The sequence below is a fragment of the Cupressus sempervirens genome, unplaced genomic scaffold (genome assembly GCF_028749045.1).
Source record: "Cupressus sempervirens isolate cs-2001-9-10 unplaced genomic scaffold, ASM2874904v1 CseChr00s100002_03, whole genome shotgun sequence".
Classification (NCBI taxonomy): Eukaryota; Viridiplantae; Streptophyta; class Pinopsida; order Cupressales; family Cupressaceae; genus Cupressus; species Cupressus sempervirens.
This window is the reverse complement of record NW_028322207.1, coordinates 6532534-6820891: the sequence shown is the minus strand read 5'-3', so window position 1 is coordinate 6820891 and position 288358 is coordinate 6532534. Positions and strand designations below refer to the sequence as shown.

At 36.0% G+C, this 288358-nt stretch overlaps 1 protein-coding gene across 3 annotated transcripts; it reads left to right on the top strand.

Moving 5' to 3' along the window:
• Positions 1–69004: 69004 nt before the first annotated feature.
• LOC149527842 (uncharacterized) lies at positions 69005–266850 on the top strand. Of its 3 annotated transcripts, XM_089812073.1 has the most exons (9): positions 69005–69330; positions 92134–92337; positions 106730–106822; positions 144941–145084; positions 155986–156093; positions 187639–187747; positions 265630–265715; positions 266188–266271; positions 266416–266850. In XM_089812073.1, the coding sequence occupies exons 1-9, from the start codon at positions 69106–69108 to the stop codon at positions 266482–266484; spliced, it is 1122 nt and encodes a 373-aa protein (XP_089668199.1). In that variant the 5' UTR covers positions 69005–69105; the 3' UTR covers positions 266485–266850. The 3 variants fall into 3 exon arrangements, with proteins under 3 accessions (XP_089668199.1, XP_089668200.1, XP_089668201.1); XM_089812074.1 differs by lacking the exon at positions 106730–106822; XM_089812075.1 differs by lacking the exon at positions 144941–145084.
• The last annotated feature ends 21508 nt before the right edge of the window (positions 266851–288358 follow it).

Genomic DNA, 288358 nt, shown 5'->3' with positions numbered 1-288358 from the left:
CTAGCTCTCATGTATCAACATTCACCCTGAAAGCCAAAGACCATTGTTGTGTTGTGACCATGCATTGTACAAATATCACCTTACCTAGAGCCCCTACTAGACCTATAGCCCTTGCTAGACCTACAACCCCTGGTAGACCTAATGCTCTTCTTCTGATTACAACCTTATTGACCAGCTTGGCAAAACCCCCACACAAATATCCATTTTGAATTTGTTGTGTGCATCCCCCAGCATTAGAAGATCCTTGATCAAGCCTTGAAAGAGTCACTAGTTCCAGATAACATTGATGTTGCCCAGTTCCAGACCATGGTGGGAAACTTATCCGTATTAAAACATTATCACCTTTTCACCTCAGGATGTCCCTAGAGATAGACCTAATCACAATGGTCCCCTTCATCTTGAGGTCTTTATCCATAACACCAAGGTTAGATATGTTTTGATAGATGGTGGAGCTGGAATGAACATTTATACCTTAAAAGTTGTCAATGGTCTTGGTTATTCTAAAGAAGATGTGGATCCCTCCCGCAAAATCACAATAAATACCTAAAACGATGGTGAATGCTTTTCCAAAGGTGTTATCATGTTACCTATAAGATTCGGTCTAGCTATTGAGAACACATTGTTCCAAGTCCTAGATATCAAAATGAACTACAACATGGCACTAGGACATCCTTTGATTCATGTTATGAAAGTAGTGCCTTCTACATATCATCAGCATTTGAAGTTCACCTACAACAATGTAGAGGTTACCATTCCTAGTGGTCTGGATCCTTTCCAATTTTGTGTTAACCTAAGAGATGCTACAACATACCAAGTCCCAACAAACAATGAAGCACAACCCATTGATTCCTCTAAATATGTGGATCCTAATATACTCCTCAATAAGACCATGGAAAATTTGAAGATTGAAGACAAAGGTTGTGGAGAATACTCTTTGTCCCAAATGTTCCACATTAGGGAGTGACCATTTTATACCAAATTTTGTGGTAAATCACAACTATTGCAAGTACAATAGCCTAAGATCAGTACACAAAATACCACTTCCATCAATTTCATTAGTGGAGGTGCCCTACATGAGGAACATGTCTATAAGAATACATCTGCCTGTATTGAGAATGCAAAATTAGAACAAGAAACCATTTTGATATCTCCTAACAAGTATAGACCTGGGTTTACTATGATGCAAAAACAAGGCTATGATGGATGTAATGGTCTTGGATCTCAAAAAAAAGGAATAATTGAACCTATCACTGTAAAAGGAAGACCTCCTATTTTGGGGATTGGATTCAAACCATTGTGAATAGGTCCTCCTAGTACTAAGGCACCCTCGTGTGAGACTATGAATATTTCGAGTGATGAAAAGGCATTTGAGGATACCCAACCTAAAATTGATAACCTTGATAGCCCTTATGCACTTGAATGTATCTTTGTTGACCCTAATAGCCCAATTGTGAAGGATAAACACATCATTATAACTCTACCTATTGCTCAACCTAGCTTAGCAGCTTGGACCAAAACATTATGGGATCCAATTCCTCCAACTTTTAAACATGACACTAATGATACCATCGAATCTAATACCCATATATATACCTTTGACCAAAGCCCATTTAACACTGATGATGACAGCCCCTCAAATTATTTTGAACTGTTAGATTGGGACCAGCGAAGACCATCGATCTTTGATCAATTTGACAATGGTAGCACTCTTGTAATAGACTTTGAAATCTATGAAGGCATTATGATTGATGATCATAAAGAAGAAATTTCTCCTGAAGTGAACACATTGGCATATTTTGGGGAGTCAACTCCATCTTCCAGCTACAAAACTAGAAATAAAGAAAAAATGGACAAAATGACAAGAATACATCTCTTGGTGAAAATCGAAAGGCACTGTTAGAACATGAAAAAGAAAAAGTCAAGAAGCTACCAAGCATAAAAAATGAACAAGTTGATGGCTTGAATATAAGTGTTATGTTTTCAATATGCTATGAAGTCTTTTTGAGCTCTCTTGATCATCCTTCATGTGGGAATTTTTGGGTCTCAATCCTCTTAGTTCTTCCTTGTATCCAACTATTTATCCCCAAATCCAACTACCTAACTTATCCAACACCCAAAATAAAACCTTTATCTAGAAAGCCTTTGAGCATGTCATCATCAATGATAACCTATACAAAGTATCCTTTAACCCAGTTATCCTCAAATGCCTTGATTTGTGAGTGGAAGACACTGCCTTTCATAATAGTACACAATGGTATATCTTGAGACTATTATAGTGGTTTGAGTTTAGCTACAAACTTGGAACGATTCCTATGTAGTTATAGCCACTTGTAGGTCCAACAATTATCAACTAGCAACACTGAAAACAAATTTATTTTTAGTATCTATCAACAACATTCATGATTTCTATCCAAAAGTCCTAAAAATATATATTGAAAAATAGTAAAAATTCATGACAAATGAAAAAAGTCATGAAAAAATGGATGCCTTGATGAGAACCTAGAAAATAGGCATCTTGGTACAAAAAAATTGAGTCAAGAGAAAATTTTTGTCCAAAAGTAAAAACTTGCCAAACAGGCACTTTGGGCATGTACCATGGTGAAAACCTAGCAAACATGCACCATGTGTAATCATTTGTTGCTCCTCCATCTATCATGATTCTATCTGGTACTTCTCCCTTGGAATTCCCTGATCACATCTTCTATACCTCAAGACATCCCTAGTCCTTGATCATGGGCCACAAATTGGTTAATATCTATTGTTATCTTATCCAAGCATCATTAGTTTGTGCATACTCTATCTTTGGCCTTTGTTCATAGTTTGTGTCCTGTTTGGGGGCATATTATTTACATAGTCTGTAAGTTTGAAATTGAACCAGGGGCATGTCCCTTAGCACACATTACCCATTGGACTTATTGCATATTAGATTGGAGCTAACACTTGTGACTTCTTTATGATCCTGAAAAAATCCTTTAAATTCAAATATGATCTTGAAAAATATCCTTAAAATTGAAATATGACCCTAAAAAAGACCTAAAAATCACATAAGGTCTAGAACAAATCCATAAAAATCATAAAATGTTATGAACAAATCCCTAAATATTATAAAATATCCTAAATAAATCCATAAGAATCATATAACATCCCAAAAAAATCCATAAAAATTGCATAGCATCCTGAACAAATCCATAAAAATCATATAAAGTCTTGAAAAAATGATAAAAATCACTAAAGATCATAAAAAGTCCAGAAGAAATGAGCAACACAAAAATATCAAATATCCTCAAAAACCCTAAAAATCACAAAACCCACTAAAAAATTACAATAAACATTGTAAATAATCATTGTGGATAATCACCCCCTTTGCTTAAACATTTGCATTTTTTTGCAGACTAAAACTGAAAGAACTGCACATAAATGACAATCATACCTTAACCTATTATCTGAGCAACGTGAACCAACAATCAATCTAACTTATCACCATGATCCTATCAACCGAACCAACAATCAAACCTCTTATATGGTCAATCTATCCAACACTCTCTGAAGACCTAAAACACTAAAAAATAAAGTAAGAATGGACAAGAATAGTTGTTGGCTCACATTGTTTAGTGAGTGATTTATTTTTTCTTTGTTTTTCTTTGATCATGTTCCTATGCCACTCGATGATATAAAATGATCTATGAGAGTGGTTGGGATGGTTCAATATGGTCATCTTTTGTTTTCTATCTATTGAATATCCCTTTGATAGCTTGGGGCATGTATATATGCCTTAGGAGGGATAAGGTCATTCTTTGTCTGCCATGATGTGTTACATTGCGTTTTCCATATCAAAATAAAGCTCCTTCAACATATAATGCACTTTATGAAAGAAAAAGTTCTCATCTCATCTCCTCAATCTTCTAACATCCATCTCATTCACCACCACCATGGTCTCATACCTTCTTACATACGTCAAAAGTCCAAAAAACCCAAAGCAATACATATATACATAAATATGGCATTCACATCATTTTACATTTCATTTTCATTCATTTATCGCATTTTACATTTTATTTGCATTCATTCCAGGGGAAAAATATGTGGCAAAAATAAAGATATAATTTCCTAAGCATTTGATATAATAAATCAATGCATGATGTCATCATATAAAGTCCACATAGAAAAACATAAATGCATCAATACAAAGCATATAAACATTTGTGTAATCCATCTCATATAGTCATCATAACATAGGTACATCTCATTAATGTCTCTCAAAGTATCAAAGTAAATGATCATGGTTTACATCAATACTAATTTCCTATAGGTGTGAACCATGAAAGAGCATAACAAAACCAAAAGAAGCCCCTTTTCACAAGAACATATCTATGTCAGTATGTGTTTTCCCTATCATCGCAGCCTCTATCCAGCATCAAGGATGACCCTCACTTGTTTTTTGTGGCCTCATCAGCCCCATCACCCCTCCACTACTATGTGTCCTCTGTGTCCACTATGAATGAGATCTCATTTCCCGATAGCTCTCTATCCTCTAATTTGGTGGCACTGTCATCTCGTAATGTCCCCTCCAATACTATGTCTCTACATTCGCCACAACCACCATCCCAGCCAACTCTCAAAAAGATGCATCCCTAATTTTGCTAATAAAGTGTCAAGACTCTTGGACTGCTCTATCTCTACCCTCATCATCATCATCTCCCTCATATCATCCTCCCCATCCTCCTCATCATCCCCTCATCATCCTCCTCCTCATTGCCCCCTCCCCTCATCCCCTCCTCTCTCCTTATCATCATTCTCATCCCCTACCTCCTCATTTGTCTCTTCCTCACCATCACCCTCCTCACCATCCTCCTCTCCACCCTACTTTGTCTATGGTCTCACTAGTGCTAATGGAACTATCAGATATGTCAACAACCTTAGTCAATGTTGATAAAACCATCTATCATATGTTGATATTGTGCTCACATCTATCACATCCACCACTACTCTCCATAACCTAGACTATAGCTCCTCTAACTACACATAGGCCACCTATGTCCTAATAGGCTACCCCCCACTCTTTGAGCTCTTCTCTACATAGATTAAATAAAGAAATACCTATAGGCATCTTGACTCTTGCCAAATTGTTGATGTACTCACTCTGTCAAGTACATATCTATCACTAGGTGTCCAATCATTGTATGATCAATCAGATAGCACTCTTTTCTTCAATACAGAAGGCAATCTGATCATCATCCACCTTGGGTAATCTCTATATGGTCTCTAGATAAATCATTTCATTATGTCCAACTAATGCTAATACCCCTCTATAGTTGCATGTGTAGGGAATGTCCTCAACCAACTTCCTCTCCATAAGTGGCCTGAATATGACAGTGTGCATGTAAGCCCAAATCTATAGCAATGTACCTCTAATATTCAAAGATAATCCATCTCTATATGCAACCTGGTGCAGACAATAGTACAACATCTTGAGCATGCAAGGCCCCTATGCAAACATAGTTCTGTCCATCACCATCCTCTCCAAAATTCTTCCCCATCCAACAGGGAATCCATGCCCTTTCATGTCTAGTATCAATAACACACCCATAACCTAGCATATCACAGTAATCAAATGCTCATGTCATGCCATCAATACCTCCCATCCTATCTCATAATCTCTAATACCTATCTTTGCATCTCTATAACCAAACATTCAATGTAGTGTAGCCTACCCTATTGTGGGATCATATACTGCCAACTCCCCATGGATCAGAATCCAGAGGATGCATCATACATCAAGGTCACAATGGCCTCTCTAGTAGTTAGATGAAATGAATTGGTCTCTTAATTCCACCTCTTCATCAAAGATGTAAGTAACCCCCTGTTACCTCTCACATTGGGCATGAATGTAATATGGTAAAACCCAAGCCATGCCAAGATCTCTCTCTCACTGATAGTCATCCTATGACATAGAGCCAAGTTCTAAGGTATATGTCCCCTTGTCTGCAATAGGGGAAGGTCCTCCTACATGATCATATGTTATCTATCAACCTTTTGTGACTTTCTACCAATTCTAACCTAAGTTTGACCCAATTTTGACCAAGTTTGACCTTGGTTTGACTATTTTTTAATATTTTTTACTATGCTTGACTAGGTTGACCTATGTTTGGAACTCTTTCTAGGGTTTTGAACATATCTACCAAATTTTGGGTCATTTCGAGTTCAGTTGCCTTATTTTTGACCCTTTGCATACCTATTTGTCAACTTCCTATCACATTTGACCTAGGATTGACCATTTTGACCTTTTTTGATGAGTTGACTTGTGTTCTAACCTCATCCTAGGTTTTTAGACATGCATGCAAAGTTCTAGGTCATTCTATGCCCATTTTCATTACTTTCAAACCCTAGAGCATCTGGAGCATAGTTGGAGCCCCCAACTGTACTTAGTAGGCACTTGGTCATGCCAAGTGCACTCAATATGCACTTGGCTGTGTTTTGAGCATAGTCGAGGTACCTGGATACTCTAAACTACCCCCAAGACCCCGATTGGGCCCCTTTTGACCCCTACCTAGCCAAGAAATGCATGAAAAACATAAAATACACATAGGGGCCTCAATGAACTCATCGATGGTCTTGCGTCGGCCCGTTGTCAGTAGGTACACACTCATTCTCCATGATGTTGCTCCTTGGGTAGTCCACCCATCTTCCTTGCTCTAGAGCTCTTTTATTCCAAATGATAGGGTTAAAATGACCTCCAAACCCCTCTCCAAGCCCTTTTATATCCTTGTTGCTTCCTAGATGGACATGCAAGAGGCATTTTCTATGTTGCTTGTGATGTTTTTTGCACTTTGGACCCCATAACTTTTGTGTTTGAGCTCCAGTTTATGATTTGTCAGTCGCTATGGATTTGTCTTCTCATTTTTGACAAATTGACCTATCATATGCATTTTTTGGTCAATTTCTTGAGGGTTCACCCATATATATCACTTCTACTAGGGCATGTTTTTATGCCTTTTTCATTAGTATTCTTTGACACAACACTGTAAATCACATTGTATCAAATAGGGGCAAAATGTAGACACTCAAAAATGGTTCACATCTACTATTTCATCACATTTTCATACTAATCTATCCCATTTTCTTATTTTACTAATTTTGATCTTTTGGCCAACTTGATTATCGTTCAAGCTTATTTTGACAATATCCTCCATCATCCATACCCTCTTTCATATCAATTTTAGATCATTTAGAATTGGTTTATGTTTTATCCAAACATTACATAATTAACTCCAAAACATTTCACCATCATCAAGATCTCATCTGATCAACCCAAAACCATTTGAATATCATCAGAATCCTTTCTAATCAACCTAAAACTATCCCAAATCAACCCTAATCAATTGGAAACATGTAAAATATCTCAAATCAATCATCAGCTATTCAATCCTAGGCATTATCATATCCCTTAGTGCCTTGGAAATCTATCAAATATATCAAACCTCTCAAATCCTACCTCAGCACTATCATGTCCCTCAATGCTAGGTCAAATCTATCATTTTTATCATCTGATCATTGACATTTTCCAATTCCTTAGTGTCAGATTATGGCATTATTCAATCAATTCAATAACATTGGCAATGTTTGTCAATGTTATTATGATCAATCTTATCAATCAACTTTGATCATGTGGCATTTACAATGTTCGTTAAATGTCACATGTTCTTAATCCATTTCATGTGTCCTTGGTATTTTATCAATCCTAATCACTCAATTAATATAATCATGGCTTTGATCTACCCACCATAATCCTAGTTGATCTATGTAACCATCACATTTCATCAAAAGGATAATCGTGTATTTATTTCATCAAATTGGCCAAATATTTACTAACTCGACCTATAGGATTAGATAACCTATAATCTAATACTATGTTATTTCAATCATTTTCATCTTGCGTTTACTAATTATTCTTACTAACCAACATTCTCAATTAATTAATATTTATTAATTAATTGATTGGTCTTTGTAAACTATGAGAATTCTCAATTTCCTAAGCCCTATTTTCCACCTTTTATTTCCAATTTTACTAATTTCCATTTGTGTGAAATTATGAAATTTTAATTAAAATATTCCACCTATTCTTGACACATGGACATCATATGTCATAGATATTCTCCCTACGCCAAGCTAATATATGTCATATTTGATCAATATTATTCCTTACACGTGACTATAATAAGCCACCTTCATCATAGATTCTTCTCTACAAGTGGCTTTGAGGTATCATATGCATGTCATAGACTCTCCTCCACTTTTAGCCATGTTGACTTTTATGTGTCATATAATCCTACATTTGGAATATTGTATCATGCTTTTCATATATATTCTAAGGAATATCATGCCAAGTTGCACATTCAAAGTAGCAAGTGTTCATCTCCTCATTCATGTCTCACCTCTTGCCTTTTAGCTATAAATTGATCCATCTTGCACTCATTTTCAGTCTTCAACCCCTATCCTTAACATCACATCCAAACCACATTTCTAGTATTCTCAATAGCATCATCATATCATTGTCATTTTCTTTCAATTGTGTGCACTGTAGGCAATTAGAGCTACATCAAAATGGAGAAGAAAGAAGGACATGGAAACTACAACTGACGAGGGGGTTTCACCTGTTTTACTTCCTTTCTCTTTGATTGGTTTTCATGGTAGATTTAAAAGTTTTTGGATGATCATCTAAATACCTTAGTAACAAAGGATTGGACATCCTTTCATAGTGACTCCATGATTAGACAGAGTCATGTGTTTTCCTAAGAATAACATACTAACTTCATTTTATTTTATCAACCCAATAGCATAAGCTTGAGAGGGTGGTTGCAAAGTATATCCTTTAATTCCTCTTTAAGTCATTACAACTTTAAAAAAGGGAATATTGAAGGAGATTTAAGCTAGGAACTAAAATGGCCTAGCATTACACCTTCCTCCATCATCATAAAACATTTTTCACTATTTAAGGAAAGGTTATAGTATTAACATCTTTTGAGTACCGTTTCTAAATTTGTTTTTTCTTCCTCAAAAATAGTCTCATAAACAGTAAAATCATCCATGTAGATATCCATATGGTCAGTAGAGATATCTAAAAAGATACTAATGATAGCTCATTAAAATGTGGTTGGGGCATTGCACAAGCCAAAAGGAAAAACTGAGTAGGTAAACATTACCCATGGGCAGGTAAAAGTTGTTTTTTCTTAATCCTCTAGAGCTATTTTTATCTAATTATAACCACTACAACCATCAAAAAAAGAAAAATATTTCTTTTCAACTAGGTTGTCAAGGACTTGGTCTATAAATGGCAAGGGAAAATGGTCTTTCTTAGTGGCTGAATTGAGCTCCCTATAATCGACACAGAATCACCATTTTCCTCCTTTCTTGGGTACTATAACTAGGGGTTAGACCCACTGGCTATCTAAGATGTGGAAAATAAAACTAGCACTTAGTAGTTTCTACAATTCATTCTTAACTATGTCTTTTAAAATAGGGTTAACTCTCCTCTGAGGCTATTGAAAAGCTTTGAAGTCAAGGCTGATATAAATCTTGTGAGTGCATAGCATAGGATCTAATCCTTTCATGTCCATGTAATCCCAAGAAAATTCTCTTTGATACTCTTGTAGTAACTACAACATAATCTTCTATTTGGAGGGTGATAAGACATTATTTACATTCAATTATTTCACTAAACCAACTTCCATCTTAATAACCTTATCTACCATGAATAATTGGGAAATAGGAGAAGCATCCATCTCATTAGGTAATAATGAGTGGAGAAATTGTGAAGTTTCTGAATGATGTGGTGAAGTCAAGGATGGTGATATAGTCTTTAAGATACATTTAGCTTGAGGAAACATTTTAGTTTCTATTCCATATTCATTCAGAATAATAGATGAAATTATTTCATCTTCTTCCTGAGTAGCTATAAATGATTCTCTACCTATCATAATCAACTAATAGATGGAATTGACTTCTGAATCATCATCACCCAAATATGGCTAGATTACTTAGTCATCTAGTAATAATGGTTGAGAAAGGTAGCATAACGTCAGGTTCTTGGTATGAATACCATTGGATATCGTCATCTTCCTAGATCAACAAGTTATATAGGCATCTTTAGTGGCCAACCATGGTATTCCTAAAATTAAAGGATATCCTCTCATATTAGCCTTTGGGGAGAGAACAAAAAAATCAACTGGATACTCCCAAGAATTTAGGGTGAGTATAACATCTTCTATTATCCCATCTGGCTTAATTTTAGAGCTATCAACAAGTTGAAGTATGGTGGTTGTCCCTTTGAGGCCAATGATATGTAGTTGAGACAACACCTCCTTTGTCATGACATTTATGTATGCTTCTAGGTCAACTAAAGCATTTTGAATTTGGATCCCATGGATAGTGGTTGTAACTACAAGACTCCCAGGGTTAGAGTATTTAGGTATAGTCAATTCCTCCAGCATTAAATTGAACAATTGTCCTAGGACATGAATGGTTTTTGGATCTTTCTTCTTCCTTCCTAGTTGTTTAATGCATGCTTCCTTGATAGCTGTGGTATAATTAGGGACTTCCTTGATAGCATCCAATAATGGTATTTTTACTGTCATCTACTTCAATTGATTAAACAAATCAATGATTGCATGGTTTTTTGTGGGTTGGCTTTATTCCATTAACCTATGTGGGTATGGAGGTTCTTTGGCTATAGGAGAGGTCTACTAATGTGACTCATATGTCTTCTTAGTTGACGGATTTTCAACTTCATTTATTATAGGATAGTGGGGTGAAGGAAGAGTGGTTCTTGACCTTAAGTGAATATCATTCAAGGAGATCGCATAGATTTTTTGTCGAGCCTGATGTTTTGTATTGTTTGAATTAGGATTAGGCTAAACTAGTAGCTGGGTCTACTTGGGAGGAGTATTAGTGGCTATAGGAGGAGGCATTAAAGCTTGTTGCTGAGGTGGTAGCAATAGGGTTTGTTGACTAGGTTGGTTATTCCAATTTTGAGGTTGTTGCCAACCCTGCTAAGGTTGTTGTCAATCCTACTGAGGCTACTGCCAACCTTGTTGGGGTTGTTACCAACTATTATTTCCACTAAAACCAATATTCTAAAAAAAAAATCATTAATTGTTATTATTATAACTTTGAAGACGATCTTGTAGCATACCTTGTCTTTGAGCCCATGGCCTTTATTGAGTAACATAAAACACCTCCTCATTTTCATCAATGGCTTAGAACTCAGTAGGCATTGGTTGTGTCTCCACACTTGCAACAAACTTACATCTATATTCCATTTTCTTTTCCCTACAATGTGGACAATATTCAATCAACATGGCATCAATTTCATCTTTCTTCCTTCTGGCTTGCATGGTGTCTAGTTGAGTGGCTACATCATTAATGATGTCTTGCTTGAAATATGACAACAAATTGGATAAATCCATCCTATATACTCCTGAACTACCATTAGACTTATGTGCTAGATCAATAAGTCCCCTACTTTTCTTTACAGTGGCTCTCGAATAATTAAGGCACATATTTTGTATATCAGTCCAAATCTTTTGAGTGATATCTCCTCCTGCCATAAGATCTAGAGCTTCAATGCTTCCATCATTCATGCCTCTTACAAAAAAATGTTTCTTTGATTCCTCATTCAATTGATGTTGTATATTACACTATAGGTTGAACATGAACTGTGAAACATAATCTTCCAAGGTTTCATCATTCTTTTGGAACATTTTGAAAATGTCATCCCCTTTCAAATCTCAACCCCTACAATATTCTTTATACTTTATGAGAAACAAATTTCTCATTACAAGCCAATTTTCTACAACATTGGAACCCAACTCCATGAACCATCTCAAAGCAGCTTCGTTTAGGGTAGAAGGAAACAACTTCAGTTTGTGGGCATCAGTTGTATAGTCATAACTTCTACAAAGTATGTCAAACTCAAAGAGAAAGGTTGTGGGGTCTTCAGTGATTAGGCCATAAAATTTGGGAAGTATAGCAACATGTATGTTCTTCAAATTTTGGTTACCCTACTGAGGAGGGATAGGAAAAGAAAATTTAGGTTGAGACTAAGGCTAAGCCATTCCTAGAGGAGGTACTGGCAGTGGTTGTTGATAGATAATAAGGACAAGTAGATTATCTTGGTATTCAGGTTCAACAAAAAGATCATTCAAATGCAACGATTCTTTAGAGGATGAGAGTATTCATTCTTGAGCAGCAATTAATGGATTTTCAAAAGGTTCTTCTTCATTCTCTCTATGAGGTTCTTCAAGTGCAGGATTAAAAATATCTTCCTGAATATTATGGGGAAGAAATCTCCCAAGGAGGTCTCTTCTTCTATGCATGCAAAATAATGCAAAATCTAAACTAACATAATGACTTCAAGGTTAAATTAGATTGACACCTTCCCAGGAAATGATGTCAAAAATTGTCGGTCAACTTAATACCTTATTAACAAAGGATTGGGCATCCTTTCATAGTGACTCCATGAGTAGACAGAATCATGTGTTTTCCTAAGAATAACATACTGACTTTATTTTATTTTGTCAACTCGGGAGTGTAAACTTGACAAGGTGGCTACAAAGTATATGCTTTAATTCCTCTTTAAGTCATTACAACTAAAACAAAAGGGAAGCTGAAGGAAACTTAAGTTGGGAATTGAAAACGTCTTATCTTAGAGCTTAAAGTAATGCTATAAATATTAAATCTATCTATGCACCTATGCTACAGGAATAGTTCATTGATTCTATTATCAATGGCTACAAGAATAGTAGAATTCTACCTTGCGAAGGAACAAACAAGGAAATGAAATCTATTCTAACAGAGCAGTTCACTAACCAAGTGGGCCCCCTTGGATGAGTGAATAGAAAAGATAATCAAGACAGAAGATGGAAACTTTAACTTTGTATTATATTCATTTATGGTAAGAGATTACATCTGATTAAAAACAAGATCACATGCTATTGTTATGAAAATCAATCTATTCTATTTTTATCCTTCTAAAAAAAAATTCTTTCAAAGATATAACAAGCATTATTTAAAGGAAAACTACAACAACTTCCTACTTCTATGATCACTCCATCAATGAGGATCACTTATAGATTCATAATGTTTGCAACAAAAAATATCATTAACTGTGATTAACTCCTCAAAGAATATAGCAAGTTGAGGGAGCTATATTTGTGCACTACCATAATAGAAATCACACAATAATCTACTTGTTCAGTGTTTCAGTAATCTGGTCAGCTTTGACTTAGTGTTGAAGTGTTGACTTTGAATATGTATGGCAAGTACCTACAAAATATTGAATGCATACAACTTCCACATACATATATTCATTTCACCATCAATGTTAGAAAAAGGTATAATGTTCAAACTATCACTCTTTGCAAAGCCTATAGCTAGAAGAAGGAATTTACCCAAACATAGCATGGATGAGGAAACATTTATCAACATGTAACATTCCTTCGTTATACCATAGAAGTCCATAGATTCAAGCAAACATAGCATTTCTAAACTATCTATACTTCAATCTTCATGTCTTAACATATAGATAACATATTCATAAAAACATAAGTTCCTTTGCTTAAAACCATAGAATCATAAATGTTTCTACAAGATAATTTTCTAAAAACAAGATAAAAAAGGATCTCAAAATAATGGCCTTTTAGAGGCTCATCATTCCCCCCAAATGATCTATCGTTGGTCCCCAACAATCATGAAGTTCTTGATCCAAGCCCGAACTCTCCAGTCACTAGGTGTCCTTTCCCTTGGCTCATTCTTCACATAGTCAAAGTAACTATAATTTTTCTTTAGCCTTTTCCAACTTCATACTTCAGCTGTCATATCATGATCTTTTGCATTGCCATTTGCTGCTTGTAGTGGTTGTAGGAGAATAGGAGGTTGATACCTTAGTGGAAGCCAATGTTTGCACTGATTTCTCCCCAACTCAATATACCATGAAATCTTAATTGAAGCAAGAGTCAAGTCTCTTATATTTAGAACATGTGGCATCCTAATCCATCATTTCCTTGAGGCAACAATTGTTGTCTCAACATCTTGAGATGAGTGTTGCTCTTCGTCTATAAAGGCTCGTTCTATGACTAAACACACTTTACTAGAGCCTGTAGGATTGCCTAGAATAGAAATCCAATCCAAATATGTTCATCTAGAATGTTGAACTTCTGGTCTCATGAGCAGTGGTGTTGTCATTTCACTTTCCCTATAAGGTGTAGGTTGATGTTCTCTACTTATCTCATTTTGTATCCATGACATTACTGCTCTCAACTACACATCCCCTACATACAAGAGGGATTTCCACTCTATGTCATTAGGTACTACCAGATTATGTAGATACAACTCACATACTAAATTTTTCAAATCCATGGGCACAAATTGGAATGCATCATAAAACTCATGTGGGGTAGAAATGGAGGGATTAAGACCTTTCACAATTCTAGTTAATTTAAAAGTTGCAAGTTGCTCTTTAAGAAACAAGGCATACACTAGCAATGGTGACCTGCATTCCATTAATTCAGGATTCAATTCTATGATCTGTTCAATTATTCTTTTCAAGACTTCATTCTGGTTTGAACTTTGTTTCAATTGGTAACTTTACTCATTAATAACATGTTTTAATTTTTCTTTTTCTAGCTTCCATTGAACTCTCTCCCATAACAACTATTGAAACAAATTAGTACCTATGAACAAAGATGTAGACAAATTGGGTGGTGGCAATGGTTCTTGATTAAAGAGGACTATCCATTCAAGTGCCAAATGGAGAGTTCTTTTGACACTCTATGGTGTGGAGCATTCTCCTTTTCTTATGACAATTGTTGTCACCACATTCTCTTCCCTACTAGATTCAATAGCTAATGTAGCTAGTGTGTCTAACCCATCTTGATCCATTTTTTCTATTACTTCCTTAACAATTTTGGGTCTAAATTCTAGATAGTCCTTCAAAAGGAACTCTGCAAAATATCTTGCATATCTTGCACTTACCTCGTAGGTGGTTTTGCCAAGCATGGAGGATTCTTTTGTTTCCTCTTGCTCATAGGTATTTCCACTATAGGTGCTTTAGGAGGTTTTTCTAAATCTTCCTCCTCTTGCAAGTGCGGGGTTTCATTAATGTTACTCCCCTCACTTGGTTATTGTTCTAACCTTTTTGCCTCAGGTTCCATAGTTTTATCTTTACCTTCCTTAATGGTAGCTCTATTCTTAGCAGATGATGGAGTCTTGGGGGCACTAGAAACTTCTATATTTTTGCTTCTCTTTTTGCTAACAATGGAGGGTTCAGCTTTGTAAATCCTCTTCTTAGTCAGTCTAGAACTAAAGGGAGAGGCTTTAGGAACATTTTCAACTCTGGGAATAACTTTATAGAAACTAGTAGATGTTCTTTCCCTACGTTCAACACCTTGGCCTCTAGGGCTAACCAACCTAGGCTCTACCTCTTTCAACTGCAAAAACTCTTCCCATGTCCTAATTGCTTGCTTATTTAACCCCCTTTCTATGATTAATTTTATTAAGCGATGGTGAGAGAAAGACTGATCCTTTCTTAATTGTACTAAAGAAGCTTGCTTCTTAACAATGTGAAACATGAAATTTGGAAGCTTTACCTATCTACAATCATGCCGTAGTTGAGCCAAAATCTTGAAATGTAGGGCATGCAGGTATGTGTAACGTCCTTCACACGTGAAGTACTGGATGATAAACACTACTGGCTAAATAAACTCCATTAGCAAGTATAATGTAGAAGTACCTTGTTTCTTGTCAATGTCCAATAGAGGGTCCTGGTGTACATTGAAATGTGCCCTAGTTGTCTGTAGGTCAAACTCTTTTTCTCAATTTTTGCCTTCCTAGGTTAACCCAATGACCTCAGCTACTACCTCCTCTATGAACTCAATTCTCAAGCCCTTAACTACTACCATGCCATCCATTAAGGTTCTCATGAATTGAAGAGTGACCTCTTCATCAAATCCTTTTAAACTGAGACAATAATCCAACCATCCTCTTCTTCTAAACATTTTGCAATTGACTGCATCACCCAAAAGAACCTATTGATCAATTGGCTTGTTCCTCTAGAGACCTCCACCCATTGTTGGTTATAGAAAAAATTTGGCAAAATTGTGATGCTTCATATCTTAGTGAATCAAAGTTTTCAATATTATGGCACCGATTAATTCAAAAAACAAAACAAAAACAAAACAAAAAACAAAAAAAAGGCATGTACTTGGAGAGTTTAATGCACAATATCTCATAATATCCTTCTTGCATCAAGTTTCATAATTTCTACTCATGTACAGGTTCGTCGCTTGAACACATTGCAAATTATCATTGAAAGTTAAGTAACTACTTTTAATGTCCTTAATTTCATAATGATGCAATCACAGAAGGACAAGTCATCAATATGTGACATTAAGCATTCAATTACTTCCAATTATATCAATTATATTTTAAAGTTACATGCGATTTGAAATTGATTTGAAAAAAATATTTAAATATTTCCCTCCCCTCAACTATGAAAAGGAATGGGTCCCACCATGCCAAGATATGCAAGAGCAAATGATTATAAACAATACTAAATCCTAAGAAAGCATGAATAAAAGAAAGTAAAATGCATGCAAAGTTATGCGGTATGTACCTAGCAACTGCTACAAGAAAGATGTTCTAGAAAAGATCATTAGAATTGACAGAGTGATGGGATGGAATGGTAAGATGGAAGAGAGAACAGGTGAAGTGGAGTGGATGGTGAAGAAAGTATTTTCAAGAAGAATTTTTTTATTATGAATGCCTTGAACAAAGTCAAGAAGTATAAGGGGTTAGGTTAAGAGACCCGGACTCTTCAGCTATAAGAACAAAAATATCCCCATTGTCTTGGAATTGTTGCAAGAACTCCTCATGGCTAACTAGTTTATTATAAAGCTTGAGGTGATACCCATTGAAAAGTAACTTGAAGTGGACAAGATTAATGGTAGATAGTTGAACTGCACCATTGGGAAATACAACAACAATCTCATATGGTCCTAACTAATGTGTTTGAAACTTTCCTGGATTATATTAGTATTTGGAGTCATAAAGGAGTTCCCAATCTCCTAAAACAACCATTTTCTATTTTATAAACCTATCATACCACTATTTTCTCTCATGTTGAAAGAGTTCAGTGTTGCTTAATGCAGATTTCCTCCATTCGTCAAGATTGTTTAAACTCAAGATTCAGTCTTGTTGGGAAATAGTGAGTTCCATACTGAGCTCCAATGTAGTTCTCAATGTTTTATATTCAAATTCTATAGGCATTTCTCTTGACTTACCATAGATGAACTCAAAAGGAATAAAACCAGTTGTGGATTTATAGGTGGTTCAATAAGCCTAGAGAGCTTCAGGAAGGCATGTGGCACAATCCTTCCTATGGAGCACTACTGTCTTGGTGAGGATGGATTTCAACTCCCTAGTAATAAATTCTACCTGACCATTAGCCTATGGATGATAAGGTGATGATTTACCATACCTAATAGTATACTTCTTCATAAGAGCAATTATCAAATTTGATGTAAACTAAGCCCCTTGATCAGATGTCAACTCCCTAGGGACTCCAAACTATGTAAAGATGCATTCATACAAGAACTTGGCCACGTTGATATCCCTTCAATGTTTCATGGGTTTAGCCTCTACCCATTTGGCTACATAGTCAGTGCAAACTAGAATGTAGGATTTTCTTGTGAAGAAGGTTCAATAGGTCCTACAAAGTCAATCCCCCATTTGTTAAAGAGTGTAACAACTACTTGAGGCTATAGAGGCATTTCATCTAATTTAGTGGGTCATCCCATATGTTGACACTTGTCACATTTCTTTGTATATCTAGTTGCATCCTTGTGCAAACTTGGCCAATAATACCTAGTTGTCAAGATTTTGAAATTTGTTATTTTGGCTATCATTGTTGACATTGTAGTTAAGTTTGTTATTAGTGACACAAACTTATTCAAATAGTAAGTATCTACCAAACTTATTGCATAGTGTTCACCAAGTATTTCAGACTCTACCGAGCTCTACAATTACTATCAAGTTCAAGGAACAGTATTCAGTTTGTGCCGAGCAGTTTGTACTAGGTTGATGATTATCAGTATAAACTTAGCTTCATAACTGAGTCTCTCACTGCAAACCAAGTTATGCAGTAGTTACCGAGTTGTGTAGTAGTTACCAAGTTATGCAGTGGTTATCAAGTTTGTAGTTTCAATGATGTGAATCCAGTGTTGACCAAGCCACTCAATGTTAACCAAGTGATTTATTTTATACTGAGCTTCTAGTAATAGCATTGACTGAGGTATGTAGTGTGAATCAAGTGATTTAGTCTATATGCCAAGTTTTGCAATATTCACTGAGTCACCAATGTAGACCTAGTTCAGCCTACTTAGAAGTGTTCAGTATGGATCGAGCTTCTATGTCTACCAAATGCATAATGATGCCAAGCATTGATAGTGGATGCCAAGTATTAGAACCTCACTGAGCTAGTCTTCAGAACCCAAGTTCTCACAGTTGGGTTGACTTTAAGTATTTTGTGTAAATTTTTATTGTGGCCAACTTTGTTGATTTTTAATTTGGATTGGTATATATGTAATGTATTGTATCACATCCAAAATAAGTATAAAATTAATGTAAAAAGAAGTGAAGAGCATAAGTATGAAGTACAAAGGCTACAACAGTATAAGGAGTAGCAAAGATTTATCTAACATAGCAAGGTGATCATTACACTCAAAGGTATCTCATTTAGCAAACCAAGTTGCAGATCAAAGATCAACCACTGCTTCATCCTAGTAGGTGGATTAGTTAATTTTTTTCATGTATGAAATTAGACCAGAATACACGTGAAGGATTAATTGGTAAAATAAGATTAAGTTTTATTAGTTATTGATTCACCCCTCCCCTCTCAGTAACTTAGCCTATCATATATATTTCCAACAATCATGACATACCTTTAAGACATCATATGTTTCATCCTCTCTTAGACACCAACGTATTACTTGATCGGGTCCAACATAGAACATAAACCTAGCAATCCATGAATAGTTAAAGCTCTTCTCTGCTAGTAGTTTTCTTGATTTGGCAAAGAAGTGAAGTGGCATTTTACCTATGGTGAGGTAGTTAGCAATATCTACATACCATAGATTTTGTGTTGACGATAAAAAAAGGTGCTCATTTGGAAAACTACCATCAATGACTGTAGGATCATCAGGGACATGTGACCGAGAGAGAAAGTTGGCTACCACATTGACCTTGCTAGGTTTATCAACTATGGTGATAACAAATTCTTGCATGAGTAACAACTAGGGAGCCAATCTTCCTGATATTGCAGGCTTGTTCACCAAATATTTTATAGTAGAATGATCAATGTGGACAAATATTTCATATCCAGTAATGTAGTGCCTAAATTTATTGAGGGCATAGATGATTGAAAGTAATTCCTTTTCAGTGACTGTGTAGTTAAACTTTTCACCTTGCAAATTTTCACTGATGAAATAAATGGCATATTCGACTAAATCTACGTTTTGTCTTGGCACAGCGCCAATAGCATAGTCTGAGACATCTGTATGAATGTGAAAAGGTAGTCCCCAATTGGGTCCTCTCAAAACATGTGTTGTGGTAAGAACTCCCTTAAGTTGCAGGAAAGATGTTGCACAATCAGAGTCCCAAGCAAATTTATAATCCTTTTTTAGCAGGTTGCAAAGAGGTGATGCAAGTTGATTGAAGTTTTTAATGAATCTTCTATAATATCCAACATGTACCAAAAAAACTCATACATATTTCTATTTCTCTAGCAAAGGTAAGGTACTAATGACTTCAATCTTTGTTAGATCTACTTGGATGCCCTTAGATGAAATGAAATGGTCTGGCACTACACCTTCCTCCATCATCATAAAACATTTTTCACTATTTAAGGAAAGGTTATAATCTTGACATCTTTTGAGTACTATTTTTAAATTTTCTTTTGCTTCCTCAAAAGTTGTCTCATAAATAGTAAAATCATCCATGTATATCTCAATACAGTCAGTAGAGATATCTAGAAAGATACTAATGATAGCTCGTTGAAATGTGGTTGTGGCATTGCACAAGCCAAAAGGAAAAATTGAGTAGGCAAACATTCCCCATGGGTAGGTAAAAGTTATTTTTTCTTGATCCTCTGGAGCTATTTATATCTAATTATAACCACTAAAACCATCCAATAAAGAAAAATATTTCTTTCTAGCTAGGTTGTCAAGGACTTGGTCTATAAATGGCAAGGGAAAATAGTCTTTCTTAGTGGCTAAATTCAACTCCCTATAATCAATACAAACTCACCATTTTCCTCCCTTCTTGGGTACTATAACCAGGGGTGAGACCCATTGGCTATCAAAGATGGGATAAATAAAACCAGCACTTAGTAGTTTCTGCAATTCATTCTTAACTATATCTTTTAAAATAGGGTTAACTCTCCTCTGAGGTTTTCAAACAAATTTGAAGTAAGGGCTGATGTAAATCTTGTGAGTGCAAAGCATAGGATCTACTCATTTCATGTCCATGTAATCCCAAGTGAATGCACTTTGATTTTCCTACATTAATTGCAATATAATCTTTTGTTGGGAGGGTGATAAGGCATTGTTTACATTCAATTCTTTGCCTGGACTTTATTTGCCATGAATAATTGGGCAACAGGAGAAGAATCCATCTCATGAGGTAATAATGAGTGGAGAAACTGTGAAGCTTTTGAATGATGCGGTGAAGTAAAGGATGGTGATATAGTCTCTAAAATACATTTAGCTTGATGAGACACTTGAGGCTCTATACCATATTCATTTAGAATAATAGATGAAATTATTTCATCTTCTTCTTGAGCAGTTATAAATGATTCTCTACTATGTCTTCTAAACTATGCTCAAAATATATACTTTGGTCATTTTTTAGAATAGGTAAAGAGTCCTCAAGATCACTATCAATCCTTAAGGGATTATTTATTTTTTACAAGGGTTACACTAAAGGGTATAATGAAAACTCCTTTATGTGCTCCCCATTTGAATTTTTCATGTTTCTAGACCTATAATTAATGAAGGCATTAATGAGAACTAATAAAGGTCTTTTGAGAGTTAAGGATAACCCCATAGTTTTTTTTTTTTTTTGCAAAATCATAAAATATTATTTATACTCCCAATATTCAATAGAAATAATGACATACCTTTTGATTTTACAAGGGAGAGATCAACTATCTGCAAGAGTATTGGAGTAGGTCAAAGTCCTTACATGACCAACCTCTCCTTAGTTTCATTAGTTATTATATTTATAGCTTCTCTAAGATCCACAAGTGTGTTTAGAATAATTAAATCATTAATGTGAGCCTTAATCATCAAAATTATGTTATCTACATAGTTAGGAATGGATATCTTTCCCAACATCAAGTTTTTAAGTTATCTAGTGACTTGGAGTATATTGGGATCTAAGTTCTTCTTCTATTTCCACTCACAAATATCCTTGATAGCTTTAATATACACTAGTACATCCTAAATTTTTCACAATAAATGAATTTTGATATTAACATTTCATAATTTTTCCACATGTTAAAATCTAATGCAGATTGAGGATTTACAAGCTTTTATGGCTATTTTGGAAGTCTATCTAGAAATGAAGTATCTGTAACTACTGGCTCAATGGGTCATTCTAATGGGTCTTCTAGTATCATAATGGTAGGAACTTTAAGACCTTTGTAAGATATAAGTTCAACCCCCTCAATTTCTAGAGCATTTATATGGTAATTGCAATATCCCACCACTTATTTTTATAAATAGGTTGATTTTCCTTGTTATTAGGATTAGGTTCCAACATAGTTGGCACATGTGTTACTTTAGGTGGTTCACAAGAATTGTATGTATAACTAGATGGTAATAATTTTTGTGTGAGTTGATATGGACTCATTGTAGGAGTTGGTGGGTATTTTTGTGGTGGATACTAATGTTGTGGATATTATTGTGGGAAAGGTGGAGATAGTTGATACATAGAATAATATGATAAATAGGGTGGGGATAGTAGTAGTTTCCATATTTGTCATTCTCTAGGTATATGTATGTTTTGTTGAGACTGTTGAGTATACTTAAGAATTAGTTATTATTGTTGAACATGGAAAATAATTGAGACTGGGTGAATCACTTGTTCCCACTTGAATAAAAAGTCATGATATATCTGTTAATACTTGATAGCTAACAACCACCTCTTAATATCTACCCATTATAGCACAATAAATCATCAATGCAAAGATAATCATGAAAGCACATAGACACATTTTTAATAAACACTAGGATTATGTAGAAAGATTAAACTAGGAAAAGCCACATATAAAATAATTATCATTAAATAAAAAACCCTACTTAAGGTGACATCATTTAATGTAATTTTGTACAACAAGGCTAACTTCCTAAAATTCTTAGTAGAATATGAAAGGGTTATTTTTGTAGGCCATGATGCTAGGATGAAAATGGCCCAAAAACACAATAAGGCTCACTACCAATAGAATAAAGCTAATGATCAATACAATTATAGTCATTACATAATGGATGAAGTATGAACTACCACAAAATTAAGTTGTTAAGCCTCTGTAATTATAGTTTACAATTGTCCACACCTCTTAGAGCTAGCTAACTCAATAGGTTGGCACTACCATGAGATATATCTAACATATATGAGCAACAAGATCACATAAATTGAATATATAATTTTGTAAACATCTCACTTGAAAGATCACACCAATCTAGATGTATGCCACAAATAGGTAAGCTAAAATGGATTTCAGATCTAGGTCACAACACCTCAAAAAATACAATGATCCCCAAGAAAAAAAAACATGCCATAATAATCATCAATACTAATGATTATGATTGAACACACTATAAATAGTTGTTGGGACCAAAATTGAGACATAGGCATCACAAAGGATCAAACAAAGAACACAATCCACTAGAATGATGTAAACAATCACCAAGGGCACATATAGTGGTAAAATAATTAATTCTCAACCAATGGTAAGACATCACTTGACATAAAAGCAATCAATAAAAGAATATATTCAATATGTAACCAATCGATACACCCAACAAGAACCAATCTACTAGTGAATTACTACCATTATGCCAAAGGTCAAGTAAAGATGTTGACATCAATGAAAACCATCAACTTCACATTCTACTAGTTGCTATCATCCATAGTAAATCCAGTTTGATTTGGGAAGCATTGTATTGAGGTTTGAGCTTGTGGGCATGTGGTAGTAGATTTTTGAATGTGACCCCCTTGGTTTTCATAGTTTCCTTGAGGATAGGAAGTAAATAGGTTCATTAGTACATCCCACGTCAACCATGTCTACTAGATTCTTCTAGTGAAGAGATCTTAGTTTTTCTATAAAAACATTCTCCACTCATATTTTCTTTTAAAATAAGACAAAAAATAGGTAGGGTCTTTCCAACTTCCTTATGCTTTCTTCTAGTTTATAAAGTTTCAATTTGATTACCAACATGATTTAATAAATTAGTTTTCAAATCTTCCAACAAAGTACCTAGTTCCCATAATTTTATGATGTTCATTGCACTTTCTAAAGAGAGAAAATTACTCAAGTGACCTATTATTGAATTTTGGGACCTTCAATAGTTTCTACAAATGTAACATATGTCATTAAAGCTTACCTTAGAGATATCACTTTTAAAAATTAAACAAAATGCATCCATAGTTTTATCTCTAATGCCCCTAAGAAAAAATGTTTTATAATATTAAGAGATAAATTAAGTCATCAAGATCCTTGCAAGATGAATGTAAAGTGTTCCAAGAAATCCTTAACTGATTGATCTTCCTTTTGGATCATATGGACAATATCATCCCATACTTCCCCTGTCTTATGATATACCTGATATCTCATCAATAATGCTACCTTTGTTTGTTCACATTTTCTAATGTTCCATAGACTCATCAACCATCATAGTCTTTCATCTTTTAAGATAGATGGAAATATATCTAGATTTTGTGTGTCACTTTGATAGTGACGACTATGAAAAAAAATATCAAATTCAAGCAAGGATGTGTTAGAAACCTCAACAACTGAACTTCTAAAAATGGATATAACATAGTGTGGTATATGTTTAGGGTGTCGTCATCTATGTTAGAGTAATAAGATATTGCCTTCTTAATTAAATAATTTTGATTTAATTATTAAGTCACTTATTATCTCTAGTTTACTTAAGCTAAACTTTAGGCATATAATAACTAATTTATATATTAATTATTATCATGCAACCTAGGTTAGTTTTCTGTTAGGTTTTTTATCTCCTTTTATAAGGATTGATTTCTTTGTAATTAATTAATTCACTTTCGATAATAACAATCTCCTTTTTTGCTCATCAAGAATGTCTCATATATGGATTCGCAATTCCAGCCTCCATAGTTTTTTGCTTCTCTCTTTTTGTGACGTGTTTGCATGCAAGTGATTCTTGGGAGCTGTGGGGTTGATCTTTCATCAACTTCAACATGGTATCAGAGTTCCAGATCTTCATGCTCTTTTTTTTTTTTTCATAAGAGATTTGGCATTAGTTTTCAGATCTATGGCTTTAAGAGGATTTTTGTATTGAATATGGTGGGTCACTAATTTTTGGTGCACTTTGACCCCAAACAGACATCACCGTTGAGCTCAAAGCACCCAAAAACCCTTATTTTCATTAAAAAAAATTGCCAAATTTGGAAAACATTGGAATCTGAAACCAAAAACAAAATATTGCTCCCAAATTGGGCACATTTCTTGAGGTGGGGATTTTCTAAGTTTTTAGAACGTTTCCAAAGGGGGTGATTCTCATATTTTTGTGCATGTTTCCTGAGACAATGATTTTCAAAATTTTTTGATACATAAATCAAGATTTTTGTTTTAAAAAGTTGATATCTTTTAGCACGTTTCTTGAGGTAGTATTTTTTGAATTTTGGTACATGAATCAAGATTTTTCTAGAAGTGTAATTTTGGCACATTTCCCAATATGGTGATTTTGTATTTTTGTGTGAAATTGAGATTTTTGGGCACATCAATAATGATAGTTTTGGTACAGACTTGACATGCTTCCCAAGGAAATTTTGGTGATGATAAGAATTCTTTTTGAGGCACAAATCTTGAGACAGTGATTTTTTTTGCTTTTCCATCACTTATTTTGGACCTACATGTGGTTTTTTGGCCATAACTTGCTCATCCAGACTCTGTTTTTCAATCCAAAAGAAGCGTCAAAAAGTTGATTTTGAGCCCCTCATGATGGTGCAGTTTATTTGGACTTTTGATGCTATTTAGTTTCTATTTTATGCATTCAAAATCATAGATTCTAGTTTGCACTCTAGGAGATATATCTTGAGACATTTTATTTTCCAGATTCTGCTCTAGGCACATCCCATTCAATTTTTTACTTTTTTGCATTCTGATGGATATCTTGGTTATTTCAGGTCTGGAGATCAATTTTGTTATTTTAGATTTTTTTCATGGGTTGAACTATCTATCATATCACCCTTATGTCTCTTTTGATCTTTGTTGACATCCTTTTGTAGTATTTTTGCAAACGCACTAATATAAAGTGTCACTCTATTGCATTTTGGGATCTTGCACATCTTTGTTTTTTTGTACTTGCACTATATTATAAAGTGTCTTGGGGTGTTTCATGTTGGCCATATTCACCATCTTCCTTTGTCAAGTGAGTGCTCCTTCCATGATGTTAGCCTCATGATGTGTAAATGACACATGCCATTATAGATGTTTGTACTTCTTTTGCACTCTCGATGTTCTCAGTTCTTCTTTCTATAGGAGATATTGCATTGAGTTTCAATGTTTATGTCTTACTTCTTGGCATTATAGGGGTTTATATTGGTTCTATTTCTTTCTTTGTTCGATGGAGTGAGCTATGTATTTAAGATTTGATCGTATGTACTAGGCGATTGTGGGGTTGGATACCTATGCATTTTAGTGAGATGAATCATTTACCATATAGACATTCTTTCATTCCTTTTTTTTGAGTCCATGAAGATACCTTTCATCTTTGATTGATTAGCTATTTAGACTTAGTCTTCTCTACATGATCATGTTTTAGACAGTGGAGGTTCTTTAGATCAATAGTTTGGCAGTGTTTGCAGCTTCATGCTTCAGTGGTGTTCTTCATGATCATCCTTTTGTTCCTATCTTCTAGAACATTCTTTCTGTATCTTTTTGGAGTAGGGTTTTTCCCATGTGGTTTTCTCTATTTCTCCTCTTTCCAAAGATTTGGTTGTGATTGGGTACCTCATCAGACTTTTGTTGCCAAGACCCAAATTTCCTTTTAGCAGTAGTTTCTAGGTTTTTAGCTACTCCCTAAATTTACCTTAAGGGGGGGTGGGGGGGTGGGGGGGCTTACAGTAATAAGATATTTCCTTATTAATTAAATCATTTTTATTTATTTATTAAGTCACTTATTATCTCTAGTTTACTTAAGCCAAACTTTAGGCATATAATAATTTTATTAATTATTATCACAACCTAAGTTAGTTTCCTGTTAGGGTTTTGATCTCCTTTATAATGATTGATCTCTTTCTAATTAATTCACTTTTGATAATAACAATCTCCTTTTTTGCTCATCAAGAATGTCTCATTTATGGATCTGGCAATTCTAGCCTCCATAGCTTTTTGCTTCTCTCTTTATGTGATAGGCGTTTGCATGCAGGTGATTCTTGGAAGCTGTTGGGTTGATCTTTCATCAAGTTCAACAATCTATAGGGTGAACTTTAGGAAATTCAAAAATTATGGAAATTATGATGTTTTACCAATGCTCTATCCTTCCTAGGCCTATTATGTCCTAAATTCCATCCCGTAGGGTTACCTTAATTATTATCCCCCGTGTTTTCTATTTCTTGAATGATTTATAATGCTCATGGAGTATAGGAGATTGAGAATTTTTTCTAGGGAGCTTACTAGACCAAGACTCAAAAGAATCAACAAATTATTTGGCTAGTTCTTAAGAATTGGTGATAGTAAATGTATTGGATGAAACTTTAATAAATTTCTTGATGCAACCATTTCCCATCTCAAATTGAGTTGGCTTAGATTCTAATCTATCATCCAATGAAAATTTCTCTTTTTCTTCTTTTGAACTACTACCTCATTCTTTCTTTATAAATAACCCTTTATTGCCCCTCGCTCTATTAACACACCTAAAAATACTATTACAACACAAACTAGAGTTACCTACCTAAGAAGCTTGATGATCGCTCAAACTTTCTTAAAGGTATACTAGTCCTAGCTTGACTCACTATGGTTTTGTGCCTTAAATATATTTCCTTGGAAATGAAACCAAAAATATATATTAAAATTGTGGCTTGAGGTTAAAATAGAATTAAAATGCTCATGACCGGTATAGTAGTTACTTCAATTTTTACCTAAATGTGTTAATCTGGGCTTATAAATTGATGGAAGGTATATTGATATCTTCTCAAGGGATGAAGGTAATAAGTTAAGTGGGGATAAATACCTCTAAGAATTAGAACACCTTTAATCTAATATTCAAGTTAAAGAAAACTTTGCAAATGAATGAGATGATATCACACTTTATATTATTCACACTAATCATGATTCTTATTTCTTAATTAATTTTCATTTCTTAAATTGACTCACACTCTTTTAATTTATAAGACTGAATAAAATGTTTTCTTCCTATCACAACTATGATGAGATAAAATAAAGAATGCTCTTAGAATAATACACTTATTAGACAATGGATTTAAAATTGTAAAAATTAAGGCTTTAGTTCCCAACTCATTGATAAATTCATAAGTGAATAAGAACATTAATCACCACCTTTTAACAATCATATCAATAAATAAAAAATAAAATCAACACAAGTTAACAAAGGAACAAAGTTGAATCAAATAATATACTAAATTACCATACTGGAAACTATAAATAGATGATCAAATTGACATGAGGAGTGAACCTTGTCTCCCTGGTCAATTGATTAAGGGGAGATAAACATTATCTAACTCAACTTGATCATAGATACATTTTAATTGACTTTAAAAAAAAATTGATAATATATTGGCATATGCATATATAGTATCTTTATCCCTATACATATTTATAATATAGCTTAATCATTGATAGTTCTCATTGTTTGTTTATGGACTACAACTAACAAATCATCCAGTTTGATAAGAATCATATTAGAATATTTAGAACTACCACTTTTCACTCTTTTGAAGTGAGCTTGATCAAGAGGCAACAAAATACATTGTTAGGTGTGACCTTGTTAAATGATTTAATCACCCTGTTAGGAGTGGCCTAGTTAGAGGACTTTGGATCATTCCATTAGAATGTCACTTTGGTTAAAGGATTAACAAAATGACTATTAGGTCAACCTTGATTAAAGGATTTTCACTGTCACAATGGTTAGAAAGTGATAACAGGTTTGATTAGTAAAGATACAACTCACTTTGTAAATTTAGATCTTCATTCACTCATTTGTTGGTTCATTGATTGGACTTCATTAACATCCCCATCTCTGATTTTCTTGGCAACCCTTTAAAGCAATCACGCTTTGCCAATCTTTTCACATTTCCTTTGCTATTTTGTTCTTCATAGGTTCTCCACAAAATCACTAATCAACAATGAACCAACCTTAGAAAACATCTCTTATGCCTCCTTAAATAGGTAGCTTTGATATTTTGCCACTTAAACATCACTGTAGATTGTAGGGTTTGGTTAGATCCATTGAATCAATCCATCATTTAGTCCTTCTACTTCTTTCTTGATACTTCTAGAAACTTATCTTCAAATCCTCACCTTTGATTCCATAACAAATTCAATTCGTGCATTAAATATGTCAGCTTATCAATCCTTATCATCTATGTGTTTTGACTAATTCAACAATTCAACTATGTTAGCCTTAAACTCAATTCTTTCACAAACTATTATTTTGCTGACACTCAATCATTACTTCTATTATTTTGCTCGGTCAACACTATGTAGCTCAATCTATGTTGTTGTGTCTCAATCAACTTTCACTAACTTGCTCGTTTGCTACTACATTTTCCTTCTTCAACTTGCTTGACCATAAGTATCACTCGATTGCTATTATTTATTTGGCTAACTCTTAAGTTCCTTAATCTCCTGCTTCAATAGCCTAGTAAAATTGTTACTCGATTAAGCTTACTATTTTACTCAATTGGTTGTCTTCTTGTCAACTTAACTGCCTTCTTCACTTCATATAATGATTAAACAATAAATCATCTTGTAAAAGACTAACTAATCAAGTGCCTACTGTAACTCTAACACACTTACTCTTCTTTACTTAACAACTTCACTAGTTCATCTAATCATCTCTCTGTTCACATCCTCTTCATCAATCAACTGATATGATACTTTGCACTATTAGTAAATATCTCTCCAATAGGTTTGACGTTAATGACAATATAATAATTATTCCAATTGTAGTTTCCAATAAAACAACCTTTGTCCACATGTTCTTATTTGCCTATGGATCCTATGTTGTGATAATCAAGCAAATTAATGAACATATAACCAAGGTTATTGTTATAGTTATATTTTTAACTCTTCTTGCATATTTATAAAATTTCTACTTCTTCCTTACCAAACAGTGATAAGAATGGAATGATAGGAAGAAATACACGAATATAAATTAAAAAAGGACAAACTAAGGATAAAATAGGAAATACATTATAGCATCATCAAAAACATAATTAACAAGGTCTTAAACCCTATACCTCTATCTAAATCTTTGATATAGTTGATAAGAATATAAAATATATTCACATAATTGTGCTTTTATTTGTGATTATCAACTTTCTCTCTCTCCTCTCTTTGCCTAAATCATTGTAGAGTCCCTCATAATCTCCGCTATCATCAATCTCCTTCTTAGATCTCCCACTAAGCCTTGAAGTGCTTCTATCTCTACTTGCAGTGCAACCATGTCATCAATATCCTCTTCCTCCCCACACTATGCTCCTCTAATTGCCACATCCTCATTTTCCTTCACCTCATCATCCTTCTTGTCATTTTTGTTAACACTGCCATTCTTTCTTTCACTCTCTAATATGGAGGAAGATGAACCACTAGTATCCTCCTCTCCCTTTGTTAGGACAACCCCCTTTCTCTATCGACAAACCCTCCTTAACAATCAATATCCCTTTTCCTCCTTTCCTTCCTCCACATCTACTATAACAATAGGTAAGGTAGGTGGATATCCTCCCCTTCATTTTAATTCTCCTCCATCTCCTCCTCATCCTTTCCCTCTCCCACCTCTCCCACCTCCTGCCCCTTAGTCTCTCCCTATCACTTTTGGCTTGTGCTCCTTATCATGGTATCCATAATAGAAAATCAATAATAAAAATTGTAAGATTGATCAAAGGAGTAGGCCTATGGATATCCCACCATGCATAATATTGAGGATTTGTGCTAGCATCAAATATGATGGAATACTAGGACCATCTCGCTAGCCTCAATCCTTGAAATGCTAGATGTGAAACAGGAGTAATAATTATTGAATGCAAAACAAAAATATCTCACAATCTCCATACAAATCTAGCATAGGAATCATTAACATCTCAAACATCTCCAAAATATTGGAAAACTTGTTCTAGGTTATGCAAATCAATCATGTGTGTTAGCTGTTAGAGAAAAAAGGGTAATTTAACTTCATTAATTAAATTACTTTTTCTCCCTTAAGATTTCGCTTTATGCACTTTTGCATTCACATTAATAATAATTAATTAGTAATTATTAAAATAGCTTTTATCTTTTAGGTTACCCTTTGTACCTTTTAGGTTACCATTTTTGGGTTTTGATCTCCTTCTATAAGGATAGATCATTTGTAAGTATCTTGTATCTTTTCTTTTTCTGAGAATACATTTGTATATTTTTCATAGCAAACCCTTGCCTACTCTTGTCTTTTTCTTCTCTATGACAGGTTTTTTACATGTAGGTATTTGAGGGCTTCACAAAATTATTTTACGTATTGCTCAAATCCTTCATGGTATCAAAGCCAAATCTATTGTAGCTTGTTCAGTATTTAAAGAAAAAGGAGAACGAGAGTTTGACAGATCAGACCTATAGTTTTTTCAGGTATTTCTTATGAAAATAGGGGGGTCTCTATTTTTTGGAGCACTTCACAATTGGAATTAAAAGGAGTCAAAACCTTTATTTTCATATAAAGTTTGTCAATTTTGGACAATGTTGATCTGAGAGGCAAAACAAATTTAGCACAACAGGGTTGTATGACCTCTACAAGCAATTCGAGTAGCAAAAAAAAATTTAAAAATCAATTTTGGGCTATTGTGATTAGAAAAAACTATTGTCAGTCACCAAAACCACTAACGATTGTAGTAAATGTTAGCAATGACCACCAAGGGTCTGCTCGATGACTACTAGTCTCCTCCACCACCTCTCGCGAGCAGCTCCGCCTAGCCATTGCTCCACAATGCTACCTCATCGCCTCTATCTACCACCACTGTCGCTAGCTTAGCCTGATCTCCACCACCGCTACTTTGGTGGTATGGAATTATTATTATTATTATTTTTTTTTTTTAAAAACTTTTTTATGTGCATTTGGGGGGCACTGTTAGTTTTTTCAAGATATCTTGAGCATTTGGGTGTCTTTTTTCGATCCAAAAAAAATGCATCAAAAATTTGGTTCCAAGACGAAGATGATGGAGTAGGAATTTTTGGGTTTTAATGCAGTTTGGTTGCCTATTTGGAAGTCAAAGTTGGGTATTCTATTTTTCACTTCAAAGGGCATATCTTGAACATCCCAACTTTATTTTTCAAAAATGTTATATTTCTGGAAAGCTCATTCAGTTATCTTTCTAGAAATGTTGGTTTGTATTCTAGATCATGCTCCAAGATCTTTCTATTATGGTTTTTTATTTATTGTACTATGGTGGATATCTTGGGTGTTTCAGGTTTGGGGATCATTTTCATGGCATGGAATTTCTTCTTTTGGGATGTACTATCTTTTTTAACAGCTCTTTGTCCTTTCTAATTATCATTGTTGATATCATTTGTAAGAACATTTATGCACTCGCACTAAGATAAAGTGTCACTCCTTGCATTTTTGGATCTTGCTCATCATTGTGACTTATTGTACTCTCACTACATTATAAAGTGTCAAGGGGGATATTTATTTTCCTTTTAGTGGCATCTTCCTTTGTCAAGTGAGTGTCCCTACCATGACATTAGCCCCATGATGTTTTGATGACACGTGCCTATACCTCTTCCTCTCACTCTTGATGTTCTTGGTTCTTTTTGTTTTGCAAGAGTTATTGTCTCACTTTCTTCACTCTCGATGTTCTTGGTTCTTTTTGTTTTGCAAGAGTTATTGTCTCACTTTCTCAGTTGCCTATCACCTCACCCTTGTCAATGTTAGGGGTGGGTTCTTCTATTATTTCTCATGGTTCCTTGGTTTAATTGATCAACTCTTCAAGCTTTGGTGTTTCATGCCATCTGTATCTTTGAGTTCAATTATTTGCCTTTGTGTGCCTTCTGATTCGATGTAGATTATAGTCTTCTCTACATGGTTAAGTTATATTTAGTGGAGGTTTTACTAATTAGAAATTTCTTTTTGACAGATTTTGTGACTTCTTCATGCTTCAATGATGTTTCTTCATGATCGCTCTTTGTTCCTATTTTCTGAAACAATCCTCTAGTTGGAGGCTTTTGCAATCCTTCACTAGGTTTTCAGCTATCTCTTTTTGGAGTAGAGTTTTTCCCACTAATTTTTCTCTACTTCTCCATTTCATAGAGATTTGGTTATGATTGGGTACCCTATCAGGCCTTGTTGATGGGACCCAAGTTTGATTTCAGTAGTGCATTGTAGTTTCCTTCCTCTTTCTGCATTGTTTGTAACTGCATTGTTGCTCATCTTAAGGGGGGTATTAGAGAAAAAAGGTTAATTTAATTTCATTAATTAAATTATTTTTTCTCCCTTCTTAAGGTTTCACTTTATGCAATTTTTCATTCACATTTTAAAATTAATTAGTAATTATTAAAATAGTTTTTGACTTTTAGGTTACCCTTTGTACCTTTTGGGTTATCCTTTTTTGGGTTTTGATCTCCTTCTATAAGGATAGATTATTTGTATGTATCTTGTATCTTTTATTTTTCTAAGAATACATTTGCATATTTTTCAAAGCAAACCCTTGCCTCCTCTTGTCTTTTTCTTCTTTGTGACAAGTTTTTTACATGAACGTATTTGAGGGCTTTGTGGATTTGTTTTGTGTATTGCTCAAATCCTTCATTAGCTATGTCATCTAGCTAATTAGAAATCATGTCTTTTTGCATAATGATAGTTAAACATCCTCACCTACCTGCGTTAGACACAACATGTATAGCCTCCATATAAAATAAGGAAACATACCCATTTGCTACCTCCAATATACTATGCCCTTCATATGACTCAGAATAATGATACCCTTGTACATGTACACATAAGGCCATCCCTTTAGAATATCTTTGATAACAATGGGTCTTCCCAATAGAATATCTTTGATAACATAGGGTTGTCCCTGACAGAATAACTTTGATTCTATTAATAATTTAATAAAGATCTGATATTTATTTTAATACAAATTAATCTAGAACAATAAAACATTATATTTTAAATTAAAAATAATTTAATTTTTAAGTGAAATGACAGTAATAGTGAGCAATTTGAAGAGAAAATATTATCACAAAAATCTAGGGAATCAAAACCCTAAGTTTCGATGGCAACATCTTTCATGTAACTCTAGTTATACTGCAAATCTGACAAATCCCTCACTCCTGAAGAAAAGAAGGCCTGAACAAATATCCCTTAAGAATCAATTTGAAGCATTAATTGAGAAACATGAAGAATGAAATAATGAAATAACAGATCAAAACCAACAATAAATCAAGAATTTTCCTCAGATCTCAAAGCCACGAATGCATGAAATAGCACAAAATCACAAGCATAATAAGGAAGAAGGATGGGAGAAAGTCTGCACTCGAAAGGAGATCTAACAACAAATCAATAAAAAATGCAAAAACAATAGGGATCTCCAAGGAAAAATGACATACAACCAGGATGAAAGAGATAAAGAAAGACAAAAAAATCAAGAATTTTTCTTTGGAAAAACAAAGTATGCAAGAGATACACAAACAAAAGGAACTTCAGCAACCAAATATGTCAAGGATTTTTCAAACAATACAAATCTTAGTAGTACCTCTAAGGAACTGAAAGCTCCTCAGATCTGTCCTAAACCCTATCAAATATCGGTTGCCAATAGCATTCCTATTAACCCTAAACCTAGGAATTGTCCTTTTTTTCTCCTCGAACCTGATTCATACAGACAAATTGACTTCACCTCCCATTTTCCAATCTATCCAATTTCTTGTTCATAAACCAAAAACAAAACAACCACAACCAAACATTAGCCAGAAAATAGAATCAAAGGTAGCCACTACCATCATTGTTAGCAATAAGACTAGCAAAGATAGATGGTTTGATTGCAAAGAAAGGGGTCTATATGCAGTATGGATTGGGCCAAAATTGGAACATTAAAAAATGGTTGATTGGTTCAAATCCATGAACGCTAAATAGGTAAGCATAACTTTTCTCTTAGACTCTTTAGTTTTCCTGCATTCTATAAATTTAAGTATTAGGAAATCTCTGCTTGAAAATTCTCTTAATTTTTTTAATGGATACAGTCTAAACCTTTTTAAATGGAAACCCAACTTTAATGAAATCCCAATTAGTTCCCTAAATCTCCCAATATAGATAACATTAAACAATATCCTAGTTGAATTATGTGACATCAGAATTTGTATTCAAATTGGAGAATTTTTAGGGGGGATTAAGGGTTATGAACCTCACCATGTCAAATCTACATTAGTAAAACTCTTAATTAACTTAAAGGCAGATTTCTATCACCAAGAGTTTATCAAAATTATCACAAATAGATCACTATATAAAATCAACTTCTCTATATATCAAGGGAAAATTAGACATGTGAAATTTCTTAAAGACATGAGAAGGGTGACTACAAACAATTCAGATTTTGAAGAAATAATATCCATAATTGGTGGAAAAAGGATAGTCTAATAATAACAAAAGAGGAGAGATCAAACAAAACTAAGACAAATAGTCTTCTTACATCCACAAATAGGGAGAGTTGCAAAATGTAGGATTAGATAGGTACAGTCACTAAAAAATGCAATTTTTGACAAATTTGTGCACCAAAACTAGAAAATAATAGCACCACTGAAAAGCTTTAGGAAATTTTAGCCAAAATAAAAAAAATCGCACTTGATTTGGAGTCTAAATGATTGAGATATGGCCTCCCAAAGTCGGACTATGAAATCAAAATTGAATCTGGAAAGGGGTTTGGGTGGCAAAATACTATGTTAAATTTGACGTCCAAACGATCATCATGGTAGTGCAATTTGGCCTGCTGATGACAGTCAAATGGCCATCGAATTTAGGGTCATCAAATTCTTACATAAAAAAATGCATTCTAATGATGTGGTATGTGACATCACTACTGATGTTAGTTGTACGAAAATCCATGTGACCTACTGATTGGGGTTGTACAATAGTTGATGACATGTCACTATATGGTTTGCTTTGCTGGCACCTGACATGTTAGGTGAGTTGGCAGTACACATGGATGCTAAATTAGTAGGTTACTAGGACTAATGTAGAGGATGTGTGGTTGGTTAATGGTGCAGATCTGTCACGCTGACTTGGTCAGGCTTATGTCTGTGGCAGCCACATGGGACAAGGCAGAGGTGAAGTGTGTCTGGCCAAAAAACACAGAGTGGCCAGAAGATGACCGACAGAATGAAGTATATAGTGAGAGGGTCACCAGCGTTGAAGTTGCAATGATCGGCATCAAAAAAAGGGTTTGGCAATACAGACATTCACCAGAAAGTGCAAATCTGGCAAGAATTTTATCTGCGGGAGGTCAGCCATGGTGGCTGGAGATGTCATTGGGAAAGTGTTTAATGGCTGACGAAGCTGTGCAATGATCGCCAGATGGAGTTCATGTTAGGGAATGACTACTTTGTCGGTGGCGCAATTGGAGGAATATTTGATGCTAGTGGAGTTAAAAAAAACATGGCACCAAACAAAGTTTTCCAGCAGGTGGGGTGGGAGTTTAATCCCACATGCACCCCACCGCTATGCAAACATATATCTAAATACAAGGGTCTACATATGTAAAACAATGATAGTTGTTGATGTTGGCTCATTTGTCGTTGGTTTGTTAAAACAACTAGGAATGGTGTAGAGACCGCCAATTATGTGGTGATTGGTCGGTGCCGATGGAATATGCTGATATTATTGAGAATATTTTGCATGAGGGCTGGGATTTCACCATCCAGTTCCTACAAAAAAAAAAATCTTTGCAGGCCTGATAGGACGATTTTTTTTTCAAAAATACATATCCAAAAATTGTAGAAAATCTCTGATAGAAATGGCAAAGAAAATAAATACCAATTTGAAAATAAATTCCACAGATCTAAAAATTGATCATACCAAATACTACAAATCGAGCCTTCGGGTGCTGGTTTGCAAAACAATTTTGCCTCAATTTTGACTATAGCCTAGGGTAAGCAAATTTATAGTCAAAATGCACCGAATCGACACTCTAGACGCAATGGCAAGGTTCGCTTGGGCTCTAGATGCTCCCAATGACTACAGTACTTTGAATTTGAGTCAAGGTCCTCTGAAAGGTAAAGCAAGAAAATGGTCTCCAATGGCTATGTGAAGATAAATTCCCTCAACTTTGATACCATGTAAGAATTTACCTTAGGTCAAAATCACCAAAGATCAAGAAACTCAAACACAAGCACAATATGGACCACTAATGTATGATCAAAATAACAATATGAAATTGAATTGATGTACATACACACTAGAAGTGCCTAAATATAAAAGCCTCTAGAATGCCTCTAGAATGTTTAGAAGTTAGCAATATGATAAGCCTCACAACTAAGCACATGTCTACCAAGAGTGGATTATCCTCCATTAAGCACAGGAGTTAGTGCAATGATAAGAGGATAAGCCTACAAAGGTGTGTCATGTAAAATTATGTTGTAGATGCCATGTGCTTAATTAAGAGTCTGAATAACTGTGTTTTCAACATGACAACTCAATTAATTATGCAAACTCCAATGTTGTAGACACCATGTGCTAGATTAGTGTTGCTTACTTTTGTGTTGTCAACATGACAACTCATATGAGTACGCAAACTCTTAGGTGTCTAACCTAATAAATAATAAAATAATGCATTAACCTAATTAAACTTAAGTGTAATTAGTAAATACTTAATTACACCAACAAGATAGAAGAAGGTGACATAACAAAACTAGAGATAATGCAAAGCGTACTCAGAAGTATTGAAATGAAATCTAGAAGATTAGAGGGAGAAGATATTAATCAAATCACATAGCAAATATATATAGGACTTAATTTACTCAACTCACTAAGTAAAAAAATTGCAAGCTTAAAAGAAGAAACAATGCAATCTAGAAAATGAAATGATGGAATTAGAGGAGAATATTTGGAGTATTAAGCAACTTAATGAAAAAATTACACTCAAAATTAATGATACCATTGATTGGATAGAGATTTTATAGAAAAAGAAGAATAGGAGAATACAACCAAAGGAAAGTCTAAATCAAAAAGAAAAAAACATAAGAAGAAAGACCTCAAGAAGAAAAGAGAAAAGGAAAATCAAATGTTGGAAAAGGTACAACAACCAGAGAATGATAGCCCGATATCTCAGAGAAAGCCTTTAGAGACCTTTGTTCATGAAAAGGATAGTCCTAAAGCTGTTGAGGATATAGAAAATGAATGGCTTTTCACAACAAGGGATTCTCAAAGCACAAGAAAGAGTAACCCTAATCTGAATTAAAAAAGGTCCAAAACAGAATTAACCTCAATGGAAAACAGAAACAAAAATTTGGAACCAAATTGTTTAATAATTGAAGTAGAAAATGAAGATCATAATATAGAAGGTGCAATTCCACTAGCAACATCAACACAATGGTGCAATATCAGTATTAAAAAAAAGCCAAAAAAATGGAGCTACAAATTATGGGAAACCCTAACCAATGGAAAAGATCCATTTAAAGCAATAGCTAGTGAGGAAATTAAGAAGGCTGAGGAGACTAGGAACAATAAAGAAATTTATATTCCAAAAAAAGGAGAAGCACTCTTACGTATTCCAAATACTCAAGAACCAAAAAATTCATGCTCAAGAAAAATAAAATGAGAAAGGAATCTGGAAAAATTGGGAGGAATATGGAATTTTGTTGGATTTATAATAGTATAATAAAAGGAAAAGCCCAACTAAGGGAGAACACAGATGGAGGAAAACATAGAACAAGATGAGAACTAGATTGATCTAGCTGAACAAATAATCAAAGAATTAGAATGAGAAAAAAGAAAATGTGGAAGAATAAAGCAATATAGTAAGCATCAACAATGTTTAGGTGAATCTAGAAAATCTTGGAAATTCAATGAATCAGGAAGGCATCAAGACACTGAATTGTGGTAAAAAAAAGTCAAAACAAGGGAGGAAATCACTCAAAGAGGTAAGAGAGGTAGATGGTTAGGCAAAAGAACAAAGGAAGCTTATTCAAATTCTAAATATTGGGAAGGTAAAGAGCCTTCCCTTGTCAATATGAGGATTGCAGCATGAAATGCTAGAGGCCTTAATGCCCCTAGCAAAAAATGCTTATTAAAGTGAAACATATCTATATTTGAATCTAAAATTATATTAATACAAGAAATAAAACTTAATAAAGAAGAAGGAATCAAATTAGGGAGGAAATTGGGAAGTTGGAAAACAGTCATACAAGAATCAAGAGGAGCATTAGGAGGGATAGGTATGATATGGAACTCGAGGAGAATAGTCTTAGATATGATAATCTTGAACCATAACTGGATCGAATGTAAAATTAAGAGTATCAGGACCAATCTCCAAATCATCCTAATCAATATATATGGGCCAACATAGACCATAGACAATAATTATTTATGGGAAAAAATAAGCATAGTCATGAGAGACTATCAGAATGATTACAAACTCATATGTGGGGATTTTAATTTTATTTTAAACTTGGATGAAAAATATGGGGGAATGCAACAAATCTCATAGGCAACTATTGACTTTAAAAGATGGGTAGAGCTAAATCGATAACTAGACATTCCAACCAGCAATGGAACTTATACTTGGAATAATAGAAGGAAAGACTTCAACATACATTGTAGAAAAATTGGACATTTTTTTCTTCAAAGAAGAATTAAGAGATATAAACATGGTACTTCAGTCAACTATCTTGCCCATAGTAGGTTCATATCATTATCTGGTAAGAACTGAATTAAGTGAACCTATAAGACCTTCAAGAAACCCCTTTAAATGTGAAAAATGTGGTTTCTAGACACTAGCTTGATGGAAAACATTAAACTATGGTGGACAGAAGGAAACTTCCAAGGATAAAAAAAATGTATTGCTTCATTTCTAAGATGAAAATGATAAAAGAAAATATCCTAAAATGGAACAACACACATTTCAATAACATATTCAAAGAAATATTTGATAATGAAGAAAACCTAAAAACACTAGATAATGATGTTATAAAGAAAGGAATGGACACTGAAAAATACCTAAAAGAAAAAGAATTACTTGCAAAATAGGAGAAAATATTGGCAAAAGAAGATATATTCTGGAGACAAAAAGCTAGAGTGACATGGTTAGCAAAAGGGGATCACAACACTTCTTTTTTTTACAACATCACTATATTTAACAAACCTATAAACAAAATCACGAAAATTAAGGATAGAGAAGGAAACATAACTGAAAACCCAACAAATATTGCAGAAGTATTTATGGATTATTTGTAAAACCTACTAAACAACTTTGACTACTCTAATATGAAAGCACAAGAAAAGATGCTAGAAACCATCCCAAAGTTGGTCACAAATGAAGATAATAAAATACTCTCTATCCTTAGAATAGGACAAATTTGCACTTTTCAGCATAAATTTTGATAAATCGCCAGGGCCAGATGGCTTTCATGCCTTCTTTTATAAAAAATGTTGGGACATAATTGGGATAGACCTTTGGGAAGCAATAAAAGCATCCAAAAATGACAGATCGTTATTTATAGAGATCAATAATATCTTTTTAACTCTTATCCCCAAAAAAGCTTCTACAAAGTACCTAGGGATTTTAGACCTATAGCACTATGCAATACTATATATAAAATTTCCTCTAAAGCTTTAGCACAACACCTCAAAATGATACTTCCCAAACTCATATCAGAGGAACAAATAGGTTTTGTACCAGAAAGATCTATTCTAGATGGTATAATCATTATCCAAGAAATAATATATTCAACGACTAGAAATAAAGAGGCAAGCATTTTTGTGAAGTTGGACATATAGAAAGCATATGATACGGTGGATTGGAGATTCTTATGTAAAACATTAGAAGCCTTTGGGTTTTCACATCAATGGATCAGCATCATCTTCAAATGTATATCACCACCTAATATCTCTTTCCTCATAAATGGAACCCTGAAAGGTTTCTTCAATATTTCAAGAGGTATTAGACAAGAAAATCCCTTATCACCTTTCCTATTCATCATTATGGTAGAAGCTTTCGGGAGATAAATAAAAAAGAGTGTGATGTCCCCATATTAGTATATAATTTAAATAATAAATAAATATTTTTTATAAATTAATATTAATAATGATATTAAAATAATAATTATAAAGTAATATTACATTCTAATTATATAATAATATCATATCATGTTATAATAATAATCTAATATAATATAGCAATGTACTATATTAATAAAGTATCATAATCTAATAAAGTTGATATATTATTAAATTAATATATATTATAATATAAATATTTTGTGATATTAATATAAAGTTAATATAAGTAAATAATTATATAATATTATAAATATTAATATTAATATTAATAATAAATAAATATTAACAAGTAACATTAAATAATAAATAAATATTATATATATTTATATTATCAACAAGACATCAAATTGATATAATATTATATCAATTAACATAGTAACAAAATGTAAATTATATAAATAACGAATATATTATTAATGTGATATATTATATTATTATAATAATATAATACAATTATTAAATTATAAGAATATATATAATTATATTGTATTATATTTGGCTCAATAAAACATAATAATAATATACATTGTAAGTGTATTACTCAAGTTATTATTATATCATAAACATATATTATCAATAATATTCCATATAATATTATAAACCGGTTACATGAATTGGTTTGTGAAGGAATGTGTCCCTTTAGTTTTAGAGATATTATAATAAGGTCACACCCACTTGATTGGATTTCAAGAAAATCATCGAACGTGATTCATCTCTGATGAGAAGAATAATTAATCTCCAACTCCAAGAAGAAACAATAGACTCCAGCGAACATGTAGAAGTTGACAGATAGGAAAAGACTATCATAAATGATATAGATAGACGTCTCCTTGCAAATTGACCAAACTGAAGTCCAACGTGGATTATAAAATGAGCTACTCGCATTTAAATAAGGATTCTAGACGAAAGGGGAGATAGAAGATTTGGCAGATTGTCAAGGCAATCAAAGGTGCAAGTATTTATTTGCATGATCAGAAGAAGAAAAAATACGGCAAAAAGGATACAATAAAAGAAAAAAATGAATGACCCTCAAACGGTCATTACAAGTGGTATCAGAGCATTGAACCTGCCATCCTGTTGAGTATGACCAGAGGTCTAATCAAAACAAAGTTACTAGAATACAAATAGATTGGAAAGAAGAAGATAAGGAAGAGAACAATCAAGCTTTCCAAGAAATATGAATTCTCTTCAGAGTGGACAGTGCCCAGTAATAAAGGGATAGATCGAATAATTTGAGAGAAAGAAACATCCACGAACATTAAGAGAGATTTGGTTATATATAGAGCAACTGTAAAGGAGGTAAAACAACCTCCAAACAATCTCTCCTCCAAAGCCTGCCGTACAATTTTGATTGAACTCTCCAATATAGTGGCCTCCCAAAATGATGCTGAGTCAAGAATTGCTGATATAATGATATAAAACTGTAGCAACATCCTAGAAGCAATACACAATCCTCAGAATGTTGAAACCTTCATCCAATCATAGCTGTAATAGACTTGATTGGAATAAACAATGTTGAAGCTAGAAACCATCACATCATGAAAGAAAATTCTCTAACAACAATAATACATTGAGAATTCCTTCACTATTTGCTACCCGTGATACATTTAGTTTGTCTTCTGCATCAATCTTCTGGCAGCCTAGTTAGCAAGATCATACAGGATTTTCCAAACATAGATTTTGTAACTTGGAAAGGAACTTCCAGACTTTTTGTGAGCTCTGAGTTTGGTCAGGTGCCCACATCAACAATAAACTCAATGTTTGATGCCAAAACCTTCTAGTGCAACAATTTAGCTAGAACTGAAAAATCAGGGAAAACTCTACTAAAGCAAACTGAGCAATATCAAATAGGGTGATTGGCTTCAAAATGCTTCTTCTTGTTGTCCTCTGTCCTTAAATGTGATCACAGATAACTTAAAACTTCTTCTAACCTAACGCCTTCTTTAGAAGGATTGACAATCATCAATTTTGTTCAGAATAATTTCTAATGAGAATTTGACCCATTGTGAAGAGTGCGGCCAGCTAGGTTATAAGATGCCGCCATGTTTCCAACCCAAAGTTTTTGTCCTTTCCAACAACGTGTTTGGTATCATAAATGCATAGTTTCAGGTTTGCATTGATGTTGTTTGTATGAGTAGATTCACTATCTCATAAGGAAAGAATCTATGGTTCTATTTGAAAGATGCTAGTACTATCATTTTGCATAGGAGTGAAGGGAAATGAAATCATTATTATTGAGTTCTGCCAAAATATATCCACTATGCCAATATCAATATTTATGGAAACAGATATTCTCCTACATAGATCGATTTTAACAGTGGTGCTAATTTTATCTTAGTGAAACAAATAACGACAGACATCTATTAATATGGGTCCCAAAGTTTAATTGGCATACTGGAACGATATGGATCCCCGAACTTTAAATTGATGAGACAGTCATTGAAGTCCAAATGCTTGAACTTCTCCTATCCCTATGTGATTAAATGACTTTATTATCTCATATCAACCTTCTGTTGTTGGAGAAAATGGGCCACCCAGATGCTTTCCATGTAATTGCTTACTCCTCACTTTATATGTTCAGAATTCGATGTCAATGGTTCTCTTGATGCTGAATATCCCTTCTCAAACTTGATATCACGTGATCTTTGGCTCCACAATGTAGGTGGTCAAGAAAATGAATTGCCCTGGAAACCCACATTCCATGTCAAGTTTCACAAAGGATAAGTGCACAATAGAAACAATACATTTATTTCTTGTGTCATTTAGAGTAGAATGTAAGAGACATTGCCATGTTTGAAACAATCCAACTCCCCATTGTTTAACAGTGTACGCTATGCTGAAAATCTTGTTTCAGACTTGCCAGATGGTTCATCATTTATCAAGTCATAGAAACCACTCCAATTTTGAGTTCAACAATCATTGACTACATTGTGAAAATGCAAATCTAATCATACCTATCAAATCTTTGACAATGGGATTCATAGTAATTAGGTTTCAATAGCCTAAATTCATAACATTTAGGGTTTTAATAGCCCCAATACATAACACCTTGCCCTAAACTACATTGATGTATTTCATAATCAAGTATTGTGCTATCACCAGGCATTCTATTTATTACACATGAAGATCCAATTGAGTTTTCAGAAAGACTATCATTGTAATTACAAATTCGCTTCCCAAATTGCTATCAGCAAACGAGAGTGTTTGGGAAAAGACTAATTGAAGTACGATGTTTGGGTTGATGATTTCATTGGGAGACAAATTGCATAAACTCCCTTTTATTTGTGGTGAATCATTTAAGAAGATGACAGCAAGATTGTCATTACAATCTGAACAGCAAGTTTTACATAGTATTAATGGCGAGTCTATGATCGAGGATTGTATTGCTTGAACTGATGAGTATTGTGACGTTACAAATCATGTGCAATGGCCATTTTGTACTTAGTTTTCCAGTGGTGGGAAGAAGAGAAGAATCAATGGCACAAATACAATGATTATCTTACAAAAATGTTTGAAGCAACATGGAACAAATACATGGCCAGTTGTACAAGTGACTGGGTGAATTGTCTAGCTAATGTTTTCTTTAAATTGAATGGTCGAAAGTATTTAGTTCTATTTGAAGTAGATGCAATTCAATGTAATTAGAAATGAACAAGATCAGTCCAACGAGTGTTACTTGCATCCTGAGTATGATTCTACCTCCAATTCTGATGACGACGATGAGTATTCTATTTGCCTTTGCAGCTTGCATGAAGGAAAAGTCATGGAGCTGGTGAAATGTCATCATTTCTTTCACATAAAGTGTATTGAGCAATGGTTCAAAACATATCCCTCTTGCCCACAAGGTTTGGCAGTTTATGATGTTTTCTCAGGAAATCAGCCACCAGGGGACATGAGTGTTCATTATATTTCTTTAATAGCAAAGAGGTAAGTAGAAGAAGTTAATCTTTCTTTTAATTTCATACTTTCTTATTACAAGAGGATTTTTTTTGAAATTATGAAAATATTTTTATCATTTCTTAAATGTGCTTTCCAAAATGGGAAGGCCTATCTAGGAAGGTTTCCAAATTCACGAAATAGTAAAGAAAGAAATTGAGTTTGCCCAAATCGGAAAAGAGGTAAAATTAACTTCTTATCTCATTTTTGGCATGTTATTATTTATAAATACATTAGATTATTAATAATTAATATTAATGTATATCTTTGAGGTAAAGTTGTTTACATGATGAATGAAATAAATGGTAATTATTACTATTTGTTTACTCTAAATTTAGAAGATCTATAATGACTTCTTTAAAAGTGATAGCAATATGTGTTTATGAATGTTAATTATTTTGAAGATATAAATCTTGCAATATATTTGATTTGAATAAATATTTTATCTTCAAAATCATTTACAATTGAAGATACATAATCAAATGTTTATACTATTTGGAGGAGGTATTGAAATAGTTCCATTATATATGATATCCACCATGGAATATAGGAAGAAAAGGAATTAAAATGGTAAAGTCTTGCAAATAAAGAGTCATCTTGATACGTGGAGAGTACCTTTTTGGAAGGTAACTTATAAAGGATAACTTTATTTTCTCACCAAATGTAGAGTGGATACATGTATAATATATGTATATATATATCTATGTTAAGATTCATTCCTAAGGAATCATGATGACATTAGGAAAATATTCCAATTATAGTACCTAGGGGTCTATTTCTCATCCACATTATGATCTCTTAATATAGGGAGTTGGTGGAGGGAGAGGCGGAGTAAATTCAAGCACCTGACGGATATCCTCCAGGGAACTGCTTGTAGCTTGTTTCACGCGCCCTCTACACCATCAATCTACCATCTCAAGATGATCGCAATAAGAGAGAAAGATTCCTAATCATTAGATTAACATTCATTTTCTCATCCACATTATGATCTCTTAAGATAGGGAGTTGGTGGAGGGAGAGGCAGAGTAAATTCAAGCACCTGATGGATATCCTCTAGAGAACCAATTGTAGCTTGTTTCACGTGCCCTTTGCACCGTCAATCTACCATCTCAAGATGATCATAATAAGGAGAGAGAAATATTCCTATGCCAAATAATTATGTTCATTAGATTAATCTTCTCATCCACATTATGATATCCTAAGGTAGGGAGTGGGTGGAGGGAGAGGCGAAGTAAATTTGAGCACATGACGGATATCCTCCAGGGAACCGCTTGTAGCTTGTTTCACGTGCCCTCTGCACCATAAATCTACCATCTTATGATGATCATAATAAGGAGGGAAGGAATCACCACGAGACTCATCTTTCTTTGGAGCTATTATATGTTAATAATTATTTGTGTGTGCAGGATCCGTGATCAAAAGGCGTATTGGGGAAGTATATTTTAAATCCTTCCCTTTACTCTACTTCATTGTGAAAAGTTATACAGAATATATGATGTGTCTGCCTCGTGTATGCTTCGTGTCTTCATCTGTCTTCATCGTGTCTACTTTGTGCCTTCATGCATCATTTGTCTACATCATGTATGCTTTGTGTTTTCATGCATTCATGTGTCTACTTCATGTTTGCTTTGTGTATTTATGCATCAATATTTATATTCAATATATGCTTATATTTTCTTACATCATAAGGATATTAACATTACAAGTAGATAGTCTTATAAGTTGTCCTTGCTTGAGGACAAGCAAATTCGAGAGGGGAGGACTGTGATGTCCCCATATTAGTATATAATTTAAATAATAAATAAATATTTTTTATAAATTAATATTAATAATGATATTAAAATAATAATTATAAAGTAATATTACATTCTAATTATATAATAATATCATATCATGTTATAATAATAATCTAATATAATATAGCAACGTACTATATTAATAAAGTATCATAATCTAATAAAGTTGATATATTATTAAATTAATATTTATTATAATATAAATATTTTGTGATATTAATATAAAGTTAATATAAGTAAATAATTATATAGTATTATTAATATTAATATTAATATTAATAATAAATAAATATTAATAATAAATAAATATTATATATATTTATATTATCAACAAGACATCAAATTGATATAATATTATATCAATTAACATAGTAGAAAAATGTAAATTATATAAATAATGAATATATTATTAATGTGATATATTATATTATTATAATAATATAATACAATTATTAAATTATAAGAACATATATAATTATATTATATTATATTTGGCTCAATAAAACATAATAATAATATACATTGTAAGTGTATTACTGAAATTATTATTATATCATAAACATATATTATTAATAGTATTCCATATAATATTATAAACCAGTTACATGAATTGGTTTGTGAAGGAATGTGTCCCTTTAGTTTTAGAGATATTATAATAAGGTCACACCCACTTGATTGGATTTCAAGAAAATCATTGAATGTGATTCATCTCTGATGAGAAGAATAATTAATCTCCAACTCCAAGAAGAAACAATAGACTCCAGCAAACATGTAGAAGTTGATAGATAGGAAAAGACTATCATAAATGACATAGATAGACGTCTCCTTGCAAATCGACCAAATTGAAGTCCAATGTGGATTATAAAATGAGCTACTCACATTTAAACAAGGATTCTAGATGAAAGGGGAGATAGAAGATTTGGCAGATTGTCAAGGCAATCAAAGGTGCAAGTATTTATTTGCATGATCAGAAAAAAAGAAAAAAAAAAAAAAAAAAATGGCAAAAAGGATACAGAATGACCCCCAAAGGGTCATTGCAAAGAGCTCAGACATAAGCTAAAATTATAGGCATAACTGTTGCAGAAAATATCCCCAATATCATACACCAACAATTTGTTGATGACACAATACTACCAAGAGAAAGCTTGTTGGTAGAAGCCCAAAACTTTAAAAACATTATACATCAATATATGGAAGCATCAGGATAAAAAGTAAATGCACACAAGTCTAATATTTTCTTCTTAAACACAAAAAATGATCTAGAAAACCATATTTGTAACCTTATGGGATATAAAAAAAGGATCATTTCCATGCAAATACCTTGGTATAGAATTAGAAAAAGGATAAAGAAGTAATAAAGGATGTAATAATATCTTAGAAAGAATTGACAAGAAAATAGGAAGTTGGAAAGGAAAATGGTTAACAAAGACATGCAAAGCTACAAAAATCAAAGCCATTCTATCAACAATCCTAACATATCATATGTCTTGCCTCCTACTATCCAAAAAAGTGAATAAAAATCTAAAAGGAAAACTTAGAAATTTCTTCTGGAATGATACAGATGAACAAAAGAAATTGGCCTTAATAAAATGGGACAATATATGCAAACCCAAAGAGTTAGGATGCTTAGGTATAAAAAATCTCAATTAGAAAAATGAAGCATTAGGAGAAAAACAAGTATGGTGAATATATCACAAATGTGAATAAAAGTGGGCAAAAATATTGTACAAAAAATACCTAAATGAAGCAGATCCCACATCCCTCTTAAGAATGCAAATTTTACCAAAAGGATAAGAAAGTTGGAACTTTATAGTAAAATATCAATCACTTATTAGTAAATATGTAACTTGGGATATAGTTAAAGGAGAAGAAGCACTATTCTAGGATGATTCATGGGATGGATTCCCCCCCTAGATAGCTTAAGCATCCCTGCCAATGTAAAAAATACTTTAGTAAATATATGGGGTACTAAAGTTAGCAATTATAAACAAATCCAGAAGGGAAAGGGGAAAGATATATGGGAATGGAAATCTTTGGAAAATATAGATGTGGAACCCTACGAAAAAAAAACTCTTGAGGAAATTCTTATTCAACAAAAGGTCAATCACAAAGAAAGAAGAGATAAACTCATATGGGGAGCTTCCAAAGATGGAAGATATAGTGTTAAAAGAGGATACAACTTAATAATACACTCACAAATATGGGAAGCTATTAATATGCCTCTTAAATTATGTTGGGACTCAATATGTCTACCAAAGGTAGGAATGTTCCTCTAGGCAACAATACAAAAGAGGATTCTAACAACAGATAGACCAAGGAAGATAGGAATTGAGGGACCCTCAAGGTGCTATTTATGTAAACAAGAAAACAAAACTTCAAAACATCGATTATTCTAGTGTTCATATGCAAAGGAAACTTGGGAATGGCTCCAACAAAAGCTTAGTTGGACCTCTCCCCTACCAAAGAATCTTGAGAGTCTTTTGCTAGGATGGCCTAAAGGTTTCTCTTTTAATATTTATGAAAAAAATTTGAACATTATCCCATCTATTCTTATGTGGGATATATGGAAGGAAAGGAACAAACAGATTTTCTGTGACTCAGAACTCAACTTATCATCTTCTCTTAACAAAATTGAAGCCTGTATAACAGAAGTTATGAACAATCACCTAAGAAGGATAGTGAAAGAGGAAGGATCTTTCACAGAATGTGATAGAGAAATGAAGCAAATTTGGAACAAACTTATTAATCCTTCACTAGTATACAAGAAGAACAATCAGAAAGCTAGGATAGAATGCAAATGGGAATGTCCACTAAAAGGCTGCTTAAAATTGAATTTTGATGGAGCATGTAGGGGAAATCTCAAAAAAGCAGGAATAGGTTATATCATTACTTTAGATTCTAGAAAATGGGTAATTAAAGGAGCCAAGCCTATGAGTATCATCATGAACAATATAGAAAAATTAGAAGCCCTCCAAGAGGGGCTTCAACTAAGCTTAAATTTAGGAATTAAGAAGTTGATTACAGAGGGTGACTCCCAAATTGTGATTATGCCTTAAGGAAAAGGAAACCCTTGAATTGGGTGTTAAATTCAAAACTTGAAGAAGTATTAAAATTATTAGACTTAGTAGAAGAAACCAAAATTCAAAATATATTCTAAGAAGGCAACAAAAATGTAGATCTCCTTGCAAATAAGGGAGTGGATGGAGAGGATTTATTAATTCATCAAAACTATTAATCAAACAACTTTATATTTAATTTTTATACTAAGTATACTTATTTCTTATTCTATATCCTCCCAAACCTATCAACCTTTAGGCTTTTATCTTTTAATTATTATCAATAATGAATAATATCAATCATGACTTCGACAATTTGCATTCAAACATGTAGCTTATGCTTCATTTTTCTAGTAGTTTCTAGATCCTTCATTTTTACCATCCTCTATAAAAGAGGCATCCTTTTCAATCACTCTCTATCTATCACTTGTGTCCCCTATTAGTTGTGTCAATATCTGTATCAAATGGAGATGACTATAGTAGTCTTTCATGCCTTAGAAACTCGAACCATGACATGTAGGGAAAATGTAAAACCAGAAAGGTGGAATAGACTTATGAATCCTATGGATGATTTGTCAAGGGTAGTTATCAATAGAGTCTTAGGCGAGTAGTTTTTCAATTACGACTTCACTTGGCACACTAATAGCTTGGTCTTAGGGTTTTTCATTACTTGTCTAGATAGGGCAAATGTTGGTCACTCAGAGATTATTAGCCTCTGTCGTAACATCTTTAACCCTACATGGATGGAGGGTTTGGAGAATGCAATTCATAGTATTAATCATCAGTTGAGGGTTCCCCTTCCAAAGGTTTACATGAACTAGGCTCCTGGTAGTTTAGGGCTAGAAAATGTTCATAAGCATCATAACCTATCAATTAGGGACAACATTCTATTTTACCAAGAATGGCCAAAGATGGAGGCCAATATCAACTTTCTTCTGCACTGGAAAGGGATCATGGAGGAACAAAACACAGTATGGCTTCAAATTAATTGGGTTTCTACTCTACATAAGTTGTACTAGGGGTGGATTTGGACAATCTTAATGATGTAGAGTTGATTCTCCCAAATCTATACAAGTCTAGCAAAGTAAAAACAACTTATGATTTTCATCATGGGTGTCTGGTGACAAATAAATAGGAAGCTTTGGAAATCATAATGGTATGTATGAAGAAGGAGGAGGACTAGGTTAAAGATAACAATTTTTATAGTATTTTGGTTTTTTGGAACCTTGAGCATTTTCATATGTTTTTGTTGGCACCCTATTTCTTCTCTTTATTGTTTTATCTTCTCTTATGACTCTACTTATGTTCTGTCAAATCCCCTTATGTATTATCTGGGATCCTTTAGTCTAAAGCTATGTTGTAGGTTTTTGGGTATTGTAGGCGACTCTGTTTCTTTTGGCCCCCCTTATCGGATTGGGAGTTTTCTAATGTGTTGTTTTTGCCTTCCTTTATAGATAGTCTTTGTTGTTGTCTCAAGGATGAATCTATTTTTGTAGCTTGAATTCATCCTTTATAGATTTTTTGGGATAGTCTACAAACTCTTAGTAGTCTTGTAAATTAGTCTATATTGGAAGGATTATATGAATATCTTGAAGGATCTTATGTAATTCTCTAATTATCAATATAATATACTCTTTAGGTGCAATTAGTTTTGTCTCTCCTTGTATTTTTTTTAATTCTAAACAATAGTTGGTTGGAAAAGGTAATGGAGTAGCTTGTTATGAATAAAACTAACCCTTAATGTTGAACATCTTTTTCCTAAATTAATCCTGCAACTTTTTTGGTCCTTATGATTTTGGTTCTTTTGGAAGCAGAATCAAGCAATATGTATCTTAATTTATGTTCAATTGGACCTGCCATACTTAAATCCTAAAAAAGAAGCAAATTCAAAAGTAAAATGTTAACAATTTTTGACATCTTAATTTTGTCATGTATTTTAACATCTAAAGAAATAGAGGTGATCCTCATCTCAGCTCGTGCTCATTTTGATTAGAAGACTAATCCCTTCATAATTAATGAAATTTATTGAAACTTATATGACTTAAGAAGGACTCCTATTATCAGATAGAGTATTAAATTGTAACCATATTAGTTTGAGTGACATTTGAATTGGGCATGAGTGTTTCTCATGAAAGTGGTTTAGTAGGTTTATACTTCCTTATAAATATATAGTGTTGAGCTATCATTTTGCATGATGCTTAATGACAAGAATCCTTTCAAACTCCTCTCTTGAAAAGTTGATCTAGGATCAACTCCAAGTTTTCGAGCGATCTTGCGACCTACTGGAATTCAGTTAGTTGAAGATAAATGTATTTGTTCACAGGGAGGCCTTTGCTGGTTTGAACCAATTTTAGATAAGATGATCAATCTGCTCATTGTTTCAAAATTAAAAACAAAAAAAGATATATTTTTGGTATTTTTTGTTTTTAAATGAATGCAATCTAACAATGCAACTATATGAATTCCTAATTTAATCAATAATTAGCAAAGCAAATAACGAAGATCAGGTAGCGAGAGATGAACGCAAATAACATGAGAGCGAAATTTCTAATGAACATAAACCATGGTAAGAACACATCTCCAAGTTAAATCATTAAAAAGATTAGGTAGGAAACTAATGAAAGTAGGAGCAGTGCTTCCTCAAATCCACTGAGGCAATCGTCGATGGGAATTTAGTAAAACTGAAAGATGTTTTATTTCTTATCAAATCACAAGGCCACAGAAAGTGCACTCATGTGAGATGAGAAGCTATGTAGGAACAATAGGGTGATCTCTTCTCCAACTCTATACATCAACAAAATTCATCAACACACGACAAACATTGAAACTAATATATTGCACAACCAAATCAACACAACAAAACTATTGCCTCCATTATTATCATGAACAAGAATTCACAAAAATAACACACTCTGACAAGAATAACTACACTCAAAATGAGAGCACCAAAAGCATATATTATTGCATCAAAATCACAACCTAGAATACATGTTACATTCCTCAATTTATAAGAAATCATCTCCTTAATTTGTGTTGAGAGTGAGAGATCTTTTCATGCAAACATATGCTTAAAACTAAGAAAACAAATTTAATTATGTACAAACTGACTCTTTAAATGGTGCTAAAAAGGACTCCACCCTTTTTAATATCAATTAATGGGTGCATGATTCATTACATGTCTTAAAACAAAGAAAAAAAGTAGACAAGGAGAAGGAAGTTGTAAAAGGATTTGGGAATCATTGGAAGCTTGGCCTTCTCTGAATGTTTCTAGGAGTTAAACTGTCGTCAGAATGCATTTTTCCAGTGCATGAAAAGCTCTAAATTTAGAACTGATAATTAACTATTGGCGTACCTCTGACATCTTCAAAAAATTTGGTGCACCTTTGGAGTGGTGCACCTTTGGAGCAGTGCACCTTAGTGGCAGGTTCAAAACTCCAAAATTTTCCCAAGTGTCAAAATTAAATTTCTAGCTTCTGGGTTTTCTTCCCCTTTATACCAGACTAATGTTTGGATGTTTTCTCTTGAATTTCTCTATAATATTCATCACTTGGGAAGCTTTTAGTAAATCTAATGCCTCATATTTATGCCTAACTATTTATTGATAGTTACTAATATCCATTCAAGTTTTTGCAAAATTGTCAAGTATACTATCAAGTTTCAACAATACCTCTTTAGTCCTGAATGCTTGCTTAGTATCTTCATTAGATGAAGCATCCTTGAAAATGCTTCAGAATTGTTCAACCACTACTTGCACTAAATTGAGCTTCATCTTTGACTCATCTTCAAAAATCTCAAGGGAAATAACATCATAATACCTGTTTGCATCCAAAATTTACTCTTGAGACTAGCCTTTTAACTCTTGAATATCTTCATGAAGTTCTTCCATCACCTTTTTATTGTTTGGAGTGCTTGAAGGCCTTTTCCCTAGGTATGTACCTCATCCATAAGCCCAAAATCCTAGTCTACTATAGATACCAGTTTCTCCACATTAGAATGAACATTATGCAATAGGTTCAAAATTAGCCAATATTATCTGCACACCTTTTTGCTCAATATTGTCATGCCATTGTTGACCTACTCCTAAAAATGAATCAACTTGAACACTCCCCTTATCTCTCCTTTTTGGTGTCATAGCGAGAGTAACTTCTGGGTGGTCTTGATCCAATTGACCTACAATTCCATGCATATAGCCTCTCAGTAGCTCATTCTCCTTGTGCAGCTTTACCAATTCATTCTCATTTTCATCAAAATGCCTGAACACCTCCCTAATGCCCATAGTGATCATTAGTTTAGCTATATGTACTATACGATTTCCTAATAGGACTCTTGTAACATGATAGTCTTTAGGAGCCAAATCTTTGATCTCTGCATGTGGAGGAGGAATGGCTATGTGAGTAAGTAGGTCAATTGTTGTGCATCGCTCGTAGGTGGATCAAGCCTCTTGTGGCTTCTACTAGTGCATCCATACTCTCCTCTTCATTCAGGTTCAATTGTCACTTTTGTTAGACCATAACTTCCCTCTTCAACCAAGCTGGTGCAGTACACAACAGAGACAAGTATTTGGTTGAAGAGGAGGTTTGCTCAACAGGCCCTTTTCCCTTAACCCTCCTTTCCAGAGTCTTCTCCTTCAAAGATAGATATACATTTGGTGTCCCTATATTTGTTGTATCTAAAGTGCTCACCTATGTATCCTAAGAATTTTGTTGAGGTTCTTCATGTATATGTCCTTCCTCATATACTTAATCGGCTGGTCTTTGTTCTTGCTCTTCTTCATACATTGCTCTCTTTTTTTTGTGACAAGAGGGAGAGGAGTGGCTGACCCTCTATCCAAAAATGACAAATCCTGACATGATGGTGGTGAGGTACCTAGAGATCCTTGTGGTAGAGGTGGCATTTGATTCTAATCCTCTCCCAAAGGTTGATTCATGGGTGTATCTTGTATTTTATCACCAACTATTTCAGTTCCCACTATCATAAAGTCAAAATTAGATATGTTAAAAATGTTTGTTCCCTACCCCTCTTGCTGATCTATCCACTATTGTTGCTCATTCTCTGAAGTTGTAACCTCAATAGATTGCCTAGGAATAGATGATAGCGTAATGGTGGAGCTTCTCCTTCTCTCTTCCTGGGAAACCCTTGCCAAGCGTGTCCTTTGATTCAATGATAGATTGTCTTCTTCAGCTTCTTCATCCTCTTCATCCACCTTAGGGATGGTTTTCAGGACTAGAGGAATAGGTATAACCTTTCTTTGTATCTTTTGCCTTCTAGTCCTTCTGACCGTAAGTCTAACCTTAGCTTTCTTGGCAGTTGAGGGAGAGATTTCTTCTTCTAGTATAAGTGGTGACACCTCCTATGCTTCTTGTTATGGTTCTTGTTCCTATTCCTATTCCTATTCTAATGGAGGCACTTGTGGAATATCATGAGCTCAAGTTGCTTCTTCATTTTGAGGCTCTTGATTCTCAGGTGCTTGAGTTGCTTCTTGGGTTTGACATTGTTCAACTTCGAGCTCAACTTGCTTAAGATAATCTATTTTCCTTCTTCTTTTTCCTTTGTCCACCCTGAAGTAACCAACTTCCCTATCATGCTTATATATCATTTCCTGCCTGACTAGATATTACATAGGGAAAGTTGGTACTGTTACTTTTGCACCTCACCCTTAACTGGGTGTGTTGTAGCCTGAAAGATCACAGTCTAAAGAACTGGGTCCAGCTTAAAGGACTTCTTGATCCAGTCCCTTGTCAGTTGGATTATATGCCTTGCCCTATGATTGGTATTTGCATTCTCTTCCCTGTTAACCTCTGCATTCATGATTGGCTTATCAAATATCTTGTCACGATTGTACAAGGGATCCGAGACCTCTTAAGTATCTTGTTGGACAACCTTTAGTGGGATCTTTATCTTCAAGGCACTTCCTACTAGATATAGAGTCATCCTACAATAATCCCTAATTCAGATGTTCTAGTTGTCTATCGCATTCATTTAATAATCTTCTACTGCATCTTCGTGCAAAAATTGTATTCCTACCAAATGTTAGACTCTGCCAATATTGTTAAAATATGGACAAGGGGAGTTGTAGTCCTCCAAGTGATATTGATCTCATTCTACATCAAAGGTCATGATATCTTGTTTCTGCTTAACTTCAAATGGACCTATAGTGATGGGCCATACCCAAGTCTTCTTATGTTATTTCCTCACTCTGTCATATGTAGATGTGAGTTGTCTCACAATCTCTAGTAAAATGAGCCTATCTGATAGATATCTTGGGAGTTTCTTCAGATTCATTGTTGTACCTGATACCCTTAGGCAGGTGAATGTCTTGAACTGGATGTAGTAGGCGCCTATCTCTGCAATCCTTGTTGTTGTAAGGAAACTTGCAACAAGAAATAATATAATTGTTTCCACATAACCCATAATAGATCTGAAATAAATATGTAACTAAAATCCATATGCAAGAGAATAGACAACATACCCACAAAATTGTGACATAAGATATACCCTGGGAAACCCTCATTGAGGGAAAAAAACCCAGCCTCCAAAAGCATCAATCACCATGTATTATTCAGCAAAAAAATACCATTGCAATACAACCATGGAAGCCTTCAAAGCCATAACCATAACCGAGCAACTATGTGAATAAGCATGAATCCACACATCCCATGCCATGCTTCCAACCTTCACAAATGCTCCCTTGGTTAACTTATTAAGCCTTGTCCTGCTTGACTCTTGCCTCTTTTCTTCTCCTTTTCACACAACAACTACCCTTGTGGCTGCTTATATAGTAGCAAGTCCCACACAACCACCAGGTGGTATTACATAAACCATGTGCTACCTAACCCATTGACCCCACATTTAATATTGGAAATTTAATTATTTTTCCCAATATTAAATAATTACATAAAATATTATCACAATATTACAATACAACTCATCAAGTATATCCCATGGGAATCTTTACATTTTGCACGTCCATCTAGGTGCAACATTACATAATAAAATATAAAAATATTATGCAATGTGTGCGACACCCATTATCTCAACAATCTCCCACTTGTTGTATACATTGCATAGGGTCAATCTGTAGCCACATTAATGAACAAGGGAACAATCCCTCCCAACACATCGACCATCATGGATCAAAGTAAGCCATGTGCTCCATCCTAGTACCCGCAACAAAATCAAAGTATCCAGCATCTCAAACATGAATGATCTCACCTCCTATTATGCCACTACCATTAGACATACATAGTAGCCATCCAAAGAGAAAGCCATCCAACCTGTTACATTAGAAGATCATAAAATCTTATACCAACTGAAATGCCAAGCACAAAAAAACCTAATCCAAAGGTAATAACATGTATCTGTAGTTGTCAAAATATCCATAGCTGAAATAGCACCCACAACAAGTGCCAAACCCATCCAACTATCCATACCTCCAAAGGTACATACCAAGTGAATCTCACATCATCAACATATCCAATATGCAACCTACAATCACAAGCCTCAAGAGCAATACTTGTCACATATATACCAAGAAGCTCCCACTGCAAAGATAATGTCAAATTTATAACCAATCCACTCACAACATCTCAAAGAAGTGAATCCATGTAGTCTCAAGGACATCCACAACATATTAAACCTATAACCTACAAGAACAACTCTCATAACAAGTCTCCAATAGTCTCCCAAGTTCTCCACAACCAACAAAGGAAAGAGATAAAGGAATAACCATGCCATCTCTCACATGACATACACGAGCACAATCAATGATCACAATCTCTAACCAATCTCAAATCCAATGTAAGTGAAACCAAACATCTAGGAAGATAACCAAGACCAGAGAAACCATGCAAATCATAACCTGTATCATGTCCTTCTACACACACCTCTAGATGTAAATTGTCCAAGTATGATCTCCTCCATAAACCCCAACAAGAAGCTTTAACAACACCCAAACCATACCATATCATTAATCATGGATGTAAGCTTCTCACAAGAAGATCAAATTCATAAACCATTCCTAAACCAAGGAATATGCCCAATATAAAACCATCTCCCAAACTCAACCAACATAACAACATATGCAAATGGAGATAACCAATGTTAAACCATCTCTCAAATGAACCCTCCAGAACTAACTCATGTACCATAGCTCAAGATCCATATCCATGAAAGACAAGCATAAATATAATGCACTTGAGAAAAAATAATGGGCTATACCTCTCAAGTAGTAAACTATCGAGTGGACCAAGAGTGGGGAATGAGAATGCTCATCAAGATACCCAAGTCTCCAACCAAGACTCATCTAAGAACAATCTCCTCTCAATTCCATATCAGCTGATTGCCCCTCAGACTTCTTGCTGAAACCATCAAATATCCCAACAAATACTTCTTTAATCCAAGAGAAATTAGCATCACCATCATCTCTAAGTATCCATGAGCACCTGTAACTAATAAATTCATGCCAAATCCAAATACAACATAGCAATATCATGAAGTATCCAGCTTATGATCAATGTACTTAATACCAAGAAACTAAACCAAGATCATTGTCAAAGTTCCAACCATGGCCTCAGGAACATAAACATGACAACATGATCTAACCATCTCAAAAAGAGACAACATGCTCCATATGAACATACTATAACATGTCACAACTCTAAACGCATATCAAGAGTATATCATGACATAATAATGAAACCATCCTCACACCAAGGATAACATGCCAAATAAAAGCATAAACCACACCTTTACCAAAAACCATGTGAGTCCTCAAGATGTAACCATCTCCATACACTATGAAGAAAACCATCTTCACATACCATGAAGAACCATCTCCACACAACATGAAGATAACCAAGAACCCCATGAGTTATCAAGATCTAACCATCTTCACACACCATGAAGATAACAAGTGCACTATGCAAATGTCAAAGACACTTCTGTAGCAACAGGATCTAAAACAAACCTCCAACATCTACAAACACTCAATAAGTATATCAATGCCAACAACTCCCACTCAACTGTGGTACCAAGTCACCTATGGAATCATAAAATCCATCTCCTACATGAAGATCCTCCAGGTCTACACTCACACAACCAAAGTGTCAATACTAAGTGAAACCAAGAAGATACAAACTAAACCTGGAACTAATCCTACACTGTCAGCCCATCACTATCACAAGCTCCCACTAAACCATGTATCAAAGCTATCCATGACATCATGATGAAAAAGCCATCCTCTAACCATGAGAATCAACCAAGACATCAAATCATCGAAGAACTCAATGTGTACATCATGAGCACCTCAAAAGAAACCAAATAACCATGATCCTCAACCAAGAACATATACCACCATAACCAAATTAGTAATCCAAGCCAATGAATATCAATGATGTACCTGTATATCCAATCATGTCATGCCAAAATACATGGCACTATGATCACATCTATGAATTGAGCAACTGACTCTCAATGTGACCAACTTGTTAGCATGAAATAGTCAACCATAATCCTCCACCATGATTGTACCTAGTAACAACATCTCATCCCTTCTACATGAAGAGAAATTAGCAAATCATATGAATTAGGACATAGACAACCCAAATCCAAGCCACCAATTTGAATATGCATCAATAACGAAAGATCAATGGGCAAAGACAACCCATATTCAAGCCATAAATGCAACATGTAAGTATAGACTGCTTATAACACTACACAACTTGTAGACCCAACAAGTCATCCTACATATCCAAACCAAACATTGATAACCATATCATCATGAGATCAATTTGAAATATGAACCGAGTATACAATGACATCAAATCTTAAAATCTCCAAAATATACAATGTCATAAACTCACAATGCTACCATAGTCAAAATATACCATAAAATGTTCATATCAATATATCACTAAATAAATCATGTCAGACCTGCACCAAATCTGAACCAATGTGTAAAGCTCTCCAAGAGCTTTTTGTTGACTACTCAAAGTCCAAAATCCGACTTTGTATGCCAAAGTTATGCCCTAATCTGTGCTCCAGATAAATAACATCTTACTTTTAGGCTTTAAAATCTAACAAAATTTCAAAACCATAGAATCAAACTTACACCAAGTTGTAGTGCTTTGAATTAGCTTTCCAACGCCTGTTAGAAGTCTGAAATCCGATATTCTAAGAGAAAGTTATGGCCGTTTTACTAAGATAGTCTTTTTACCATTTTCACTGCGATTTTTTTCTTTTTTTGTGACAAAATTCTGTCAGGATTTAATTTGACGGTCATCACAGGCTGAAACTTAAAAACTCTTTCATTTCCTCTGAACATGGCCAAACTAGGGCATATTATATATCAAAATTTATGGAAATATCAACCCGGATCCAATGGTGAGGTTTGTTTTTACCTAGGAGGTCATTTTTGCAAGCTCCGCCTAAAACCCCTCATTTAATGAAACATCCAAAAAACCCTTTTCTCCAACAATTTCACATGCCCAAAGTCTACCAAGATCCCATCATAATAGCAAACCCAAAACTCTCAAATCTGCAATAAAACCTCATATATCTCACCCTTGCTTTTATCCTCTCATGCATTCCCATGGATTCAATCTAGGGTTACAATAATAAAACCATAGCTTTGATACCACTTGCAAGGAAACTTACAACAAGAAACAATATAACTGTTTCCACATAACCCATAATAGATCTGAAATAAATATGTAATTAAAATCCACATGCAAGAGAATAGACAACATACCCACAAAATTGTGACACAAGATATACCTTGGGAAAGAAAAAACGTAGCCTCCAAAAGCATCCGTCACCATGCATTATTCAACAAAAAAATACCATTGCAATACAACCATGGAAGTCTTCAAAGCCATAGCCACAACAGAGCAAACTATGTGAACAAGCATGAACCCACGCATCCCATGTTATGCTTTCAACCTTCACAAATGCTCCCTTGGCTAACCTGTCAAGCCTTGTCCCACCCGACTATTGCCTTTTTTCTTCTCCTTTTCATACAACTACCCTTGTGGCTGCTTATATAGTAGCAAGTCCCACAAAACCACCAAGTGGTATTACATAAACCATGTGCTACCTAACCCATTGACCCCACATTTAATATTGGAAATTTAATTCTTTTTCCTAATATTAAATAATTACATAAAATATTATCACAATGTTACAATACAACTCATCAAGTATATCCCATGGGAATCTTTACATGTTGCACATCCATCTAGGTGCAACATTACATAATAAAATATAAAAAATAATATGCAATGTGTGCAACACCCATTATCTCAACAGTTGCTACCTCTACTGACATCCTCTTGGCATAATCACCCTCAAGGAACCAAATGATTGCAAAAATGAAGGCATCATTCACTATTTTGTATTCTTTTCTCTAATATGAGAGCTTCTTTTTAACTAGTTGGGGGTATACCACATAAGGCCAGGCATTAGCATCTTGCATGCTTCCCCTCTTGAACAATCCTAGATAGTCAATAGTCCTTGCCGCTAATAAATACACCAAGTACGATGTCATATAAAAATTAGGGTCAACCTTTACTCCTACTAGCTGTTCATCTTAGTTTTCACTTAGTATTGTAGTTTAATCAATTGGTAGTTTAGTTGTTCTAATGGTCTCGATGAAATGCAACATCCAAATGTTCAAGTACCCAGCTTCCGGTAGACCCATAACCATGCTTAGAAGCACAATGGAGTATCCAATGGCATCCTTCGCGTATCCTCTAGTCATATCTACCTTGCCTACTCTTCGTCCCATCAACGTTCTATCAATCAAGAATGATGATTGTATGATTTTTGTAGCCTTCTGCTCATTATCCCTATACCATCTTTCTTCTTAATGATAAGTAATCTTAACATATTGATCTGCTCTTGGGAGATGGAAGACTTTCTCAATGTTCCTTGGTCTTAAGTCCAAGACTATCTCCCTTGTTACGCTCTTCACAACTCTTTCTTCTGACACATAGTTCTCTTCCAAGGTCATGACAAGCTCCAAAGATTGCAATGATGTGGTATGTGAGGCCGCATTAACCAAGCTTGATCCGATAAGTGCTAAGACCATTAGGGACCTCTCCTTAGGCTTGTTACAAAGTACTAGGAATGCATTCCAGTCTATATGTCCTAATTCTATATCTCTAATTTTTGAATGTCTATCTTGGAAACGTGATTTCTTCGATGCACCTTGAAACTTGAAGACAACTAGTTTTGGAGCAATCTTCTTTGTGAGTGAGGACGAGGAGGAAGCCATTTTATTTGTACAAACATAAACACATTAGTCTAGAGGGTGAAAATTAAACCCTAACAAAAACCTTAATTGCTAAAAAACTAGACCCAAAACCCAAAACCTTAGCAAAACCACTCAAAAACCCTCTTTTTAGCTCTAAAATGCATTTTAGTGCACCTTGCACACCTTTATAGGTGTGCTAGGTACTCTGAATAACCTTCAAAGGTTATTAAGTGCGCATGGGCACACCTACACAGGTGCACACCCTTATGGAGTGCACACATGCGCATGTGCTTTTGCTTAAGGGGGCTTAGTTGGCTTTGCTAGGTAAAGGGTGCACATATGCACACCTTGATGGGGTGCACATGTGCACACCTTTACTTTGTGTTTTAGGGTTAAGATTTGAAAATGGTGCACATGTGCACACCATTACATTAAGTTATTTTGTTTGTGTGATAAAGGTACACATGTGCACACCTTTTCCTTAGGTTTATTTTTGGTTTCAAATGTGAATAAACAGGTGCATGTGTGCACCTTTATGTTTGTTAACTTGTCTCTTGGTGTGTACATGTAGGTGGAGTATAGCACACCTCTAAGGGTGTGGAGCTATGCTCATAAATGCTAGAGTGTATTGAATGAGGAAGGAAAGGGGGTCTTGGGCTTTTATAGGCCTGGGATGAAGCACACCCTTTAGGGGTGCCCACATGTGCATGTGTGCAGATGCACATCTCCAAAGGGGAAAAGTGCGCGCTTACGCACCTTGAGAGGTGCGCATGTGCGCTAGGTGCACTAGTGCATACCTTTTGTACTAAAATCACCTTTAAAACTCAATCTCTTGATTCTAGCACCTGCATTTTTTTTCAGGAAGAGGACTAGGCAGGATCCAAACTCTAGGTAGAGCCCCAAAAATGACTCAAACCCCAGACTAGGGGTTTGGGAAAGTAATTTTTTTTTAACTAGGGAGTCCCCATTTCTAGGAGAAATGGGGCGTGCTTTGTGAAACCACAACATATAGTAAACAAGGGAACCTCATATCCTTTAGATAATCAAAATCGACAAGCATCACCAATCAAGAGAACAAGGTTATCAAATCTGTTGATATTATTTTCTAATGGAACTAACATTTATTTGAGTTTCAATACATATTAGTAGCACCCTCTCCCTTTTCTTTGGAAAGCAAAAGACACCCTTAACTGATTTTGTTGTACCCATCTACTTTCAGAAGTATCTTATGAATACTCTTGTATAAAAAACAACTAGTAACATATTTGAGACTAGGGTGTGCCCCTTTTAATCATGTAATACTAAAGGACTATGGTCCAAGGCAAGACTGGAGGTTTTCTTCTCCATTCTTTCCTACCAGTGTCTGTTTGAGTGGAGATACATGCATTTATTTTATTTAATTAATATAATTTATAATGCTTTGATCGTTTACCAATCAAAAAAATAAAAAATAAAAATAAATCTAGATAACAAATATTTATATTTATATTCAATATATACTTTAAAATATAAGTATTATTTAAATCATAGTAAATTAAAAATATTTATTTTAAAGTTTAAATTATTTTAAACTTTATTTTTATTATAGATAAATATTTATAGAAATTACATCAAGAATATTATAATTGTGTTTTATATTTTTATGGTTATAATTACAAAAATAAAATTATGAGTGGAAAATATAATTAAATAGAATATTTTTGATTGATTTTATTATTATTATATTATATAAAATAGTAAAAATTTAAATGAAAATTGATTAAAAATAAAGATTATGTTTTTAATTAATTATAGATTATAATTTATTAGGATTAATCTAAGTTCAGTAGAATTATTTTTTATTCATTGTTACAATTATACTATCAAAATTAAATGATAACAATTAAAATATACCTAATGATTATAATTATAATTATAATGATAATATATGTATATATATATATTGTCTGTAAAAGATGTATATTATTATATGGAAAGATAAATTACATGAAGATCATAGCCTCACCTAAGGCCACTAGGCACACACTTTAGCCTCATCAAACCCACAAATCCATAACACCCTTATAGTATCTACCTAAACACAGTACAAGCAATTGCAAGCATACTATCAAAAGACTTCCAACACTACCAAAAAATATCCTACTCATAGGTACGTGAAGCCATATCATGCTTTTCTAAAAATTTGTTTCCCTTTGTATGCAAACAAAGAGTCATGCTGAAAGACACCATCTTTGCCTTCCTTCTCTTCTTGCTTTTAACAATGTACCAACTCTCTTCCATTTGAGTTGTGTCTGTATGCCAATCAATAGAAAAGTCATGAGTTTGCTCCTCCACAAAATCCTCTTGGGCTTGCTCTTCTACACATTCATTTTGTTGTTGGGAGAGATGTCTTTCTGCTTCAAAGTCATCCAATTCACATGTCCCAACTAGAGTTTTTTTTTCTCTTTTCCAGCTAGAGTAGCAGCCCCATCATTCTCCTTTGCCTCCCCAACACCATTTCGCTCATCCCTAATCTTACTACAATTTTTTTCAATCATCTCCTTTGGGGACATTTGCTTTTTCTCCCTAGAGACAACTTGTGTGAAGTTCATTTGTTGCTCTTCTCTCTTTTCCATTGTATAGTGGTGGGCTTCAACATCCTTCCACCATGTTGCTGGTTTCCAAACTCTTCCCTTATTGCATTTGGTTGCAACATGTCCAGTCTGAAAACAAATTCTACATCTGAAGGGGATCCCTTCATAATCCACTGGTTAGATCCAATTGTCTTTTGACATCTTAATCACAATCTCGGCTAGGAGTGTTGCCACACTATCCATTTCCACAAGAATTCAAGCATAGGTAGAGTGAAGCCGATTTGATGATCCTTCGTCAATCATTGGAAATTTTCCTAAAGCATCCCCTACTACTTCAAGACAAGAATCAAACCAAAGATGTAAGGGTAAATTAGGTAGCCTCACCCATACAAGAAATTTCTCAAAAACTTCCTTAGCTGGATTGAAATTTGGATACCATTATTTCAACATTAAAGGAAATTTGTTTTCCCAACACCATTGATAATCACACAAGATCCTATTTTTATCTTGTGCAAGTTCCAAAAAAAAATAATAATAAACCTTTAGATGCAGGGTAGATCTACACATAACCTTCCATAATCGACTTTCAATATTTTGAGATCCATTTGTGAAGATCCATCAAGCTTGGTCAATACTCTTTGAATCCCCCAATCAAACCAAGCAAAAAAAAATGCCCATATTGTGAATGACCTCTTCCTCCAACTCAACCTCTAACACAACATAGCAAGTTATTTGTGATGCAGTGATTGATTTCAATGTATGCCCTTCCTGCCACACAGTAGTTGAACACACACCCCAGTCACAATTTTGGACACCCTCCGCCTTCATCTTTGGCTTACTAAATGAGCCCTAGTTGCCGCACGAGATGGACCATCATCCTCAAAACCATGAAAGTTTGGGCATTTCATCCTCCATTAGAGATGTTTAGGGTCTAGACTAGTTGCAGGGGGGTCACAGGGCTTGCTACCATTGTCACACCATCGTGGACCAAACGTGCCTCCATGACAAGCATACCCATTTGTAGAGAAAGAAGAAAACCTAGCTTCCGTCTATCCTCTGTAGCCACACACCATTTTTTAGAAGTAAAGGCCTATTAACCCAACCTTAGCACCAAAAATGCAAGAGGTATATCTTAATATTTAAATTAATTATATAAGTTTTATTTATAATTAACTACATAACTATTCTCTCTTGATGTTTAAGAATTTGAAAATAATTTAGATTTTATAATTATTTAATACAATGCTTATCTTAATACAAAATTTATAATAATATATAAAAATAAAATTAAAAATAAGTGCCACTTGTAAGTTGTAATAATTTAATTAGACACAATAGTAAATATTAGAACAATAAATAAGATAAGTTGTAATAATAATATTTAATATAATTTAATTAGTATTTGATTAATATTTAATATTATTATATAAAACATTAACTTGAAAACTTCAATTTAAATTTAGAATGATTAAAAAGTTACATTTTTAAAAAATATTACTTTAAAAATAATTTTTTAAGTAGAATTTTTAAAAATAATTTAAAATGATTTTTAATTTTTGGTAGACTATTTTAACTTACTTATAATATTACTTTTAAATGAATACTAAAGTTGTGACAAGTAGTAATTGTTCCATATCATTTTTTCTATTGTCAACTATCTTGTCAAGTGTTTATTTTTTAAATGTATCAAAGATACCTAGTAGGATTTATAAAAAAAATAGGTTTTGTATTAGATAACATAATGAATGTTTTTTACATTAGCAAATAGAAATTAAGAAGATGTTAGATTAAAGTGACTGATCATGTAAAATGCAATAAAATAATGATTTATTTACAAATCATAAACTTTTAATCCTTTTTTTCCCCCAAATTTTATATTTAAAAGTTTGAAATTTCTATTCTTTCAACTTTATGTATAGTTTATGTTAAAGTGACACATTACATTAGTAAAATGTAAAAAATCACAAATAATAATAATACTTAAGAGTTCAATACAAATTGAAATTTGTAATTAAAAATTTCATCTATTGAACTCTTAAATATTATTTAATTTACTTTTATCTTTAATATTTAAATATTGATATTGATAACACTTAATAAAACTTCATCCAAGTGAGCTTTATAAAGAAGAGGTTATATTAAAATTTAGGCAATGTTAGCTAAAATGATAACATTTTCTAGAAAAATAAATTCTTACTAAAGCAAATTTATATATTATCAAAGAAATATTAACAAATTGTATTTAATAATTTAAAAACTAAGTCGATGCAAATCAACTAAATGTGAAAGTAGTAAGAGCGATGAGCGGGAAAGGGAGCGGGTCTGGAGCTTTCAAACTGAGGGTTTCCTGTAGATGCGGAAGTGTTGCAGGGGTGTTTGAGATTGGTGAGGGGGAAGATAACGATGATGATGAGGATGATGCTGTGCTTGGCTGTGAAGGAGTTTGTATTTGTGAGCTCTTGGTGGACTTTTCCCTATTGGATCCGGCTGTCTTGTTGTCCCAGTGCTCTCTGTTTGTTGGTCCGAAGGCAAGGGTTTTTTAGACACAACTTCTTGCTCCTGTGTGGTGCAGTTTAGTTGGGAGTTTCCATTGGGTTGGAACTCATGTTGGCTGTGGCCTTCAGTGTTTGAGAAGGATGTGCAGAGATTGGGGTCTGGTCTTTGGTACCATTCCTACTGGTGATGTCCAGTGTTGACAGGTTCCTCTAGGGTGTTGCTCTTTGTGGGGGGTAGCTTTCTTTTGAGGGCCATCGTCTGATTTTTGTGAAGGTTGGCTCTGCCCTTCTACGTCTGTGGGGAGAGAGGTTTTCCCCCAAATTCATAGCTGGTTGTGATGGTAACATGGGCAAGGGTGGGGGTATTGGATTTCAATGCTTGTTCCAAGGCTCTCATTCTCCTTGGTTCATCTTACCTTGGAATGACATTATTTGGATCAAGTCTTTTGGATCCTGTATCTTCCCAAGCTCTGGTGGGGAGTTTAGCTATTAGCATGGTACTCCTCACCTTTATGCTGGTAAACACTGGGTTGGGATGGTTTCTTACCCCCTCCCTATGCTGGATGTCATGATGGGTTGCTACCTTCGGGGCAATCTTGCATTGTGGAGGCTCATGCGGCTTGTTTCTCTTGGGCACAACTAGTTTCAAGCATTAGGTTCTTGTGCCTTTATGTTGGTTGATCAAGCTTGGGTTCTCCCACTAGTGGGTGGTTGGTTCTTTGTTGGGAAGGCTCTACATTGCCCTCTCATTATGAGTAATATGCTGTTACAAAGGTGGTGGGCTTGAATTTTTGTCTTCACTCCTTCTTGCATGGCTTCTATGGAGCTGAAGCTATCTCCTATTGAGGTGGAGATCTGGTGTGAGTTGCTGGTTGTGGAGGAGACTCCTATTGAGGGGGACATTCTCAAGGTTGTTGCTTGTGATAGGTTGGGGGGTTGGTGGTTCCATCTTCCTAACCTTGATGTTTGGTTCCTTGTTGGGAGGGCTCTCCATTGTCCTCTCATTATGAGTAAAATGGTTTTATAGAGGTGGTGGACTTGGATTTTAGTCTTTGCTCCTTCTTGCATGGCTTCTATGGAGGTGAAGCTATCTCCTATTAAGGTGGACATCTGGTGTGAGTTGTTGGAGACTCCTATTGAGGGGGACATTTTCAAGGCTGCTGGTTGTGATAAGTTGGGGGGTTGGTGGCTCCATCTTCCTAACCTTGATGTTTTGATCTTCCCTCCCCTTGTTTCACTATTGAGGTGGGAAAGGAGACTAATGTGAGTTGGAAGATCTTTGAAAGTGCTGGCCTGAGAAAGGGGCCAAGATGGTTATGGATCTCTAGTTCTAACAGAGAAGAAATGATAGGCAAGTTGCTACCTTGTTTAGTTGTTCAATTTTTATGGTGATGAAAGGACCTCCTTCTTCCTGGTTCTTGTCTTCTTGTGATTGGATGTACGCTGAAAGTTTTAAAGGGCTCATCCAAGTCCTTGGTTCTTGTTTTTGGTTATGTTTCGCAGCTTGTATGGGGGCTTGTCCCAAGGTGTGTCATTCTCAGACCTTTGTCTTTGAAAGAAGTAAGTCTATGTTGTAGATCCTGGATTTGGCATTAGGTGCTGTTAATTCTCTTTAGTAGTATCTAGTGTGAGTTGTTTGTACCACGGGCCAACACCCTCTTGTTGCTTTTCTTAATAAAAAATAAATTGTATCTAATTGGTAGAAATTGAAAAGATTAATCACTAGTTTAACTCAAATGATTATAATAGTATTTTAGCCTACAAAAAATACAATAAAATAATCATATACTATGTCTATAAAAATATTTTAAAAAGTTGAATAACCTAGATATATAAAACATTTATACAAAATTTGACTAAACCAAACATATACTATGCCTATAAAAATATATTAGAAAGTAAAATAACATAGATATATAAAACATTTATACAAAATTTGAATAAACCAAAATATGAAAATTGACAACGTGTGCAAATTGAAGCTTTAAGACTATTCATGTGTATTAATATGTACGAATATTTGCGCGGCAAGAGCATGATGTTACCTTTCCCAATAATGAAAACACATGAGACAATGCACTACCGTGGGAATATATCCCAAGAACAAAAGGTGCAATCTTATCTTCAAATGAATTCATGTTTTCGCCCTCACTGTACGAAAGAAATTGTGGAGGTTTGAATGAAGTGATTTCAGGCCTGAGGAGCAGAAGCATCAGGGACCATGCAGAGGCCTACTTGTATTAAATCCCATTCATTTCATAGAAATATTAGTACAAATTATCCGGTATGTTGTTCTCTGCAAACAAGAATTTCTATCTACTGCAAAGGATTTGGAAGGAATGAAAATAAGAACAAGGCTTCCAAGAAGTCAGCGAAGCCGCAAAAGGCCGTTACTCTTACCAAGGGCTCTCCTCAAATCAAGAAAATCTTAGAAGAAGTAGAAAAGGTTTTTCCTCTCACATTTGTCTTGCTCAGGTTCACATATTCTCTAACAGCATTACATTATGATAATTGAAAGAGAGGCGCCATTACTTCTTAATTTGTTGGATACTAAAACGTGACTTGCAATCCGCTGTTGCTTGCTAAATACAAAACATCTGTTTTCTCAATGTTTCGGGAAAAAATGCGTACTTTTTCTTCTTCAATTTCCTGTGTTTTATCTAACATATATATATCAGGCTCAAAACTTACATCGTGGACCTTTCAATAGCGTGTTAAAAATTACAACATGCATATTTCAACAGCGTGTTATCAAGTGTATTTTGATTTATATTGTATTTCTTCTTTGATGTTTGATAACAGTGATCGAGATAGTTTATTTTAACATCAGTTTTCCATTACTGATTCCAAAGGGATTCGAATCTTAAACGAAAAACTATGGCATATTTATATCGGTAAATGGTTCGTAAATCAACTGGTGAAGGCTTCTCTTCCTACATTAGCCTTGTCACAAGCCCAGAAGGTTGCTGAATAGGAAGTCAACTTTTTCAATATTTTACACATTCGTACTGATGGAATAATTCATAAAGCTAGAGTGAAATCCAGTGATTGAGTGCAATCCTCCTTGTGATTGCCTGACCCCGGGCTAGTTTCTATGACCTTCTACAGAATCTCTTCGAAACATGTTTTAGCATGATTTAGGAGACCCTATTGAGAAATTGTACTTTACATGTATTTTGTTGCATTCTTGCGATGCTAAATTACGGTACTGCAGGCTTCATACTCAGAGGATTCATGTGGCAATTGTGGGATATATATAGTTGGTTGATTTTTTAACTAGAGGGCCCCAATTGTTCTTGCCGAAGTAGGAAACGAAATACCGCCTGGATGGGCTAACACCTGAATTAGGTGAAATTTCTCAAGCATACACCATAAATATCGACATGGTTCATTCACTTACAGCTGTCGTTATGGGGCTTGCGGGTAGTTGGTCGTTGCATCACGATATGATTCAGTCTACGACGTCTCATATTGGTACTGGATTGGGAAAGTCTCCGCTGACTCTAAAATTACCAACTTGTTTTACTACCAATGGATGTTCTCCCTTTCTGTAGTTGCATAGGGGGGGGGGAGGACAAAATATTCACTGCCTTCGTTTGGCTGACTAGGCCCGTATTTTCGGGACACGGGACTCCTCTCCTACGGTGTGCAATTGGCCGGAAAGGAGGAAGGGTGCCCAGTAGCTTTACCTATATAGCCGGGGAAGCATGAGGCAACTTCTCAACAGCACTTATGAAGGAGGAATCCCCAGAGACCCCACCGCCAAGATGGCCTCCCTTCCTGAGATTTTTCACCAAAGATATTGCACAAAAGTTAAGAATATGAACAAGCAATTGTACCTGATGCTGTTGGGGACTATTTTTTATGGTTTGCAATATGCCAATATGACTTTCTTGCTGTTACAGATTTGAAAATGTTCAACAAAATGATCTTTTGCCAATAAAAAAAAGGGAAGTAACTAAATGTACATGACTATCACACCTGATTAAGGAATACTTTCAATATGATTGCATCTAAATATCTTGAAACATATCATTGCAGCTATGTGCAGGTCTGCTGTAGCAGAATGATGATGGCAGCCACCACCACCCTCTTAAATCTTCATTGCATCCTCATTTAAAGCCTCCAATCTGGAGCAAAAGATAGAAGACACCAACTACATCACCCAATGCTGATGAAAAATTCAGAGAACAGTGACTACCGGTCTGTAATTAATGGAACTGTTTAACATCATGGCTTGAAGAGCACTGTCAAAGGGCAGTCAGCAAGAAATAAATTCTGTCATCTGCCACAAACAGCACCGCAAACCTCCCAATCTAGTTCTGTAACCTCACACCACGGTCATCAAAACCTGTATGACCAATAAGGGTGTATGGCTCTTTGAAAATTCAAAATCTGATCAGAGAGACCCGTGAGCTCTTTAAAACCGGTGGCCTAGCTGCTCCATATTCAACAAAACAATGCCCATAAGTTTTTAATTTCAATCCCGATGCTTATGAGCATTTGAAAAGTATGACTAGGGCACAAAAAGCACGCAGCCTGCTTGGAAAACACCAAAGAAAACCTGCATATGCACCAAAAGTTTCTAAAAACCATCAGCAACTCAAAACCTCAAATGGATAATCAAAAACACTACAAATATTCTCTCCTTTGAAAACCATGTTCTATGCAAGCAATGGTGATTCATAAGCTAATCACACACCAAAATCAACTAGGATGAATCTTTCATCACTTTTAAGTATTGTGTTTGATGATGCTTTCGTACTCAATCAATCTTGGAAGAACTTCTTGTGTGTGGATGGAAGAAAGGTAGGCTGAGAAACTTGCCTATGTGATAGAACCAAAGTGACTGGATAGAACTTGACTTCCTCCAGCCAATCAAAACGAAGGATGGCTGAATGCGAACTGGCTTAATCAGTGAGGAGAGCTAGTAGTTAGACAAAAAGCATGATTCACCTTGCATGGTCGGACGGTAGTTGATGCAGGAGCATCTTGCATTGGAAAATTATTGGAAAAAAAAAAAAATATTGAAAAAGAAAAAAAAGGCCAAAAAAATTCTGGAGGAGAGAGAAAGTGACGAAAATTAGAGGAGAAATAAAAAAAAATAAAAAGGAGAAAAGAAAGGAAAAGAGGATTTTTATTTTCGAGGTGCATAGGTGGCATAAATAGAAATATTAAAAAAAATAGTTGTCATTACATTAATCGAGGTGTGTAGGTGGCATCTTAGAAGCTTGTGGAAAGTTTCTTAAATCTTGCATTTAATATTTGTTGTGATCCATAAAGGAAATTTAATTTTCTAATTGGGCCACATGGTGGTGCTTAGTTGTAATTCTAGAAGGTTATGGAAGTTTTAGAAGGTTGTGGATATTGTGTAAGTGGAATTCTAGAAGGTTGTGGATAAGTCATGCATAGGGTGGTAAGTGCCTATTTAAGCAAGGCATATGAGCATTTCTAATCAAGCTCAAGGAGTAGCTTGAGGAGTAGAAGCTCAAGGAGAAGCTCGAGGAGTGGAAGCTCAAGGAGAAGCTTGATATCATCTTGTGGGTGTTGTAAGGATCTTCAAGTATAATAAAATTTCTTGTGAAGCATTTTTTTTTTCTCTTGGTCTCCATATTGTTGCTTTCTTGATTGTGAGTGAGTAAGGGTGGTGTGGCCCTCTATCAGTAGTTCATTGTACAACACGTTGACATATGTGCAAACTTTGAATGAGAAGATTAAGAGACAAAATCCCTTTATATGGAGTTGGCGGGAATCAAGGCAATTTAAAATATAAAGTTATATATTTTTTCCTCAAAAGGTCCTTTGACATTTTAAAACAACTCAAGCCCCCCCCACGTTTTTTCCATTTCCTTGGATGGCGAGCTTGGGGGCAGCTTAACTTTATAAAGTGAAATATTGGCATGTCACTTTATAAGTTTAGTGCAAAATGTTATTATAATTTAAACTGCTTTGCAAAAGGCTCTGTCAAGACATCAACAATTGAAACTAATTACACAAAGGAGGAATTGATGCTGGGTGCCGGAACGAAAACATACTAAAAATAGAAGTACTTTCCAAGAACTGTAGAGAACATCAATTAAGTTTATCAAATTTCTATACTCATATTTACGATTGTTGCTTTTTGGATTGAACTGTGGAAGACTTTTTGCTTTGACGTTTTGGGTTACACTTTGTGAAGCATCACTAGGATGAGATAGAACAGTTAAAGGTGAAAAATTGCTACAAAAAGCATATTTGCAAATTTGAAAGCTAATTGATTTACAAGCCACACTGTAACTAGGAGACATGTCTCCACCCCTCTGAGATTTGTCTCAGAGATGGAGATGCGTCTCCAAGAATTTATGTGTACCCAAAGGTCTCAAAAAGGAGCAGAGACTTCATTTCAACGTCTCCTGCCATACCCCAATCTCCAACCAATTTTTATGGCATCTCCCACAAGACTCCAAGTGAAAAGGGCAAGCCATAAACGAACAATTCTTTTAACATCATTTTTCACAGCTGGAAGTCCAGACATTGCCATTAAGAGCCCTAGTTGACTGGTTTTAATGTTCAAACTCTTTCCATTGTTCTTGTTTTCAAAGCTCAATTTATATTTCTTGGAAATTATTAAATTATATTAAAAAAAATTGCTGTCTCCAAGTACCTCCCTCTCCTATTTTAGAAACTTAGAAGTAACAGTACCACTGCCAGTCTACAAAGTCTCAAGTCTTAGTGTCTCTAGGTGACCTAAATAAATCACCACCATATTTGAAGAGAACCCTAAACCAAGCTCTTTAAGAATTGCATAACTCTCCAACTCATCTGGATGCTTTGGAAAATTCTGAAAACTGGGCAATGTTATAGAACAGCATGGCGTTCAAATGGGACATTACATAATTGAAATCATTCAAGATATCATATTCAAACATACATGCTCATTTAGTCTCCTTCCATATAAGTGAATTTAAGCTTAAAAGCATATTATCAGGACTTCACTATACACAACGCTGTCATTTTCAAAATATTGTACAAAATTAAATTCAACCAACAAAAATCAAGAGTATACAATATGACATTTGCATCCTAACACGGATGAACATGATTAAAAAATATGATACAATCACATAATTATAGCTCAATTCAAGATCACAAATATCTCAAAATATACGAGCTGCTGTTTCTCAAGAAACAAAATGTTAAGACAAAGTGAGATCCTTCCATGATCTCCAAGATGCACTATGTCGATTCAATAGACAAAGCAACAAATCTTAATTAGCTACCACCCAATCGCCATGGTATCCTAAGATCCACCTCAGTAGATAGATAGACAGTCACCTTTTTTTTCAAACACAAACAAAACAGACAAGATTGATCTCACACGCAACATAGAAGCATGCTTTCTTATAACATAATTGGAGACATTCAATGCTATTGAACAAGGAAGAAGAGGGTATCAGAGACATAAAGTGATTTTCCCCACAAATCTCCAAGACCAAGACATGAAGTTTATACGACCAAGTCGCACCCATGGTATGTGCCCAATCAATTTATGCTTCTCTCTTTCTGTAGTACTTGTCCAATACTCACATTTGCATAAAGTACTTATTTAAGGCTTATGCCCATGCCAAGAACTTGTTTATGACTTGCATGTTTTCGTAGACTTTATCACGAAAATTGCTTATTCAGGATTTACATTCATTATTTATTAGTTATTTTTTTTTGTCCAATATAATTCAAAAACTTATCTATACTCGCATTAATTTCACTTGAGACTCGAGAGTTTAGGTGAAAATTCACTTTGAAGCCTCCTATGAGTATCCTCAATGCCTAAATAATCCAAATTTCACTTCTACTATGGGTCTTAGGATGGGATAAATATGGGATTTAACATTCGCACACCCATTTTTTGGCTACACATTTTCCATCTCATTTATGAAGCTATAAAATAGAACATTTAAGACAAGGCATTAATTTAAAAAATATCTAATTTTCTTGAAAACATACAAACACTAAGGTTTCTCCATTAAAAGACCTCAAGCTTTTCTCTCAAAATTGCAACTCAAATAAAAAAATTCCAAGGTACTTGTTGATGTGAGCTATGCAACCACTACAACACACATAATAATCCTCTTGAACAAGGAAACTTAAAATACTAAATAATGTAATAAATTAGTGACTAAATGAAGCAACCCAAAGGTTGATGATGTGAACTAGTGAGTGTGTGTTGGATATAACATAGTGAATCTGATGTGATCTTGCCGATAATCACAAGAGGACTTATGCTATTCTTCTTGGATTTCATTAATTGTTTTCCCTCAAAGTAGCTGGAACTTTAATTATTTGGACTTTACTCCAAAGACTAATAAAAAAGGAAAGAGTTTAGAGGCTTTAAGTGAATATCTAAGGACAACGATATCAACGGATTATGCTTAGATGAGTGACTTTCATAACTAAGCTTTGCTTTGTGTAATATCCCTTTCCAAATATTTACTAAAAAACCTTGATATAAATGTGCAGATTTAAAACCAAATAGAAAACCAATATTTGATATAAATTTCAGAACTTTAATTGATTTGTAACCAGCAGATTTGCATAGAAGAAAACTCAGAAAAATTTGTTTAATTCCTCCAATATTTTGAAGTACATATATAAACCAGCAGTTAACACAAATAGCCGCAAAATAATGTTACTGTAGCATACAACAGCAATACAATAACACACAAGAATCCAAAAAATCTAATCTTATAAACAACAATAACAGTCAGATTGGCAAATGTAGATAAAACTTGTAAGAAGGCTAGGTTTGCGTCTAACCTCCAAATGCTTCTTCAAGGGTTTGCGTTCTCAAAGAGATAACCAATCACTGTTTCTAGCTCCCAGATTAATATTTGTTTTTAAATATTATAATCTTCATGCCTCCCCATGTGGAGCCTGTTGTACCTTTATCACTTTTCCCGATGTGATGCACGCCTTTTTAGGCAATGTGGGATAAAGCACCTTTTTTGTCCTTTAGTCACTTAAGTGAACATAGTACATTTTTAAAATAAAGTGACAAGTTAAATGAACTTTAAAAGTCACTTAGTTAGTAAACCATATAATCATCAGGCATCAAAATAATTGACCAAATGAACTCAGATAATCATGTGCAATAGCTCGTTGGAAAGCTCTCGGCGAGACGCTTCGGAACCAACACTGAGATACCAAGAATTCTGAGCTCTATATACTTACTAAAAATAGTAATCATACAGAAAACCTGCCAAAACTGCTCTGATGGGTCTGAAACTAGAAATGTCTAGGCCAAATCTTGAATTGAACCCCGTAAAGAACCTTTTCGCCCCTGAAACCTAGGCGAAGTGAGCCAACAACACAGAATTATAATGTCCTAGAAAAAAGGGACATTACAAAGCCTCCCTTCTGAAAGATTGCTTGCCCTCAAGCAATCTGCTCATACCTACAAAAACCAAATGCCAAGATCCCATACTCGCCTCGAGAATGAGGTTCTACTCCTCAGCCAATGTACCTCGACATGCATCTTCCCAAACTCGGAATGGTGAAACACTACAATAGGAATCAATGTGCCAAATAATTGAATGCCAGGATCCCAAGTCTCACCATAAAGGGACACCAACTGCCATGTGCTGGTGCCCTGTGTGCCAATACCCTCAGTCAGAAAGAATGCCTCACTCCATAAGTGACCTTGTGAGTCTCTACTGTCAAGTGAGGATGGGGGCTCAACAATATACCAATATCCACCCCAAGATGATAGCAACCAAACTCTCCACTTAGTTCCCTAATAAAAGGCAATACATAAGGATGCTCCACCTGGATCCCAAATGAGAACTTGTACGTTGTCTGAGATACCATTGACCAGCTCCTGCAATATTTGTACCACTATACCATTGTACCACTCCTGTAATATTTGTATTGATGACAAAGACTCCACCACCATCACCCTGGTGAAAACGGAGTAATCCTAATCTCTGGAACTTTGATGTGTTAGAAGGCTGAAACACATAGATCATAATCCTATGATTGTGTAACAACACAACATAATCCACCAGATGTAAGATACTGTTAACACCTAGATCACTAATCACCCAATCAACATGATCTTGGGTAAAGGAAAGAGTGGTTGGTGAATCACCAACATCATGAATTCTAACATTGTCTTCAATATAATGCTGAGTAAAAAGTGTAGACACCTCATGTGGAATGTAGGGTAATGTATGTTCTCCCCACTCATCTGCAAATAATTCATTGACCTCTGAAGGCCAAATAGAATCAGCAAATATACTACTAACATACACAAGCAAATCGCTGATAGCTGTAATATATCAACAAGTAAAATCACCAATCAACAAGTAGGCCGTGGCCATCTCATAAGAGCTGGGTGATAAAACTCTGGATAAGCTGAAAAATCTCTCAGAGCATGCTAAGGATAAATCTGAGCTTACTACTCCACCATAAGTACCCTCGCTTATGTCAAAGTCTTCATACAAGGAAGGTTCACCATTAATTGAAATCTCTGAATTTTCCTCACTTGTTGTATCACTAACCATGTGCTCATGTGAAGATGTACAACTGTTGTCATAAAAATCAGAATTTCCAAACTCATCAACTTGCTGATCCATAGAATTTTTCTCATCATAGAAAGTCTTAGATGGGGAACACGCGATTGAATGACATTGTTTGCCTTCACATCTACCCACTTTATGAATTCCTTCAATGATTTGCGTGATTTTTTGTGCCCTAACAAACAATCAAAATTGGAAAAGAGTGGTGCTGGAAAGTTACAACCTTCAGTTTAATGGTCCCTATGAAATAACCAAGAAAATTGGGGAAGTAGCATATGCTTTAAATCCTTCCAAGAAAATCAAAATACACAATGTCTTCCATGTTTCTTGTCTCAAAAAGGCATTGGGAAATTATGATAAGATCTCTCATATCCTTCCTCCCTTTAATGGTGGCAGAAAGCTGATCCTCCATCCAAAGAAAATCATCAACACAAAAGAAGGAAAATAAGTAATCGAGATATTAAGGAATACCTTGTGAAATGGTAAGAACTACCAAAGGAAAACACCATATGGGAGAATGAGCACATTCTTCATCATTCCAATCTAAGTTTGCTTGAGGGCAAGAAACTTTGGTTTGGGGGGTGGGAGGGGGCGGGGAGTTGAGGGTGAGGGTGACTGTCATAACCTTAGCCTCTCCTTACGCCACACTCTTTCCAGACCTAGCATTCACACATTATAGTAATTAATACATGATTGGATCGTATATGTCATTATTGTGCCATATTGGGTAGTAGATCAATAATCAACTACAATTATTAATTTTTTTGTTGTTGTCATGCCCCCATTTTAAGATATAATCAATAATAAATAGATAAAACAATATTATTAAATAAATATTAAAAATAATGATAATAAATATTATTATTATAATATAAGTAATAACATCTATAATTTATTTAAAACAACTAAATAAGAATAAGACTACAATGAATGAATAAGTAAATAGAATTAACTATAAGAGAGAATATTGTAGAAACTATGTGACCTTTCTAAATAGGATTTAATAATAAATGACAATAGACATAAATTAAATAAGTAAATAAATAATATAATATAGAATAATATAAATTAACTAAATCTAATAAAAAGTCAAGAGATATGTGATAAAGAGATGTGACTTCTTTAAATTAAGATATAAAAGGGAAGAGAGTTCATTTGAAATAGGAAGGAAGAGGAGGAGAAGATAGGAGCAAAAGAAAGGTTAAAGGATTAGGAAAAGAATGAGAAGAAAATAAGGAAGGTAATTTTTCAAAAGGTTGAAATGATGAAGGGATGTGACTCTTCGAAAGGGTTGTAATAATGAATGATTGTGTTTTCAAAAAGGCTGTAATTATAAAGTGTTGTGACTCTTCGAAAGAGTTGCAATTATGACGTTATATGACTTTTTGAAAGGATTGTGATTATAAAGTGTAGTGGCTTTTCAGAAAGAAAATAGATGACAAATAAAATATGGGAGAATTGGAAAACAACTATACCAAAGAGAGTTGGGCTGCAAAACCATCAGAGTAGAGAAAGTAAAACAACTAAACTAATATATATTTTGAATGAATGCTAAGATTAAAAATAATATATATTTTGTTAAGGATTATACAGTGTAGAACTAAAGGCAACTAAAGGTATGTTCATTTGATATTTTTATGTTAGAGGTAAATATGAATCATTTGGTAGATAAAATTATCAATCAAGGATTTATAATCATGCTTGAGATGAGAACTTTATAGTTCTCATAGAGACCAACTAAGGACTTGACAGAGAGCATTCATTAGAATGTTGAGTTTCTCTTAAAAGAACTCAAAGAGTAGAGGCATTCTTGATTGAATGTCGGACTCCGAATTGGAACCTAGATAGATATGTGGAGAATCTCTTAGAGACAATATATGTGTGTGTGTGTGTGTGTGTAGAGGTTAATTGTATGCATATGTTAAGAGACAAGAGACTTGGTTAGAGGTGGGATCTCTGCCAAGTACATGTTAATGGGTTCACTCATTAATAGAGATCCCAAAGGCCTTAAAAGGCTCTCTTAACATGATGGATGCTTAACTGAGGGTTATTCTCATTGGAGGGTTAGATAAATCTGAGTAGAGTCTCCTTATAAGGATTAGGTGGGTTTATTATGGGAATCAAAACTTAGACGATTTAATAATTATTTATCTTGTTCATTGCTAATAATTGTTTCATAATCATATATGTTTATGCTATCTTTTCCATATACTAACAATTGTTATAGGTTTTAAGCATCAAATACTCAAGCCAAGAGAGGGGACATTGTAGTTGTAGATGATCACAATTAATCATAAATGATTATTGTAAACAATAAGTTATGATGGGTAACACCTTTCCATCCACACCCTTTTATTTTTACAACACGTATTTATACAAGCTGATTGGCTTACCAAGAGAAGAATTGATATTATATACATATATATTTTCCTTTGTGGGAATGCTTGGTTCAAGAGCATGGTAGGTTGCGATAGCAACCGTTGGTGCAAATGTTTCATTTATACATCATAGACAACATTTATATTAAAGGGGCATAATAGATCATTGATATATTAGAGACAACCCATATACCAGAGAAGTAGTGCATAATCAATTCCAGAATATTAGAGACGACATCTATCTTTGCGTTAGAGCATTATATCAGCCTGTAACTGCAGGGTGAGTCATATACGAAGATCAAAGACAACCATACAGGTCTTGTGCATATTTTATATTGTTACATCAGATACAACATCATACTGGAAATTGCATTCTTGAAGCATATAAAGATTCAACATTTGTATTGGAATTACCAATAACACATATCTTGTGATCATCATTGTATTTGCATTTACATTAGATTGTTAATTTCTTGTTTGATCAATTAAGTATAGAAGGAATTGCATAAATCACGTAGTGTCTCGAATATAGTGAAAAGGAGGCATTACAATGATCAACAAGAACTTGGACAAAAAGTTGCCATTCAAATCACGCCAGGTTGTTTCTTTCCTTCCTTCTAATTGTGGAAATTTTGAAATCTATTATGTTGATTATGGAGGTTGAGGAAATAAAACATGCATTTGGATTGATCACACACCATATGAATTACCTTTTCTGTTAATTTTACATGATAAATTTTGCGAGTTTGATTGTGAGGTGACAAGTTTTTTTGTTAGAGTACAAGTATGTATTTGTCAAACTGACAACAATTACCCAAGCCTTGTTGCTTTTGAACATCTTGAGAAATCACGTTAGATTAAGTGTATATATTGGTCTTGTGGGTGTCATCGCTTTAGGATTCTTGTACATAGTTAGGGCAGGTCGGTCTTGAACCACTTGGTTCAAGAGGGGTAGAGTAGGTTCCTTTTTCTATTAATCATGTAAATTAATAACAAAGGGGTTGTGTCGGGTTTTGCCTAGTTTTCTTTAGAGAGTTAGTTTGTAGGTCTTCCTTATGTCATTCGATCCAAGTGCTCATTTGCTTTAGTTGATTATTTGTCTGGTTTGGTAGTTTAGTTGGAGGGATCCAAATTTGTGAGAAAGGCGAGGCATCATATGTGCACACTAGAGTATTTTTCCTAGTGAATTTGTTTGGTTTATTCCTAGATATCTCTCTGTGACATTTGCATGAATTGGAGATTGGATTCCTAGAAACCTTATCGTGCAAAAAGGATTTGTTGAAAATTTGGATTGGATCATAGTTGTGTTTTGAGTACCTAAGGCTTTCAACTACAACATTTTATTTATACTTAATTGCTTTGAGTTCTTGAGTTCTCGAAGTGAAGTTGGGATTAGTGAAAATCATAACCCTACTCTAGCACCATTGTGTTTTTTCAAACCCTCTACAAGCTTCACAACTTGTAAGCCAAACAAAAGATTCATAAGTAAAGAAAGGACAATATGAAATCAAAAGGAAAATAAAATAAAGGAAAATGCAAAAGAGAAAAGAGTGGAAAATGAAGCAATTTGGTTCTAGGTTTGTGAATACCTCTACTGGTGCTATTAAATAAAAATACTAAAGATAGAGCAATGTTTGTGGTTGATCACAACGATAATCTCCTTAAGGCCATGAACGCTTGGCTGATAGCAAGGCTCAATCCAAGGTGCTTTTGGAGTAAGGATATCAAAATAACCAAGTCTAATGGATCTAAGAGGCTTTCTAGGATCTTGTCGAGCGGGAAATGAATCACTAGCACACACGCAGGTAATCAAAGATGAAGGCTCTCAACCCAATTTGTGGTCTCTTCCATTTGGCGTGCATTTCCTAGTTGTTTGATAGGTGAAAATGGAGTTAGTCAATGATTATTGGTTCTGAATGAGTTTTATCCTTGAAGTATCCAGGAACATCTCTTTTCAGTAGGTGCTAGATGTTGTGAAGTTTTCACATCATTACCCCATTGCAAACGGGGACCCCTCTTTTCGTTCTATGAGTATGCTTTAGACGGTTTTAGGATCCTTAGCTAGCAGTCTAGCAGCAAGTTTACTCCCAACCTTAGCAAGAATTTGATGGAGTTAGGGAAGGAAGTTTGAAGTTCGGTGATGAATGTGAAATCCTCTGAGCATAGGAAAGACCAATTACACATTTGTTGTAAAGGAAAGCTCAACAATGAAAATAAATAAACTTGAGAAGATGTGATGATTCCTCAAGAGAGGGCGGAAATCGCCCTCTCATGAGGATAAGTTCCTGCCATAAGGAATATCTTTGCCCCTCACCATGAGAAGCAAGCAAGAAAATCTTCTTTACCTTAAAGATTCCGTTCAGTCAACTGTTGAAGTCCTCGAGCTTCCCTCTGTTTCCACTTTAGGCATGAGCGAGTCAAATGAAGGATTGGGGTTTCAAGTTTAGCAAAGGAGAATTTGAATGCAAAAAGGGTAGTATGCAATGAAAGTTTAAAAAGATCTATCCTTTGTGGAGGGCTGATTCTGCCCTCCCCAAAGGATTTTATCCTCAACAACCCTTAATCTCTGCTTAAAGTAAGATCTTAAAAGCCCTTCCATTCCCGCCTTGAACATGGAGTTAGGTGTTTGATGAGGCATCTAAGTTTAATGGGGAGTGATGGGATTAGAGACCAATGAAATATAAAGAATGAAGAGGAGACACGTAGGTTTGGTAGCAAAAATAAATAAATAATAGTCCCCTGATTTGGTTGAAATTTCTCTAATCAGACAAATCCCATCAAGCATTATTCTTGTAACTCTTAAATTTCCACACCTACAAAGTAAATTTTGACGCAAACTCAAATAACAAGGTGTTGAAAGTGAAAAAATTGATGAAGAATTGGCTAGAAGGGTAGCAATGAAACAAGTTCTAGGTTGAGATGTTAAGGTTGAGGGAGGCCAACATTGGTAGATTTCCTCTGATTTCACGAGCTCCCATAGATTTCTTTAAAATTCGAAATTCTGCCACTCTCCTTTTTCGAACAATAAGATACTGATTGGAAAGGCATGTTTGATACTCAATGATTGATTAAGGAGGGAGATGATAATAAAAGGAACAAAGATGAATGATTGAGTGGATTTGTAGCTCATGAAGAATACCACAAAGGGAGTATTTGAAAGTGAAGAATCCCCCAATCAAGTTAGATTCTGCCCTGACAAGGGGATAAATCCTTAGTATATATAAAAGTTTGACTTGGTGTTGGGAAAAGACAGGGATGACCCCAACGTTCCATACACATGATGAGGAGTAAGTTGAATTGGAGGTGACCAAGCAGTTGAAGCGGGGTGAGGTGATTGGGATTTCAGAAAATACCCTAACTCAATTGGATTCCGCTCCAAGTTGAGGACAAATCCTCAACACATGAGGATCTTCCCTAGGATAAGATGTGAGCAATGCTAGTTTTTCCAAGATGAGTGGCTAGCTACCAAAATTTCTACTCATCTACTCTTCTACTCATCCTCAACCAAGCAAGTTATTCCATATTGACATGTCAAGTTCGTCAAATCCAATTCATCCACAAGTGGACATGTGAAAGACAAATTTTCTCGTTGGTTCATGCTCAAAAGGGTATTCATTCCAAGGCAATGTAATCATCTCTTTGGATGAAATTAAATGATTGTAAGCACTGTTTGTAACTAACCCTAATTAAGGTTTCTCTAAATTATCTTACTCGATTTCAAATCAATCTAGGCCCTTTATTGGAATTGAGAGGTTTATAAAAGGCTTGACCTGTTAGAATGTAAAGTCCACCAATATAACTGAGAGGGAGGAGGGTGGGTGAATTAGTTATCCAACTATTACAACAATTATCAACCTTATTAATCCTTAACCATAATATAATCAACAACCACAACAAGATACACATAAACATACACAATAACACCAGATATGTTAACTAGGGAAACCCTTGATTAGAGGGGAAAATCTCGGCAGGGATGGTACCCACAAAATGATGTACTAATATAAATATTCCTTGTTAGAGGATGGACTTTGTTAGGAGTCAATAAAAACATTCAGTACATATCAATCCCTGTTAGGAGACTTTGAATCCCTATTAGGAGATTCCAACCCTGTTAGGAGTTCTAGAAGACATATGGACGCACTGTCCAAACAGCTTCAGGGGCAAGACCAATGAACCAAATTATCTTTGGATTATTCCTTGCAGAACTGTACTTGTACTTCCTCTTCCTCTGTCATGTCAACCAGACTGCTTCTTCTTTTGATCTTGATACTAGATCACAAACTTTGCATCCAATAATCCCTTGGATCGCTTACTTGCATTTACCAAATACTTTGCTCTTGTTCGCACTTCTCAATCGCAATTCACACTTTACCAAAAGGAAAATAACCTTCCTTTATACCATATCCTCAAAACAATTTCTTGAGTCGGCCTTGAGGCTTTCCCAATTAATTATAATAGGACCACATTAAGATAATTAATTATTTTGCAATTAGACAACACCGTCGGCTCACAATCTTTACAACTTATCACGCGTGCGACTCTAGACATTGCGCACTCGCTGACGTCATCATTAGACTATCCTCTGTCACTGTCTAATTTCGCATATCACGATTTTATCTCTGTTAGGAGATACAATCCATTCATCAAAAACTGTTTCTTAGATACTCTGTCTGTGTACTACTCTCTGTAAATCAAGCACATCTTCATGTCTTCGACATACTTCATGCACACTTAACCTTGTCATCAGGATGCAGTGTAGAACACGTCTTTAACCTTGCTTCACTTGATAATGTGTACATTGCCTATACGACCTCGATCTCTGTTTGCTACTCTGCCAGTCTTTACGGAAACCATACTATGTTGTCCTCAATGACAAACACAATCATGAATGCAACATGTCAATCATACTACCAATGTCCACATGCTTAGGATACTCCCCCAAATGAATACCATCAGCATTCATGCTAACATGACCTCCTTATTTGTAAATCATTAGATTAGTATTAGGGGAAAGCAAGTAGGAGATCGGAGATTGTTGCCATGACTATGTTCAAATTCACTATTAGACTTCCATTGAAGATATGGTGGACATGTATGTGTTGTTTCAACATGTTGCATGGTTTCTACTTCTCCAAGTTTTAATTAAAGTTAATTGATTGAAATGGAGAAATTTGAAGATGCATGATGAATTTTATGTTCATACCATTTGTTGTTTTTTGATTGCAAATTGTAGTGCATGGTTTTTAAGTTTGATTATAGATGTGATTGCACCAATATTGGGTATTTGGATGAATGATTACTATATGAGAATCGTTTGTTACCTTTGGAGATTGCATCATCTTTGTGTAGTTGATTCATTTGGTGAGGCAAAGCAAGGTTGAGGAATTCACTCATCTAAGCATCATCCATTGATATCATTGTCCTTAAGGTGTTAGTTTAGATTCTCTAAACCCTTATCCTTTCTATTGTTTATTCAGAGTACTGTTACCAATTTAACATACCTCCTAAATTGCTATGTTATATGCTGACTAAGTGTGTTTTAGTTGCTGAGAATACATATTACAGAATGAAAGGAATGCAGAAAGTAAAGTACAGGAATTAGTAAACAAGAAAATTGATCACTTTTATTCAGAATACAAGTACGCAAACAATACACTTTTATTGAAATACTCAAAACTGTTTTGATAAGGTACAAAAAGTGTTCAAGTTTTACATAGTACTTAAATACAATGCATTCAGATATCACTAGCATCCTCAGCTCCTAACATAATATCTGAATAAACACATTGTATAAACATAAAAGTACTGAAAAAAGATAAGAGGAAAGGCATCCATTGCCTGAACGGAAGATTTGTTGTGCTGAATGTTGAAGGGTTGAACCTGCATCTTCGTCTGGGAATAAACCTGCAAAAATAAAAGAAGAGATGGGTCAGTTCATATGAATTGAGCAATGGAGATCTTTCTAGTCATCTATACTATACTGTTTCTACGATATGGTTATTCAGATAACTATATTAAAAGACAAGAAGGCAAGAGAGAAATCTGAAAAATAAAACATGTTTATACTAATGAGTTTGTTCCATGTGCAGATACAGGTATGAAGTTTGAGATTGTTGAAGGATCTTGCATAAATTACACACTTGAAGCCTTTTGATTGAATCATGTAGGGGCCAAGACTGAAAGACTAAGGAGGCTATCGAAGGGACACGCATAAATTACAAGCGTGAAACTTTGTGGTCAAATCATGTAGAGGCGAAGACTAAAGACATGGAGAGACTGTTGAGGGGGCATATATAAATTACAAGTATGGGACCTTCTAGTTGAACCATAGCTGAAGATAGAAGACACGAGGAGATTGTTAAAGGGACGTACATGTGTTACAAAATTCACCAAGGAAAAGCTACAACATGAAAGGTTTGATTCTCAAGGTTTGTTCAAAGAAGGGTTATCAAGCAGCTACAGAAACAACAGTAAAATAAAAGATTCAGCAAGACCCTCTTAAAACAATTCTTTTATAACTGTTAGCAAGCTGGTTCCTAATACATGCACAAAAGATAATGAATGCTAGGGCTGGAGCACATCAGTAAATGGTTACAATTGGAAAGATTTCAACAGTAAAAGGTGATGAATCTTTTGCAAAGAATGTTGCCAAATAAAGCACAAATTCCTGCATTAATATGGTACTGTTTTATGTTTAAGCAATACATCAAATAAGAAAACGAAATGCATTGCTAATAATGCTTAAAGTACACAATGGAAGTGCAAGCTACGGGTGGATCAGAATGAACAAGTTATAAGTATGGAACAAAGCAGAGGCAATATAAAGACATGTATGGATCTGAATATAGAGACTGCTGGTGGAAATGTTTTATGCAACTCTTGAATAACATTATAGGGGAGGAACTGTATGCATAGTGAAATTAGCAAACTAAGCCTAGGTTTAGTGATTTATGGAGCCATTATAACGTTTATAAAATACAACAAATGCAAGTAAAGTACCTACAATTTTCAGATTTTAAGTCTACTAGCAGATCTTGAAGTTTTTTAAAGAATGGGTAAATATTATGAAAAGGATTCATATCAGCAGAAAGCAAAAGTATGCAACAACATCATTGAAATGGTTTGGGTTTCTCAAGAATAACACCAGATCTCTCAAGAATAACACCAGATCTTTGCCTTTCCAAGATTCAAGAAAGTTATTTTAAATCCTACGAGAACAAGAGCAAATAGAAAGGTTCAGCTGGAGTTGAGTTTCTAGAAATTTCACTTCCTGTTACTTGTCTTAGCTTGGTAACAAAAGCATGAAAGTCCTGTATATTAAGACTGGAAATTTGCAAGAAAATAAAATCTAGATTGATGAAAGGGAAAAGGATTCAGTTCAGGTTATTTGGCAATTTAAACCTCTTACATATATCTTCATAGCTTTAAGGAGAGGGATCACGAAGCATGATTTGGGCAGATTTGCAAGTACCCACAACAAGAAAATCATTTTATTTTTCTTGTGTAACCAGCAATTGTCCATACACAGCTCAGGAAAAGGATAAGCCACAATGCAAAAAAACCTTATACAATATCATGTATACAAAATACTCAGGAAGAAATTGAAACTCACAGCTAGCATATGGAGGAAACTATATCAGCAATTTCATGGCCATAAGAGGAGTTCCAACCAAGAAATCCTAGTCAAAGCTCGAGCTCAAGAAGGAGGAAGTCCATACAAGATATGGTGTGCAACTTCCATGCCCAATTCGGATCCAAAGAAAACATCATAGCAACGTCATAAAACTCAACAACAATGGTGTCTAGAGCCATGAAATAGCAGGAGAAACATGCCAAGAAGCTGCCGTCCAACCAAAAATGGCACCTATCCAACAAAAATCTGCTTCCAAAGTCTGAACATCAAAGGCGTCCAAAGCAAATAATGGCGCCTCACAACAACCCGTGAGCTCACAATAAGAAATGACTGCAAACGACCACGGCTAAGAGGAGAATCCGTCCAACAGTAGCCCAAACATTAAGATGGAACAGGCAAAAAAATCGTAGGAACATTCTCCATGTGGCTAGGGTTTCACAAACCCTCATTCTTCCTATGCGTGAACACCAAAATAAAACTAAAACAAAACAAAGTTGCCTTTTGCCTTCCTTTTTGCTTTCCATATTGCCCTTTGCCATATTTTATAAATTTTTCGGGTCCATGCATGGAAGTAGGCATTTTATTTTTTCAAACAACTCCATTATTTATTTATTTAAAGTTCCATATGCATTAAACCTCATAATGCCAATTATATATTATACATTAATGCATTTAAAACTTAAATTTATAAATATATTTTATAAATATTATATATATTAAGTGAGTTAAATATTATTCATCATTTAATAAATACAATACTTGTAAAATACATTTAATATTCCCTTTATTATATTTATTGATACTGATGTGTTTTAAAATTAATAAATATAACATTAAACACGTCAATATTAATAAATTTAATAAAAAGAAGTTATGATTGTAAAATTAATATATCAAATGGTTACAATTATAAAACCATTGATTTTATTAATTAAATAAACGGAATTAAGAGGAGTTTCAAATATTTTAATGCCAAAATGCAAGGAAAGCACGTTCAGTTGATTCTTTCATGCAAAGATGAGCTTTATTTTTAGCAAAGATGGACTGTTGGAGATAACTGAAAGTTACGTGCAGTATGAAGACTTGAGTATGGAGCTATATTTGGAGGCTAAGGACAAATTGATTTTCTCACGCATTGATGGGGCACTTTAATGCTATTTTTAGTGATTTATGGAGCAGTTAAGGGCAATTATGCATGCAGTTCATGATGAGAGCCTATTTTATGCATATTTTGCATAATTATGAGGAGTTTTACATGCTATTTTTTTGGGTTATTTGAGGGATCCGAGTTTGCTTTTTTGTGCATGATTTTGAGGAGCTAGAGGCAATTTTCCAGTTATTTATTGGTTGGGCAGGTGGTTGAGAGTAGTTTTCAGAGGCTTCTTCATAGTTTTTATCATTTTTGACGGATTTTTTCTAAGCATGATCTTGGAATACGAATTAGGGTTATGAGTTCTATATATTGTACATTCACCTCATTAGGAGAGATCTTCTTTCGGATTCAGATTTTTGCACATTGCAGATTTTGAGTTGATTGTAAGAGCAAATTTGTAGTAGAGATTTTTTCAGCATTGGTTATAGAGATTCAGCGGTTCCTTCTCATTGATTCTCGTGCAATATTGTGAATTTTTTACTTTAATGTTGTGTTCGCCTTCATTTAAGTTACATTCCTTATTGCAGAGTTGAATCTTGATACTTGTGATTATAGGTCTTTGTTTGTGATCATTGTTCTTTTTGCAGAAAATTGGTAAAACCTAGGTTTTCCTCTCAAAGTAGAAGATCCCGGTCCTTGCATAGAAACACTTTTGTGGTTGCATGTTTGTCTGAGTATTGTGAATCAATTGTGTCTTTCATAATTTGTGTTGATTTGATTAAAGTTACATTCAAAAACCATCGGTGTATCACCTCATTTAGGTTAGTATTCATTATTTGTCATTCATTTCTGAACCCTTATCTTGCGTATAATTTAGGATTAGGTGATCACTATTTAGGAACCGGCCTAGCTTCCGGAGATTTATCTCTCGTTTTAGGACAACCCACCGCCCAAGAGAGTTTCCATGTTTCAAGAGGATGGCTAGATTTTGCATCTTGCTATAGGCGCAATCCTGGTTGACAACAAGTACAAGTTAATCTAGTTCAAGTTCCAACTACTTTGAGGGAAAACAATTAATAAAGTCCAAGAAAAGTAGTGCAATGCGCTTTGTGATTATCAGCAAGATCAAATCTCATTTAGGGAGTTAAATCCAACATAAAAATGTCAGTTTGGATTGCAAACCTTGGGGTTGCTTCATTTGATGATACATTATTAAATTGCTTTGCATTTGAAGTTTCTTTGTTCAAGAGAGGATAAGATACTTGGTATTTTATTCTGCACATTGGAGTGGTCACAAATATCACATCAACACCGACGGGGACATTATCTTGACCATGACAAATGTGAACTGGCCTGACATGGAGGATGATAATGTAGATGGTTCACTACAATGGTGAGAGCCTTGCTTGTGGTTGGTATGATGCCAGATTTATGGTTGGGAGGGAAATCTATTGGAATTCCATTTGTTTATTATAGCTTTATACTTCAGAGAGACTCTGAGGCATCCTAATGGATTTGCACAGCAATGTTGAAGCGAAACATGGATTTGCTTTTGTTAGAAATATATGAATATGCCCATTACCATTGGCAGAGTTTATCAATTACCAGTTTTTTATGAATATAATTTTAGTGACAGGTTTTCTATGGGTCCTGGTATTTCATTTTTGTAGCTCTGATGGGGCATTTTACAGCCATCTGGATATATGGTGTTATTAAGTTTGGGAGGAGCTGCAGGTCAATGTAGAAATAAGGAATTTTGTTTTGAAAGATACACTGCCCAGAACCATTGGCAGAGTCTATCAATGATTAGTTCCTTATAATCACAACCTTAGTCATGGGTGTGCTAAGGATCCTTATATATCATCTCTGTAGCCTTGATGGGGAAATTTTACAGTCCATCTGTATTATGGTGTTATCAAGTTTGAGATTGTAAGTCCTCCACATCTAGGGATGAATTTAACTTGTTCTAGAACAATATGTTTTTAGTATGAAATAATTTTAGTTTTTTAAATACAAAAATATTTCTATCATAAAAGTGAATGAAATACATCTAGGAAGAAAGAACTCAACATATAGAGTGGCTGTAATGTCCCCTCTTGACAATATTTGAGACACTATGTGATTTGTGCAATTCCTTCTTGAAATGTTTATTCAATTCATCAAACAAGCAATAACCAATGTAATGTAAATGCAAACACAATGATGAACACTGGATATAGTGTTACTGGTAATTTCAAATGCAAACGCTGAATCTTGTATGCTTCAAGAATGCATTTTACAATATGATGCCGTGTCTTATGTAACAGTATAAAATATGCACAAGATCTGTATGGCTGTCTCTGATCTTCGTATATGACTCACACTGTGGTTACAGTCTGATATAATGCTCTAAGGAAGAGATAGATGCCATCTCTGATATATAAATGAAATACCTGCACCAAGGTTTGCTATCGCAACCTGCTATACTTTTGAATTGAGTGCTTCCACTAGGGAAAGTATATATCTGTATAATATCAATTCTTCACTGCCTTCTTACCATGTTACCATGCTCATTTTTATAATCATGATCGGTCTAGGGAAGAGGCGTGATGGAGAGGTCTCCTCTCAATATAATAAATGAAGTGTTGCTTCTTATAATAATGGTTACTAATTGCACCTTCCCATAAATTTGAATGGGTATTCTAACTCCTCCCTCTCCAAGGAATAGATGGCTGGCTGATTATTGCTAATAATTATTAGTTGTAGTTTCTAATGTTGTCGCCCATATATGCTTGTAACATCTACTAGTATTTACATGTTAACAGGTAGGAGATAAGTCACGTCCCCATTTGTTTGTCTGCATGTGAACTTATAATAGTTGACATGTCAATCACCGCCATGCCATCCTTGTCAACATGCGATTTCATCATTTGAACCTCCATTTATGACTATAATCGATGCACAGAAAATATCGCTGCTATTATACTCATCCCAAATCATTGTTCCTAAATGATACTTGCCTTGGAGAATTAATCAGTATATTCATGTCTTTCAATGGCTTGTTATTGCTCTTTTATTGATACCAGTAATAAACTGATAATATAATAAATGCTTAGTCTTCCAGGAATTATCTATCTCAGTCTTTAATTCAAGAGAGTCGATGCTTATATAACCCCCTTCAATAATTCCACGAGGTAGTCACTGGGTGTTGCTTGATGTCATGTTTGTAATTACTTGGTCTCTCGGTTAAGTTCAAATCTTAAATCATATCATATTTAATTGTATATCTTCGTATTCATCAGGGACCCCCTTAAAATGGATCATCGTCAACATTAATAAATTTCAATCTTCAATTAAAGTTAATTTCAATTGTATTCTTATTATTTTGAATTCAGGGACATGACAATGGCATTTTTGAAGTATATGTAGACTTTGTCTTTACATTATTATCTAAAGTCAAGAAACCTTATATTTGAACCTATATATAGTGGGGCCTTGCTTATCAAAATCTCACAGATTTGTGTGGATTTGCTTGTAGATTCCATGGACAATTGCTTGATTTTTCATGATAGCATGATCATTAATTTGATTATTTATGTTTTATTTGCAGGGAAAACTTAACATTGACCCAGAAGTTGCTGCAAAGGGAAAAGTAGATTTTGTACGGGTGGAATCATGGGGAAATGGAAGTGATCCAGAAAGTCAACTAGAAAACTTGAAAATGAAAAGTTTCAGCCCATCGTATACATCATTAGATCAAGAAGCTCCATTTTATGAACAAATTGTCCGTAGATTGCAACTTTTTGAGGCTAAGGTTTTTTATTATTTAACTTTTAACCCATATATATTTACCATCCTTCTTATTGGCATGTCTCATTTCATTTTTCCTTTCTGCGGTCTTTGTTGCCTATTGGTTTTCACTAGTGAAGCCTTTGAAGTTCGGAGCATTTCAAGTTATCAAAGAAAAATTCAGATTGTTCTATTAATATGGATAAATATTAGACTAGCTAGATAAATAGGGCTGATGCTTTAAATACAATTTCTGTGAATTTTTGAAGAGACTGACAATTAGACATGTGGTTTACACAATAGCATTGTAAAAATATTTTTTGGAAAAATTGTCAAACCAAAAGTATAAGATTTAATTAAAAAAAATGGGATTAAAATGGGAAAAATTGTTAAAATTATGTAAAAAATGTATAAAGAAGGGGTTAAACTTCTTGTTTTTAGAATTAAAAGGAATTTTAATAGCCTAGAGATATTCAAACATCTAGGTTGTATGGACTTGTGATCTACAATACAATTTTGACTAAATATCTAAGTAGAACCCGTAAATCTTAAATGAGGAACTTGCGCAAAAGCAAAGCCATATCAGATTTTCAGAAACTTTTGGATGAAGTTGTGCAATTCTGAAAACTAATGAAGTCTGTAAAAGTCTTAAAAGAAAATTGTGCAAACCACATGCTTCGCTAAATATTGTGCATCATAATCTTGAGTTATGTGATTACATGTAGGTGATTAATATGCCATAATAATACGTTTGATAATTAAAGGGTAGAATAATAAAGTGGTTGTTTTCAAGTGGTGTGTGTTATAGTGACTGTTGAGAAACTTAACCAACTGTTGGGTCTATTTGTATTCATGCTCGAACAAAGTAAGGGGTGGTGCATTGGAGATTATTATGCTATGAAAAGTTATATCATTCTGTTATATCTCACATTATATGTTCTGTATTCTCTTGATTATTTCTATGATGCCATCTGTGATTCATGTATGGTATTATTGTTGAAACACATCTTGAATTAGACATCTAACTTTTTGGCACTGTTGTCTAAGTCTGAAGCTGGAAGTCCGAGGAAGTAGGATAGGCGGGATGACGACATAATGGGTTGTCCATTCGACCAACAAGACTTAGTAACTGACAGTGATGTTGAGGACAATATGAAAGTGACTTGAGAGGACCAATTGACACAATATTCAGTTCAGGCATGGGGCTTGTCAATTGATGAATACGTGTAGTGGGAGGCTCGAGAGAGAGTACTCTCCCCTGCTACTATAGGTGTCGAACTTATGGTGAACAATCCTGTGTATGATCTTTTGGGAAGCCTTTCAAGACTTTTGGTGCGCACATTGGTGGAAGTTCAAGAACAACATGAGGTAAGGGAAAGAGAACAACACTGTCAACACATACTTCAATAGTTCAAGGAAAGAAGCCGGAGGGAGGAAGAATCACATGATACCAGTAGATGCTGCACTTCTACAACCAAAATTAACGCCCTTTTTGCCAAATAAATTCACGGGGCATAGGAGGAAAGAAATACAATTTGAGGAAACAACAAGCTGAGAGACGATAATGGCTGCAACAACTTGTAGGAACATCTCTTAGTCCTTCCAACCGAAATGAAACTCGTGCAAACTTTGACAATAGGGCACCAAACACACAACAGGAGTGGGAAGATAGCATGGGTGTGTACCACAAGGGTTCCATAGAGATAGCGGGGAGAGTGACTCTTGACAGACAAAACCATCTTACACTCATAGTACCCTAGTGACATGAAAAAGATCTCTAAGGGGATGTGGTAGATCTCTTTGAAAGTTCTCTATGGAATATTGAAAGTCTTGCTATTTCAAAAGAGCCAAGAGTAGGGGGAACACAACCAAAAACTCCTGGAAGAAGGGAGTATCAATACTCCCAAGGGTAACACAAAGCATGCATGATGTTCAATAACCTGCAAAGCAAACACAAGGTATATATATGAAGAGTGTGCATAAAATACAATTAGAGTAAGCATATAATTCAAAACACGTTCGATTGACCATCATTCACTAATAAATTCATGTCTCTAGTTTCACTCTAGTTATTCTCTTATTCTAGATCAACCAAACCTATGAACCACACATGAAGCATATACTTGAAAATATGACGTATACACATGAATTAATGAAAACATGAAGCATACACAAAGTATACACACAATACATGCATTGTTAGATTCCTTCTCATTGATTAGATTGATTCCTTGTTTCATCTTGTACACTGCAGAATGGAAGGATCTAGGCTTTGATACCATTTGTAATGTCCACTAGTAAGGTTGGACATAATTATTACATATTTAATTCAAACATAACATCATATGTCCTAAGAACAAAAAAAATTCATAAACAGGAAGTAGCAATAATTCCTGTATATCCAGTCATATTACTATTTGGTAAGGATGGAAGGTGTGAGTATTATCCAAGTTGCCTAGATACAAACTTTGCAATGGATTTCCTCAAAGTTTACTTGTTCAGGTCTGAGTCTATATACATCAAGGCTTAGGGAACGCTGACCCCTACCCAATCTTGGGACAAAGATCTATTGCTTCGATTTATACAAGCCCCTCCTTAGTAACATCACACTTTACTTTTTTAAGTTAAATAATAATAAGATTTGGAATTAATTTCTATTATAACTACTAATATATATATATACATATATACATATATACATATATATACATACATATATAACACACACACACACACACATATCTTGACTATATATGTATACATGTACATTAATTATGCTTATACCCCCATTTTCAGATATCTATACATACCTGATAAGGAATAATATATTTATAATCACAATCTGTGCTTTACCTTATAAGGGACTGTATATACTCTGTACATATATATGATCTGTAGTGCTTGTAGAAATTATAACTGCTATTTTGCCATTCATGAATCCCTTCTTAACTTCTTTTTTTCCTTCTTATATTCCTTTTCCTATTCCCTTTCTCATCAGATTTGTTAAATTATACAATCCCTAATATATAGCCTTAATGTATAGGTTTAGATTATCAATAATAACATACATAAATTCTGATTATATATATATTTATAGATTCACTATACACACACACTTTACTATATATCACCTCGAAATAAATTATATATATATATATATATTCTAATTTATTATAAATATATTTACTGTACAACATAATTCTGATCGTATTATTATTACTACCTATATATGCCCATTTCCATGAGATATATATATATATTGGACCACATATTGGTCCCTTATACTTGATAGTTTCCAAATATAATGTAAAAGAGTATCGAATCAATGATAATCCACCGTATACCCATTGCTGTACACAATGTTTTCCAGTAAAAATGCAAGGACTGGTTCTTTTCTCAATACCTTTCTCACATATATTCTCTTCTTTTTATGAGTTCCCCCTTATAATCCATATTGAATATATATTTTTATATGCTCCACCCACTGACCCCATAGTAATGAAATGAATTAACCCTGTATATTCTGTGAAAGGGTGGGATGTCTCCAAGGAACATGCCCAGTGCCTTCTCTTAGCAAACGGTCTGTTATATATGTTAGTCACTCTTAAGACATAGTTTGCAACTTTATAATAGTGCCTTAATCATATATTACTCACCCTTGTATATGGTTTTAATGAATTGGTTTGCCAATTCTTATTGGTGGCAAGATATTGGACAATCAATGATACTCATGCCTTTATCCCATGCTCATAACCTTTTTATTAAATCACGGATTTTTTTAATATTTATTAATGGTCCTGGCCATTGTCCATTAAGGATCATTATCGTTGTCTTGTTCATTTTTGTTTAATTCCCATGCTATCACATATGGTTGGATTCTCGTTAGGATAATAGATCACTTGTATCTTCTCATATAAGTTAGAACATTCATCTTGTAATTTAATTTATTTGTTTATTTATTTTAATTTAATTTGGCTATTTAATTTTATATTCGTATTTATTAGAAAATCTTATTTAGAGAGGGGAATGACACAAACATAAGTCGATATGAGGAGTCAGGGAAGTAAGGAATGTTTTTTAGTAATGTCCAAATTGATATCATCACAAGTAAGCATCCTTAATAATTAAAAGGAAAGTGTTTATCAAGATCAAATTAAGTCATTTCTAGGTTGATTAGTAGTTAAATCCAAGTGGTGCAATAAGGGGTTCCTTGATATGGAGAGACATTGTAATGTTCCTTTCTCATTAGCACTTAGACTTAAAAGAGTTTGGCCTACAATTAGACCCTCATAGGCCAAGGTGTTCAGGGGAAGGTCATTTGGGCAGTTTCTTACTATTGTTACAATCTTCCTGCAACCACAGACTTATGGCACATATGAGCTTCCTCTAGCCACGGACTTCCTGTAGCCCATGATATTACTTGCACTTTATATTAATTATATTTTAATATTACTTAAAGTGAATTTAAATATTATTTTGAGAAAAGTTGAATCTTGTAGAAAGTGAAATTAAAAATTATTTTTTATTTCTTCTAGAAGGAGGCCCACCTCTTAGAGGAAAATAATAAATAGGGAGGGAAGCCTCATTGTTGGATACCAAATGTGTTGCCATCTACTTTGCCTGATAACTTGTGGAGCCAAGGGTTTCTACAGTTTTCTATATTGATCATTGGGGACAAACACTCCCATTGATTCGCATAAGTGAGGTGGTGAAAGAACCTCTGAAGGGTTGCAACTATAGGAGAAGACACATTGGTCTTTTCATTGTGCCGAATTTGTGGCCCAGGGCTAGACTTGTAGAGTAAGCTTGAAGAAATAAGTTAGATATTAAGTTTTAGATATATTCCCGCAGGGTTGGGATATTTGGATGATGATTTTGGAAGAGTTTGGAAGATTTTCTTATAGTTGCGGGCAAAAAGTGTTGCTTCTATAATGTTGTCGCTACAATATTGATGCTTCAGTGCTGCTGCTACAGTACTGCCCCACAGTAACATGTAGATTTTTTGGGACAGTTTCTAGGTTCCCATTCATTTATCTTTTGCATTGTTTTGTGGACATTTGTAGGTAGCAATCGGTTGTGAAAGCATTATAATCTGATTTATGTCAGAATTTCATATCAGAAGTTGTCATTTAAAGGGATTAGAATATCATTGAAGTGCATAGTGTTAATGTTTCATATATCAGATTTAATAGTGTATGAGAAATTTATTTCAGATTATTTATTTCAAAGGTATATAGAATGCTTTTCCCTTAAACTTCCAACAAAGATATTTCTGCACTTGTAATAATGCTTTTATGACAGTTGATTAATCACAATCTAATGTTTTGATTTCCCAACCATTTTTCAATATTACTATGGTTTAAGACACAATTTATTTCATTTATTTGATGCTTGAACGACTGCGGGAATTCCAATAGGACTAGATAATGTATATATTTTTCACTGCTCATTGCAGACGCAACACCTTTCATTAATATATGACGTGGAGTCACGTCCCATGGGGACCGTGACTTCCACGTTACACATATATTAAAACAGTGTTAGTGGTAACAATAATTATCAACCACACAGTCGAACAGATTTGAAACTAATTTAGTTGGTGATATTATTATTACTGCACACTCGATGATGTTAAATATTAAATGTTTTAATATTTATTTTATATTATATATATATATGATTTAATTTATTGTGCAATAATAATAATAATAACAACATATGAGAGATTATAGTTATATATATTATATATATCCATATATTTTCAATAACACTTTATCCATCTGAACTATAACATTAACATTCCCTCTTAGTTTAGAAGGATAAACACATAGATATTACACCATTGGTAGTATTAGAAATGACACATTAAGGATATCTTTGATAAGAAGATTCCACCATTTTGATATCACATTTGATATCATGAGTATTGGCCTATAGAATATTAACATATGATATTCACCAAGTACTCAAATATATCTATACAAGCAACTCATAGACCTTCAAGTGAATGACATCTAACATTTAGTTGTTGATTTACAAGATATAATCTATCATGATCTGTTTCAACATTTACATAAAATGTATACCATGATTTAAGTTATTTTGAGATCGTCACGTTTTAGTAACTTATGCAAATACAAGTGATGATCATTCGCAAGTCGTCACTTCCTTGTGATGTACACAAAGGGGCAGGTCCATTGAAATCATGTAGTCACACACATCACATCAAAAGTTTTTGCATGAAGTCAAACTCTAAATCTGATATTAACTTTTCTGATCTCTTAGTACAAGGTTGTCTCTGATGAAGTATCATCCTTCCGACCTTGTGGTAGCAAGTCATGTCATGCTCCTTGGCTCCACAAGTATCCATCTATCTAGGAATGTCATATTCTAGATATTCACATAAGGCCTTCCAGCCTTCATACATGGAACTTGATCTCATCAATCATAGTCCTTTAACTGCTATAGTTTTTCAATCAGTAGAGAAACCATCTCAGCATAGTCTACTCCTTCTAAACCAATATAACCAAGATTCTCAGAAGTCAACTGAAACATATCCTCTATCTGCTCCCTCTCTTTGTCCAATGTTGCCTCTTCAAAACATAATGAGAAGATGTTGGATGGTGGACCTCACTAACTCTGTGGTTGTATGTGTAGGAAGGTACCTTATCAGACCCACAAGAGTACTCCTGCAACTGTTCTCAAAGATGTGTAATCTGCAGAATATGTAAAGATTTTTCATGTGTATATATCTAGTTTGGTTGACCAATACATATGGCTTCTGACTGAATTTTACTCTCTTCATTTGCAACCAGCAAGTGGAGTCTCAATTGCAACCATTTCAAGTCATCACCAGAGCCTTCATTGATCTTTTGTTCAATGTCTTCCAAACCTAATTTTTGTCCACCATTATGATCGACTTCATAGATGCTTTCTTTGACCAGTCGTATGGCTTTACCTTGATCTGAATGGCTGTATATATTATTTTATTTAAAAGAAAACTTTTTTGACGTCCCATTATTTTCTGCAATACCCTGTCTTGATTATTCTCCTTGATTTTACTATCAAGCAAGGTTGTGCGCTAACTCACAATTCTCCAAGCAAAATATAGACTCAGCTGAAAAGTATTTAATGTGATAACACATTCTCTGATTATAGATTGCAGAAGTATCGAATGCACCTGCATATAGATTAGACCTAGATATTGAGTGGCAGCTCTTTCTTATCTTCTAATCGCCAACTGCTCAATCCAAAATCCTTTCTTTCTTTCCAGTGTACCAGATTCATAAGCTGCTCTGATACCATGTTGATGTTTCATTTATTAGATTTAACAGTTTATGAGAAATCAATCTCAGATTATTTATTTTAAAGGTATATAGAATACTTTTCACTTAAACTTCCAACAAAGATATCTCTGCACTTGTAATAATGCTTTTATGGCAGAGTAGATTAATCACAATCTAATGCTCTGATTTCCTAATCGTTCTGCAATATTACTATGGTTTAAGACACAACTTCTTTCATGTATTTGATGCTTGAATGACTGCAGGAATTTCAAGAAGACTAGATAATGTATATTTTTTTCAATGTTCATTGCAGACACAGCGCCTTTCATGACTGTGACTTCCATGTCACACGTATATTAAAACAGTGTTAACGGTAGCAATAGTTATTGACCACATAGTCGAATAGATTTGATAATTTAGTCGGTGATATTATTCATACTGCACACTCAATGATATTAAATATTAAATTTCAATACTTATCTTTATATATATATAATTAAATTTATTGTGCAATAGTAATAATAACATATGAGAGATTATAGTTATATATTATATATATCCATACATTTTCCATATCACTTTATCCATCTGAATTATAACATTAATGCATAGTAGGCATTTTCCCTAATGTCTTATTGTTGTAGATGCATATTTTCTCATCATTAATCCATGCTTGTATATTTCAAAAAATAAAAAAAATATTTGCATCTTCATTGTTTGATAATTGGAATTTTTTGCAAGTGTATCTGTTAAAGTTTGGCTTTTAGAAAGAAACAAAATTTAGATAGGCAATACATTCCTTTTGTGCAAAGCGTTTGAGGAAATTCTCAGGTCAAGAAATCAGAAAATTAAATTCAGAATTGCAAGGGATATTATAGACATACCCCTACACTCTTAAGAATTGGTATAAAATGAGGATCAACTCCACTTCATAGGGGAGGATAGACCAATATATATACATATTTATTTAATATAGATCAAATGGAAGGAAGAAGTTATCTAAGAGCAACATTATGAGTATATGACAAATGGATAGGAATCAATAAGGATTAGACAATTTAAATATTACATATTAATAATCTATGAATATTCAATCCATAAATAAAAAAAATATGAAGGTGAATACATATTATTTATATGGAGTATTGATATAACAAATACCTATGTAATAATAATAAATCATATATATATATTTAAATTGTTATTAACAATACAATCATAATCATAATATATGTAATATATTATAATATTATATTGATATATTTCATAATACAATTGTTATTGGTATATGCATAGGCTATTCGTCTCTTGCTATAGCCCAAGAGGTGATAGTTGGGGTTGTGTAGAGAGAGGTTGAGTAAAACCAGAAAATGCATTGGTGTCAAGCACCCTATGACAAGTAAATCCATGCTCTGCTTAGGGTTGAGTTTAGGAGAGAAGTTAGGAATCTAGCTTAAATATGTTAATTACTAAATGCATTATAAAGTATATATTGTTTTCTTAAATCGAATTAATTTGTTCACATGGCAATGAATGTCAAACGATGAAAATTGACAACCTCCTAGTTGGGGTTGATGGGGCCCAATTTTCTACAAAATTTAGGATCTCCATTTGAGAAATAGTGGAGGAAAGACAAAACATTATTCAGATTGTTGATGTGAAGAGTAGGATGGTCCTACAACAATTGAAGGACCATGGTGGATCTGCTAGATTGGTGAGATATGCACCTCAAGACAAACTCCATCTGCTTTCTGAAAGTGATGGTCAAGAAGAGGGATGCCACAACAGCTAATAAAAATAACCTGATTTCGTGAAGTTCCGTATACCTCAGTAATAGTAAAAGAATGAAAGCAATGAAGAAGCAAACTGAAGTATTTACTGATCTATAATCCAAACATGAATCTTAACATATTTCAAAGATCGGTCTTGGTGTGAGTTAGAGGGATTTCCAGTGCCTTTTCTACACTATGGAGTAAGTAATAAGATCAGACAACATAATTGACATAGAAAACATTTTGGATCTTGTCCTTGTTTGGAGTTTGCATTTAAATGTCTCCAACATCTACGGCTCTATAACTGGAAGCATTAAGGACAACCATCGTATTTCAGCAAACTGAGGAGGCTCAAAGGATTTCTTGAGAAAGGGAATGGTTCAGACAATGTCATCTCTTTCCTTTAGAATCTTGGAAGTTTGCTCTTGATTTAGAAGAAACAACAAGAGTTTCAAGTTGTATGATGTCAATTATTCACTCGAGTTTATGTAGAAATAGACATCTAATTACGCTTCACGTCTTTGGCAGGTGTAGAGATGCACGCGGAGTAGAAAGGATATACTAGAATCATGTCTTGGTCACCAAGGAGTCCCCTATCATTTATTTAGTAGCTGAGTTGGTTGCTATTGGATTTGGGCAAAGTAGGAAGATATTAAAGATCGCATGCTATCAATCATTGAGGATGTGTATGTGATGTTTTTTATATAGGTCGCATTCAAACCAAGAGTCTCCGACTTGTTGATGCTATCGGGAAATATTCAAGCAACAACTACAAACCACGTCAGATACCATGAATCACTGTGGAGACATCGCAAACAAAATTGGAAGATGTATCAAGGCGGGATAAAAAACTTGCTATCCGGGATCAACCGAATTTGTGTTGATCATTCCGTAGGAATTCGTTAGAAGATTGTTGAAACTTAGACACTTATATTCCAGTATGTTTGGAGTTTATCATGCCTAGACTTCACTTGCCGGGTCATCATCATATGCAATCAAATGAGAACAGGAAATCGATATCATTTATCCTGCGACAACATGAATATATTCAATACAGAGTATAGGTCCCAGAAAAGTTTAATTTATCTATCCAATGTTAATGTAATTGGGACCCAAAAATAACAAATAACTATCGAAAGAAGCAATATTATTATGTGCCTAAGATTTTCTTGGAGTATAATTCAACTAGGCAATTAGTTTTTAATTAGTTGTGATTTATGAAGAGACACGATGGTTGGGTGGCAACCATATAACTTTTCATTCAAATTATAAATATGGGAAGTGAAAACGAACAAAAAACACAATTCATATTTTCCCACAAACTTTTTTATATACTCACACGATTGCACTTTTATATATTATTCTTGCATTGGTAAAGAAATGGATTTTTGAACTAAGCTCGTAGATATTGGATCTTTGAAATAAATTTTTATATGCAATCCTGGACTCATTTTACATTGGATAGATCATTTATAAGGAGTGTCTTTGGTGCAATTTTTATTTCCGGCATAATCTGTAAGCGTATCTATTTTATTTAGTTGCATTAGAGTTTATATTATTATTAAGTTGTGTCCTTTATAAATATTTTTGTTAATTTCTATAAATATTTTAATATTCGGACAAGTGGATTGGATCATTATTGCATTTTAAATTTGATAAACATAGATATTGTGAAATATTTAATTGTTTCTGTATTTATGTCTAGTTTGTCTCAATATAACAGGAGTTAAAGCGCATTCTAGACTAGTTTAAAATTGTGTTCATATAATTGATTCATCACATCTAGATTATTAATTTGTTTATATGTTAAGGGCATTGAACTTTATAAAGTTGTATGTTTCAACTTATAATATTGACTCTATTTGCCCATTTAATTAAGCACTGGTCTTTATATTATTCATGATTCATAATCCATATGTTGGCAATTGTTTCATTTCTTTCCTTTGAAGAATTAATATATTCATTCGATGTATTAGTCTATACTTATTCTAATTTTAAAAAACATTCATATATGCATTTATTATTCTCAGTTCATAATTTGTGAGTTTAAAGCTTTCTATAATTCTTGCCATTTTGGAAGCATTCATTATATTCGTATTCTAACCAATCTACTGTAAAGATCTTGGATTTAAGTTGTTGTCCAGGATTAGGTGCACCCGCCTTGGCCTTGCAGAGCCAAAAACTTCGGGGATTTGGATCACATCGATCAGTCCTGTTAAGTTGGCCATAACCGGTTGGATATCCCAGCATTGAGTTGGCAAGACTCGTAGGATTCCAATCTGTGGTTTTGGGAACCAACATGGGTCATTGCACTATCTACTATGAGATCATAGGGAGATTCTACTCCTTGTTTAGGGAGACTCATTCTGTCTCTACCTTCTTCAAGTTCATTGACTTGCATTGCTTGACTCTATCTTCAGGAGGCCTTGAGGCTTTGGGACTATTCAATCCAACATCAATTCCAACCAAGTTAGCATTCTACTCAGCTTATTACCTCTTTCTACTTGATGCTCTCTCAAGCTAGTGGTACCAAGTAGCCCACTTGTGCCCCCTTTTGGCCATACTAGATTTGTGAGAGCTCTTAGGGATTTTACTCAGCAATGGTCATCTTCCTCTTCCAGGGGTCTTCAAGGTTGGTGTGGGGTCTCTTCTTGTTGTATGGCTTATGCTTTGGTTTTGTAATGTCCCCTTTTCTGGGACATTAGAATTGTTAAAGGCGTATTATATATAATATCAAAATTCACTTGGAGAGCATGGACTCAAAATATAAAGGTCAATTTAATATTATAAAGTGGGCAAAAGGACAAGGAGAGATAAGAAGAAAAGCTAGGAGGGAAGTCGAAGAGTCTCAGATGTGAGGATAAAGGAGAAGAGACTCTTTCATTTGGGGATACTTGATTTATTATGCTAGATTTCAGTCCTCTCTTGTGAGAGTATTTGGAAAGCTTTAGCTTTCGGCTAGTATGAGGACGTAGCCCCTCGTGCTGACAGATAGTAGATGCAAACCCATTGCAGGGAGACATCATTTCAGGTGTTTCATATGCGCTTATAAGTTCTTATTCTAATATTCCAATCTGATTTCAATTTTAATTTAAGATTGGATTTGTTACTGTTGGTTATTGTATTGCTGTTTTATAATGCAATAACATATTTTAAGGAGTTATAAGAGTTTGCTGGTTTTATATTACTGGTTTATAACGCATTGTTATATGCTCGAATCTAGAATGTTATTTTGGAAATAAGGGATTATTATCTTGTGGAAAATCTTCTGGTTTTATTGTTGCATCGTATTACATTTGCCTATATTTGAGTTTCGAATATTATATTCAAGAAGAAGTTGGTTAAATATTTGTTGGGATTTCTTAGTAGATGCAAACCTATTGTAGGGAGACATCATTTCAGGTGTTTCATATGCCCTTATAAGTTCTTATTCTAATATTTCAATCTGATTTCAATTTTTATTTAAGATTGGATTTGTTAGTGCTGGTTATTGTATTGCTGTTTTATAATGCAATAACATATTTTAAGGAGTTATAAGAGTTTGCTGGTTTTATATTACTGGTTTCTAACGCATTGTTATATGCTCGAATCTAGAATGTTATTTTGGAAATAAGGGATTATTATCTTGTGGAAAATCTTCTGGTTTTATTGTTGCATCGTATTACATTTGCCTATATTTGAGTTTCGAATATTATATTCAAGAAGAAGCTGGTTAAATATTTGTTGGGATTTCATAGTAGATGCAAACCCATTGCAGGGAGACATCATTTCAGGTGTTTCATATGCGCTTATAAGTTCTTATTCTAATATTCCAATCTGATTTCAATTTTAATTTAAGATTGGATTTGTTAGTGCTGGTTATTGTATTGCTATTTTATAATGCAATAACATATTTTAAGGAGTTATAAGAGTTTGCTGGTTTTATATTACTGGTTTATAACGCATTGTTATATACTCGAATCTAGAATGTTATTTTGGAAATAAGGGATTATTATCTTGTGGAAAATCTTCTGGTTTTATTGTTGCATTGTATTACATTTGCCTATATTTGAGTTTCGAATATTATATTCAAGAAGAAGCTGGTTAAATATTTGTTGGGATTTCTACTGGTTTTCGATTGTGTTCGTAATACATCTGCAATGTTCAATCTGAAATGTACTATTAAAAGGGAAATCGAGGTTGCTATGGGCTGATAGTTTCTTGTTTCTTGCTTTTGGTTGTAGTTGTTTCTCTTCTCGGGTGTCGTTTGGTGTCCCTTCTGTGGGCTGGCCTCTCTTTCTGTTTTGGCACTCCCTTGGACCCTCTTTGTGGTCTTTTATTAGACTAAAATAAATTAATCTTATCTTTATCTATAGAGGTGTATATTAAAATTGCAAAAGTCATAATCCAAATCAAGTCAGTATCCTCAATTTTAGGATGTTGGCTTCCATATATACATTTTTAAGAAAATAATCAAGGATATCTCCTTTAAATGTCATCTCCATAGGTTTCTAGTTCCTCTTCATCTATTTTGAATTGGGTACATCTCTATACCAACATAGTAATAAGTCTGGAAAAGAAGTTAGAGAATTTGGTGTATGCTTATTTCAATTCGTGTTTCATCACAAGACAATGATGGATATAAGAAAGGGTCAACCATTCATTGAGCTGTATGGCCAAAGCTGCCTAACTTGGATTATAATGAGCAAGGGACTTCTACACAAGAGTCAAAGAGTGGAGCTAGTGGAAGTGGCATGCTGCTTCGTCTTAGTTTGATGTTTCCAAGGAAGATGCTGATGTTTTTGGAGAACAGCAATAAGATGATTTGATCTAGTCCTTGTATATATAGATTTAGTATGTCTTCTGAACATATAAATAGTAACCTTACACAAATGCGATTTTGAAATCTCAAACTATCCGTGTTTAATCCTTCACATCATTCTGTTGGGAAAGAGATTATATGTGTTTTTGTCATAAATTATTTTTTTTGATATGTTTATAAGAACTCATCTTCATCATTTTATTTGAGGTTGTTTAGAGAAACAGAAATTCGCCATGTGTACCTCTTTTCAAGAGACGTATTTCTAGACTCATTGCTATTTAGATGTGCCAGTAAGAATTGCGTTGATATTATGGTATAAAAATACATTGGTTGCATACTATGAAAACCACTTAGAGGTACTAGTACTTGTGCTAGTACTTTTCCATTTTGGCTGGAATTTTTTTTTTCTTTGCTAAGAGGTTGCTTTCTAGTTGTTCTAATGATGTGATTATCTATGCTGGAGAAATTTGTTTTATTTCAGAGCCTCATCTTTCTATGAGAGTTGCTGAATCTGGCAGTTATATATGTGTTCTCTCTAATAATTTCTAGTTGTTGTAGGGAGATATCAAGATTGTTCAGGCAAAACCATTACCTCCATTTGAGAGGTGGCTTTTTCGTGAGCGTAGCTATCTCCAATTCTTGGTAGATCAGGTACATAGAGTTTCAAATGTTAAATTATGCTTAATTTTAGCTTTCTTATTTGAAGCATTTTGTGTTTTGCTTGATATTCTACTTTCAATAACTCACTATTTTTCATATAGGCAGCAACTCCTATTTTTATGTGTATTGTCTCCTTTTGGGGTTTTGTCAATTTTCTGCTGTCTGATGCAAAACCATAATCTGAAATGACAAATCAAAATCAAACTAATCAGTATAACCTTTTTATCAAAAATCATCTATAACTGGAAAATAGCTTCAACCTTAAATAGAAAAATAATTCATTTATAGATCATAATAACTCGATGAAAGGTCTGCTTAGTTTCTTATTTGATGTGGACAGCCAACTAATCTTTCTTTGACGTGTAATTACTCCCAGATCTGAGTAGTCAAAGCTCTCATGGATCAAATATCAATGCTTGTATAATTGAAAATAAGTGACAAAAAATTACAAATGCCAACAAACATGTAATATCCCAACCAGATATTTATTCCCCATTTTCTTCACGAATAACTTCCTATGCAATAAAATCCAGCAAATAACCAGCTAATACTCATTCAAAATATGTCAGAATTCATTATTGCATCATAAGTTTAGCAATACAATAACATAATTTATTACAATCTTAAATACAATAGTAACAGTCAGATTGGATAATAAATATGTTATTCCAATCTTAAATACAACAATAATGGTCAGATTGGATAATAAAGATAAAATGAAAGCACAGGACACTTGGTGTGACATATTTCAATGGACAATGGGTTTCCGTCAACTATCTTCCAGCTCAAGGGTTTCCGTTCTCAGGTTGGTTGAAAGCTGAATGCTTCCCAAACATTTCTCCAAGAGAAAAAATGATAAAATCAAAACCATAAACCAAGCATAAGGAACATGAGCCTCTAAAAGTCCTTTCGTAGCCATTGTCGTGTCTCTTCATTTTCCGCTGCATGACTCTTCATATATCTTTTGTGTCTTATTCCACTTTTAATTAATGTCTCCTGTTAATAACAAAGCGGCATAATAAAGTAGACTATTAAATCTTTTGTCATTAAAATAAATATCCTATTGAACTCAGGAAGCCATGTGTAATAGCTTGCCAGATTTCAACAAGACACTCCAAGTTCAATATTGCAAAACAAAAAATACAGACCATTGCTGACGTACTATATTTAGTAAGTATCTGGAAACCCTTCTATCTCAACTCCGATCTATCTGAAATTGAAGATGCCTACTCACACGGATCCCTGCAAAGTCTAGGCTCGCCCATAGGAGCATGGTGAAAAGGGCTAATAGTGCATCAGAGAGTAATGACTAGAAAAAGGGGACATTGTAGTCCTCCCTTCCCAAAGATTGCTTGTCGTCAAACAATTTGTATCTTCTTGCTATGATCAAAATGTCTGGATCTCATATCAAACTCAAGGAAGCTGTTCCACCAAGTCATTGTGCTACTCTAATGCAAATAACATGTCTAGAATTTTGAATCTGCTCTTCAATTCCCCACAACAACAACGCATCAATATACTAATACTAAGATCCTAGATCACTCCACTATATAATCAGCCAAATCAACCTGCCATGTGTTGCTATTATTACGATATTAGATCGTTTCTATTTACTCTCTCTTCCATCTTTTTCTAATGGTCACTCTTTGTAATGTTTCCATAAACTCCTCTTTCTCTCTTTAGAATGTTTCTATTTCTCTCTTTGTTTGTTATAGAAACAGTCTTGTGAATACTTATTCATATATAGGAAGTTTGACAATCCAACTGAGAACCTCCCACCAACTGAAATCACCAATACCACTAAGGTCAAATAAATGTGGGATCTCAACTTTATACCAACCAGTTGCCAGAAATATTACTAACCATGTGACTGATCCTCCTGGGTCGCATAAGAAAAAAGGCCATCCACCTTCCCAGTTGTTTGTAATATCCTGTCACTCCATACTCATAATAGGTGGAATGTCCAAAATATCCAAATGCCACTGTAGACACCTAAAAATGGTCATCACCCCTATCTCCCATTTTTTGTCGTCTTTTGTACCATTGGTCAATTTTAGCTATTTTTGATCAATTTTGAGGGATTATAATTATTTATCATTTATCATTTTCCTCATTTCTTAATTTTAATTAATTGTCATTTTACCTCTAATTTAATTAAATAATGTACACAATTATTTAATGATGTTTTAAACATCATTATGTGCTAATGCCCCTTTTGCATAAATAAACATCATTTATTAATGGTTTATTTGTCTTTTAGTTTGCCTTTAATTTCAAATGTCTTTGTTGTCTTATTCAATTTTTCATTTAAATATTTTATTATGTAAATGGCCTTTTGGTTTTTGGAGGGAATTATACAAATTTGTTTCATAATCAGGCTTTTATCATCAACTCTTGACTCTTCATTCCCTTTTGGCTGTTTGTTTCAGTTTTTTGTGTCTGTTCATTTTCAAGTCTATTTTCTATTTAATGGCCTTCTTTGTCCATTTTTGGCTCACCACATTTCGAGTACTCTCGTGATGTTATCTTGAACTTGCTTTTCAAATCCGTATTATTGGACTTGTCTATAAGAGCAACATCAAATTAGTGAGGAGAAAGAAGAACAATGGAGCACAAATAAAGGGAAGTTTGCATTTTTATGTTTTCATAATTTTATGCAAAAATCTGATTTTAAAGCTTCATCGAGTGATTGGGATAATTTGAATATGATTTAATTGCCTTCTTGTGGTTGTAGGTTTCATATTCTAAGAGCTAATTTTCTCTATCTACAACCACAACACAACCCCGCCAATATGTATCCCAAAATGGTAACTGTACTGAAGAAGCAAGCTAGCAACAATGATGGACATGGCTTCCTCCTGTATGAAGGGAAGTGTACAAACCTATCAACCATCCCACACCTATGCAATAATCGGGAAAGAAAGTCCTCCATAGGTGGGCTAAATGGAGAATAAAATGCATCCCATACAACATGGCTGTAATGTAATGCACTAATCAACTCATCTGGGAATCCTGAAGCAACACTTGGATTCCGTAACTGTCTCTCTATACTATGAGTCATACAATGCACATCCTTGTATGAAAAATTCACACCATCGTGTATATCAAGCTCAACCATCCCATACTGAGTAGACTCTACCCAAGTGCTATCATCATGCTCAAGATTTGTGATGATAGAGTAACCGTACGTACTCAATAAATGTGGTTGAGTCCTAGCTGTATGAGGAGAAGAACCAATCAATGGATACTTATCTATACTGTCCTTTCTCCTTAGACGCTCCTTGGCCATAATGTTGGCCACATCTTCTCTCCAAGGCTGATTTGTAATGACATATGTCCCTCTGTCAAATGTAACAAGACAGTCACCTCCTGGCTGCAATCAGTATTAATATGGGACTCTTGATCAATTTCAAGAGGTGTTACATCATCCAACTCCAATAGTGGATTTTCAAATATCCAATCAGCATTCATCTCAAAAAGTAAGTTACTACGCTTCATCTAATCAACATTATGTTGGCTCAAAGTATTACCATCATAAAGATGAATACCTCATGTCTACTCTCAGTTTAGCCACATAATTAGCTGACCCAAAATATGTGCTATGAATCTTGAAGCCATCAATCAACGGACATGATGCCACAATGGAAGGAGACTCTTTCGAATTCCCAGCTAGATGATCCATAATTGTGTCTTTTTGAGCCTTGTGGTCCTTAAAAATATTGTCAGCTTCATCTAGGCTAAGCTTCCCATATGACTGAGTTTTGTCTTTCTTTTCATCCCCCTCTATATGCTGAAACAAATCTTCCTTTCTTTCTTCCTCAAACTTGCCCCTTCTTAAGAATGGTTTTGATTTTTGCTCAGATTGTTTGATAACATTGTACACCAGACTACAAGCATAAGAAGTGACATGTGTTTGTTTCAAATCAGCCAGTATGGGAGATAAGAGATGTTGAATCATCATCAGTTTCATCAATGATCAAAGACATAATGGATTGCATAAAAGATAAAACACTTTGTTGGTGTCTCTTTTAATAGCAATCAAAAACTAATGGAACATATAAAACATTTAGTCTTTACAACCAAGATCTAACATAATCACACCATCTCTAAGTTTTGCAATTGTTTCCAAAATCTTGTCTATCCTACGAAAGGATAGATTATGGATATTACTCAATCCTTGAAAACTTTCTACGATCAATTGGAATACCTCCTTCATGACTTCCATGTTGTAAGGATCATGTGGCGTTGTTATCCTCATAACATGAACTACACAATTTGTTATTGCGAGTCTTACCTCTCTACGAGGATGTCTTAACACTTCCGACTTAAAGAAAGGAATCATAACAAGAAGGATGTTCACTTGCTTAGTTTTAGAACCTAGCTGGTCTATCATGGATAAATATTTCTCAATTGCATCTAAATCAAAAAGTAATCTATGCTTTGATTGAGACAAACCTGCAAGTTTACTTTCTATGTTGTAGAGCTTTTCTTCAAGGACCGCTTCCTTGTCTTGGACTACTTTTTGGTAGCTGTCTAAACATGTTTATGAATAATTTGTTCCTTGTCCTTTGTGAAATGAATTTATAACAATTTTAATGCCCAAGCTTCCTCTACACACTCAACGCCAATAGTCTTAATGAATATACTTTTCACTCATATGCTCTTTGCTTTATACTTAGGCACATATTTGAATTATATATTTTATTAACTCCCTTTGGCTCCAAAAATGACCTTTTTATCCACATCATGATATTCTAACACACAAGGTCATTGTTTCCTATGCCCAAGATTTAAAACTTTTCAACCTGGTTCCAATGAGCTATGACACTAAGGCGATCGATATACAATACAAGAAAAACTAACAACCTTAGTTTATTTAATTAAATAGTTATCATAATTCACCCTTCTTGCGAAAATGACTACAGAAGCATCAAAATTGGAATCTAACAGTAGGTGAGTGATCCTGATGAAGAAAGGCGATGGATGAACTTGATGGGGTGACTTACTAAATATAGTCGTTGGATGAATTTTCTAGATTCTGGGGCCCTACTTGATGAATTAATGTCCTCTTAGTAACTAACATAGGCCATCCTTGATTCGGCATAATAGGTATCATGCTACTTGCACTAACCTCCATATGCAAAGAAGACTGCCTTTCCTTCCAGCAACATTAAAAGAAAAAAGACTGTCAATTTATGATATATTCTGTTCACTAAGAACTATGCTTCTTCAAACGGGGATGTGGTTGAAAGTGGCATAGTTCACACAAAATAGTACTGGACTTGGAGGCGCACATGCCATTTATAGTTGTGGTATAACTGCTCCTCATGAAACTTTTAATGTGAATTATTGTAAACACCTCTCTGAGGACCATCCATCTATTGTCCTAGTCATAGATAAAGAATCATTCTTGTGGTTTGGACCTGTGCCTGAGCTTCTCATAAGACCCGGCTTGGATCTTCCCAATGCTCAACACAAGTAGGTGGTTAGGCCAAGATAGTTGCTATCAATTTCTGACTGAGCAATGCAATCCCTACCTACTTGGACTTTAGACTCATATCCAAGTTAATTACAATATTCCCTTCTTTTGAATTGTCATAGAAGTCTTCATTATTTAAAAATTCAAATTTCTATTAGTTTCCTTGTAATGATTTTCTAGAATAATTGGGAACAAAAAACAACCTTGCAGAGCACATGACATGTCTAGGCTTAGATGGAAACTATGCAGCTATAGTCTTGAGTGGTTAACTTACATGACACTAGATTTTTTTTTTTTGATGAAATGTCAGGCTCCCTTCGTTCACTTTTCTCAGAGAAGAAGTGAAATATAAAGAACCACACTCAACACATACTACAAATCATGATAAGGAGTTCCCTGCCACGTAGTAGCTTATCCACTAGAAAATAGAAAACTTTGGTATATAATGATGAGAATACACAGCCATATTCTTTTCATCTATTACAATCTTCGTTCAATCACTTGTGTACTGATAATCTGAGGAAAAATGCCCAACGAAGGGAATTGTTGGTCCAGTGTTCAACAATGACACTTGATATTTAGAGAATCACAATAAAGATCAGAGTTCCATCGGCATCCAACAGGGTGAAGATATCACCATTAATAAGTTGCTCTTGGTAGCTTAAATAATTGTTGAATTAGAAGTCATTCTTATGGAATGATAGTTCAGATATCTGCACATTTATTTTTCATACTATTCACAATATACGAAAAATCGAGGATTAAAGAGTATAATTTGAATCAAAAACCGTAGGCACTGGTTCTAACTACTCAACCAACTTCCACCATTTCAATACACAAAAAACCATTAAGTAATACACTTTGTATATTTAATTGCTTATAGTCAGAGAGGTTTGACATGAACTGTTGATGCGGAGAATCAATCGCATCGTCTCAGACTTAAAAACAAAGTTGTCTTACTCTGTGGCCATGAAGATTAAATTGCTTTTCACTAGTAATGTCAAAACTAAAAAAATCATCGGGACCTGCCTAGATGTTAGGCCGATCAAAAGCAAATTCAGATTCATGTTTTCGGAACCATTTGACCCTTGCTGACTTAGCAAAAATGTGGCATCAGATTTTATTGAGTCATGAACAAACAAACCATCGATAGGCATCAATTTTATTGAAAAAAAATATTCTTTGATATATGTATTAGTGTTACCCCGGTGCGGGGAGACGTCTGGGCAAGTTTCGTGTGTGGTAAAAAAAGGGCCTCAATTTGGGAAAGACAGGGGTGCGGTGGTGGGGGAGTGGAGGGGGGAGGGGGGGTTTTGCACAGTGTATATATATATATATATATATATATATATATATATATATATATATATACAATATGACTGAAAATGCTAATTATGAAATGATACTTCAATATACTATATAATATTAACATACCAAATATAGTTGAATACAATGAATAGAGAAAATTGAAATGCAATTCACAAACCATAAGTTCAAACTTGAAACTTCATAACCATTACCAATGACCATTTAACAAATTAACTTAGTTCAAGATGCACGATTCAAAATTCATTGTTCAAATATGATTCTATGAATATCATATATCATTAAGATGCTCATGATGACAATGAATAGCATGAAATAGTGAAATAATAATAATTTATCATAGCCATATCAAAGTGAGTACAATCAACAAAATGACAAAATGTCAATAATGAGAATGGAATCATCTCAAGTGCTCTCTAATCATCCCCTATACCGAAGTCCTCATCACTGGAACTACTAGACTCCTTGTGGGTAAGATCCTGATTCTCTAAAGGAACACCAACTAGCGCTACATTGGCTTCTGCTACATCGTCATCCTCATCAATCTGAGCTGGATCCTTTGGCTCCACATCCCATCGTGTTGCGAGGCTCTCCTTGTACTCGTGTGTCTTGCGATCTTTGAGCTGCAAGTAACCATGTACATCAACCAACTTCTCCGCTCTCTTACAGGTAAGTATGTTCCTCTTAATAGAGTGAATGAAGCCATAGGTGGACCAGTTCCTCTCTATAGCTGAGGAGCTAGACACCTGAGATAACAAAGTTGAAAGTTACATATTACAAGTTACAAACAAATGTTCATACATTTTGTAACAAATGATAAATGGTAAATCAATGATTATTGAATCAGTGAATCATAAATTAAAATTAGTAAAGTAAAACTCTTAAAGTTAAGATTATAAAGGGCTGGAATTAGTAATTAGTATTACAAACTTGAGAAAGCAGTCGGATGGCTAGTGAGGTGATCTTTGACTTCTATGACCCATGACATTTCCACCACAAAATGGGATTCTTTTGTGCCATGGTTTTGAGATCCACCTTTGCAATATCTGAGTATCCTACAAGCTACAAGTTTTAAAGTTTACAACATAATATTAAAATAACTTAAATAAAGTTAGAAGTGAAGTAACAATTAATTATTAAAAGAACTTATAATTATAAAGAGTTTAGAGCATTGAATCGATTTAAGGATTACTTGAAAGACTAGCAAATTTGGACCACTCGGTGCGAATCTCACTAGCAGTCTCAATATCATACATCTTGGCTATGCATCGAAAGAACCCATTCTTTACCTCATCATCCCGAAGTGGTGCGACTCTACCAAGCCTAGGTATGGACCACTTTGGGTTCAATGCATAGGCAGCCATGTGCAAAGGAGTGTTCAACTTCTCCCACCTGTAGTGAATGATAGGCTCAATGTGCTTCGTATAGAATGCTAGAGTGGGGCCTCTCTCACACACAATAGCCTTCATCTGCCCAAGCATGGAATCAATGCACTCATAAACCTCTCCAAAGCTAGGTGAATCTGCATCTCCATATCTAATCACCTGAAACACTGGAGTAATGATGGAGACTGTATTTTGCGTCACTCCAAAACTGATCACTCTTCACTATCTCCTATACCCTACTCTGTTCTGGACTCGGGCCATCAATTCCATTCTTGTGTCATAACCAGGAGTTGCAATGGCTCTTGCAACTTAATCATTCTCTCCAAGAGAATATAATATGATGCGTACCTAGTCTCAACTGGTTTCAGGAATTGCTTCTTTGTGAAGCTTCTGAAAAGTGCATGTGATGTATGGTGATTGCAGATAAACATCTGCACCTCTCTCCCATCATTAACCACCTTTCTAATCCACTCTATTTTCCCCATGTCTTTGAGTGCATTGTTTATGGCATGCACACAACATGGAGTCCACCAAATATGCCTATAGGCTGCCTCAACAAGCCTCCTCGCAGCTTTGCACACATGTGCTGCATCTATCACAACTTGGACCACATTTTGTGGCCCAACTTCCTCAATGGCTTACCTAAGCACATGAAATTGAAAATCAGCATCTTTATGATGCCTTGAACAATTAATTGCCTTCAAAAAGTATTGGCCCTCGGTGCATGTAACCATAATGTTGATGAGTGGACGATGACTAATATCCGTCCACCCATCCATGATAATGCTGCAACCTGAATCCATCCAACATGCTTTCATCTGCTCCATTAAGATCCCAACCTTGTCATAGGCTCTATCCAACACTGTGGTCCTCAACTTCTGGTCACCTGGTGGCAGATATGATGGCTCTCCCTCCTTCACTGCCATGGACATCATCTTCACAAAATAGGGAGATTGAGCCACATGTGTAGAGATGCCATTGGCAAAGAAGAAATCACCAACAACATCATCTAACTGGTCCCTTGCGTGCATGTTAAATAAATGACCAATGGGGTTACTACCACTACGACTTGTAGTTGCTTTCCGTTTTCCCCTACCGCTATCCCCTATTGAACTGTGTGTAGGTGAGGAAAATGATTGTGTAGGTGACATAGTCCCTGCTCTCTGATGCAAGATACGAGTAGATGTATCTTGTTGCCCCTGTAACTGTTGTATATTCTGTACCTGTTGCTTAGCAGACAAAGATCTAGGCATTGGAACATCACTATCATCAGGAATACCCCATAGTTTGTTCACTTCAATTTTGTATTTCACATTCTCAGGATTTGACAAGAATATGCATGGGTTCACGCCATAGCCACTCCAAAAAAGGAGGTGTGAATTAACTCTTGTAATGCTGCCAAACCATTCTGCGCCACATATATTACACTTCCATTTACGTGTGCCACCACTTGAAGGTGTAGGGCGTGTAATTTTCGTAGCAAACTGTTTTAGAGGGGACTTTGAATCATAAGGACCCCTAGCATACTTGGTCAAAATCTCTGAAAGGCAATCAATAGAAGGAACCCCTGGTGCAACATAAGGAGGCTCTTCCTCAGATTGACCACCTACATCAGACCCATGATCACTTCCTTCGGGCTCTGGCTCATAATCAGATGCACTTGCCTCATTAATTTCTATGTCTTCTGCGCTTTAGCCGGATCTAGATGCCATTTATAAAACTGCATTTCACAAAATGAAAATAAAATTATAAAAATGATCATGATACATTTCAGCCCAAGTAAAAATAAGTTATACAAACTAGTTTCAGCCTACTTAAAACTTAAAACTTTGCTATTTAATTTTAGCATTTACTATTTAAAAATATTAAAGAAGGAAGCTAAATACTAAATACGTTATACGTTTCAGCATATGCCATATTGCCATATTTTTATTTAAAAACAATGAGAAAATTAATATAGATAATAAAAATCATAGAACTATCAACTATCAACTATCAACAAGATTCAAGAATGAAATATTCAAAAATTTAAGTTGAAACTTGAAAGTAAAACTAAATACTTAAATTAAAAATTAAAAATTGATTTCTAAAACCAAAAAAAGTTGCAAAATAAAAAAACCCTACCTTGAACTTGAGGAGACACTTGCCAAATCAAATCTTCTTCCTCCTCTTGCTCTTTGTGATCTTGCAATCCCTTGCAAAATCACCCACTAAGCTCTCACAAACTCCTCCAAACTCTTTTTTTCACTTAGCTCTTTGCAGCTCCAAAACAATGAAATGAAATGGTGAAATGAAAATGAGGTCTATTGGTCTTATTAAACCTTCAAATAGACCACATGGGATCCACACCAATTAGGGTTAGCATGCCTAAAAAACAAAAAAAATGCAAAAAAACTTTTTTATTTTTGACTTTTTTGGCCATCTACCTCGAAGCACCCTACGAGCACCCGAGAAGCACCCCGCGAGCATCCAAGCACTCGCTACACACTTGAGCACGACATCCCACCCAGGTGCTCGACTGGTGCGGTGGGGGTGCGACGGTGAAAATTCTCCCTGTGGGGTTACTCGAGTGCGTGATGCATCCGCACTGAGTGCGCCGGGGTTTTGACCAGGTGTGCGCACCTGAGTTACACTGATATGTATTTTCTATGGAATAACATAGTTTTATTTGCATTGATAAGACTCGATAAAATCATCCTCTGTGATAAATTACCAACTCAACGATTCTATCTAAATCCTCTTATTAGGTGATCGTTTTGCAACTGTTGTTTGTTGTCATCCCATTAGAATTTGTGTTGTTTTCATCCTACAAACAAGTTTCATCTTTGATCTACGAATGCAATTTTATTTTTCTAATCCATGATGAATGTCTGCATGAAGACAACAAAGACAAAAAATGGACTTTTGTGTACAGGCGGCAAAAATACATTATCATTGTCAATCAAATTGTAGAAGGAGACAAAGATACTAATGTTGTCGGCGTCAAGACATATATAACTAGTTTTGTAAGTGTTGTGCAGACCATATAACTATATCAAGTGAGGCCACAAGATCTTCACGGGGATTGTTTTACTCCCAAATTTTAATATCAACATGATTAGAGCAAAAATAATAGTCAATAATCATGGATCAAATGGATCTCAACTTTGATATAAATTTGAGATCGTATGCAAGAAATCAGTACAATAGACCTTCTCCACCTGTTGATTACGAATTTAACTCAGTAGTTTGTAACTTGAGCTCCTCACTAGTCTATAACATTGGCGATCTGCAAGAACCATGGCTTTAATACCATGTTAATGTTGATTAGAGCAATGAAGAATTTACTGAATATATGAAATCGAATGCTTTGATTGCACTGATAGATTTTGATACTTTGTCTCCTTTATTCGATCCATATAAGTATTTATACTAAGAGCCACGTAATGAATGGACTTGATTGTTTACTATGTGTCTGTGATGTCCCCTTCTAGTTGACATCTCTCAGTAATTGAGATTAGCCTATTATTGGACCCTCGTAGGCTAATGAGGATGGTTAGAGGGTCTTTTGTAGATTGATTATTCTTTGACTTTTCAAACGGCATCGCAATCAGACAAGTATTTCAAAAGATATTTAAGGTTTAAGTGGCTTAAGCTATTAATTTAAATATTTTTTGTGTTATTATAAAGTTCTAAAGTAACTTTATAATAATAAAGTCACTTTAATTTTATAAAGTGCGTTAAGTGAAAATTAAAAGTGCAATAATATCTTTAATCCCACATTGGCCTGAAAAGTGTTTGAGCTCTCACAAGAAAGGAATAAAAAGGGACTTAAGAACTCATTCTTGGGGCATCCAGAGAATTAATATTGGTTTGATATGAATTTGGGAGAAGAAACCAAGGGTTTCTAATTTCAGTTAGCCGTTTGAGGTGGTGAAATATCCACTGAATTTGGCATTCAGGAGAGCTTCATTCTGGAGTTCTATTTGTGCTCAGAGTAGGAAATAATTGAAGGGTTGAAGAATATTGAAGGACTATTGAGTGCAGACCTGAGGATTCATCTTTGGCAGCCCTTAGTAATCATTTTTTCCCTTGCTGCTATAGTACGTATGAACAATACCGCAATGAATAGTGCCACAATGAACAATAATTCTATACGGCCATGAACAGTAATTCCATACGGCCGTGAACAGTGATTTCATACAGCATGAACAGTGAACAGTGCTGCGTGAACAGTGAATCCGAGTGCAACTCTTTGCCTTCGTCATTGGATATCATTATCAGGGTTTTTTTTGCTACAATTAGTATTTAGTATTGTTGTCTTAGGCATATAATTTTGCTGTTAAAAGTAATAACTCCGAATCATATTTGGCATTGTTGTAGTTATTGGGAATTTAATTCGAAGTTGCAGCAGTAGTTTATTTGTTTTGAAATTTCAGATTATTGTTCATTTTCTTTTGTTCAAAACCCTTGCAAAAACACAAAAAAATTTCAAACATTCAAAACAAAAGAAAGAAAGAAACACAGTTCAGCAGTTGAGCCTATGAAGGGTTCTTACATTGGTATCTGAGCTAAATCTTGCGATCCTGAGGGTTTAGCAATCACATGCAGCCACTTGGGGTTGGCTCTCACTGATTTTACACTCGTAGGCGAGCTTTGTTTGACAGGGAACAAGATTTTGATGGGTAGCTAGACACCATGGGTGACAGGCAAGAGCGTAGCCTACCAAGAGACAATAGGAATGAGGATCAAGAAACAAGGGAATTTTTTAGAGCAATGGTTACAGGACAAGAGCAGATGGCTCAGGCTTTGTAAGCACTCACTACCATGGTTGAGCGAATGAACCCATAGGACAGACGGAATCAGGAGCAAGGGGATAACAGGAGTGCAGTGGGATCACCTAGAGTTCATAGAACTCTTTCCAGGACAGCAGATAGGCCCACACGTCCTACCTTTGTTAGAGAGGAACCAGTACAGGAACCAATGGAGGAAGTTGAGGATGAAACATTTGCCGATATCTTTATGGCTGCAAATGATGAATGAGAATTATTAGTTCCTCAAGTTCGGGAGAGAATGACCTTTGAACACTTTGTAAATCAGAGGAGAGAACATTATAGGTCACTCAGATAGGATAGGAGGCCTAGGGGTCAAAATAGTGAGCTAAAGAGGGTTTCAGGCAAGCTTACTATGCCTACATTTGATGGAAGTGGTAAGATGACAGCTCAAGCTTGGATTCATAAGCTTGACACATTCTTAGCATTGAGGCCAATGACAGAGATTGAAGCTATCAAATACGTCACTTTGCATTTGGAGGGAGTAGCACATGATTGGTGGTACCGTGGGATGGTAACACTTCAGCATAATCAGGTGACATAGTACCAGGACTTCGTAGATAGGTTGGTTGAAAGATTTGACAAGAACAATCTAGAGGTTTACTTCCGAGACTTAGCACAACTGAAACAAATAGGCAACTTGGAGTCTTTCATTGGTGAATTTCAGCGGTTGGAAGTCATGGTGCCAAACATTTTAGAGCGTAAATTGATAGTTCTTTTTATTGAGGGCCTATCCGAACCATTGAGAGGTTGGATAAAGGCATTTGATCCTATTTCTTTACAGGAAGCTATGAAAACGGCAAGAAGAATGGAACATGCAGTCCCAACAAATAAATTTCAGTCCAAAGGAGCATCTTCTAGTAAGGATAACAAACCATTTTATAAAAAACCAGAAATGACTGATTTTAAAAATGATTCTAAAGATAAAACTCCAACACCTTTTGACAGGAAAACATTAAATGATTTGAGGAAGAAAAAACTCTGCTTCTATTGTAAAGGACCTTACGACATGAACCATGACTGTCTTCTTAGAGCAAAGGGCAAAGCTAACAGAGTTATGTGGGCATACTATGAGGAATCAGAATTCGATAATTCAGATCAACAGTCTGATATAGAGGAAGTAGTTGGTGAAAAAGAGGAAGACAAGGCTGAAAACTTGTCTAAAATGAAGTCCCAGGATGGGGAAGGAGATGGGCAACTTAGGGAAACTCGTTTCACTAGTATTAAGCAGGAAGGGTCATTCCGGATGAGAGGAGTACTTGCTGGACAACGAGTTATAACCTTGGTTGATATAGTTGCCACTTATAATTTCATTGATGCTAGGATGGTCGAGAAGCGTGTCATACAAACAGAGGAGTTTGGGGGAATAAGAGTGAGGGTAGCTGATGGCTATGTCCTCAAATGTGGTCGTAAGATCACTGGACTCCCATTGAAAGTTAATAATTATGACTTTAAGGCAGATTTCTATGTTGTGCCTATGGGAGATACAGATATAGTCCTTGGGATGAGTTGGTTGCACGATATTGGTGAATTCACTCTTAACCTCAAGGAGATGGAGATGAGGTTTAAAGTGAATGGGAAGACACATATTCTTAAGGCAATCAGGGACAATGTTCTCAACATGGTCTCTTTCCGGAGGATGGCTAGATTGATTCGACCTGATCAGATAGAGTGGGCAGCAGAGCGCATGTTGATGCCATCACAGGAGGGATAGCAGAAGATTGAATATCCTCCTGATATTCAGAAGCTTATAGTTAAACACTCTAAGGTGTTCAGTGACATTCCACCGGGTAGACCACCGGACAGGGGTATTGAGCACATCATTGAGTTAGAGGAGGGGGCTAAGCCCATCATGATTACACCTTATAGGCATCCGAAAAGGTTGAAGGATGAAATTGAGAAAACTATAAAGGAGTTACTTGCTATGGGCCACATTATACCAAGTAAGTCTCCTTTTGCTTCTTCAGTGGTGTTAGTGAAGAAGAAGGATGAGACATTGAGGATGTGCATTGACTATAGGGTGCTTAATAGGAAGACAATTAAAAACAGGTACCCCATTCCCAGGATCGATGAGTTGATAGATGAGCTTCATGGAGCTTGTTTCTTCTCAAAGATAGATTTGAGATCAAGTTATCACCAGATCAGAGTTAGAGAGCAAGACATCAGAAGACAGCCTTTAGATGTCATTGTGGCCATTTTGAGTTTGTAGTTATGCCATTTGGGCTAACTAACGCACCTGCTACTTTTCAGGCGACAATGAATAGGGTCTTCCATCCTCAATTGAGGAGATTTGTACTTGTCTTCTTTGATGATATATTGGTGTATAGTAGATCTTGGGAGGAGCACTTGGTTCACCTTGACACAGTGTTGGATATATTGGGCAAAGAGTCCTTGTATGCAAAGGAGTCAAAGTGTGATTTGGGCATGAGGAAATTGTTGTACTTGGGTCACAACATCAGTGCAGAGGGCATATGCATGGATCCTGAAAAGATTCGTGCCATTGTGGAATGGCCTTCACCGGTGAACCTTACACTGTTGAGGGGCTTTCTGGGATTATGTGGTTTCTACATGAGGTTTGTGGATGAATGTTCTAGGCATGCAACGCTGTTGACAAATTTGATGGAGCTTTCTTGTGGACTCCTGAGGCACAGGAGTGTTTTAAGAAATTTAAGGAGTTGATGACTTCTTGTCCAGTGTTAGCATTACTAGATTTCAGCAAACCTTTTGAGCTACACTGTGATGCTTTTGGAGAGGGCATTAGAGCAGTGCTTATGCAAGAGAAACACCCTATTGCTTATGAGAGTAGGAAATTGAGAGCGCTAGAGCAAAGCTCTAGCATATATGATAAGGAGATGTTAGCCATTATGCATGCTTTGGCTAAATTCAGGCAATATTTGGTTGGTAGCAAATTTTGTATCAAAACTGACCATAATAGCCTAAAACACTTATTGGGGCAGCAAGATCTCAATGATAGGCAGCAGAAGTGGGTGAGCAAGTTACAATCCTATGACTTTGATATGACATATTTTAAGGGGACACAAAATGTAGTTGCTGATGCCTTATCACGTAGGCCCCATTTGAGCTTATTGACAGACGTATCAGAGGATTGGAGACACTTGATCCTTGCAGAATATGCCAAGGATACTTGGGCAGCTGGATTCATAGATGAGACTATTCAGGACAGCAGATACATCCTTGTGAATGAGCTCATCATTTACAAAGGTCGAATATTTTTGGTTCCAGGACCAACAGTAAGGAGGATGGTGCTGAAATCTTTTCATGATTCACCTATGGCAGGACATCCTGGCTTCTACAAGACATACCAACAGATTAGAGAGCACTTCACATGGAAAGGGCTCAAAGCAGAGGTACTTCAGTATGTTAGGGAGTGTCCCACCTGCCAACAAAATAAGCAGGAGCATTCCTATCCAGCTGGTTTACTTCAGCCACTTCCGATTCCTGATAGGAAGTGGGAGTGTTTGTCCATGGACTTCATCACAGGATTGCCTAGAGCCCAAGACAGGGACTGCATATATGTGGTTGTGGATTGCCTTACGAAGTTTGCACACTTCTTTCCAATTACTGCTACATACACAGCTACACAGGTGGTAGAGTTGTTCTTCAAGGAGATATTCAGATTACATGGCTTACCTCAGAGCATTGTGAGTGACAGAGACAACAGGTTTATGAGTCACTTTTGGTAGGAGTTATTCAAGTTGTGTGCGACAGAGCTCACTCCGAGTACTACCTACCACCCTCAAACAGATGGTTAGACGGAGATAGTGAACAAATGGGTGGATATCTCAGAAATTATATAGTAGGGCAATAGAAGGCATGGGTAAAGTGGATTTATCTCTGTGAGTATTGCTACAATACCACTTGTCACATGTCTATTCAGATGTCACCCTTTATGGCCCTGTATGGGTATGAGGCACCCAATTTTATGGATCTGCCTTTGAGTGACAGTAGAGTACCCAATGTAGGTGATTTGTTACAGGAGAGTGAAGACATTGTTAAGACTCTCAAGGATAATATAACTAAGGCACAAAATCAGTAGAAGTAGTATGCAAATAAGAAGAGGACTGAGCGGACTTTTGAGGTTGGAGATATGGTGTATCTTATGTTGCAGCCTTACCGTCAATCCACTCTCAAGAAGAGTGGTGCTGAAAAACTTAAACCACGATATTATGGTCCATTTAGGATTATCAAGAAAGTGAGAGAGGTGGCTTATGAGTTAGATTTGCCGGTGGAAAGCAAGGTGCACAACGTTTTTCATGTGTCACGCCTCAAGAAGGTGCTAGGACATCATATTGTGCCTTCTACAGTACTATCACCCCTAGATGATGAGGGAAAACTTGTTTTGATACCAGAGGCTATCATTGATGTTAGAGAAAGGAACTTGAGGAGACGTACCATCCGGAAATATTTGGTGAAGTGGAAGGATTTGCTGGTAGAGGATGCTACTTGGGAAAGCGAGGAGATATTATAGCATCCAGAGTTGAGATTGCTTGAGGACAAGCAATTTCAGGAGGTGCGGACTGTGATGTCCCCTTCTAGTTGACATCTCTCAGCAATTGAGATTCGCTTATTATTGGACCCTCGTAGGCTAATGAGGATGGTTAGAGGGTCTTCTGTAGATTGATTCTTCTCTGACTTTTCAGACGGCATTGCAATCAGACAAGTATTTCAAAAGATATTAAAGGTTTAAGTGGCTTAAGCTATTAATTTAAATATTTTTTGTGTTATTATAAAGTTCTAAAGTAACTTTATAATAATAAAGTCACTTTAATTTTATAAAGTGCATTAAGTGAAAATTAAAAGTGGAATAATATCTTTAATCCCACATTGGCCTGAAAAGTGTTTGAGCTCTCACAAGAAAGGAATAAAAAGGGACTTACGAACTCATTCTTGGGGCATCCAGAGAATTAATATTGGTTTGATATGAATTTGGGAGAAGAAACCAAGGGTTTCTAATTTCAATTAGCTGTTTGATGTGGTGAAATATCCACTGAATTTGGCATTCAGGGGAGCTTCATTCTAGAGTTCTGTTTGTGCTCAGAGTAGGGAATAATTGAAGGGTTGAAGAATATTGAAGGACTATCGAGTGCAGACCTGAGGATTCATCTTTGGCAGCCATTAGTAATCATTTTTTCCCTTGCTGCTACAGTACGTGTGAACAGTACCGCGATGAATAGTGCCATGGTGAACAGTAATTCCGTACAGCCATGAACAGTAGTTCCGCACGGCCATGAGCAGTGATTCCGTACGGCATGAACAGTTAACAGTGAACAGTGCTGCGTGAATAGTGAATCCGAGTGCAACTCTTTGCCTTTGTCATTGGATATCATTATCAGGGTTTTTTTCCTACAATTAGTATTTAGTATTGTTGTCTCAGGCATATAATTTTGCTGTTAAAAGTAATAACTCTGAATCATATTTGGCATTGTTGTAGTTATTGGGAATTTAATTTGAAGTTGCAGCAGTAGTTTATTTGTTTTGAAATTTCAGATTATTGTTCATTTTCTTTTGTTCAAAACCCTTGCAAAAACACAAAAAAAATATTCAAACATTCAAAACAAAAAAAAGAAAGAAACACAGTTCAGCAGTTGAGCCTGTGAAGGGTTCTTACATTGTCTCTTGATGAAGAGGCATGAAGTCACATAATTAACACTCCTAAAGACCCATTTCTACACTCCCAAAGACCCGTTTCTAATTAGGCATGATTACTTAATAAACAAGTCTTATTGTGAACTCTGATTTAAATAGGATGATGGATTGTAAACTTGATCCAATACATGATCGATATTTTGCAAGGAAGTATTGCACGATCTCCAAGAGAGGTATAATCTGAATGTACGGATTTGCATAATTAGTTTGATATGATAGTTGATATGATAGTTTCAGATAATTAGAAGGATAATTGCTTGTGATATTAATGGCAAGATAGATACATGCATGCATAGTGGCCATAATCAGCATCTGACCAATGCAATTATATCTCAACATTGCTGTCCTCTAATGGAATGGACAATCCACATTCCCTATGTAGAATGTCTAACATCATAACTGGAAATAGGACTAGTGGCTACCCCATTGAGCACAAGACCATCTTCACCATGATCGCTAGTTGCTGAAAACTCATTGTGAAGATTCCTGGTTGTCTCTGTGAAAATCTCTAGTTTCTCTTCATGCATTCTCCAGGAAGAGGACTTATTGAAAAAGAATATCATAGACCTAGCCGCCCTATCACCTGTTGCTGGATCTGATAGTCTTGCATTTAGCCTTTCCTATGTTTGCCTCAATTTCTCCTTTTTATTTGCCAGGGCACTTGTTTGTTTTTTGACACACTGCTCGATTGGCTTCCATATTTACTAGATTTCCTATATTTGTCCATTATTAAAATAACCTGTACGAGTGTTGATCGCTCACAAATCAAGCACGGGAACTCTAAATTTTCAACCCCACAAGATGGCAGGAAACCACTTTGATACCACTGTAATGAGCCCTGCTAGCTCACTCCTGACTATGCTGTAGAAGTAATATTGTTTCCCTTGCCTTTTGAAAGTTTGTATTTATTTTTTGGATTATATGCTTCTCAAATTTTGAGAAGAAATAAAGAACAATGCATAGAAATAAATGACAATCCACATTCTTATTTATAGTTTTGCAAATAGACAATGAATTACAGCTGTATGAAATGCACAGTTATCAAACATCTGAAAAGCAAGAAACCTGGCAAAGTTAAGAAGCATGAGCGTCCTTGATTGTGGCAGATGGAATTTGATAGTTGATGTAGAATTAATAAACACAGTTTCAAGGTTACTGTTCAATAGCCTCTAAATGTCAATCCCCACCCTTAATGACTGATTAGTTGTGAGTAGAAGCCTCACTACCTTTACTTTGATGCCACCTTTATATAGAATGCAATGAAACCATAAAATTGGCTTGTGATAGCAGATTATCACCCAACTCTATGTAGCCACTCCTAGACACCAGGTGCCAATTTTCAAAGTTGAGCTTGTGTAGTTGGATGCGTGATACATTTGGGACTTACCTGTGTTACCCATAGATGCATCCCTAGCCCATAAACCTCAGTCCCCGTACCAGAAATGTTTTGGGGACTTGGAGATGGCTAAAGATTGTCCTGACTTTGTCCCCCTTTTCTAAAAGTTCTTAGGAAAAGTCCTGAGAACTTGGGAACTTCGGGAAATTTTTTGGGGGACATTTGTATGTCTTGAGAATGGCTGAGGATGCCTTGCAAGTCTCTGGGATGGATGGGCATCCCTGATTTTATATACAACATCAGCACTTAAAAAATATTTTCTTTTTTAATTTTAAAGTGGCCCCTTCTTCCAAGTTCACCCTAACATAATACTGTTTGATAGTTAATTCCTACTAATTGGGACCCTCTGATTAGTATTTGACAACATTATGTTAAGAATCATGGAATTAATATTGCTGTAATAGTCATGCTACACGCTCAGAATTATATAGCAAACTGTTTACAAGTTGCTGGGAAAGTCTGAAAAGTGCATTATAGACCTAAAACATGCATCCTTATGTCATTTTTTGGCAATACATCAGTGCTTGGTTGGTCTTGGGTTGATTTGGGTTCTTTGTGAAAGATATGGTGAATATTAGAAGTTGCATCAAGATACCTTCTTACTATAACAAACCTACATCATGATTAAAACTATATAGAGGACCTTTTTGTATTAATATTAGTCCACTTACAATGAATTGGAAGTGTAGTTTTAGAATTGAATGATAGTAGTGTGTTTCAATGTAATGTCCCCTTTTTCTGGGACATTATAATTCAGTGTTTCCAACTCACTCCGCCTAGGTTTCGAGGGCGAGAAGGTTCTTTTTGGGGTTCAGTTCGAGATTTGGCCTAGACATTTCTAGTTTCAGACCCATCGAAGCGGTTTTGGCATGTTGTCCGGATACTTACTATTTTTAGTAAGTGAACAGAGCTCAGTATTCTGGATATCTCAGTGTTGGTTTGGAAGCGTCTCACCGAGAGCTTTCCAACGAGCTATTGCACGTGCTTATCTGAGTTCGTTAGATGCGTGCATCACATTGGCAAAAGTGATAAAGGCAACAGACTCTACATGGGCACATATATGAAGATTATATTATTGAAAACAAATATTAATCTGGGAGCTGGAAACAGTTGCTGGTTAATTCTTTGAGGACGCAAACCCTTGAAGAAACCTTGAAGGTTGGACGCAAACCTAGCCTTCTTTCAGGTTCTATCTATATTGCCAATCTGACTGTTATTTCTGTTTGTAAGATTGGATATTTTGAATTGTTGCACGTTATTGTATTGCTGTTGTATAATACAGTAACGCATTTTGGGTTATTTGCATTAATTTGTTGGTTTATGTATAAGTTTTTGGATATTGGAGGAAATAAACACATTTTTCTAGGTTTTCTCGTTTGTAAAGTTGCTGGCTATATATACCAGTTTAAGTTCTGAAATTTGTATCAAATACTGGATTACTATTCGGATTTAAAATTTGTAAGTCTTAATCGAGGGTTTTAGTTAATATCCGAAAAGGGATATTAGAGTGGTATCAGAGCTGGTTTTTCCTGCCAGCCTATGAACTTTTACCGGCAAATAAGGAGGTTTGGAAATCATAAATGGAAGGGTATCAGGTTTGTGTATGGTGCACGTAGAGGAAGACAGGAAAGTAACAGACCCAAGTTGTAATAACCCATTATCAGAATATTGAAAAGCCTGCAAACTGTTTGACGAAATATCTCTACATTTAATACAAGGAAGGGAAGATCACAGTAGATCATAATTATCAATTAAACCCGAATACGTGGAAGAGAGCATTACGGTTCAGAAATATTAATTGCAAGTTGAATACATGTGAGTTCCCTTTGTGAACAACATTCTTGGTTTGAAGGTTCGATTCCAGTACTCACACAGCAAAGATAGGATTTTTTATTAAAAAGGTCGCCAAGCTTGCTGTACAGGCAGACAGGACAGGAGAACGACATTTCGGCACTGAGTTTTTTCAGAGTTCCTGTTGAATGTTTTTGTTTGGAGAACAAACCTGAACATCACAGTATAATTCTTCCAATGCAGAAATTGGTATAAATTTTCCCTTGCTGTTGTACAACGGGTGATATCTAGGTTGTTGTCAGTGAAGATTAGAAGTTGCTTAGCATCCAGACCATTAGCATTGAGTTGTCAGCCTCAGAACATCAATTAATTGATTCCTAGCTACAGTTGCCATCTCCAGGTTCAAGCAGAAGATTCATTGCCAAGGGCATTAGAGTGTTCGCCGCACCAGTCTGGATGGTTGTGTGACCACGTCCAAGCTAATATAGGCTGCTGCGAACAGAAAGATAGAGTCTTGGGAACTGTCGTCAGCAAACCCTCACGTTGGATGACCTTCAGAATACAGGTCAGGTGTAGTGTTTGGAAGGTGGGAAACCGTTTGAATGAAAGCGTTTTAACCCAACGCAAGTTACAGAAACCTCCCCATGCATGCGTATCTGTTAATATCAGTAGTTCATCTTTGTCATTGTAGGTGCATCAAGTATCGTGTGAGTGGCATATATATACTACTAACAGTCGCAGATTTATAAATACCCGACTGAATATGTGGTTTCACTGATTACGGGGAGATTGCTTGGGATTTCAATCGTTATTGCACTGTATAGTCTGAGACGTGAGTTCCTTTTCCATTTACTATAGAACGACACCTTGCTGGAGTGGATAAGCTCAGGAATGAAGAAACTTATTTCCGCATGAATGACAGTCAGAGATAATCGCGTTTTTGTTGGGCAGTGTTATCACGTGATTTATAGCAGGGCATTCTGTTGAGGATACAAGGAAGTTCTTCAATCGACGTGAGAAACTGGTGTGACGGCAGGAGGAGTTGAGAAAGGGCTGTTACTGAGCTTATATACCAAGTCTGAGTCGAATATAGAGGATGTCGGGTCTGGTGCAAACAGTGTGAATCCAGTTTGAACCACTTTTAGCATTCAATGCACATTTCTAGGATACCGGGTCTATATTAAAATCTCCATTCTAGTTCGGATTGAATGGTAGCTCTGAAAATCATTGTTATCACTGGAGTCATAAAGCAAAATTTTAACCTCTGTATTTAGACTTGAGACAATATTTCCTTCTGACACCGACTGGCTCATTAATGGTATTTACATTTTGAGGATAAACTCTAGACAGTCTCATGGCAATAATGAGTGACAGAATCTAACCCCCACATTGTACCATGTTGATAAAAGCAGTACAGTGGTCAGCATTCAATTTTAAGGTTATTCCAAAGGATTGTGATCTATTTGCCAAAATCATTATATTAAACATATGAGCATTTATCAGAATTTCAAGAGCAGTACATTACAGTGATTTCCAATGAACTGCAGAGGAAAAAATTGTTCAGAATATTACAATGAAGACCTATGATGGTTTTGCACACATCTCCAATTTTTGAACCAGGATACACGCTCTCATGATTCACAAGAGAACTATGATGGCCCGGCCATTATAACAAATCCAGTTTGTCATTTCATTTAGCAGGTTATTGAGCACACATACAGAGTTTGAGAGTATAGAGGAAATTGGGCCTGGTGTATGCAATGAGAACTATTCCAATTACTGTCAACGTTCAATGAACATTTCCAGTATATCGGATATTCCAGTCCAGTGTTTGTGCATTATCATTGACAGTATTTTCCATATTACCATGCTGGTAGGAGCAAATAATGATTATTGGATAACTGTTTGATGTAATGTCCTTGTTTCATTATGCTATAGTTTGTCTGGATTTTTCAAAATACAGTGAATAGTATAGCAAAATCTTGGGTTACTACAGGAGTCTGTGAACTGTTTGATGTATTTACCACCTCAAATACAAAAGAGCATTTGTCAAATTTTAAGGGCAGAACATTACAGTGTTTATCAGTACTGCTGTAGGAAATTGCTCAGAATATTACGGGGGACGTTTTCCAGTCCTTTTTGCTACGCAGTCTGAATGCCATCCATCCTGTAGCAGCCAACTGGTGTTTGTTAGAAAAACTGGGGTGTCATTAATAGAGTTTCAAATTACTGCATTCCGGCAGTAGGAGAGTTATAGCATGGTTGAACATATATAACCACTGATAACAATATACATATACAGTTCGGGTGGAGGTACTGATGTCAATGCATCATACTTGAGGTCCTGGAGCAGTCTTATAAGGGTATTATTTGAGTTTGTACTCCAGCTATTTAACCAAAGATTTGAATGCCAAGACAGTCCAGTTCAGTGGTCAGATTTTAGTAAACTACATGGCAAAGGAAGTGGGACGAGATTTTCAACTCGATATTAAAACCAAAGTAAGGGGACTGTACGCTTCAAAAAGATTTTCCTTTCATTGACTATGTCGACTTTCAGCTAGAGCTGCAAGACAAGCCAGATATGATAAGAAACAAATATTTTGAATTGGCTCGAGGTCTCCTTGCAGAGGATAGTTACAGGAATTTTCCTGAGGAAGGCATTAACCAACTTGATATTAGTACTGAAAAAGAAGAGCAATCTTTGCATGATAATACACAAAACAATAATAATGGCAACAGTATGCTAGCAGGTAATTGGGAGACAGAAGTATCTCTGGGAGCTATTTACACTAGTCCTTCTGATGAGTAGGGTAATAGCCCATGCAGTAGAGTTGACCAAACCGCCAATGTTGGCAACTCCAACATCTTAGTTGGTGACATGGAAATTAACTTGGATGAATTTTATGGTGATACCAGGTTGGAAATTATATCAAATTTTGAGGAGCAAATGGACAACGATGTTGGCAGAACAAATGATCTAGCACACGTTGAATTAGAGGATATATTTGAAAGTGTTGTTTCCCAAGGTGCTAAAAAATCAGAAAATTCTAAGGAGAGCAGCCCACTTGTGTTTGAAGGAGATGGGCAAAAACCATTTTCGCTTCTTGACTTGTTGGATATGCTTTTGGTCAAAGAGGACAAGGTTATCCAAGTATTGACAAGGATGGATGATTCTTCCACATTGGTTGAAGATCTCATGCGAAAGATTGTGATAGAAGAGAGACATGGTAGTGTATGTGGTGTCATAAGTCCTCACTTACTATTTTTGAAACTCTGAAAATGATAAAATATGAGTACTTGCAGCTATTAATGGATAGAGATCTAGCAATAAAATTTGGAAGGGACAAGGAGAGTGAGGTAGATGAGCTATGTCTTCAATTAAGCTTAACACATTATTCCATCCACAAAGCTGAAAATCAAACAAGTGGGGCAGCCACTTATGAAGAAGATGACAATGGTTCAAGGGCACAAGAAATCACACAAATCATTGAAGGAATTCATAAAGTGGGTAGATGTGAAGGCAAACAATGTGATTCAATCACGTGTTTCCCATTTGAAACTTTCTACGGTGAGACAAATTCTATGGTTCAGCAAGTTGATGAGTCTGAAAATTCTGATTTTTATAACAACAGTTGTACATTTTCACAGGAGGACATGGTTAGTGATACAACAAGTGGGGATAATTTAGAGTTTTCAGCTAATGGTGAACCATCCTTTTATGAAGACCTTGACATGAGCGAGAGTACTTATGGTGGAGTGGGAAGTTCAGATTTATCCTTTGCATGCACTGAGGGATTTTTCAGCTTACCCAGAGTTTTATCACCTAGCTCTTATGAGATGGTCACGGGCTACTTGTTGATTGGTGATTTCACTTGTTGGTAGATTCCAACTATTAGTGGTTTGCCTATGTATGATAGTAGTATATCCGTTGATTCTATTTGGCCTTCAGGGGTCAATGAGTTATTTGCAGTTGAGTGGGGAGAGCATATATTACCCTACGTACCACATGAGGTGTCTACATTTTTTACTCAACAGTATACTGGAGACAGTGTTAGCATCCATGATGTTGGTGATTCACCAACCACTCTTTCCTTTACCTAGGATTATGTTGATTGGGTGATCGGGGATCCAGGTACTAATAATATCTTACATCTGGTGGTTTATGCTGTGTTGTTACACAGTCGCAGGATTATGATCTGTGTGTTTCAACCTTCTAACATATTAGAGATCCAGAGATCAGGATTACTTCGTTTTCACCTGGGTGATTTAGTGATTGAGTTAGATTGTCTGGATCTATCATTATCATTGGTACAGATATTGCAGGGGTGGTGCAGTGGTGCAGATATTACAAGAGTTGGTCAGAGGTATCTCAAACAGTGCGCAAGTTCTCACTTGGGATCCAGGCGGAGCATCCTTATGTATTTCCTTTCATTGGGGAGCTAGGAGGAGAGTTTGGATGTTATCATCTTGTGGTGGATATTGGCATATTGCCGAGCTCCCATTTTCACTTGATAGTAGAGACTTGCGGGGTCACTCATGGAGTGAGACATTCATTTTGACTGAGGGTATTGGTACACAGGGAAACAACAGATGGCAATTGGTGACCCTTGGGATCCTGGCATTTAGTTATTTAGCACATTGATTCCTCTTGTACTGTTTTGCCATTCAGAATTTGAGATGATGCATGCCGGGTTACATCGACCGAGGAGTAGAATCGACTTCTCAAGGTGAGAATGGGATCCTGGCATTTGGTTTCTGCAGGTATGAGTGGATTGCTTGAGGGCAAGCAATCTTTGAGAGGGGAGGCTTTGTAATGTCCCTTTTTTTTGGGACATTATAATTCAGTGTTGCCAACTCACTCCGCCTAGGTTTCGAGGGCGAGAAGGTTCTTTTCGGGGTTCAGTTCGAGATTTGGCCTAGACATTTCCAGTTTTAGACCCCATCGAGGCAGTTTTGGCAGGTTGTCCGGATACTTACTATTTTTAGTAAGTGAACAGAGCTCAGTATTATGGATATCTCAGTGCTGGTTTGGAAGCGTCTCACTGAGAGCTTTCCAACGAGCTATTGCACGTGCTTATCTGAGTTCGTTAGATGCATGCATCACATTGGGAAAAGTGATAAAGGCAACAGACTCTACATGGGCACATATATGAAGATTATATTATTGAAAACAAATATTAATCTGGGAGCTAGAAACAGTTACTGGTTAATTCTTTGAGGAAGCAAACCCTTGAAGAAACCTTGAAGGTTGGACGCAAACCTAGCCTTCTTTCAGGTTCTATCTATATTGCCAATCTGACTGTTATTTCTGTTTGTAAGATTGGATATTTTGAATTGTTGCACGTTATTGTATTGCTGTTGTATAATACAATAACGCATTTTGGGTTATTTGCATTAATCTGTTGGTTTATGTATAAGTTTTTGGATATTGGAGGAAATAAACACATTTTGCTAGGTTTTCTCGTTTGTAAAGTTGCTGGCTATATATATCAGTTTTAAGTTCTGAAATTTGTATCAAATACTGGATTACTATTTGGATTTAAAATTTGTAAGTTTTAATCGAGGGTTTTAGTTAATATCCGAAAAGGGATATTACATTCAATATGGAATGTGGGTTATTGTTCTTGTTGTAATTGAAAACGGATTCTAAATTATTTTCTTGGGTATATTTCAAATTGTTTTGTAATTATTTTACTATTACATGCACATTGGCAATAATTCCAAATTATGAATGCATTATAACATATTGAGCATTGAGTTTGATCATTGAAATGGTTTATGTTAAGGTTCTATGATGTTTAAATGACATGGTTTATCCATGTCTTCATATGAATGTAATGTATATATGCAAATTTTCCTATACATTTTATATTGTCCCTATATTTATATATCCATCCTCGTTTCCGTCCCGCCTGATGGAGCTCTATTTTTAGAGGCTCCATTTTTGCAATGGAATTTACATGTCATATACCGATGATTGTAAGAAATCAAATTATATGAGGAAGAGAGCATGTGAAGGTTTGAATGAGCTATCAGAAGTTGTTGAAATGTTTTGTATTGAATGAACTACATTGTAAAACATTAAAGGCCAGAAAAGGCAGTGTTGGTTATGTTCTTCCCAAGCTACTATGTTGTTCTAAACAATTGAGTTGTATTGGGCAGAGGCAGGATTTCAAGTTTGAAGACAAGGATAGCCATGAAGAAATTGGGCCACTAGCTTCTCCGTCAAATCAGTTGGAAGACATATATTGCTTTGAGGAGGATAAATCTTTGGATGAGAATGTCAAGTCATGTTTTTGTCATAATGATACAGCTGGGCATTCTACAGATGATGGCGCATTACTAGCAAGTATTGGACATGAAAAAAGGTTTTGTTGATGAATATAGACCATAAACTGATGCAAGCAACCTGCGGTCTGGAAAGAGAAGAAAGGTGTCTATTGAGAGAGGGGAACCACACAGTTGCTTACTTCTTAAAAAAGACAAACCTTTCATTCATACAAAGCACAACCGAGAGCGTCGGAGCATGCTTTTTCAGATAGAAATGGTGAAGATGAAGTTGATTCTGGTTGCAGAATTCAGACTAGTGTTGCAGTTGATCATTATTTGTATTTACGACAATTAAAGATTCATATCTTCCTTACATGGCAATGCCTGTGAATGGTGGATGAGTTTTCAAATTTTAAATAATTATCATGCCAGATATCGTACATTACAGTCATCATTCTTGGCAGAAATTGTTTATCGATTCTCATTCAGGCTCTAACTTACAAGGAGTCCAGTTCATATAATCAATGTGTGCCCTACAAAAAACCCTGATAGTAAAGAGTGAATTAGAGAACATGGACGACAAACATAATTTGGAAATCTGCAATCAAGTCTCATCCAAAACGGCAAATACCTTATGAACAAAACGAAATTTTATTGAAATGGCAGTCATAAATCATTTTCGAAGGCTTATCCAATGCAAATTTTATTAATCAAGAACCACGGAAACAAAGGAAACAAGAGACACAATGCATCAAAGTTCCTACCAATAATTGGAAAAGAAGGAAAATAAAGATTTATAGATAGAAAGGAATGATAGAAAGAGAGAGCTAAAAGAGAGAAGTGAAGAGAATTTAAAAAATATTAATAATTATATTATTTTAAGAAATATATAAATAACAATAGAAATTATATTAAATGAATGAACTACTCATTTCTACCATTTCAATTATAAGTTGAAATATTTAATTTAAAAAAATAAAATTGTTTATTACTTAATTCAAACTACCAAAATATTTAGTAAGTTTGAGGGGCGGTATTAGTTTAATAATTTGTGAAATGGTATTAAAAAATTAGAGCAAGATCGTAAAATAGTAGCTAGTAAAACATAGTGTAAATGTAAAGGAATAACATTTTAGAATGTAAAACTAATAAATATATTTAAAATAAGAAATATAAAATATATAACTATATTTGAACTTGGTAAGAAAAATAAATTGTGATAATTAATATTGATTAGACATTATTTTTTGTGAGGTGGAAGATAAAAATATTACTTTTTTGAAAATCTAATGAACTTTATAATTAATACATTCATTAATGCATGACAATGTTGTTAGAAAATATTTGTATTTTTGCTACTACCAATAATAGAATGGTTCAATAGAGTCAATAAAAAATGTGTTTTATAAAATAATAAAAAATTAGAAAAAGATTTAAACATTTGAAGTTGCTTTTAAATCTTATGAGTTGATTGGTCAATTTAATTGAATTTTTTTTTTGATGAGTAGTCCTTTTCTATTAATAAAAATATACTAAAAATACAATTCACAAAAAAAGGGCCGGGAGAGACAAGATCAACCCGCAAATGAGTTCACACAGCCGTAGCTGGAGCAAAAACACACGGCCGCAGCTGGAATCAAAAACTATTCATAAAAAAAAACATATATAAGGCAACCTCAGGTGGCCAAAGTAGTGCCAACTGAGGGTGGTGGTTCATCTCTGTCATGGAAGCCCCAATCATCTTTGGGATTGGGGGGCGGGCTAGGAACAGTCCAGCCGTCTTCAATAGCAGCAGCAGGAGGATCAGTGGCAGCCTCCGCATCTTTGAGCTTTGGCCATGGAGGAGAAATCGCTAGATCGAGGCGAGGCCATTTCCCAGAAAACACCTGACGAGCACTAGGAGGAGCTGGGGACCAACCAGAACCACCACGGGGCGGGGAAGCCGAGCGACGCCTCCATCCACCATCGCCACTGCTGGGAGAGTGGTGGCGGGAAGCCTAGGAGCGCGAGGTGTGCGAGTAGCGACTTGAGGAATGATGCCACGAGTGGCGGCCACGAGGTGTCGAGGTATTTGCCAAGGCATCAGGAGGAACTCTGGCAACAGTGCAAGAGGCATTGCCCTAGTGGTTCAGCAGCTCCTGCAGGTGAGCTACCTCAAGGCCAACTTTGTTAGCTTGCACTTCAATCTGCATAGTTACGTTATTACAAATGCATGCCTTAGTGTACATTGCAATATTAATATCCAAAAAGCTATGTGTGAAAAGAACAATATTCCTATCTTTCCATAGAGTAAACAAAATTTCCATCCTAAAAGTATGCCAAATTTGGGTGAATTTCCGAGGGATTCTGAGAGAATCACCCAGCAAAATCATGTGCCAAGAAAAATATTTAGGCCTGAATGGCTTGAAAAAATCATGAATTCAATGCCAATAATTTTGGGCACGCCTACAAAACCAGAAGATATGCAAGAAAGACTCTGGTTGTCTGCAAAAAGGGCGTCTGGGATCTGGAACCCCAATATGTTTGAGCCGAGACCCTAGGGGAAGACCTTGGAAGGCAAGGCACCAAGCAAAATGGGGGATCTTGAGTTCTGTTATAGCACTCCAAATGGTATCAAAGCGTTTTCTCCATTGAGAAGGAGAAGATTGCAAATGCCATCTTTGGTTGAGCGTGCCCACCATTGGAAGATGGGGTGAAAGCCATCAATATCCCAGACTTGGCTTATAATTGGAAAATGAAGTGGCAAGATACCACTTCCAATCATGCCACTAAGGCCGAACAGACTGAATACCCACTTTATGAATTAAGTGGACTGGAATTGAAGAGAGCAATAAGTCAAAAGTTTGCCGATCTGAATGGAGAAGGTGGTATTGTATGTGCATATCTTCCCAGGACTTGAAACTCATGGAAACCCTCGAGAAGAGGTCCTTGAGAGTTTTGATGCTCTATTTGAAAAAACGCAGAGCACTAGCACCTTGAGTCTTGGCAAGGGGAGTACCTTGAATGGCAAACAGGGGAGACCACCAAATGTTTTGCTGATTCAAGGAGAGTCCATTGTGGAATTCATCCCCAGCTTATCGAAGCCAAGGCTTAATAACTTCCTAGGCTTTCCATATGCTCTTGATGACAAACAAGCCTCGTATGGTCACTGGCTCACGCATGATGAGAAGGGTGTGAAAACCAATCCCCTTCCAAGCAGCCCTGTTGACAGGAAAGTCGGAAGATATGCAATGTCGAACCAAAATCTTCTAGGTCTCATCTCCAGTGATTGCACGAATAATCCATTTAGCACAAAGTGCAAGGCCTTGTTTTTGAGTGGAAAGTAGGCCAAGACCACCAGATTCTTTTGGTAGACAACAAAAATCCAAGGCAACTCTGTCAAACCCATGGTGATCCGAACCAGAGGCCTAGAGAAAATCCTTGAGCAATCTTTCCAATTTCTGTTAAGTACCTTTAGAGGGGGCCCAATAAGAAGAATAATAAACATGAGTAGCTGCAAGAACCTTCGAGCAAATCTGGAATTTGCCAGAAAGGGAAAGCGGTTTCGTAATCCAATAATCAAGCTTCTTGGTGATCTTGGCAAGCACAACATTCCAAAGTTCAATAGGCAAAGCCTGGAAAGCAAAAGGAATGCCCAAAAGGTGGAAAATCTCCCCATGCGTAACCCATTTCCATTCAAACTGGCTGAGCCAAGGTGGAACTGGCAAGAATGACTGGCGGAAGTAGAGCGTTTTATGCCATTGAATGGTAGATCCAGAGGCTTGACAAAAGGTGTCTAGGCAACTTAAAGCATTGTGAATGTTTTCTTTGTCCTCGAGAAGAGTGAGAAAGGAATCATCTGCGAAGTGGCCATTAACTAACTGAGAGGATGATTCAGGCAAAGAAATGCCACGAACCAGTCCAGAGGACACATTATGAGGTAGCAAATAGCCAAAACCTTCAACAACAAAGACATAAAGCGTTGGAGCCAAAGGAAAACCTTGTTTGATTGAACGAAAAAGGCCAAAAGCCTCTGATTGCGAATTATTGATGGTAATGCAAACATTAGCATCGCCAAAGAGCATCTCCACGAATTGTAAAAAATTGGGACCAAAACCCAGAGCCTGGAGCATAGCCAAAATAAAGGGCCATTTAATGCGATCATAAGCTTTAGCAAAATCGATCTTTAGAAAAATGGCCTTCTGGTTGGACTTGTGAGCTCATTCCATGCCTTCCCAGATAGCAATAATGTTGTCGAGAATGTGTCTGGACTTAATAAAGCTAGTTTGCTCAGGGCACACAATTGAGGGCAACATGTGTCGGATTTTGAGAGAGAGTGCCTTGGCAATAATCTTATAAGACACATTTAGAAGTGTAATGGGCCTCCAATTGCAAATGTCCTTTCGATCGCCAACTTTAGGTATGAACTTGATATTTCTTTTATTTATAATGGCTCCTAAGCTTTTACAATGATATAAACTTTGTGCAAATCAGGACCTATATGCTCCCAGAGGTGTTTGTAAAATTCACAGGGAAACCCATCACACCCAGGGGATTTGTCATCAGCCATGGTGTAAACAACCTCTTTAAGATCTCAGAGGGAAAGAAGTTGCTCACAGAATGCACGTTGCTCAACTGCTAGGCGATTTGGAGTAACAGAGATACACTTTCTGAGAGCTTCCTCCTGAGCAACCGAATTTCTCTGCGAAGCAATAACGTTCTCATAGTGATGAACAAATGCTTGTAGTATGTCAGGGAGACTGGAAAGAATAGTAGAGCCTTGTTTGATCTTTTTAATCCCAACATTGGTATGACGGGCTCGAAGAGCCTGGAAGAACTCCTTCGAGGCTTTATTGCCAACATCCAGCCAATGGAGACGGGCTTTGATTTGGGCTACTCGAGCGACATAGTTATTAGCAACTTGTTTGTCATGGCGAAGTTTGGCCAGCTGAATTTGCAAATCCACATCAAATGGATTAAGGGTGAGAACCTCAGAGGCTTTTTTGAGTGCAGAAGTGTTGGCTTCATATGACCGTTTTCTGAAAACTGCCAATTGGCGCCCATAGATGCGCAGAAAACGAGCAATTCTGGCGAGGGCATCATTCCACCGTTGAATCCAACCCTTCTAAGAATGTGGACGTGGCTCCAAATTCCAGACACGTAGGATATGTGCAATGGTGGAAGCATGCATCAGCATAGACGTGTTGAGGAAAAATTGAGACTTGGCAACTTTTGGGATAGTTGTTTGCCATGAAATGACAAAATAAATGGGATAGTGGATCAGATAACGTCACATCAGGCAGGGGAATGATAGGTAAATCTTGATCCTAGAAAAAGAGAAAAAAGATTGTGCAATAATCATGGCATGATCAAGACACTTAAATATGCGGTCAGAGCCAGCTCGAAAGTTGGACCAAGTGTGCCAAACCCCACTATCCTGGCGGTAGTTAATATTGGGATCAAAAAGGCCCAATTTGTTGCACATGTAGTACCAGGCTTTCCTTTCTCCAGCTGTCCAGCGAAAGGGCAGAATGCCGTCTTTATCAGAGGCCACCTCAACCATATAGAAGTCACCACACATAACCCAAGTAGTTGGAGGCAAATTGTTAGCTAGCCAGCCCCACATTTGCGATCTTTCCACAGCATCATTGGAAGCATAAACATTAATGACTCCAAAAGAATGATTGTTAATGGAAAGCAAAAGCCAAATAACTCTATGCGTGGGGTCAGAACCGTGCGAAATAATAGTAGAATGAAGACGAGGTGACAAGAGAGTAACTACACCGCCTCGGCCAGCTTCGTGCTGAGAAGAAAACATAACTCCATCCTGCCAAATGACGCGGCATGTAGAAGAGAGCATGAAACCAGAAATCTTAACTTCTTGTAGACAGAGAAAATCTAAGTTACCAAGTCTATGATGGGTATCTCGGACATAGTACTTTCTGGCGAGGTTTGTGAGACCTCTAACTTTCCATGATAAAAAATTCATGAAAATTCTTCCATATCATCCTCGTCCTCAAGAGAGGAGTAGCTATTATGCAAGAAGGTAGAAACCGGGTGGAAGTTAGAAGGAGAATCCTCTGTACTAATAGCCTGCCATTTCACCTCTGGTATCTCCGCATGTCTAGGAGGATTGTGAGAATGTCGGGTCGCTTGTGGCACTATGGAAGAAGTAGCAAGAGGGGTACGAACCACGACCGAGGCAGAAGCCCTAGTGGCCACCTTAATCCCTTGCGAACTAGCAGGATTTGAAACCTGCGAAACCCCCGAAATAGGTGTTGTAAAAACTGCTTGTGTCCCTATGTCAGCAGGAATTGACGCTCCTGTGGGGAGAGGAGTTGCGACAACCGCTGCGTAGGACTGTTTAGGGGACAAGGGATTCAAGGTAGCCTTGCTGTTGCACCCAACATTAACCCATTCTTTGTTTTTCCCTTCTTTTTCCCTTCGACTGGCTTGGTAGGCGCTTCTTTAGGCGTGGGCTTAACCCTAGGCATAGCCAAAGGGCAATCCCCGATCTTGTGGTCCGCGGATTGGCACCTATAACAGGTGTTGGGGAGGTTCAAATAGAGCACCTTCTGAGAGAAAGTTTGAGCCCCAATCTGGATTTTCAAAAAATCCTTAAGATCTTTGGAAAGGTCAACCTCGACGCAAACACGTCTCTGTGGGCGAGCATTAAATTTTTTCTTAGGCTTCTTTGTGACAACTTTGCCAAGGGTTTTGGCAATGGACTCAATGAAAGGCCAGCATGGCAAGGGTAAACCTGGGAACTCGACCCACATAGGAACCCCAAGCTTTTTATCATCAGAGACTATGAAGTCTCGCCACCATTTTTGAAACACAAGCAGGGAGGAATGCAGAGACCACGGTTTGTTGTTAAAGATTGCGTCTTCTTGCGACGGATTAGCAAAGCAAAATTAAAAAAGCCTTGGGTAAGGTTTTGCACAGCGTCAAGGTGGACTCCATGAGGAGTCCAACACTTGTTAACCCATTCTCGAACCATAACTTCAGGAGGAGTCCTACCCACAAAATATCCTATCAAAGTATGCTGAACTAACCAGTCACATGCAACATCAAATTCTTGTAAAGGATAATATCAGGATTACCTCGTGAAAAACCTTCAGGACAAACTTGCGAGGGCATTTTTCTGTGGTGGCACCATGGCAATCCGAAGTAGCAGTGTGAACACTAGAAACGACTGGTTCATTGATGGCCGGGGCCATTAAATCCTAGCCTAAAAGCTTCCGCAGTAAATGCAGTGTGACAAGTGGAGACTACAGAAGGAAAGCTCAGACAAAGAGCCGTACACAAGAAAACTGCAAGTTCGCATGAAGCAAGAAACCCTAGCAGAGCTCGTTCCCCCGAGACCAACTCTTCAGAAATTTCAATTGAAAAATTGAATTCAATGAAAACAACAACAGTACCCTGCCAAAGGCAAGAAATAATAAAAACATCACGAAGTTAACAGCGGCAATGGTAGAGCGGTCATCTAATGGCCATCATTGAACAAAAATACACAGCATACATACACAATTTGAATGTTTGGAGATGAATATAAACAGTTAACTATAGCAAAGTTGCCTGTAAAGGTTCGATAAATAAAAGTGCGATAAAATATTTAAGGTTCGATATAATAGAATTGACAAGCTTAGTGTTTGGGGATTATCTCGATGAATCATTACCACATAGAAGAAATCGTTCCACCTTTCTATTATGAATGGAGATCCACTGCATCACTTTTCGAGTTCTTTAATGAAAAGATAAATTTTCACCTTCCTGAACAATGACCGCATAGATGGTGTTATGTTTGTCATGGTAACAAGTGTGTGTTAAAGACATAAAGATGGAAATGATGGAGTTGGGCATGCGAATGCTTCCAGATGGGATGTGTCAGAATCAAAGATTTCATTTTTGCCATAGTCGTGTTTTAGTCCCATCTAAGAAAGGTGAAGTTAGAGCATATCGTATTCGTCCATTATGCAGAAGATTGCACATGAAATATATGTCGTTGAACAAGACAGAATAAGAAGATACTATCGACAAAATATTTCGAGGCCCCCTCGATAGTTTGAATAAGTCATATAAATGAGGCAATGTTACGAAGCCATTTGTTTCTGTTGTGAGATATAATATTGCGAGAGTTACTGCTAATGATCAAAAACCAAATTAATTAATTTGTGGCTAGAGTTAATTAGCCAAAGTCACGTCTATTTGGAAAGATGTACCTTTCTAATTTGTAAGATATAAGAAGAAAAAATAAGACATTTGAATAAAAACATTTAATAGTAATATATTTATTTGTCTCGAGGAATATAAATTTATTTATTATATTTTAATGATAAATAAAAGTCATTTGCTTTTTGATTATTTAAATGGCACGGAGAATTAATTTGTAGTTGATTCGTCCTTTATAATCATTTTTTAAAATTCTGTAAACAATTTATGTCAGATAAGTGGATGAGGTCATCTATGGCATTTTAAACTCGATCATCATAGATATTGTGAAATATTTAATTGTTTCCGAATCTGTGTCCAGTCTGTCTCCCCGACCTTAGGAGTTAAAGTGCAATCTGAACTAGTTTAGAATTGTATATATATTTGATCCATTGTGTCTTGATTATTAAATTGTGTATAGTTTATAACTTTATGTGCATAGAACATTATAAAATTGTACATTATAATCTTCATTGTAGTTGACTTTATTGCCCGAACAAGCAAAAACACTAGTCTTTTTAGAATTGAAATATTGGATTTATATTCGAAGTAACTTCCTTCTTACAAACCTCAAATCCATTGTTAAAACCCATATACAAAACATTTATTTCAAATTATCACATAACTTCATATTAATCGAGTTCAAAGACCTTGCTACTTGGAGAACTCTCAAGCTTAAATTCACTATAGAAAAGCCTTGAACCAAGCAGACAACATTGAGGTGAAGGTCTACCCACTTGGGTATAGCGGAGCCTAAAGTGTAGGGGAATCAATAAGTATTCCCATTTGTTGGCTAAAATTGATTGTGGAATCTTGTCGGAGAAGTGGCAAGTTGTTGGATTTCCAATTTGTGGTTTTGGGAACCAACACTGCCGTTCCTTGCTGTCCTCGTCTCGGAAACTTGGGGGAACAAACTTGAAACCCATAAGCAAAGAGAAGTGTAACATAACTATTGACATTTTAAATTTTCAAAGTGAGTTGAAATTCCAGTAAAACTGCATTAAAATGCTGAAAATCAGAACTTTAATATTCAATTCTAAAAGATGTTAACTTATATAGAGTATCTAGTAGTTGTTATATTGAAAATAGTAATTATAGATACTCTGTTTCTTTATGATAAAAACAATGTTTAGTATCTTGAAAAATTTCAATTGCAATGTAAGGAGTTCTCACCTTGCACATGATGACACAAACTGATGGAGAATATGATAATTTGATTCTTAGTTTTTCTTAATATTAAATGTTCTCCCCTAGGCAGAAGATGCATTCCCATGAAGAATACTGTGTGTTGGTAGTTCTTAACTATAGTATTATATGCTATAGTATCTCAGTTTTTTTATCAATAAACTATCATATTGTTGATCAGTGACATGAAGGGTTATGAATGATAAAAAAATGGAATAGGATAAAATGGATTGATAAAGATTTTTCCAAACTATCCCTTCACTTTAACCATGATTATGAAGGACATGGTTCACAATCTGCAAAAACACATGATTAATCTGGATCAAAATACCAAACAGGCATGGATCTTTGCATACTTTTGATTGAACTTCAGAAACTATTTAGGTTACATCCAATCTTATAATCATGATTACATAAGACATGCTACATAAATTTGCAAAAACACATGATGGACCTGGAGCACAATACCAAACAGACATGAATCTGTGCATGCTTCTGAATGGATTTCAGAAACTTATTGAGTTGAAAATAAGAAGGCATATTTTTTGGTGAGCGTTAATTGTCACTGGTCACTGCAAAATTAGTGTAATATAAACATTGTTTGTGCAGATGGAAGTTCACAAGGCTTTGGAGAATGCAATATCAAGTATAAATCAAAAAATGTGCGGGACTGAGGGCAAATCAAGTTCATCTGGTCCAGTGGCAAAGGCAGTTAGCATCTTTGGCAAGAACTTGGGGTTAAACAGGTCTGAGGTTTGTCTTCTTTGGCATCTCTATATTCTCACTTTTTGTTGCTTTTGTAAAATGAAAATCAAAGTTTTAACTAGATACCACAAGCTTTTAATTTGACTTTCTTCATACTCAGAAAATATCATAATCTTTGCTTAGCAATATAATATAGAGAACAAGAGAAAATTTTGCAAAACTAGATTACTTATGCTGTTGCATTGAGAGATCCAAATGTTTTATTCCTTATTCTTCTTAAGAAGATATATTTATCAATGGAGTACTCCGTCTATATATTTTATGGCCCATGGGAGTGTTCTTAGGACCCAAAGCCTTTAAAACCCGAATGCAAGAGAAGTGGAAGCGACTAGGAGTGGTTGAGACACTGATGATGCCCAAAGATCACTTTTCTGTCTTTTCATCCAAACTAGTGGAGGTCCAAAATCTCCAAGGAGGGGCTCTTTGTTTCTTAACAAATATGGATGCTTCTAAGGGCATGAGGTTCCACTGACTTCCCAAAAGTATCTTCCAAGGAGTGTTCTTGTTTGGGTTTATCACCCCCTTCTCTAGATGAATGTTGGCAAGAGAAGGTTTTGGAAAAGATAGGTGCAGTGCACAACAATAGAATAATATAAACTGCCTCATGAGTCATAACTTATAAATGATGACTACTTTAGGAATTCCCATCTGAGCTTGTATCTGTATAAATTTATAAATATAGATTTTGTTAGTTCAAACTAATTTGTGGCTTTAGTCACACTCTTCTTACTTAGCTATTCAGGGTGTTAATTTGTTTGAATAACGACATGCTAATCTCTAAGTTTTATGTATCAATTGTAATGTTTCTGGTCACTTGGTTAGAAATTTCCGCAATCTCCTGGCTAATAAACCTGCAAATATGTTAGTTCTTCAACAAATGTAATAAAGCATTATCTACACATTACTATATATATACTGGAATTAATATAGATTCTATTTCCAAACAGTTTTCCTTCTTAAGGAGAGGTCGTGATCCGACACAGCTCCTGGTGCTGCAATGTTGGAATACCTCTCCACTAAGTGACGTCTTCTCACAGTACTCCCTCTCGATAAGCCTTATGGATGATCATACAAGTACATCTATCCTTCTTAGGAGAGATTACTCTCAACCTAAGCCTTATGAGCTACCATGGGTGTGTTCATCCTATCAAATGCATATGTTTCATTCTTTCAGTATACTGACCTTTAGAGATGTTCAATTCTCTGCTTTTCTTCACTTTGATGTTCAGTATTGAATATCTTATTGAAGCCCTTCAGAGATACTTAATTTTCTGTCTTAATTCCCAAGGGAAGGAGCTCGTTTTCTCTTTGCTGCTGTTAGGAGCAGGGAGTCTGGAATATTATCCTTTAACACAGGTTCTTCCTTCTTTCACCTGGGAAGTCTGGTATCTCTGTACATAAATCTAAAAATACGTATTCTTTGATATATTATAGATATGAGAATGTCTGTATATATTCTATTCCTCTAGTTTACTGTTGTTGGGTTGTGCTCTAGTATTTTATGGCAAGATTGTTTCGTGGATCTGATACTAGTTTGAAGATGAATTTCCTTGGAGACTTTCTATGTCCCCTATCGACCTATATTTGGCTGATGTTTTGGATTGTACCTGACTCTGTCTTTCCTTCTTGACTCTTGCAATGGATTTGGAGAGTGAGTAGAAAAGGAGCAAAAAGAAGCACAAATTGTTGTACTCAGAAGATTCATCTTCCAAAAGTAGTAGCATGACAAAGAATCAAGTAAAAAGGTACGAGCTTTGCAGAAGGATATGCTATGGATGATGGAGTTAAAATTTTTGAAAAAGAATCCTGACTTGGTGAAAGGGGAACTGTGGTGTACGAATTGTAAGGAGGGCCACACAAAGGGCTTTTGCCCGAAAAAACAATTTTGTGATATTTGCGAAATTGTGGGACATTCCACAAAGGAATGCCTGTTCAATATGAAGACGAAGGAACACCAGCAAGTGTTACTAATGCAGGAAGTATCTACCTTAGGAACTTTTAAAACAACGACGCAACCTTAGGAGGATACCGTAACAATAATCAGCGCGAGCAAGGTAATAATAATAATAATAACAATGAAGGCTGAAGTCGGATACAGTACGACTCGAGTGGACGGCCGATGATACAATATCGTGCGTGCAACCTCTAGGGGCACTTTGCCAGAGACTGTACCATGAAGGAAATGCCACAACTGTCATGCAGACGATGCGGTCCGGGAGACCACGGGGATTCGAAATGCCCTAAGCAAGGGGTGAACTTGTTAAGCATCGAAACATGTGATGAGGAGATACTAGCCATCACTCGCGAACAAGCAAAGAAGACAATGTACCTAGATGTAGAGGAAGAAAAGAAGAGGTTGTAGCAAGCACGAACGGAGTTGGAAAAACAAATGGAAATGAAAAAATTACAAATGAAAGACACTGCCGACACTTCGAAGAGGAACTTGGCAGAACAAAATATTATAAGGAAGGTAGTGCAAATTGAAGTTCCTATAAAATTAAATGACCTTCTTATAATGCCTCAGTTACGAATGACGATATTGAACATGACACCACTCCTGAAAGCAACGGAAGAGACAGGAGAGGAGGGTAGCAGAATGACTGCAATAGACCCAATGCTGCTAGCACTCACTACGAGAAGACATCCTGCAGTAGTAGAGATGGGTATCCTAGGAACCGTAGTCATAGACACAATCATCGATGGAGGGGCAGGAGTGAATGTATTACCAGAAGATATATGGAGGAAGTTGGGACAACCTATGTTGTGGCCACCTATATTTCAACTACTCACTACCGATCCACACAAAATCAAGCCCTTAGGGAGCCTGATGGCACAGCCTGTAACCATTGGGACACAACCATTCTTATTGGATTTCGTGGTCATTCCGTAAAAGCGAAAAGGATATGACGCCTTCCTTGGACGGGGCTGGCTGGTATAGGCGAAGGTGAAACATGATTGGAAATGAAATACCTTGTCCATGGAACGCGGAGGCTGAAGATTTGTAATCGAGTTACACACACAGATGATAGGTGAGGAGGCGACGTCGTTGGATTCCGAAGGTGAAGCTGGAGGGGATGACGAGGGGAAGAAGAGAATAGAACCTGATGAAGAGGGAGTATTGAGACTGGAAGGAGGGTCTAATGATGATGACTTGAACTCGGTGAAAGACCTACTCCATTAGCAGATGGAGGACTACGAGCTTGTTCTGAGCTATAATATGTTAAGGGTCGACGAAGGTAGTAAATAAGAGGAAAATGAATGTCCAAAGGAATACAGAGAAGCCAAAGAAGGAAAGGCGGTTACGGCTGAAGTTGAAGGAAAGAACATATTGTATGGCCAGTACAAGAGGAAGAACATATAGTACGAACTCAACAAAAGGAAAGATTCTACTGTATGGTACACACTGAACGAACCACGCGAAAAGAAAAGGTTACACCGCACCACGGATTTAGTAGAAAGGTGCCGACAACAAGGAAAATACATTGTAACAAAGAGGAAGGGCTTAATAAAAACTTTAGCAGTATGGAGTGAAGGTTTTAGAATAAAAAATACAGTTATTGACGGTAAGGAGTGGCAGCCGACGGAATTCTTGGTACCAAGTTTAAGAATCATGATCGAAAACAAGCCAGGAGATATGGAAAGCCTGAGGGAAAGACTGTATAATTTAAATAAATTTGATGAGTGACAACTGCAAGCACAATGGGCCACGAAGGTTACATAGAACAGGTGTAAGGAATGGCACGACAAGCACTTGAAGTTAAATAGATTTCAATTGGGACAACTAGTGTTGAAGTATAATGGGCACAACGAGATCAGAGCAGACAAATTTAAATTAAAGTGGGTCGGGCCATATAATATCTGCGAAGTGGGTGATAACGGAGCAATAAAATTATGGATGCTCGACGAGAAGTGCCTGATGCAGTGAATGGGTCAAAGTTGAAAATCTATCGTGAAAGAAACAATGCCCCTTCGCCGACGAACAATTGAGAGAATAAATAATGTATATATGTAAAATAAATAAGTGTAAATAATGTATAAGTAAAAAATTTTCATAGTATGATCGTTGAGGAGAAAGCAAACAAGTAAATACTAAAGTGAAAAATCATAGCATGCTAATAGAACAATGAGATAAAGTCAAGGAAAAGTACTGTACAATCAGTAATATAAGGAAAAGGTACCGTAGGACTAGCAAATGGAAAGAAAATTATACCATGCGGTCATCATTGGAAGGAAAGGCATACTGTATAGATATATAAGAAGCATTTGGCATTGTATGGTCTTTATAAAAACAAGGTGTTGAGGAAGCTAGAAGAGATCACCGTATGGACAAAGGGAAGCATGAGAAGTTGATACTGTACTAACGTGAAGGCAAGCCAAGATGGAAAGACCGCTGTACGGCTTGGTACAATGAGCATAAACCAAGCGTGAGCATATCATATAGGGTTGGCAGATGCCATACAGCCTGTACGGATGAGTAAGAAGAAGAAAATGTCGGTCTGAAGGAGAGGTTATAGTATTGTACGATTTGGAAAGATACCGTACATCGTATGACTATTAGGAGAGTGAATCCCGTATGAACAAGGTGGGCAACGTACGGATATGGAGTACGATCATCGTATGGATTACAGAGCAAGTACATGATACAGCGCATTGCTATCAGATAGAAATTGATATCGTACAACCATCAGCTAGTAGAAGTTTACCGTACGGAGTCACTTGAAGGGAAGGAGGTTACGCAGAGAAGTTATAAAACATAATTGCACGATTGTACGACATAAATTGATACAAGAGATGCCCACCATATAGACACAGAAGAAGGGTGATAGTAGGAGGTTCTTAAAAAAAAAATACGACAAATTAAAACAGTTCACAATGAATAATGTATGGTATCGAAGGGAAAGACATAAACAAGTAGTGAAGAAAACATAAGTAGTTGGCAGAAAGAGTATGGGATTAGAAAAAAATCACAAAAATGATGTGTTCCATGGACTTTTGTGTGGGTTTGAGGGTGCTAATTTGGTTTCAGCGGAGGGGGCGTTGCCCCTTAGACCCCCAGTCAGTTCAGTTATCAATCTTGGGAAGTGTGACTAGTTGATGAGACTTGGAGCTATTGCAGGCATGGAGTGTCTGTATGCTAGAGGTGGAGAGAGCATTGGAGCAAGCCTTTCGAGAGGGATGCTATGCTTTGAGGCACTCGGAGTAGGTGTTGGTTGGACTTGAGGCTGTCTTGGTGGATGCATAGAGAGCTTGGGAGGAGCTGACCACCTAGTTGGAGGCAATAGAGCGACACTTGGCAAAGAAGGCGGCATGAGTGGCTATCAAGGTCAGATTTGCTAGGGAGACAATATTGTGTTAGCAGAGGCTATAGATGTAACGTGTTTTTGGAGACTAGTTTGTTGCAGGCATGAGAGGAATGTGAATGTGATGTGACGGAAAAAGATCTATCTTTTTATAGTTAGTCACAGTTAATGTATTCCATTTTGTTAATGTCTCGGTAATTTTGTAATTGTCGTGTGGAGACGACTTTTCTTTTTAGGGGGATGTTGTTGGTAAAATATATATTATAGTCAATGGGTAGAATTGTATCCGAAAGGGCACGTGATGGTTGAGTCACCCCTTCGGGAAAGTATATGTACATCATCCAAAGGGACTATTCGATCATCAACACCATAATCATATTGTAAGCATTGGAGTGCATATTGCGTGTATGAATAAAGTATCTGTTCTGTGTTATATCTTACTGTACTACATGCGATAGTATTCGTTTACCTTGTATGGTAAGCACACCCATATGTTGATTAGAACTATATAACCTTAAACTGCTAGAGACATAATGTGGGACCTGCTCCTCTTGAATTATATCATGCTTTTGTATGTTGCTACTCTTCTCTCTATAGAGAAACATAGTACACAAGTTCCCCTTTGTGATTCCCCTCAACACATATCTCCTACGTCGGTATTCAAACCTCATCTCCATTAAACACAGGTTAAGAATAAGATCCTCAATATCCTGTAACCACTGCATACCCTACACAATGTCCATCCCCCCTGGCTGATTATGTAAAAATATGATTGTAACTCATAGTTACCAAAAGAAAGTGAGAGATGATGTATGCATTTAGTATAGGCAAGGGTGTAGCCATCTACTAGCCTAACTTGGAAACCAACAAATTCTTGCACCTGAAGAGCAAAGTTCCTAAGAAACCCCTCATGAATGAAATTATTTGTAGCCCCAATATCTAACATGGCAATGTAATGCTGTCCATCCACCAAATCTCTGATCTTGAAATCGGATGGAAGTGTCACTGTGATGGATAATACTACCGGTGAAAGTTTGGCCTCAAGACCAAACTCCCAAGAGGCCTTCTAGGCTTCATAGTCATCTAAATCATCTGGCTGATGTGAAGTTTTAATCTCATTATCATTAGAATATTCCCACATAGAATGACCTGACTTATACCCCTAGGCGTCAAAGGGAAGGAGTGATCTCTGTCATAGGCCTCTTTACAACAATAACAAAGTTGTCTTCTCAAATCCTCATGAGTTGCTTTATTATGTTTCACAGCTGATTTCTTTTTTTAATCAGCAATTGGAGGGTGAACCTCATCAGCAAGGAGGTGGGTTTAGGCTGTGCTTGCCTCTTAGGAGCTGAAAGCTCCATGCCCTTGGCCTTTTTGATGGCCCCATTTAGGAAAGGCAGGTCAAAGGCCTTGAGCCATCCTCTCAGTGGCTCCTGTAATCCCTATGTAAATAAAATAACTAGGCATTTCTTTGTCACATAAGGAACCACTTGCAGGGAGTCTCAGAAACTCATCAATGTAGGATTACAAACTACCCACCTATCTAAGCTGAGCATGGTCATGAAAATATGATTCAGGACCCTTAGGATCAAATCTCTCAATCAGCCTATTAACAAACTTCTGATATGATTTAATCAAATCATGATGTAGGATGACCATCCCATGATGCCACCACTCATGAGCTGCTCAATCCAAATGCAAAGATGCAGAATTTATTGCATTCACCTCTGTAGTAGGCCTAAGTGTCAAAAATGTATCAACCTTACTAATCCAATCTCCAATAACGACCTTCCTACTGCCATCCAACATGGGAAGAGTGAGCCTAGTGGTGGCATGCTTCAGATCAACATTTTGATTTCTTGGCCTTCTCTCTTGCCTGGGTCTGTTATGCTCTCTCCTTTGAGTCATATATTTGTCAAAGGGCAGGTGATTCCTGACTATATCAAGCAATGCCTCCCACTCATCATGCATAGCCATCATATTGTCAACAAGCTCTCCACCTTCCTCCTCCTCTACACTCCTTATCTCAAATTTGTTCCTCACAAACATAGCTCATGTAGGCCTGTCATATGTACCTGCAACAACTGCTCTAACCTGAGGAGTCCCAACTACACTACCACATTCATTCCTGTCCTAACTATGCCCTCTAGGTATAGACATCTGCTGAATGAAGGTAATGTGCTGCTGTAAGACCTGTGTAACCTGCCAACGCTTTGAACATCTTTCTTGCTTCTTTCTCATCATCATGTTTTCCAGCTTGCCTAGGTGGACTTCCACCTATATCCATCGAGCCTAACTGTGTTTCCCAAACCTGTTCAACCCATGGAATGTTTCTTCCCCTGTGAGAATAATATCTTTTTGGATCAAACCTATGCAGCTGCATGAAATACCCACCTGTCCAGGATAGCAGGAAACTGCTTTGATACTACTGTCAGAACCCCAATGGTTCTACCTCTGATCCTTTGTCACTGGAATGTATTGGTTTTACAAAGTTTGATGTATTTATTTTTGCATTTTTCCAGATTTTATTTTTTTTGAATATTAATGGACTTTTGAAAACAATGCTTGAAAATAGACAAATTACATTGCAGCTATTCCCTAGCAACTTTATTTGATTATCCCTCTATGAAATATTTACACAGCTTGAAATGAAATCAACTTGTAAGTAATGCTCTATTATCTTTTTTATTTCAGAACTAGGAATGAACTACGAGCAATTAAAAGCATTACTAGAGAGAGGGACAATTTTATTCTGCAATCAAAGAACCTGGGTAAAGATTGCTTCCTGATCATGTGGCTTCTAACATGGACCTGAGCTTACTGTCTCCAGGGTTTCATTGGATGCCTTGTTTAAGAACGTGTGGCTGGGTATGCGAGTTCAATGTCGTAGTTATGTGTGCCCTTGCGGACATTCAGAATGAGGAATCAGTAAATGAACCCGAGAAGTGTTCAAAGTGGATGTCACTTCAGCAAAATAAGGATGAATGTGCAGATTGAGAATGGTCATTATGTAAAAAAAGAACTCTGCACCAAGGCTCATTTTGTAAAATCATTACAATGTGACTTATTTTGTTTATTAGTTTTCTATAGAAGCTGATAAGTATTTTGAAGGTAATTAATTAGTTATCTATCTTTAACAGTCATACTATTTCATAGCGAAAAGTTGTAAGCATTCTGAGGGAATCACTGGTGTCTATAAATGGGAGATTACAGAGTGGATAGTAGGGAGAGGGGAGACAAATATAGAGATTTGAGAGAAAAGAATATGTAAAATGTACAATAATATAAATAGGTGCAGTACTTTCTCTGCAATTTGTGACTTACAAATCCTTTCTTTATGAATTCAGTTCTTTGTGGTTTCGATCCCAGCAATTGAATGCTATCTAGATTCTTATATGAGAAGTTGTTTATGCTAGATGGATTTAAATATCAAGTACACATTTGAAGAAATTTAAGTTCTTTATGCAGCATGTCTGATTGATCTTCTCAAGTAGGAGTTAAATTCAAGTGGATAAGTTGAGGTGGCATATATAATATTGTCTTATATGAAGATTTAGATAGTTGAGAGATTTATACGAGTTATAGACTTAAAAATTGTCCTGTAGAGTTATACTTTGAGATCTCAGAAAAAAGTGACTCTGTTATGCAAAGGAAGAGAATGCATTGGTCTACAACAACATTGGAACTTATCAAATGGAGAATTAGGAGTAAGGGTAGAAGTAGAAGAGTTAGAAGTGATGATAGAAGTAGAAGGTTTTAGGAGGAGGAAGAACAGGAGTATGGATAGAAGTAGTAAGTGATATTGTCGATTAATCTATTTCAGAAGTTCATGCCATTATGAGATAGAGATCAATGATAACTTGCAATTTGCTTAATCAATATAAGGTGCACTCACCTTGGTCTAGCAGAGCTAGAAGTGCAAGGGAATTTGATCACTTTGGACAATCACGTTCGTTGGCCAAAGTCAGTTGTTGAACCTGATAAAAGAACCTGACATGTATTTTGGATTTGACAAAACTGTAATTTTCGGAACCAACAAATTTGGTGACTTTGTTGTGGAGTTGAATTAAAAATATTATCCAAAATCTTTGGGCATTGTATCAAACAAGTTGAGATTGCCCCTTCTGAGTCATGCAACCAACAGATTGGTAAGTCTGAGAGGAAGGAACACAAAGAATTATTATTTGGGGCTGGTCATTGTTTTTTTGAGTTTGTTGTAGCAGTACATAAGAGATTAAAAACGTGATTCTGCCCAAGGAGAAGACCCACAAGAAAATGATACAACTAAATGGCCATCATCAGCTGTTTATGCAAGCAATAAGGCCTATTGATCTCCCAACATGTTGCTACGTGAGTGTTCTCAATGAAACTGTGGCTTATCAGTGTCTTTTGAGCAATGAGAAAGTGAGAAGAGAACTTTCCATGGCTATGAACAACATTAAATGGCCTCCACAAGAACTACTAGTTCAAATGATTTTAGTTTTTCTCAGTATCCAGCCTCTTCTGGTCACTGGAGTGGTCCTGACATTAGTGTCACTGTGCTCTTACATGCCTCACTTTTGTAAGACATGCACTCCTATGTGACTCCTTGTGCAACGAGTTTGTTGTGATGTATCTGTATTTTACTATTTTGTTTATCTTTGGCTTCTCAGCTGGAAGTTGTCCTCCTTAAGTCTCCACCTCCTCATTCCAAAGCACATTTTCTCACTCTCTCTCTCTCTCTCTCTCACACACACACACACACACACACACACACACACAAAATACTTGTCCTGGTAATCTGCCTCTAGGGATTTTGTAACTATATCCTTCATCATATAATTATCTTTTTGTTAAAAAATGTTAAACTACTCAATTGATCAGGTGCTTAATTTGTTTGACACCTTGATCTAATGGTAGGACAGAGGCTTATAAAAAGTTAGTTTTGGTACGTATCTAGCTTTATTGGAGTCATCAAGGATATCTTTCCCTTAAGGATACAGCTTGAATTGCTCACTGATAAATTTAAAGAGAAACAGTTTAAGAAGCAACTGATTAGATTAACAAAATGAATATCCAGAAAATTTTACTGATACAGTTTAAGAAACAACTGATTGGGTCTAACAGAAGGTTTATCCAGAATCTTTTTACTGATAAATTTTACAGAAACAATTTGAGAAACAACTGATTTTTCGTTATTATTTGATCTATTAATGAGACTTTTTCTTTTTCTCATAGTTAAATTGTGTGCCTAATATAAGCTAGATGATTATGTATTTTGATGGGTAGCTTCAGCTAGCTGATTTATAAGAAATAGACAATTATACAGTTCAATGGGTTGCTTCAGCTAGCTGATTTATTGGAATGGGTTTATTTAATTAACCATTTTAAATATTACAGTTGTTGCAGCTTTCTTTCTATAAACATGTTTGACCCTTTCCTTGAATGTTTATAGATTTTCATTTACTTTTGTTGAAGTGGTTTGTCAGATATTTTCTAGGTTCTTTTTATTCAGCTTCATGCTCTTTTCTGATAGTGAACTTATGCATTTACACACTATGAGAGATGTTTATAGTGGTACAAAATATCAGTGGTATTTTTCATGTGCAGGCTCTTAATGCAGACATTCAATCATTATATTCAGTAATAACCTCCAAATCTATAGAACAAAATGCAGAATTGCCGAAACCTACAACTCAGGCTGTGGCATATGCAAAGGTGCTAGCCTCTTTCCCATTATTCTTTCTGGTTGAGAAAGTGGAATTAAATTACATGTAGTGAAGTTGAATATTGTCATGCAATCAATGTTATTGATATGCATATATATGGCTTCTTAAGAACAGAACTGAGGGGGAATTGGTATCAGCATATGTGCATTTTATTTTCAGAGTAAGTTGCAGGCTTTTTGTAAATTACAGTAGAACTAGAAAGGAACAAATGTTATGTCAATAACAAATTTTAAAAATATAGATGTTACATGATATGTATTGCTCTACTACAATGAGGGATGTTAAAGGCAGATAAATGACAGAGAAAAAAGCTTTAAGGGTGGATCAATCAAACACCTTATAATAATGAGCAAAGTTGAAAAACTCGAACTTGGCAATATCTCAACAAGGTCACAAGTAAATTGGCAGTAAATCAGCACTTTTATCAAACATTTGAAAATATACACTTGCTTAAAATATTCTTAAAAACACACACATATACACCAAATTCGTAGAACATATACTGATTTGAGATATCCACCATATATTAATTTTTATTTTGAGTTAAATACACAGACATTAAAACTTAGCAGATTAACATAGTATCATATGCCAATAAACAAGTATGACATCTGAATAAAATTAAGTTCAATACATATAGAGGTCAAACTCCATGAAACTGCAACTTTTGAATACATATTAAGCTAAAGTTTTAGTATCAATGAAAACTAGAAATAGAAATCATAAATTACGTCTACGACTAAAGCTCAAAACTCAACAGAGATCTCTGGTGCTGCGTGGGTGGTGCTGAAGCAGTTGCACCATCCTCAATGTATGCCTCAGCTGTAGCCTTTGATGTATCACCAAGCTCATGTTCCTTCTCATCTGTCTCCATCTCAAACTCAGGTAGCCACTCATTAGTCAATAAAGGATTCACATGTACATCTACATCATCATCATCAAGGGGAACAATCTAATCTGCTGATTACAGATCAATCTCATCCAAATCAAGTGCTTCATATTAAGCTTGCCCTTCCACCTTCTTTTCGTGCAACTGAAGGTTATACTGCACATAAACCAAGTCATTCAAGCGCTTTTAAGTCAACCTATTGCATTTATTTGTTTGTGTTCTCAAAAGTACTCTAGTTTCACTCGTAACCAGCAGCAGTACAGGGTTGCAATAATATTTGGATGGCAAGCTTTTGAAGATTAGGTGTTGTCGCACCATAATATTCCCATCACAAATGTGCAAGGATAAGAAAAGCCATTAATAATATAGTGAAGATTCCAATAAACTTAATGAGCGAAATAAATGGTATAATTAAACTAAACAAATGTTTTTCTTTACCTGGCTGGAAGGTGTATCTCCTACGTTTGCAATTAGTTGAAGAAAACAACAAACCCTCTTCCCTCTTGTAGCTTTGCAACTTATCAAGTATGAGGTCTCAAAGGTCCAAATCAACAATCAATCTTCGAATACATGTATTTATGCTGATTTGAACCTTTGCATCTACTTTGAAAGTGTTGGAGAAGTAATACTTAGGGTTCGAGTAGTAGACAACAATATGAATATGTTGGTGGAGTTGTCGGTTCCACCTACAATTGATTATGTTCCATATGGATCTATATTTGGTCTTATTTGACTTATGTGATTTTTGAATGGCCTCCTTGACCCTATACATGGCTTCTAATAGATAGCTCAAGGGTTTTTATCCCCATCAACAATTCTTAGACCCCTCACCAAAGAATCTAACACCCGGACATAATTTTCTTAACAGAAATAAGAAAATTACAATATCTAAAAACTTAGATACTGATTCGTGCCCGATAGCCCTGGATGCGAAAGTGAATGTGGACAGATGTGGGATGCATTTGGAAGTGCGTGGATGCTGGCAGGGTGCGTTTATTGAGTGCTAACTTCTGTTTACAGACCAAATCACTACCCAAAACTCTGTCATAGTCTTAGTCACTGCCCAGAACTCAGCTACAGGCCTGGTACGGGCCTCAATCATCGTGTACGACACCCTTAATGGAGTATTTCAGACTTATATGGAACTGCTGTAGCAGTCCCTAACATAGACAGCTCCTTCTATGGCAGTACAACCCTCCAACAGGTATGTATATAGAGCCTTTGAATGTGTAAAGTCCTACTCCAACCTTGATGGTTCTCACAAAACTCCCGACATTGCCCAGATTGGTATGATCAGTTGATAGACAATTTGTAACAGCAGTTAGCACTCAATGAACTCCCAACAGATAGACATTTATATATTGCCCTATGTGAGCAATGTTGGGTATTTTGTGAGGGACAACGAATAGACAATTATATATAATGTCTAACAATATATACACACACACACAAACATAGAGGCATCAATATGCATCCGCATCCCCCAAAAAAAAAATCACGCTTCTTGCATCCATTTCCGAGTCCTCATCTGAATTGGTAACTTAGTCTAAAAATTAAATAATAAATCATCAATCAAGGTTTGAAAACTTACATTGATCTCCATTAGCTTGTCTATTCTAACATCAAACATAGCCTTCACAATCTTCTCTGCTTCAGGCTTCTTGGCATAAGGACTTTCCAAACATTTCTCACTCACAAATATATGCTTCAGATTGGGCAATGTGGGTAATATGCTCTGCAAGGTGAGAAAATTAGTAGCAAAGCGCGGGACCCTCGGTCACACAATTTTTTTCACCATCAATGTGCTCTCTCATAAGACTCGGGGCTATGTTTGGTTAAAAATGTACTTAGTGATATTCCTTCCATCTCCAACCACCTTCTCCACCCAACTTAGTTTCCCTAGGTCCTCAAGGAGCAATTCAAGACAATGGGCAGCACATGGGCTCAAAATAATGTGTGATGCCTCTCCATTAGAAGTCTACCAGCTGCCACATAGGCAGGTGCATTATCAGTCACAATCTAGATTCAACATTACCCAATCCTTCTTCCTTTGCCACCTAATCAAACAAGTTGTGCATGTTCTATGCATTTTTCACTTGATCAGAAGCATCAACTGATTTTAGAAATAGTAACTATCCCCATGAAGCAACTAGAAAGTCGTTGAGTGTCCTATTCGTGCCATTTGCTCACCCATTAGATAAAATAGTGTGGCATCTCTGTTCCCAAACTCTTCTCCGCTCTTCCACAAGTTGATGAATGTTTTGGACCTCATCTTGTAGCAACGGTCCACTCATGCATAACAAGTTAGGGGCTTGAACCCCTTACCAGACATGATCGTTGCAACGTCTAATTGATCCTAATATGGACAACATAAAGCATTGAAGCAAATATGATTGCAGCACCAAACTCTTGTAACTGCCACCCTTGTCTTCTCATGCAACTCTTTGTTCCATGCAATGCCCTACAATCCAAGTTGCATACCAAGAATGTTACGTGGAACCCAATAGTCAGAGATATGCCTACCCCCATTTATGGATCCTTGTATCTCTGGCCGATTGGAAGTTATTTGAAAATCTTCCTAACAACCCTATAAAAAAATCATAGATTCCGACACCCTTTTGGGAGTACAACAAGATTTTAAGGTTTTAGGCTTGGATCCCTCGTTTGACCCAGTCAACCCTTACTATTGCAGAATAGACCTAATAGGCCTAATTTGATCAATTATGAAGCAACTCCACCAATGTGCTTGAATCTCTTCAAAGTTCAAACTAACACTTGGAAAGTTTTGCCACAACTTATGAACAACTATTCTACACTTACATCACACCTATCCATGCTCCTTTGCATTCTATGTGCAATTTGGTCTTATTCCATTGGCCAGTCACATCAAGATGCCTTGCTAGGGATTGAATGTTCTCCTAACTCCACTTAGATTCCTACATAAACATTTTTGAGCCTTAAAGTACATTCTACTTGTGTTTCCCAACGACCATTAAATTCCAATGGTGAAAACTCAACAAAAGGGATTGTTTCTAGTCAAACCTTCGCAAACCAAGGGTTTTAGACCTAGTCTTACAAAATTCGAGTTATCTCCCTTCAAGCATCACAAATCTTCACCAAACCAACTTCAGAAGGAAGTTAATTCACTTATCTACGCATTCCAAAAGATTTGAGCCATAAATGTATCTATACAACAGAATGGTAAGCAATTCAACACCAAAATTTGTAGGAAAAATAGGGAGTTTTCTTCTCATTCATCAACAAAACTTCAACTACAACATTTTGATCAACCCAAAGGTCTTCAAGAGACACCATTCAACTTCCCTAACCGATTTTTGAACTCCCATGACCGTTGGAGGAATTTGATTATTGTTTTTTAAAAGTTGCTAATGTTGCACAATATTGTCAAGCAACATTGTTGACAACTTTCACATTACAATGCAACTTTTGCTTTTTTGTGTCCTATGACTTCTAAATCACCACAAATTGTTCCTAGATGACTCGAGACATCCTATGAACCTATCTACACAATTCCTAGACCTCCATGGATTCGTTGACCAAATTTTAACATGTGGGGTTGTACATGCTCAACATATCAATGGCCTTACAAAGTGGGTCTTATTATGTTGCCAATTCAATTCTACTTGGTGTTTGAGACATCATGACCTCTAAAGGCACCTATTTACATCATATCATTCATGGCATACAATGAGCCTTCATGTTTCACTTTGATCTCCTCGGGGTGCTCGTGCATACTCCCCAGGTGGCTTGTGAAGAGCACATGATTATATTGGGGGGCGGGGGGGTGGGTGAATCAGTATAATAACAATTTTGCCAATTCAAAACTTTTATCCAAACAATTAACTTCGAATGGTGAAATAAAGAATTATGTACATGAACACAATGACACAAGTTTTACATGGAAATCCAATGCGGGAGAATACCATGGCAAATAATTGCTTTATATATAAACTATTCTTTTAGAGTGATTTTGTAGGCTACAACCTATTAGAAGCTACGACCTCTATGTTTATGAGCACCGACTCATTAGAAGCTCCGACTCCCACACTTCACAGGCTCTGACCTATTGGAAGCGCCAACCCCCATTGCTTTTATTTGTGAGCACCAACCCATTGCACAAAAACTTTAGTTCCACCTTGGAAATGTTGCTTTTTCAACTGATGATAGTAAATATTGTTCCTGAATTTATCTTCAATCTGATATTTATATCTACTTCAAATCTTCTCTTATATCTGAAAATATTCTTCCTTATATTTTCCATTCTAAAAGAGCAATGCTTTCTTTTATTATTCTGCTCACTTGCTTCTCACACTTCTCTGTTCTTTATTTGTAAAGCTCGTTTTATTCTATTTCCTCATCTTTACTCATCTTATAGACTTATTCTAATCACCGCTCATACTTTCTTTCTTGTTTTTTTTTTAGTCTTGAACCAACTTCAAATATATATCTGTTATTCTATCAAAAATACATCTCTTTAGATGTTGACGCCTGTTCATTATCTTTCCTAACTTTGTATTAGTTAATTATTTATTCTTAATCATTGATTTTGTTAAGGCTGCTACCATAGTTGAATTGATATGTCTTTTTAATGTCATTGGTGACTATGCATGTTTTACAGAAGTCATATTCCATAATATTTGAACAATGTATCACTCTGTGCGACATGTACGTTCTTCAAAGACCATGCAGATCCTTTATTCAATTTATCATTTTTAATCTTTTCCCTCACAACATATATTGTTGCGTTTAAATGAATTAATGACTTTCATCAATTCTTCTTTCGGGCTCCATCATTTTACAAATATAATCACAACTGCAAATATATTTATTTATTTTACTCCGTCTGACATGGTCTGTGGATTATTTGAATTTTTCTTCTTATAAATTATTATATAATCATAGTCGTATGTTCAACGCAAGCCTTCTTGCCATAATATTCTTGATCGACTATCATTTTTTCTTCAATATCAATGTTCAGGTGATCCAAACAGAGCATACATGTCTTCTTGGTTTTTAGCATATTCTGTATAATCTTTCTTGACTTAGACTGTCGCTTCTTCCTCAAGATATATTCTTTGCTTAACACCTTCAAATTATATAATCATTGCTTCTAAGCATAGAGTCTGACGAAATATATATTTGCCTTTTGGAGGACATAGGCTATGGATGTTAACTTTCATGTATTTTTATTTGATTAAATGCTCTGCCTTCATCATATATGTAATCTGAGTCATTGTCTTTCAAAGAGACCAACGTTTCTGACTGTATGCATATCTCCATGGTCTCATACTCTAATCGTTGCTTGTATAGTGCCGAATTGTATATATTTTAATTGCTGGACATCTAGTATTGTGCGCCCAACATGATTATTGGGTTTTTACCAAAAACATACTCATTATCTGTTGTCTACTTCTCATAATCCATTCAACATATCAAGGTGGCGGTTTGTAGCAAATATGACTCTAATTCCCTTGACCACACCATTGCTGCTGTAGGTCTGTAGTTATATGCAGATAAGCAAATACTGTCTGCTATCATATACAACTCCGAAAAACATCAAAGCATATCACTCTTATTGTCTGATATATATGTGGCCATAGATACTCTGCTAATGAATTGTCTTAAATTGAGCCTTTTGTATTGTCACTGCCATCATCTGTGTTATAGTTGTCAGTGAAGTTGTTCAAATCTGCTAGGATGAAGTAGCTAACCATTTCTTCAAATCTATATATCAACTTCAATGAAGTACATATTCCATATGTATGTATAATAAAAGAATATGTATTCCATAATGTTATTGCTGAGAATTTCCATTAATTCTCAATCATAATTCTTTGGTGTGTGTTAGACCACTTATAGTCTTCCTTATGAACCTTTGACATTGATGATAGTGAACTTTCTCTTTTGTATCTTTGATATCAATGATAACATTTCTATCAATCACATGAATACCTTTGACATCAATGACAATAATCCATTGGCTTGATCTCAAGTCCACTTGAGATGAGTTCTTTTATGACACTGTCATGCTTCTTGATGTCCATTTCATCCATCCAAATTGCATCTTCTTCTAGGAGTCCGTGCCATTTCACCAAATATTTTTGTAGGTGTTCTTCCTTGTCTTCTTCACAATTTTTGTGTCAAGTATCCTTTTAGGTTAGAATAACAATAAATTGCTCAGCATAGAAGTCCATCCTTAGATAGAGATCCCTAGGGGGTTGACCCATTTGATTAGAATGTACTGTTAGTAGATATCCATCTCGATGTGCTTGTTCAAATCCTGTTGAGAGGGGAGGAGGTAAGAAAAGGTGTCCAAGGAGTACTGGAAAGGAGGGAGATGATCAATGTTGAATCCCCATTGTCCTCAAAAGAGTGGAGACTTGGGCATACCTTTAACATACCCGACTAGTGGAGTCCAACGTACAATCACCTCTGAAGAGCAACACGAAAGGTAAGAATATTTGTTTTGGCCTTCAGTCGAATCCGCAAAGCACTGAAGACGATTGAAAAACCAAACAATCTTGAAAAGGGTCTCAAGTCTAAAAGGATGAGCTCGAAACTCGACCAAAATGATATTGAGCGGGGTAGATTGGTGGCACTTGATGATGTGCCTAAGAAGAGGGGCTTGGACTCTCTCAATTGAAGCCCAGTCTAACTCCAACAAAGAGAGCCCCCAAACCACCAAACCATTAGGCTTATCAAGGTATCCAAAGAGCCATCTTGGACACGGTGTCTTGAAAGTGGTGAATGAAGCACTGCCACTCAAGAATAGCAAGGGACCCATACCCCTTGTTGATGCAGGGTTGCATGGTAGGCCTCATACTAAAGCGGGGATCAGAGAACTTAACTCCCAAGTACGTATAGGAAGAGATCTCCACCATGACACACAAGAAAAAGAAATAAATGTGAGAGGTCTATAAGCAGTTGAAGATCATCACCCAGGTTAAGCACCAGTTGTCTCAGGTCACAAAAAGAGGCCAATCTATTAAGAAGTCGCTAGAGACCCTCTAAAGAGGAGGCAAGGGAACCACATTATTGGGAATGAGAAGAATGGAGATCAAATCCTGATGCAAGAAGCAACCATCAACCGGGAGCGAGTACTTGAGGAAAGCCTCTAATTTGTCATTGTGAATGCCAAACAAAGCTTAAGAGAGAGGGAAGCCCTGCTTCACCCCGATGGTGCTCTAGATGGGCGAGAAGCCATGTGAAGTCTCGAATCTTTGCACAACACTCTTATATAGTTTCATGATGGTTGTTAGAAGAGACTCAAAGATCTCTTATTACATCCCTATTTTTGCTTAAATTATAGACATTCAAGTGAAATTGAGTTGGTTGGTTAAATTTGTTATTCATTTTGGTTTCATAGTGTTAATTGTTCATTATGGTTTCATGTGAAATGGAATTGTTGGTTATTCGTTATGATTCATGAGAAATAGAAATGTTGGTTTCGTTATATGTTATATGAATGGAAATGGTTTTAAAAATGATTATTTAATTTTGATTAAAATGACTTGGAAATATGTTATTACTGGAGGTCAATTTCTTTTTGCAAGAATGCGATGAAGGGGAGAAGCATTGCAAGAGAGGGAAAGGGCATGAGGGCACCACCTATCATTGAGCTAACAGGTACAAGTCCTAAACCACCTTGGTCAAGGGAAAATTGGACTAGGCAAGCAAGGGTATACCAAGTGATCACCATGAGCTAACCAAGTCAACGAATTAATAAGATAAAAGGTATTCACTAAGCATGAAACAAACTAAGAACAATTGTTACCTTTAAGAACGGGTTAATCCTTCTTGCTATACCAGACATGTTCTAGCATAATGGTACCCACAATACTTACATTCGTACATGTACATACATATATTCAAATATGACATACGTGTATACGCAAAACTTAAAATATAGCGTATGCACAAAATACTTATATTTAGAATGTGTATATATATGTGTGTACATACATATACGCATATATGTAACTATAATAGGTGCCATTATAAGAAAACATGAAGGGAATGACATTTATATTTCCGTCTTATGTCAATGTTTTTATATTACATTTTCATCAACCTTTTAATTGTTGTGGCTTTTGAATATTCAATCAGGACATAACTCCTTTTCGCCACCTTTCTATTATCTTGCTTGTAACTCCATTCAGGAGAGCATATTTTTTGAAGCGAGCTTATTCAAGGCATGCAAGATCATATTGCCATTCCTATTTGCGATTTGCATCCATATTGTGATTTTCTCCTATCTGTGATTGCATCCATCTTGGTGAATGCTTTCATCTATGTCATACGCGGGATTGCTTCTATATCAATGATTACATCTTATCTGTGGTTACCTCCATATATATATATTATTGTTTTTGTCAGGTATCCCCATGATCCAAGCCTAGTGGGTTCCCTTTACGAGGCGAGCTTGGGGCAAGACTAATCCTATAGCCACGGGGTAACCAACACTTCCCCCAAGTGTCTATGGTGGTGTAATGACGGGTCGAGAGTTGAACTTGAGACCATGGGGAACTACCCACAACCTTAGACCAACTTGCCTAACCCGTGGGGGCGCGGTTACCTCCATATTGCCATTGCTGCTCTTTATTATTTTAGTAGTTGCAAATAGTTCCAAGCCTCCCTCTATCTATTTTGCAACCAGTGCTCATAGTTGTAGTTAGAGGTTCTGTTGCTTACAGTCAAGGAGCCGTGCCAGGCATTTACAAGATCCATCAATAGTCGAGGCTGACAGCTACTTTGTTTGCAAGCCCGGATGTGCGTTCTTTCTGCTCATGTCTTTCTCATTGTTTATGATTGTAGGCTTTAAGTTTTAAACAATGTAACACTAGTGTTGGGGTACGTCGGGACAACGTGACGAGTTTCTTGGATGGGGGAAAAGTGGGCCTCATTTTCGAGACAGTGGGGGGACGGTGACAAGGGAAGGGGCGGGGAGGGGTGTTGTATAGTATATATATAAAACTTGAAATGCTTGTTATGAAATGATGTTTCAGTAGAACATACCAAATTAAAATACTTGAACATAGCAAAATTGCAACATGAATCTATAACCATTGAACATTCAACGCAGTAACATATTACATACCCAATAGTAACATTCAAAAATCAAAATTCAAATAGAAATCCAAGTCCCCAGTCCAACAACAACATGGTTGCAGAATGATGGAGGTGGGGGTACTTGGGTACACACAGTACCCAGTGCAGGGACATCGCGAGGATGGGTACTCCATAATCCATATGTCTCTGAGATAAGGAGAGGCACTATCAATGAGTTATTGATAATATTTATATAATGCCAAGGAACCTTTCTCTTTTAAATCTGTTATAAGCTGAGGTTGGGAAGATAAATCATGTTTGTAATGAACAAAGTTTAATCAAGAATCATAGACAACTACACCAAGATTCATCAAGGATGACCAACAAGGTTGAGATGAAGGGTGTGGGCTGATAATAAATGGTTATGTGGAATAACTTGCAAGTCAAGAGGTAGATAATTAGTACTAAACTAATTAGTAAATGAATATAAGAAAAAATATATTAAACTGAGTCAGCTCATGGTGATCAAAGGGTACAATTCTTGTTGTCAAGTTGAGTGGTGGGTGATTGGGCGCATAGTGTTCATATAAATCCCTGACCAAGGTAGATTTAGTGGATTGTAATGCTGCTATGATCACTAGAGGTCCGGATAGCTTGCAATCAAACATATAGGTTGATGGAAGGAGTTCACTACTTAGCTGACTATAGAGTTGACACTCTAACACTAGAATGCTTAGTGGCAGGACTAGGGTGTCCCATGCCTAATTCCGTGCAGCGAGGGCCTTTCTTTGTTGAGATTGTGTGGGGATATGTAGGGTACACAGTTGGAAGGTTAAGCCTCTCACAATGCTTCTCCTCTCTGACTTGATGCCAGGACTTTCTCAACATAGAACAAATTTGCATCCATGTCTTTTTATTGGGTATTTACTTTTGTATATTTTGTAGTTCAGCTCAAGTTATGTTAGTTGTTAGTGCTATGTCTTTTTCATGTTTTCAAGTAGTTAAGTAAAGTAAATTACTTTTCCTTCTTTTCGTTGATAAAAGCAATTAACTAGAATTCAAGTAATCTATTATAACCGTTAATCTCTTTCACATGAATATGTAAAGTAGTTGTTATAATTGTCTTTCATGCATGGGATAATGAAAAGTAATGTATTATAAATAATTTAATAATTGTTATTTATGGTTAGGAAAAATAGTATGTTATATATGGTATCAGAGCTCTAGGTTCGATATTGAACCTTGGGTTAATCATTGTCTTTTCAAGAAAATTGAAAATGTAATATTAAAATGGGATAGGTTGAAGACCTGAATTACTCCTTGAAAGAAACCCAACCATCTTGTATTCTTTGTTTTGATTAAGTACATGCTAAAATTTGATTACTCCTATTGTTTTGTACCTAAAGATGACGAGACTTTGGTCCATGCCTTGCTTCGGATCTAGGAGAGAATCAGGTGGACTCTTGCCAAGAAGGCAATTGTGAGTAACCAACATATCCAAACATGGAATGCCAAACAAACTAATCCACTTATGATCTTACATACCTTGTAAAGGGCAGGATAAGCCCAAGGAAGGAAACAGACAAGATACCACATAATAGGGTCTTTGATCTCCTTAAGAATTTATGATCTTTTATACCCTTAGAAGAGGGAGAATTTTGTAAATAAGTATGGTTGCAATTTCAACAGGAAAAAGATCTCTATCTTGTTTATTGAAAATAATGGAAGTCAATGGCATTTTTTGCTTAATTCATTTTGAGCAAACAATTACTATTGCATTTTTTCTTCATATGATAAGCATATCTATAAATGAATCAATTGTACATTTCAGGAAAACAAAACAAATACTTTGGAAAAGAACGAAAACAATGACCAAATAGAGAATGAGGCGACTAGTGGGTCCAACCTATAGAGTGTCCAAGACTTACGAGACACTCAAACTAGAATGGAAAACATGGAGAAAAGGATGAATGACTTAGCAACCCAACTTCGGTGAGGACAAGAGGATACTCACTCCTCACCCCATCCTAGAACTAAGCTTGAATCATCTTCTCACAGTGCACAAGAAATCAGACCTCCTTTAGCACCATGTGGAATGCAAACGAAATAGGAGATAGTCATTTGTCCGCTGATGTCAAGAAGATTAAATGCCCTAGATTTTCAGGTTCTAAATCCAAGGAAACCTCTGAGGCTTGGTTAATGGAAATGGTATAATATTTTGAGATTAGAAGTTTTTCTGAATCCTCCAAGGCGGTTTGGGGAATCTACCACTGTTTTGGGGATGCAGCCACATGGTGGGGAAACAACAAAACAAAATTGAACATTAAGACTACTAACATCACTTGTTATAGGTTTGTCACTATCTCCAAGAATTGATGGTTACCACAAACCTTTTATGATCAGAAGTTATTAGACTTCCAAAACCTCAAGCAAGGGGATTTGATAGTGCATCGGTATTGGGAAAAATTCACTTGAGTTTTGAAATATGCTTCTGCCTATCAACAAGATAGGAACCTAAAGGTGAGGTAATTTGTCATGGGATTAAAAATAGGATTGGGGGAGCAATGGATGTACTAGCTCCATGAACCATGGAGGAAGCTCTTGAAAGGGCCATTTGTAAGGAACATAAGGTAAAGAAAGCTGATTCCTTGTGAGATAATAAAAGAAAGGCCAACTGGAGCACCACCAATCCTGAATTAGGGGCTCACAAAAAGAGCTTTTAAAACTTCAAGTACTACAAATCTGAGTTCAAAGGGAATAATGGTAAAGAATTGAAGGGAAACCTCAGCGGTAACAATAGCAACAAGGGAAATGAGAGGAAGGGACCAGCCAAGGGCTGTTTTACTTGTGGCAGAGATCACTACGCTAATCAATGTCCTAACAAAGGTACCTCCAACCATTAAACACAACCTCCCTTACCTCCTTAGAAAGTCGTCTTCCAACAAAAGATTCATGTAGCTTTGGACAACTGCGAATCAGAGCAGCAATTGGGCCCCATAGATACTTCGGGTAAGATTTATGGAAACCCCATTTCTATATTAATTAATACTTGAGCCACAAAATGTTTTATTTCTCCAAAATTGTTGAGTAGATTTCTGAAAAGAATTGGATTTATGGCAAACCTTTGGACAGTTAAATATGCAAACCAGTCAAAGGCTTGGGTAGATCAATATTTGTTTGAGGCTCAGGCAGATTTTCCAAATTTCTCTATTGAGTTTGACCTGTATATAGCACCTCTAGGGTCCTATGACATCATCATGGCAACAAATTGGCTTAGTGAGCATAAGGCAAAGGTAGATTGTTTTGCAAAGAAAGTGGAATGCTCAGATGACCGAGGAAATCTTGTAAACATCCAAGGAATATTGCATGAAGTAAAACCATGCCAGATTTCAGCTATGCAACTTAAGATACGTATAAGAAGGGGATGTAAAACTTTGTCGTAAAGATAGAAGATCTAAGGGAGCCACAAGATGACACGTATCGGGATGATTACATTTTTGAAGATGGGGAGATTAGGGAAAGAGTGCAAGAATTTTTTAAAGAAAAATACCTGTATCTTAAGAACTTCAAGGATATATTCCTAGAAGAACTGTCTGGCTTTACCACCATCTAGAATATTTGATTTTATCATAGACTTGGTATGTGGAGCGGAACCTTTATCAAGAATACCATACATAATGACCACTACCGAACTAATGGAATTACAAATACAGTTACAAGAATTATTGGATAAGAAGCTCATACAACCTAATGTTTCGCCTTGGAGAGCCCCAATACTATTTGTTAAGAAAAAAGATGGAACTATGAGGCTGTATATAGACTATAGAATGCTTAACAAGGTCACCATCAAGAACATATATCCACTTCCTCGTATTGGCGATCTATTTGATCAAATGAGAGGACCAACGTTGTTTTCAAAAATTGACCTCAAATCAAGTGTTAGAAATTGCACCAGAGATAGAATGCTTCCTTGTAGATGGGAATAGAGACATTGTCAACATGATTCTTAATGCTAGCATATCTTATAGCAGCGGCATTTTGTGGCCTAATGGGTTGATCTTTGCGCATATTGGAGGTGTTTGTGGCATCTGTTGGGTCATCTACTTATTTAGATGGTTGTTACAGGAAGATGGTAGAACAATAAACATCTATTTCTACTCCTAGGATTGGATGCATAATCTGACATAAGATCCAGGTGTTGACAAGAGGAGTGCTTTGCTTGTTGTGCATCATGATGAGTTGATTCTCAACCTGAGGCAAGGTGTTGTTTGTTGTGTTTTTACTTGCAGTGTCTAGGACCTTATCGTGTTTAAAAAGGGCCTCTATCTTCTTGATTGTGACTTCCCTTGATCCTTTATTTGAGATTCCTCTTAACAACACCTTCTTGCCATCCATCTCGAATGTATAGTCCATCCTCTTGAAACTTTGGGTGTACTGGTCAAGGGTGTCCATCCACTGGATACCCAATATGATATTAGTATCAACAAAATCTATGACAAAGAAATCATTTGTCAAGGTATAGTTTCCCATGGAAATTTTTAGCCGTGGGATCACATGAGTGCAAGGTAACAAGGTTCCTCCAGCAACCTTAATCTCGAATCCTCCATGCTCTATAGCATGCAAGCCCTTACTAGTGGCCAAAGATGAATTGATGAAGTTGAGTGTGGCACCAATATCAATCATGACTATGACTTGTTTCCAATGAAGTGTGCCATGACCCTTGAAGATACTACTTCCAGCCACTGTAGTGAGGGTAGCAATGGAACCCCCTTTTTGTATTAGGGCATTTATTCTCTCCTGCTGGTTAATTTCTTCATTAGTCACTGTAGGTACTTGTCCTTCGTTGTCATGAGGAAACACCTCAATGTAATGAATCGTTCCCTTCGCAAGGCAGCAATGACTTGGTCCCCATGGTTCCTTGCACGTGAAATAAAGCTTTTTCCTCCAGAGCTCTTGCCGAGAGTCTTCATCCAATGGAGGTTTTTTTTGAATTGGTTCCTTGTCTTTGTCTACTTGTGGGGATGGTGTGGGCGTAGCTATGTGAATTTTAGAGGAAGATGCAGCCATGTCACGCACCTTCTTAATAGCTTAGTTGAGTGCGCATAGGTTGAACCCTTTGATCCAGCCTCTCAAAGGCTCTCTCAGTCCATCCATGAATAACACGATTCGACGTCTTTCAGAGATGTCTGTGACTAGTACTAACAACCTTTGGAACTTAGTGATGTAATTGTCTACCGTACCTATTTGCTTTAGTTGAAGTAGATCTTTGAAGTTTAGTTCATGATCCTTCCCATCGAACCGGTCAATGAGTTTCTCAGTGAACTCGATATAAGAGGTTACTTGGTCGTGGCCGAGAGTGACCAATCCATGATGCCACCACTCTTGCACCACTCCTTCTAGATGGAGGACTGTGAACTTGATTGCTTCCTCTTTGGGCATCAGGTTGAGTTGGAAATAGGTGTCTACCTTCAGAACCCATGCTTGTGCGGTAATGGCTCCAGATCCATCAAATGATGATAAATTTACCTTTTCAATCTTTCTCCCGAGATCATCATTAAAATAACCGTGATTTCTTCCACCTGAATATCTCATTCTTAGATCAATAGTCTCTATAAGATATATCACCTTCGATATTCACGTTCCTCCAATCTTCCCGAAGTTTTCTTGCATTTGCTGAAAAGTGGGCTCTCTTTCTTTCTTTGGTGCTTCTGTCCTTGGAAGGAAGATGGGTATCGAGGGTAGAGAGCGAGAGGGTTGAAAGTTGGTCCTTCCCGAAACAGAGACATCGCTATGCCCATTTTGTTTTCTTGTTGTCTTTCCCTCGGCCAATTTTTGTAGTGTTTCCTGCATAAGCCTTTGGGTTTCGTTGATTTGCATTTGGTTTCTGCTGAGCTCTCTTAAAGGATTCATGAGTTCTGTCATAGGATCCTGATGATTTGCTATTCTACCAACAAGGTTATTTCGCCTTCTCCTTCGGGTATAAACTTACATTCACTTCCACAGGTTGGCAGAATAACTAGGCTTTGATACCACTGTAATGTTCCCTTCCCCTACGTCTTCTCTGAAACATTTTGTCTCTTGTCTGTCACGGTCAATAGCAATTGATGGAGCAATTAAGGAAGCTGTACGATCTAGTAGTCAATAGCAACTGATGGAGCAATTAAGGAAGCTATACGCTCTAGTAGGGAAGTAGTACGGCTAGAATAGGATGCCGTATGGTGTCTAATGGAGGATGTACGAGTTGGAGAATATCGTACAATGTATTCAGGGTGGACATACGATAGGGCCTAGGGTGCCCGTATGGTTGGTTTTGAGAGTTGTATGGTGACTACGAAGGAGCTACGCAGAGACTGGAGTCCGTATGGTGGCTATGGGAGGGGCTACGCAATAGACTTGAGGCTGTACAAAAGTTGAAGAGAGGGTGTACGGTGATGGATTGAAGCTAAAGGTAGACGAATACGCACTTGCCCAAGCATAGGCAATGTTAGATGTAAAGTAACCCGAACACAATATATTCTAGGAATTGTATAACTTGTAAATAATAAAGATGCTCCGATTTGCCAGATCCGAGCTAGGAAATACAGTGATGGAATAGGGTGAGGATTGAGTCCCACAGAAACTGCAAGAGCTAGATAGGGAAGATCTTTCACTTCCGAAATGGCGAACAATCCAGAACCGCAATAGGAATTCACAGTACAAAGAAATAAATCAAATCGCATACCAAATATTACCTACATGCTGTGCTTAAATACCCGTTGGGGAAACCTTTCCAAGGGTGTACAAAGATAGCCGATGACCACACCTACCTATGGAAACAATTAAATAAAAATGGGTCTGAGATATACTAAATCAATCGGCCCATTAACAAAGGTTTGATTAAATATTTATTTAATGACGGGAACATTACATCCTAGAGAACTCTTTGCAACCAAAGACCTTGGGTGCTATCTCAAGAGTTCTTTCTAAGACATTATGAGACATTTCCTCTAAACTACATTCTCATCATATCAACAGATAACCTACTATGAATGTAAAAGGATAAATAACTTATCTTTGTATGTGTCCTTATGCAAAACATCCATCTTCCAAGTGCAAGATCTGTCTCTCCTCTTCGTCCATTTTTTTTTTCCTTAACTCCATCAAAATTGTCTTCAAGAAGAAGATTGGGTGAACAAGAAGAATGCTTTCCCCACCTTCCTCTTAAAACCCTCTCCTTCCTCCACATCTCCCAAGCCTTCTTGGGAAGGGTGTTGGTGGTATTGGTTTCTCCTCCCCACCTATCTCATTCAAAATAAATGCCCTTTGTTTGTATTCCTCTTACACAACCTCCAAGAGAAAACTTTGTCTTCCCAACCTTCACATCCCTCAAGAAATGTCCTTCAAATTCGGCCATCTTGGAAAACCCAACTTTTGGGTGGTTCCCCAAGTCTATAATGAGGATGTATATGGCTAAAAATGCCCCTAACCCCTAGGTCTACTATGTGGGCCTTGAAAAAGGGTGCTTACCCAACCCTCAGAGTCGCCTTAACTCCTTAAAACACACTTAAAGATTGCATACGAATTTCACTTACTTTTGACCATATTCAAAGCTCTTTAACCAAGGGTTTCACATAGGGAACCTACATAGCTCAACCTAAAGCATAGTCTTCAACCTACTCTTTCTCAATTGGACTTTCTTCATTTTCCACCTAATCAACTACAAGTGTCAATTAATACCTTGATTGCACATCACACCTTCCACTTGGCATGCCTATTACATAATTACATATTTACTAATTCACATTTGAGCAAACTTCCAAGTGGTCTCATTTAGGAACAAATCACACTAGTACAAGGTATTCTAGACCCAATTGTTGCACATAGTTTTGGTCCTTTTTCTCGGTGGATTTCCTGAACAATTCAATTATACATCAGTAACAAACAAAATCGTACATATATATAATGTAATTAAATTGTATCATCAACCAAAGAAATCAATTTGCTATTTTCCAATATTCAAAAATACAACATACACATCACGACCATTGCCATTTTAGAGCCACTTTATATAGAACATATTCTTTATAACACAGCATTTATTCAATCCAATTGACCATAATGCTATTACTGAAAGTATCTGATTATCATTATGAGATAAGATGTGATAGTGTGCTTATCCATAAAGTTAATTGCATTAACTAATCCAGATATACACATGATTATGTCAGCATATATTAGAAAATCCATCATAGCATGGAATATATTTAACGCTTTCAATCCTTTTCAAGGTAATGTACCCCTATTACATATGCATCATGACATCATCAGGTTGAGAGTTTAAAACTCCTAAGACCTCTATTAGTCACCATTTACCAACTGTATTCTTTAACCCAGGTACCTCATTGTTACATTTATATATCCATTTCCATACCCTCAATTGTGAATGCAATTCGTAATTGATCACCAATCAATTCCTATTTTGCACAATAATTTCCCTTTCCTGAAGGGTTATTTATTATCAGGTATACAAACTTACATTAAATAATGACCTTAAAGCTTTATTCAAGGAGAAATCATAAAGAATTGCTCATAAGTTTAATAATTCCAACACATTACTTTCTATTAAGGACAAGCCTTCTATAACAAGTGTTACATACACATGTTTACATCAAAGAGTTAGTCCCAAAATGATTCCAGAGGACCTATGAAATCTAGTTAATCCTATCCAATGATGCATGAAGCATAGAAAATGATATTTAAGTGAATCAGAAGGGAATCTCTTTAATCATGTTATTAACTAGAGAATAAGAATCAACCATTGAAACATGATACATAACCACATCATGTTTGCTAATGACACTATGAATATTTTTAGCACAAATATAACCAATAATTAATTGTGATTTAATGCTCTAAGGAAAATAATATTTATTTAAACTAATTCTCCTAAGAAACATTGTCTTACAAGTCCCTAACGAGGCAGGGTCTTACAATTGATAGATGAAGTGCAGCCAAAAATTTGGCTTCATGGTGTGGCATGGCCTGATTTCAAAGATTCCAGAATGAGCTATAGAGCAGTTTGAAAGTTGATTTAGGATCCCAGTATTGGTTTACAGATTTATGGTTGCTTGAGGACAAATAATCTTAAGGAAGGAGGACTGCAATGTCCCCATTCTGGTACATTAGAAAATTTAAAAAACAAAAGCCAACTTTATAAAATATTAAAAGTGACTATTGGAGCTAATGTAAAATGTTTAATGTCATTTTTAATATTAAAAGTAGAAGGTGACAAAAGAGGAAGAAGATTGAAGGCAGAAATGGGAATGTGAAGAGTCACCGAGTTGTGCTTAAAAGAGGAAAAAGGAGCTCATTTCTGCATGCTTGGCTTATGATTTGATTTCTATTCTCTTGTATAATTTGGAAAGCTTGGAGCTTTTGTTTCCAAAATGTTTGGAGGAAAGCTTCAGGCTTTCTTGGTGGATAGGACAGAAATCAAACTCATCTTTGAGGTGGATTTGCGACAGAGTTCACATTATATTTCGGGTTCATTTCTTATTATCTAATGTGGCTTTAGTTTCTGTATTAATGATTGGATCTTACATATTGTTCTGCTAAAATTTGAAATGTACTAATATTTTTGAGATTATTTTATTTGGGTATTTGTTAGCATTTGCGGTTTAATCTGAAATCTATTGCATGAATTTATCTGCTTTTATTTTTGAAATTTTGTTTGAGAGAAATTTGGGGAAATTATTTGGTTGGGGATATTACATAGAACCTTGACCCAAAATTGAATGATGATGGAAAAGACGACCTTGGACAAATTATTTAGCATTTAGACGTAAATTATGGAGAGTTGAGGGAATATTACCATCCGATGTAAATTATGGAGAGTTGAGGGAATGTTACCATCTACCAAGCTGGAATTTTTTGTGGCACCACTAGCAATGTGTATCAAACTAAATCACGTGGATAGAAAAAAACAATGGCCATGATGGATGCACCCATAAGGTACCTTAGGTGGTAGAGGTGGCCTAGCTATGTTGTGACGTACTTGTTATGATATGCTAAAGCAACTTAACTCAAAGGAAAGTCTTGTGTGCAAGAAATGATAGAAGAAACGAGGCTAAAATAATAGAATATTTGCTAGAGATCAGAGCATTGAGTCAAAATGAACAATGTTGGGCAATGACAACCTTGCCAAATTTGTATAGCATTTTTGAAGGTATGAAAAGTGAGAAAAATTTCCTATTTAATAAGTAGGAGATATTTTCCAAAGCAAGTCAAATTGTGCCATTGCTATGAGGATTCAAGTGTGTAGTATTTGAGTCAAGACACATTGACCCATGTTTCATGAGTACTGGTTCACAAGAACCTATCTCTCATTAGAATGAATGGAACACTTTGCACATGTTACATCTATGTGATGCTCATAGAGGTGAAGCATTGGGCCTTCCTTATTAGAGGTCACCCATCCCATTACTACTCCAACTCAAGCATGCTTGACCATGGAGTTTCCTTCAAGGTTAAGCCCACTTGGCTTGCAACTTTATTTGCAAACCCTTCAACAAGTATTGTGCCTTATAAACATCCATTCTAGAGCCCTTTTAGCTCATCAATTGATAAGAAGGAGGCATTTTCCACAAGTCAAATTGTGATATTGCTACCATGATGCGATTGTGTAGTTTTTCGATGTAGTCAAAGTCAGAGAAGTCCCCAGAAGGAGATGTCTAGTCTTGCAGAAATAATCACCACAACAGAAATAACAACTCAAAGCAATAATAACACTAATCTATAAGGACACAGGAACTACAATTATCATCAAGGTTGCTTGCAAGTGCAGATTACAGATTTAGGACACAGGCCTTCTTACATTTCAAACATAGATGCATGAATATTCACAAAACCAAATGCTAACCTTTGAACTACCCTCTATCTCCTAACATTGCTAAACAAGGACTACTAGCCTCTTATGTACAGGATAGCTAGCCATAAGTTAGCTTATTCAATCAACAATCTCCAAGACAAAGAAAATGTATTACAACATATAGGTCAGGACCAAACTCATCAGAGCACCCCCAAATAGACACATCATGTTGTGTGGATGTATAAGAGGACCAACCACATATATAACAACATAAAAACAATACACCAATTAGCATCGTATGTCATGAAATCACATTGCAAGCCAAATCTTGCCAAGTTGGCCATTAGAATAGGAATGCCAAATATAGGACCAAACTGATCTTAAGATAACTTTATCTAGAATCCTCAGAACATGATGCGAGGCTAGACATAGGATCTCCACACCTAGGCCACACCGTAAGGATCACATAATGTAACAAGCCAACTAGATTGATGGTTACTGTGCAAACGGACAGAAAACAAACAGACCGAAAGGAAATATTTTTGGGTGATGCAAGATTGCGAATGACTTAAGGATGGTCTTGCATCAGACACTCCAGATGAATAAGAAGATGTTTCGTGAGAGGAACTTATGAACATTAGAAAGTATTCAAGACATAAACCTCATGTTCATTTTTGACCCACATATCCTCTTCATCAAAAGGAAAAATTGTTGCACTGACTTTGCAAATCCACAAGTTCAGAAGAACACCTTCCATCATCATGAACTTCTCTCCTACTATTTCCACAACCTTTGCTTTGATCAATCTCACTACATCAATTGCTTCTGCCTTTGTCACCTTAGCTATCGATGACTACTATTTGCTTAATCCTTAGCTTACAACTTTGTTTGCAAACCTTCAACAAGTATTGTTCCTTACAAACATTCATTGTAGAGCCCTTTTAGCTCATCAATTGATGAGTAGGAGGTATTATCCACAAGTCAAATTGTGATACTGCTATCAAGATTTGATTGTGTATTTTCTTGATGCAGTCAAAGTTAGAGAAGTCCCCAAATGACGATGTGTAATCTTGCAACAATAATGACCGCAACAGAAAGAGCTACACAAAGTAATAATAACACCAACCTATAGGGAAACAGGAACTACAATTATCATCAAGGTTGCTTGCAAGTGCAAATTATAGATTTAGGACACAAGCCTCCTTACATTCCAGGCACAGGAGCCTAATTATTCACAAAACATATGCTAACCTTCGAGCTATCCTCTATCTCCTAACATTGCTAAACAAGGACTATTACCCTACTCATGTACAAGATTGTCCACAAGTCGACTTATTCGATCAACAATCTCTAAGAAAAGGAAATGTATTACAACATATAGGTCAGGACCCAACTCATAAGAGCACCCACAAACAGACGCATCATGTTGTGCGGATGCATAAGAGGACCAACCACATGTATACAACATAGAACAATGCACCATTTATGATCACATGTTGTGAAATCCCATTGCAAGTAGAATCTCGCCAACCTGGCTGTTAGAACAAGAAAGCCAAATATAGGACCAAATTGATCTTAAGATAACTTTATTTGGAAACCTCAAAACAAGATGCGAGGCTAGACATAGGATCTCCACGATGCCTAGACCATGGCATAAGGATCACATAAGATAATGAGCCAACTAGATCAACGACTACCTATAAAAATAGGAAGATATCCAAAGGAATAGTAAATAAACAAACAAACTGAAAGGAAATATTTTTGGATGACGCAAGATTGCCGACGACCTAAGGATGGTCCTGCATCAGACACTCCAAGTGAATAAGAAGATGTTCCATAAGAGGAACTTGTGAACATCTGAAAGGATTGAAGACATAAACCCCATGTTCATTCTTGACCCACATATCATCTTCATCAAAAGGAAAATGGTTACACCGAATTTGCAAATCCACAAGTTCAAAAGAACACCTTCCACCATTAGGTACTTCTCTACTATTGTTTCCACAACCTCTGCTCTAATCAATCTCACCACACCAATTGCTTTTGCCTTTGTCATCTCAACTACCAACAACCACCATCTACTTAATCCTTTGTTGTTCGACTCCACCTCTGACATCCTTCAACAATCTATTAGCCTCTGATCCACTCACAAGATTTTGTTGCTTATTTGATACCCCTCTTTCGTTAACATGTTGTAACACCATCCGGTTGTCATCAACCTTCAATTCTACTAGTTCACATTCATTCATCAGATTCTTCAACAATTGTACAACCTCAATAACCTCAACCACCTACTGCAAATCCATCACCTTTTGACCTGTAGCAATTTGATCTCATAAAGTGTAAGTCCCCATTATACTTAGATTCTTATTTTTTCTTCCCTCTTTCTTCAAAGGAATTATAAGATAAGATAATAGTATTAATGTCCAACGAAGAAACCGCATGGGTTTATGGGACTGAGCATACAAACAAAAGAGCCGACCAAGCAGAAGCACCAAATGGTGACTTAGAAAAGAACAAGATAAGACATAAAACCAAAAAAACCAAGGTAAGGACTAAGGGTCCATCATTGGTACAAAGAAATCAGTCAGAAGGATAAGGCTATGAACAATCCAGAGTCTTAGATTCACATGAAGAACCACTGGATGAATGTCGTTGCCTAGAAAGATTGGTGCAATGTCAAATTGATCTGGAGCGAGTGGTACTAGGAGGCCTCTTCGCTCCCCATGGTGGAGACAGGGGGGAGAAAAAGGCAGTGATGAGCTGATCTAAATTATGTCCCTGAGGTATGAGTGACTGAAGTTTATGTTCACGAAGTTGTGTGACTTCCCCTAGATAAATTGCAAGACATCTCTGGTCGATATAGCTAAAGAATGCTGAAAGAGAAAAGCAATCTCTGAACAAACAGTAAAATCTCCCTCAGATCTCATAGTAGATAGGACAACAAAATATAAAGTGAGTCTCCGTCTCAACCTCTGCCAAAGTACATAGTCGATAGATACGGTCCTCTCTAACTATATGATGATCTATTTGGATCCGAAGACGATGGAAGCCAACTTTGAAGGAGCCCAAAGAGAATCTTAGAGTGTGATTCCAAAGCCGATAAAGATAAGTAGGGCGGATAATAATACCATTCTGAATCTCAAAAAAATGTTTAGCATAAAAGGCCATAGTAAATCTTTTGCCTTCTTTTACAATAGAAAGAACATTCCTTCAACATTCATGAATAGCACAAATATCATATTGCCAAGTTCTACCCAAGAAAACATGGTAAGCACTCATATTAATCACATAAATGGTCCAATATTAAAATTAAGCCAACACTGCTCCTTCACTTCCACCTTATGATCATACTGAGACCAACTTATCCCATAAGGACACAGATGTTTGAGTCTCTTTAATCCCAACTTCTATGTCATCTCCTTTGATACAAGGTTATTAGTACTTCCTCTCTCTCTTATCACCTTATAACATTTGCGTCTTGCCTTACAAACACTTTGGAAAATTTCTTTCTTTGCATAGGCTCTAGTTCCTTCTTACTTAATACAAATCTCCCGAACATTAGCCATTCTCCCATCTCAGGTGTAGCTTCTCTCTAAACAAGTTCATCTTTCTCAAACTGCCCCCCATGTGCTAGTAGGTTCTGTTTTCCATTGTTATAACCAACCAGACATTGGAAAGATTTGTCCAACATTCCCACATTTGAAACAAGTACCTTTGAACTCTCCGTTGCCTCTGCCCCTTCCATTAATCCTTTGATTAGGTTCCTCGTCAATCGTAAGTTTAGCTTGCCCTTATCAACAATTGGTTTATCCCTAACCCTTAGGGTAACTTGTCTTCTCTTAAACTTATCTTTTGCCTTTAGGGCATACTAATAAGCATGCTCAGTTGTACTAATGCTCAATGTACTTAACTCATCTTGAATGTTAAGTCTCAAGCCATTGACATAGCTAGCCACTTTCTCCTTTGATTACTTTCGGTGTCCAAATCTGATTTTCATCTTATAGAACTCCTTTGTATATTCCTTAATTGTCAAATCATTTTGCTTCAGACTCTATAACTTCTAAAACAATTCCAATTCATAATCCTCTCATATGGACTTGGATTCAAGTATAGAAACTATAACTCTCCTCCTGGTGCTCTTAGGACCATTATCTTCTCCATCCTCTTGCAACTCTTTTCACCATAAGAAAACATGACCTTCAACTTAGTCTGTGCTAACCTAACACTCAATGGATCTCTAACATCTTCAAGCTCAAAGTAATCCTCTAGCTCATTAACCCAATCTATCAATTCCTATAGATATTATGAACTTGAAAAGCAAGAAACATCAATTCTATGACTCTTATCCATTTTTGACACAACTCACAACAATCTTTCTTCTTCTGCAGGGGTCCCAATTTCAATTGTCATAAGATGTTTTAGAACTTCTTCAAATTCGTCTTCAGTCTCAGGCTTTCTCCTAACCCTAGTCAATGCATTCCAATTCTTAGTCCTTATCTCATTTCTAAATTCCTCCATCATTTGCTCTAGCCTTCCAGAATTCATTCTTCTAGGCGATATGTTTTCATTTATGCCAATCTTCAATTTTTGTAGGTTTGACAGTCTGATCACAAGTGTTGATTGCCTTACACCAACAAGCAATTTGCCAACACCAACAATTTGTCTCAAGCAACCGATCTGCTTAGTCCTAGAATCACCAACTCTCCCTTGTGCAACCCTCTAGAATTGTAGGTCATATCTATCTTCTGTCACCACATGACCAATTTATCTAGGGTTTACTATCTCCGAAACTTGATTTGATCATTTCCTTATTGCTATCACTCTTTTTGTCACACTAGTCAGCAACAAATCCAATTTTTGACTAGCTTGCACAAACCACCGGTTGATGTAGGTTGGATCCACAACTTTGCCACCCCCCAAACAAGCAAACAACTCCACAAGCTCAACAATTCGGATCTGCAAACCAAGAATCACAATTGCACCTCTAATACCACTTGATGTGGTCAAGGTCGGAGAAGTCCCCAAAAGGATATGTCCACTGTTGTAGCAAGAAACATCACTACGGAAATTTTAATGACAAGGCCTTAATTGATCGATGCAAGCAGAGATTTGGCCTTCTTGTTTGTCATTACTGGTAGAATGATTCATGGGTGAATTTAATTGATGTAAGTCATGGATTCAGTAATATCCAATTATCCGTTAATGCTGTTTCTCTTTACCCTTGTCTGGAGGATGAGATAATCTGGTTTGTTGACCCTAGTGGGAAATTCAAAGTCTCTTCTATCTTTGCTCCTAAGGATAAGATTAATCAACCTCTTTGGACTCAAGCTTGGATTAAGGGTCTCACTCCCAAAATTAACATTTTCTTTTGGACTCTTCTCCAAAACAAAATTCTGACTCTTGATAACTTGCAAAAAAGAGGTATAAATTTGGTTAACAGATGTTCTTTATGTAGAAAGGGATTTGAAGATAGAGATCATATGTTTTTGAGTTGTCCTTTTTCCCAGGAAGTCTGGACAGAGATTTTGAATTTTTGGGGCATGACATGGGTACATCAAAACAATGTGGATCTTGCTTTCAAGAGTTGGAGATGCCCCTCAAAGGATCCTGATGCTCAATTTCTTTGGAAACTAACCCTCCCCCATCTTTGGTGGGGCATATGGAAAGAAAGAAATAACAGGATATTTAGAAATAAAGATCTTCCAGGTTGGGTGCTAGGTCAGAACATTATCAGAGCTTTCAAGGAGAATTTTTTGTCCCAGAGGGAGCCTGCTTAGACCTTCCAACTTGATCACCCTTTAAGATCTCAAGGATCTAAGTTGAAAATTGATAATCCTAGATCGATTATAAAATGGCTTGTTCCTCCTAATGGATGGATCAAAGGAAATTTTGACGGAGCAGCCAAGGGTAACCCGGGAAGAGCAAGATGTGGAGGTGTTCTTAGAGATCATATGGGAAATGTTATTGATGCTGTTGCTATCCCTATTGGTCACTCGAATAGTCATATTGCTGAAGCTACTGCTGCCCTTTATACTACTATTTTAGCTGTTGATTTGGGGTACTCCAAATTATGGTTGGAAGGTGATTCTCTGAATATTATAAATATTCTTAATAATAAAAATACTACTTCTTGATCTATAGAGGCAACGGTTATGAAAATCAAAACCCTTTTTCAAAATTTTGAAAAGGTGGTCATTTCCCATACTTATAGAGAAGCCAACGGGGTTGCTGATTGGATAGCTAATCACGCAGTACGAATGGGGCAAAAGATGAGGTGGCTCGTGACTTACACAAACATGCGGATCTTAAAGCGATTATTAATTATGATGTTATTCATTCCAGAGTGGGAAAGATTTGCTCGGATTAGAAATTTAATGATTTGCGAGAGTGGCCTTACGATTGTCAGTTTAGCATTCCCAAGGAGGTACATTCATGTGAAGGCTATGTGCTCTCTGCACGTATCCTCAAAAAGGCATCCTCGATATCGTGTCACTAAAAACTGGTCTCGCTTCTACCTCTCTGCTATTGATATCTGGGTGTCGCTGGTTTTTTGTTTGCTCTCCAATATGGGAGGTGAACCGAAGAAACAAGAACCCAAAAATTGTGATGATTGGAAGGCTAGGCAGGACGTTTGGAAGATTCTCTAGAAAGGGAAGGTGGTCAGCTACATGGAGCAATTGCATGGATTCAAACCCCATGTCACCACTGCCTTCTTCAAAAATTGGGTGGACGAGAAAGTTACTCTATATGGAGTGTCCGTTAAGCTGACTGAGGAATTCATTTCCGAAGTCACTGGTCTTCCCATGAAAGGTATCAAGTTTTCGAAGCAAACCAGTATTTCCAATGCGGCCTACAAAAAATTCCCGAAGACGGAAGAAGAGGAGCTGCAATTGGAAAAGAATGGTGACTTCTATGATGTGCAACGGATAAAAGGTATTTGGCGTGATGTGCTTGGTTGTATTCGCGAATATTTCATCCTTGATGGAAGAAATAAAAGGGTGTACAAATTTCACTTTGTCTTCCGTGACCATTTCAGGTACAAGGACAGAATTTCCTTCCCTTTCGATTTGCAGTTTTCTTTGCTCCAAAGTTTGAATGCCCATAAAAAGAAACAATCTCGACCCATATTACATGAAGCTCTAATTTTACTCATTGAGGGTTTTTGTAAAAATAAATCCATTGCTTCGTTCCCGTCCACTGGTAAGCATAAGAGTCCTAATCCCGTTAAAGGAAAAACGAATGAAAGTGTTAAAAAGAAAATAAAGGCTAAACTGAAACCCTCCAGTTCTCGAAGACAAATTGAGGATGAGGATACTGAGGTGGAGAGCACTGATGGCTTAGATAAGGATGCCCCTGAGGAAGAGGAGGGGACGGATGCTGGGGAGTTTAGCTCTAACCTGGATGGTTACCCGGATTCGAAAGATAAGAATGAGGATGGGAGAGAGGAAGATACTACTGAGGTGAATTCGGAACAGAGCAAGTCTGAAAATGAGGACACTCATATTGTGTCTAGGGGAGGTGATAAAGAGAAAGAAAATGATGATTTAGCCATTTTGAGTGAGGAGGAAAACATGGGGAAAGCTTCCACTCCTCTTAAGGAGACTGAGGGACATGATAAGGAGGGCCAGAGCCACCATATTCAAGTGGAGCTTGGTGAGGTGGAGCCGTTGGATGGGGGAATTCATATTGATAAAGATGGCCCTGTTCTTCACACCACTGCTGATGATGCAGGTGACTCCTCGGTGAGGGAAACCAAACTCTCCTTCCTTCACTCTGCTAAACAAAAAGCTGATTCTTTCCTTCAGGTTGATTCTTGGTTATATAATGAATTAATGGGGCTGAAGAAGAAAGTGGATACCTTGCAACACGACCAGGAGGTTGACCGGGCTATTATTCAACACATGGAGGTGCAAATGGGAGATATCCCAACAAAATTAAAGGATTATGAGTAGAATCTTAGACTGCTCATCAGGGAAAGTGGAACAAAAAATGGAGCAAGTGACCTCAAGCATCTGTGCAGTTGCGGTGACTTTGGGTAAAAGAGTTAATGAAGGAACCATATCTTCGGAGGGCCCAAGCAAGAGTACAAGACAGAGTTCGAGATAAAAAGCTTTGATAGCTGCTGCTTCTTCGGCTGCTAACTCCATCCAGGACACGGCTAAAATTGGTAAGGAGGCTGTGAAGATGATTACGGAATTGCAATAGTTTCCTAGTTCTTCTTTTCTAGTCAGGTTCTTGTGCAGGTTCTGTCTACTGGCTGGTTTTTCTGGTTCCTTTGTTTGCTCCTGTTTTCTGGATTTTAGTTCTTAACTTGTACTGTAGGTTCCAGGTCCTTGTAAAACTTGGGTATTTTATCTGGACTTTATTCGTGGTTTTAGGTCCTTGTAAAACCTGATTTTGATGCTACTTTTCAGTAGGTTTATGGGCTCTTTCTTGTTGGATGGCTTGTTTTTTCCTTTTTTGAGGATGTGTAAGGGTTTCGGGATCCCTTCAAAACCTGTTTTTACTGTAATCTAAAACATCACTACGGAAATAAAAATAGAAATCTATAATAACACCAACCTATAATGAAATAGGAATTGCAATTATCATCAAGTTGGCTTGCAAGTGCAAATTATAGATTTAGGACACAAGCCTTTTTGCTTTCTAGGCATACAAGCCAGATTATTCACAAAACCAGATACTAACCTTCGTTTTAATCTCTATCTTCCTAATACTGCTGAACAAGGACTAAACCTACTTATGTACAAGATTTCCAGCCACATGTCGGTTAATTTGATCAACAATTTCCAAGACAAAGGAAATTTATTACAACATATAGTTGAGGACCCAAACCCATAAGAACACCCCGAAATCGATACATCATGTCATGTGGATGTATAAGAGGATTGTCCACATGTATAACAACATAGAACAATGCGACAATTAGCATTGCATGTTGTGAAATGCCATTGCCGGTCGAATCTCGCCAACCTGGCATTTAGAACAAGAAAGCCAAATATATGACCGGATTGATCTTATGACAACTTCCTCTGGAAACTTTGGAACAATATGCAAATCTAGACATAGGATCTCCAGGATACCTACACCATGCCATAAGGATTGCATAAGGTAATGAGTCAACCGGATCGATCGCTTCCTAGAACAACAAGAAAGCTGTCCAAATCAACACTAAACAAACAAATTGAAGGGAATTTTTTTTTTGTGATGCAAGATTGCCAACCACCCAAGGATGCTCCCGTGTCATTTTTAGAGTCAAACTCATTGACCCATGTTTCATGAGGAATAGTGCATCACAAGAACCTATTTCTCATAGGAACGAGTGGAATTTTAGCACTCATTACATCTAGGTGATGCTTATAGAGGTGAAGAGTTCGGCCTTACAATAGGTCACCCATTCCAGTACTGCTCCAACTCAAGTGTGCTTAGCCATGGAGTTTTCTCCAAGGTTAAATCTACTTCGCTTGCAACCCCATTTGCAAAACCTTCAACAAGAGTTGTGCCTTATGATCCATTCATTATAGTGTTCCTTTAGCTTTTCAATTAATAAATAAGAGATATTTTCCATAAGTCAAGTTGTGATTATGCTATTAGGATTTTATCATTTAGTTGTTTAAGTCAAACTCATTGACTCATGTTTCATAAGAACCCATCTCTCATCAGAACGATGGAAATTCTAACTTGTTTGGATGCAAAAACAGTAGCTGTGATGCATATTGGAAATTCGAAATAATATTTATTTTTATTTAATTGTTAAAAAGTATAACAATTAATTTGATGGCATAATTAAAACAGTAAATTAGCCAATCTAATGACTGTCTCGAATATTTAACAAAGATTATTTATCTTTCTCTAAAATATTATGCATAGTTAACCCAATTTACAAAGATTATTTATTTTTCTCAGAAAGCTTATCTAGAGTGAACACAATATTTTTGGTCTCAAAACATTAATATTAGACTGTCAAATTATTATAAATAATTTTATGGCTTATGATTTGACACAAATATATGAAATAACATCGAATAAATATTGAAACATATTTCTAATTTTGTTATTTTTAATAGTGTTAAATATATCTTGTATTTTATGTAACCATCTCTCTCTCTCTCTCTCTCTCTCTCTGCATGTAGCTGTAGGTGTACCTAGGTTTTGTTTTTGCCTTTCTGTCTGTCTGCAATCTGCATATGGTTGTACCTGTACCTTTTTCTTGTTGCCTTACTGAACCCTATCCCTTACCGGAGTCAGCAACTTATTTTTTATCACTTGAAAAGGTTGGTTTGTAGCATTGGGCTTCATTTGCATTTTTATTGGCATAAAATAGCAATCATTCTTTGCTGAGCCAGTTTGACATACCCTCAACAAAATTATCAGAAAGTTGTGTTATAGTCTATATATATCCTCATTTATTGCCAGCCTTTGACTGAAGAAGCTGGAGAGTGGAAGTGCCCATGAAAGAACTATTGTGATTGAATTTGTTTGAATACAAATATGGTTGGATTTCCTTGTAAGGTCTTTATAAGTTTTTTAGGTCGTTGCAATTATTTTCTTGTCTTCTACATGGTTAAATTTTGGGGACACAATATATCGATCTAAATAATTTTTTGAATTTAACTGCCATGGTTGTGATGTGTAGTTTTCTAATTAATAACAAATTACATTTTATTCAATGCATCTGTTAATTATACACTGAACATTAAGATGTAATGAATTGCCTTTTCTTGTAGTATGTAGGGCATCTAGGAAGGATTGCTTCATCTGAACAAAATGGGAAGGAGGGATGCCTACGTTTGCTGTCTCATATTTTTTCAGTTCATGTTTCTCACCTCACAACAGGTTTTGTACTGTCCATTCCTACTAACTATTTGAGAAAAGAAGAAGGAAAAGAGGGTGAACACATTTCATATATCTTCTGTAAATTTTTCTAGAATAAAAGCATATGATTATTGCCTTTTTCTTTTGAATAAAGTTCCACAGCTAAAAGAACATATATAGTAGTTACAGAAAGTAATTATGCTGTTTCAGAATATTAATGTAATTGAAAATTTCCAAAGAAAATTATTGAAATCATTATGGGCTGTGGAAATTTCACAAGTTTGAATGTAAAAGTGGTGAGCATTATGATTTGCAGAGTAGCTTATTGAAAATATAAGAAACTGAAATTTCTATACTGATTTGAAGCAAAACAATAACCTTTAAATTGTGCCAAACAAGACCTGGTTATGGGAGCGTTATAATTTATAGAGAGTGCATAATGTTGAATTTTTTTTGGCTGTGAAACTTGGTGACCTTAGACTGTTAGAGGCTGTAATGTCCTCAACTAGTAATTTTTTTATATTTTTATATTTTTATTCAATTTTCTAATTTTTGACACAAAACACAAACTAAACCAACAAAACAAAATGAATCTAAGCACTGAAAACTTGTTATGAAAACCCTCTATGGCTGGAAAGAAACTTCACCATGCTAGCAAAATACAACTTGTAAATAATAATAACACAAATCAAAGTGCTGGTTATGGTCAGATATGAAATAGACAGCTAACTTAACATCCTTAACATACAATTACGCTTATATCTGAGAGGTGAATGCTCACAAACCTCAAATAAAAGTTGTGATTTACGTTACTTGAGTTTCTAGGATGGGGATATCAGGGGATGGGGGTACAAGTTTCTGAACAGTTATATAAAAAAATAGGGAAGTTTTTAAATATATGTAATGTCCCCTATTAGAATCTCCTTTTAATGTCCTACGTTTCTGTAATGTCCCCTTTTTGCTAGGATCAAGGTTTGAGGGATTAACCTATTATTGTGATCCTCGTAGGCTAATTATTGTGGATAGAGGGCCTTCTGAGGTAGTGGCTTGGCTTGGGAGGGTCTTTTCTTCTCCGCAATTTTGTAAGTTACAAGTCGGTCTTCATTTGGCTCAGATTGGACTTTGTTTGGGCTTAGTTTTGTGTACTTACTATTTGTAGTAAGTTGGGCGTTGATTGAGATGGACCCTTTCTATTTTTGAAAGGTGCATTTGGTCACATGGAGAATTAATAGTTGTGACTCCTATTTCAGACAACATGTTTAAATGATGGCTATTTTGGGAGTTTCTATATTTTCAGTGGTCAAATTATTAAATCATTAAATGACTTATTATAAAGTTATAATTTCACTCTAGTTGAGGGTTGAGTCATCATTGGAAGTGGCCATTTATTTAATTATATGCCTAAGTCAAGTATTAAATGTTATAAAGTGATGTGTTGGAGAAGCTTGTTAAGTGAAGTTACATTTTGGAAACAAAAGGCCATTTGGAGATTATAAATACGAGCTCATTGTGAAGGAAAAAGCATTTGATTATTTAATTATCTATTTGCCTTTGTTTTTTATCAAGTAAAATAGGTTTTTTACAGGGGTTCTTGAAACCCACCAGTTAACAGCATAAAGACTACTAAAAGTTTAGGTTGTCTACCAACCAAGCAACATAAAAAACAACATGCCTAGCCCGGCCAACAGATGGAAGCAAAAAACAAAAGGCCAAAAGCCAGGGAACAAGCAAAGCCCAGAAGAAATGATCAGGGCACTAATTCTCTATCCAGCTCCACTTTCTTGAGCTCCAGCTCTTCCTTGGCCTCAGCGTCATCGGTCTTTGATTAGCTATCATCCTGGGAAGTCTCCTCTTTCCTCTTCCTCTTTTCCACTCTCCTTTTTTTGCTCGGGCTCTCACCCTGCAAAGACGCATCCTCATCAGTCGCCGTGGTCTCCTCTTTGTCCTTGTCCTCCTTTTTTATTTTCCTCTATCATCCCGTGCAACTGAATGATGTTATCATTGAGGCCTTTAATAATGTTAAGGCTCTGGTTAGTCGAGCTATGAAGCGTGGTCTTCATCCTTTCCACCTGTTGGTTATCAAAACCGTTGATTAGAATCCTATGAGCCTTGCCCGCTCAATGTTGGGATATCTAATCAGTTTTGGCCAACTTGACAGGATCAATCAATTCGATTTAGATCCTCTACGCTTTTGGCTCCGCAAAACCAAGCCCTGTAGACCTGACCCTGGACAAGAAAACTTGGATCCAAGATGTTTTATAGCGAATAGATTATACGCAAAGACAATTTCCTTAAATGGCAAGATTCTTAGGAAAACTTTTGGATTGCGAATGGTGAATATTAATCTTTGAATTTTGATTACTTTGGTAAAGTTGTAAATGCTGAAATATGATTAAAAATGAATTACTAAAACAAAGAGATATTAATTCCTTAACTTGAAAAGATCAAAATATTGCTAGCAAACAAATAGAGAAAAATGAGCAATTTAAAGATTAGTGCTGAAATTCAAATGGGCGTTAGAGTCAAATTTATAAATTTTCACATACAACTTTATGATATTATGATATTAAATCTATGAATAATTCAATTATTGGGATGCATCAAATTATTTCATTTTATGCATATTAAAACCAATCTATAATGTTTTAACCCTTACGTGGACAAAATAGATACAAATAAGAAACCAATTATAATACTTCACAATATTTGTATTTATCAGGTATAAACAACAACTAATAATTTAATCCACTTATCCCAACAATTAATTATTAATAGAAAACAAATAAATTATAAAGGACAAACTATATAATATTTGTACTCTAAAGCAAATGAAATTCTTACTGACTATACTGTGGAGAAGTTCATGTTTGAGGACACTCAAAATGTAGATGCTCCACTCAACACAATTATATCTCATAGAATATCGTGATGTATGCTCAATATTTCAACATCCAGGAGCTTAGTTCAAATTCAATCTCTTCCAGCAAGGAAATTACAATAATCTATATGCCTCAAGAATGCAGATAATCTTTTTTTGTAATGAATCAATGGTAATTTTCTGATGTTTCATATCATATATTTATAGAGGGCTAGAAGATGTCGGTTGCTCAACCAAACATTGCAACCTTTTATAACAAATATCTAATATAAAACTTTGATATAATTTTATTTTGGTATAAGCAGCAGTTATATTATGTGCCTTATATTCTGGAATCTAAAGTGGTGGCTATAATATGGTTCATATGATATATGCATCTTATGCTCCGTATCCGCACAAAACACTTCCTTTTTCATATGCATATAGACATATGCTTTGCATGAATTCGCTCTAATCAATGCCATCTTTAGACGCTTTGAGTGCCCCTCTATTTGTGACGATAAAGCATTCTGGTTTAAATTGATTAATCATTTAGATTACTCGCCCAGCCTTCCACAGAATTCTGAATATGTTCCACTTCTTGTTCTTTTATATTCACTGCAGGCTTTGTATGTTGTCGTGCATACTCCATCACATGAGGCCTACCAAAACACATACAAAGCATTGTAAGTATAAAACATCTTATGGGAAATACTTATCAGAAGATCTTGTGGTCACTGTTGACGTAGAGAGGAGCAAACTGGATTCACAGAATTGCATAAGTTGTGACTTCCATATGTTGTTTTTATCAGTGAAGACTCCCGGAAACATCGCCATTGTTATTGCATCTTCTTATCGCCATCTAAACTTTATAAATGTTAGGATATCCGACAACATTGTCTATAGAAAAGGGATAAATTGATGTCGAATTTTGAAACTCTGCTTTTTCATTGTCTCAACATACACACAACTGAATGTTGGTATGCATAGCTTGCAATCTGGGCAAATTCTTCGTATGTTTTCTCAATCACGACTGCCCCACATCCTTTTGAACAGGGATCATGACTGTTTCATGCCACTTCTGTCTGCTGAATGACTGGCTCTTCTGAATGGCTTTATACACATATAATTCAAAATTTGTTAAGGAACCAATTCGAACTTCAAATGCAGCATATGGGCCTCCTCGATATGCATTTTGAAATTATTGCTTTCAGTCTTTAAGTTTCGATTTACCAAAACTTAGTGTATCAGATATTTGACCCGATTTAGAATGCAGTCATCTTCTCCAATATAAGAGGCACATATGCTCGTTCGCTCTCTATCTCTGCTGTAGTTGCTTTAAAAAAGCTGTCATCTTAGTGCATTCCATTTTAGTATAGGGAACTATCCATAAAATGATAAGTGATGTTCATATGTTGTTTGTATAAGCCGAAAATTCTACAAAACAGTCCAGGCTTGTAATAACATCAATTTGCTCTTTTATCATTGACTATACATACTCATCAAGTTCTTTCCTTATTTTTCTAACTGTTCAACATCCAGCATGAAATAATCTTTCATTCATTATTTATGAATAGTACTGTGTATATTTATTTTCATTATAATCTTCAAACATCTTCATATGCATGATTCTCTAGTCCTGTCTGTTTTGCATAGAAACCCTGTTTTGTACAATACATGTCATATTTGTACAGAATTTATTTACCATTTGCTTGACCTTTTGTTTCTTATCTATGCTGGATAAATACTCTGCCCCTGTATCTTCATCAGCAAAAGATCAAAAGTTTGAAGACAATACTGTCTTTGATCTCAAAAGGCATCTGTATACCTTTATAATTCTGGCTTATCGCATCAAACAATATCTGACTCTCTCTTTGCCGCTGCTAAATAAAATCATTGCATATCTTGTTATTTGATGAATCAAAATATATGAACAGTCAAAACTTGCTTGAAACTTACAGAACAGTGAGATAAGTGTCCTTGCTTCATTTTCCATATGTAATGTTCATTTAAGTGGTTGATCTGAAACTTCAATGTCAAACATCAATGACTTGCTTTCTTTGCACATCGTTGCTTCACCAAGATATAAAAAAGGACCCATTTGACAACATAATCTCATAAATGGAAGCACAAAATTTTCGGGCTCCATCACCACCCTTTTTTCAATCTTAGAAACCCTAGCATCCAGCTTGCCAATTTTGTCATTCTCATCCCCTGCTTCCGGCCTTTCCTGCCCCTGCATCTTGAACTTAATATCTTCATGGAAGATCCATTTGATGGACCAAAAATTGTCCACCAAACTGTTGCGGGCGTTGTTAAGGAGGTTCATGCCCATTCCCTGAGCGCTATCGCTAAGAATCACCAAAGCTGGGTCAATTAGCTCTTCCAGCTGAATTTTGCCATCCCTTCCCTCCAGAACCTCCGAGTTGATATGTTCTCTAACTAGACCCATTTTTTCAGAGTTGGCATGAAAATTCCTCCATGCAAATTTCCTTCCCTTTGCATCCAGAAAAATAGTAGTGTTAGCCACGCCCTCTTCCTCTTTCCTCTGAGTTGATATGTTCTCTAACTAGACCCATTTTCACAAAGCTAACATGAAAATTCCTCCATGCAGATTTCCTTCCCTTTGCATCCAGAAAAATTGTAGAGTTAGCCACGCCCTCTTCCTCTTTCCTCTTTTGCAGTGCCTCAGAAGTGCTCTCCTTACCCTTTCCGTGATCCCTCTCCACCTACTTCTCCCCTCCTCTTTTCCTTTTGACCGAGCTGTCCACCTTCCTGCTACCTGTACCTTACTTGTTCCCTCCTCTCTTGCATTGCCTTCCTGATCCATGTCCATCCCCTCTTCCTCTTCATTATATCCTTCCTTCGAGTTCTCCTCTTGCTTTATCCTTTTCTCTGATCCTTTCCTTGGCCTTTTTTTCTTTTTCTTACCCATATCCTTCATGATTTTTGCCACCTCCTCTTCGTCTTCTGAATGCATACCAGCACTATCCTCCGTGTCCGAAGGAAGGAAGGAGCTCTTTGTTTTCTTAGAAGAAATCTCCTTCTGGGCAACAACCCTTCTGTGAGTTTGAGCTTTAAAATGCTCATATAAGAGTAATAACAAACTCTCATGGAAGGCTGGATTAGCGTACACTTTCTTCTTATAATCCATTATACTCTTATTTGTAGAGAAAAACAAATAGAAAAGGATGGAAATTTTGGTTCCATACCTGAAATGGTTTAGGATAATGAAATGGTGGGTTGGAATCCTGTCAAAGCTTGTGTCGAGTGCAATGTAGGAAATAATTGCCCTTAGGAAAAACCTCCACAGTTTCTTAATAGATACGGGCTCATAGTAGGCACAGGTCTTCACAAGATCCTTCATCTCATTTGCGTCCTTTGCAAAATCTTTCACCACATTTAGGGATATTTTCTTATCCCTATGGAATTTTATGCCCTAGTTGGGGGAGTTAATAACCTCGGCTATAACCCCTTCATTGACCTGGAAGTCCATCCCATCAATCTTCACCTTCCCTTCTCTCCATGTCTTCACCATTAGGCCAGTTATCTTCGAGTCCCAACCATGAAGTTTTTCAGTGAAGGACAAGATGCCTCCTTCCCTCAACTCCTCCCACACCTTCGAACGCCTCTTCCACTTCTCAGCTTCTCCCTTCGGCTCTCTTCTATGCCTCTCCCCAATCATTCTATTTTAGACAAGAAAAACAAAGACGGAACCCTGATTTTTCTCCCAAAACCTGTACTTGCCTCCAACCATGATAAAGCAATAGATGTAGTAATTACCAAATGTCCATAAGATCACCCATAAAACGTGCCAATAAACCCCCCAATAATGATGCCTCTGAATCGGCTCATGCCAAGCTATCATTACTTTATAAGTTTGATTGACATCATTAACTGCCATAATTACACTTTATGTTTACCGTTCTCCCCTGGATTCTCTCCAGCTCAATTATGCTTTTTGCGTCTGCTGGAAATCCCTCTCCACTTGACCATCTTTGTGACATGTCCCTCCTTACTGCCACATTAGCCATCCAATCAACAACCACGTTTCCTTCATGGTAAACATGTGACACATACCCTTTCGAAGGAAAGAAAAATATTTTTCATTTCCTCCATCATATTCTTAATACTTTTGTTCACCCCTTAGGTATTTAATAATGTTATTTGAGTCCCCTTCCAACCAAAGGCATTTGACCCCTGCCTCTTTAGCCAATTTTGTAGTTTGAAGAGCGGCACAGACCTCTGCATAATGGTTAGTTTGGAATCCCAGGGGGAAAGTAACCACCGCAATACCATACTCATGACTATTTTTGATCACCCCTCCACATCTCGCTGCTCACAGGTTGCCTTTGTCCGCACCATCAAAGTTGGCTTTGTGCCAACCTTCCGGGGGTAAAGACTAGTGATACTCCTTTCTTCTTATCTGAGTATCATTAGTTCTAACATTATCACCTACAAAATGGTTAGATTCTTTTATAAACATATAGTTTTCCATTAGGGCATTTTGAATTTTACTAGATGCAATTCTAGCAAAAGGTTAGCATCTCTAAAGATCCAGTTATTGCGTTCCTTCCATATACCCCATCCAAAATGAGGCAAGGCCCATTTACTTATGGTTTGAAGTCTAGAACCCTACGAAGAATTATCCTACTGCCTGAAGAAATCAATAGTCGAGTTAGGAGCACACCAACTCAACCCGAAAGCTTGACTTAAAATAGACCAAACCTCTTTAGAGAAGGAGCAGTGTATAAATAGGTGATTCACCGTCTCAGCTTGGTTTTTGCAAAGGACACATCTATTTGGAATAGGATGACCCCTTTTGCTCAAGTTGTCTATAGTCAAAATCCTGTTCTAGAGTAAGAGCGAGAAGAAAATGTTGATTTTAGGGGTAAGACCAAGGAGTCAGGCCTTAGCCCAATCCGGTCTCGAATCTTGCCTCATAATAGCTTGGTACCCCGAGGCCACCGAATAGGTACCATTCGAAGAATTCCCCCAAACAAGCTTATCTTGATCCTCATTCACAACCATAGAGAGAAGAATTGTCATTAGAGGTTTAGGGTCCTCTGATATGGTAGTAAGATCCCTCCAGCCCTGTCCTTGTCTGTAATTAGTTACATATCTCCCAAACCTCTGGATGCAAATGTAGGCCCATCTCTCAAAATCAGGAATGTCAATAAGAGGACTCTAAATCAGCCAATTGTCCTACCAAAAAAGGGTACCCTTTCCATTCCCAACACTCCATTTCACCCTACTGTTTGCAACTTCTTTGGCACTTAGGAAACCATTCCATATATTAGATCCTTTAAGAATAGATTCACTAAAGAGCAAGTTTCTGATTGAAGGTCTTCGAAGGTATTTGTCTTCCATGATGTCCCTCCAGTCCCCCTTGCTAGAAAGGATTCTCCAAACCCATTTAGCTTGGAGGGCTTTGTTGAAAGGACACAATTTCCTTATCCCTAATCCACAGTGTTGTTTTGGGAGGCACACATTATCCCATGCCACCAAGTGTACACGCTTGTTGCCATCCAAACCCGACCAAAGAAATTTCCACTGGATCTCTCAGAGATTCACATAGTTGATTGGGATCCCAAAAAGACTCATCGCATAGGTTGGAAGAATCTGGAGGGTAGCTTTGACCAATTGAATCTTGCTAGCTTGGTTAAGAGTGACTCCCTTCCAGCCTGCCAGGTTTTTATTAATTCTGTCTATTATGTTATTCCAGAAAGAATCAGGGGGCCTCAAACCCATGGGGAGGCCCAGAGAATTAGAAGGTAGACTTCTCAAATCACAACCCAGAATAGTAGCAGTCTTCCTTTGACACTCAATTGGAGTATTCATAAAGAAAACAAAGCTCTTGTTCCAGTTGATTAGCTGACCTGAGCCCCTAGAGTAAGAGCTTAGTATCTTTTTCACCACCCTGGCTTCACCAACTGTGGCTTTCTCACCCATTATAGTATCATCAACAAATTGTTGGTGGGAGAAAACCAGGGGGCCGGAAGAAGGTTTTATTCCAGACAGAGCACTCAAAATTCTGTTCGCAAAAATCATCGTTCCAAGATAGTCAACCAAAATAATGAAAAGAATGGGTGAGATCAGATCACCTTGCCTAAGACCTCTGGAGGGTTTGATAAAAGTCGAGGGGGAGCCATTGACCAGTATAGCCAGGGAGGTAGTTGTCACCAACTGGCCAATAAATTTGATGACCCTTGAATTAAAACCAAAGGCCCTAAGAACTTTGAATAGAAAGGCCCAGTCCACTCGATCATAAGCCTTAGACATGTCAAGCTTGAGGAGGAAAACTTCTCTCTTTCCTTAAAGAGTGGATAACTTCATGGACAATCATTATAGAATCCAAGATTTGTCACCCTGGGACAAAACCAGATTGTTAAGGTGTTATAATGGACGGGATAACCTTGATGATCCTTTAAGCCAACACTATACATATTATCTTATAAAAGGAGTTACATAGGCTGATGGGTCTGAATTGGTCCAAAAAATCCATCCTTGCCACCTTCGGGATAAGCACTAGGAAGGTGGCATTGACCTCTTTGAGAAGACTTCTAGCAGTGAAGAATTCTTGCATTGCTTTAGTAACATCCTGTTGAACCACATTCCAAAACATTTGAAAGAAAAAAGATAGGAACCCATTTGGACCTGGGGACTTGTCAACTGCAAGAGAGAAGGTGACCTGCTCAACTTCCAGAGTGGAGGGCATAGCCCCAATCATCGCATTCTCCTCAGGTTGAATCAAAGCCAGAATATTTGCTAATATTTCCTACTGATCATGTTCCACTAGCTTGGGGTCTTTTGCAAGCAGATTAGTGAAGAAAGAAATAGCCTCATTAACTATTTCATTTTCTTCTTCCATAACAAACTCTCCCTTCTTCATGTTGCTAATTCTGTTATGAACGTTGTGTTTCAAAGTGGAGGTGTGGAAGAACCTAATATTCCTATTCCCCTCTTTCAACCAAACAGCCCTTGATCTCTGTTTCCAATAGGCCTCCTCTTGACTAATAACATTGTGAAACTCAGAAAGGATAGATTTTTCCTCCTCTAGCCTCTCTTCATTATACCACCCCTTCTGAATAACATCCTGAATGATGCCTAGGTCCGCCAAGATTTGAGCTTTGGAGTGAAAGATATTACCAAAATCCAACTTGTTCCACTTTCTAGTGTTCAACTTAACATTCCTCAGTTTCTTAGCCACCTTAAACATAGCAGTTCCCTCAATATGGATATTCCACGATTCCGAGATACAGAGAGAAATATACGGGTGGGAGGTCCACATTTTCTCAAATTTGAAAGGGAAGTTACGTTTGATGTCAATTGGGTTTAAAGTGAGAGAAATGGGCGAATGATCCGAACCAATCCTAGCCATCAATGAAAGATTGCAATTATTAGCAAACAACTAGTCTAAAAAGATGAGAGCCTTGTCCAAACAAATCTAAATGTAGTCTCTTCCCACTCTTCTATTAGACCAAGTGAAGAAACCTCCTTGAAGGTGAACATCTAGTAAGGCCAAATCATTGATAAAGTTAGAAAGGTCCAGCCTACTATCCAGATCGGTGACAAACCTCCTTGTTTTTCATCCTCCCTTAAAGGGGTATTGAAGTCCCCCATTATAATACACATTCCCACTTGGAATCTAGATAAAATATTCTTAATTTTAGCCCAATAAATCCTCCTACCATTCTTAGTGTTGGGAGCATACACATTAAAAAAAACCAAGAATCTTTATTTTTAATAGTTTCAACTTGAATGAGGAGAATATTACCTTTACCATAAACAACTTAAGACTTAAAGAGATAAGTGCTACAGAGAGTGAGCAAACCTCCCGAAGCCCCTTCCGAATTTGTTGCAAAGCCTTCGAAACTACTACCAAAAGAGATTCTTTTCACCACCTTCTTTCTCATTTTGGTTTCTTGAATAAGGATGAAATTTAGCCTGTGATCCCTAATCATATTTTTGATTACCTCTTGTTTGTGGGCTCCATTTAGCTCCCTAATGTTCTAGGATATGACCTTCATTTCTTCTTTGATAAGCAAGACTCTTGGATGGTCCTTTGGCTTTCATCCGCTAGGTTCCTTCTAATCTCCTCTTTCCTGTTTTGACTATTACTATTTCTTTTAGGAGTCTTAGGTTTTGCTCCAACATCAACCTTCACTTTGCTTCTTGTTGCAGCTAGGGAAACTGGGGAGGGGTCCCGACTCTTCTTTTTCTTTGTTACAAATGTCCATTTCCCTTGGCATTCATTAATACAGGTCGCAAAAAGAGCCTCCATATGAGTAAGTTGCCCTGGCGATTAGGATCTAACCATTTCCACCACTCTAGAGATCTTCTCGGGAGAGGTAATCCCCATACTGAGATTACCACCTCCTTTGAGGGTTAAACAGCCTGAGAGAGTTGCCTCCTCCTTCTCATCCCTGGTTTGGGTCTTGGGAGCAAAAGATACATCCCTACCTGCTGTTGGGTCAAGACCCTCTATCTCAGGATGATCTTTTTGAGTTAATTCGGCCGTTGGGCATGAATGCTTCAATTTTTCTAGATCATCTGGCCTAGCCGCCATCCTCTGCTTCTCAGATGCTGGCCTTTGTGATTCCTCACACAAAGTTTTGTTACTTGCTAGTTCTAGCCCTAAGACTTCCTCAACTACTAAAGGAGGAGCAGCCTTTGATTTCTCTTGCTGTTGCTCTGGTCCTAATTCCTTGTAAGTTATTCCCTTCAGTTTCCACACTTTCTCTCCCTCTTTGGAGCTATCGATTCTATCCTATGTTAATCCCTTGGCCTTATTTTTATTCTGATTCTGTTTCCTAGCTTTCTCCTCCAAAACCCTAGGGCAAAGCTTAGCCACATGGCCCACCTTCTTACAATGGAAACAAGCAAATGGGACACTTTTAAAATCCAACTTTTGAATATGGGTGCCCAACTTCGAGTGGATGTACACCACTTCTGACATATCTCTTCCTTCACTGACTCCAATGCATATTCTTGCATAAGTTAGCCAGCTCTTCGAGACCGTAACAGGATCTATGGATAAGAGCTCCCCAAAAGATTTAGTTATGCCATCAAAAACATCCTCATACCAAAATTCCATTGGAAGTTCAGGCAACCAGACCTGGATAGGCGCTTGAACAAAGAAGGAATAGTTAAGATCTAGCTTTGAAGACCATTTCTGCAAGGCTAGCGTCAAACGTCCAAAAGGACCAAGATTCAGCACACAGAATCCTTGTGAGATCCTCCATACAAGAGAACTCATGGGAGAGGAAGCCCTTAGCCATAGCCGCTATCTCCACATGCCCTTTCAGGTCCCATTTGTTTCTCACATGGGTTCTCACAAATTCTATATTTGGCCGAGGGCCAATGAACTTCCCAACTAGAGAGGATGCCATAGAAGCAATGTTATGGTCTACCAATTCGTCAGGGATTTCAATAGTGAACATTCCCTTTTCATTTGCCTTTGTTGTGTTTGTGACAATTCTGAGTTTGTGGTTTGTGCCCTTACTGAAGTATAAGGGTCTGGATTGGAGAAGTACCTGGTAATTCCAGTTGAGGTATTGTGAATTAATGCTGAGAAGTTGTTTTGTCTTCCTACTGTTCTTACTGTTGCTGGAAGTCATTATTTATTATTATCGTGAATTTGGCTGAGAGTTGTCAAGTCTGGACATTATTCAGGGAATTACAATTGCAAATTGCCGCTGAGGTATAATAATTTGCCAAATTGCTTCTCTACTGTATTACACTGTACCTGAGAAGTAAGTGCATGCTGAAGAAATTAATTGCATTTGGAGTACCTACTGGGCTGCTGTAGTTAATCCAATTCCTGCAATTTTTTTCTGGAAATTCACAGTGCCTGTAAAGGGCTGTGTTACTATACAGGGCCGTCTTTGAGTGTGGAAGGGCTGCAGGTGGATTTCCTAGGGTCTGCATCACCTGTTCAAGGTGTACAATTGATTTGCCAAGGGCCTGCAATCTGCAATTTGCACCTGTGGTTTATTTTCTAAGTCTGCATTTTTGTTTTTTGTGGTTGTGATCACTTCCAGGGGTCCTGTGTTTGCAAATATATTCACCTTGGCTTACGTGTGGAATGTAGAGGGCATAGATTGATTTCCAGTGGGCTGCGATTTGAAACTAGACGCCATTGTTTGCTAAGTCCAAGGTTATAGGTTCATGTCTTTCCAATTCCTTTGTATATGTTGCAGTTGCAATCTGAATAAGGTTAGCATATTGTTCATTTCTTGTCATTGGCTAGCTGGTTCTTTCTAATTTTTGAAAATTGAAATCCATTTATTACATCAGTGCTATCAATTAATATATTGCAGAACTTCAGAGTTGTGTCGTTCGTCTCTTTTTTGAACTGCTTAGTCAAATATCAATATTTTCCTTCAATGCAATTTTGTGTAAAAATCAATTGAGCAGTGGTTTCATTGGACAATAGAGTTAGCCTGGGCTCTAAGCTTGCTAATCAAGTGTTTGACGAAATGTCAAATATCTGATTAGTACGGAAATTGAAGTTTGTTTAAACTATTACCGATTCAGGGTTATTACAGATTCAACTACAATAGCTAGGATTTGAAGGATGTCTTACCAACTAGTAGGTTCGTTGCAAAAACTTGATATAAATCCTGCAAAATAAGAAAGAACAGTTGCATTTATACACACACAAATATTCACAAACATTATTCATTGTTAGCATGATGACAAAATGACTATACTTTGAAACCTTTCTCTAGAGATTTAAGAGACCATGTATCATATTTGTTTCCTTCTAGTATTAGAGGAAATACTACAGTAGGGTGCTCTGTTATCCAATTGTAGGCCCAAGTGCATAAATTCTATCCACCTTGACCCCATACCTGATGGGGTGGAATACCTAGTGGGCCTCACTGTTCCCCCTTATCACCATCACTTCCCTTCAAGGATTATTACTTTCAAGATTGTGCCTTTGTATAATGTAACCTATGTCCATTCTACTGCGGGTCTTACTTAGTACCTTTGTATGATGTAGCCCACATCCATTCTATTGCAGGCCTTACCTAGTGCCTTTGTATGATGTAGCACAATCCATTCCACCAGAGGCCTTACCTTATTTGTGAGGTAATAATTTTTTGAGACTAGGGTATACTATCCTATTTAAGTTATACCTTTCATATCTAGTTATTACAAATAGATGAATAAACATGTACTACAAGCAAAACCTAATCTCATTTGTAGTTATTACTGATATAATCAGATACGACTGTTTTATCATTGTAATGGTACGTAAACATTAAATAATTAATACATATAAATGCATAAAAAATGTCTACACACACGCATATACTTGCCATAGTTTAGATCCTTATAATATGTAGAATCAAACAACAGCAATAATTATCAAATAACTGCCAAAATATGGATTAAACTTATTACTATCCTCTTCCTTAGTATTCTATCCATCTATGCCAATGGTGCCCTGGAATATGTTTGTCTATCCATTTATATACTTGTTTGATAGGGACGGAGGGGGCACACACCTTAAATTTGTGCCCTTTTACAGTTATCGGTTTGTTAAAAATCTAATCATTATTAGAATACATTGTTGTATATATCAATTGCTTCCATAACATAACCCTTCTATAATATTATCCATGTGCTTCTATTCTTTTCTTGTAATCAATTAGATGTATTTTTGTATTGTTATTGATATAATTATTAATGTTTAACATTATAGCTCATGCCAACTCTGTTGATTCTCCAAATCAATACTATATTTGGTGCTCACTATGTAAGTCAGGATCAATCTATTTCGGACATTATTGTTTCCTTCTATGGATAAACTTGTTAATACTATAACTTTGATACTCATACTGGTCTGATTGTGCAGACTGCACAATCATCTTCTCTCATCGAATACCATTTTAATGGCTATTAATAATCACCCTTCCAATAGGCATGATTGACGATCCTTGGTAATGATTATTGGTTAAGCATTAAACATTAACTGATCTAGTTATGTTTGTTAACATGAAATTCTTCACTAAGCGCCGATCTTGAGAAAGTGTTGTGGGCCGACCTAGATAGGGTCATGTTCCTTTAGGGGACATGCTCTTTGGTTATGGTATATAAGGAGTGTATTGTTTTAGTTAATGGACACACATTAGAATACAAGTCTGCTCCTTTAAGCAACTCTGCCTCAAATCGAATACTTTCTGTGATAAACATATTTTCAGAAGGATAATTAATATTATCATTTTATTTTAAGGTCAAATTCATAAGAAGATCACAACAGCAAGAACATTAAGGTATTATCTCACATCTGAAACTTAGAATTTGCAGAAACTTTACATGGTATTAGAGCTCTGGTAGTCGAACCTAGGCTTTGCAAATTAAAATCAGACTTGATATATATTTAGCATCATTTTTCTATCTTCAATGACATACACAATCAAACTTGAGAATAGGTTTGATGGGGAAGAACACTTTGATGCTTGGAAATTCAGAATCATGATGATTTTAAAGAAAATGATATAAAACAATTTGTTGATTTAGCATCTAGACAACCTACTGTTGAACCTCATAAAACTATCTAGAGTAAAGGAAACAGGAAAGCCATTCAGATCATATTAGATGGAGTGAAAAATGATATAGTACCCATGCTAAGGAAACATCAAACAACATTTGATATGATGATGCATTACTAAATGCATATGAGGTTAACAATGCAACTAGAGTTCTCACACTAAAAAGGCAACTAAATCATATACAAATAAAGAAGGGAGAATCGATGAATTCTCATTTCCTAAGGGTTGCCATTTTAAGAGATCAACTTGCTAGTATAGGAACCATCACTAATGACAGGAAACTATGCTGATGGCTATAGATGGATTACCAGATGCATGTGAAACATTCGCACAAGGAGTAAGTGCCAGAGATAATCTTCCTGACTTCAATAGACTTAAGGGAGATTGTCTTTAGGAAGAATCCAAAAAACTTAAGAAAGGGGGAAAATTGAAAATTGAAGATGAAGAACTTCATGTTCTTAATACAAATTCCTATAAAGGTAAGAAGAAACACTTGAAGAAGAAAAAGGGTAATCAAAAGAATGACAAACCTAAGAAAGATCTATCCAAAATAAAATGTTTTAGATGCAACAAGTTTGGACACTATAGATCTAATTGCCCTAAGAATTCTAAACAAGTGAAGTGTACAAACATTACTAGGGAAGAAGATAACTATGATCCTGAGAATCGCATGTTGTATTTGGCACTATCAAATGAAGTCTCAAGTAAGGCATGGGTGATTGATAGTGGATCATCTCCACATATTACATGATACAAAGAAGCATTAGACTTTATATCAGAAAAGGTCAATGGTGAAGTCACCATCGGTGATAATTCAACACATTCCATCAAAGGAATTGGAAGTTGCACTTTGAAACTAAAGTCGGGTAATTCTCTTCTTCTCAAAGGAGTACTCTATGTACCAGGAATAAAAAAGAATCTAATCTCATTTACAACACTTGAAGATGATGGACATAATGTTGCATTCATGGATGGTAAAGTAATAACCTGGGCTAAGAACTCATTTAAGAAAGCAAAATTGATTGGTCAAAGAAAATGATACTTATATGAATTAAATTCAGAACCTAGTCGACCTATTCAAGCCTTAATTCATGAAGCTACTAACATAAAAAAAATATGACACAGAAGGTTAGGACATCTAAATTTCAAAACTTTATCAAATATGGAGAAGATGGTTATTGGTTTACCTAAATTGAATAAAGATCACTCAAGCATATGCAAAGGATGTGCTTTGTGTAAGAACACCAATAGTCCATTTCATGATAGCACTAGGAAGACTAACAATGTTTTGGAATTAATCCACTTAGATTTATGTGGGCCTATCTCCGTTCCTTCTCTTGGAGGATTCTCGTACTATATACTTTTTATAGATGACTTCTCTAGAAAAATTTGGATTTACTTCTTAAAATGCAAGGAATCAAAAGAAATCTTGAAGAGGTTTAAAGAATTTAAAACCTTAACTGAAAACTTATCAGACATAAAATCAAAGCTCTTAGGATTGATAATGGAGGGGAATACATCGCAAATTTGTTTAAAATGTTTTGTAAAGAAACAAGAATTTAGAGGGAGTATATCGTTCCTTATAACCCACAACAAAACGGGGTAGTAGACAAAAAGAATAAACAATTATAGAAGCTACAAGAGCTATGATCTTTGATCAAAATCTAGAATATTATCTTTGGGCAGAAGCCTCTTATACTGCTGTCTATATTCAAAACAGAAGTCCTCACTCCTACCTTAGCGATAAAACTCCTGAAGAAGTCTTTACTAAGGTTAAACCCAATATAAGTCATCTTAGGATTTTTGGCTGCCCAACATATATACTTGTTCCAAAAGAAAAGAGAACTAAGTTAGAACCCTCCGGGAGGAAAGGTATTTTTGTAGGGTCTAGTGAAATATCTAAAGCATATATGATTTTCATACTTGGTTAAAAAAATATTGAACTTAGTAGGGATGTAATTTTTGAAAAAAATTTAGCATTCAAAGGAGCCCTAAGTTCTGAAGAACTCTCTCCCATACCTAGTTCTGAAGGAAATATCAAATTTGAGTCTCAGAGGGAGAACATTGAAGAAATTGAAGATGAAATTCAAAATCTCAATTTTGAAGAAACTCAAAATTCTAAAAAAAGACACTTTGGGCCATTAAGACAGTAGAAGAAGCACAAGACTTCGCTGCGCCATCCAGAATAGTTAGAGAAAGAAAAAGACCCAAAAGATATTATAGTTATGCAACAAACATGAATGATCTGTCTAAATTAGAGCCAACCAATGTTTCAGATGCTATTAAACATACAACTTAGAAGGGTGCTATGACAAAAGAATACCAATCCATTATGAAGAATGATGTTTGGGAAATTGTTCCAAGTCTTGAAAGAAAATCGGTTGTCTCTTCCAAGTGGATATTTAAAATAAAGCATGCTGCTGATGGGAGCATTGAAAAATATAAAGCCAGATTTGTAGCTAGGGGGTTCTCTTAGAGAGAAGGGATTGATTATGAAGAAACCTTTGCTCCTGTTGCCAGATACACCTTTGTAAGAGCAGTCCTAGCTATTGCAGCATCAAAGGGATGGAAAGTACATCAGATAGATGTAAAACCAACATTTCTGAATGGAAAGATTACAAAAGAGGTATATTTGGAGCAACCTGAAGGATTTGAAACTCATGATCTAAAATTTTTGTTTGCAGTCTCAAGAAAGCTCTCTATGGACTTAAACAGGCTCTAAGAGCTTAGTATGAAAAAATTGATAAGTATCTCACTGATTTAGGATTCTCCAAAAATGAAGCTGATCCAAATCTATATTAAAAAGGGATAAAGATGATATGATAACTTTGATACTGTATGTTGATGATTTGCTAATAACAGGTGATGATCATCTCATAGATCAATGCAAGAAAGATCTAATCAAAGAATTCGAGATGAAAGATTTGGGACTCCATTACTTCTTAAGACTGGAAGTATGACAAAATTTTGACAGCATTATATATAATCAACGGAAGTATACATTAGATATCTTGAAGAGATTTGGAATGTGGAATTACAAGTCTATGTCTTCTCAATTGGAAACTAATCTACATAAACTTAAAGAAGCAGCAACATAATCACTTTCCATAGATTCTACTCTCTATAGACAGATGATTGGGTAAGTACAGGACCTGATATTTGCTATGTTGTTAATGCTTGAAGTTAGTTTATGTGTGAGCCAAAGGAGATTCACCTAGTTCCAGTCAAACACATTATGAGATACTTACAAGGCACTCTTAACCTTGGGCTCAAATATGAAAAAATTGACTTAGATTTACATAGATTCACAGACTCAGATTGGGGTGGAAGTGTTAAGGATAGAAAAAGTACTTCAGGTTGTTGTTTCAGTTTAGGATTAGCAATGATATCATGGATATGCAGAAAGCATTCTTCAATAGCACAAAGTTCCATAGAAGCCGAATACATTGCAACAACGATGGCCTCTTAGGAAGCAGTTTGGCTTAGAAAGTTACTTGTGGGATTATTTGGTCAAGCCATGAATCCTACAATTATTCATTGTGATAATCAGAGTTCCATCAAGCTTTCTACAAATCCAGTTTTCCATGACAGGTCCAAGCATATCAAAATTCCTTACCATTATGTAAGAGATATGGTAGACATGAATATTGTAAAATTAGAATACATTTGTACTGCAGATCAGACAACAGATATTCTTGCTAAACCTCTATCTCGAGTGAAGATAGATCACTTCAGGAAAAGACTTGGTATGGTTGAATTATAAAATTTTGTATTCTTTAAATTATTAATAAAATAATTTTATTGTCTGGCTATTGAGTGTTATGGGCTCCACCATCTATATTCATTATTTAAGAGGTGATGATCTCCGAGATAATGAATACTTGTATAAAAGACATTATAAGAGATGACGATCTCTTAGATAATGTGTTGAACAGTAGAGAACTATTGTTAGATGTAGATGAGTTCAAGATCATTTGTGGCATAGACATTTCTATGCCTATGAATCACAACTTGGATAAAGGAAGAATTTATTCTTCAGACTTATCTTGTGTTCAAGTAGATCTTAACTTAGGATCATTTTGTGATATAGGATTACCAGTACCTATGAGTCACAACTTGGATAAATGAAGAATTTAATCATTCTTTGGATTTTATTGTGTGTTGCATTCCATGCAATACTGTCATCACTAGTATAAGTGATATGTCATATTACAAGATAGTTATATGACGTAGTATTATGTGTTCCATGATACCACTTGCTTAGAAGATTGTAATGTCCCCATCTTTTTAGCATCTTGGTGGAGTTCTTAGTCTTTACATTCTCCGAAGGCTAAGTGGAGAAATAAGAAGAAATTGATTAAATTAATTTCTTATGAAGTCATTAAATAATTTAAAATTAAAAGGTGACTTTATATTTAATTAATTTAATTTTCTAGAAGCACAACTAATTATTGTATTGGAAAGGAGGAAGCTTCTAGAGAGTACATTTTCTAAAAGTACAACTAATTATTGTGTTGGAAAGGGGGAAGCTTCTAGAGAGTGCAATTAAATAATATTTTATTTCCTTCTAGAAAGGTGAAGGGAAAGAATAAATAGAGGCGAGGGCTTCATTGTTAAGCATCCAATTATTATCAATTGTATTTGATATAAAGTTGGGAGAAGAAACTAAGGGTTTCTGATTTCAGTTAGCCATTGGAGAGTGTCAATTCTTCAGCATTGCAACTATTTGAGGTGGTGAAATATCTACTGAATTTGGCATTCGGGAGAGCTTCATTCTGGAGTTCTATTTGTGCTTAAATTGGAGAATACATTTATTGTTGGCTGCTATAGTACGTGTGAACAGTGCCGCCCTACAGTATTTATGCTTGATTTCGATTGCAACTTTCATTTTTATCCTTGGGCATCACTATTATCAGGTTCCTCTTGCAACTATTAGTGGTTAGCATTGTAATTTTAGGCATATAATTTTGCTGTTGTAAGGGATAATTTAGAATCAAATTTGACATTAATTTATACATTATTGTGGGCCCATTTGTCTTGGCAAACTCATAGCAACATTGTACATGGGAATGAATTCAATAAAGGAGATATATGTTGCATACCATCTGTTTGACGAAATGTCCATCTAATAGCATATACGATCAACATAATAGTTGTATGCCAATTGTTTGTCAAAGTGTCAGTTGGTGGTAGGTATGCATTATATATTTAGTTTCCACATAAATGCATAAAAAAAATACCAAAAAGAATTGCACTTGCATATTAATTCATTGTAAGAGGCATTGTAATATCATTTACGAACATTCTAAATTTCTTAGCATCATTCAAACTATATCAAACAATCTAAAATACAAAAAAATCAAAAAAGAGAAAGGCAACATACAAGTGTTTGACAATATTCTTTGAGCTAAAATCAGTCAGTTTGGGCAAGGGATATTACATTGGTATCAGAGCTTGCTTGCAAAGTGTTTGAGAAAATGTCAAACAATTGAATTTGAGAAGGATTTAGTGTTTCACGAAGTTATAACCTATTGGAGTTATTACAGTGGTATTAGAGCTAAATCCTACCATCCTGAGGATTTAGCAATCACATGCAGCCACCTAAGGTTGGCTCTCACAGATTTTAAACTCGTAGACGAGCTTTGTTTGACAAGGATCAAGATTTTGATAGGCAGTCGGACACCATGGGTGACAAGAAAGAGCGTAGTCCATCAAGAGACAATAGGAATGAGGATCAGGAAACAAGGGATTTTTTTAGAGCAATGGTTACAGGACAAGAGTGGATGGCTCAGGCTTTGGAGGCACTCACCACCATGGTTGAGCACATGAACCCACAAGACAGATGGAATTAGGAACAAGGGGATAACATGAGTGCACTGGGATCGCCTAGAGCTCATAGAACTCTTTCTAAAATAGCAGATAGGCCCACACGTCCTACCTTTGTTAGAGAGGAACCAGTACAGGAGCCAACAAAGGAAGCTGAGGATGAGACTTTTGCAGATATCCTTATGGCTGCTAATATGAATGAGAATTATTGGCACCACAGATACGGGAGAGAATGACTTTTGAGAGCTTCGAGAACCCAAAAAGAGAAGACTACCATGCAGTCACACAGAATAGGAAACCTTGTGGCGAGGATAATGAATTAAAGCAGGCTACAGGGAAGCTTTCTTTGACTACATTTGATTGGAGTAACAGAATGACAACACAAGCTTGGATTCACAAGCTTGATACCTTCTTAGCACTGAGACCTATGAGAGAAGTGGAGGCAATAAAATATGCCACGCTACATTTAGAGGGAGCTGCACATGATTGGTGGTACCATGGGATGGTTTATCCTTCAGCATAACCAAGTGACTTCATATCATGACTTCATGGGCAGGTTGGTAGAGAGGTTTGATAAGAAGGATCTAGAAGTCTACTTCAGGGAGTTGGCATAGTTGAAATAGATAGGCGGATTGGAGTATTTCATTAGTGACTTTCAGATGTTATCTGTTATGATGTCAGATATATTAGATAGGAGATTGGTTGTTTGTTCATAGAGGGATTATCCGAACTATTGAAGGATTGGGTAAAAGCCTTTGATCCATTCAATTTTCAAGAAGTGATTAAGAAGGCTAGGAGTATGGAACAAGCAGCCCCAGTAAATAAATTTTAGTCAAAGGGTGCATCATCTAGCAAAGACAAACCATCAAGGAACTTGAGAAGAATGAAACAAAGGCTGAAAATAAAGATAAATCATTTGCTCTTTTGGATAGAGATACATTGAATGATTTAAGGAAGAAAAGACTTTGTTTTTATTGTAAAGGACCTTATGACATGAACCACGATTGTCCTTTGAGGCCAAAGGGGAAAGCAAACATGGTTATGTGGGCTTATTATGAGGATTCTAATTTTGAAAATTCAGACCAACAATCTGAAAATGAGAAATCAATTGAACAAGAGGAAGACACATATGATATATGTGATGAGAAGACTGAGGGTAGACTTAAGGAGGTCTGTCTCACTAGTGTACAACAAGAGGGATCATTCAGGATGAGAGGGGTATTGGCTGCTCAATGAGTTATTACTTTGCTTGATATAGGTGCTACTCACAATTTTATTGATTCCAGATTGATTGAGAGGCGAAGGATACAAACAGAGCAATTTGAGGGTTTGAGAGTGAGGGTAGCTAATGGCTACATCCTCAAATGTGACAGGAAGATTACAGGTCTACCCCTAAAGATCAACAATTTTGATTCTAGATTTTTATGTTGTTAGCATGAATGATGCAGATTTGGTCTTGGGTATGACTTGGTTACATGACATAGGGGAGTTCACTCTCAATTTGAGAGATATGGAGATGAAGTTTTAGTCAGAGGGGAAGACCCATATACTTAAGGCCATTTGTGACAGTGGGTTTAGGATGATGTCTTGTAGATGCATGGAGAGCTTGTTGAGACATGACCAAGTTGAGTGGGTAGCCCGTTGCACTCTAATGCCATCACAAGGGTAGCAAAAATTAGAATATCACCTAGACATACAGGAACTGAGAATCAAGCACTACAAGGTTTTCAGTGAAATACCACTAGGTAGACCTCCAGATAGAGGTATTGAGCATAATATTGAGTTAGAGGAGGGTGCTAAACCCATCATGATCACAGCCTACAGGCATCCAAAGAGATTGAAGGATGAGATCGAGAAAACCTTCAAAGAACTATTGGCTATGGGGCACATTAGACCAATTAAGTCACCTTTCGCTTCTTCTATGGTTTTGGTGAAGAAGAAGGATGGAACCCTTAGGATGTGCATAGATTATAGGGTCCTGAATAGAAGACTATAAAAATAAGGCCCCATCCCACGGATTGATGAGTTATTAGATGAGCTACATGGAGCATGTTTCTTCTCCAAAATTGATTTGAGATTAGGCTATCATCAGATCCGAGTCAGAGAGCAGGATATAGAGAAGATGACATTTAGATGTCATTGTGGCCATTTTGAGTTTGTAGTTATGCCATTTGGGCTAAATAATGCTCCAACTGATAGTAACAGATTTCCACAATCCATTTGTAAAGTACTAAGTTTTCTGGATTCGATTGTGTGTTTATTTATCATCAACGTTTCGAATCACACTACATGATCCATCATTAGGATGAGAAAGTGCAGGATAGTAAGATATGCAGATTGGACCTATCTGAAGAATTATAAGAAGAGAAAGGGGAAGCTCGCAAAACAATGCAAAGAAAATACAAAAAATAGAAATAAAAAGGTATACAAAAAATATAAAAAAGTATAAAAAAGAGATAAAAGAAAAAGGTTAATAAAGAATTAAAAACTAAAAAAGAAGAAAAATTGAAACAAATAAATAGCTACATATATATAAAAACATCAATTAATATATATTGTATTAGTATATATATATATATATATACTTACAAATATATATTAAAAATAAAAAGTATAATAGCTATTAAATTATATTAGCTATTATATTATAATATAGCTATATAGTATATATGTAGTGTATAGCTATGTATATAAATATAATAGCTATTGTACTATAATATAGCTATATATATGAAAAAAATATAATGTAAAAGCTATATAAAAATATAAATAAAAAAAATATATATATATATATATATATATATATATATATATATATATGATATATGTATATATATCTACAAATATCTATATATGTGCAAATTTATATATATAGGAGAGCCTATATATATATATATATGTAACATGCATATATATATATATAGGGAAATAAATAAGAGCAAATGTTAAATAGTTAAATGTATACATATATATATACCTGTATATATATATATATATGTATATATACCTGTGTATATATATATATATATCAAGGAGGAAATTGTCAAAGCTAATGGGCACATAAGGATAGAAGAGAATCTTTTTATTCTTATGTGCTTTGTAACTTTGATAAAAAGGAAAGAACATAAATCTGATAGGAGGATGCACAAAATAGAAAGGCGACAAACACACAAAGAAAATAAATAAAACTAGAGCAAAAGGACCCTAAAATAAAAGTCGACAAGAACAAAAGGCCTAAGCACAAGACCCACTCAAAAGAATGATGCAAGATGTGTACAAATTAACAAGGTTTTTCAGCATCAGTTGAGGAAATTTGTGTTAGTCTTCTTTGATGACATCCTAGTGTATAGTAGGACATGAGATGAGCATGTGCGACACTTAGACATTGTGTTGAGCATTCTGTGCAGGGAGTCCTTATATGCAAAGGAGTCCGAATGTGATTTGGGATTATCAAAGTTATTATATCTGGGTCACATTATCAGTGCTTAGGGGTACACATGGATCCTGAAAAGATTCGTGCTATTATTGAGTGGCCTACTCCAGTGAACCTGACACAGTTGAGACAATTTTTGGGGTTGTGTGGGTTCTACAGGAGGTTTGTTAGTGGATATTCCAGGCATGCAGCACCCTTGATGGACTTGATGAGAAAAAGGGCTTTCTTATGGACTCTTGAGGCACAAGAGTGTTTTGATAAATTCAAGGAGTTGATGACTTCTCGTCCAGTGCTAGCATTACCAGATTTTAGCAAACCTTTTGAGTTGCATTGTGATGCATTTGGTGAAGGTGTTGGAGTGGTGCTTATGCAGGATAAACACCCAATTGCTTATGAGAGTAGAAAGCTCAAGGGGCCTGAGAGGAGCTTCAACATTTATGATAAGGAAATCTTGCCCATAATGCATGCTTTGGCCAAATTTTGGCAGTATTTAGTGGCTAGCAAATTCAACATAAAAACCGACCACAATAGCTTGAAACATTTCTTGGGGCAGCGAGATCTTAATGGCAGGCAACAAAAATGGGTAAGTAAATTGTAGGCATATGATTTTGATATTACCTATTTCAAGGGGACACAACATGTAGTAGTCGACATAGTTGGAATGCTTGCCGAGTTTTTAAGCTCGGCGAGTAAACCCTGGATTAACTCGTAGGACAAAAATCTTGGCGCTTGGGCAAAAACTCGCCAATTAATCGCCAATTACTCGGCGAGTAATCAGCGAGTTTTACTCAAAAATTGGTTCCTATAACCTGCGCAATGTGAGGGCTTAATAGGGCAAAACGCAATTTTTTTGCATTGTTGTTGCATTTGTGTTCTCTAGAGCCTTGAGGTTGGAGAGAAGAAGGTTTGGAGATATTCTTAACTGATTACAAGTGATTCAAGGCAGATTTGAGTGGATTTTAGAGGATTCTAACTGGTTTTAGAAGACAAATCTCTTTCCAGGTATGTTCTTTTTATCATAGTTTGAAAACTTTTTATAGTTTTAACAAATATTCTATTGTTTTTGTTGTTGTTTGTAAATGATTTCAAATCATTTAAAAGCATTTTAACTCTATGTTTGGATCATTTGAAAGCCATTCAACTCTATGTTTCACAATTTTTTTTGAAGAATATGTAAGGTTTTCTGAAAACAAACCCTAGTTGTTCTAACTTTGTTTATTTTTTAATAAATTTATGTGTAGGGCAGTAGTCAAGCATTAAAAAAAATGACAAACCTGCAAGAAGAGTGGCCACAAACACTGTGCCTATTTGAACATATAGGCACTTGGCCTAAAAATGCAAGAGATAAGGCATGGCAGTATGCCTATGAAGCTCCAAATGATGTTGGGAAGGTTATATGCATTTCATGTGAGAGACTTATTTCTGGAGGCATAAACTGCTTCAAATACCACCTTGCATGCATAAAGAAACATGATTCAAATTCTTGTCTCAAGGTAATTAGAGAAGAAAAAAGATTCATCAATGCCCTACTTGCAGTTGCTGAAGAGAAAAAATTGATTAGAGAGAGGGTGAAATTAGCTATGAGGGCAGCCATAGCTGAATCTCAAGGAACTCCTTTTGATATGCAAGAAGAAGAAGAAGCACTTGAGAACATGCCAGGATCTCTTCGTGGCCCACGAATCCGCAAACAAAATGCCTCTTTTGCCAGTTCCACTTCTTCTTCATTTCTTAGTTTTTCATCACCATCTGTATTAGGGATAGGGAGTTATTTTGTGCCCAAGAACACAGCTGGATCACAATCATCATTAGAGGGCACTGGATGGTTTAAGGAGGTGCATGAGCAAACTGATATTGCAACAGTTGATTTTTGGTTTTTCAACAATATCTCAATGTATGCGGCTGATAGTCCCTATTGGTTGAATTTGGTGAATGCAATTTCAATATCGAGCAAAGGGTACAAGCCGCCTACACGCAAGGATATGAGTGGAAGGTTAGTATTTTACTATTTAGTAATTGTAAATAATTGTGATTCACTTTAGTTCACTGTTATATTTTAAATCTTAATTGTTATTTCCTATTTTTTACTAACACTTTATTACACCTAAATTTTGTAAGTTGCTTGACCATGCAGTTGGAAGGGCAAGAGTATTGATAGAAGACCAAAAGAAAGAGTGGAAGAGGTATGGGTGCACCATTTTATTTGATGGTTGGACAGATGGAAGAAGTAGAACTATTATTAATATCTTGGTTGCTTGCAAAGATGATGTGGTGTTTTGGAAATCTGTTGATGCCTCCAACAAAGTGAAAAATGCACACACATTGGCTTTGATGTTGGAGAATGTTGTCATGGAGGTGGGAGTAGAGATGTGGTGCAAATAATCACAGATAATGCAGCAGCATACGTGGCAGCAAGTAAATTTAATTTTATATGTTCAATATGAATCATGAATGTAATGATGTGGCATTATTCAATTTAGATTTGATGTAAATATGGAAAGTTTGTAACTAATTATTGTTTTTTTACTAATCTCTTAGGTAGAATCCTCCAAGAGAGGCATCCCACACTTTTTTGGTCACCTTGTGCAACATATGTCCTTGACCTCCTTTTGGAGGACATAGGAAAACTTGATTGGGTGAGTCCAGTTGTGGAAGATGCTAGGCGAGTCACCAAATATATCTATAATCACCCATGGGTTCTCAGTTTGATGAGAAAGACCACTAAAGGCAAAGATTTGGTGAGACTTGCTATGACAAGGTTTGCAATGGCATTTTTGATGATGCAAAGTATTCTTGACCACATATTGGCTTTGAAACAAATGTTTGTGTGTGCTGATTGGGTTGCTTCATCTTACTCAAAAAAGTCCGAAAGAGAGGCTGTGGCACAAATAGCCTTGATGATAGTTTTTTGGCAAAAGTTAAGGAGATTGTGGAGGTAACTTCAAGAATCAAAACATTATATTTTTAGTTGATTCAAGTTTCATTATTAATTCATAACTTACTATGTTATTAACTAATATGTATTTTTCAAATTTCAAATGTAGATGTCTATGCCCTTGGTTAGAGTCTTGCGCACATGTGATGGGCAATAATCCCCAATGGGAGGTCTTTATGGGGCCATGGATAGGACGAACGAGGCTGTTAGAAATTACTATCATGGGGACAAATTCAAATTTGACCTCATTTGAGAAATAATTGATAGGAGGTGGAACAATATGCTCCACCAACCCATTCATGCAGCAGGTTACTTCCTTAACTCCAAATTCAGGTACTATAATTGTCCTTGAAGTTGAGATTTTACTAAGACTTTATTTTACTTTACTTTTTAAGGTTGTGTAGTAAGACTTGATATCATTTTCTATTTGTTTTAGGGCTGATGATTCCTACTTAGATCCTAACGAAGAGGTCATGGAAGGTCTCTAAAAATGCATTGAGAGAATGATATGCAATGAAGCGGAGAGTCACCTTGTTGTGACCGAACAACAAGTCTATGTGGAATCAAGGGGTAATTTGTTCTCTTCTATGCTAGCAAAGAGAGCAAGATCTACTTAACCACCAAGTAAAGCGTTAAACTTCAAAACTTTTGCAAATTAATAAGTTGTGTTTCAGATTATCTTTTTTCATTGCTTTATAACTTTTTATATTTTGTTTTGCAGATGCTTGGTGGGTAAGTTGGGGTGGCAATACCCCCAATTTAAAGAATTTTGCTTTTGGAATCCTATGCCAACCTTGTAGCTCATCCCATTGTGAGCGCAATAAGAGTTTATTTGAGTCCATCCACACAAAGAAAAGAAACATAATGACTCAAAAACGGCATAATGACCTTGTTTATGTGCACTATACTCTTAAGTTGTACATAAAAAGGGCTCAGAGTTCAGCACTACCTGGTCCACTTGATTTGGAAGAGATAGATCTTTATTCTGATTGGACATTACAGGAGCCAGGTCCATTGTTTTCACCAGATGAGATCGCTTATTTGGAGAGGCCGGTCATTGAGGGGGTTGCTGGAATTGATTTTCATTTCACAATGGATGACATTGAGGACGAGGACGATGATGATTCAAGCTCAGAGGAGGAGGCATTACTAGTGCCACATATAGGAGATAGGATGTTGAGCCAGTCAGTAGGGATGCCAAGCGAGGAGGCACAACCACAGAGTTCACAATCACACAGCGCACACCCTATCCTAGTGCGGGGCACTTCTTTGAGGACTAGACCCCCTCGCTTTCTTGCTAGTGCTGTTGGAAAGAGGAAGATGTGATTGTATTGATGTATTTAGACTTTTAGTATTTACTTCTGGTTTGATAGATTGAAACTATTTACTATTTTGCTTCCTACCATGAGCATTCCACATGAGAGTGCAATTTTGTACCCACTGTGCATTTATATATATCTAAACTTTGCTTGTTTCTTTTGTGTTCTCTTTAATTAACTTATTAGATGCATCTTCTCATTAAATTTTGCAAAATAAATGTATTTTTAATTAAATTTCAGCGGTTTTTTTAGGTTCTCGAGTTTTTTTTTAATTCGTTGAGTTTTTCCCGATTAAACCTTTGGGGGGCTTGGTGAGTTTTTGCCTCAAGTTCTCCAACTATGGTAGTAGATGGCTTGTCACGAAGACCCCACTTGAGCTTGATGACCGATACATCAGAAGATTGAAGACATTTGATCCTTGCAGAGTATGCAAAGGATACGTGGGCATCGGGATTCGTAGATGGATTGATCCAAAATAGTGATTTCACTCATTGTGAATGAGATCATCATTTACAAAGAGTGCATTTATTTGGTGCCAGGGTCAAAGGCGAAGAGGATGGTGATGATAGTTTATCATGACTCACCTATGGTAGGACATCTAGGTTTTTACAAAACCTACTAGTAGATTTGTGAGCATTTTTCTTGGAAAGAGATCAAAAGATGAGATGTTGCAATATGTTAGAGAGTGTCCTACTTGCTAGCAGAATAAACGGGAGCACTCTTATCCAGTTGGCTTACTTAAGCCACTTTCGATTCCTGATAGGAAGTGGGAGTGTTATGGACTTCATCATAGGACTGCCGAGAGCCCAGGGTAGAGATTGTATATATGTTGTTGAACGGCTTACAAAGTTTTCCCACTTCCCAATCAACACTACATACTACATACACTGCTACACAGGTGGCAAATTTATTCTTCAGAGAGGTATTTAGGTTGCATGGTTTACCTCGGAGCATTGTCAACGATAGGGATAGCAGGTTTATGAGTCACTTCTAGCAGGAGTTGTTCAGATTGTACAAGACAGAGCTCACTCCGAGTACTAGCTACCATCCCTAGACAGATGGTCAGATAGAGATAGTGACAAATGGGTGGAGGGATACCTCAAGAATTACATAGCAAGGCAACAAAAGGCTTGGGTTAAGTGGATATATCTATGTGAATATTGTTATAATTCCACTTATCACATGTCTATCCAGATGTCACCATTCATGGCATTATATGGATATGAGGCACCCAGTTTCATGGATTTGTTGCTATCAAATAGTAGAGTGCCCAGTGTTGGAGACTTATTACAGGAGAGCCAAGACATTGTGAAGGCTCTTAAGGATAATATCACTAAGGAACAAAATCAACAGAAGTAGTATTTTGATCAGAAGAGGACTGAGCGGACTTTTGAGGTAGGTGATATGGTATATTTGATGCTGCAACCTTACCACCAGTCCACTCTCAAGAAGAGTGGTGCTAAAAGACTTAAGCCATGTAATTATGGGCCTTTTAGGGTGATCAGGAGAGTTGGAGAGGTGGCTTACAAGTTGGATTTTCTAGTAGAGAGCAGAGTCCATAATATTTTTCCTGTGTCATGTCTCAAAAAGGCATTAGGACACTAGATTGTTCCTTCTACAGTGCTTCCACCCTTAGACGATGAGGGGAAATTGGTTTAGTACTAGAGGCTATCATTGAGTTCAGGGAGAGGAATTTGAGGAGACGTACTATTAGGGAGTACTTGGTGAAGTGGAAGGACCTGCTAGTAGAGGATGCCACTTGGGAGAGTGAAGAAATTTTGTAACATCCAAAGTTGAGATTGCTTGGGGATAAGTAATTTCAAGAGGGGTGGATTGTAATGCCCCCATCCTTTTAGCATCTCAGTGGAGTTCTTAGCCTTTACATTCTCCGAAGGGTAAGTGGAGAAATAAGGAGAAATTGATTAAATTAATTTCTTATAGTCATTAAAAAAATTAAAATTAAAAGGTGACTTTATATTTAATTAATTTAATTTTCTATAAGCACAAGTAATTATTGTATTGGAAAGAGGGAAGCTTCTAGTGAGTGCATTTTTTAGAAGTACAACTAATTATTGCCTTGGAAAGAGGGAAGCTTCTAGAGAGTGCAATTAAATAATATTTGATTTCCTTCAAGAAGAGTGAAGGAAAATAATAAATAGAGGCAAGAGCTTCATTGTTAAGCATCCGATTATTGTCAATTGCATTTGATATAAACTTGGGAGAAGAAACTAAGGGTTTTTGATTTTAGTTAGCCATTGGAGAGCGTCACTTCTTCAGTGTTGCAACCATTTGAGGTAGTGAAATATCCATTGAATTTGACATTCAGGAGAGCTTCATTCTGGAGTTCTATTTGTGCTTAAATTGGAGAGTACATTTATTGTTGGCTGCTACAGTATGCGTGAACAGTGCCACGCTACAATGTTTATGTTTGACTCTGATTGCAACTTTCATTTCCATCCTTGGGCATCACTATTATCAGGTTTCTCTTGCAACTATTAGTAGTTAGCATTGTAATTTTAGGCATATAATTTTGCTGTTGTAAGGGATAATTCAAAATCAGCTTTGGCATTACTATAGTCATTATTGTAAGCCCATTTGTCTTGGCAAACTCATAGCAACATTGTACATGTGAATGAATTCAATAAAGGAGATATATGTTGCATACCATTTGTTTGACGAAATCTCCATCTAATAACATATATGATCAGCATAATAGTTGTATGCCAATTGTTTGTCAAAATGTCAGTTGACTGTAGGTATGCATTCCATATCTAGTTTCCATGTATATACATTAAAAAAATACCAAAAAGAACTGCACTTGCATATTAGTTCATTGTAAGAGGCATTGTAATATCATTTGCAAACATTCCAAATTTCTTAGCATCATTCAAAGTATGTCAAACAATCTAAAACACAAAAAAATCAGAAAAGAGAAAGGCAACATACAAGTGTTGGACAATATTCCTTGAGCTAAAATCCGTTAGTTTGGGCAAGGGATATTACATTAGTATCAGAGCTTACTTGCAAAGTGTTTGACAAAATGTCAAACAATTGAATTTGAGAAGGATTTAGTGTTTCATGAAGTTATAACCGGTTGGGGTATTACAAAGATTCAGATAGATAAAGAGTATCAGTCTATGCTTATTCATCGTAATTGATGATGCTAGATATGTTATCTCTCAGTATGATTATCAAATTGAGAGGGAGTGTTAATACTATAACTTAGATACTCATATTGGTCTGACTGTGTAGACCGCACAATCATCTTCTCTCATCGAATACCATTTTAATGGCTATTAATACATCACCCTTTCAATAGGCATGATCAGCAATCCTTGGTATTGATTATTGGTTAAGCATTAAACTTTAACTAATCTAGTTATGTTTGTTAACATGAAATTCTTCACTAAGCATGGTCTTGAGAAAGTGTTGTGGGCTGACCTAGATAGGGTCATGTCCCTTTAGTGGACATGCCCTTTGGTGATGGTATATAAGGAGTGTATTGTTGTAGTTAAAGGAAACACATTAGAATACAAGTCTGCTCCTTTAAGCAACTCTGCCTCAAATCGACTACTTGCTGTGATAAACATATTTTCAGAAGGATAATTAATATTATCATTTTATTTCAAGGTCAGATACATAAGACGATCAGGACAACAAGAACATTAAGGTATTATCTCAGATCTGAAACTTAGAATTTTCATAAACTTTACAAAACTGACAATCTCAATGGAGCTATTGATGCATTTATTTTTTGTTTAAATCACTTTTATCAATAAGCATAAACTATTATTGGTTGTAACTGCTTTTTTCTAAATATTTCAATATGATTGTGCTTGCTTATTCATAAAGTCGCCACTGTTCTTGTCTTGTTTATTTTCATTGCTGTATTTGTTCTATTCATTATTGAATCATGACATAGATCATTACCGCTGCCTGAGACATTTATTGGAGTCTTTAGCAGTGATTCGTTGAAATGCAAGGTGCTGCTTTCTTAATTTTTTATTCAAACATATACCATTTTTTAGTTCGTTATAACTGCTCTAGATAGATATTTCTGCTAGATATGGCAAAGATATATGTCTCTGTTAGAATTTGGGCTTGTCGTTCATTTGTCCACCCTTTGTGCCAAGGAGCCAAGGGTCTTAATGCCGTCAATTCTGATGATCTTCAGATATAGACTTTATTTATGTATTGTGCAAGGATCTTGTTATTTTATTATTATAATTATAATATTATCAAATATCTATGCTCCATGGGGACACATTTCCTGGGGTTTTACCCTCGTACCCGTACCGGGTAGGAAATGGGAACATGGGTACCCCTTTTGGCCGTCCCCTGTGCCGTGCCAAATGGGCAATTTTGCATACTAGTATTTACACTCATTTATACTTCGAGTATTTACTATTTAGTATTTACTTTTATTATGTTATTTTGATTTCATGCATGATGATGATACATTGATACTTGGAGCCTTTGGGCATTTTTGCTAATTGTATGCCATATTCAGATATATCATATCATATTCTCATTTTGATTTTAATGTTGATAGTTTTCAATTTCCATGTATTCTATGGTGAATGGTTTATCAATGTTATGATATGCATATTTGAAATATATCTCTACAATCTAATACTCCATATATAAAAATATAAAGATCCCCTATATTTTATAGCCGTCCCCTAAATTTTGGCTTTGATCCGTACCAGAAACACGTTCCCGTCCCCTAAAACGTCCCCGTCCCAAAAACTCCATGGAGCATAGTTAAATATATGTTATGTTATTATATTAATAATATCTTACATTACATTATTTATTTATGCTTTAATATTATTATTGTTCATTTATTATATTCTAATCTTATTATTTGTGTACTATTAAATCCTATTCTCAAAAGTGGATGACATAATTAGGGTTTTAAATGGGGGGATATGACAATATATAACAAAATTTCAAATATTCATATGATCATGTTGATAAAGCATTGATCAAATACATTATAGATCCTTAATATTTGTGTTGAATTGAGAGTTTACATGAGAGTCAAGCGAATTAGCAAATGTCAAAACTGAATTGCTTTCATAATTCATTGTCAAAATGCATGTCATAATAAAAAACATTTATAAGATACAACAAGATGACAAAGGCTACAAGTTTTTGTTAATGTTTAGCACATGTATAGAGATAAATAGCAATAAACAAAATAAGAACAAATCAGGTACAAAAGACACAAGAACTTATCCTGGGAAAACCCTTGAACATGAAGGGAAAAACCCAACCACACCCAAAACATATCACTTTTATTGATCATATAATGTTCAAGTACAATGCTATCCACTTGATACAATAATAAATCACACAAGACAATTATGTATATATATAAAATTGAAAGATCCTTCATATCACACCTTAAGGTCTAATCCATTTAAAAAAAACAAGTCTCTTCATATTTCCAAATGCATGATTCTTTGCATGACATGTCTCTTTATATTATCTCAAATATCTTCCCCTGTTGTTGAAACGATATCAAGATATTTTCTCAATAGCAGAATTAGAGATAAAGATTTCTATCGCAGCTGCAATCTTCAACACTCCCTCTTAGCAAATAAGAGATCTTTAGTATAGCTGGCATGTATAGCTTCAACCAAAGATGTCAATGATAAATATTCATCATATTAAAACATCTTATCTCAGCATAACATTACTCACCATAGTGCATAAAATTAACATCATAGAGTCACACACATGACTTCCACCATGCCTACTCGTGAATACTGGTTCACCATACCTACTCACAGAGGTTGGAGTAACGGCTTTCATCTCAGATTTCTTCTAGAGAAGAATGCATTTGCACCATGCCTACTCGCATAGGGTGGTCCACCATACCTACTTGTAGAGGGTGGAACAAATGATTTCACCTTGAATTTTTCTCGTAGAGAAGAAATCATTAACAAGGGATTGCACCTCAAAATTCTCTCACAGAGAACTCATTAACAAGGGATTTTATCTCGAACTTATCTCACAGAGAAGATCTCATTAACAAGGGATTGCACCTTGTACTTCTCTCATAGAGAAGAACTCATTAACACAGGATTTCACCTCAAAATTCTCTCACAAAGAACTCATTAATGACATGTATAAGAATGACTAAGATTATATCTCAATAGAAACTCCCAATTAGCAAGGACAACTTTGATCCGCACTATAAGAAAGCTGCTTCCAATTGTTACATTGCCACACAAGCTTGCAAAGAATTAGACATCTCTCTCTCTCTCTCTCTCTCTCTCTCTCTCTCTCTCTGTCATGTAACCTCCCTGTGGATATTTCCTATATATGATCTTCCTCTTTTATGAAGATATGCAACATGAATCCAAGAGAGATTAATAATAACTCATAAAGTCAATCTATATAATCTTTCATCATCTCATTGCTTCTTGATCTGTCCTACACCAAGAGAGATTAATAATAACTCATAAAGTCAATCTATCATAGAGATCATGTTACATCCCCTATTTTGCTCAATTTTTTATATTCTTTATATCTGTTGAGACTTCATGCAAAGTTGAGTTGATTGGTTAAGTTAGTTAATCATTGTGGTTTCATGTGAAATGGAAGTGTTGTTTATTTGTTATAATTTCATGGGAACATGGAATAGTGGTTAATCGTTATGATGTTATATGAATTGGAAATGGATAGCTGATACGATTACTTGTCATAGTAATTTTGATTTTATTAAATGATGGGAAATATGTTATTACCATAATAAATTTCTGTTTGCAAGAATGCGACAAAGGGGGAAAGCATTGCCAGAGAGGGAACTGGACACGAGGGAACCACCTACCATTGAATTAATAGGTATGTGTCCTAAACTACCTTGGTGAAAGGAAAACTAGACTAAGCAAGCAAGGGTATACCAAGTGATCACCATGTACTGATTGGGTCAACACAGTTAATAAGATAATAAAAGAATCCAACTAGAAAAAATTGTTAACTTTATATATTTGGATGATCTCAAAGCTTCCTATAATAACAGACATGTCTTAATATAATGCTACCATGTGGTACCTACATATACATACATACACGAGTATAGGTGGATACACGATGGTGTGTCTCTATTAACACATTGAGAGCAAATCAATAATTCGACCTTTTGGCAATGTTTTAAAATTATTATTTTGAGTAATTGGCCCTCTATATTTCGAGTGCCCGATATAATTTAGATCCTTTCATCGGGCCTTTATGATCTCTAGTGGCCTATTTTGATATTATTTGAATTAGCCATTTGTATTAACTGCCTTTTATTTTTGTGGCTCTTGAACGTAACTCATATTTTTGCCACCTTTCTTCATCTTGATCGTAACTCCATTCGGGAGTGCATATCTTCAACCGAGCATACATTTGTAACAGCCATCCAATTCCAATTTAGGTGATTGCATTCATGCCAGTGAACACACTCCATATTGGTGATTATATTCATACTTGCTATCTGCGAATTCATTGCCATCTGCAAATTGTGTTCAAAGTGCTTTGTTTTATATTTGAGACACCTTCCACAACAGTCCCTTGTTCTTAGCTGCGTTTGACACTTATAGTGCTGTGATTTATACCTGAGAATTGCAAACTGGCCATTGTTTCTCACCTGCGATTTGCCTTCCGGTAACTGATTCATATCAGCAATTGCTAGAGGCTTGATAATCTTTAGCCAAGGAGTCGTGCCAGGCAATTCCAGTTCTTACAAGTAGTTGAGGGTGATAAAATCTCTTCTTTACAAAGCCAGGACGTGCATTCTTTCTGCACTTCTTCCTTCTCATATATATATATATATATATACTCGAAATTGGAAGGAAATGTTGTTAATTAAAATAGAGCCAAATGAACTAGGGTCCGAATTTGGATGTTATGATTGCATAGGTGATTTTTAAATCGATCTGATTTTTCAGCTGTTGATAATTTCTTTTTCAGAATATAAAATAAAGGGGGAACATTTCAGTTCTGTGCAATTATTATATAGAGGCATAATCCATATGTCTCTGAGGTAAGAAAAGACACCATCTAAAATTTATTAATAATAATAAAATGCCAATGAACCTTCTGTTATAATCTGTTATAAGCCTAGGTTGGGAAGAGAAATCATGTGTGTAGTAAGCAGAGTTTGATTAGGAATCATGGACAGCCACACCGAGATTCATCAAGGATGACCAACAAGGTTGAGATGAAGGGTGTGAGCTGGTAATCAATGATTATGTGAATTAGCTTGCAAGTCAAAGGTGAGTAATCAATATTAAACGAATCTATATTTGAATATAGGCAAATGACTACAGACTAAGTCAACTCATGGTGATCAAAATGGTACAATTGTTGTTGTCAAGTCAAACAATGGGTGATCGGGTAGTTTGCAATCAGATAGATGGGCTGATGGGAAGGACTCCATAGCCTAGTGAACTATATGATTTACACTCTTGCACTAGGATGCTCAAGTGGTGTCCCATGCCCAATTCTATGCAGGGAGGGCCTTTCTTAGTAGAGATTGTGCAGGGATACTTAGGATCCGCGGTTGGGAGGTTAAGCCTTTGACAATACTTCTCTTCTCCACCAGATGTTAGGAGTTGCATAAGACAGGGTCAAGATCTGCATTCGTAAGCCTTGACAGTTATCGGTATTATTCTTTTGTATGTTATTCAAGTTCAGTTAATGATGAAATTATCATGTGATAGTTGCAAATATTTTCTTCAGTATTGATCAGTTGAACTCAGAAGAAAATGACCTCTCTCTTCCATTAAGTAATGGTTAGTTATGATGGCAGTTAAATATATTGCATTTGTTGGTTGAATGCTCTTTCAATTGTTTGTTAAGATAATTTAGTTAATGTGTTATAACCGTTAATCTCTTTCATGTTAACATGTGAATTAGCTGTCATAACTGCTTTCTCATGCTCATGAATATGATATAGTAATTGTGTTCAATGATATGGTAGTTGTCAGTCAAGTCTGGGAAAAAATGGGATGTTACAAATCAATGCTAAAAGCATACACTATTTCCAGTTATATAAAAAAATTCTAAAGATATAATCCTAGAATACTTATCGCTCTCTGTAGTTTGATCTTCAACACACAAATATACGCACATAAGAGATTTTGATTGTTGCCTCCAGAGCCAATGCATGCTCATGGCATCAACATAGATAAATCATACCACCAAAAATATGATATCATTGCCACACATAGATTATACGTGATAGAATAGAAAGGAACTTGATGCCCTGCACAATAAAACTTACCTTTTTTTTTCAAAAAGTTCCCGATTTGGATGTTAGTGCTGATTTTTCTGATGCTGTAATTAATGGGAAAATGGGCATACACAAACCTCATCTTTTACTTGAGTTGAGGAGAGCTTAGTGTCCATGGAAGGCAATGACCCTAGAGCAGTAGTTGTAGGGAAGATCATGAAGGATTTCATTTTACAAATGCTGAAGATCCTTTGTACTCAATCCTAAATAGACTTCACACGATCATGCAAAACTGTGTAGCTGACAACATATGATTTCATAATAACAAAATAGAGAGAGTACTAATAATGACTTTAATGCTCACTCAAACTCAAATGCAAAATGAAACTACTGAACGAAAGGCATGCTGAAAACCACTGCAAAAACTGATCATCAAAACACATTTCCTTCTTCCTTTACACACACATGAAAACAAAATGGCCAATCAAAGGGAAAAAAACTGAAAGAATGTCGAAAATGAATGGGCATAAGACCACGAACTGCGATAGATACAATTGACAATGGCTCTCCTTAATTTGCTTTTAACAAAAAATGTCAATCAAATGGAATGAGACTGCCAGCATGGATAATAGTCCACGAACTGAAGACAAAAATGCCCAGACAAAAATAAAACATGAACCGCCACATAGAAAAAGAACGGTGCCAGAAAGAAGCTAAACAATATATGCACACCGTAATTTCTATGGATTCACATCAAAATGACACTTGATGGCATACAAGAGAATATGGAAATGCTCTCAATTTGCTGACAGAAAAGAAGCAAACGGGAAGCTCCTGAAAGAGCATGCACGCACACACTCAACTCCTGATCATGATGCATAAAGCCAAAAATCTGACATACGCTATAACTGCATCAAAGAAAACCCACATGCAATAAGAATAATCTCAATTAGAAGAGAAATCGATAGCTAAACTAAAATGAAAAGCCACACCTTCAAGCAACGGTAGATACTAAGGGAACAATGTGGCAAGATGAATCTAAAGGGACTTAAAAGAAAATCAACGAACATAGAATATGATACGATGCCATTTCATTAAAAAAAGTGGCTGCTGCTACTGAACAAAAGATAAATCACTAGCGTAATCTGCCCACACAACTGAGCTCTCTGTGATGCCAAAACATCATATACAATACTCATGGCTCGATGCCAAATAAACTTGATGCCTCAGCACATGAAAAAAATGAAGAAAGCCACATGAATTAAAGTAAATAGGAGGACCAATCTCATGAATATGAGGACACATAGCAGAGATATCTTATGGGAATACACAAAATAAAATAAAATTGAAGAGGCAACTCAATTCTTGAAGAAGCTCAAAACAATTCATCATAGGGATGAATAATTTATCTCATAAGTACTTAAACACTCCTAGATTGACTATGAAATTGTAATCTGAGATAGAAATGCAGACTAATGAACAAAACAGACTCCTTTATTTCTGTTATCTAACTTGGCTCTGATACCATATTAATTTTTAGCACATAAATAGAGAAACAATAATTAAAAAAATAGGTACAAAAGACACAAGAACTTATCCTGGGAAAACCCTTCATTTTGAAGAGAAAAACCCAGCCACACCAGAAAAATATCACTTCTATTGATAATAAAATGTTCAAGTTCAATGCTTTCCACTTGATATAACAATAAATCACACAAATCAATTATGTATATATATATAAATTTGAAAGACCCTTTGTATCACAACTAAAGACCTCATCAATTTTCAAATACAAGTTTTTCATATTTCCAAATACATGATTAATCGTATGACACGTCTTCATATTATCTTAAATATTATCATAAATATTTTCTCCAGCTATTGAAACAATATAGAGGTATTTTCTCACTAGAAAAATCAGAGATAAAGATCTCTATCGCAGCTACAATTTTCGACATGAGAGACACATTATAGATCCATTATATTTGCATTGAATTGAGAGTTTACATGAGCAAATAAATTAGCAAATGCCAATACTTAATGCTTTCACAATTCATTGTCAAAATGAATGTGATATTAAATAATATTTATAGGATACAACAAAATGACAAACGCTGTAAGTTTCACTTCAGCTACAAAATGGAAATACAAAAACAAAGAAAGTATAGCTCTGCCATTAATTTGCATCTTAATACTGCAACAAAGTCGGTATCATCTAAGTCTCTATCATGGTTAGTGTTTACCTTGACTAGTGGAATCACAACCAAATTTTACTGCACCTCCTTATCAATTGGGCAACGTCTTCGGAATAAACAAATTATCTTAAATTTGGAGTTTGTTGAGACTTTGGAGTTTAATGATCCTAAGTTGGAGAGTACTATGCACAAACATTATCTTCTTGACTCATTTGGGGGTAACCCTGTTCCTCTTGATGGAGTGGATAAAGGCATATGTGCAACAACTCCTCTTTGCAGTAGAAGAATTGGCATTTGGTGAAAGGGAGTGAATTACAAGCATTCTCAACTATGGTGTGTACTTCTTGTGCCATGTCCATTTAATGGTGTCATTTTAAGCTAATGTAGTTCTATCTTTTCCTCTCATTTATTGGATGTTGGACCATGAAGATTTTTGAAGGAAAGCAATTGTGAGTGAACTATTGTAGAATCCTTGGTTGAATACAAATTTCTAGTGGCCATTATCAACCCTTCTATCACCTTTTATCACAAGGTGGCGACCTTTCAAAGTTTGGTGCATACCATTTGTGATTTAGAGCAAAGGCCACCATACAAAATGGAGTGTTCATGGTGTTAAACCTTTGCATCACAATAAGCTTAATATGTTGCTCATATAATTCCAAACTAAGGCTCGATAAATGAATTAGTCGCTCCAAGATTAAATGTTTGTATTAGCAGTTAATGATGTCTATAATAGGCTAGATGAAAGGAAAGATACATTTGACAAATGCAAATGAAAAATTTCAAAAAAAATAGTTGATACATTAGAAATTTTTAAAATTTAAACATGGAAAGTAAAATTGAATTATTATAATAAAAAAACTAATAAGAAAACTCAACAATTTAATGTTTAATAATTAATAAAATAAACAATTTATTAATATAATCAGCAATATCTTACCTCACGTTGGACCATCAATTATAATCAAGGATGCATTGTTTAAAGTATTTTGCTTCACTAGAGCTTGAATTAGGTCATTTGCTTCGCTTTGAATGTACCATCAACTAGATAGGATCATACACTTGAAGCACACTCCCTTACAAAATGAAGAAATTGACATATCATGTCTTCATAAGTTTGAAGAGTTCCTTCTTTAAAAATGTCTCCAAAAGAGGAAGTGACTTGTGGTGGTTTTAAATGAACATTTGAAATCTCTAGCTTTTGCTACCACTTGTTTCACTCAATCTACTCTCTTTACTTCTTTCAATGCATTGTTTAATGCATGAACAAACGAAATCCAAAAGATGTGCTTATAAACAACTTCTACCATTGTACTTGCTAATTTGCAGATATGTGCTTAGTGACCACCTATACAACATTTGAGGCTCCAATCTCCTTTATAACTTTTGCGAAATTGCTAAGTTGAAAATTTGCATGTTTATTGCTATACCTGGTAAATTACATACATGGAAAAATAATATAGATGGTAGTGTGTATCATATATAGGAGTAAAATACATCTTTATTCGCTCATAAACTAATTACAGTGAAGAAGACTAGAGTTCGTCAACCAAGGATTACAATTCATCTAACTATTGCACTACCTTCCTTGACAATACAACATATTCAAAGGACTCGACGATTGCCAAGTGAGACACAATTGTCAACCAACCGATTCTTACAACTACTCGAGAGTGACAACCAACAAACAATTTACATTGATGATGATTAATGCATTGCCAGATAACCAATTTTATCAAACATAACAATAGCCATTGAATGCTAACTACAACATTCACCCCAAAAAATTAGGTTGTCTTCTAGACAACAAGTGTACATCAAGTAGTTTTCGAGAAGACTGATGGTGAGTGTAGACACTGTGCAAATCAACATTATAGTGTACTTCAAAAATCAAATGAGGCGTCGAGGGGCAACGCCTTGAATAGGGTTAGAACCACACAAAACTCCATGGGATGCATCATTTTCTTGAATATTTAAGATGCTAAAAACAATACTAATAAAGCCCAAAAAGGTTTTAAAGGGTTTAGCCAATATTTGCAACATCATAGAGTCTGATATTCCAAAACAAATCCTCTTCGTTGTACTCCATTTTTTTGTTTATGCCATGTCAAGACTAAATGATGATCCTGCACCAATAGAAGTGCCCATATGTGGTCCATTGACTATACCCTAAGAAATATCACCTCCACATGGTTAAGGAACAATGACCATATGGTGCCTAGAAAGTTTGAGTGAGGACCGGTCTGTGTAACATGGGACAACCCATACGTAGGAGCTGTCATACTTGCATAGAGAAGTTATTGCACTCATATGACACTATAGAATTTGCCAAATATTTCCATATGAGAATATGTAACTTGGCAAAAGGTTCTCATATAATAGGAGGCCAAGGCCATACGACTTGAAATTGTCAAAGTATTGCTTGTCCATGATAGCCTACAATTTGGAACTTTTTTTGTACTACTAGAACTAGAGACCGTATGACATATGGTGTACACCCGAATGAGAAGTATACTATTTATGCGATATGTGTGAGTAGTAGTTCAAGATTCTGGTATTGAGAAGTTGCATTGTATGTACGATACAATTACGTGTGGTGATAGGTGTTGTGTCGTCATAGACAATGGTGTTGACTCAAGTGTCGCATGAGTTGTACAATGAGAATCTGTACATGTGAATGTACGAGTTGTTGAAGTTCACTGAAGCATCATAAATGATGTGCAAGCATTATCATACGGTCTACATTATTTGGTCGATGTGTTATATGTAAGAATCTATGAGTTACACAAATTGGCATGCCTGCTACACATGGTGATGTTTTGCTGAAGGATAAAATCCTAGCCATTGTATAGAATATGTTGCTTGAAGGAGTCATACATTGAGATGAGTAGGATGATGTCATGTGAACTATGGAATTTGTAGAGGGTGTTTGCTCCAATCCAAAGTATAGCACTGGCTCAGGCGTTTGTCGTTGCTTTAGAATTATTTTGACCTTACTTTTCGATATAACCCTGACAAGATTGCCTCCCACTTCAGCCAAAACAAAATGCTCTCACTAAGAGTGGGATTTATAAATTTGCCAAAAATATGAATAACAATGGCATTTGCAAGTCTTCACTATTTTTTCCTTTACATTTTCCATCCCCATACTATCACTGTTACATGTATTGTCCATAACTCTGTAGGCTCTTATTGATTTCTCTTCATCAAGGGTTGTAGTTTCAAGGAAATTACATGTTGGAGTTGTCCTCCATTTGTCAATAGAGTAGTTTGTTGAAAGAGCTTATCTCATCCTCTAAGCAACTTCAAAGTTCCAACACCGATTCATTGTTGGGTTTCATCACCTTCCTCCATCTTGAACTCTTTGCTCTCAAACTTTGAGCCCGATTCCAACTCCTAGCTCATTGCTTGACTTCGTAGCTCGATTACATATTTCCTCCCGCTACTCTCTATGGAGAGTAGGGTTGTATATAAGGATGTGGAGAAAGTTTGACTCTATTTACCCAAGATTGGGTAAGGGACTGATCTGCAATTTATTTTGTGAAAGTGGATTGATGTCAAAGTCCTCAAAGTTCACTATTTTGTCATATCCATAACTCATAAACACTATTTCTTTCATTTAAATAATATTCATTTCACAACGAAATATCTCAAAGCATTCATCTAACATTTATTTTGACTGAGTTTAAGGATTTTGCCAACTTAAGAACTCACAAAAATCAAATTAGCTATAGAAAAGATTTGAACCAAGTAATCAAGGCTTAAGATGAAGGTTTATTTACCTAGGTTTTGTGAAGCCTAAAGTAGTGGATGGTATAGCATTGTCTCTGAGATAGTGCTATACCATCCACTACTTTGTAGACCGAAGCTTCAATTGGCAACACAATCCCTAGTCTATCGAATTTTATTTTTTTGGGAAAACCAAGTAGACAAAATTTAAATAGACAACATTTCATATGCAGATTCTGATAATCAAAGACTTATATTGAAATCGACTTCTTTTCTATTCGTAGTAATTAATTTTAAAATCAATAATCACATGGAATAAATCTGATCAAAATACTTTGAACTTTGATTATCAGGATGAATAAGAAAAGCAGGGCTGTTGCATTAATTTTGAAAATGAGTTCAATAAGTTTGTGCTTCAGTTACAACATCTAGTCTACCAAAAACTGCAAAAAAACATCTATTCTTTTTCTCTTTGATCTTCTGTGTTTGTACTATATTCATAGCCTTCCGTTTTGTTTGTCCAATATCATTTCATTATTTATCTTCTTATTCTAAAGTTGTGACTTTTCAAATGAAAAGTCATAATGTATATCCTACCTCTTTTAAGATAAATCACACCTTTCCAGATCTTAGCTTTTCCAATAGCTAATTAGTATGAAAACTAATTGCATCCATTTAAAATTAAATCATTTTACTAGCAGCACATATCGAGTGTTATTAATTCTTTTCACGAGGCTCCATATATATGTATTTTATAACAAGTATGTGACTTTGATTTTGTTCTTACTGACCTCTGCCTCAATCAAACTTGTATTATATTTGTTCTCGATAAATCTAAGTACTCGTAGACACAAGATACACTTGTAGCCTTCTCAGTCTGTGTAATACCAAATTTAAATCTTCATTGTTGTCATCTTAATATATATTATGTGGAACTCTTGTATGCTGGTGTGAGGAGATTGTTGTCCACATATGGCATATGATTTTCAATCTCAAAGTCACATACTCATTAAGTTGCTTGTCGCCAATATTTGTTCGTTGCTTTTCTTTGCTTGTTCCATAGATTTTGCATGTGCTGTTGTGCCAGAATACCCAATACCTATCACTTGCTTCAGATGTGTCTTCTTCCACGGTGGATGGTTCTTGGGACTTCTCTCAGTCAAATTGTTTTGATTATTTCATTAACCATATGTTTTCACTTAATCGTATATTCCTTTCAATCATTGCTGAATATTGTCGGCACCATATAGACAAGCATTTCTCTTGTATTTGGACACACTGCTCAGTATGCTTGTTATAATTTATTCGCGGACATTCAATCCTCATTTCTTAACACACATATAGACATCTAGGTCAATATTCTTGTCATGTACATCGTTATATTATTGACTCCTTCCCAGTTACTGAATATATTGACTTTCATGGCCACACGATCATCCTTAAGACCAAGACTCTGCTTTGTATATAACTTGTTTAGACACACCTCCTTCTATAGATGGGCCCACTATAACCTTATAAGAAATCAGAGAAAAATAATGAGCCTCCTAAGTCCGACACTTTCTCTTTCTCACGTCTTTCAACAGCCACTAATGGAACTTCAGGGTCTCAGACATCAACCCACTTTCACAAAATAAATTGTAGACCAGTCCCGTATCCAACCTTGGGTCAATAGAGTCAATCTTTCTCCAGATCCTTATATACAACCTTGAGAGACAATGCTATACCATCCACTACTTTATAGATTGAAGCTTCAATTGGCAACACAATCTCTAGTCTATTTGAATTTAATTTCTTTGGGAAAACCAATTAGACAAAATTCACATAGACAACATTTCATATGCAAATTTTTATAATCAAAAACTTGTATTGAAATCAACTTCTTCAATGTTAGTAGTGGTTAACTTTAAAAATCAATAATCATAGGGGATAAATTTGAACAAAATACTTTGAGCTTCGATTTTCAAGATGAATAAGAAAAATAGGGCTCTTGCATTAATTTCAAAAATGAGTAGAATAAGTCTGTGGTTTTGTTACAGTTCCAGTCTACCCAAAACTGCATAAAACTAATATTCCTTTTCTCTTTGATCTTCTGTGTTTCTACTTTTATTCACTTCCTTCCATTTTCTTTGCCCAATATCATTTCATTCCTTATATCTTCTTTTTCTAAAGTTTTCAAATGGAAAGTCATAATATATATCCTGCCTCTTTTAAGATAAATTGCACCTTTCCAGATCCCAACTTTTCCAATAGCTAATTAGTATGAAAACTAATCGCACCCTTCTAAATTTAAATAATTTTTTAGCAGCATATACTGAGTATCATTAATTCTTTTTGTGAGGCTCCATTTATACGTCTTTTATGACAAGTATCTGATTGCGATTTTGTTCTTGCTGAACTCTGCCACCATTTCACTTGTATTATATTTGTTCACGATAAAGCTAAGTACTCCTCGTAGACACAAGATGTACTCGTAGCCTTTTGTTGGTATACTTTAGGTCTTCCCAGTTTTGAGCTCGTAAGTGAACGGTAATCCAATGCAAAATATGTCAAGTCTAGACTACCATTAGGATGGCATTTCTTCTCATCTACCCCTGTGATCCTACCCATGTAGGAAATGGAGCAGGTCAAGCACTATCAGTCAGCTAGGTGATTCTAGGATGGGTGAGCAAGTGTCAAGCTTTTCCTAAGATGATAAGATAAGATAAGATAATGATATTAATATCCAACAAAAGACCAACAAAAGGTCTATGGGACTGCAGGATTACAACAATGAGACTGCCAACAGCAGGAACACACAAAGGTGTTCGAAAAATAAATACAAACAACAAGAGAAAGCAAACAAAGAACCAGAGGGAAGGCCAAGAAGGAGACTAGGAGTCCTTTCTAGGTGAAAAGAAATCAGTAAATGAATGATAAGAATGCCGAAGAGTAAAGGCCCTGCTTTGTCTATGACCACTCATAGAGGAGTGTCGCTGGTGCAAATATCCGGTCCGGGGTCTAACATATCTGGAATGCCTGGTAGATCTACTGGAGCTAGAAGGCCTTTTCACACCATGCAAAGGGGATAATGGCGTGAAGAAGGCAGTAATGAGCTGAGTAGACGAGTGCCGATGCGGAAGTAGTGACTGGATCATACCATCACGGAGCATAGTGGCCTCCCGGAGATAATGTGCGAGACAGTGCTGATCATACTAGCTAAAAAAAATCAGAGCGAGAAGCATTCCCAGAACAAACAGAAAAATCTCCCTCTGATCTCATAATAAATGGGGCAACGAAAACTGAAGTGTGTCTCCGTCTCCACCTCATCCGTACAAAGCTTGCAAATCTGCTCCCCACTGTCAATATGATGGTCAGTCTGAACTCGAAGACGGTGAGAGCCAACTCTGAAAGACCCCAAAGAGATACGCAAAGCATGAGACCACCTCTAGGAAAGATAGCTAGGACAAACAATAATTATTCATCAGATATCTCCAAAAAGTGCTTCGCATAGAAGGCCATTCGTGGGCATAGTCCACCAGGAGGGTTAACCCAGGTAGTGGGAATGTATTGTCTATATATGTCAAGTCTGACATGCTCATTCAACTCTTGCCTAGAAGGGAGAAGATGAATTGGGGCATCCAGCGAGAATTGAAAGGGGGGGAGGCGGTCAATATTAATCCTAAGTGAATCAAGCAGAGAAGAGGCCTGTGCATATCAACAACGTGCACGAGAACCAGACTCAGCACTCGCAGTAGACACAGATGAACAATAAGCTAAATAGGAGTACCGATCACAATCACCAGCATGATCCGCAAAACCACAAAGACGGTGGAGGAACCAAATCAAATCAAAAAGGCCGTAAGACTAAAAGGATGAGCGCCGAACTTCGCAAAAATAACACTGAGGAGTGAACCTGTGACATCTAATAATACGTCTCAAAAATAAAGTCTGAACTCGCTCGATTGAGGTCCAATTAGAACCAAGAAGAGATGGACCCCAAACCACAAAGCTATAAAGAACAATAGGCCTCACAAGGGAATCCAAGAGAGATACCTTAGATGAGGTATCCTGAAAGTGATGTTTGAAACATTGTTTCTCAAGCGAAGCAAGAGAACCCATTCCCTTATTAACTCTGGGCTGAATAGCTGGCCTCATATGGAATCGTGGTCCAAAAAACTTAACCCCCAGATAAGTATAGGATGTAGTGATCTCAATTTCCTGACCCTGAAAAAAGTAATGGAGATGGGAAGTCTTTAAACAATTAAAGATCATGATCCGAGTCTTACTTAACCACATGCAGATCACAAAAGGAAGCCAAGCCATCAAGAAGCCTCTGTAAACTGTCTGGAGAGGAAGCAAGGAGAACCGCATCATCAACAAAAAGGATGGAAATCAGAATCTGGTGAATATAACAGCCATCACCTGGGAGCGAGGATCTCTGTAAGAAATCCTCGAGCTCATCAATATATAACCCAAACAACGTAGGAGAGAGAGGACAACTCTGCTTAACATAAATGGTGCTATGGATCAGATTTGAGAAACCCTCAAGAGTCTTGAATCTGCCAATCACAGTCTCGTATAGCCTGACAGTCTCGTATAGCCTCATGATAGCGTTGCGTAACATCTCAGTTATGCTAATCTCCCTAAGCCTCTCGAACAAAGCTACCCTGGGAACATAATCAAACGGTTTGCGAAAATCAACAAAGAAACAATAAATCTTCTTCGATTTGTGTCTAGCCTCCTCAATAATAGCTTGTAGAGTAAAGATGTGATCCATACTCTGATAGTCTGCTTTGAAACTAGCTTGTCCTCTAGCCCTGCAACCCATCCTATCAAGCTCACCAGATAACATAGTATTAAGGGTTGTCGCATAAAGTTTGGCAAATGTGTGCCCGATCATGATGGTTCTGTAGTTTCCTGAATTAGAGACCGAGTTGGTCTTGTGAATAGGATAAATCAAATGCCTAGACCAAGAAATCGGAAAACCAGTGTGAATCACTCTGTTAAAGAGAATAGAGAGATAGGGTCCTAGAACTAAGGCACCAAAATTAAAAAGTTCAGCCTGAAAACCTTCCTCATCAGCAGCTCTACTGCACTTCATGGATCTGATGGCCTCATAAATGTGGGAAGGGGTGAACAGGCGGATAAAAGGAGGCGAACTAGGATGGATAGAAGACTGCCCCGGAATGTCGTAAAGAGCCATGGTGTGCAAGGTAAGGTGAGAAGAAAGCGAAATGAGGTCTATCAATACATCTATCCATGCTCAGAACCTGCTTGAAGTGAAGAACCTATTTTGTGTACATTAGAGGAAAGGATTCCATGAAGATCCAGAGCCAGAGCGATGAAGAAGCAACCAGTTGAACAAAGAGATCATCGAAAGCATAGAGAAAAGTTGACGATGCATTTCGGGTCATTGATGTGATCAGAGCGAAGGTCCAGATAAAATTGTGATCTGCCATGTCGTGAGGAAGAAAAGTAAAATATCATATAAGTAAGGATTCATGTGACTAAGCATTGAAGAGTCAAATCTCCAGTCATAAAGATCTATGTGGCAGCAGACCCACAATGAACCAAGTGAAGTGGTTAAGCGATTGAATCCAACGGCCCTTGCTTTACCACTTTAGCTAGATGCAAACTCTTTGATCTTCATGGCATAGTGGGAGTCGTAGATCTCCTTCCACCTAGTAAGTTGTGGACTCAGATCATCAGTTCATCCTGATTGTCCAACAAAGCTAAGATCAACAACTCCAAATGAATTTCGGGCCGATTTTTGGCAATAGTCGACTTGTATTCGCATATTCCCCAGAAAGAGGACATGTGGCATACTTGATGTAATATCTGTTATGCCATCGACATCCTTAACAAGTGTTACACACCATTCGATCAACAAGGATTGAATGATGCTAGTCGTGTTTGGGGCCTAATGTTGAAGGACAAAAAGTTTTGGAGAAAGTCTCCAGAATAATGACACTTGTCCACACTCAAATCCATTATGGGCCAAAATTTAAAAGGATCAAAATTGACTTGTAAATGGCAACCGTAGATTCAGATTATAAAGGCAAAGAGCTCACATGATTGTGGTCATAGATTTTGAGGAAATCAAGGATGATCAAGAAAGAGTTGAAAAGATAAATGCCTGGACCTAGAGAAAAGAGTAATTGTACGTGGGAGTGCAAACCCAGCTTATTAACATGCAGTTTCCAGTCAAAGTGCGAAGACTCAATCGTGATCGTTGACCTGGATTAATCATGGCTGTCCATTTTCTCAGTGAAGGAAGGATAAAGTTAAAGGCCCAGTCAAAGTACGAAGACCAATCTTGATCATCAATTTGGTAACTAAAGATGGTACATCGACAACAAAGATATAAACTCAAAGAAACAACTAGAAATATGAAACGGGAAAAGTGGAGTGAAGGGTTTTGCTTAACCAGTAAGGGAAAATGAAGTGTTTTGAGCACATTCCAGAACGAAAGTGAACTGCAGAAGCCATGGAGGATGTTAGAGGTTAATAAGGAATATCAGGCAGTCAAATCCAGAGTCAAGAAGGTTACCAAAACCTTGTAATGATGCCAAATTGTTAGGGTTTTTGACCATTTCTGCTTTCTTTCTCTAATGTATTGAATTGTAATTGATGACCGATGATTCTTGAGTGATTCAAGTGCTCTATGTGTTAATCATGAAATGTAACTAGCTAGTTTTAAAGGGCCTATAAATGTAACCTTTTGAGAAGTAAATAAGATCGGTAGTTTTTTGTGCAATCTTCCCTCGGTAGCTGGGACTACTGAGTGACTTGAAGTTGTAGAGAGAGGGTTGATTGATGAAAGGATTGGGAATTGTCTGAGTCTTGATAGCTTATTGGGGTAAGCAGTTCTCGTGACTGATTGTCACTTTGATTCTTTCATTGTCACCTTATTGCTAGGCCAGGCCTGTTAGTTAGTTTGAGGATTGGAATGTGAATTGGTTGGGAAGTCATTGATAGTGGTTTTCACATGGACCGTAATCCATTTAGGTTGTCAACCATTCCAGTTTTCATTGTGTTTGCATTTAGTTATTTTAGATGCATGTAGAAGTAGACAATAGTTTAGAGATAGTCCTAGAATTTGCCTAAGTATCTTATAGTTATAGGTTATTTGGTTCTTCCTCAATTGCTCTCGAGTTAAGAGCATACTTTTTAAGTTAGTTGTAGGACCAGAATAGATTTAAAATCATTCTAGAGGGGAGTTGTACCCTTAAAATTCAGGGGTCTTTGATAGAGCACCTACTTAGACCCATTCTGCTAGTATCAGTTTTTTCCTTTAGTTTTGGGCAAAGAGTCGAGGCTAAGACAATTTTCAAGAAAAGGACAATCTATTATCAAATACCTTCCCAATGTGGATAATACCAAATTTAAATCTTCATTGATGTTGTCTTACTATAGATTACATAGAACTCCTGTATGTTGCTCTGAGGAGATTGTTGTCCATATACAACATGTGTCTTTCAATCTTGAAGTCATGATATACTCATCAAGTTTCTCATTGGCAATATTTGTTTGTAGCATTTCTTTGCTTGTTCCATAGATTTCACATGTGTTCTTGTGCCGAAATACCTCATACCTATCACATGTTTTATATGTGTCTTCTTCAACGATGGATGGTTTCGATTGTTTCGTTCACTATATGTTTCACTTAATCGTATCTTCCTTTGAATCATTGCTGAATATTGCGGCCACCATATAAGACCAGTATTAGTTTTGTATTTGGACACACCACTCATCATACTTGTTATAATTTATTTGCTGACATTCAATCCTCACTGCTTTATACACACACAGACATCCACATCAAAATTCTTGTCCTGTACATCGTTCTATTGTTGATTGCTTCCCAGTTATTAAATATATTGACTTTCATGTCCACATGATTATCCTTAAACCAAAGACTATGTTGTATATAACGTGTTTTGTCGCACCTCTTGCTATAGACAGGCCCACTATAACCTTATCAGAAATCAGAGAAAACTAACGAGCCTCCTAAGTCCAACGCTTTCACTTTCTCATGTCTTTCAAATATTTGTCACTACTTTCAACTTCATCACATTAGATATATGAATATATTGACACGATCATCATTATATGTATTGGTATGACTTCCATTCTAAATTCCATTCTTCATCGCATTTTATATTCTTGGTTACTGTTCAACAACTTGACATCACCATCTGTAGGTTCCATTCATTTCATAGATAAACTGTTGTAGCATTTGATATTTCATTACTGTTGTCTATGCTACAGATGTCTTTTGCCTTTGTTGATTCATCAAACTCATCATTGAAAACTCCTTGCTGCTTATAATCCTTTGTTTTTAATAATGACATGGCTTTGTCTTCATCATTTACATGCTGACCAATATATAATCGCTGGGTTATCTTTTAAACACTTTTCTTTAATAGTCACTAACGCTACTTCATATATGCTATTTTCGTCAATCCTCAATCTCGCATTACATATGCTTTAAACTTTCCTTTGTATTCGCTTAGGGTCCGTTTGGTTCCTGGAAGATGATAGGAATTGGCTTTTTCAAAATCCGGATTTGAAAATATTTGCATTGGTTTCAAAATTGGCAAAATGGAATTAGCATACTAGACTTCCAATTTTGCCTCAAAACCAAGTTTTCCAACTTCCTACTAGCAAGTAGGAATTGAAAATCAAAACCTGGTTATGTTTTTTAAGGAGTGTAAAAACAATAGATTGGACTACTTTTTGAAATTTGCCTTCAACTCCAAGCTTACGCATAAAAATGTGTCTTCACACGCATCTTCTGAATGAAACAAACGGTTTAAGTAAAATCCCAAAAATCGGAATGAAGATTTGCAAAACCTTGATTATGCTAAACCAAGGTTTGTAGAAATCCCGGTTTTGAAAATTCCACGAACCAAACGGACCCTTAGTAATTTCACTAATCCACTGTTTAGACTTTCATACTCATTCATTCATGTAATCATTCCTATATTAGACATATGCTATGAAAGATTATATCTCTTCCTCATAGTGAAAAAAAACATTTCTGTTTTGTACTACTTATATTGATGTAAATTTATCTTGTTTTAAGGATATCAATGATAAGATTTCCATCTTGAACGTCCAACATTATTTCTCAAACGGAGGCTCCAATTTTTGCAGATTAGGTCTCTATCACTACGTTCGACAGAGCCTTCGTTGATGAATGTGTTTATTAGCTTCCGTCTTGTTATCCATCTCGATGACAATTGACTTTCTCCAAAATGTTTGTGACCAAAATGCCTACCATCAACAACATTGGGTTAGTGACCAAAATGTTTGTTGTTTCTTTTGTTGTCTTGCCATGGTCCTAGCTGATTGTATTGTTACCAACTATGTTGGTAATGGCCATCTTTAATTGTGGCATAGTCTGCAGAAGGTAGGATTTACATAAAAGTGTACTAACATACAACATTTGTGTCATATATAGTTTTCTCTCACTCTGATTGTAGTGGAGTATTGAGGGCATCATGTGTGGCCCTTCTCTTCTCTTCCATCGCTCATTGAGTGTCATCTCTCACTTCTTGAATTCTTTCCTTCTTCGTACGAGGGTTGAGATAGACTACCTTCTTGGCTTAGAGTCCGGTGATCACTAGTTCTTCCTCCTTTGGTGTTTTTACGTCTAATATATTTATTCCCTTTTTCTTTGGGTGGTTAGTGTCCTTGTGGTTCTCTAGACCACATCAGTTACGGGACAAACTCCCATGGTTTTTCCCACTCTGATAATCTTGTGCAAAGTCACTACACTCATTACACTTGTGGCATTGTAATGTCTCTTTTTTGGGGCACATTAGGAAATTACAAGTCCAACTTATAAAATAATTAAAAGTGACTTTGGAGTTAAATTAAAACTATTTAAAAAGTCTCTTTTAATTAAAAAGGGGAAATGGTGACAAAAGGGAAATAAGACGAAAAGACAAAATGATGATTTTGAAGAGTCACAGTACGAGTCCTTAAAGGAAGAAAGAGGAGTTCATTTGGGACATGCTTGGATTATTGCTTGTTTGGAGCATTTGAGTTTCTCTTGGGGAAACATTGGTAGAGTTTACATCTTCCATTTTAGACGTGAGGATGCAAACTTTAAGGCCATTTTGATGGATTGGATACAACCCTAGTTTATCACTGTAGTAGATTCAAGACAGAGTTCACGCTGAGTGTACAGGTTGTTTATGTGTTTTAACCTGACTACTGTTACTGTTTATAAGATTGATTTTTCTATACATGCTACTGTAGTGCTGAATATTATAATACAATAGAAGTTTCAGAAAATTTTCTGTATGAGAAATTGTTGTTGTATTGCTGATTTTTAATACAATAATCCATCTGAAATTGTATCAAAATGAGTATTTTAATAAGCATTTATCGATTCATTTTCTGACTTATATTTCTTATTTGGTTTGCATGAGTTGTCTATTTGTGCTGAAATTTGTTTATGAGAAAAAATTGGTAGAATATCCATTAGGGATATTACAGTGGTATCATAGTGTCAAACCTGCCATCATATTGGGTATAGCCTGAGGTTCGATCATAGCTTAGTTGCAGATATACAAATGGAATGATAGATTTTTGTAGTTATGGAATTTTTATCAGAGTTGGGGAAAACAAAGAAAATATTATGGATATGTTATTATAATGTTAGACTTTATTTTGAAATGCCACAACAAGATTTTTAATATTGCCGCTTGAAGAGTTGAATGTAGTATATTGTGTGACTATTTCTCAAGAGATTAATGGAGTGTTTTCTTCACCTTGGTGGGCCATTTCATCTCAAAAATATTGAAGTATATGATCATTTAATATTTGAAGGCTGGAAGTTCTCTTCACACGGAAAAGAAATAAATTTGTTCCTTTAAGTGATGTTGTAAATTGGAGGTTGGAAGTATAATTGATGCTTAGGTATTGGGTCCTCAAACATTTGAGCTTGATAAATATTTAAAAAAGAGGGCGGGGGGGATTCTGGTCAATGTTGAAGCTTCCATTATAGTTAGAATATATTTATACAGCTCATATAATTGATTTTATATTGCCATGAGACTGTTAAGTTGGTCTGTGATTGTTATTTCATGGTAATATTATTGAGCAATTCTGGTTAAGTGATATTTGGTGTCATGGAAAATAATTGTGTCTGTGTAGTGGGCCCAACTAGATTTCAAAGAAACTATGTGGGAAGTTATAAATGTTGAATTGGGGAAAGGAATAATGAGTAGAATAAATTGTACAAATCGTCACACTCTAAAAGGGGTATTAGAAAGAATGAAATCAGATTACTTGAAATTGCTCAAAGATAGGGATATAACCATCAAACATATTAAAGATAAAGAGGAGGTGGATGAGTTATGTCTCCAAGTAAGTATGACACAACACTCATTATATCATGCTGAAAATGGGATTTCTAGGACAGCTACTCACAAGAATAATATCAAGAACCTAAGACCAAGGAGATCATACAAATAATAAGAAGAATTTATACCTTTGGTGAGAATGAAGAGGATCATAATATATACACTTCACCTTATCAGTATGAGTTCATTATTAACAATATCAGAATTCCACAATCCATTTGAAATGAAATTTCATTTTTGGATTCAATTGTGTAAATTTTTTTAGCATCAAAGTTTTGGATCACACTCCGTGATCCATCATTAGGATGAGAGAATGTGCTGAAAAAGATCTTAAGGACCAACAAGTAGGCAAGGATTCTGATATTTATGACAACAGTTGTGTATCTTCACAATACCATGAGGATAAAGATGAACCAAGTGATTCTACTTGGGAACTAGGTGTGGTGGTGACCGTTTCATTGATGGAGATTTGATTCAAGTGATGATACTCATGGTGATGTTGAATACTCAGAATTGTTCTCAATGGGTATTGATGGGTTCCATAGATTATCTAGAGGATTATCGTCGAGCCTTCATGAGGTGACAGCTTTTCACTTGTTGATCGGTGATTTCTCCTTCATTAGTGCTTTAGTTATCAGTGGCTACCCTACTTGGACCATTAGTACATTTTCAGATTTGCCTTGGCCTACAGGGGTTAGTGAGTTGCATGCAAACAAGTGGGGACAAAACACATTGCCAGATATTCCATGTGAGATGTTCAACTTTCCAATTCAGAGGCATATTGGTGATAGTGTTGACATTCTTGATGCTCATTTAGAGTTATGTCAGCGACATCTTGAGACATGATGAATTGGCTTCCTTGCATGTGGGTAATGTGTTTGGCATCTACTGGCTCAAGTGGCTGATTCAGGAGGTTGGTGATCATCGATCATCCAAGGATTTTATTGATTAAAGTGTTGCTTTTGGACACCTTATCTCACCGTGTGATAATATATGATTTTAGGTTGGCCTCCAAGGCTAATTGTAGATTTATTTGGGATCCTGGTACTGATTGCTTGAGGACAAGCAATCTCAAGGAGGAAGGACTATAATGTCCCTTTTGGGGGGGGGGGGGGGACATTAGAAAATTACAAGTCCTACTTATAAAATAATTAAAAGTGACTTTGGAGTTAAAACTAAAACTATTTAAAAAGTCTCTTTTAATTAAAAGCAGAGAAGTGGCAAAAGGGAAATAAGACAAAACAGAGAATGAGGAATTTGAAGTCAGGATAGGTCCTTAAGGGCCTGTTTGGTGAGCGGAATAGGAATACGTATTCCAAAAATTTTGAATTCCTTGTTTGGATGCACCAAAACGGGATTGGAATACGAAGCAAAAATGGAATATGTATTCCATTTTTGGCCCAAAAATGGGGTTTTGCAATTCCACCAAAATAGGTGTTATTGGAATATGTATTCCTATTCCATTTTTTTAAATTTTAGAAACCATAAATTTTCGGGTCCGCGAATTCCCATCAAATATTGGCTGAACCAAACAGAGAACAGGAATATGTTCTATTCCAGAATACGTATTCTCCTAAAGGGAGAAAGAGGAGTTCATTTGGGACATGCTTGGATTATTGCTTGGTTGGAGAATTTGAGTTTCTTTTGGAGAAACATTGGAAGAATTTACATCTTCCATTTCAGACCCAAGGATGCAAACCTTTGGGCCATTTTTGGTCGATTGGATGCAACCCTAGTTCATCATTGTAGTGGATTCAAGACAAAGTTACTTTGAGCTTACAGGTTCTTTTGTGTTCCAATTCGACTGTTGTTATTGTTTATAAGATTGGTTTTTCTATACGTGCTATTCTATTGCTGAATATTATAATACAATAGAAGTTTTTGAGGTTTTTCTATATGAGAAATCGTTGTTGTATTGCTGATTTATAAAACAATAACCAATCTGAAGTTGTATGTACTTGTTTGGTTTGCATGAGTTATCTATTTGTGCTGAAATCTGTTTATGTGAAAAATTGGTAGAATATCCATGAAGAATATTATAGGCATTGTATGATAGGGCGTCATTTGGAGTTGTACTTTATTTGATTCAATTGTTGATTTTCATAACTGCTTGGTTATGCATTTTGTTTTTTTGATGTAGTAGGCTCTCCTTGTATGAAGAGTATTTGCTTGCTTCTAGTCTTCAAATTATATTGACACTCCTTTATTGAATGACCAATAACCTAGAAATCTCACACGATAACATTTTTGGACAATTACCTTGTGTGCCCTTTTTTTGCACTTAGTACACCATAGCTTAGTACTTTTTTTTTGGTTCCTTTCTTGGCTTTCAACTCCATCGTTTTCATCATATCTTGCTTCAAGTTTTGAATCGTTGTCGATTTGTCATCATTACTACCCTCGATGCTCTTGTCACTATTCGTCTTCCTCTATCCTTGGGAGGATGTCTTGTTTTTTACTCTCGATGTCTATTGCTTGATTGAAGGCAACAAAGTACAAGCATGAATGCACCACTTCCATCTTTTTGTGCAATGAGAGAATCAAGCCCTCAATGAATGCAACAACGTAGGAGCATGTATTATTTTGTTGAGATTAAATTCAATTGCATAATCTTACGAGTTTAACTATTTGCATAAAAAGAAATAACAATTGATATCAAAATGTTGCAAATTGATAAGCATATTTCTTAGTTCTCAATAGGGGACATTACAATATGAATGAGGAAGATGATATTTCCAAGACAACTTTTAGGTGTCACTATGGACACTCAGAATTTTTGGTCCTATCTTTTGGCTTGACCAATACCACTCACCACATTTTAATTGAAACAAGCCATTCAAGTCTTTATATGGATATGAGGTGATCTCTTTTGAAAGTTTGATTCTCCAAGAAAGTCATGTACCTAAGGCTAGGTCTTTGTAAAATGATGTATGAATATCATGAACACACTCAAGTACAATCTACATCACACAAAACTAAAAAAATGAACTCTATCGATTAGAATCGAATTGAAAGAATATTTGAAGTTGGAGACTTGGTCCTCCTATGATTACATCCATACATGTAGACTTCGATCAAGGTCAGTGGATCAGAGAAGGTCAAGCCTTGATTTAATGGGCCACACAAGATCTTGATAAGAATGGGCAAGGTAGCCTATGAATTCGAATTACCAGAAAATAGTAGAATCCACAATGTATTTCATGTATCTAGACTCAAAAGGGCAGCAGGAAAACAAGTTACCGCTTGTGTAGAACTAAACCCAATTGATGATTAAGGAAAACTAATTTGTGAACCTAAAACCATCCTAAATTTGTGGGAGAAGAGGTTGAGGAACAAGACTATTTAAGAATTTTTGTTCAAGTGGAAAGGCCTACCTACAAAAAATGACACTTGGGAAGGAGATAAGCTAGGATAAGATACGATAATGATATTAATGTCCAACGAAAAACCACAAGGGTTTATTGGATTGAGCATACAAACAAATGAGCCGACACAAGAAGGAGCACCAAATGATGACTGAGAAGAAACAAAACAAGACACAAAACCAGAGAAAAATAATGTAAGGACTAAGGATCCTTGTTACAAAGAAATCAGTAATAGAGGGATATAGCCGTGGATGATGTAGAGTCTTAGAATGCCGTCGAGAACCATTGTAGGATGTCGCTGCATGGAAAGAGTAGTGCAGTGTCTGACCTATCTGGAATGAGGAGTTCTGGATGGCCTTTTCAAACCTCGTGGCAGAGACAAGGGAGAAAAAAGGCAGTGATGCGCTGGTCTGAAATATGGCCCTAAGGTATGAATTACTACAGGGTATTCTCACGAAGCTAGGTGCCCTCCTGAAGATAAAGTGCAAGACACTGCTGGTCAATATAGCTGAAGAACGTTGAAAGAGAAAAACAATCTCTGAATAGGTAGTAAAAGCACCCTCTGATCTCATAGTAGATAGGATTGTTGGGTGGATATTTTGCAACCGATAGTTTTGGGTAAAAATTCAGTCACAAAATGGGATGACCAGCTACAACGTGTGAGACAGAGTCTCTCCTACCTTAAAGGGAAGGCTCCCCCTTCTCACTGTTCCTTGGATCAACTCAAGATAAGCAAGTTGTGAGATTTTGTAAAATGCGTGTTACCAATATCCTTTATTCTCAACTTTCAAGAAAGAATCCACTTACTCGTGGAGCGAGTAATGGGTGGGGTGAATCTCTAACTACACTTATATCAATAGCTAGAAACAGTGATACCGATAAACCTTCACTAATTCAAAGGCTAGTTGAAAATGTCCTGGTTTGGCTCTAAGTACGGTCATACTTCCATATAGGAAAACTTTACAATTAGGGCGCAAGGACTCCTAAAAGTAAGAATAACTTAACTATTTTGCGAATTAAGAAAGAAGTGTAAGCTATAGACAAAGCTTCTAGCTATATATTTCCACAATTGCTCCTGGTCAAAGCTTCGGCTCCAATTGCTTCTTAACTCTTTTATATTCAATTCACAAGATACAATTACCCTAAACACAAGATAACATGAATTAAAGATAACTTAGATGAACTATAGACAAAGCTTATAACTTACGTAAGTAACATTCTCTCTTAATCAAAGTTAAGTCTCAAGTGCTCCTTTGTATTCACTTTATCTCAAAATAGTGCTTACACAAACAAAGTTCTGCTAGCACAATGTCTCCAGAGCTCTCTTGCATAAAGATAATGATGATTTTACAATGAGGGGGCACTCCTTTATATAGGCACAGGAATTGAGAAAAAGATGGAGGAAAAAGTGGGAGCAACCCAACCAACTTTGACCTAGTCTAACTAAAAGAGAAAATATAGGGCTACATGAAACTCACATTACATCTTTTTACATACATGTAACTCGCATTACATGTAATTACACTTTTTTATGTAATGCATTCTCTTAGACCTACGAACATGAACTAAAAACAAAAACAATCTTAAAGCTTGTTTCTTAGTGCCTTGAACTTGACAATGATATCACGCACTGTGGGAAGATTAGCAATTTCCATGGTCTTTGATATGGCTTCGATCCTCATTGCATCTGCATATGCTAATTGCACAACTTTGGAATTTGCTGCCATAGAATCTAACTAGTGTTTTGTTGAGGATTTATACAAAACAAACTTGTTCATTGTGTGTGAAACAAAGTCTTCAAAATCTATATTAGCATTGATCCTGATTGTATATTCCGAGCATACCCTTTCAACTGTAATGAGATTACTGGATTCATCAATAACATGGCATCCCATCTGTTCCAAATCACAAGTAACACCTATTTTAACTGCTTGACAATCTCCAAGTGCTGTCTACAACTTTGTGATCAGCTTCCTCAATGTTTCCTCTTTGTAACCACTAAGTCCCTAAAATTTGAAGAACTTTTCACATGACAGAAAAATGTCACATGAGACCAAGGCATCTAGATCAAAACTTGCCATACCATCCCAATCATTGAGGATTTCCTTCAAATTATCTGCTTCTTGAGTCAAAGAAGAAATCAAGTTTCGTTCCATTCCATTCATTTTTTTGACATGCCTAAGAAGTGCAAATGTCTCTATGATGACTCAAACTCCTTCAAAGATGATTTCTCCTATCCAAGACTTGGCAGCTTCAATCAACTTTCTCTCCTTGGATGTTTGAGACATAGCAACAACACTTTGAGAATATTGTTGTCGAATGACCTCATTTAGGCGTGAAACCTCCTATTTCAATAGGTTTTTCTTCTCCCATAGCTCATGATTTTTCTTTGATACATTAGCCAATGCATCTTGAGCATCCTGTAAAGAATTCAGACGTGATTGCTTCTCGATTTCAACCTTAGTGAACTTATAATCAGAACGAGTAAGTTCTTCCACAGGTTTGTCTACCAAGGGCTCAACAACTTCAACAAATTTGGTCTTACCTAAATCAACCAAAATCCTTGAAACAATCTTATCTTTCAAAGATTTAGATTTGGATTTGGTCTTCTTAACAGAGAGATTATCTGGCGGTACGACCACTTTTCTTCTCTTTGTTGTGATTCTGCTCAACCATGTAGTCAAGCTAAAACCTTCATCCATAGAAGTAGATACAATGGAAACCATTGACATTGATCCAGATTGTATTTCCATTGTAATAGAACAAGATTCAGTATGCACAGTTAAAGGCATAGGAACATGCTGAGAGGACTCTGTCATGAAAAGCTCAAAACCCGTCAAAGATGTATCAAGTTGGGAAACTTGACCACTTGTGAGAGTAGGAAAATCCTCAAACACATTTGCCAAATGCTCATATTGTTCATTTGCAAGAATGAGAGGAGCAACAGAAATAGGAAGGGCCATTGTATTAACTTCCGAGACTGGAATAGGAGTGAAAACCGTGGAGAATGAATCCACATCGTCATTTACCTCATCTAGAAAAGTGTTTCATGTATAGAAGGTGCACGAGTTTGCGCAGGCTTTGGGGGAGATATGATCATGACTTCTCCTTCTTCATTTGTATCTTCTTTATCCGATTCTATCTCCAATTCCTCTTTTGATTCTTCCTCCGACTCTTGAACTGGTTCCGAGATCTGAGAAGACTTAGAACCTTTTCCACCCTTCAATTTGAATTTGAGGGAACCCTTAGCATTAGAAGATGAGGCACCATCTTTCCCTACGATCTCTAGCTGTGACTTCCTACCAGGAGGGCCAAAACTTCCACAATCCAATCCCATCTTAGGATTAACTCTTTTAAAGCCTTTATTTTCAGCCATTTGTTAGTGTTTACCAAGGTGGATTGAAATCTATCCATGATAGATGTACCTTCCTTCTATTGCCACTGAATAGGAAAAGGGTACTTATCAAAGCCGGCTTGATGAAACTTCGGATAAAAAATGTTGCTGTCATCTTCAACTTGGAAATCTGAAGGGATCTCCAACATGTTGAGATCGATTATCTGCTGCAGGGTTAATCTGCAGTAGTCCATCTTCATGATATCAATCTTTGTTCTCTTATTAATCCAAATATCCTCAATGCGATGAACATGCGTGAATTTTTTTTTCATTTGAGAATTCATCTCTCGGTAATCAAAGTCAAATCTAGTCTTGAACTTCTTCAAGGTGATCAATTGCAACTCTACTTCCATATTCTTTTCTTTGGCCACAAAATTGATTGAATAGTTGCCAATAGCCAAGGGTTTTAGCCGAGGTAATACCGAAACTAGGCCTATGCATAGCATGCTGATCACTTTGCACATCCAGGAGCTGTCTAGCTAGCTCCATCAAGGTGATTCGATCTGTAGCATACCTAGGTAAGGTATATGGCTCGCCTTTGAAATACCCAATTCTTAAGTATGTAAAAGTTGGAAATTGAATGAAAATACAGCCGTATTAATTCACCTTTTTTCATGCTGCATCAGACACTCTTTTGGCAGATAACTACCTATCGAACAAGCACTGGAAAAATGCCCAAAGAAGGCATCTTGAACTCTTCTGTAATGAAATTTACTATTTGCCAAAGTGATTTGGTCATAGTAAACCCAAACAGGAACCTGAAGATGATCTCCCTTGGTTGAAAGACCAGAGAAAGATCCCATGGCAGCAGCAATGTAAACAAGGTAAGAGTTCATGTAGAAGGGCGCTGAAGTTGCCACATTGCATATCTGTTGGCAAAGTGCAGTGCTAATCAGCTCTCCCCAAAAGATGTGTTCTTTGTTTTCCATGATTTGAAAGATGAACTTGTACATCCATGGCTCAAAATCAGTAGAATCTTTGAGACCACAAACTCTACTAAGAAGGATGATGAGATCCTTGTACTCTTGTTTAAGGTTAGATTGAACGGTCTTTGGCCATCTTGAGAAGTTGTTCCTTTTATTGTCTAACTAGTATTGATTGACATATTTTTGATAATTACCTTTCTGCTCATTCCAGCATGCCAAAGATGATTCCTTGGTTAAATCTGTACATTCGGCTTTTTGTGATACTTCGAAGATCTTCTCAATGACCTTTGGATCAAGGCTAATGACAACCTTGTCGTTAGTGTCCTTGATAGTCCTTGATTTTGGAGTAAAACGCCACTTACATCCAAGAACTAAATCAGGTTCCATGGCTGCCATAGGAAATGCAGACACCAAGTGAATGTTACTTCTTTTATGTGCTTCATCTCGACACCAACAAGATTTTCAACTCTTCATAGAAAATCAGCTATGTCTACATGACCAATCATTGTGTCCGTTACATTATCAAGAACGGATGCAATTGGTGATGGAGTTGAATGAGCCAACTCTTTATTGTATTGGTATTTCGTCTTTCCTTTGAATTTTGATGATGAGGGCATCTCTTGCATTTGCGCTACAACACAAAAATCCCAAAACATAAACACATCGTCAGAAGGAATTGCCATACAAGTTGATTTGCGATCAGCAACAAAGATTCGGAAACGGAATGGAGACTTTTTAGATTTGATGAAATGATCTCAAAAAGAAATCATCGTGCATATGCAGTGAATGAAGATGAAATGAACAGAAAGCGGAAAGAAGTGTTATGAAGGTGGAAAATGGAAGATGGAATGGAATGAAATGAAAATGTATGAAGATGGAACGCATGGGAATGCGCATGAATGAAGATTGCTGATTTTCGAGCATGGCTTAGGATCTTCAAGATGTTATTGCATGAAAAATGAGTACATGTAAGTGCAGCATGTAACAGGAGATGAAAGGTAGATGAGATGCGAATGTGGATGGAGGATGCACTTTACATGCAAGTGTGAATGGAGAATGAGGTGCAAAGCATAGAAGGATGCAAAAACATGTATTTTCTCATGAAAGTGCAAATGCATATGGAGAGATGGAAATGGAAAATGGAAGAGGGATAATGAGCTTTATAGTCATCTTTGGTGAAAAGGTGAAGTCAAATTACATGAAAGATGAAAATGACATCTTTTTGACTTTTCAAAAAGTGACTTCTAATCAAAATTGAACCTTTTGGATGCAATTACACGTAAGGCTTTTTGTGTAATTGTGTTGTGTGAGTGGATATGGAAAGTGAGATGAGTGAAAATGGAAGCGGAAAATGGGATTACATGCATGTGCGGATGGTGAATGAGATGGAAAACATGTAATTGCATTTGTCGGATGGGATGCGAAGTGTTGTGACATGGAAGATGGTAGTGAAACATGATGATGCTTTTGTATGAACTGAAACAAGTTTTTGGGATAGAACTTGTGACTTCTCCAAAGTGGAGAAAACTGGCAAGCAAGCACAAAGCACAAAAACTCAAAAGAAAAATGTACCTTTGGAAAGTGACTCAAACATGCCAAGATGCAATGTACTTCAACACATTTGAATTTGGAAATTGGGGAAAAACCAAAAATAAGAAAATGAACAATTTCTTCATTTTTAAAGGAAAAAATGTACTTTCCATGGCATTGATTTCAACAAGTGGCAATCATCAAACAATAATGTGCATAAAATCAGCAAGATAAGCTTAAATTAAATAGCAAGAAAGAATAAGTCCATTTACATGAAGATTAAGTGCCAAAAAAAAAGGAAAAAAAATGCTCCAATGTTGAATATGTCTTAAAAAATGTTTGAAACTTTCAAGCTATTGCAAGTTCGAATTGGAGAAGGCAGCAGTCAAGGAGTATTTGGAGGATGATGCCAAAACGTGCCCTAATAATGTGCCAAGATCTAACGTTTTCCATGCACAAACTCATGGGACGTTTTTAGTGAAAAACATGTTTCACCAAGTAGCATTATCAAATCGCTTTGGAGTTTAAAGGTCAAAATGTGTATCATAATGCAATGCGATCACCATAAAACACCAAATCAATTCATCCTTGTGCAAAAACATTGATAAAAAATGGATTCATTTGGAGTTATCTCCAAAGATGTGCCCTATGATAGAGCTTCTAAAAACAATTTTCAGCATGATAAATCCATTCTTGATGCAAGAAACCCATTGCCAAGCAAAAACGCCAATGAAGGAGATCTCATGCAAATCCACCAAGTAAATCTCTGACAATGAGCAAAATCGGGTTCTTGGAGAGCAAATCCATGCATTCTTTCAAAATCAGACCTTTTGGAGGGCACAACACATTTTAAAACATGCCTTTAGTTAAAATCGCACCTTTTGGGGTGACAAGCACATTTAAAAAACTTGCAACAAGGCAAATCAGACCTTTTGGAGTGCATGACATGTTTTAAAATATGCAAGTGATCAAAATTGCACCTTTTAAGTTATATTCTATCTATATGTGACTTTACTATTATGTATTATTAAATAATATATTACCTATATTAATTAATTAAAATAGACTTACAATCTTACAGTATATATAAAATAGTAAAATGCATATATTATGAAATACAATATTACTAAATAGTAATACAGTTTATAATTTATATTTTATTATACTATGTTTATTAATATTTAATACTGTCATACAATATTAAATTGGTAACTCTATTTTAATTTTTACCGTTTTAATACTTTTTATGGATATATGGGATATTTTCAAATGTTCGATAAAAGTGCCAATTTATTGCCAAATTTTTTGCCGGTTTCGAGATTTTCAAAATTTTTGGGTCTGTCGAGATATTGCTGATACTGAATTTTTAAACTATGGTTTATATAGTCACTTTAAGTGAAAAATCAAAAAGTAACTCAACTTAAAATTAAAACATAAAGTGCACTATAGTTACTTTAAGTGAAAATTTAAATGATAAAGTAACTTAAAACATAACATAAAGTGAATTTAAGTTATATTTTTCAAAAAGTGAAAGTCAAATTGAAAATATAACATGATATTTTTAATTTGAGTTGTTGCATCAAAAAGGTCAACTTTTGAGGCACTAAAACGACCATATCTCTTGATTGACAACTCTATTTATGCTCTAGGTTAGACCAAATCGAAGGGGAAACCGAAAGCCATGACATGAGCAAAACCAAAGGACTAAAAACCAACAAACACAAACTCAAAACTAAAGAAAAAGACGTTGAAGGCCTAAAAAATCAAGCAAGGATCGACAAAAAGCAAAATGAAAAAGACTTGACGAAAGCCTTCAATAAAATGATTTGATATACGAATTGAAGTTGATTGATCGATCAACATTAAACAATTGAATACCAAATTCAAGCTTAGAGATACACAAAACTAGCTTGAAAAAGTTTTGTGTTGTTACCAATTTTTTGTGGTGACAAAATGCAGGACAACAAGGACATTGAAAAATAAAGTGGGTCTCAGTCTCAACCTCTGCCAAAGTACATAGTCGACAAATCTGATCATCCCTATCCATATGGTTATTAGTCTAAACCCGAAGCCGGTGATAGCCAACTCTGAAGAGCCCAAAGAGAACTGTAAGGCGTGACTCCAGCGTCGATAAAGATAAGCAGGACGAACACTAATACCATTTTGAATCTCAAGAAAATGCTCAGCGTAGAAGGCCATCCTAAGGCGCAATCCCCTCGGGGGATTACACCAGGTAGTGATAATGTACTGTCTATAGATATATTGTTTGACATGCTTGTTCAACTCCTGACGTGAGGGGAGGAGGTGAGTAGGAGCATCCAATGAAAACTAGTATGGAGGAAGACGATCAATCTCAATCCTGATCGAGCCCAACAAAGAGGTGGCCTGGGCTTACCAACAACGAGATCTAGTACAAGTGTTGGATCTCATAATCTCGAGAGAAGAATAGTAAGTTAGATGAGAGTATTTGTGCTGGTCAAACTCTGGCTCCATAAAACCTTGAAGCCGATGAAGAAACCATATCAAGTTAAAAATGATTGCAAGTTTGAAAGGATGAGCTCCAAACTCGGCCAAGACAATGTTGTGGGGGGTGAGTCTGTGACATCTAATGATATGTCGTAAAAGCAATGTCTGAACACGCTCAATAGAGGCCCAATTAGAAGCAAGAAGAGGTCCCCAAACAACCGAGCCATAGAGAACGGTCGATCGAACCAAGGAGTCCAAGAGGGACAACTTGGACGAAATATCTTGAAAATAATGTCTGAAGCACTGTCCCTCTAACATGGCCAAGGAACCCATGCCCTTACTAAATCTAGACTAAATAGTCAGTCTCAAGCTGAAGCGGGGCCCCAAAAACTTCACACCGAGATACATGTAGGAGGAAGTCATCTCAACCTCCTAACCCTAAAAGAAGAAGTGAAGATGAGAGGTCTTTAAATAGTTAAAGATCATAACCCGAGTCTTAGACAGATTGACGACGAGCTGCCGCTGATCACAAAAAGAAGCCAGACCATCAAGTAGTCTCTGTAAACTATCGGGAGAAGAGGCAAGAAATCTTCAATCAACTGAATTTGTAATTACTTGAGGACAAGCAATCTTTGGAAAGACAGACTATCACGACCCCAACCATGAGAAAGGAGCCGCACAAACTTGGAAAATCATGTTAACCAAGGCTTATTGATTTTTTATATGCAATGGGTGGAGACAATCTACATCAGCATTGAGGCAGTAATTCCAACCAATCATTAATTGGTTTTCCCCAATTATATGGCAACTAACACAAACACCTTTGGTAATAAAAGATTATTTCCTTTGTGTGATCTGCTGATGCAACGAACATCAATTAGTGAGGTATGATTTTTAAGGAATGATTACATCATTACAATGAACCTACTGAAAGTGAAGGAGCAAAGGTCATCTCGCTTATACTTGGAAGATATAAAGGACCACTGAGCACTGGAAGGAAGGGCATGGAAGAAGAGAAATAAGGCAATCGATCTAGGAAGAGACTTTCAGTTTCACAATAAATAAAACTAGTCAGAAGACTTGTAAAGTTATATACTATTCAAGTATTTAATATGATGCATAATGCATGGAACTCTGATCTTGCTGATTTGTTATCTTGTCTTTGAGTTTATAGGATGTAGCAATGATAAGCAGTTAAATATTGTTGCTGATATATATTTATACGTTGCTATTCTTTCTATTTGTGTGTGTATATATATATAAGAATCTTCAATACTTCAATCAATGAACTGTCTCATTATGAAGGAGAGAATGGAATATATAATATGGGAAGTAGCACATAAGTTCCATTCAAGTATGCCAAGCCTGGGTCCGCCAAGAGACCGAATGGAGGGTGTCATTCTGTACTTTTGGGCTTTGATTGAAGGATAAGCTCAAGGTGCCTTACGATTTTCCAAGGGACTCTATAATGAGGATAGGTTATTAGGGAAAGTATTATTGAATCCCACATGCACATTATATAATTTACAATGATGATCAAGACTCTCTTTATAATATTGATGGTTATATGTTTCTTCATTTTTCATAATGATAAATAACCTGGTTTCAGGGCTTTAAGGACTTAAAGTGGCAAGTTACACTCAATATAATTCATACCTCATATGATGCTCTAGGGAAAATATGGGAAATTTCCAATGGGTGACACTAAAGGGTTGCACAGCAGTCGCAGCCCTTCCAATTTGTTGAGAACAGTCAATAAAATGTATGCAAACAGCAAAAGATGCTGATGCTGCTCATCAAAAGTGCTGTTGTAACCTCCAATATTTGTATGCCCAAATATGGCCTGATAGTCAGGCCAGATATGACGTCCCAAGCAATTGTGCTACCAAGGAAAGTGACTGGAAATGTTTTTGTCCTCAAAAGTGATGGCGCTGTCACTAGAATTGTGAACTGTGCAATATACAATGATGAGTTCACCTCTGCAATGCTGGATACTCAAGTTTATGGCTGCATATGCTAGTTGCTGCACTAATGATAAATAATTATTCCCAAAAACGGCTGATTGTAGGGACTAGCTGGAACATGGAAACTTGAAACTTGGCCAAAAATTCCAATTTCATTATAGAAACACTTTAGCAGCAACAAAATTTGCCCAAAACTCTCAGACGGTTACGGGTTTCAGTCTTTATTTTGAGTTAGTGTTGAGGAATATAATGGAAGCATAATCAGTTTTTTGCTATTGAAATCTGCAAATTGATTGACAGGTGTGCACCTGAAACAATTGAATCATATTACAAGTTGCAAAAACTCACCATTACACACATCAGTATGCACCTATATACGAGGGAGTCATAATCAGGAGGGACGTATTTTCAAATCAGAAGTTTGATTGCACATACCGTGTGCTAGTACACGCTAAGTTTTCAAAACCAGAAACTCTGTGAGTGCACCATGAAGCGCCCATCATAAAAGGGGAATAAATTTTTTTGAAGTAAAAACCTACAAGCTAGTTCAATGGCCCACAGTGGTATAAAGAGAGAATATATGTTTGAAGTTGTAAAATCTGCACCATAGTTCATTGGTGCATGGTGCCTAATAAAGAAGCGGGTTTTTTTTCTTGGTTCAAAGTTGCAGGCAGGTATTTATGTGTGGAGCTAAACTCACAAATGAAGGTAGAAGCATATGCCCAGGAGCATAAAATTGTGTTTTTGAGAAGGTAGAATCACACCCTTGTTGATTGTCATGCACCTTTGCATGGATCCAATTGAAGTGTGTGAAAAGTTCTGACTTGTGTTTAAAGATGCATTTATCCACGTGGAGATGTGATTTATCAAAGGAAGAGCTCAGCTATATAAAGAATGCTCTATTTGGTGAAGTAAATAACTGTTAAACAAGAAAAAATAGAAGACAGAAAAGAAATTATATACAGGAGTATAGAAGGGCTAGCTTGTTCATACCATTCTCTTGTCATTGCTTAATACTTCTAAACGTTGGAGATTCATAGTGAGAGCTTGGACGTCAGTCTTGTAGCAGTTTCTATTGGCTGTGCTATCCACAGCAGCACTCTATATCAGAACTGCAGACCCACAGTAGTACATTCTGTCATTTTGGTTGCTTTTGAAGATCAAATTTACTTATTCACTGACCTACAGCAGGGGTGGTATCATATCAGCACTCCACATCAGTGATTTCTTTGGGATTTTAAGAGGTGTTTCTCATTTAAATAGAAGAATAAAGCTTCTTTTCAAAACATAGTAAGCATGTCAGCATACAGAGACAGATGTCCTCCTTTTTTAAGCATATTTGATGAAGGGTCTGCAGATTTTGATTGATAAAGAGGGTTTTCTTCATTTTCTTTGGGCTTTCAATCCTAAAAATTCAGATTACCATATATACTGAGGGCCTAAAGGTTTCAAGAGATTTTTCAGATCTTATATTGTTGTTTTATCATAATATTAGGAAGCTTACAAATGAGTATCAGTGTATGGTAAAGATCATATTGGAGTTTCCAGTATTCTAACAGTCCTCATGGGGTTTCATTTATCAAAAATCAAACAATAAGAAGTTGTTCTTCATCCCAAGCATTTCAAGGTCAATAGCTGGATTTTCATCAATGGAGATTGCTTGAAGAAGTCCGGTGTTACAAAGTTTGCAGTGATAATGAAGGATAATTTTAGAGATTTGTGGATCATTTAAGTTGGTGTATTTTCAGCTATAGTTTGGAGTGAAGGTCAATCAAGTTAGGGTGAAGGCAGATTCGTATACATATTTAGAGGATTCACCTTAGTCAGAACAAGAAACTTTGATAGAATTGTCATCTTGAGCCAACTATTAAAAAATAAGTAGTCTATATCTAGCTATGTATAGATTGTGGTGGTTTTGGTCGTCATTATTTTTGAGAAAATGGACATTTATAGTTGGTCTATTGTTAGTTTGTCCTTATCCATAATTTACTAAGTTACCGGTTCGGATTCTGGTTCGTATTCGGGTTCGACATTCAGGTTCGAAATTTGATCATATTTTTTAGGGGCTGGATTCGGATTCGTTTTGGGTTCTATATATATATATATATATATATGTTTTAGCAAATACGTTCATACAGCACTATGCTAATTTTGAAGTAATTTAGCAAAATACACCACCTATATATAATAATGATTTAGTTTGAAACACTCATCTTAAGGCTCAACCTGTAGCAGCTGATAGTACCATGAATGACTTGAGATTGCTTCTCTGTTTGATTTATCAACTAATGATCAATATTATAAACAAAACTTATTCAAAACAGCTACTTGCAAAAATCATGAACATATTCAAGAAAACATATAAAAACTCAACAAGGATATTACCCTTTCAAGACAATATAAATGCAAATTGAAAATCTGGAACTCATTGGTCCAATGACAGCTGATCTCACTCATTGATGCTAAATATGGAATTAAGAATTCACATTGGACAACACCAAAGGAAACTGAAACTTATCATAAAGAAACATCTGATAAATGAATCATGCCTCAGTGCATATTTTCCATATGTGATTTTCAGTATTTGTGATGCTACGTAGTTGCCAGCCTGTGGCACACTCACTGTGAGGACTTCGACAAGGAGACAGATGGCCTAGAATTCATTACCATACATATGACCTATAGCAGCATTCATGAACGATGCTGGAGAAAGAAGGAAGAGTAGAGGAACGATGTTGGAGAGGAGTAACGATGATGTCTGATTTAGGAATGATGTCGTGCAAGCAAAGAAAATGCAAAACAAAAATTGAGTCGAGAAAATGTGAAGCAGAAGCCGGAAATGTTAAAAACTTGACGTGCAAACAAAAAAGATCTATACCTAGTTATTTCCTACGTGACCACTCTATTTGACCACTCTACACCCTGGTCGAATTTAGGACTATTTTAAACAAATTTGCTTTTATGTAGCCGAACCCAGGTAGACTTTTGGTGACGTTGACCAACTGTAAGAAGAATTTGGGTGGAATTGATTAATTTTATTGTCTTTTTTGACTATTTAGGACTCTTTTAAAAACTTGGCGTGCAAACAAAAAATGCTGATCTGCTCCTACGAGTTGGAATTTGGGTGGCCACAAGGTGGGTTTACCCATTGCCTTCCAAGTATCTTCCGATAGAACATTTACTTCGGAGCCTCCATCAATTATCATGTTTGAGAGTTTGTACCCCATGATCTCCATCTCTACCACTGCTGGCGCTCTCCCTAACCCTATTGTAAATAAGGTGTTTTCTTCCTTTTCCACTGAAGGCTCATTTTCTACATGTTCTACTGTTTCTGGTTCCCCTTGGGGATCCTGTTGAGTTGGCAGTGTTCCTTGTGTCAATGCGACTTGTAACTGTGGTAGTGTATCCAGTAATTCCCTAATGGAGACCGGAATGGTAGTTTCTAATACTTTCCTTATGATGTTAGGTACCCCTTTGCCCCTATGGGTCTTAGCTAGCTTAGTTGTTGTTTCCCCTCTCATCTCATTTTTGATGTCCTGCTTTGCCTCCTCAAATCTTTCTTTTTCCACTGTCACCTCCATGTATATGGCTTTCTTGGCTTGCATCCTTGTTATTGCAAGTACCTCCTCTTCTGATCCTTCAATATCCAGCGCGTTCACACCTTTTTGCCTTGGGCAATTCGCATCATCATGGTTGCTAGGCCCACACCATTTGCAGATCATTCCTCCATTCTGTCCCCCTCTGTTTTGACATTCTTGAGCAAAATGGCCCCATTCGTTGCATCTTCGGCATTGGATCATGGGTCGTCCTCAAGAATCATATTGGATTGTCCGTCGGGGTGTGTTCGTGTTGTTATTGTTATTACTACTATTGGCACTGCCTCTTCTATTATTCCTGTACTCCCTTGGTGAAGCTTCTGTATTATTGTTCTTTGGGCGAGTTGTTGGTGGTGTAGACTATTCTCCAGTAAACAGTATCTAGGCGTTCCTAGTTTTCAGGTTATAAGGGTAGTCTTTGATTGCATGACCCCCTATTTGGCAAATCTCGCAAAAGATCTTTCTCGGGCATGCTCCTTTGGTATGACCTTTTTCGCAGTCTGTGCACCATAGGTCTTTTCCTTCCTCTCCTCCTTAGTTCCGGCTACTTCATTAGCCGTTTGAGGTCTTTTCTCAAAGCTTGGATCGTTTTGGACTCTTCCTCACTCTCCTCCAAACTCTTACTAGAGCTTCCATGTCGTCTCCTCTTGGAGGTTTTGTTTTCACTTTCGATGTCCATGGCACATGTACAAGCATCTCCAAAAGTGGATGGTGGAACTATCTTCATTTTTCTTTCTTAAGGACGGGTTGAGGCCTTCAATGAACCATCTTTTCTTTAGCCTGTCCGCAGGCTGATTGTCCAATTTGCTGATGAGCTCCTTTAGCTGCCTGGTATAAGCCTTCACAGATTCCTTCTTATCTTGTCTAGTGTTATAGATTTCTGTGACAATTTCATTGTCATCTCTTAACAATTTGAATTCCTCCTCAAATGCTCTATGCAGGTTATCCCAAGTGTTCTTCTTACCAGCCTCCAAGTCTGCATACCAATCTATGGTGATCCCTCTTAATGTGGCAGGAAATGCCTTTAACCATTCATCATTGTTATTCTCTCAGTTCGCTTGCCATATAGTTATACAGGTTTTGCAATGGCGAGCGGGATCCTTTGATCCATCCCCTGTAAATTTGGGCAATTTTTGTTTATCAACTACCATTTTCTTTGCTTCTTGTCACCTTCCCAACGGAACCCCTCCTCCCGAGGGAACACCACCACCCAGTGGAACCCTACTTCTAGATGAGTCACTAATTCCTAATGGAACTCTCCCTCCAGATGGAACACCCCTGCCAGATGGAACACCTTCGCTAGATGGAATTCCCCCTCCAGATGGAACACCCCTGCCAAATGGAACACACCTACCAGATGGAACACCCTCGCTAGATGGAACTCCCCCTCCAGATGGAACACCCCTGCCAAATGGAACACCCTTGCCAAATGGAACACCCCCTCCCGATGGAACTCCACTTCTTGATGGAAATTTACCTCTAGATGGAACACTACTTCCTGATGGACTAGACTCCTGACCCCTTATCTCCTCCTGAGCGAGTTCTTGCCGTTTAGGGGTTTCTAGTTTCCGGCACTCGGACTGCCTTTCCGGTGTGTCTAAAATAACCAAATTGGCTAGTTGCTTAATAGTATGTTCAATCCACTCTTCCTGACTTTGATGGGAATCTTCTTGTGTTCTCCAGCTACGACACCTCTCTTCTTGCTGCTGGAGACGTAAGGTTCTTAGGGCGACTTCCTCCTCAGTTTCGTCCTCTGGTACTGTCCTCCGGTATATATTTGGAATTAAGGGCATGAAGTAATTCAGTGCCTATCTCCCTCTCTTGGTTTATTAGATTCCTCTTCTTTGGGATTCCGCGCTCTCTCGGCAAACTGTTGAAGAACTTGTTGCCTTCTTCTTTCCCTCTCGATCTATGCTCTTTCTTCCTTAATATGTACAAGGTTCCTTGCCAATAGCCGAGGAATCTGTCCTAGGAGATCATGCACCGCTGGCAGCACAGAGAGTTTGTCGCGTATCGTGCTTTCAGGAACCGTCCTCTCACGGGCTTCCCTTTGCATGCACTGTTCGACTGCAACTTCCCACGCTGTCACCAAGTCGTGTGTCAATTGATCCTCCCTAGTTATTTCCTCCTCTCCGTCACTATTAGTAATTTGGATATAAGGTATAAATGGTCTTCCCATTAGTCCATCCTGTCAAGCGCAATACCTCCAGATCCGAACTTAGGTAACGACGCCAAAAATGTAGAGTGGTAATATTACTCAAGTTCACAGATACAAAATAACACAATTGATATACACATGCATAGAACATAGAATGTATTGGTAATACCACAATCCGGTAGGCAAGGAAATGATTTCTTTGTTAATACCAGAAAACCCACATTGTACATTGACAATCAGCCAAGTACTTATAGATGGGTCGGTTGGTTGGAAACCAATCGACACATTCCCTCACCTCCTAACTACCCAACCCAACTAGCTTAACAAGTACTAAACATAACAAGTATTTTATTCTAACTACACAAGGCCCCTTTTGCCGAATGTGCAGCGACTTGACTAGTGAAACAGTGAATTAGACATGACTTCAAAATGAATTCGAATTTACAGTGAATCGACTTCCAAATTTGCCTATAGGTGAGCGAATATGGTAACTTAGATAATTTATATGAAAACTGCTTGAATTATGCTTGTGTCTTTGTGGACAAAATTTAGTAATAAGGTGGCTTTTCATGCAAGCGAACTACCATTAAATAGAGGTTGAGTTGGCTTTTTATTCACTTTTCATGTATTATTTGGTAAACTATTATAAATAAGTGATCCAGGCATTTTCTGTTATTGTACTTTAATGAGCATTTACTGAAAGCTTTGTAATTTGCTGTTAAGTTGTTTGTTGAAGCTTGAATGCACCTACGTGATATTTAGTGACATCATCATGTGTATGTGTGCTAAGGTAAATTAAATTGCATTGCAAATCATCTCAAAGTTGTAGATTGTGGCTTTGTGCATAATTCCCCAATTAAATTTATTGACGTGTACATGTCCTTGTGTTTAAATCTATTTGATCTATGTGTTTACTCTCGTCTTTTTAGTCTGTATGTTTAGCTAGAAAAGATGAACACCTTTAATGTTCTTTATATTTTATTAAAAAGAAATTAAACCTCTTGCCTTGTGCAGAAGTGCCAAATCGTCTTGTGTACTAGCTTGAGAAACATAATGATAGGTTTTATTGAAGTTAAAAGTTTGTTTATATTGCATGCTCAAAGACAGCTTTTGTTTTGTTCAATAAGCATGAATCACCTGAGAAAGCTCACATACAAATTGTAAATAACAAGCATATATGGTTCAGATTAGGGTTGTATGTTTCATTGTTTTATTTTTCTCAGAGGGCGCTTCTCCTTCTAATTCAAAGATTGGTTCTACTACACATCTGTTCTATTTTACTAAAATGTGATAACTAAAATCTCAACACTCCTTAAAGCTGTCATTTCCTCCTTATTTTCCTACGATGATGCCCTCTTGATGTGTGCTCTTCATTCTACTATGTGCTTTCTTTGTTGATGCACATTCCTTGCTTGCTGCTATGTATTCCTTCTTGTCATATACCCTGCCACACTCTCCAATCTTGCTGCTATGCACCCTTTCACCTAATTTTATTAGGATAATTATAATATAGGTGATTAGACAATGCTGCGGCCTATGTAGTCACCATCTTCCCTCAGTCATAGAGTTACCACTTTGCTTCTTCCATCATTCACATGATTATATCCTTATGTTTTTTCCTTTCACTCAATCAACTGGCAAATTGGAGCAGAGTATATCCTTTGGCCAACAAGACACATTCAGGACTCATGGGTACATGAGAAACTCATAACCTTTATAGTGTTTCTCTTTACTTTACATGGCTTTAATGCCACATGAAGGAATAGGGAAGGCCCATCTATCTGTGGCCAGTGACAAAATTTATTGAACAAAAGAAGAAACTATGCTGGGTGTTCATTGGAAGTTTACCTGTTTAAAAAATATTACATTGCACAAGGGTGATGACCTGTAGAAAGCCAAATATCACAACCTTCCATCTGAACTGACGGACGAAGTGAATTTCAGATGTTTAAACTTTAGATATCTTCTTGACGTGCAACCAAATTAACACTTGAAGTTTTGATAATAGAGGGTATGCAGGATATCTGATTCAGAACAAAATTAGTATTAATTTTAGACATCCGTAATGTTTCATAAATTGTTAACGAGGCAAACATCCCATTTGAGGCACCTTCAAATTCAGGAAATTAAGAGACAAGAACAAAACTTTGGAATGGAAGAGAAATGTGAAAGGTCATGATAGTTGACCTATGGACACTCACTTCAATTTTTTCTAAAATTTTCTTTCCAATAGGACCTTGGGAGACCTTCAATTTTTTAAGAATCCATCTTTTATGTTTTTTAATGAATACTCATTTTGCTAGGTTAAAGGTTTCTCAAGGTTTTTAAAAATGAATGGACTGATTTGTCACTTATTTTATGTTGTCGAGATTTGGTGCATGGTTGGCAGCCTTAGATATTCAATTAATTAACGTGTTTGTTCAGGTTACTCTATTTTGTTTTCTATGCTCACGGTCTAAGCTACATTGCTTTTGGTTAGGTCTTCACTAACATCCATTTCATAACTGCTCTGATATACAACTTAAATTAGCAGCATTTCATATTAGATGTTGTTTAAAATTATTAATTGAGATATGGGTACAGGAAAATGCTCAATATACTTAATCATTTTGAAGTTTTCTGTTTAGGAAAGCATATCCTTTCTAACTACTTTATTTTTCTCAAGTTGGATAAATTTTGCTCTATCTATTGTTTAAATAAAAACTGAAGTGCACACTCATTTTAGATTACTTGTTGGAAGACTTCATTTGTACTCCAATATGTTAATGGATTGTTTGAAAAGCATTGAACTGATAATTGAAGAATGCAGATAAAAAATATCTCTCCCCGTTATCTACCATTTCACTGAATCCCTGTTTGAGGCATGAATCCTCTAGTTTTTGATTAAGTAAAACAGGTTTTAATGGGTACCTGAAACCCAACAGGTTTCAACAGGTGTCTGAATCCCTGTTTGAGGCATGAATCCTCTAGTTTTATCTAACAAACATTATCAGAAAATTAGAATATATGTAACTGTCTTTTTCTCTCTAACATGAAAAGGGTATTGTGGATTTTTCTTGTGTAGGAATGCGAATTGGTGCAAAAGCAGTGGGTTCTTTCCCATCTCTTGTTGAGGGAAAGGCTGTTGGTTTCTATCGTGATTATCCACTGGTATGGTTGGTTTGGTAATATGGAAGCATTTGAAGAACCATTAAATGTCTCTGGTTTGAGATTGACGTGGATTAAGAGTGTAATAAAGCATTTCAATCTCTATAAATGTGATTTCACTTGTAATGCAAAGCTAAACTACTGACTAATCTTGTAGAAAGATAAAATAATTATCATTTTTATAATTTGAGTTTGTTGCTCAGTCTCGATAGCACACACATTTGTCATTTCAAAGGAAGGATACTGAAGTTAACAAATCTATTTGCAGGGTAGATGGCAACTTATCAAGCTTAGGTTTTTATTTATTACTAATATTATTTTGGCCAATTTTACAGTGTTGCAACATTCCAAAATTTGTATAATCATGCCATGACTAACAAGCTTATAGGTCTCTTCATGTTTTCGAAAAACAGTGCAATCTTTTTTGTTTATTTGATTGCTTACATCTATCCTGTCTGTCCTGTTTCTTTTTCAGCAAGCTGCTGATCCTCTTAAAGTATTCATAGAAGCTGTCAACAAAGCAGGCAGATTCATACTTTTTGAGGATGATCGTGAACAGGTAAATTTGGATATTGCATTTTCTTCGAAAATTCTAGTCAAAAAAATTTCTCTTCACAATTAATCCAATCTGAAGCCTTTTGTTTTATGTTCTGTACCACTAGAATTATCATTGCTTAGCATGTGTTGTTAATTTAATGATCAGGTTATGGTGGAACTTCCTAAAGCCATTCAAAAGACAAGCTTGCTTTTGGCTATTCTTGCAGTTGAGTAACCTCCACATTGAAAATTTTCTCATGCTTGAAGTAGGTGTGGCAACTTTATGGCATGTCTATATGCCCACACCTACCTTAGCAATATTTGAGAAATTTGCACGGCCCCTTTCACATGTTATACAATATACAATATGTTGCTTGAAGTAGGTTGGCAACTTTATGGCATGTCTATATGTGCACACCTACCTTAGCAATATTTGAGAAATTTGCACGGGCCCTTTCATGTGTTATACAATATACAATATGTTTGTTCATAATATTTGGAAAGACACTGAGAATTTCAAGTTTTTTCTGTTTAAAGAGCTCAATTGATGTACAGCCTTGAAATTCTTAAATTTTCAACGGACAATCTCTCTCTTTACTTCTAGATGTAGTCAGATGATTTAAACTTGATAATCTCTATCCTTGAGATCTAAATATTTAATGTTTGGTGGAATTCTAAGGGCATATTTATAGAAATTGTAATTGATTTTGACAAATAGTTTAGTCACTCCCCTTGGTAGGAGTTTTCTTCATACAAGTGTAATGGAGGTGTTCAACAATACTATTGTTAATCTTTGAACCAACTATAACTATGTTTCAAGAATGAATGGATGCTCAAGAATTATTATGTTTTGATGCAAGAGCATCCTGAGTGTAAGGGCAATCTTGCATCATCCAAAAATATTTTATTTTTAGCCTTTTCTATTTTAATAAGAACTAGTAGACAGGGTGGTTACTATTTATGAGAACTTGCTATTTTTAGTAAGTTTGTCATACGAGCTCGGAATGTTCTCATTTTTTACAGGAAGGTTCATCTTAGAGATATAAGCCTACCATAAGAATCTCATTGCTCTAGCTAAGTATCAGAGAAGTTATTGCAGATTTTTGGTGGAAAAATTTGCAGAAAAATCTTCAGGCTCATTGTTAGAGGCCTTAGAGTGCCCATATGAGGTTCGAAAACTCAATGAAAAGGTGCTAGCATAGTTTTTGAGCATGTAGGTCATGAGCTGGCATTTCCAAAAAGTGGTTATAATAGCCAATCAGAGCAACGGTTCATGAGTTATGGCCTTCAGAAGTTGGGCTACCGAAATTTCTAAAATAATTTATCAAAAATGTATTTGGCCGACTCTATGTGTCTTGTTTGGGTCTGTCGGCCCTAGGTATTAAGTTTGAGCATCTAGAACCTTCCTGGGCAACATAAAATTGCCTATTTAAGGAAGACTCGAACATTGTCTAGGACAGCTCTGGGTGATAGTTTGCAGCACTGTCTTGCAGATTATTATAATGTAGGCACCCATTTGGGTTAGCATATTGTAATTGAGAATTCTATAATTCCGCATTTGCAACAGTAATAAGTTCATATTTTGTTTTCGCATTTGTTGTTATTTCTTTGTTTCTGTTATGAGTTTATGGTATTAAGGGGAGTCCCTTGCATCAAGTGGTATCAGAGCTAGAGTTCTTGAGCGTGTGGATAGATCGCCGACTACGAGGCAGTTCGCACTAGGACCGTGGTTTGGGCTGAGCGTGTAGACAGATCGCTGATTGTGAGGCAGTTTGCACTAGGGTTCCAATAGAAGTGTGAAAATGCCTCCACGAAGAGAGCATGACAGAAGAGTTGCAAGTGTTACACTTGAGGGTTTTCAAGCCCTCCAAAGACAAATGCAAGCATTAAAAGAACAAATGCGTAGAGGAATGAATCTTCCCATAAGAGATGAAAGCGAGGATGAGGATGAAGTAGAAGAGAATGCCGAAGTAGAGGCAGTTCTAAACCTAGAGGAAGAGAGGTTTTTTAGGGCCATCTCCAAGATTGGAAAAAGATCTAAGTTTGAGGCTCCCACATTTTCAAGAAATCGTAACCCATAAGAGCTGATCGATTGGATCAATGAATTAGAGGAGTACTTTGAGTATGAAGATATTGAGGACCCAGATAGGGTCAAGTTTGTGAAGGCAAAATTGAAGGGACATGCAAAGATCTAGTGGCAAGAGGTTCAGTTGGAATGAAATAGAAAGGGAAAGGACAAAATCACCAGATGGGATCGCATGATAGCTAAAATGAAGTGACAATTCATTCTTATGGATTATGAGCTTGATTTGTTGAAGAAGATGCAATGAATGAAGCAAGCAGGAAAATCTGTTCAAGAATATACTGAGGAGTTCTACCAGGTTCTCATTAGAACTGGCAATGCAGAAGCTGATAAGGAGAAAGTTGCCTGTTATCTTAATGGTTTAAGGTCTAGCATTCAGGACGAGTTGAGTCTGGTTCGGATGAACAGTATTGAGGAGGCATACCAGTTTGCCTTAAGAGTTGATGAGAAACTGAGCAAGAAATTTGACAATAAGAATAGTGGAAGAGGTCGTGGTGGAAGGTCTGGTGGATGATCTTATGGAGGCCGTAATGATGATCAGAAGAAGGATGAGCCTGGAAGTAGCAATCGGAACCAAAGGGGAAACAATTCCAATCATTTCCATAATTAGAACAATAGAGATCAGAGAGGAAGAGGTAGAGGACAAGGATTTGGAAGAGGAGGCTTCTGTGGAAAATGTTTTCACTGCGGGGAATAAGGGCATAGAGCATTTGAATGTACCTAGTACTAAGGAAGGACAGATCAAAGAATAGAAGGTCATGCAAGAGTTGCACATGTTGATGAAGATGCCAGATCCTCACATTCTGAAGATGTTGAAAGAGGAGAAGTCCTAGTTAATAGAAGAGTCTTGCTGAGTGGTGAAAATGAACCTGATCAAATTAGTTTGTTTCAAACAATGTGCAGATGTGAAGATAAGTTTGTGATGTGATCATTGATGGTGGAAGTACTGACAATTTGGTGTCAGAAACGATGGTCATTAAGTTGAAGTTGAAGAGACATAAACACCCACATCCATACCGTATTGCTTGGGTGCAAGATGACCATAAGGTTATGGTCAATGAGCAATGCTTAGTGAAGTTCAAGATTGGGAACTACCAAGATGAGGTACTATGTGATATCATACCTATGGACATATCTCATATGTTGTTGGGTAGGTCGTGACAGTTTGACAGGCATGCCGTACATGATGGGCGAGAAAATACCTACATTCTAAGGATGGAGTGAAACATAAGTTGAAGCCATTTAAGGATAAAGAAGAAAAGCTATGTAGTGCTGCCATAATATGTTTTCTTGATGGAAAAGAGTTTCTTAAAGGTATGGAACATGAGCATATGTGTTTTACTATAATTCCTAAAGATAGCAAAGAAGTAGAGGAGGTACTTGCAAAAGTTGCAACTATGTTGGAAGAGTTTTATGATATTGTATCATATAATGTACTTGACGGATTGCCCCCAATGAGGAAGATCAGTCACTAGATGGATTTGGTTCCAGGAGCCAGTTTGCCAAACAAGGTAGCACATAAAATGACACCAGTGGAAAGTGAAGAGTTAAATAGGCAAGTTCATGAGTTGTTGCAGAAGGGGTTGATTTGAGAGTCTGAGTCCATGTGTTGTACCAGTAGTGTTAGCACCAAAGAAGAATGGAGAATGGAGGATGTGCACAGGTTCTCGTGCTATCAACAAGATCACCATCAAGTATAGATTTCCTTTGTCGAGGATGGATGATATTATGGATTGTTTGAGTGGAGCTCAGTATTTCACAAAGATAGATATGAAGAGTGGGTACTATCAAATTTGTATCAAAGAAGGTGATGAGTGGAAGACTGCTTTCAAGACAAGGGAAGGACTGTATGAGTGGTTAGTCATGCCTTTTGGACTAACCAATGCACCAACCACTTTCATGAAGCTCATGAATGATGTATTGAAGGAGTTTCTGGATAAGTTTGTCATTGTTTACCTAGATGATATATTGATCTTTAGTAAGATATTAGAGGAGCATTTGATTCATATTCATAAGGTGTTCGAAAAGTTGAGGGAAGAAAAGTCGCTGATGAACTTGAAGAAGTGCAGTTTTGTAAAGAAAGAGTTGGTGTATCTGGGATTTGTAGTCTTGGGAGAAGGTCTAAAAATGGACCCAGAGAAAGTGAAGGCTATCCTCGAATGGGCTACTCCAAGGAGTGCAACAAAGGTAAGATCTTTTCATAGACTCGCTACATTTTATAGAAAGTTCATAAGAAGTTTTAGCAGTATTTTCGAACCCTTGACTGAAACAATGAGAGGAGATAGGAAAGAGTTTAAGTGGATTGTAGGAGCAGTTAAGAGTTTCAATCTGTTGAAATAGAAAGTCACTGAGCAACCTGTTTCAGTACTTTTTGATTTTAAAAGGTGTTTCAAGTAGATTGTGATGCTAGTGGTACTGCAATAGGAGCTGTTTTGAGCAAAGAAGGTAGACTTGTTTCTTATTTTAGTGAGAAGTTGAATGATGAAAAACTAAAATATTTTGTTTATGATCAGGAATTTTATACCATAGTTCAAGCATTGAAGAAGTGGAGACACTATCTTCTTCCCAAGAAGTTTGTTTTGTATACTGATCATCAAGCTTTGCAATATTTGAATAGTCAAGGAAAATTGAAACAAAGACATTTAAAGTGAGTTGAGTTTTTGTAGAGTTATACATTTATTTTGAAACATAGAAGTGGGATGTTTAACAAAGTTGCAGATGCTCTTAGTAGAAGACAACTTTTGCTGATAGAAATGCATATAGAGGTGGTTGGGTTCAAGGAACTTAGTACATTGTATCCAAATGATGCTGATTTTGGTGAAGCATGAAAGGCTTGTACAAAACCTGTTACACTTGACAGGACAAAGTGGTTGGATTTTATGATCCAAGATAATATGTTGTTTAAAGGAAGTTAGTTGTGCGTTCCAAGAAGTTCAATGAGAGAGAACCTCATCAAGAAAAAGCATAGTGGAGGATTGGCTGGACATTTTGGCAGAGATAAAACTATAGCTTTGGTTGAAAATTATTATTGGCCACAATTACAACAAGATGTGACGAAGTTTGTACAAAGTTGCCGAGTATGTCAGATGGCAAAATGAGTGAAGCAGAATATAGGGTTGTATCAACCATTACCTATACCAGAGAGGCCATGGGAGGATGTCAGCGTGGATTTTGTTCTTGGATTACAGAGGACACAACGTGGGCATGATTCTATTTTTGTGGTTGTTGACGGGTTTTCAAAGATGGCACATTTTATTCCTTGCAAGAAGACTAGTAATGTTGTTCATGTAGCAGAGTTATTTTTCAAAGAAGTGGTGAGATTACATGGTCTGCCAAAGAGTATAGTTTCAAATCGAGATACCAAATTTGTTGGGTATTTTTGGCGTACATTGTGGAAGAAGTTGAAGACAATTTTGAAGTTGAGTTCATCACACCATCCACAAACTGATGGGCAGACAAAAGCTGTGAATCGTAGTTTGAGAAACTTGCTGAGATGCTTGGTTGGAGATAAACCAAAAAGATGAGATATGATTTTACCACAGGTGAAATTTTCATATAATAATTCTGTCAATAGGAGTATTGGAAAATCACCATTCCAGATTGTATATGGGAGTAGTTTTAGAAATGTTCCTGAATTGAGGAAGTTGGACAAGGGAGAGATAAGTAGTGCTAAAGTAAAAGATTTTGCTAAACATTTGAAGAACATCCATGAGGAGGTGATGAAGCACATCATAAAGATGAATACACAATATAAGGCTAAGACATATGTGAATATGAGATATAAGGAATTTCAGATTGGAGATGAAGTCATGGTTCATTTGAGAAAGGAGTGTTTTTTAGTAGGTACATATAATAAGTTGAAGATGAAGAAGTTTGGACCGTGCAAGATAGTGAATAGGCATGATTTTGGAAATGTGTATGAAGTGGAGTTGCATGCTGAATTGAATATTTCACTAGTATTTAATATTTCAGATTTGACAGAGTATTATGAAGGAGGTGATGGAGATGAAGTTGTAGAAGTGCAATGGAGCATTCGAGCAATTAGTTTAGCTACCAAGGAGATTGAGGAGATACTAGACAATTGTATTGGAAAAAGTATCTGAAATAGAACTTATGAGGAATATCTAGTCAAATGGAAAGGGAGACCAGTTGAAGATTCACCATGGCTAGCAAAGGGGGAGGTCAACTGTCTTGTTTTTCCTCTGAGCACCTGAGACGTGACAGGGTCACTTCTAAAATTACCCCAGGTGTCTGATGTAGGAGCATCTTGGGTGTAAGGGCAATCTTGCATCACCCAAAAATATTTTATTTTCAGCCTTTTCTATTTTAAGGATTAGTAGACAGGGTGGTTACTATTTATTGGAACTTGCTATTTTTAGTAAGTTTGTCATACGAGCTCGAAATGTTCTCATTTTTTACAAGAAGGTTCATTTTAGAGATATAAGCCTACCATAAAAATCTCATTGCTCTAGCTTAAGTATCAGAGAAGTCATTACAAATTTTTGGTGAAAAAATTTGCAGGAAAATCTTTAGGCTCACTGTTGGAGGCTTTAGAGTGCCCATATGAGGTTTGAAAACTCGATGGAAGGGCGCTAGCTCAATTCTGAGCCTGTAGATCAAGCTGGTGTTTTCAAAAAGTGGTTATAATAGCCAATTTGAGCAACAATTCGTGAGTTATGGCCTTCAGAAGTTGGGCTACTGAAATTTCTAAAATAATTTGTCTAAGATGTATTTGGATGACTCTGTGTATTGTTAGGGTCTGTTGGCCCTAGGTATTAAGTTTGAGCATCTAGAACCTTTCTGGGCGGCATAGAAAATTGCCTATTTAAGAAAGGCTTGAACATTGTCTAGGACAAATTCGGGTGATAATTCGCAACATTATCTTGCAGATTATTGTAATGAAGGTGCCCATTTGGGTTAGCATATTGTAATTGAGAATTCAGTAATTCCACATTTGTGACAATAATAAGTTCATATTTTGTTCTCGCATTTGTTGTAGTCGATTTGTTTTTGTTATGAGTTTATGGTATTAAGGGGAGTCCCCTGCATCATGTTTGGACATCAATTTGAGGATATTTGAACTTAATACTAATTGATGTATGGGGAAGACTACTCAATTCCAATATATTAGAAACAACTGGACTTGCAACAAATATAACTCTACAATGCTTGAATATTGACACATCAATGAGACATGGGCAAGGCCTATGAACTTCATTGTAATGTTCACTTTCTAGTAAAGTGGTATGAGTTTGTCATTAGCCTATTTCTCCATGCTCCTATAGGCTAATTAAGACATTAGAGGGATGTTCAGGCCATTTGGTCTAGGTAGTTTCAAGCATAGATTGATTTGAGGTGTTTGTATGCAATTTCAAACACAATATTTATAATATGCCATTTGGGCATACTTACAATTTATAGTATGTTATTTTGGGCATACTTACAATTTATAGTATGTCATTTTGGGCATACTTGCTATTTATAGTATGCAATTTTGGGCATGGTCAGGATCTTCAGTAGTTGTATAATATCGATGATTAATGGTTAATATTGAAAAAAGACTTGATTATTATTGATATGATTTATTTATGTATTAATAAAGTTGGTTTATAAAGTTAAATAAGTATTTAATTTTATGGATGCATGACTATAGTCAAGTGGAAAATATTAATATTCCCTTGATTTTATAACACATTGAAAAGAAAAAATGTTTGGAGACTTAAGTTGACGGGAAAATTATTTTAAATGAACATGGATGAATATAAAAGGAAAGGCGTTGGAGAATAATAGGGAAAAAGAAAAGAAAAGATAAAAAGTGTTCTTATTTATCCCTTATCGCTTAGATGAGTTAATGAGCTATTATGAGAGCATTGTAAAAGATTTCAAAAGGGTTCACTTTTATTCATGTTTTTTTGTTTAGTTTTATTCAAAGAGCTTGAGAGCTTTTGACATTTTAAGCAACCTCTAGATGAAAACCGTTGGGTTAGGGGAATTGGATGGAAACCTGTTCCATATTAAGAGGTGAATTTATCTAGGATTCATAGTTGCACTACAATGTTTAGAATGAAATTTTCAACCAAAGAGTTTTGAAGGGTTTCAAGATAAAACTTAATTCAAAGTAAACAAATTTCAAGGTTTATGATTTTGAAGAATTTAAGACTTGTTTGAAGTTCCTACAACGATTGTCCCATTGATGAAGGATAATGTTTTATTGGTTGTTATTGATGTCCACATTGTTGATTTATTTTGTTAGACATTCTATGATATATTACCACATAGTTAATATTTTGCTTTGCATTTCTCCCACATAAACCATTTTGGTTATGCATTTTTGACAATATGTCATGGCATCTATGATACACCTATCTACAAATGTTCATGATTTTTGGTGCTCTGGATGGATTGATTTATTGGTTTGCTAATTTAGTCCACCAATTACTCTATCTCCCTAGAATAAGACAATTGGTTAATTGGTTCACACTTATCAAGATAATGTTATTGGTTCTACATGTTTGTGATAGGTTTAAGGACTCAACAAAGCATGTAAAATCAAGTGAGTGATTTTGATAAATGTTTTGGCCAACTTGTGGAAGCTAACTTGGAGTATATTTGGATTGGAATGTGTAATGGTTCATCTCAGCCGATCACTTGGTCCTAGCATGTTTAGCTAACATAAAATAAGTCTTGAACTACATATGTAAGTAAGTGCATGTGTTGAAGGAGAGACACAAATGACAAGCGTGCAAATGTGCGAAAGCAGAAAGCATGAGACTGTGAAAGTTTTGTAGTAGAAGGTTGTGCAAAGAAGAAAGGGATCGATGAAGTATTCTGAACTACATCGGATGTGACTCCAACATACATCAAATGAATATATAACATTTCATTTTTGTCATGTCTTCTGACAACGAGCCTTTATCTTTCTTAGGGTAGTGAGTATTGTAATATTACTTAACTAGTTATATAATATTTAGAGCTAACCCTATCTATGGTTTTTCTCATTTTGGTTTTCCACGATAAAAATTTGGAGTTCTACTCTGATCGTTTATTTTCTAAATGGAATGATTGATGAATGTTGCATAAGTGAGGTAAAACTAAAAGTTTGAGAGAATATTCATTCACCCCCACTTAGTATTTGTTTGTTCAACAATTACTATCAAAGTCCTAATTTCTTATTTCAACTTAATCAACTAAGGGAGATTTTAGAAGGTTAACAAAAATGATTGCTAGAAAAAACTATAGTAAAAATCTTATTAATAGAGAATCACTAACTGCTCTTAATGATTTCCATAATATGGAGAGTAAAACCAAGAATTTGAAAAAAAAAACATAAAAAAAGTAGATATTTGTGTCAAAAATGTGAGGGATCTAAGACTAAGAGTTGAAGAAAGCAAGAAAGTTGAAAAATTCTTGAATAGATTGATAAAAAAGAAGACATAAATTTATGCAAAGCTTAAATAGGAAGTAGTAAATTTGAAATCAACAAGAAATCAAATGTGAGTAATCTAAAGCTATAGGATAAAATTACAGAAGCTTAAACAACCTCAAAAGATAAAGGATAATTTGGTTTTGAGACCATCAAATGTTCACTTCAAATCATGGTAAAATAGAGAAATGGAGAGATAACACAAGGAAAGAAGATTCGACATTTGAAGAACTTGACAAGAAAACCTCTAGTCAGACAACCAAATGTACAAAGGTACCCATCTTTCAATGGTTATTGTGTTTTCGATAAAAGTTTGGACAGAAGTTGTTATATGTCCCAGGTAGGCTGCTGTTTCGCCAAAAAAATGGGCTAGTTTGTTCGACGTCAAATTGGTAGGCAAGTCATCCTTTTCGCCAATAAAGAATATTTCTTCGAATGATAAGGGTATGTTTACACTAGAAATCCCAGATCATATCATTGATAGAAATATTTCTAAGATGGACTCGACCTTAGTAGGAAGGTTTTTAGGTGCTAGGCCCAACATTGAGGTCGTCAGGGCCTTTGTTCGAAGAAAATGGGCTTTAAAGGGCCAGGTAGACATTCCTGCAATGGAAAAAGGATGCCTTTCCTTTGGTTTTTCTTGTGAAGAAGATAAACGTGAGATCCTTTGCAATGGTCCTTGGGTTGTGGGTAAACATACATTGATTCTATAGAAATGGGCTCTAAACTTGTATTCTTTGGATGAATCTAGGATTCAGGCTCCAGTTTGGATTAGATTGACAGGGTTACGACTGGAGTTTTGGGTGGAGGATGTGTTTCAAGGTATTGCTAGTACCTTTGGTGAGCTCCTCTCTATGAATGTAGTCACAGTTTCAAGGAGAAGAATGACCTATGCTAGAATCTGTGTGGGTGTTCTTCAAGGTACAGGTATACCAAAATTTTTTTTCACTCAAATCTCAACTTGGTATATGGAAGCAGAATATTGAGTATGCAACTATTCCCTTTGCTTGGTTCCATTGCGAAAAATTTGGGCATTGGGCTAAAAAATGTCCATCTTTGAATGGAGCACCCAAAAAGTTTTTAAAAATATGAGTTTGTAAAGGATTGAATGATAAAAATGGAGCTGAGATAAGCAGTGGTAAGGAAAGGAATATCTAGGAGGTCAGTGGTTTGGTGAAGGGAACCTTGGTGGTTGATGAAGGAGCATCTCAAACAAAGGTGAATGTTGAAGGGGATAATCAGGCAAGGGTTCCACTGGATGACAATAGTGAGGCTAAAGTTCTGGCTCATGAAGGAGGTGTGATTAGTCCCAATAAAGGGGACAAAGAAGATAGTGGGAAGATCCAGAATGCTAACACTCTTGAAGATGTTTTTGATTCATTTGATGAACTTGATTCTATCATCATGAGTAAGGAAAATCAATGTTTGATTGAACCTCTTGTAGATGTTATTGCCATAGAAAGTAATCAAAAAAGGGGGGAGGTTGAGGAAATCTTTAAGGCTCTACAGGGGGCAAAGGAGGACTCTGGTGTAGACTGGACTCAAGTTGGGGGTAAAAGAATCACTAAATCTAAAGAGAAACCTGAGGTTGTATTTTCCAAAAAGAATAAAGAGAATACTTTGTTTAAAACTAGGAGTAATAAGAAAGGAGATATCCCTAGCACACCTTTGGGAAAAGGCAATAAAAAGGGTGAAACTAGTTGTTTACTTGCAACACTATCGGGTAAAGGTTTTAAGGCTAGAGATTGTGGTTTATCTGCTTCTTCAATAGGTAGACCATCTAATGTATAGAGAAGAATTGTTGAGGCTAATAGAAGTATAGCGGATGGTGGTCAAAGGACTATCTTAGACTCAAAAAATTTCCATAATAAATGAAGTTCATATCATGGAATATCAGAGGATTAAATAATTCTCACAAACAAGATATTATGAAAAATATGATTAGGGATAACAAACCAAATATTGTACTAATTCAAGAAACAAAAATGTTGAAGGATAAAGTGGAAGGTCTCTTGGTTTTTAGGGAGGCAAGATTATTGGGAATGATTCTGATGGGGCCTTAGGTGGTATGGCGGTATACTGGAATGACAAATGTATTGATGGGGAACTTATCTCTTAGAATAGAAATATGATGAACATCAGATTTACCAATTCTAAGGATGACTCTATATGGGTGTTTACTAATGTTTATGCTCCCAATTCTAAATGGGGTAGAAAGGCTCTTTGGGAAGATATCACCACTCAGAGAAAAAAATTTGTGGAGGAGAATTGGATCATTATGGGGGATTTTAATGCTCCTTTGAAGTAAAATGAGAAGATGGGAGGAAGTCAGACTAACTTGGATAACATATTGAATTTAATGGACGTTATTGACAATCATCTTCTGCATGATATGGATTTGAATGGGATTGAGTATACTTGGACCAATAGAAGAACTAGAAAGGACCTCATTCAGGTCAAGTTGGATAGAGCTCTTATTAGTAGTGATTGGTTCTTAGAATATAAATACTCTCTTTCTGCTCAGGTTCGTGTTGGCTCGGATCACTATCCCATTTTCCTTGTGGCTGATCTGTTAACCTTTAAGAAGAATTATCCCTTTAGGTTTGAAAAATGCGGACTCTCCATCTGGGACTGGAAAATCTTATTAAGGAATGGTGGAGCATTTGTGTGGAGGGTACTGCCATGTTCAACATTGCAAGTAAGTTGAAAAATGTTAAAAAGAATATCAAAAGATGGAATAAGGATACTTTTGGGAACATTTTTTAGAATAAAAAGAAGGTTCTAGAGGAGCTTAAAGAAATTCATGACAGTATTCAGGTTGATGGATATGGGACTGTTTCTAGGGAAGAAGAGAGTGTGAAATTGAGTAAGATACATGATATTATTACTAAGAAGATGTTTTGGAGGCAGTGATCTAGAAATTTTTTTTGAAGGAAGGGGATTGGAATACTTTCACATGACTACTTTGAAGCATAGGATGGCTAATAGAATTTCTAGACTCAATGCTAATGGCGGTACTATGGAGGATGAGGGGATTATAAAGAGGAAAGCCATGGATTTTTTTAGCAATTTATTGCAAGGTGATCCCAATTTGGACAAGGAGAAGCAACATATGTTTCTAGACTGCATCCCAAACTGTATATTAGAGGATCAAAATAAATTTCTAACTTGTATTCCATCTAATAAAGAAATTTCCAAGGTTGTTTTCTCCTTTGATGGAGACAAGGCACCAGGGCCAGATGGGTTTCCTTTCCTGTTTTTCCATAAGTATTGGTGTATCATTAGTGATGATGTTTGTAATGGGGTTAAGGAGTTCTTTGGTTCTAGGAAAATACTCAAAGAATTGAATGGTACCTTCCTTTCTTTGATTCCAAAAAAGCAGGTTGCTGATAGTATGGACTAGTTTCGACCAATCAGTCTTTGTAATTCTTTTTACAAAGTTATTTCTAAAGTGCTAACTCTTAAAATTTTGTCTCTTCTCCCTAATTTGATATCCAGGCAACATAATGGTTTTGTTCTTGGTAGGCAGATCTTGGATTCAATTATTTTGGTGCATGAAAATATTCTCTCTCTCACCTTATGCAAGAAAGAGGGGTTCCTCCTTAAACTTGATCTATCCAAAGCTTATGATAGAGTGGACTGGGCTTTTTTGCAAAGAGGGCTCGAAGCTTTTGGTTTTAATAAGAGATTTAGAGATTTGGTCCTTATGTTGGTTTCTTCTACTACTTTCTTAGTGCTAGTGAATGGTTCGCCAACTTCTTTTTTTCGGACTTCTCATAGTTTAAGGCATGGGGATTCACTTTCGCCTATCCTCTTTATTCTAATAGCTAAATGTCTAGGAAGACTTGTGAAAAAAATGGTGAATGTGGGGGATTTTGTTGGTCTAAAACCCTCGTCCAAAGAGCTAATTTGTTCGCATCAACAATTTGTGGATGATTCTATAGTGATGGGAGAAGCTTCAGTTAGAAATGCTAGAAACATAAAGAAGGCTCTGGAGGATTATGGGCAAGCTTCTGGTCAATTTATTAATTGGAACAAAAGTGTGATATATTTTATCAATGTTAATGATATTAAACAAAATAAAATTAAAAAAATTATTGGCTATGAGATTGGCACCTCACCGGGTTCTTGTCTAGGATTACCCCTTTTTATGGACCCACCTAAGATCTTTTGGAGTTCATTGATTGATAAAATTTATTCGAAGTTAGCAAGGTGGAAAGGTTCCCTCCTTAGTTAGGCTGGTAAGGTTATTGTCCTCAAATCCATTTTACAGAATGTTTTGTTGTATGCCTTGAGTGTTTTTAAGATCCCTAGAAAGTTTGCATTGACAATTGAGAAAATTCAGAAACTTTTCTTATGGACGGGTATGGAAAAAAAGAAAAGATTGCTCCTAATTGCTTGGGAGAAAGTTTGCATGCCTTTTAATAAAGGAGGCCTTGGCCTTAGAAGAGTTACCACTACGAATGATTCGTTGCTTGCCAAGTTGTTATGGAGATGGCATAGAGAGGAAGGTGACTGGCGTGATATTTGGAATGATAAATATAATAGGGAGAATCAAGATTTTAAACACTTTCTTAACAATGATTCTGTGCAAGGGGGTTCAATGATTTGGAAACATTGCTCAAAAAAATAAAGAGATTATTAAGAAAGGGGTTAGATGGAAGGTGGGAAATGGGAGGGTTGTTCTTTTTTGGGATGATTTTGGATTCTTGATTACCCACTCAATGTTGATGAAAGGTGGAATGGTTTTATGGAGCAGTGTCAGAATCTCTTCGGGATTATTAAGAAAGGGGTCAGATGGAAGGTGGGAAATGGGAGGGTTGTTCTTTTTTGGGATGATATTTGGATTCTTGATTACCCACTCAATGTTGATCAAAGGTGGAATGGTTTTATGGAGCAGTGTCAGAATCTCTTCGGGATCTTTGTAGAAGACTATTGGGAGGAAAATAAATGGATGGTTTCAAGAGAGTGGATAGAAACCTGAATGATCTCAACAAGATTTTGAATGTTGTCTTTTTAAGGCATGAGGAGGATGCTCTAATATGGAAATATAATTCTAATGGGTTTTTTTTTTTGTGTCCTTAGTGTATGCTAATGCTTTTGAAGAGCATCATGAACCTTGTTGGACTAAAGCACGGTTTAAAGGTATGACTCCTAAAGGTAACATATTTTTTTGGATTCTCTTGCAGGAATTTTTTTTTGACTAGAGATAATTTACTGAAGAGAGGGTTCAACATAGTTAATAGATGTTCTCTGTAAGAATGATGCTAAATTGGTTAATCATATGACTATTCACTGTTCTTATACTAGAAGGGTATGGGAAAGGGTCTGTGGTTTGTTGAATATTAATTGGGTTTTCCCTACTACTATTCAATATTTTTTCAATGGTTGGAAGCCACCATCTAATAACGCCTTAGTTTTGAGATTGTGGGATTTTATTCTTCCGTTCCTTTGTTGGGGCATTTGGAAGGAACATAATGATAGGATGTTTAGGTGTGTTGAATCTAATCCAGATCAAGTATTCTGTAAGATAAAGAATATGGTGAATGGGAATATCAGATCTAGTGGAAAAGGTCAACAACCTCAAATGATTGGGAAGAATCAGTGTTTTAGAATTGGAATTTAAATGGTATCAGTTTGGTGCAAATTGGTCCTAACCTTAGGGGTCTAGCTAGATGGGATTGGCCCCTGATGGATTGGTATAAGATAAATTTTGATGGGGCCTCGAAAGGAAACCTAGGAATTGTTGGCTGTGGTATCATCATTAGGAATGTGAATGGAGATAGAGTGGGCAAAATGGCCATTCCTATTGGATTTCAAACTAACCATGTTGCAGAAGCTTGTGCGGCCCTTTATGGTCTTAATTATGCAAAGAGTTTGAATTTGAATAAGATATGGCTTGAGGGGGACTCCCTTAATATAATTAATTGGCTTAATAAAGTTACCAATTCTTCTTGGACTATTAATAATATTATAAGTAAGGCCATAGATCTTATCAGATCCTTTGAAATCTGTATTGTCACTCATAATTATAAAAAAATGAATCAAGTTGCTGACTGGGCGGCTCATGTGGCATGCAAGAGTGATGAAAAAGTAATATGGAACCACAATGATATCATACCTATTGAGGGGTGCTTACTGATCAAACATGACAAAGTTAGAAGTAAGCAAAAGTGCTTCATTAATGATGAATATGCTAGGAAGGAGTAATTATTATATGGGCAGAATCAGGAACCGACAGGCTATTATGAGAAGGACAATGTATTACCAATCAATACCACATAGATTGTGGGTCTTTTTTCCCACAATTTTTCTTGGTCGCGACATCGAGTATGGTTTTTAGTTGCAGACGGTTTTTTTCTAAGAAGAGAGAAAATTTGTCTTGGAGAGAAGAAGATGAGAGGAAAGCAAAAAAGAATTGAATCGACTAGTTGCAAAGAGTAAAGGAAGAAGAAGGAAATTTGGGAAACACTAGAGCAAGGGAACTTTACTGGTTTTATGGAAAAATTGAGAGGAACTAACCCTGCCATTACTTGGCATTTCATAAAGACTTGGAAAGGCAAGACTGTTCTAGTGGGAAATCAAAGGATGGAGGTGTCTGAAGACATCATAGCTAAAGCTACGGGGCTGGATATGGAGGGCATTAATTTCTATCAGGACAAGAAGCTCTCAGATAGGGTGGTCGATGAGTTTGCGGATTCGGCTAAAGAACACAAGACTGGTTAAAATAGGCAATTCCTACTTTAGCCTAGCTTCCATTTCGTGCCCTTGGAGATTTGTTGTGTTTGTGATTATTGAGTATCTTACATTAGATGGGCACTTCAGTAAGATTTATGGTCACCATTTCATGTTAGTCATTCATTTTAGGCATGGGGTTAAGATAAAATTTCCTTTTTACCTTAGACAATCTCTAGGTAATTCTATTCTTGCCTTTCAAAATGACTCTGAGGGAGATCACGCTTGCCATGAGGGGTTAATGGTTTTAATTATGAACCTTCTGAAGTCAAAGAAGGGGGATAGGCCCAAGTAGAGTAAGAAATCACTTGATTATGAGACAGAGGGAAGTGATTCTAAGGAGGATTTTGATAAGGATACCGAGGATGAGGTGGATTTAAAGAAGAACATGAAAGGGGATTTGGGAAGTGCTTCCAAGAAGAAAAGGAAGGGAAAGGAGATTGAGTTGGATCAAGATAGTGATTATGAGGAACAGAGAAAGGGCTTTCAAAAGAGAGGAACCGCAAGGAAGGTCTTGGGAAATAGGGGGAAGAATGCGGAAAGGGTCTCTGTTCCCTTTGATGATGAACCTTTAATCAAAAGGATGGAAAGAGAATGCAGAAAGGATCTCTGTTCCCTCAGATGATGAACCTTTAATCAAAAGGATGGAAAGAAAAAGAAAAATGGTGTTTACTCAGGATGAGGGTGATGGCAATGTTCCTAAGGAGGTGGACTTGGATAAAAACAAACACAGGGAGCAGGAGGACTACTTTAAACATAATAGGGAAGAGGATGAAAAGGGGTTCCTAAAGGGAATCATGGGTAACCCAGGGTCAATTATGAAGGATATTGGTACCCTCAAACAACAAATGCAGAAGATTTCAAAGGATTTTGATCAGCTCAGTAGGACGGCAAGGGGGGAGCGTATGCTAGGTCAGCACATTGATATGTCTTTGAAGTCATTGGCAATGCGAAAGAGGTAAAAAACTTGATGAAGCGTGTGCTAACAATTGAAACCAAAAATAGGAACCTTGAACAGGTAAACAAAGATATCCAAAAAGGATGGAGAGTCTGGATGCTAGAGTAAGTAATATGGAAAAAATAATCAAGAAATTGGCAGATCAAAATTGCAGTCTTTTGAAGACTGTGGTTGATAACTTCAATACATTGCTAAACAAGATGGATCAAAGTAAAGGCCATGACTCCTCTGTTGTGAATGAGGACTAGGGCCCGAGCAAGCGCACAAGGGCCAATTCCAAGAAGATTGAAGGAGTGGAAGCAAAACAGATGGATGAAATGAAAGCTTCTGCAAAAAATATGAACATTCTGACAGATCAAGCTGCGGACCTGCTGAAGACTTTGTAGCTGTCCAAGTGTTGTCCTTTTGCTTTTCTTTTGTTGTCTTTTGGTGCATAGTTGTACTTTGGCCTCCTATTTCTATGGTTGTTTAATTGTTCTCTGAGGCCTTTTATTTTTTGAACTTTTATGTTTATACTTCTCTGATACTGTGTTAAAGGTTTTGGGTCCTTTAAAACCTGTTTTTACGTAATCAAAACAACTAGGGTTTGATTGGATGGTGCATTTTTTACACTACCTAATAGGGTTATCTTTGTTGAAGATATTTATAAATATATTGAAGTAGAATTTGACGATTAAGACAATAATAAGTTAAGAAATTTTAAGAGACAAAATACAAAGAATCTCATACAACAGTTTGGATACATGGAGCAAAATCCAATGTTAATTGACTAAGAAGTAATCAAAATTGTATTGAGTAGAACGCATGATGATTTTGTTTGGCTTGACAAGCCCTACCAAATAACTAAATATGCAATCAAAGCTATAACAAGTTGATGCTCAACTAGTTCCATACGAATCATGAAGTCTATTAAGAACAAGGAAGTTGCAAAATCAAGTGGTATATTAGGAGATCAAAGAGTTGTGAATTGATATGATTATATACCCTCTTTTGAGGTATGTATTACAATATAACCTATAAGATTTACTTCAAAAATAATGAATGTCCCACTTTAGTAATTGTGGTATATGATACATGTCAGATGGTGAAAAAAGGTAAGAAGTTTGATCCATGTGAATTGATGAGACTACAATTGCTGCATAATTTGATGTTAAAAAAGAAGGGTGGGTACACTTTTTCTTTTAAGTCCTTGGTAGTTTGCTTGGTAGTTTACTTTATAAGGCCACTCCCACCAATGGATTATGTTGTATGAGTTATGTGTCATCCATAGGAAAATAAATCTATTATCAATTAAACAATTAGGACAACAAGATTTATGCATGCATAAATTATTTCATTGACTATGAAGTATCTTACTCCTAGGTACAAATTCGAAGTAGATTGTATGTAGAAATACAAAGATAGTATCACATTCTCAATAGACATAGATCATTTCTTCATGGAAGCAATTCTTCCTAGAAAAAATTATGTGAAAGAGCTTAATTTTCAAATCACTATGGAGGAGTGTGTACTATTTGTAAAAGAACTTCTCAAGTGCCACATAGATTAGACAAAAGACAAGTTTGGTGAATTTGAAACAGTTGTTTGGAACACTTATGTTGATATGTGCTACTTTAAACAAACCTGCCTCCTGAAGAAAAGATCTAGAAGGCAATTGAGGCCCCCTCCACCTTATGATCAAGATTGAAGTGAATGAAACGAAAAGTAAAAAATGAAATTGTAGTTGTTATAGACTTGGATGACCCTGAACCCATGGAAGACAATGAAAAGTAGAAATAAATTTGTGCCACTCAAGTTTTGAAGATGTAGATGAAGATCCTTAAAGATTAGAAAAGATATTGAGAGTACTTGAAGAAAAAAATGACATAAAGAGACTGGGTGATATACTTTTCAAGACCATTGCACGATCAAAGTTAGAATTAAGGAATCTCTTATTATTCATATGTTTTGGATTAATATTGCTCCACATTAAATTGTAAGTTTGGTTCCAAATGTCCTATTTAAATATGTAAATGCACTTTTCACTAGGAAGTCTACATGGGAAAATTGTAGACAAATACGGGGAAGACATTTCACTTAGTTTAAGAGGAGTTGAAGATTTATATCAAGGAAATGGAAGTTTGGATCAATGCAACTCATTGATATCTCCTTAGATAGCTTGAGGTGACTATGTTTCGCTGAGAGGAGTTGCAAATTTATATCAAGAAAATGAAAATTTGCATCAGTGCAAAACATAGATAATAGCTTTAGGAAACCATGTTGGTCAATGACGTTTTACGTTTTCAACATTATGAAGCAGAATGATTTCAATGATTAGGCATATCTTTTCAATCTCAGAAATCATCTCCATATACTATGTGCATGCTTATTGCAGGATTATGGAACTTTTGAAGATATCATTGGTAGACATTTCTTTGCACCCCAGCTAGAACAATTTATAATGGCACTATGATAGAAATTATTTGTAGATAAACTAAAACAATTTGGTTCCTAGATAAACCTTGAACTATAGTGATACATAACACTACTGGAAGGAGAAATTATATCTCTATTTTCCATTAAGTTTCAAGGGAGATGTTGAAAAGGGGAATATTGGAGATCCACTTGTTTGTACATAGAACAGGTAACTTCGTGCACCCCTAGTTTCACAAAGTAAATGAGGAAAACAGTAAATTAGTTAGAGATTGTAAAACTCTAATAACTTGACATTAAGTATACAATATGTTATCTGTGGCCATAATACAAAACCAAAAGAAGTACCTTCTACTTATTATTAAAAAAACAACATTGACCTTCAACTTAAACTTAAAATCCAAAAATGAATTGAGTCCATAAAATTACTATTTTCTTCCCTTACACATTAAATCCATATCGCCGGATTGGAAATCATTAAAATCAATAGCATAAAACAACTGTTGAAATGTCGACAACCGAAATCTTGAATAAGATTGTAGAAATCCCAACCTTTGAGGAAAACAATGCCAAGTGAACTAAACAAGAGTGCCAGAAGTGCAAACAAAATAGTCAACAATTTTTTTATCATCAACATAGGAAACCAAACATTTAATTTCAATATACCACTAGAGTACTAAGCAGCGATGGCTACTGGTAATGCATTCTTCAGATCAAAACATAAAATAATAATGATATACCGATGTTGAGATAAAAAATTGTTGAAACCTAGGCAAGTGACATACTTCGAGATTCATTAGAGATTATACCAATGAAATATAATGAACAACACCTGAATGAGACTTATGAGGTAGAGAAAAAATAAAGAGGAGTTAGTCGAGATGAGTCCATGCATTCCAAGATTCCTTGGGCACATGTGCTCAGCCAACGCCTTCCCTTAAAAAAGTCTAGTCGCCTCTTGCATGTGCAAATATAGCAGAATCAAAAAGAGAAAGAAAAAAAGAATATTGTGAAGGGCAGGATTCTTGAGAAACCAATCTTGTTGATCTATCTATATTGAACACAAATTGACCACAAAACCATATTACACCCTGTCACCACTCAACCCATGATCTCCTTTACTTCAGGACATTCTTTTATGATGACTTGACTTAGGTCAACATTATTATCTATTTCTTAGACTGTGATTGATGACCTGATGTTAGTTATTGCACATTCTCGATTATTTGATGCATATTATAATGGTTTAAAATTTTATGATGAGGTGATGCGCTATTTAATTTACATTCATGTTACATGTATATGAAATAAATACAATAATTCATGTAGGTGTCTTTTATTGATAAATGTACATGAGATGAAAGTTAAAAGATTATGTATTCTTACACGATTTCGACTCTTTCCTTGTTGGTGAATGTCTAAGTTTTCCAGGTATGAAGGTGAGAGTGTGGTCGAGGTAGAGGAGGCTAGAGTATGGGATAATCTCATGTACATGCACACACACATACACAAATGAATATCATATGCACCATGATGTTAGCAAAAAAAAGATTTTTGTTTTTAATCTTGATCTTCTTTTACATTATGAAAAGTTTAGATGGGATTAATTAATTATTTAATTGATCATGCCTTTAAAAAATTTTGATACTCTTTTTGTTATGGAAAATGATATATGACTACATTTTTGTATTTGTATAATTAGTAAAAAAACAAAAAAAACTAGATGTTTAATTCAATGATCAAAATAATGTGTTTGTAATATAGTTATTTCGCTTTTGAGTTGATAATTCACTATAGGAGTCACGATGAGGAGTGGATGGAAGTTGTCATTGATCATAATTAATAAAATATTCTAAAGATAGTAGATGACGAAAAAAAACTTTGAGAGGGAGTCACACTCCATAGGGAGCGACATGCATTTGGCATGAAAATGATTGTAGTAGTCTAGCACACATTATTCATTGTTTTTTTGGAAGCCATTGGATTTTTTGGGAAAAAAGGAAGGTTTCGGGAAGGAATTTATGTTTTTCTTTCACTGAAAATTAGAGCAAAATGCATAAGTGGAGTATACTGGAGAAGGGTCTGCATAGGCTAGGAAAAAACTGGTTGGATTTCTGAGGAATCTTCCATCTTGACTCATCAACCAGGGTCCAAATTATTTATCTATTTGTTAGATTGTGGTGATTGATCAGGGAAGTACTATACATACATACAATTTGCCAATGGCACAAAATTTTGGGCTACTATTCACCATTCGCTAATGGCACAAAATTTTGGGTTACTATTTGCTAATTGGCTATTGCTTATATTCGTTGACATGTGGCCGACATGTTGTAACCCTAAAGTAGAAAAATACTTGTATAAAAGGGGATTAGGGTTAGGGATTGTTTGATAAAGTGATGTGAAAATTGGTTCTTGCAGCGGTATTGAGCTGTAAGGGATTACAGATTGTAATCATTGGATCATAATAACATTGGACTTGCTGTTTGGTGGATGTA

Excerpts from the sequence above, each read along its gene's own strand:
- LOC149527842 (XM_089812073.1), top strand. The coding sequence starts at position 69,106 with ATGCAGAGGCCTACTTGTATTAAATCCCATTCATTTCATAGAAATATT. Across the intron at positions 69,331-92,133 it reads TCTTAGAAGAAGTAGAAAAG|GGAAAACTTAACATTGACCC; the intron begins GTTTTTCCTCTC and ends TTTTATTTGCAG. Across the intron at positions 266,272-266,415 it reads TTGAGGATGATCGTGAACAG|GTTATGGTGGAACTTCCTAA; the intron begins GTAAATTTGGAT and ends TTTAATGATCAG.